Source organism: Pelecanus crispus, chromosome 9 (genome assembly GCF_030463565.1).
Source record: "Pelecanus crispus isolate bPelCri1 chromosome 9, bPelCri1.pri, whole genome shotgun sequence".
Lineage (NCBI taxonomy): Eukaryota > Metazoa > Chordata > Aves > Pelecaniformes > Pelecanidae > Pelecanus > Pelecanus crispus.
Window position 1 is genome coordinate 6,832,969 of NC_134651.1, and position 288,358 is coordinate 7,121,326.

The 288,358-nt window shown below is 42.9% G+C and overlaps 3 protein-coding genes across 5 annotated transcripts; 1 reads left to right on the top strand and 2 right to left on the bottom strand.

The window, feature by feature from the left end:
• The first annotated feature begins 60,232 nt into the window (after positions 1-60,232).
• Positions 60,233-231,012, top strand: FNDC3B (fibronectin type III domain containing 3B). The gene is given in 26 exon segments (XM_075717148.1): positions 60,233-60,343; positions 69,704-69,779; positions 124,999-125,075; positions 132,762-133,005; positions 135,489-135,712; positions 135,714-135,783; positions 155,637-155,695; positions 162,051-162,208; positions 164,451-164,510; positions 167,325-167,463; positions 167,802-167,855; positions 176,470-176,594; positions 179,211-179,385; positions 179,978-180,064; positions 183,101-183,239; positions 183,810-183,881; positions 184,396-184,514; positions 185,364-185,469; positions 187,162-187,334; positions 189,540-189,653; positions 192,303-192,452; positions 196,278-196,558; positions 204,419-204,631; positions 217,986-218,152; positions 221,464-221,591; positions 230,701-231,012. Coding segments are annotated over 26 exon segments (3,633 nt in total).
• Positions 231,013-246,455: 15,443 nt separating this feature from the next.
• GHSR (growth hormone secretagogue receptor) lies at positions 246,456-250,511 on the bottom strand. Its single transcript, XM_009489766.2, has 2 exons — positions 249,758-250,511; positions 246,456-246,760 (listed from the first exon to the last, which is right to left on the bottom strand). The coding sequence occupies exons 1-2, from the start codon at positions 250,509-250,511 to the stop codon at positions 246,456-246,458; spliced, it is 1,059 nt and encodes a 352-aa protein (XP_009488041.2).
• An 8,893-nt stretch (positions 250,512-259,404) lies between these two features.
• Positions 259,405-267,100, bottom strand: TNFSF10 (TNF superfamily member 10). Of its 3 annotated transcripts, XM_075716951.1 has the most exons (6): positions 266,975-267,097; positions 262,936-263,088; positions 261,359-261,401; positions 260,863-260,882; positions 260,549-260,627; positions 259,405-259,850 (listed from the first exon to the last, which is right to left on the bottom strand). In XM_075716951.1, exons 1-6 carry the CDS (start codon positions 267,095-267,097, stop codon positions 259,405-259,407), a joined length of 864 nt encoding a protein of 287 aa, XP_075573066.1. The 3 variants fall into 3 exon arrangements, with proteins under 3 accessions (XP_075573066.1, XP_075573064.1, XP_075573065.1); XM_075716949.1 differs by lacking the exon at positions 260,863-260,882 and having other exon boundaries at positions 259,405-259,853; positions 260,549-260,668; positions 266,975-267,100; XM_075716950.1 differs by lacking the exon at positions 260,863-260,882 and having other exon boundaries at positions 260,549-260,668.
• Positions 267,101-288,358: the final 21,258 nt, after the last annotated feature.

The window sequence follows — 288,358 nt, forward strand, 5'->3', positions numbered from 1 at the left end:
GTCAGATCTTGGAGGATGTCAAAGTTCATATTCGAACAGTTCTTGCCCATAATCAATTTTCATTCTCAAGAGCAGATGAGTTGCAAAGTCCTGTATGACAATGCATATCAACCACAGCTCAAGTGGTTTAAGTGAACTCTCCAATCTAGCAGTGATTACCTTCCACAGTAATGACAGTGTGGTGCTTCCCATAATATCTGCTCAGCATTTTGAAAGGGTTATGATTAGCTGTGATATAACAAAATAAACAATGGTGTGTAGTGTTTGCACAATGGCTTTCATAGTTACTGCTTTGTGCAAGATAATCCTGTGGCCTGAAGCTAGGAGAAACATCCCTTGTAGCACAGTCAGCTGCTTTGATACATCTTTATCTTACTTTTTACTGTGTTTATTGCTGGCAGAAAACAAGAGTAAATGTATAGATAAACTTCAGGGTCTTATCTTGACTAGAGGGGTAATCCTGGCTCCATGCATGTAAACAGCTAAATTCCTTCTGATTCCATTTGGACCAGGGCTTCATCTCTTTGAGTACTTTTCCCCCTCTATTTGCAGTCCTTGAAGTAATTACAGACTGCTGTCTACCACCTGCATTCCACCGGGTGCAGGGATTGCAGCTGAAGGCTCAGCAGTGAGTGCAAGGAGAAATATCCTCCTTCTAAACTTCCAGGTCTTTTAGCATTTCTGGGATGGGGAATGTGGGAGGATCCATGAACCAGGGGCTGAAAACCCATCAGGCACCAGAGAGAGCAGCTGGAAGAAAGGGACAAGTCCAGCTGCAAACTCATCCTCTGATGCAGCTGCTAAAACAGGCACAGTTCCCTGCATTGCCAGTGAAGCACGAAGACTAATATCTAATGCTAGAGAGACAGCAATGAGCATTACATCTTAGAGTTTTAATATCTTAATATTGTTTCTATGGTACCGGTACCTGGAATCTTCAGAAAAATAAAATAAAATGATAGCAACCAGGGAGCTACTGCCCTACTTCTATATGTAAGACCTCTATCTTATTGTGGTGTCATATCTAGTCAGGACATTTCCAGTTCTGTGAAATTATCTTTGGCATCTATGGCTCACACAGGTGGAAATACAACATGTACATTTATAATGTGTATTTTTTCAAAATGTTTTCTACTTTTCAGAACAAATATTTGTACAGATGAAGGTTATGATACTGGCTGTATTAGACCTTGAAATCTCCTGTTCATTTACAGGTCAGATATAGTTCAGAGATCTACAGCACAAACCACCCTAACATTGACCTTAGCTTGCCAGTGCTCCCAAACAAGATCTGATTCAATGGAGTCTGGGCTAATGTAAGTCTAAGTTGTCCACAGGAGTCTGGGCTCTCTTGGTGTAGGGAGCGGTTCTGGTCCCCCTTCACAGTAACTCAGAGCTCCATGGGCATTTTAAATTCCACTTTCTGCTTTACTAGCATCTTCTATGCAGAGTTATGCTGTAAATGGCTTTCAGCAGTCAAATCACTCATAAAGTTGGATATATCAAGAGCTCCTTTTATATAAGAAATGTTTTGCTACATAAAACCAGTAAGACTGGCTTGTTAGGAGAAATGGTGACTTCTACAAGCACCCCTTTTTTCTTAATGGCTATGGATGCTAGCAGTACAAACAATGACCATCACTGCCTTCCAGATTCTATTTGGTATAACACCTTTCATTTAAAAGAACTGGAGACCACATAATTTTATCTGGATCTCCATTGCTTGGAAACTGAAATACAGCTAATTTTTAGAACCAGGTTAGACAAATGCTTGCTGCACAACATTGGTTAAGGATAAACAAAAAGTAATGCCTGATGTAAAATATCTTTGGAAATGACAGGTTTAGCTACCTGAGTTGGAATTCAGGAGAGGCATCTAGCTCTTGAATAAGTTCAGAATAAGGCAGGTGAGCCTGTGGGATTCACTAGCCCAGGCTGGGCTAATCAAATGAAAAGAGATTTTCTGGCCTGGACCAGAAGACTTCATGATTAAGGAAGAAGTGTCCTGTGTCGCACAATCTATCAGAAAGACAGCACTTGCCCAAACATAATACCCTTGGTAGCATAATAGGACTTCTTGCTTTTAGACTGGATGGTGAAAATGGTCTGTAGGTTTGGTTACAGGTGTTCCTACCAGGGCAACAATAGATGTATTTTTGCTTAACTTAGTTGCAAAGTCTCTTTCTGTGCCTGCTGTCCAGTGGGCAGCAACCCATTTCACTCCAAAATGTTCTTTCAATTTATGGGGCTAGAGCAGAACTCAGAAATACTGCAGACAAGTTGATTACCCTCTCTTGAAGATCAGACAAGAGGGAAAAGTACTGCCTAATTGACATGATGGGTTGTCCCAACAGAGTCTTTATTCTAAGATAGTTTTCATATTTCCAAATGTAAAAACCTAAAACAGTGCTGAAGGAGGCTGGGGTGGGTTTTTTTTTTCTTGATCAGTTGTCCTGAAAAGGTATGTCTGTAAAGTCAGTCAGGGAAGTAGGAAATTCCTGGTTGTAGCTCTTGGAAATTGTTGCAGAAGCAAAGCCAGGTTATTTCTATAGAGGTTGTGTTATCATCAGAAATAGTCTGGAAAGAACATGCTAAGATCTGGGTTTGATTTATTCTAGGACCTAGGGTTCAAGTTCAAATCCAAATCAGGATTAAAAAGGACTAGAGTATTCAGCAGGAGATTTTGGCTTCGAATGATAAAAACAGTGAGAGATCTAGCTGGCTTTGGTGATAGGCCAGGTTTTTAAATCACCTTGATTTTTGCACACCTCTTACAAATAATTGAAGTCATATTGTGTTACATATATGCAGCATATATTTCTGTTGGTAACATGTCTTTATACTGAGAAATTACATTTTTTTCCCTGTAACTGAGACAGAGAAGCTCCTTTTTTTTTTTTTTTTTTTTTTTTTTTTTGATCCCTGACATCCTCCTTCCAGCTCCTGTCAAACAGTCTAGGCCTAATTTGAATTCCAGTGATGAGGAATAACGTGATATTTTGCATACCTTAGTGATGAAAAGTTAATTCTGTACATCTAAGTTTTATACTGCATGCTAGTTTGTTAAAGGCATTTTACCACACAGCTGGTGAGGGATTTTCAAAAATACAGGAGAGGCCTGTATGTTATTTGTTTTAACTTTTTCTTTCAACTCTCTTTTTCATTAAGTTCCCAGATGACTGAACACTCTTGAATGCAGCAATCTGTTTAATCTAGTTTTAGCCTTCCTTTTCCTGTTTTGCTGTTTACTTTTCATTCCATGCCAGTAGCTATTGAGGCAATACTGTGGGTCCATTATCTGTTTCAGGCCTCTTGGAATATATGTGTTGGCTTTGCTCTGTGTGTGCATGCATGAGAGGGGGAATAAACATACATGTGGCCAATTAGTTAGTACACTTAAATTAATGGAGAGCAATCTATGAATCTCCTTTTTCTGAGAATTTGGAAATACTGAGAATGTTTGCCACGTAGCCTTCAAAAACTTCAAAAGCAGCTGTAAGGTCACAGTCTAATACTCCCTTCTGTATACTCATGTCTTTTCTAAAAATATTTTCCAACTTAATCTTCAGTATATGGAACAGGAGGGCAGAGGGGGAATGGCAGTGTTTATGGCCAAAGTGCAAAGACAAGGAAGAAAACGAAATCCACAAAAAAGCGAATCTTTTGATCTCTGCTTCATTTTCCTCATTATGAACTTAACAGTACCAGCAGTCATGTTTTAACTAAACATTGAGTTTATGGACCCATGTCTCTGTCTACAGATAAGGGAAGGTCAAGAGGAACTCTGCTAATGCTGTCTTTGCTTTTGCAGATTTTCCTTGAATTGGGACACCCAAACAAGTCAGTGGGAGTCTAAACACCACCAGTGATTTGGGTGTGTTGTTCCTTGTAGTAGGTAGAATATGGTCCAAGATGTCTGCTCTGGATATATACAGTCCTGATAGAAAAGAGTTTTGGTAATAGCACAGGTAAAGGGGTCTCTAGGATCCATGAAACTTGAGAGAAAATACCACAATAAAAACAACAACAACAAAGTTAATGCAGCTAGTGGAATTTGGGAAGAAGAGTAAAAAAGCAGGGGTTTGTATGTCCTGTTCTCTTTTTGGCTCTTGAGGTTTTGAAAAAAACCCAAAACCCTCAGGGGTCAGAAAAGCTGGAAGTGAAAGCAGGAAGAAGGCCTAGGAGGATCTCTGTTCTGTAGGAAAGCTCATCCGTCAAATCGTCCTCCGGAGCAGGAAGGAGAAACTCCTGTTTCCAGCAAGGTTTCTGCCTCTGGCTCCCCAAAATAAAACCAAGAGAGAGATGCACTTTTGCCCCATCTCTTTGCCTTCGTAACTAAGCTTACTGACTTTTGCCTGTCAAAGTAGTTCCTTGTCTGGTTGGTAAATGCATCCATCATTTGATAACTCTAGCAAGTGATCACATCCTCTTCATCACATTCCCACTGTTCTGCTTTCTCAGACTTGCTTTGTCTTCTGTAAATCCTAACGGAGATAGTGAGCTGAGCTTGCATGGTGTCCTGACAGCCTACCAGTGCCCAAGGCATGCCTTGAAGGGTCATTCCAAAACACTGGCCTGTCATGCTTCATCCTCCAGCTGGGATGACTGAAGTCCTCAGAAAACCCATGTGCACAAGACAGGAGTTTAGGTATGCAATGAAGAAGTCCCAAAGAAGAAATAAAATATGACCTAGTCTGCAACTAGCACTGATACCATCCAAGGAAAATAAAAATTTTCCTCTCTTTCTTTCTGTGCTTTCTTACAAAGCACAGAAAAATAAGGTAGCCAGATTCTACCCTCCCTGAAACTACTCTAGACATATAAACAAATAACTTGGTACTGGATGTTAAGGAGGACTTACATTAGGGCAATACCCAGAGAAAAATAGCTCAAATGGGCATGTGTGTTGAAGTAAGGCATGTCCCTTACCACTGTTAGTCATTTATAATTTAAGCTCAAAGTACACAACTAATTCTGAACTAGTTCCAAAAAAAAAAAGAAGAAAAAAAATAATAGTTCCTGAGAAGTCAGTATTCTGGCTCTGACTGACATTGGCTACAAACATGCCTGGGTGAACAGCACTGAACTGAATCTGGAGTTTAAGCACAGACAGGTCATTTCAAGCAGTCCTGCAGTTAAGCAACACTCTTCACCCTAGGGAATTCTCCCTTCCAAACACTTCCAGTGTTCCATACGGGCTTTCTTTCAAAGCTGTTAGCTGTTCTCAGTGGTTTTTCTTTGTCTTTACTCTTTTTGAAGATTTTTGGGATGTTTAAGGAAGCTTGCTGTATTGATTTTCTCAGATGTTTTGACTTCTGAAAAGCTTTCACCTGCAAAGGATTTATCCTGATGAGGAATTAATTCCAGCTTTATTTCCAGAAGAGAACTGTATACAAAGTGAAGGATGCTCAGCTTCTCAGACACTAACATGAGCAATTCTGAATAGAGATCTGTTAGGGTGTTCTGGATATTTGCATTCAGCATGCAGAAAAAACAAGCAAATGCAAACGAATGTTCCTGAAAACAGCAGTGGAAAGCAAATATTTTTTTACATACCCTAAAAAGACCTTGTTATACGGATCATGATAGTAAGAGCCCAATACCGTGAGACAGAAGTACTGAACTTCCAGAGCAGGAGATAACTGGCTGGCTCACAGCAGTGGAGCCAGGACCCTTCCCTCCCTAGGTCATGACTGTACCCCAGGGCCGTTGGCTGTGGCACCACTCTGTCACCAGTTGGTGCTACCATCAGCTTACCAGGCGCAGTATGGTTCACAAATATAAGACGACGGTTAACCTAAAATAGCTGCGCCATTGACACTACCAGAAGAGAGATTTGTAATTAGACTGACCCTTCAACTATGGGGGAGACTTTGGGGGCAGGGTGAATAATGGACAGATGGAGAGTTTGCCAAGTGTCAGGATAAAGATGTTGAGCAGAGTAGAGGGCTAACAGGCCAGCAGAGGAACTAGCGAAGTTCTCCTTTTTTAAAAAAAAAAAAGGACAAACAATGGACAAAGATGATGAGGGTGGTGAGGCACTGGCAGAGGTTGCCCAGAGGCGGTGGAGGCCCCATCCCTGGGAACATCCCAGGCCAGGCTGGACGGGGCTGTGAGCACCCTGGGCTGGGTAAAGCTGTCCCTGGCACTGCAGGGGTTGGGCTGGGTGGGCTCTGAAGGTCCCTTCCAACCCAAAGCATTCCGTGATTCTATGAAGTACACAAAAACCCTGCAGCTTTTGCTGTTTAAAGGCAGCAACTATTTATACTTACTGTGTACCTACAACAAGCTAGACCCCCCCCATGACCACATTCTTCTTGCTTAGACTGCACTGAGATCCCTAGTTTTATCTGAGATGCATCTCAGCATCCAGAAGCATTCAAGCCTTAGAAAACTCCTTTAGGTGGAATTTGGGCTGCATAAATCTGAATGCAGGAAGCCTTTCTGAACCGCACAGTGTGTGGTTTGTGCACACATGCATGTGAGTGCATGCATGTGCTCATCAGGGAAGCAAAAAGAGGGAACTGAGGCAGCAGACATATGACTCAGGGTGTGGGCGAGATTGGTAACATAACCCCAGTATTGCTGGATTATCAGCAAGTTTGGATCTTCATTCTGCAGCAGCTGGGCTACCTCCCAATGGAAAATGCTGCAGGCAACATTTGTGCTTAGTAGTCAGTTATCTATGGGAGCAGGTACGGGATTAGTGACCAGGTAGGGCTTCGTGCCTGTCAACAGGGCGAATGCCACAGCTGCTCAGCAATATTTAGCGAGAGAGAAGAAATACAGCTTTTTCTGTTCTAAACCACAAGTCCCTTGCCTTTGAACTGAAGAAGAATTGTCTCCCTTCGGTGGAATTCGGTATGCGACATGCGCCTGGATGAGATGTGGTTCAAAGTCACGTTGCTGCATGTGCTTAACGCATAGCTGTCCTTCCCTTCCATCCATGCCTGCCTCAGCACCACAGCCCACCACCCCTGCATTTGGGTCACTGCTTCTTGTGCCATGTGAAACCAATAATGGAGATACCTGGCTGGAACTGGAAAAAAAAATATAATTTTTTTTTCCTAGGAATGCTGCTTTTCAGCCAGATCAATTTCCCAACCTGATTGCATTGTATTGATGCAAAAACCAGGAGGACCAGCGCAACCGAGAGAGCAGAGCACAGAAGTACCAACTAGCAGAGAGGGGCAGCAATAGCTTAAGTCTGAATTGCTGCCAAAGACTTTGCATCATGAACCTATAGCTGGAGCTGCAGTTTGGGGAACAGAGAGCTCAGCCTAACCCAATTTGTATTCTGAACAATGCAGAAATACCACAGGTTTAGCTGGTTTTTACCTCTGCCTTTGAATTAAGGGGTATGAATTTAGGTTTGCATCTCTCACCCAAAGAAAGCTTATTAAGCAGCTTGTTTCCGCCAATGTAATTAATCAGGAGACGGTAAAAGATCACTTTGTTTCATCCCAGATTTCAAACCCTGTTCGTCTGCTCTTCCCTGGCCTGTCGAGGCTCTCCCACATGCTGTGTGTTCTGGGCAGCGTATGGTCTCTTATTTTTAGCTATAGGTGAGAGCAACACATCTTCTTTAAAGAAATCCCACTAATAATGTCTGTTAGTCTTTGAAAGCAGGTGGTAACAAGCTTATCTTAAAGTTTACCTGCCTAAAATTTCCTCTGCTCTCACTTTCTTAGCTTTTGTTCTCTTAATCTGTGTCCCAAGTGAAAAAACACCTGATCATTTAATTGATTTATCACAAAAATAAAAATGTTCTTGTTTTTCCCTTCTTTAGCAGTATCTTTTCGCTCTTTAAAATGTAGCATTTGCATCAGCTCACTTTAAATGTGTTTCCCTCATTCCCTGATTAACATAGCTAAGTTCTTGTAAGTTTTGGATGCATAATTTGGAGATTGCAAGAGTTTTCTCTTTTAAATTCAGCGAATTATATTTAAAATAGGTGCCTTTTTTTATTACTAAAATGGAGTCACAAAGTCAACTGATAAATGGAACTGAGTAGTTTTCAGGATCAAGTTCAAGCTTGTAAAAAGAGATGAGTTACTAAAACTTAAAAAATCCTCAAACTATCTGAAGCTCAAATCTTTCCCCAGCAAGAATAACTGTAGCTCTCTCTCTTTACAGGCAAACCATTATACGAGAAATGTGAAGTAAGATATGGGCATATCTTGAGTATTTGTTGAAATGAACATTCTGTTCTCCATTGCATTTTCTTTGTGCCAGACAGGACTATGTTTTTTCCACATTACTCCATCTTGGACCCTGATCCTGCATGTGCTTACTTGATTATTTTGAATACTTCAGAATACTCATAGCTGTCTCATATAATGAACAGCCAAGTCTATTTTGAATATCTTAATCTCAGGGTAAAGTTAAATATAAATACATGCCGCCAGCACTCTGAAGGATCGGTGCATTTTTGGGTTAATCTCTGAGGATTTTAGTGCCAGTCACAAGAAATGATCAATATCAGTTCAGTATTGCTTCCAAGCAGGTGCACACTTTCATGAGGATTTTATGTGAATCCCATGACAGAAATGCCAGGCTCCCTATTTTATAGTTACAGAAGAACTGAAACACCAAAGGACTAAGGGAGTGGTATGACGACACAAGAAATTTATCTTTTGGACAGGGACAGGACAGGATTAAAAAGTGCTGCCATATGAGACCAAGTATTTATGTGGTCTAAACTCTCTCTGCTAGTTCCAGTTTATTTTTAAAATTCTGATGGATTAACTTTGAACAGCCAGGCTTTATGCCACATCAGCCACCGTCCATCACTCCCATCCCAACTATACGTTGAATCCCAGAGCAGATGCAGGGTGAGCATAAAGGTGTCGTGTTGACACGAACTGTATCATGTGCTCTGTTAAATTCAACAGGCAAGCCCACACTGGGATAAATATGCTGAGAAGAAATCTGGAAGTACACAGATCCAGTATTACTGCTCATGTAACCGTGGCTTTACAACCTCAGCTGAGAAGAGATGCAGTCTGTGGTAAGGGAGACCGTGGCTCTTGGGGCATCTTTGCCCTTTCCCATCCTTGTTCAGCAGCAAGCAGAGCTGGGAGAAACCAGAGAAGTTATAAACACAGTGGACCACAGACTGTGAGACCCTGAGGATGTCTGTGAATTTGGGACAGTAAAAAAGGCTCAGTAGTAAAAATGGAGCAGGGGAACCAAAGCGGATTGCTGAAGGCATGGGGAGAGAGACCAAGGCAGCTTGGAAGAGACATGTTGGGTGGCACGGGAATGCAGAGGAAGCTGGACTCCTGGGGAAATCTTGACATAAACCCTTCATTTGTGTCTCTTAGTAGCATTTCTGAGTGTCTAAGTGTCTAAAACCTGACCGAAACCCAGGCGCTGTAGTGCTGCCTGGCTGCAGCGAGGCTGAGGTCTCGGCTGGGGGTTGACAGACATGGGAGCTGCAAACCTGTCCCATGAGACGTGTGGCTGTCACAGGCGAGGCAGTGTTAACCACACACATGTACACCTCGTCATCTGCTGCCTGCTAGCGTCCAGAGTTAACCTATTTTTGAGACACATTTAACAAGCCTGCATAGGGCAGGGTAGAAACTGCCTCGTCATCTGCTGCCTGCTAGCGTCCAGAGTTAACCTATTTTTGAGACACATTTAACAAGCCTGCATAGGGCAGGGTAGAAACTGCACTCGAGACTTGAGACTCTTCTGCTTCGGTGCGTGGGAGAGCACCGAGCTGAGTCAAGGGACAGGAGAAGCGTTACGCACATCGACTGCCACGGCAGGGATGAGCCTACAGCGCTGCCCTGCCTCCGGCTGGGAGCTGTGCCCGGGCTCTGGGCCGGGGGGGCACGGATGAGAGGGGGACTGCTGTGTCCCACTTCAAATGTAGACTGGCTGTGGGCACTGGGAATCAGCTCCGCAAATCTTGGAGATAATTTAATTCAGGGAAACAGAAATACATGCTCTGTGGTGAGGAACTGGTGAAGAGTGCAACCCAAAGCAGATTGCTCTTTCTTTTGCAACTCCATTTCTAAAGCTGAAGTAATGCGGGGAGAGGGGAATAAGAAACATCTGAAATACGTATATGAAAGCTTTGTCAATCCTTCTAAAATGTCTACTATATTTATTTAATCTTCATTGTATATGGCATAAGATTTATAACAGAAATAATTGGCATTTTTATGGCACATTTCCTCTGTACCAACTTTCTTTTGGAGATCACAAAGCATATTTATAAATACCCATCAATTAGGCCTCCCATAATCATTGTGTGGGTAATGGAAGTTATTCTATTTGCTTTCCTACCACTTCAAGATTTGTTCAAATTGCACAAATCTTCAAGGCTTAAAAGAAAAACAGCAGCAGAAACCTGTGAAGAATCCGCCTGCCTTCTTACTTTAACACACTACAATCATTCCCCCAGCTCTGCATCAGCTCTGTGGTCGGCCTTTGAGCGAGATGTAAGGTCATCTTTGACCTATCAGCCATGGAATGACTCGGGACCCACGCGGACACCATTTCACATCATTGCGTATCGCAGCTGTGGTCTGCCAGGGTGCACGCCATAAGGCAGGAGCTGAGACAGCGCGCTGCCTATACTGCCTTGTTTGTAGTGGTTGTTCCTCCCTTAGTCAAAAATAATTCCAGGTTTTGTTGTTCTTTAGGGCATGCTGCTAGATCTTCACTTTGTCAAAAAAATGTTAAAGGTGAGTAGAATTTGGGTGTGATAGTGTGTGTGACAGAGCATGATGGAGAGGTTAACTCTGGCTATTTATTATAGATAAAAGAAGTAACAGAATTGTAAAATAAGCACTACTTTTTAAATCATTCTAGCCTGAGGCGCAGTTAGCTGAAGAGATTTTTCCAAGGCCATACCAAAACATTTATATTCTAGACTCAATTATTTATCAACATGAAATAGATATCGTAGAATCGTTTAGGTTGGAAAAGACCTTTAAGATCATCCAGCCCAACCATTAACCTACACTACCAAGACCACTCTAAGCCAATCAAGAGTAGACTAGACTAAACCATGTCCCGAAGTGCCACATCTACCCGTTTTTTGAACACTTCCAGGGATGGTGACTCCACCACCTCTCTGGGCAGACTGTTCCAATTATTGACCATCCTTTCCGTAAAGAAATTCTTCCTAATTTCCAACCTAAACCTCCCCTGGCGCAGCTTGAGCCCATTTCCTCTCGTCCTATCCCTAACTACATGGGAGAAGAGACCAACACCCACCTCACTACAACCTCCTTTCAGGGAGTTGTAGAGAGCGATCAGGTCTCCCCTCAGCCTCCTCTTCTCCAGGCTAAACACCCCCAGCTCCCTCAGCCGCTCCCCATCAGCCCTGTGCTCCAGACCCTTCACCAGCCTTGTTGCCCTTCTCTGAACATGCTCCAGCACCTCAATGTCTTTCTTGTATTGAGGGGCCCAAAACTGGACACAGTATTCCAGGTGTGGCCTCACCAGCGCCGAGTACAGGGGCACAATCACCTCCCTGCTCCTGCTGGCCACACTATTCCTGATACAAGCCAGGATGCTGTTGGCCTTCTTGGCCACCTGGGCACACTGCTGGCTCATGTTCAGCCAGCTGTCTACCAGCACCCCCAGATCCTTTTCAGCCAGGCAGCTTTCCAGCCACTCTTCCCCAAGCCTGTAGCGTTGCATGGGGTTGTTGTGACCAAAGTGCAGGACCTGGCACTTGGCCTTGTTAAACCTCATACAGCTGGCCTCAGCCCATCGGTCCAGCCTGTCCAGGTCCCTCTGCAGGGCCATCCTACCCTCCAGCAGATTGATGCTCCCACCCAGTTTGGTGTCATCTGCAAACTTACTGAGGGCACACTCAATCCCCTCATCCAGATCATCGATAAAGTTATTAAACAAGGCTGGCCCCAAAACAGAGCCCTGGGGAACACCACTCGTGAATGGCTGCCAACTGGACTTAACTCCATTTACCACAACTCTCTGGGCTCGGCCACCCAACCAGTTTTTTACCCAGCGAAGACTACGCCCATCCAAGCCATGAGCTGCCAGCTTCCCAAGGAGAATATTGTGGGAGACAGTGTCAAAAGCTTTGCTAAAGTCCAGGTAAATGACATCCACAGCCTTTCCATCATCTACCAGGCGGGTCACCAGGTCATAAAAGGAGATCAGGTTGGTCAAGCAGGACCTGCCTTTCATGAACCCATGCTGGCTGGGCCTGATCCCCTGGTTGACCTGCACTTGCCTGTTGAGTTCACTCAATATGAACCTCTCCATAATCTTTCCCGGCACCGAGGTCAGGCTGACAGGCCTGTAGTTCCCCGGGTCCTCCTTCCGGCCCTTCTTGTAGATGGGCGTCACATTGGCAAGCCTCCAGTCACCAGGGACCTCCCCTGTTAACCAGGACTGCTGATAGATGATGGAAAGTGGCTTGGTGAGCTCCTCTGCCAGCTCCCTCAGCACTCTCGGGTGGATCCCATCTGGCCCCATAGACTTGTGAGCATCCAGGTGGCATAGCAGGTCATTAACTGCTTCCTCCTGGACTATGAGGGCTCCATTCTGGTCCCCATCCCTATCCTCTAGCTCAGGGGCCTGAGTACCCTGGGGATGACCGGTCTGGCTGTTAAACACAGAGGCAAAGGCGTTAAGTACCTCATCTCAGGCATCACTTTTTAAGTCTGGAAAAGTTAGCAACTTGGTAAATAATTTTTGAAACGTGATGGCTTTTCAAAGTAACACTTTATGTATTTCCATGCAGTTTTGGGGAAGCTCTAGGAAAAGTCATTGATGGAGAGGAATCTGATGTGAAACTTCCTTAAATTGTTCAGTGCTTTTTTTTTTTTCTGAGATAATTTATTGAAACTCAGTGATATTTTTTTTCATAAGGGCCTCCCACCTGGTATAAAGCATCTTGGCTTATTGCAGATATATGGAGCTTTTGAGGAGATCTGTCTCGCTTTGAAAATGGCCATGCTTTTCCATGATGTTTTCAAAGAGGACTTGTACGTGGGCACGACTGGGCATCTCCATTCAAAAGCAGTGGGCCTTCTGCTTCCACACCATCAGCCAGGGAACTGGAGATGCCCACTGATGGCTAGAAAAAAAAAAAGAAAACCACCCAACACATTGTCTGGGTGTATTTCTGCTGCATTTGTGACTAAAAATACACTTAGCAAAATTCTGAGAGGAGGAGGAAACCACAAGTGCACAGCAACGTGGCTGAGGCTCCCCTGGATCAGAAGCGTCTGGAGGAAGGCTGGGATGAGGGCTGGCTCTTCCCTAAGCTCTTGCTGGGATTTATGGTAATCTTGTGATCTAGGGGCTGGAACTGCTGTTCCAGCACCAGAGGGGTTTGTTGTTTTAAAGTTATTTGTGCATTCACTGTACGCATTATGAAATTGCTGTGGGTTTTTTTATCTCTGAAAAGCCAGACTTCTGAGCCACCGGTGTAGCTTCCTGATCACAGGCATGGAAACTCCTGAACTTTAACTAGCAGTGTTATCGAAGTAGTCGTCTTTTTGTTTTTCCCAGGTGCTTTTTAAAACTACTTTGGGGAAAAAATCAGTAATAATGATTGTTTAAACAGCTTATATTTAATGCTTTGCTATTGCAGAGCAAACCTGCTGAGTCACTGGTAACAGTTTAATTCCAAAGCTGGCAATGTTTCTCATCGATTGCCCTCTATATGAAAAATCTCCACATTGCATATGTATGTAATTAACAGTAGATAAGACTGTTCTATTTAAAGGCTATGAAAAGAAGAAAAATCCTTCAAGTTGTACCCTGACTGATTTAAAATGAATATGAATTTTTGACAAAACACCATTTGTAGCATGCAGTATGAGGATTCCCAGTCTGCAGGGAGAGGCTTTCATGATACCACTACAGAAGTCAAAATAAAGAGCAGAAACTACTTAGGAATTCACTAGAAGCCTTGGAGGGAGCTAGGAATAAAACCCCCATGTATGCTTCCATTCAGCAAGAAAAATGTTTACTTACTAAAGCGTTTATTTCTAAATCGTCAGGTGTGGCTGCCCTTTACAGGAAAGCGGGTGCATGACTGGCAAGGAAAAAGAAAAAATTAAATGGCAAAATAAATACTGTGAAGAGGAAGGAGATACAGTGCAGAGGAAAAGTACTGTGATAGAAAAGGGCAATGGATCAGCTGAAGTTTGCTGGTATGTGCAGAAATTACAACATCTCCTTTTTTTTTTTTTACAGTAAGAAGAAACTATAAAGCATATTCTAAGTCATTCCTGCATGTATTTTCTCCCCCACTTCTTCCTTTGTAGTTGTGTTTTTTGTTGGTTTTTTTTTTTTTTTAACTACGAGAAAGAAGATAAATTGCTAGCTGTAAAGAGTGCTGCAGGGGAAACACTGGGGATATAACCACCTAATTATGAATTTCCTGAATGTGCAACATGACCAGGAGCAACTGGACAGGATTAGTGCTGTATGTTTCATCTCCAGCTGTTTCATGAATACCAATCTACAAAATCTTCCAAGAAGAACATTTTTTTTTTTCTCCATGGCTTTACTTTTGGCTTTAACAATGCAAGCAATACTGCTTTGTTTTCTTTAGAGCCTGAACTGAAACAAGAGCTTTCAACAAAACAAAACCAAAGCAAACCTAAAGAACCAAAGAACTGCACAATGTCAAGGAGATTTAGCTGATATACTTGTAAAATATCAAAAGGAACATCCTTCTCATTGGCAAAAGTGGAATTAACACTGCAGAGATGCATGATTATGAGACAATAAATGAGAGTATTTTCTTCTGGTGCAGTGGTCAGAAGTTATTGTTTTGAATAAGCACAACTGGTGTGTAATCTTCATGGCAAGCTTCTTGAATTGGTTAAGCGCCAATGCTCTTTGGAAACTCTTGGCAGAGGGGAACTTACAAAACCAACGTAGACGAAAAAAATGTAAAAAATGCCCTGTGTAAGTAAGTCCTCAGCTTGCGAGCAGACACATTAGGAGGACAATGGTGCTTCTCATGGCAGGGAGGGCAACAGGAACATTTTCTTTCCATGATGCCTTTGTTAAGCTTAAGAAACAACTAGTAGAATAATGTCCCTGACAAACAACAACTTCTGGTGTGTCAGAAATCACATCTTTAGAACAACGGCACTTCTAGCTGCTGGTGAAGTCCCTGGGTCTTTTGTGACTTCTAGTAGAGTCTGACTGGGCATATTTATTGCTTAGTAGTAGTCTGAGAGATTCAAAGACCAAATTAAGGACTTGCCTATTAAATGTAATAAAAGGATGTCCAGTAGGTAACTGGTTTTATCACAGATTGATGTGCAATGCAAAGTTACCATGCACCCCAGTAACAAGACAGGCACATAATTTTTATTTCAGAATCTTACAGCAATTAGTCCTTTGATCTTATCCCAAGAATAAGATTTCTGGGGCTTAATTTCCGCAAGTGTTATTAAATGTAAGAAATACTGACCTGTGCCCTAATAAGGGAAAAATCCGCTAATTAATACCACGAATACAAACTCCTCACCAAACTCAGTCAGCTCATGAATGCAAACACATGAATATATGCTCAGTGAATAACTGGCATTCATTTCCTCTAAATAGAGAGGTACAGATAGAAATCTTGGTTCATGCTAATGTTTACATGCCCTAGTTATTTAAAAAGAGCATCCTGCAGAATTTTGGATTCCCCACAGTAAAAGTGACCAGTACGAATGACAAACTATGCTTACCCAGACCACCTTGCTTGTGCCAGTCTCCATGGGCACGATCTCAAAAATAAAACACTGTAAAGACTGAAGGAATTCAATATGTTTTAATCTGTATGATCTAATCTGCCTTTAGCTTTCATTTTTTTTCAGAGAAAAGAGTGTGAGAAGACTACTGTGACCAGATAGGACTCTCTGATTTTGAGTACCCAATTGTTTAAATTGCACTAACTTTAATGGTTTGCAATACATAAAAAGACAAGGGCCCAAAAAAAGGGTTTATTGGCAAGAAAAAGCATATTATATGGTCCCCTCTTTATTTTGTGGAAGCAGTAAATTATATGATCACAAGGCGGAGGGAGGAGAGGTGCTACATCATTTTGCTCTGGATGTTTTCATGAGGAGATCATCCAGTTGTTCACCTTGCGCATCCTGCCCTTCCCCTGGCAGAGCGAGGTCCGACGGAGCGATGCGGCAGCACTCGCTCTCAGCCTGCTGAGGGGTCACCTAAGGTGTTTCTTGCTGAGTATGTCTCTTCTTTTTTTTTTTTTTTTTTTCTTTTTTTTTTCCATCCAAGTTGCTGCTGGCCCTGGGAGTAAGAGTCTGAACCTGGAGCTCTTGCTATGGCTAAATGCAACCCGTTAGACACCGAGTCCCGAGCCAGCCCACCCCACAGCTGCTCAGAGAAGTAATAATGCACATGGAGAGAAAACTCCTGCAGCCACAGTCCATCCAGTGTTTGAGCAGAACCATCCACCGGTGCTGTGTGGTATTAAAAATGACTGAGGGCAGTACACCACGGGTGGGGAAAAAAAACCCAAACCAGCAAAGAGTATTCAGCAAATAAATCAATCAAAGCATTCTCTGTATACTGTCAAACAGCACTGATGCCAAGATCCCAGCCTGCCTGCCCTCCAGAACACAGAACATGCAGCTTGTGGGAATAGTAAAAGTTTAACTTGAATCCTATCAGAAACGTGAAGGGAAGTATCCTGTGAGAACAAAGGCTGTCGTTGCAGCTTTTACTACGATATCTGATCTCCAAGGCCACATCCCGATTGTATGGAGAGAGTTTCCACAGGCTCCTCCCTGGGATTTGTCACCGAAGAGGAGGGGATGGATGACTGGGATGATGGCAGAATACAGCATTTAGAATTGGTTTAGATCCAGCCGCAGGCAACAGTGCCTGAATTGTTACTGTGTGATGGCTAAACAATCCCTGCTTGAAAGGAGTTAGGGGTTTCAGTCTGGTCCCGGTGCATCCGCAGCTTGGGAATGACTGTCCTGGGGACACAGATCCAAGAGAAAGGCCAAAGAAGGAGCCAGCATCGTCCCTTCATCCCGGTCCTCTGCCACAGGCACATGTGGGAAGTGAGACGGAAGAGACGTGCTGTTGCGTTTCTGACGCCACTTGCTTCCTGAATAAACAGCAAGATCTCACCGTGATAAAAGAAAAATACGCGTGTTATTGAAAGCACAGGCTCACAAAAACACAGACTCATCAAAATAGAAAAGTTAAGTTCATGGCTCTGGTCTGTATTTGTTTTCATGACGGTTTAGGTCAGTCATTTTCTCCAGAGCAATTTGTCCGTCCCTGCTGTGTCACCACTTAACCTAATCCTTTTCCTTTTTCAGGGGCAAAAGACATTTCCTCCTGGTCTGACTAATGCTCTTCCTAGATGAGCTGGCTCTGGGAGTAAACCATTAAAGAAATAGTTGTATCTGTTATTTATGTAGGAACTTTCTGAGGAAAAGCGGTCCTTGCTTCGCTCTCCCCTGCCCTCTTCCTCGGTTTGGAAGCCATGGCCAGTTTCCATCGAACCGCTCTACGGCTGCTGCTAGCCGTATCTGCTCTTCGGTTCATCAGAGCAGAGCGGCCGAATAGAAGGTGCTCCAAGGAGAAGGCACACGTTTGCTCCAGACCCAGGCTGGCTTCGCTCTATTTTTTTGTGAGTTTGGCCACTTCTGTGGTTCCAGGTGAGACTGGAAATGTCCCCGTGCCTGGGGCCTCTGTTTTGACTCCTCAAATGAGGACCTAGCCTTCCTCTGGCCCATTGGACAGAAAAGCTGCAAACCAATCTAGTAGTTTAATGTCCTTCCTCTTCTTTATTTCTTTTCACTTTGCTTTCTTCAGGTTTGATTTTGTTTCCTCTTCAATTGAAATTTTATCTTTTTTTGTCATTTTCCAGCTCAGGTCAGTGATTTTTTTCCTTTCTTAAGCCAACACATGCTCTCTCGCCTTCACTCCCTTCCTCTGCCCCTTTTCTCTATCTTTTCCCTCACCAAACAGTCTACAGGACCAAGTAAAGGCTTTACCACCCTAGTGAATAATTAATCTCATCTGACTCTGTAACTCAATCCAGGACCATCAAAAAGTCTGCGTGTTTTGGGTCACTAATAAAACAAAACATTTTTCTACTTTTAGATTTTACTCATTACAAAAGTTTTTGCAATTAACGACAAACAATACTTAGTGCTGGCTGACCATTTTGCATTGAAAAATCTTTCCCATGGGAAAATGCTAATTCGTTATTTTCGTCGCAATTATCTATTTCAGATAACTTTAATCTCAGTTTTCTGTGTTTTGGGCACTTAAAAAATAAAAAAACCCCAGCCTAGTTGGGCATGATGTTTTGGTTTTACTGCACTCTTCTGCCAAACCAATTTTTCTGCAGTGTGAGTTTCAACAAGAAGTAGAACAGCATGGAGTCCTATGGGAAAAGAATGTTTCTGTTGATATTTTAATGGAAGCTGACGAAAATACACCTGGGCTGCCTAAGACTCCGCGGGGTTTTCTAGTTTCTGACAGGAAACCTTGCTTTGGTGGATGAGGTAGATCAACCGCTGAGAAAAGCTGTAAGGAAAAATAACATTGAGGAATATAGCGATGGAGAGAAGGCAGAGCGCAAGAGGTACGGGTGCCGAGCTTTGGCCAAGGAAGCTTAGCTAGCCGAAGGACTAGGGCCAAGTCAAAAGACCCTTCATAGCGTGGCTGCGATCTGTGGTGCGGGTGAGGCAGAGTCCTATTTTAAGCCTTTCCCGTAAGCAGATTAAAGCTTTAGTCACGATTCCCACATTGCTTGGGTGCAGCGCTGAGAGGTAAATGACCGCCGCGGGTCCTCGGGGCTCTCTTCCAGAGCCAGGGGATAAACCTCCCCTTCTTTTGGGCTGCAAGGATTTCAGTAAGTCAGAGCCTTTCTTCAGCTCTGAAAAACCATCGCCTTAAGCTTGTGCTCCTCGCTCCCGGCCCATGGAACCGCAGGAAGGCCCGCAGTGCTGGACCAAGGTTCCGACCCGGCCCCTCGCCTTCGCGGCGGCCGGCAGCAGCTGCCTGGGGGAGGACGCGGGGCAGGGCGTAGGAGATGGAGGCAGCCCCCGGCCTTCACCTCTCCGCCGTCCGGAACGGCACTTCTGCGCCAACAGGGACCGACCCCCGCCGCGGCGAGGCCGCTAGCGGGCAGGAGGCGGGCTGGGCGCTCCGTGCTGCGGGGCTGGCCGTACGGCACGGTGCGGGCACCGGGGGCGGCCGAGGCGGAACGGGAGCTCGGCGAGGGCGAGGGCGACGGCGGCCGGGCCGGGCGGCGGGGCCTGCCTGGGCCGCGGCCCGGAGCCCCCCCCCCGGCGCGGCCGCCCCGCCCGGCTCCCCCCGCCCGGCGCCCGGGGACGGGGCGGAGGCGGCGGCGGCGGCGGCGGCCGGGGCCGGCCGGGGCGGAGCGGCGGCTCGGCGGGGCGGGGGCAGGGAGGGCCGGGCGCGCCCCTCCGCCCGCCTCGGCCGGCTTTTCGGCGGGAGCCTCTACTCCAGAGTGCGCGGTAGCGTGGGCCGTCCGCGGGCCCCATGTGGTGCCGACATCACTGACATGGCGGAATCCCCGCCGAGCCCTCCCGGCACTCGCTCCAGCTAGCCGGGACTCACCGCCGCGCCCGGCCCGGCCCGCCGCCCCGCACCAGCCCTCCGCCAGGTAAGGACGCGGCGGGGGAAGGGGGTCCCGGGCGGGCAGCCCCGCGGCTCGGCAGGGCAGGGCCGGGCCGGGCCGGGCCGGGCTGGGCGCGGCGGGCAGCCCCGGGGAGCCGCGTCCCCCGCCCCGCGGCGCCGCTCCGGGTCCCGGCTCTTTTGTTCGGCGGCGGGGCGGGAGCGCGGGGCGGCGGCGGCGGGACGGGGCGGCGGCGGCGGGGGGACGCGGCCGCACTTGGCGGAAAGTTTCTCTCGCCGCTCCCCGCCGCGGCCGCTCGCTGCGGCGGGGCCCCGCCGGCTCTCCCCCCTCGGCCCGGAGCTCCGCGGCGGGCGGCGCCGCGCAGGCGGGCGGGAGCAGCCCGGCCGCGGGCCTGCGAGGGGCCGGCGGCGGGACGGGCCCTCCGGGACCCCCCCCCCGGGGGCTGGCGGGCCCGGCCGCTGTCATCGCCGCCTCCCCCGCGTCGCGCCGCGGGCGCGGGAGCCGCGGCCTGGGCGGAGGGGGTGCCCGGCGGCCGTGCCGGCCTGCGCGGGGGCCGCCGCCACGCGTGGGGCGAGGTGAGGGCGGCGGCGCCGGCCCGCGCCCTGCCCCGGCTGCCCCCGCGGGGCCGTGCCCGGGGAGGCTGCAGCTCCGGGGGGGGAGCGGCCCCGCTCTGCCCGGCCGCGGGGCGCCGGGGCAGGTGGAGGCGCCGGGGCTGCTGCTGGGGGCCGCGGCTCCCTCCCAAGAACGTCGGGATCCAGCGGGCACGGTGGAGAAAAAGCTGGGGAAAGGCGCGAGCGGCTTCTCCCGGCCCCGGCCCCCCCGCCCGGCTCCTGGCTGAGGCGGCTTTGGGAAGGAAAACCCTGGAAACTTTCTATTTTGCTTGCCAGACACCTTTTTAAAATGGCATGCTACCAGCAGACGGAGTGAAAAAAAAAAAAAAAAAAAAAAAAAAGTCTTTTAAAAGCTTAACTTCTCCTAGGTTGAGACCACATCTGCATCCCTCCCCTCTGCCTTCCCCCCCCACCCCGCCGCCTTCCCGCTTCTCAGAAATGTTCTATTTAAATAAGGTTTTGGCTAAGGTAGTGCGGCTTGGAGTTAAATGTAACGAACCATTTATCCCATCTATATTTGTAGAAGAAAAGGCGGGGGGCAAGCCTGCCTCTCTCCATATTAGTAATTTTGTATTTCGTTTGCATTTCTTTGTGCGAGTACCTAAAAGGACTGGCCTGGCTCCTTGAGGTGGTAGTTGCCTCAGCACAGATGGGGAAACTGAGATATGGAAAAAAAAAAAAAAAAAATGGAAGTTTCTCGTTTGGTGGGGTTTTTTTGCTTATTTTTGATTTTTAAATTTTTTTTGTTGTGCTTGCTTTTATTTTTTTATTTGAAGTCGGTGCTAGATTTGTGAGAAGAGAATTCACTGATCCCAGCTCCCTGTGCCCTGATCGCATTTGCTGCATCCCCTAACCGCTTACCCTGCAGAACCCAGGGCTCAGCCAGTGCGTTCCTGAAAGGTGCCAAACCAGTCTAACTTGAGCTTAACAATGTGCTAGGTAATGGGATTTCGAACTTGCATGCGTTTTTAAGCCTAGAATGCTATTTCTCAACCTTTTTTGCAGCTGAGCTCCCTTCAAGGTTGACACTGCCAGGCCTGGCAGTGCCTCGGTGCCCGTGCTGGTCTGGGGCTCTGCTCCGTTCTGATGGGGAGCTGCTGGTCTGGGCGTGCATGACACGATGTGTGCTTGGCTGGAAATCCAGCTAAAGGCATCGCTTCCATAAACCTCAGGAATGGGCGATGGGCTGCCTCCTATGGATGGAGGCATCTTGCTCCTCTCACCCGGTCCATCTACCTGCCGCGTCTCGTTCTTAGCAGTAAGGGAACACGCTGCCGGTGCTACCGGTAAGAAAATGATTCTTGGCGGTGTTCCCGGGGTCATTTCGGGTCTCACACAGAAGCGGTCTGTTAGTGCTTTTCTCCTAATCTTCGGCGCTTTGTGGTTCCCTCTCATTAGTTTTAAAGCAGTTGTGCTTTGCGGTTGTACCGGGACCCTGCTGTGACAGAAACGTCCGCTGCCCCAGAGGTATCGCATGTCGTTCTTCCCAGTTCCGTATCTTTTAGCTACTTTATGCTCATAACGTAGCTCAGAGATGAGTCTGTGTGGAAGTTGATGTATTTTACAAATTTTTATTATTTTTTTCGAACCGTCGGGACTCATCCGGTTTGGGTTTGAGGTCACTGCTGGGACAGCGATAAGACGGGTTTTTCATACTGTTAGCCTATAGTTGGCCGAAGGATAAGAAATGAAGAAAGTTAGCATCCAAAATAAGCTGATATTCTACTATAGCCAAGAAGCTCGGAGCTGTAACTCCATACCGCAAGCATTTTATCTTTACTCTCAGAAAAGTTTGTAACTTCCAATCTGAAGTGCGTTTATTCTGGCACTTCCCCCCCCCCCCCATTTAGTGAACTGAAAGAAGATTTCTGCATCGTACCTCTTTCTAAGCAGAGAATCTATGGGTTTTTTTCTTTTCACCTTATAGATTCCTTTAAGTCCTCTAAGATGGGAGAGAGAGAAGCAGTTAAACTTCTACAATTCATAAATCTGTGCAAGAAAATATATACAGATCATGCAGCAAACTTCTGCATGTGTGCAGTTGTATTAATGAACTTTCTAATTAGTATAATTGGCTTTTCCCTCAAAAATGTAGGTTGTCACTCTGAGTGCTAGCGCAGAAGCAAAGTTTACGGTATGAATAAACGTTTGTAGTGTGAGGATCTTAATTCCTACAAAATACATATAATTACATAAAAGTCCCAGAGCCCGTATGCAGCTGAATCAACCAAATTACTCTCCACAGTTCTTTTCTTCTCAGTATAGTTTACCACTCCTCTCAAAAGGAAAGACGTGAGGGAAGATGGAGTGACCTGTGGGGAGCAGCAGGACTGGCAGTTTGGGATGCCCTCCCAGGGCATCCCTATCTCTCCACCAAGGATGCCGCAGTAGCGGATTTAAGTCTGAAAAACGAGTGTTTTGTAATGCATCGGGATGGTTTTGTGCAACATGCTGCAAGCTATTGAAGTCCCGTTTGTTTGCAATAGCCTTTAGTGTACAGCAAATAAAATAAATAGCAGAGGAAGCCAGCGGACCCCTGCGTAAATCTCAGCTGTGCAAAATAGCAAGGCAAAGAGTTTTGCGTTGCACGGAAGACTTGTGCCTAGGTGATCTTCTCGGCGCTGCTGAACGGCAGCAGTTGAGCGGTGGGGGATCCTTTAGAACCAGGAATATCAAAAGTCACGTTGTTTACGGGCAAGGTTTAGTGTCCCTGTGTGATCTGTCCCTGGAGATGGAAGGTATGTGGGAAGAGGGAAGTTCTTCAAACAAGGCGGTGGAAATAGGAGACGCTGGATACACAACGGTAACAGGCCATCTACAGGCAGGAATGTTGGTGTGTCAGCAGGCAGATAACTCTCCAGGCACTTTCCAGTGGGGATGCGGTGGTTTGTGTTTTTACCAGTTTATTCTAAGCACCGCTTTGCAAAATTAAAGTTGGAAGCTCCCTCTCTGTTGGAGTATAGACAGCCAGGAAAAAAGCACAAACGAATTAAACACGATTTATTGTGGAATTTGTAACAGTGTTGGAGAGATTAGTTGCCTTTCCAGAAATGCTGCTGCAGACGTTAAATCTGTGCTCTTCTCTGGGTGAAAAATGACGGTGCTGTTGAACAGTACACAAGAAAAGCGTGGTCTGTGTTAAAGTCTGTCCCTGAACAGGAATATTCCCTGGAGGTCCCAGGTTGTGCGGCTTTGAGCAAATCTTCACGGTGCTTTTAAATGGGAAAGGATGGCTTTCCTTGAGCTTGGAGGTTAAAACATAGGGCTTCTCCAGTGACACGCTTTCTGCGTTTGATCTAAGGAATCCTTTGTTTACAAGCAAATTGTGTTGTTTGTGAGTGGACGACAGACAAAAAGCCAACTACAACAACTGTGTAAGAAACATTCCTTATTTCTAGTGGTGGCAGTTTATAGTGCTGGTATAGACTGAAAGTTGCCATTTGGATACTCTGCTTATTAAACTGCAGCTATGGATAATGTTATTTATGTAATATGAAGCAACGAACAATTCCTAAGTAATTAAGTATATATTTTATGTTATATTTTGAAGAGGACAAAGATTGCAGCCAAAACTGATACGTGGCTTTTGCTTGTTCTGGCATCTGCTTCTGGTTGCTCTAAGCAGCTACTCAGTAGAGTGACAAGGTGGATTCAGGAGCAGAGTTTCTGCTGTTGTGCTTTGGTATGGGTTTTGGTTTGGTTTGGTTTTTTTGTTAGACTTAGGACAGCTGAAATCAAACACTTGAATTCTGTGGAGATGAAGGTGATTGCCTTGTCTGATTTCTCTGTGTTGACTTAGTGTATAGCTATTCTGTGGCAGCAATGCACATACCTTAAAGCATGCTTTATGTGTAAGTCTCTTGTAATTGCCTTGTACGTAACTACGGACATGTCTATTATTAGGTCCTTGCAAAGGACTCTAATAATAGAATGTGTGTATGTATATATGTGTATTTAAATACATCATACTTTCAGGAATGTTACATATGGAATGTTTTGAAAAAAGAAATTGCTCTCAAGAGGCTGGTAATAAAAACTTCAATAAGCAATAATTTTAGATGACCCTCGCCACCCTCAAAGGTCCTTGGGATGTTGTGGACAGATTTCCCCATGCTTTTAATCTAAACTAGCGAAATACCGAATGTATTCTGCTTAGTTTGTACCTAGTTCTCTGGGCCTCTATGCAGCTGTGTTAATTTTACATGGTTGCTCCCTGTTCCCCACTCGCCCACTAATAAAATGCTAACATTTATAATCTAAATCCCTGTGTTAACTTTTACCCCCAGTATTTCTGCACGATTCTTTGGTCAAGCCCAACACCGTAGTGAAGTAAGATGGTGTGATTATTTTGGACCTTGGTAGCAGAAACAGCACGGGAGTAGGGAGTTGTCCTGATTTGTTTCAGGATCACCTTACCATTTTTCTTTAGTGTAAGATTAGTTAGCTGATAGGATTCATTCCACTTTATAAGTCGCCTTTATTGTGGAACTATATGCCTATTCGGTGGCATTCATATAACATAAGTGACCTTATGCTTGCTGACACTTGAGCTGATGTAGATATGTTATTAAGTGTTATGCATTGCTCTTTGCTTGTTATTTATTTATTGATGTGGAATAATGCAGCAGAGAAAAAAGATGATAGCATTTGTGGATAACAAGAGCATTGAATAGGTTTCCTTCTGGCCAGCCTGTATTTCTTGCCGACTCACGTAATGTCAACTCGCAGAAGAGAAAGAATTACTTTCAGTGTCTTATTCGGAGCAAACGTATGGCAACCAGAAGCATCACTTTATTAGAATAAGTTAACAGAGCACAAGCAACGCAGTCGGAACTGCAGAGGTTGTGGGTTATTCGGGGTGTGTATGCCTGAACTCAAAAGCCTGAATAGCAGCTTTTGTCTATAAGTACTGATAGAGGTGGTGAGGTTGAAAAGCAAAAGCACAGCTTGGGCTTGACTGACTTCATGAAGCCTGTTGCTGTACTGTGTGACTTAGTATTTTGCCTCTCATTTGATGTTTCAGTATCAGGAATAATGGCTTAGATTGAAGTGGAAAGTGGAAAAAATTCCTGCTTTTGGGACAAGATAAGGCAAATCGGGATATACCGTGTACCTGATTCTTCCAGATCTATTTCACCTGGATGCAAGTTTGAGACCCAGCTGAATATTTGCGTGTGCGCATTCTTCTGTTCTTGTAGCAGAAGGGCGGTTGCATGGTTGGTGTTTTGCTTTGGTTGGCTTGAACAGTTAAAACGTTAGTCGTCTTTTCCCCAGTTCTTAATCCACTTAAGACATATTAATGTCCTGTTCTTTTGTGAGATACTCTAAAGCTCCAAGGAAATGATTTTGTAGTCTAATTCCAGTGGATATCTTTTTATTAATTGTATTAAAAATTGAAAAAAAGGGGTAGGAAGTAAGCTGTTGTCGTTCGCCGAAACCCGTTGGTGCTGTTCCTCTGGCATACAATGCTGCCTTTAACTGTGGCTACCTTGGAAGCTATGGCTTTTGAGGTGAGAAATTTGTTCCTATTCAGTTGCACTCACTGAAGGATGACAACACATTTTTCGAGGGCTGGTTTCCACTGAGTCATCCCCTGAGCTGGGCAGAGGGGCACTCGGCTGCTGTCAAATCTTCTGCTTTGGCAGGTTAACTAGGAAATTTGTTTTCAAAGCCTGCCTTGGGGAGGGGAGAGCTACAAGTCTTTATTTTCTAGTGCTGGAAAGCATTAGAAGATGTGGCATCTCAAAGAAAAGCAAATGAAGGAAAACAACTGTTTCTTACTCTGGAGTTTTACAGAACTAGCTTCTGCTTTATTGAGTTTTCTAATTCCTAGGACTTCTGCTTTTCTCAGTGTCCCACTTGCCCATCCTTTCTTTAGCACGCTTATTCATTAGCCGCCCGTGGTTTCTGATACGAAGATAGGGTTTTCCTTTTAATTATATCTCTGTATGATTTATGGTCTTCTGTTGGTTGCCCGGTTGTTAAAGGGGATCCTCAGCCGTGCAGCGAGGTTACTTCTGCTCTCGCACTCCAGACCGGAGGCTCGGGGTGCAGCATTTGGTGTTGCAGAAGAAGTGTCCCTCCAGAGCAGCCAGCGCCAGCCGAGGATCCGTGTGTCTGGGGAACTGAGCAACTAGATACACAATACTTAATTTGGCACAATGTTTGCTCTGTGCTGGCTTTTCTTGAATGCTTCAGATGTGGGCGAGGGAGGGGCTGCAGATCTTTCTTTGTGGCACACCGCATTCCCTTCTGTCCTCTTCCCTTTTGCTTCGTGCTCTTGTTCACGCGGCGGGTGTGACGTGTGGCCTTTGCATGACTAGAAATGCAGGCATGTGGACGCGAGGCTGTTGTATGGAGGAACGTGTCCGTCCGCATGTGTAGTGGGGGTGTGCCCAGCGTTACAGCCAAGGTGACTGTGGCTTAGCTCCGAGGTGGGTACAAATGACACAGGAAGGCTGTGGTGTATGGTCCCGGAGTACTTCGGAAGAGTCAAAGTGGTCTGATCTAGCAGGACCACAGGGCACTGCTTTTGGATCGTCGGCTGAGTCATTGCTGATGGTACCTGCCAGCCAGCCATGCAGGGAGAGAAGATCCATCGGCGTCTTTCAAAAGCTGGTTTTGAAGAACGGGTCAGAAGTTTTCTGGCTTGTTTAGTAAGGGTGTTCATGGATGACGAGTGATACGGAAGGAAATGAGAAATTGGAAATGTAGCGAGGTGGCCTCGTGTTTTGAATGTCAATTATAAGAGGGAAGATCAAGACGCAGAGGTGGCAACACTGGAAGGAGGTAAGCTGCGAGTGGCTTACAGCAGCGTGAATGGGCTACGGGCAGCTTCGGCTTGGAGACTAGCTCGGGAGCAGGCTGAGCTGCAGGAAGCTTGGTGGTGTCTATGGGCAAGAAAAAGGGATGGCAAAAAAAAAAAATCTTTAAATTCAAAATAAGTAATAACTTTCAGCCTTAACTTGTCAGTGTGTTAGAGAATGGTGCTTTTGCTATGTTTGTGTTGATATCTGAGCATGCATATATGTTGTCTCCTCTTAAATGAGTGACCTTATGGTTGGGAGGAGGAGGGGAAAATGGCACCAGTGTCACAAATAATCCTGTATAAACTCTGGAGTCTAATAACACTTAAGATTCTGTATCAGTGCAAAATGACTTGATGGCTGAGAGAGTGATCCGCTGCTCATTTTGCGCATCACGACCTTGCAGGCGTTCAGCTCTGCTCTGAAAAGTTCAAGCCTATTTTGTACCAGCAGGAAATGTACGTTAGATGTTTTCAGGATAAAGGCTTAATTTTATAGGAATTCAATTAATATGTCGATACATTCATAAGTCTAGCTTGTTTGACATAGCTGTTTTCCCACTCTTCCCTCATTAGAAGTTAGTGATTTAGGTTACTACAGATGCTCTCCTGGTCTCAGGTAATACTGATGAGAGGAACTCTGTTCTTAGAATAAGCAAAAGTGAAGCAAAATTTTCTGATACTTTTGTGTTTCACTTATACTCAAGCAGGTAGGTAGCTCATACCTGTGGTGCCTCATTGTGTAACCTTGTATTTGTATGTTGTCCTCTGGGTTTATTTGTTATAAAACTAAACTGCATTTTAGTGCAGCAGGACCTCAAAACAACAACAACAACAGAAACCCAACAAACAAAAACCTTGAAGGACCAAACCAAAATGGTATCGTTTCACATTCTGGTTAACTTCAGATGTTGAGGTTACAGTGTCTTATGTTCAGAAGTCAGAAAAACCCTACGGATTTCGCCAGAGACACAGAAAATGTCTTGTTGCATGAGTCTTGCATAGTACTGTACGGCGCAAAGCTGTTCCTACCCTGCTGGGAAGGCAAAGTGCCATAACAAGGGAGCAGCTTATGGCTCATTGAGTTTTTTGCTACTGTATCATATTGTCCAGTTTTGCTTCCTGAAGGTCTAGAGCCCTGCTCTTACAGGATGTGGTACAGAACAGGTGGGTTACATTACTGATAGCTGACCATAACTGATACACAAGAAGTCTTACGGCCGAAGAGGAAAAAAGGTCAAATTCTAAGGTTTTCAACAAAGCGAAACTTCCACAGAACTTGACTTAAAATTGGAGAAAAGTGATCCGAGTTGTTAACGTTGCTCATGTTTACACACAGTCAGCCTTAATGCTTGTTTCTTGTATGGCAGCTGGTGGCAAAATTAACTTGGTCGATTCTGCTCCACACATACTTGTTTTTGCAACTCCATATGTTGCTCTAACAGATCTTTATTATTGCTTATTAAGTTCACTGGTGCTTTTAATGACCGCACAAAAGATAAACATCCTCTGTGACTTCGTTAGGCATACAGTGCAAACTTCTTGTTGCTTATTTGAAGCCCGTTCATCAGGTCAGCGTGCATCGCAAGCAGCAGTCGGGGGCTGTACGCCCATGACTGCTAGGATATCTGAAACGGAGAGGAATGGTCTCGTTACCTAATTTAAGTGTCTTCTCTCTACGAGCTCTCATGTGTGTGGTGTTTTATCTTTACCTTTTCCTGTGTTGGTTAACAGAGCTGGACGTGCTTGTCCAGATGTTCCAGCTGCCTCGTTCAGTGGGCAGGAAATGGTGATGGGGTAGAAATTAGGCAATCCTACTGAGTGCAACCAAAAGGGTCTCTGATCTCTTCCACGGCAGCCACTTCTGGCTTCTGGATAAAACATAAGAGTGAAGTCATTCACAGACTGCTGTAACCGCAATCTATTTAACGTACAAGCCGGCTACACTTTAATTTTTATGCATCTGAATGGGTTGCTTCAGTGGATGTGTGAGAGCCGCTATGTTACTGTAAAGGCAATATTTGTGGATATAAAACACTGAAGTTAGACATCAACAGTTTCTCTTCCTTTTGGCATTTCTTGATCGTGCAGTCAAACAGGATGATATTATGCTCTAAAAAGTTGCTGTAAAAACTTTTTCAGTTTCTCAGACCTTCTAGACTAGTACAGTGTTGTCCCTGCTAGCAGATCTGGGTCCTTTCTCATCTGTCTTAATAAATTCTTATTTCTCTATTCCCTTCTTCCTCCCTTAGATTTTTCTAGACTACAATGTATTCATTTCAATGCATCCTGAATTGTTGGGTTAGTGTAGGGGGACAGAGGTGAGTGGATAAATGGTTGTAGTATCTTCTGAAACCTAAGAGTTAGGAGGTAGAAAATATGGATATGTTAAGACAATGAAAATAATAATGAAGGGAATAGTTTGCAAGTAGATCGAGCGTATTATTTGTGGCCCTGCCATCATTCAAGATTCTGTGGTGTTGTCTAAATGAAATATGAGCAAATAAAATAATATGCTCTCTTATGTGATGGAGTTTACTTGAACAGCGGTAATAACCGCCTTTGAGCAAATTTGATGTAGCCTCATTACAGGCAGTGACGTGGTTTTACTGCAGCTGCAAAACTATGGGCCGTGCTGGGTAGGGATGAGGTGCTGCTTTCTGGCTGTGGGTTCGCGACGTGGCAGTGGGAGATCTGTCCTTTCACTTTGGGAGGGAAATGCAAAGCGTTGGGCCGGTGCCTGGACTAGCCTCGGATGACGAGGAGCGGTTTTGTACTCAAGTTAGAAAGGGGGTGGGAGATTGGATCTGTCCGCTTTCCTCCTCTTCTGTCCTCAGAAGAGTTATTTTCCATGACTTACACATATATGACATTTTTTTTAAAAGTGTCTTAATTGCATATCGGTGTCGTGGCTCTGCAGAGCAAGTGGGGTTTATCTTCCGGCGGTCCCCCGAGCGGCCGCGCGCGTGCGGAGCTGCCCACGGGCTGGCCGAGGGCTGGTGGCCGCTGCTCGGGCAGGGGTGCGGGAGCCGCTCCTCTGCCTCGTCGTACCGCGTGGCAAGCGCAAGGCAATTTGGGGGAGCTATAAGCAAAACTTAAGCAATTTAAATCAAGAAAATCTTACAGGCTGACTTTCCATAAAAATTTTGAAGAGTGTCTGACTCGTTCTTTAATGAGTGTTTTTTATTAGCTATATACTGTATAAAGTATCTCTGGTTTAGCATTTTTTGCACATCCCTACTTCTCGCAGAAAATGGTTCGCAACATTCACCAACTTGCACGTTTTTGAAAAACGCAAAGGGGTTTGGCAGGTGGAAGGGGGAAGCAACTGAATCTGACTCTTCTTTCGTCATATGCAAAACACACAGTTGGGAGGAAGAAACAGAAAAATACCATTTTTATCTATTCTAGTGTATTAGACAGAGATTTAGCGTGGCTGCTAGGTGCTTTTCTGCCAACATCATCTCTTCCTGACCTTTGTGATCAATATTAGCATTGAGGTTTTCTTTTTAAAGCAGATACAGAGACTTTGCTGTGCAACTACTTGCACTGCTTGGCTGTAGTGTGAGTGTGGTCTGTTAGTGGTGATACAGCCATGAAAAAAGGCGTGCACCGAAGGGTGGATTTTATTTTGCTTTCAGTAGAGATGGGAAGGGAGATTAATACTATTTTGCAAGTCCTTCTGGGACTTCTTTTGGAAAATGTATACATTCTCATCACCTATGTTAGTGAAAGATGGGTAAATTTGAAGTGGTAGAGTTGTGGGAGGGGGTTACAAGCATGAGTGGAAGCGTAGAAAGCCTTTCTCGTAAGATGAGATGGAGAAGTATTTAACAGGAAAAAAGTTCCAATGAACTTTACTAGCTCTAAATCCATCAGAGATGTAAACACTGTGAAGGTGTGCAGGACTGTTTAAGCCAAAAGCCAGTGTCAGCAGATGAACACATGGTTGCAAGTTGCCAATAAAGAAAAACTTTTTCAGAATTTGATCAGACAGCTTAGTCCAAAACCAGTCCAGCTATCCGAACAGGAGACATCTTATGGCAAGCAGAAAGACCTAGCTAATTTTAACATTTAGAGCTTTATGTAAGGCTACGAAAGAATACGTGGCTGTAGTATTTTAATGTATGAGTAAGGAGCGTACGAGTGGCAGACGGTGGGAGAACAGAAGAGGGCCTTCTGTCCTGGAATCTCGTGTGACAAAAATACTCAAGGCATTTGCTGCAACAGCAAAATTTATAAACCTGATCCTTATTTTTTAATGAATCGATATAATAAACATACTTTTTTCAAGTCTTGCTTGCCCTTGAAGTTATGTATGTGTGGAGCTGTAGAGTATTGGTGCTGAAACCTTGATACGGGTGCGATCACGGTGGATTTCACTCTTACATCCTGCTACTGATACTCACTTCTATTGGTAGAAGGTCCTGGTCTAACATAGCCTCAGGAAGGGACATAGGCAGCTTTCAAAGAGCTTTGAACATCAGGTCAAACAATAAAGGTGCTTTCCAAAACCGCCTTGTGAAAGTGGTGGATCGCTTACCGGAGTAAAGCCTAGAGGTTTGTATCCAAAACTGTACTAACAGTAATCTCTAGGAAGGAGCATGTTAAATTCAGGATAATCACAAGCTCCAAAGCAAAATCAGGATACAAGATATACTTTGGTTTTGCTTTGGCTTGGGGGGGGTGGAAAAAGTAACAGGATCAGTGTTTCACCAATGTGAGTTTAAATATTTAAAAATCAAAATGTCTGAATTTGTATTTGCTGATACAAGATGGAAGTTATCCTGAAATACAATGTAACAGGTTTAAAAAAAAAAAAGGTGAAATAAATTGGTGAACAGATGTTAATGCCAAAGTAGAAATATTTTCAGTGATACGGAAAGGAAAATCTAAATTGGGTCACCTGCAACTTCAGAAGTGGCTGTACAAACAACAAATTGCTAGTTATGTTTGCACCAGTACTCTGGAAAAGGAAAAATCAGCATGTAGTGAAGGTATTATCTCGCTAATTGCTTGGTAGCTACACTGAAATTGCTTTAATGCTGGCCTGTGTTGTTCCCTTTCTCAGCAGAAATGCTTTTGTCAGGCAGTAGTTAATGTTTCTTGGGGAGAGGAGGATGCAGTGAGTCCTTCTGCAGGCTTTCATCTGAGTGTTTTCCTCTTACAAGGAGGAGTCACAGGAACTTGTTGACAAAGCTGTTTTCTGTGATTGAACCGAGGTTTTGTTTTGGGGTGTTTTTGTGTTCCAAAGAGTCAGATTTTACTTAAATATATTATCAACACTGTCTCATTTTGCTTGTGTGATGTGCTTTCATTTCTGAGCTACTTGTGGGGAAACATTGTTTTAATTGTCTTTATGTTAATGCAGAAAAACTGGGAGCTTGTTTCCATCCATCAGTGCTGGAGACTTGAAACAAAAGCCAAGCAAACTTCCAGATGGTTGCAGATCCTGGATCCTAGCCACTGCCCGACGCAATTCAGCACGCCTGCCTCTATCATTTAACTGCTTACAAAACAGCTGTCTTGCCCGGCTTACAGGCACGGACTTTGCCTTCGTTAGCAATCGAAGGAAGAAGGTGAAGCAGTGGTGGGGCAGGAACAGTCCCCGTGGGGTCCTCGGGCTTTGGCCAAGGCTGCTTGCCAGCGATGTAAGGGTTGGCTTGTGAGTTCTCCAGGGTTACAAAACGCCCAGCTGTTGACTTTTAAAGTTGTGTGGCTGGGCAGCTGAGAACTTGGATGGGCTGGAGGATGAGCTGTATTGATGGAGGAACAATGGTTTCACAAGCGTGCACCCCTACTCCCCTCACCCCCCCTTTTGGGGCCTTGGGTGTGCACTATCTGAAATCCCATCGCTAATTAAAAATCACAATAAGCCAGTGCATTTAAAAGTGGGGTTTTTTTTTTTAACTTAAAAAAGAAAAAGTCTCTGGCTGGGGAGTTAATGAAACAACTGGGAACGGCATCTCGCATTGTGGCCACTTGCTCAATTGTGGTTGAGTTGGTGCAAAGTATGGCAGAGTTGATTTTATTGTTCTGATGGGATTTCAGCCCAGTATGGCAAGGGAAGAGTTAATTTGGGTAATGGGAACTAACCTAGCTTCGGGGGATGAAAGTGCTGGTGGGAGGGAAGGAGCTGGCTGGAAGAACCTGGCTGGGAAGGGGAAGATGGGGCAGAGGGAGCATCCCTGGGCTGGGCAGGGGACCTGCGGGCAGGTTGGTGGCACCTCGAGCACAGGCAGCAACTGCAATCTGTGGGGTTTTATTTAATGGTGGCTGTATGTGGGTAGCTGGGTAGTGTGGTTTGGTTTCAGTCCCACCCACAATCTGCTAAGCATTTCCTAATTTAGGAAGGTCTGTATGAAAAATGTGCAGTGTAACGTTGTTGTTGTTGTTGATGTGGACTGCCAAATAGATGCTGTGAACTGATAATTTTAATTAGTATTACTGGCCAGGAAAGGCTGTCAATTTTAGTAGGAAATCATTAAATAATCGTTGGTGAATAACCAATGTGATGGTTCCTTTGCTCTCAGGAGATACCAGAGCACCTAACAGAAGTGGTGCATTTCATTATCCCCATTTTACAGCTGAGAAAACAAGACACGGAAATGAAATAACTGGAGATGCTTGTTTGTTGGGGCTTGCTCCAGTTGAGGCTGGACTAGAAATCCTGTTAGTGGTCTGCATGTGTCTGGGGGTTTCCCTCCCCAACGCGAGACTTGACAAGCCTCCCGGCAGCGCCTGTGTGCGGTTCGAGTACCTCTGAAAGTCTCTCCCAGAGGAGGAATGCTGACAGCTTAATGTGACAAGAGGGCAATAACTATTTGCCTTCTGTTTAGTATATTATATTGTATCTGTAGGAAATCTTTGTAAAAGGCTGACTTGTTACGGGTAAGGGGGGTGAAAACGGTTTTCTTACAAATGCCAACTAAGTTTTTGCAGGCTAATAAAATTGTCAGTAAGCAGTACAACATACGCTTAATTTAGTAAGGTTACAGTTCTTTTTTAGAAAGGATAAAGTTATCCTGGCTTGCTTGTAGCTTTTATTTCTGGTGAGCACATAAAGTCATATTTCCATAAGAGGAGGAAATACTGTTCACTTCCCCTGGCTGATCCCATCTACTCCAGTAGCTAATATTTGGATTTTTGTTTCTAATGTTGTGCCCAACTCTACTTTGCCTGGCTCCTGCTTCTGCTCACTGATTCTTATTGTTCTTTGACGGCCGACCCTTTTTGGCCCTGGGACCATACACATAAATCTTGCACGGTGCTGGTAAATCCTGCTGGTGTGCCACGCATCCAGCGCTTGGGTATGCCCGCTCCCATAGCGTGGCCGCTTCACAGACAGTGTTATCAGCTCACAGATTAAACCCTGGTCAGTTAGCTGGCTGGCTCTTAATACATTGAAGATAGTTCGTTTTGACTGTGCAGTGCTAACTCTTTTATCAGCGTTGCGTGGGACGAAGTCAAACGCTGGCTAAGGAATACACGCATGCTCACACAGCTCTTTTCCAACCAAAGGTGTAATCTCGTCAGAGAGTGCACTTGGATTTGTTTGACAGGACCTGTTTTACATAGAACAACAATGCTGATTATGTTCATATATTTGAATTCCTTATCACTGGAATCCTACATTGACTCTTGATTTTTTTTATCTGAAAGCTATGCCCTACTAATGGGCTGTAATTGCACGGGTCATGCTGCTTCTCTCTCAGCTACTGGCTACCGCTGGATCCCCGCGGTCTCCCCTCCATCCCGCTGCATCGGTGCATCCCGTCGTTGACAGTAGGTCAGGCGTTTCCTCTAAGGCTCGCATCAAAACTTAATTGCAAGATTTTGAGGCTGACTTGGTCACTGAGATAATTAATCAGTCTGATATGAGTGCATTTTTTTGCTTTTTCCCAAATACTGAGTGGAAAAAATTTATTAAATGCTCTTTTCCTGCATCATTAGCCCCGTTTTCACTTCTGTTTTGCAGTGGGGTTATACCACTATTAGACTTCAGTCCTTCCTAGTTTATTTTAAAAAGCAGCTTATTTTCTGTTGTCCTGCAACTCATGATTATTTTTTTTGTCTGACTTGTCTTGACTTCAGTCGTGGTTTCATTTAACAATTTGCTGTAGTTCTAGTTCACTTTCATCACCATCTGTTCTTGTTTCGCCCCTTTATCCCTTTTTATATTGCATTATGTTTATATTGTCTTCATTTTACCACTGAATCAGGATAGGTTTTTAACCAAAGTTTCTCTCTTTCTCAAGTGAGGGGATCATACTCTCTCTTTCATAGTTGTCTGCCTTTAAAAAAAAAAAGAAAAGGGGGGGGGGAAATTACAGTTGTAACTTGAATTTTCTTTCAGGTCAGTTTTTCTTGTCAATTCTCATCAGGTTGGGGAGATTAGCATGTGTTGTTTTAAACCTAAACTGCATGTACTAACTCCAATTAATATCCCTCTAATAATGTGCGATTGCTGTGTCGATTCAAAAGCTCTCATGGGATGATCCGGACCGGTTCTGCAAAGATGAAACTTCCAGCTGTTGGGTGTTGAGCGTGCAGAAGCCAGAAGGATAGGAAAACACTGAGGTTTTTTCACACATCTCATATAGGTTGTGTGTGTACGGTGTAGGGAAGTTTTGTTTGCTCTTGAGCTATGTTTGAATTCCCTTTGTGGTGTAAATCAAATAATTCTCTAAACACATTGTAGGCAGTGGGGGAAGGAAACGGTTTCACAAGTGTTTGCCCTACAGAACTTGGTGGATCACCTCAGTTAAGTAGTTAAACATCATGATATTAAAAAAGGAGGTGCTGTGATCCAACTCCGCGTGTGCACGGATAGATGAAATACTACAGATGTACATCAAAGTGCAAGTTCGTGGCCTGATTACACAGCTCTAAGTGCTGCTACTGAAAGGTCAGCCCTGCCTCCCGCTCCCTTTATGCCTATCGCTTCTGGTGTTTTGGCTCAACGAGTTAGACCCCTGGGTCGATCTGGAGGTTAGCCTTGGATCCGACTTGCCTTGCCGCTGGGCGAGCGCCGTCCTGGCGCGGGCAGAGGGGCAGCAGCGGGGGGGTCCGGTGTGGCTCTGCTGGTGCTGGCCTGGTGCTGGGCTTGCTTCAGCCTGTCCCGAACCTGCGCTCCATCAACCCAGCTGTGCCTTGCAAGCCAAGCCAACGATGGCATGCGATCCCTTCTCCTGCGCTGGCCGTGTCCCCGAGCTGGGCACGGCTTCCCGGTCCCACGCCGCCTCCCCAGCTGCGCCAGCGCCTTCCCCCAGCAGGCAGGGATGCTCGTGCTGAGGTACAGTGCAAGGGGGAAACGTCCTTGTTAAATGGGCAAATGGTGTATTTTACTTTGGCTTTAGTCTTTTAGTACTCGGGCTGTTTGAAATCAAAGCATTGGTGATCGTTCTCCCTGTCTGCCAGTCTCATCTCCTCACCAGCACCTCCCACTCTAGAGGAAAAGGGTTAAGAGAAGGTAAGTGCAAAAGTGTTGCGGGTAAAATCTCCTGGTCTCCTCAGTGCTCTGCTGTGCGCGTATTGGGCAGCTTTTTCTTAATGAGTTCCTGTAGGACACCTTAGCAAGTGATGTGCCAGTTAAAGAACAGCTCGACTACCTGGTTTTGATTTAAATTACTTGTTCTTCTTCAGTGTTCATTTTAGCTACCCGTCCTGACACCTCAATTTCTTCCTCCTTTGAAACCGTCTCTGCTCTGTCTCTCATGTTTGAAGAGACGGGCTTTCACGTCCTCTGTACGAAAGGGCGTCAGGAAAGACCTTCCCTTTCTCTTCTGAACAGCTCGAGGCGGAGATCTTGTCTCTCTCTGTGTTTACTCACTGCGAAGCGCGTTGCGCTGAACAGCAGCCACCTAGCCTTCCTGGAACAGCGTGTGCTGCAAGAGCACAAATATCCCGGATCGGTGGAGAGGCTTTCCCACAGGCAGAGGGGCATCTTGGCTTCTCCTGCGGGCAGGGCGTCCCTGGCAGCCCCCACGACCTGTGTCTCTCTCCTGCGTCCTTTGAATTCCACATTAACTCTGCGCGGTAAGGATATCTCCTAATTACTCACCGCTAAAATTTGGTATTTAATAGCTACTTAGAGGCAGAACTTGCATGGGAAGAGTTTATAGATAAGGGTTGGTCATTGCTTGTTAATGAAAGTCTGTCTTTTCTCAGGGATAATTAGCACAGCATTGGTAAGAGATAAACAAAAGTTCAGACAGAATACAGCTGAGCTGTAATCTGCTTATGTTAAAGCCTGAAACAGTGAAGGGTGGGTTTGACTTGAAGTGCTTGTCGGCGGACCTTTGACTTCTGTCCTTACGGGGGGAGGGATGGCGGGCTTCGAAGCGCAAGCACAACTCTAATGCTGAAATACCGAGGTGTGAACGAATAACAGAAGGGTATCTGTAATAGAGATACCTATATCGTGTGTTGGATTCCAGGCGGTATGCAGAACTAGGAGATTATTAATATCTCCTTTTAGTAATACCCTGGTTGGAAATCTCAGCTACTAGGATGCATCCAAAAGGAAGCATGCGGAGATAGGGAGCAACACTTAATGGAGTCTGTTTGGTTTTTCCACCCAGGAATGTAGCCCTTAGGTCATGTTTCCCTATGCATGTGTGTGTGTATATATAGAGGTCTGCCCTTAAAGTGATGGGCTTAACTTAATTGAGTTCAGCTGAGTTTGCGTAGGTTCACCTACGCTGTGGCTACCTTTGCACTCGCTGTTGTTCTTCACTTGCATCATCGGAGACTTGGTTTCAGCAGTAGGCTTTGTCTTGCCGAAGGGTGGGTTGAATGATTTAAACGTAGGCACAAGAGAGAGCTGGGATGCCGGACGTGGAATGGGAAGGTCTGTGTAATGCAGAAAGAATTCCAAGCATCTTTTTGGTTAATTCTCTTTTTTAGAGGACTGCTAATGTGGCTTGATGGGAACTTGCATGTTGAGTGCTGCAGCTTTCTTGATTATTTCTAAAAATGGTTCTCTAAGTCTTCCTAAAAATCTTTTTGAATTGCAAATAATTGTACTTAAGACAAAACAACTCAAAAAAGCTCAATCTTTTAACCTTTATTCTTTTCATGAAACCACTGATAATGTGTTGGCAAATGCTCCAACGTTGAATCTGTTTTACTCCTAATAAAAAAGAGTCCTGATCCCATCTGATTCAATTAGATTTATGCTCTCCTACTCAAGGACTGAATTTTACTGTGATACAGTACAGTTTTTCCGTACTGAAAATGCCTTGTTTTTCCTAACAACTGGTTTGATTTTACAAGGAAAAACATATTTTGACAATATTTGCAAACACTACAACAACATTCCTCTGCAAAATGTACTGCTGCTGTTTCCAGGACACACAGAAAGATTTTTGGATGCTACATTTTTGTTACTGAAGTAGTGATGGAGACTTTTAATTAAAAAGCAAACAAACAAAACCAACTTGTCAGAAATGAACATCGGAAACATCCATTATAGTTAGTTGGCACTTAAGTTCTATGAAACTGAATTCGGAAAAAAGTCTGAGAGGACTTGATATCCTCTGAAATGCTCCATTATCTTTTCCCTTTCCCTCACCTTCCTACTGATGCTTATCTTTTGTAGAGATTAGTCAGGTTAGAATAAAAATGGGAGTTTGGCAAGCATGTAGGTAGACTTTTCTCTGGTGCACATCAGCATAGCTTCATTGTTGTCAAGATATTTGTCCCTGAAACTGTTAAGTTTTGAAGCTGTTAAAATGACGTTGTCAGTGGTCCGGTAAGCTTCAGTGGCTTGCGTTTAGATTGTGCATTCATGACTGATAATGTCAACTGATAGCGTTAGAGAACCATTTGAGGGACAAAGAAATGCAGGAATGGGGATGGAGGTCTTTGAAGAAATTTTCCCCTGATGAATTAATACCTGTCCACACCAGTTTCTCAGTAGGCTTAATGATTTTGGACTTTGAGATGCTGCTTTGAGAATAAAAGCTGAGGATACAGGAAAGTATTCAATTTAGATGAATATTGGAGGAAAACTCGGAAACCTTCCTTTTTTTTTTTTTTTTTTTATGTCATATCCTTAAATGAATTTTGTTGCATAAAATTGTCTTGGAGGAATCTTGTGAATTTGGTTCAAGTTTGTCAATTAATTTCAGTGGGCTGAAAAGATCTCATTGAACCTCACCGGAAAGATTTTAACCATTGTGTTAGTTTCTTAACTTTTTTTTCCTCTTCAGTATTACTCAGCAGTGGTGTTTAGTTGGATTGTTTAGATTAAATTAGGAAGTGGCATGTTTTTTTATAGGTCTGTATTGTGTTGTACACTTGAACGGATGGTATATAATTAGACACTTCATTTTGCTTCCATTTGACATCTTTTAACTAATTAGTTACATGGGTTGCTTTATTTTGCATGACTTCATTTTCAGTTGATTAAGTACACTTACTTACTTCTCTGAGGGTACAAAATTAAGAACATACTAATTGCACAACAATTTTGGCATTTGTAGCTTGCCTCAGTGTCACCTAAGGACAAAGACTTCTCTGCTTACATTGCTGGCTCTCTTCCCTCCGTGCCCTGTGGGCAGATGTGTCAGAGCAGACGCTGCGCTCTCCAAATTCTCTTCCTTGCTCCTACAGTCTAGTCAAAGCTTGTTGGCAATGTCTAACGTAGGTACTCGCCCTTGGAAATGGCTTGATCTCAGCTTTTAAATGTTCCCAACCACTAGTTCAGTGACTTTGGAGGATTGGTGGTGGGACAGCAGGGTGATCTCGAAGGAGTGGACACCCAAAGGTATTGTGTAATCCAGTGGTGTGAATTATGCCTGGAAACCCGTAGGCTTCATCTGGGAGCTGTCATGAGGCGGCTGGGCAGTTGTGATGCTCTCTGTTGCTGATTTGAGTAAGTCGTGATTGTGGGTATTGAAGAAACTAAAAAAAAAAAAAAAAATCAAAGAAATAATGCTGTGGCTATAAAATACTTGAGTGTAATATTTCTGGAAGCAAGTTTTCCCCAGGCATTGAGTGCTCTGGAATAAACATGACTTTATTATGAAGTGCTTGCTCTGATTTGTGAGCAGATCAAGTTGTAGTTTGTTTGGATTTTGGTTTGAACATCAGTTATTGATGTGAGGCACCGAGTAGGATCTAACCTGTGCCAGCTAACAAGGCGAAGCCAACAGAAATCAGAAAAAAACACCACAATTTTACTTCTGTTGCTGCAGTGCTGACTGAAGCCTGAGTGTGTCCAAGCCTCTGGTGTTCAGACAAGATAGATACTTCTGTTTCTCAAAGGGAATACTTTTATAAAAACTGGATCTGTGGCCATAGCTCAGTAAATATCTATAGGGGTTCTCTGCTACAAGAGGAGGTGCAGGAGGTTTCTCTTGTGAAAGTGGTGATTTCTCTCTTCGATCCTATGTAGCTGTTTAAAGCTGTATCTGTATGTTTATATTTGCACCGTTTTAATAAAATCCCCTCTCATATACTTACCTGTGAGTGCGTGTTAAGGGTGGTGCCAAGGTACCTAGCAGGCGAGGGCCCCGGATGTTGTGATGGTCGCTGGGTCTTGAGTTCAGCGTTGCGTTAAATCGGGCAGGGTTGGGAGAGTGCGTCAATGTATACGTGCTGCTGGGACGCAAGGGTCAGTGTATGGGGACCTTGCCTTGTAGTGGGTCTTCTGTAGCCGTAAGCTTGTCAGGTGTTGCAAGGAGAGTTGGCTGAAACGAGAAGGTCCTTTGGCTAAGGCTGTATTAAAACACTCTGAAAAGCGTGATCATTTATGGGGTGCTAAAAATGGTAGCTGATGTTTTTTGAAGTCTTCTACAAATGAAGCATTACCCCCCCCGTTGTTTCCAGTGAAACCACAGTCATTTGTTGTTCTTATAAAGAAAAGAGATACTTAAATAGAGACTAGCAAAGGTGTAAAGTGGAAGTACGATTTATTACTGAGGCTAGATTTGGATGCCTGTTTATTAGAAGAATAATAACCGGCACTTAAACCTTTAGAGAAACGTATTTTCAAAAGATCCAAGTGTCATGGCTGCAATTTTGTGCTGTCAGAATTTTTGCTTTTCTTTCTTGAAATGCTTTCTTTCCTTCATTGAACAGCTGCCCTCGTTCAGAGATGGCAGCCTTGGCTTTACCTCAGCTGCTCCTCTGCATTTAGCTTTGGTTGTTGGCTGTCCTCCTCGCGGGAGGAGACAGCGAGCTACTGAGGTGTCGGTGTGCCTCAAAGGGATTGAATCCTGAGTTCGGTACGAGTGATTTTTAAGATTTGTCTGCTTTTGGTTAAGAAACGTAAGCTACGGACTACTGAGAAAATGTTAGGCGCGAATCATTGATTTGGGTGTTGTTTCATGGGGCTTGAAGCTGGTCAAGCAGGGAGTTGTGTAGTAAGTTATAACATGACTGTCCCCCAATATCTACACTATGCAATTTAGATGACTTCATAAAAAGCTTAAGATTTCTGTACAGTCTCTGTCACCCCCAAAATTATGAACACGTTTGGCTACTGGTTGGTTGCACGGGGATCCCAACTTTGGGGTGGATTAGGCACCAGGGGCTGCAGCACCAACACCCTGCAAGCTGCTTGAAGACCAGTCAACCTTTCTTTCACAACCACGTGTCCATTACCGTAAGTTTTGGTCCGTTCCAGTGAATGGACCGGCTCCGTACCGAGGGTGGCCAGCGGAGATCCCCGGCGTGGGCCGGAGCTGTGCTGCTCATCCCCGCTCCCCTCCTGCCCGTGCTGCTGGCAGCTGCCTGCTGCAACTGGGATCTGGCTCTGGAATCGGGACAGGATGTTTGCTTTTGTGGAGTGCAGTTGTTGAGGAAATTAAACGAAGGGATCACTTGAAAGGCCAAGCCACCTACATCAGATTAGGCCATTAAAATGAGGGTTGTGGGCATAATGTGAAGTGCCTTATCAGGAGAGGTTGGGAGGATGTGCTCCGGATAGCCGGCGTTGCTTGGAGAGGTGCGTTGGCGTCTCTTCTCTTTGGACCGCGATGCAACGGCTGGGGTTGAGTATGGAGAAAAGAGAAATCTTGAGGAAATCTGTAGGGCCTGATTTATCCGAAGGTGTGACAGGATGACCGCCACGGAGGGATGCGTGGGGCCCTTCCCGGCCGCCCAAAGGTGTTACGCGCCCGCTCGCACGCTGACAACGGCCAGCGCAATGACAGATAAGGAGGAATGCACAATGTTTTAAGTATCATAAAGCTGGATATCCTTTGCGCAGGATATTTCCTGTCCACAAGAATTTATTTTTCAACGGTATTATTGGCAGAAAGTCCACAAAATGGAAGTGGGGGAGGGAAACTTGTGCATTGCAAAAGATGAGAAGTTTCTGGTTTTCCCATCTTAAGTGAAGAAATAAGAAGGCTTTGGAGAACAGAAAAAATAGGTACCCCTTATGTAATGGTAAACCACCAGCACGCCTAGTTGCACATTGAATATTCAGTGATTTGTATTTATCACTGTCAACAGTGTACAGCAAATAACCGTTAGATTCTTTAAAAAAGAGACTTTTGAACATCATGATTAAAAAGGCATTTACTTGCAAGGAGGGCTGAGCCTCGGGACAAGGATAACCGGAGCAAAGCGCTCCAGACTGACTTCCACCAGGTTCCGTTGCATGTTTTGCCTTTGCGTTTGTAATGAATTAAAGCCTAAATCATAAAGCAGGATTTAATTGGTGATTTGTGATCTGGTTAACCCTGTAGTGAAAGTAAAGGGTACTTAGCGTTGCTGCTGCCTGCTCCCCATTGACTGCAGGGTTCGCTTGCAGCACGGCTGGGTCAGCAGCCGCCGGAGCAGCGGAGGAGTAAGTGCTTGTAGCTTCCTGCTATGAAAATACCTTTGTAAGACTGTTTGTATTTGCTTCCTTCTGTAAACTTCAGATAGAATTCATTTGATCTTATGAATGTGGCTGCGTATTCTGGGATAGCTGTTTCTAACAAAGACATACAGCTATTAAATACAATGAGAATTTATTGCTTACCATTATTTTTCCTTTTGTGTTGTTTTTTTTTGTTTGTGTTTTAGCAACAAGTATTTTCATAAAGGATTAATTTGCCTGTAGACATATCTCAGTTAGCAACAGATATTTAGCAATTTAGTAAAATTCACAGAAAGAAGGCAGTGTAATGAAGAGGTGAGGCATTAACAAAGTACCCGTGTTCCTATCTTCCCTGTGCTAATAAAAAGAGAAAAGAATTTGGTAGGTGTGTGACATTCTTAGGGTTTATAGCTGGACTTTGTTTTTAGAAATATGAGGATTATGGTGTGTGTTAAACTTCTTAACCCATTTTCTCTGCATCTCCAGTACCCAAGAGGAGGCTTCCTAAAACAACACTGAACTTACTACTTTGTGATTGCAGTTTTTGAGGCTGGAGTAACATGTTATAACAGAAATCCAAGTTGATGAGAACATTTTAGTCGTGGTGCAAAAATGATCTGGAATCTTTGGTATGTGCCAGTGGCAGGAGCTGCGCTCCCCGGTACGCTGCTCTCTTGAAGCCAGGGTGTGTAAGGCTTTGGGATGCAAGCACGCTGTGCTTTAAGACTGAAGGACGCACCGTCAGCCTACAGGTTTTTGTACCAGGTTAAACCCAGAAAGACGAGAGGGAGAAATTGAGATTTTTCTCTTCACCACTTTGCATTATAGACTTTAATAATTCTTTGAACTTGCTTATTTCTGAGCACGGTTAAAGCATTCTAAGGACCTTAAGATAAATGAAGGTAATTATACCCATTATGTAGATGAACACATATATATGTGTGTGTATATGTACACATCTCATGACTTACGTGATGATCTCGAACCTCTGTGAGTAGATAGGGGGAGAATAAGGCCCTGAATGTAGACTACAGGAGGTAAAGCTGCCAAGGGAAGCTATAAAAGTAGTTATCAGATTTATGGTACTGATGAACAGTGGCCTGATGCTGTTGTGCTAAACAGAACCCACCTCTTTTCTTTTGTTTTTGGGGCCACTGGCATGCCTTTAAATGCTGAAGTTTGGATCCAGTAGTGAATTTTCTGCACCTGGTCTACATCTTTATATCTCCTCACCACTGATGGGGTCTTTTGGTTAGGGTTTTAAGCATCTTTTTGTGACCTCTACCTTGTGTTTGACTGTTATGTTAAATTTAACATAAAGTCTAAAATAAAGACTTCATCCTTTTTCTGCCATACCTATTTATGTTTGGGATAGGGAGCTCACTTTAGTTCTACGTTACTGGTTTCCCAGCGGCTAGGTAACTTGATGACAAATGTAGATCCTTGTTATAGTATCAGTTATAGATCTGGCAGCTGGTATATAATGTTAAACTGCACTAAATCATGTTTTTCATGTAGTGGTCCTTCCTAGAGAGGGAAGGGTGACTTCTGAGAGTGGGTTTCCAGTCTGTTAGCTGGTCTAAAAATTTTGTGGGTTTACCAGCTAAGTAGCTCTGCTGTTAGATACCACCACACTTCTTCATTGTTGATCAGTGTTCTGTTAATCCTCTTACAACCCAACAATGCTTCAGCATTCACGCTATAAGCAAAATGCAGTCGGTGATTGTACTACTGCTTTCTCTCTGTTTATTATTAATGTAAGTACTTTTTCCATATTTAACAGATAGGAGGCTCAACCCACTCGTGTTTGTCACAAGAAGGAAATTACTAGTAACAAAGTGACTTTCCTTAATTTAATCAATTCAAGAAGTGTTCAGAAAAAGCCTTCAAGACTAATGTACCTCGGTGTGTTCTTAATAAAAAACATATTATAGTGTGCTCAATTTAGGTGGGAATGAATATCTCATTCATTGCTTCTGACCAAGTACTCCTCTGAGATTTCTGCACCACTAATGACTATGGATGAGAAGGAGGAAAATCAGAGCATCCACCGTCTCTTCAGCTACAAATTTAAAGACAAAACTTGTAGCAGGCTGAGCTTCTGATAGAAATGATAATAAATCTTGTTCCGCTCTTCCTTGAACAGAGAAGACGCTGAGGGTGAAGTAACTTGTAATAGTGCTGAATTTCATAGTACTAATTTCTGAGTATTTAAAACTGTAATGGGCAACTACTTCTTGGTGTAGAGCTGTAGCACTCACATATGTTGTGCTCTAAGCAGTTGCTTTATGAAGTGTAAGGTCTGTATGGCACCTATGGGATGGTGAGGAGGCACACCCAGTAATCTGCGATTTAGATTATTCATAACGGGGCTTGATGCAGCAATGCCTAGGAACACAGAACAAGATTAGAGAAAAACCTTATGGTTGAAGTTTCATTTGGGGCAATGGAAAAAATTAGTCAGAATTCATTAAGGATGAGGGAATTTCCTTAGCGAGCATCAAGAGGAGGATGAGCTGCTGAAGAGCTGTTTGGTATCGGGGGTTTCCCTGCAGCGTGCTCTGTTGCTTATATACTCATCAGCAGGTTAAAACAACTCTCTACACCCGGACTGTCCTTCTGGACCATCCTGGAGTTCTGATTAGGGACTAGAGAGAGAAGTGGGAGAATATGCTCACATGGGAGAGAGCAGGAGTGCTCTTTTCTACACAAGTCCATTACTGTTGAGAGTCTTTATTAAAATTGTTGCATGGACATGTCATCTTCCTCCCCTGCCCCAAGAGGAATATGCTGTGGTGTAGGTAGAGAATAATATCAGTTAGTTTTACTTTTTTTTTTTTTTTTTAAAAAAAAAACCCAAATATTGGCATGTCAAATGATAGAAAAATATGTACCCTCACCCTAGAAATTAGGGAACAAATGTAACCCACTTGAATCTCCGAGACCTGTGAAGCTTTTTGCTGGAAGAACAGCTGGGGTTAATGGGTAGGCTTTTGTTGCTGATTAACACACTTTGTTGCTGTGTACTGTATGGGCTCTGCGCTGCTGTGCGCTGCCAAAATGTGACTGAACTGGGTCAGAATGTAAATATTAAAGAATCGAGATTGTGCCGTACTTTTGGTGATAGCACCTGGGTGTTCCAGCTTAGTCACACAAACTAAGTGTGCCTGGATAGCGCTCCCCTGGGTGTTAAAGCCGTGGAATAAAATCTTGTTGGTTCATGTGTCATGTGGGTTATATCATTCAGGTAAAATTGAGCGCAGCTAAATTTCACTGGGAAAGCTTGCTCCTGTGCTAATGCTGTCAGGCTGGCTGTGTAATTCTGCGGACTAACTCCTGGTTTTGCCAATGTTCTGAAGTTTCTGCTCCCACTGTCAAAGATAAGATGCTGTCAACTCCCACTTTAACTTTTTTTAAAATTCATTTTTATATAAACACTATATTTCTATATTTGATGTGGAATTAATTCTAAAAAGACATAAACGTAGTGTAACATTCTCCATCAGGATTTGTGTGAACTTCTCTTGCAATAAGCAAAGTGAGGTGCATGGCCAGGATAAGCTGAACAGTGAGGACTGTCACGACACGAGGTGGTGAAGTGGTTTATATTTCTGCAAGGTACTGTAGAAAACAGACTTAAAGAATTAGCCTTTCTTGTAGGTTCAGTCTTTTTCTAGTTTGGACACATCCAACTAGACTTTTGAGGGGGATTTTCTTACATTTGTGCAACTCGGCGTTTTGTTCTCATCTGTTTATTGGAATTCTGTGAATTCTGTGTTATTTGTACCTTCTCCGCAACCCTCCAAAACCACTTACCTTTTTGAAGGTAATTTTCCCCATCCCATATTATGCAAACCAAGTCAAAGTCCATTTCTTGAGGTTCAGGTTTGCATCTTTTTAAGATGCAAAGTTAGTTTTTTCTCTGCCTTTTCCAAATACTTTAATTTTTGAACTCCAGCTAGAATTACAAATGAAATATTTTTGGGGTAATGTGGTGGGTTGTGGGGGTTTTTTGTGTTGTGGTTGGTTTTGGGTTTGTTTTTTTTTTTTTAATGCTTCTTTTCAGAAAACTGAAATGCTGTGAATGGTTGTCGCCAGAGATTTATCACTGGGTGGATAAGCATGAGCCATCGCAAAAGTCAAAATAATTTTGTTCAAACGGACCCAAAGATAAACTCTGTTACCAATGATTTTATTTTTGCATACTTAAAGCTAGTTACTCTGAGGCTTGTACAATGGATCTACTCCATGTTTATAAGCAGCAAGCAGGTTGTTTATGCCAACCTGGGAAACGAGTGAAGTTTACCTTCTGGAAATCAGCGGAGCAGGGAAGGAGAAGAGGTGTTGTGGATGGGGTCTGTGGTACGGACTTCCAGTGGCACGGCGCGGGGGGCGGATGGGGAAGAGGGGCGATCCCGTGCACGGCTCTGTTGGCTTCCACGCGCCCACGTCCCTGTTGGCCGCCGCCTGGCGTGTCGGCAGAGGTGGTGCGAAACGCTCCTGGGACAAACACAGACTAAGGAACTTTTGGTAGCGTTTTGGGCGGCAAGGGCTCTCAGCGTGGGGTTTGACAGCAGCGTGCTTTTGGCAACAGGCAGGCCAGGAAGTTTACGGTTCCCCGCTGTTTTGCTGGAATAGTGCATTGCGTCCACGGGGCTGGGGATGCTGTTACGGAGCCAGGGAAGGGAGGGACGTACTCGGGTATCTCGCAGAGCAGAAATAAAAGTGCATTTGTCTTATTAAATCAGGAACTTCTGTTCTCTCGATCAAAAACCCATGGATGTTCAGTAAGAAGATGACAACCAACCTTCTTGTGGTTCACCTCTATGGAGTACAACTTCTTCCTTTCTGTGGATCTCTTAAGTTTATTTGAATATTGATGCTAGCCTCTTGCACCTCTGAAGTTTGGTATGCAGCTAGAGAAATGAACTTCCCGAAGTGTAACGAGGGAAATGAAATTGGAGTTGTATGTTGCATGAAGCTTGAAAGTTGGTTTGCTTTCGGCTGCTTGTCCGTTTAAGTTTTTTGCTTGACTAGAACTGTGTCATTTAAAGGATGCGGAAAGCTAACTTTAGTTTCAAGGGTTTAATTGACTCCATTGGAGCTGTGTGTAGTTGTACCAGTAGGGAAACGCAACGAAGCATGACTGTGCCCTTTTTGATTAAATAAGTTTGCATTGAAAAATTATTGCAGTTCAACTGTCAAAATTTACCTTCCTTTACCTAGCTCAACTCCTGGTTCCTATTCTTGTCTTGTATATGTGCCTCTTGACTCTCCCAAAAGAACTTGCCATTACTGTCTTTAAGGCCCCTTAATTATTCTTTATCTTTAAAATCTTACTTTCTCCAGCGTCGTGTGAGCTTCCTAGCGCATGGTGCCTGGTCTCTGACAAGCAGTGGTGTTCCCCCGGCTGCTCTGCAGGCGTGGGTGTCCAGCTCTGTCTCGTAATGCACCTGAGCTGCCTTCCATCGAGAGTCACTTTTAATGGGAGCCTGCAGGTTAATGTGAACTTTCTTGTCCTAAATGGAGTCTGTGTAGGCTTGGATGGTCACAGTTATGTCCTCCAAGCTTTTAGGAAACATGAAACTCTGGGTATCTGTCTGCAGACCTCGTGTAAGAACACATTCTTTCCTTGCTTTGTTTCCTCCTCTTTTTTTTTTCCCCCCTCTATTTTCCTACCTTTCAGCCTAAGCTTACAGTAACAGCAAGCTGCTGTAATGTTTTCTACTGTTTGGAAGCTAAAAGCAGTAGGGTAGGATATTTTGGATGATATTTTGTAATTGAAAAACTCCAAAGACCCAGAAACGACCGGCTGCCTTTAGATTCACTCTTTCAGGAGTTATTCCCAAAGCAGCCTGGCTAGCAGCGTGCTGTGAACTGGAAGGTGTGCGCTGCTTGTTCTAGGGTTTAGGAGAATGCTCATCAATCTTCACAAGTTTTTCATTATGTGAAAAATAATTAGCGTAAGGTGCGTTAATAACCTTTCGGTACTGCTGTTACCTCTTTGTGTTCTGCTAACACTGAAAGCTGTAGTATAAAAGTCAATAGGTGAAATATTAGGAAATTTTAATTAACCAAGACTTATAACTTAGTAATGAGTAACTCCTATAACTAGGAGTTCCAGGATTGGGGCTGTTGCCTTTTGACGGCACCCAGGGCAGGAGGAGGGGAGAGCATCAGTCTGCCTGCCACCATGCCACGTGGCTGCCTTTCAGCCAACACTGCTGGGTTTGGTGTGAAGTTTGGTTGGTTTTTTTAAGTGATGTTGGTTTCCCAGTTCATAATACAAGTTGGCTAGTACTTCACTGTATTGCTTATTATCAAAGAACAATACCAATTTATTTTTATTGAGAATAACTTTCAGCCTTCTATTGCCTGAATGAATTGGCAGAGAGTGGGAATTAACTTAGTTGGAAGGGTGAGGATTCAGAATTAAATTGGATACGGACAACCTGAGTGCTGGTAACCCCACTGAACTGTCTCCTGCTGCATCAACAGAACTTCATTTCTCCTCCAGTCTGTGTTACAAACTGTGCCCCGTTTCAGACAGGTAACAAAACCAGAGGTCTTCCCTTTTAAACCATTTAATAGTTAACTTGAGCTTTATAGCTGCATCAGTTGGCATATTTAGCATGACTGAGATTCAGCATTTTGTGTCTAGATAAACAGAGACCCTATGTTTCCCCACCTTAAAGAAAACAAAACTCCCTAGTACTCTGCATTTAAAGATTCGGTGGTTTTGATTCCTTGATGCTTTATTATCATCAGAGATAAAAAGTCAGATACCTGGAGTAGGAGAGGCTTCTTTCCTGTGAGGTGCTGGATACCAAAAACTACTCAAAAATGGAACAATGATTTGATGATTTTGTGTGTGTGGTTTCTTTTTTGTTTGTGGGTTTTGGGTTGGTTTGGTTTTGGGTTTTGGTTTGTTTTTTTTTTAAATAAATTCCTGTATATCTTGAGTTAAGAGAAACCTTCTTAGGTAGCATACTGTCTTCATTTTCATGAAGCAGTTCAGAAAGTAAAATTTGCAAGAGTTTTTTTACTTTTATGTTCTGTGAAAGTAAGGTATGGTGAAACAAAACTTTAAGTTAACTTTTTCTCCTGATGCTGAAAAGTTCTAGAGTGATGGGCTTTGGGTGGTGGGTTTTGGGCCGGCGGGTTTTTTTGTTAAGCATGCAGTTTGGGCACTTAGATCCCATGAGCACGATGATAATAATGGGTTCAACTTTCCTTGTACATGAGAAACTTCTCCGGCAGCCATCCGGAGGTGCTCCCTTGCAGCGGCAGCTCCGTGTGAATGCCTGTTCTTGAATCCCAGGGCTGAATGGGAGATCTCTCCGAAGCGGTTTCCCACAATAACACAATGAGCCACTTTGTCAGCGCAGCGTCAGCCCGGAGTCAGGTTAGCCGTGAATGGTGACAATAAAAAGTTTGCCTTGCACAAAGGTGTGCTGAAACCTTGTTGTAAATGGAATTTGGTATGCGTGCTTTTCAAGTGCTGCAGATTGATATGATAGATACCCTTTTTTTTCTTCATAGTTTAATTAGTGGTAAAAGAAAGAAACCCACCCCATTGGTTTCGGTAGATTCTTCACTGCACAGAAACTCTAGAAGAGATAACCAAGGTCTTTGTGATATTATTGCAGAGATTATTCTTTGAGAGAGCAGAGTTGAAGGGGAGGGTATTTACTGCCAAATGCTATGCTTATCAACTTCTAACTGTGATTAATACTTTGGCTATTAAACGGGGGAAGAAAGCAAACAGATGAAGCATACGCCTTATCTGCCTTGCACCTTTCTGCAAGAACTCCGCTTTGTGCAGGGGTTTGCCTGTGTCCCTGGGCGTGTGCATGGGGTCCCGGCCCTGATCTGGCGGAGTTCGGTACTGAAGTACACCGCTAATAAAACTGTTAAGGGTGCGTAAAGATGCACCCTGGTGCAAGATCGGGGCCCAGAGTGTAGATGGGCGTAGCTCTGGATTGAAGGGGCTTGTCCCTCCTCAAGGAAATAGTTGGAATAACTTGGTATTTGCTTGGAACGGCGTTGAAGCTTACTGAATGTCTTTGGTGACTTTGTGAATTTAATGTGCAAATTGCTTTTGTCAGAGGCAATATAGAGTGTAGAGAACCCGAAGAGGAGTATCATTTAATTGGGAAGCACGCGATGTCCCTGCGTGGCAGAGAATGGCTCTCTGCCATCAGGGGACCGGGCTGTGCTGTGGGACGGAGAGCTGAGCTGAGCTGAGCTGAGCTGTCGGGGCACCGCCGGCCCCCGCTCCTCGCCCCGGCACGCAGGCGGGCCGCGGCTGGAAGAGCTCCGTCTTCTCCTGCCGACCCGTGGAGAGGAGGGTGGTATGAAACAGAAAGGTCCTGCTTCGTGCCCGGCCTGTCTGGTGCGGCTTGTGGTCTTCTGGAAAAGCACAGAGATGCTGAGTGCAGTTAGTAGTGTATTGTGCAGCTGTCGATTGATCAGCACCCAGAACTCTCTTACTCAAATCTTTCTGCGAGGGTGGACAAGCAGGAACAAATTAGTTTGAAACGTTGATTACTGCTTGTATTTTTGGAACTGCATAAATTGTTTTCCCTTTTAAAAAAAAAAAATGTTTAAAATATTTGCTACTTAAAGCAAATTGAGCCAGAGCAAATTTTATAATTAGACATTTTTTTAAATGTAAAAAATTCAAATTAAAAATTTAAAGAAACAGCAATACAAAAAAAAATTGTGGAAAAAATAATTGGCCACCGTTGTGCAAGAAGAGTTAACCTCAGCCTGTTGCTGCTTGGAAGAAGCGCTGTGAAACACTGCGAGACTTGTGTGCCTGAAAGCTTCTCTATTTTTGCAACTCTATTGAGTCCCCTTTGTCTGTTGTGATTAATATGGAGGAAGGAGAGGAAAGAAAGGTGTGAAGACATGGAAGAAGGAAAGGAATATAAATAGCAAAAGTGACTAACTTAATTTTTAGATTGAAGCAAAAGCACAGAACAACCCAAATGGCGAGAGTGAGTTGTATGCAAGTTTTCTCTACGTGTAGCTGCTCTTAATGCCGGCGGTGCAGGCTGTAACCATGGTGCGTTTGCATGTTTTAGAATTGACTTTGAGCAGCAGATGAATTTGCTGCCGAAATGGTATTTGCAGAAGTGAGAACGCTGTGGAGCCACTGGATTAGCTCGTCTGCTTGTGGCTTTCTGCTCCGCCGTAGCTAATATAAACCTAATAAAATTTTTGGAGACCTGTTTCACTTCTGGTGTATCTTATTCCCTTAAATCTAGCGCCATTACGTTTCCACCTGAATATGACTGCCTTTGGACACGTGCGCGCCCCAGGCACGCGCGGTGCTGGGAGGAGGGTGGGCTGGCTTTTCCTATACAAGTTTTCACAAGGTTCTCATCTGGAAAACCAGGGGAAAAAAACCCTAGTGGTGTGAAGTTTTCCTTTGGTAAAAGACTCCTTTGTGCACCAGCTTGCTTTATTCTGGTATTTCATCAGAGCTATTATATGCTTATTAGTTGTACTTGCCCTGTGAAATAGGACACTCCTGCATGATGCTGTTTGACCTGATCTCCCCATTCCTGGTGCTCGGTTCTGGTTTGTGTTTGAAGTTATTTGCTTATTCCATTTCATCCCAAGGTTGAGCTAGGGACCATTCTTTTTATAGTTTGTTCCTAAACTACAAACATTTCCTATGAGGGGTATGCAGCTCCTTGCGTTGCAAAATTGTTGTTCTTCAAAACAATGGAGTTTCAAGTCTTGAAAACTTGCGGTCAAATTTTAGGTCTAAATAAATGCAAACTATTGAAAATCATCATATCATTACCCTTTGGATAGCTGCCTTAATAATCTCACACCAGTGTGGGGAAAAACACCGTTAATTTTCGTTGATCCCCAATAGAATTGAATACTGCTGATAATTCCATCTTTAGAGATGGAATGTACCATGGCTGTTGAAATGTGTTGTTATTTAAAATAAAAATAAACTAGAGGGGAATAAACCCACCGATTAATTACAGTGGTTAAGTTTTGAGCGGATGTTTATGCTTTTCAGCTTGCTGGAGATAGGGTCCCGCTACTGGTGGCCGTGTTTATCTGTGAAATGGCACAGAGAACAAGCGGCAGGCATTTTACTAACTCTGCATAAAATGCCAGCGAGCTTTGTAGGTACGCATTCCCTATAATCTATTTTCTTTTGTCATAACAGATTTTTAAAATTGCATGTATTTCTTCAAAATTGTTACGAAGATGCCCGTCTCTTTGGGTGCTTTCAAATTAATCTACCGTGTTTGCAATTAAACAGAGAAAGAATGCTTTCGGGTTTCAGTTGCTCTTCAGACGGATGTGATTTAACTAAACTAATGAACGCACATCAGACAAGACAAATTCCAGACTGTTTGTGCCTTGACCAACCATCTGTGCGCATACCTCCAGGTACTGCTCATGTCTCAAGAGGCTTTTCTACACGAACAATTATTACCACTCCTTTTTGAATTCAAGTGGCAAGCCATGGCAAGAGTCTCTTGAAAGCAGCTATATTTACCGCTCTGCTTTGCAGTCAAAATATAATTGCATTATGTATGTTTTAATTAATCTTAAATTTCAACGTGTGCTGTACAAAATACAATAGGAGAATGGGACTGTGTGTAAGCTCTTTCATTTCTTGGTGCAAACACCAGCATCAACAGTAACGTGCAGAAGAAGCAGTTCTCATTCGGAGCCTTCCTAGTGGGCCATGTACTCATTTTAAATTCTTAATGTCTGAGTATGCGTGTGTACGAATAAGTCTATGGGGGTGTGTATACATATTCTATTTGTACACACTAGCAATTTTTTTCCTAGTTATTTTTCTCTCTAGTTATTTTTGAGTTTGTTCAAAATACCTCTGGAAAAAGCATCCATTTCTTCAACTGTATAATGATCAACAATTACTTGATTTGACATACCAGACTTTGATATGGTTCTTCAATTCCATATACAAACTCCTGGAAAATAACAAATGGTTCCAAGAATATTTCTTTTTATGGAAGAAGAGTAACGTGTGCTGCAGGTAATGGCTGCTGCGAATACAAAAAGATTTTCTTATTCTCATTGCATTTCGCTGTATTTCTTTCCAAAAGTGAGATTTCTTCTAGAAATATTTGAGTCTTCCCTGTTTCTGGGGCCTGCGTTTCTAAAGCCGTGTTTGACTTCTTAGTGGTGCGAAGTGGGACTCCCTCTGACATGAGCACATGATTCCATACATATTTTTTAACCATGGCAAAAACTTTTTAAGCAACTCCTACTTCCTCTTGTCCCGGTTATAACAACACAAGTATTTGAGGGTCAATATAGCGCAGTGGATGGGGGAACCCATCTGCGTTCAGACTAACTGTGCAGATGATGGTGGAGGGCTTGGGCTGGTTGTGCTGTTAGGATGTGGTTTGGAGGATGCAGATCAGATATCACAAATATTTTCCTTCTGTGGTCAGGGAGTTGCCAGTGTCTGAACATCCTCATTGCAGAACCTCGTTTGCACTAGGACAAGCCAGGGAAAACGGCTGGTAGGGAGGAGAAAGAGTCACCTTTTAAGTGACGGCTGGTCATTAGATCAGTTATATCATCAAAAGACTTTGACTTTTTGATGCCACACCTGAACTAGCTTTTACCATTGTTGTGAACTACCAAGGAAGTTCCTGATGGGTTGGATTACTTCTCTGATCGGTGCATCAACCGCTGTGCAAGAGAAGATCACCCATTCCATACAGAATGGTAGAAGAGTGGCTTATATGATACATACATATATATCTATAAAAATAATGGTAGAAAAGAGCTCATATTAGACTATATAACCTGATATTTTTTTTTAAAAAAGTAAAACGTATGGTTCTAACACAAGCCTCTCCTTCTCTCCCCAAACTCAATTGGATGTGTTTTACAGTTTTGAAGAACTAGTAGAGAAAATTTCTGTTTCAAGAAGATGACTTTTTGTTGGGTAATTGGTTCTAACACAAGCCTCTCCTTCTCTCCCCAAACTCAATTGGATGTGTTTTACAGTTTTGAAGAACTAGTAGAGAAAATTTCTGTTTCAAGAAGATGACTTTTTGTTGGGTAATTGGTTCTAACACAAGCCTCTCCTTCTCTCCCCAAACTCAATTGGATGTGTTTTACAGTTTTGAAGAACTAGTAGAGAAAATTTCTGTTTCAAGAAGATGACTTTTTGTTGGGTAATGGATTTGGTCATCTTTGAAGCCACTCTCAGTGCCTGAGCTGTCTTTACAAGGAATGCTTTAGGTTAATTTTCTTCAGGGGGGACTGGACACGTGTGTACCATACATGCCAATACCATCTAATTTCTGGGGTTCATTATAAAGGCAGGATAGCTTATGGTTACTGATCGTGACAGCCAGACATTTATCCTAAATTCAGGAAGGGAAGGTTGAGCACCAGTGCACCTCTGGCCGCCTCTGATTGTTGCCCTTGCTGAGTAGCATTTGAGCTTAACGTCACGGAAGGCAGTCTGAGAAGTGGATGGTCTTGTTCAGTGACGCGGCTCATGGCCAGGAGGTCGCTGTGGTCGTAGCTGGTTTGGGAGGTGACTGGGCCATGGAGAAATTGCTCGTCGTGCCTGAGGACAAATCCTGTAGAAAATCCGAGGAGTTTTTGTTAGCTTGTTTATTAATTGCTGCATGTGCCGTTTGGGCTTGTGTGTGTGTGCATGCACCGTCTACGTATGAACTTCAGCATGTTGAAATTGTAAGTTGTTTTTTTGTTGCTTTTTTTTTTTAGGCTTGAAAGAGACAATTCTTCCTTTTTAAAGTTTTATACTGCATGTGTTTCAAATCTTTTCTATAGTAATGCTAGGATTGAAGGTGGTGTAGCTTCTTACTCTTTGTGCCGTATGTTCTTTCCTAATCAGACGCAATAATCCTAAGCACTGCACGAGTGCAAATGTGCTTTTAGTACTGGATTTCTCTTGTATATTAAATAAACCAGGATATGTAGCTCTACTAGGTGTTGGAAAGCTGTCTGTCATCTTTGTGGTACAACTTTTGTAATTCCAGATGATTCCGATAAAAAAGCAGAACACTTTGTTCAGTAGCTTTTAATGGTCTGCTGCAGGGAAATAAAAACTGAGCCTTTGCAGAGAGCAGTCATAGGACTGAATATTCAGAACTCCTCTTGCTTTTGCCAGGTTCTTTAGATTTGTCTGCCATAGCTGGAAGAAGTTCTTCAGCTTTGTAAAAGACAGAAGGTGGAAAAAATCACAAAAAGAAAAATGTTCTTGGCTTATAGCCCCATTAATAGCATGGGTAAAACCTTCTAGGAAAAGTAGGACTTGGGTATCTTGATGTGGTTCACACTGCTTTTGGAATTTCAGGAGAACTCTGACGTAATCTGTTGGGTCATATTAATTCACCATACATGGACATTGGTTTTTAGATATTTACACTTTGTTCTTCTGTGTGTTTTAATTTTCTCTGTAGTGCCATGTGCAACTAATTTATGTATTACTAATTCACAGATTGAATTAATTTAAAGAAACAGTCATCTCCGTGATCAGTAGAAGACTGCAGTACTGAATTGAAAATCAGGTTTGTAACAGTAACTTGCAAACATCAAAAGGTTTGGAGGTTTAGCTTGGGGAGAGAAACATCAGACTTGGATGGTTATTTCTTCTTCCTTGCTCTACAGCAAGATGGGAAGCTGTGATTTCCCATATTCCTGGAGGTAGCTAGACAGGGAGATGGAGCCTCTCGCTCCATGTTGGCGTTGCTGTGGCCCGTCCCAGCCAAACCTAGGGAATGTAGACGCACAGGAAATATCTTTTTTTAAATTTAAATATAGTCAGCTTTCTAGACAAAACCCCAAATTTGAGTTAGTACCTGAAAAAAATGCTGTGGGTTAGTATTTGGCAGTTCATATTTTAGCTAAGAAAGAGTTCTCATATCCTGAAATGTGACCTGGCTCTTTGAGTCCTTGTCTGGTGTTTTCATCCATCGATGTTCCTGAATTTACAGGAAAAAGAAAGTGCTTGTGTTCAGACCTTACCTTCTTTGTATTAATCAAGTTTGCTTATATGAGCATCCCCTGAGGTAGGTTTTAGGAGGGGTGTGAATGCATGGTGAATAAATCTGTTTTAAGTAGGATGGATGAGCAAATAAGCTTAAAAAGTGTGCGAAGCCCGTTTCCAAAGGTTTTGGCTTTGGTGTGAAGTCTGCCAGTCTCACGGTAGATGTTTTAACCCCGTCTCATCTAACTCTGCATGGAGTACCTCTATGTGAAATACTGTTTAAAAAAAAAATGCCTGTGGCCAGCTGTGCTTTGTAGCCAGTACTGTTGCTGGCATTGCCTGTGGCGGGGTCATACCAGACCTGACAAATAAAGGAAGCCCTTTTTATTTCGTTTTTGGGTTTTTTTCCCTTTAAAGTGAGGCAAGTGTAGACATGGCTGTAGTGACAAACCATTAATAAAGCAAAAGGAATGCAGCTGTAAAACTTTACATAATGACATGTAGCAAATAAATGTCAACATATTGGTGGTTGTGCCTGGAATGGAAATATTACTAGGAAAATATGTAGCTTCAAGCTACAGTCTGGCTTTTCTTCCTTAAGAAAATAGCATCGGTGTGACGCTTAAACTCAGTTAAAGCTGGGGCTTTCAGATTTGGACTAGATGAACGTGTCCTTTTTTTGGGGGAGGGGAGTATTGTTTTACATGGGTTTAAAGTAGTTCCTATGAGCATTGCATTATTTTAAAATAATGTTTGTTTATTTGTTTATATAGGAATATATATATGTATACATACACAAAAACTATAGATACATAACTACATGTGTAACCAGTGTAGTCTGAGGTACAACTGACTGTTGACTAAATCAGTCTGTTTCCACTGAAAGGTGCTAACTCATGTTCTCACTGGTGTTCAGTATGAGGCTTTTTCAGTACTTCTCTTAATGCCAAGTATTTAAGAAACGGTTCAAAAACTCATGTGTTCTCTTCTTCCTCATAATTTTAAACAAACAAACAAAACCCCAAGAAATCCAAATCACACTGTGCCACTCCTTCCCCTCCACCCCCAAAACCCAACAGCTATGAATATTGCTTGTGGACTTGCATCTTTCTCAAAATTAAAACCTGAGACTGTGAAGTAATGAGGAGCAAAAGATTTAGGAAGATGCTCCAAATTGCAAAACTTCAGGGGAAGAATGCATTGAGCAAAGCTTCTGGGCTGTGGGACAGGTTTCTGTAGCCCATGTAACGAGTGGGTCAGAGCTTTGAATGACTGACCTGGGGAGCCTTTGGTCACCAATAGGCCCGTGCCGGATCAGAGATCGTGATCCTGTGGGCTACAGGAGTCTTTAGCAAGTGTCCTTACTCCTTAGTCCATGGGTGTATGCACTGCAGGGCAGATTTTTCGGGGTAGTGGTGACAGTAGGATTAAAACACTGCCAGATTCTGGGACAAAGCAGTTGATGGAGGGAGGAGATGGGACCTGAAACCTGGCTGTGGATATACCATGCTCTTGACGACTGTCTCAAGCCTTCTGAGAACTTCTGTCCTGTAGTTGAGTCTCAAATAAAAGGAGGGATTTCATTTAAAGGTGGATGAAAATAGATTGCCTCCATTTATATCTCAGTGAGGTGATGATTAGAAAAGTGGTGCTTTCACGCGGATAAGAGCATTAGAAAGAGCTGTGAGAGTCATGCTAAATTTGGTACTGAGTTAAATTAAAATGCTGGTCTTGAGATGTATGGCTGGAGGTAACAGGGCTAAGTTTGCATGCCTTCTGAAAAACAAATGCACTTTTAGACTTCCAGTACTACTTAGATGTGAAGGGGGCCCGTGTAATAAGAATGAAAGGATAGGTGTGATTCAGTCTGTGTGGGCACCACCATCGCTTTTAAATCACACAAGTGGTCCTCTTCAGGAGCTGGACTACCAGCTCCTGGTCAGGCTGATGTTTCTGATCGTCAAGTTACTCTGCAGCTGATGGGATTGCGACGAGCTTTGGAAGAGGTTGATGAAAATGAGGAGCATGTATTTCAACTAAACTGTTGGTTTAGTTGTTAAACTAAAACCAGCCAACCAACCAAAATCTAAATTTAAAGGCTACCAGCATCTGGGGGCAGACCAGGTATAGGGGTGTTAGGTTTGCAGCATGCAACATCCAAGGAACCACATGCTCCAACCCTGGTGAGGTTCGCTCAGCCCTTTGTCCCTCCGGAGCAGACGAATTAAACTCCTAGTTTAAGGCTCTGTAGTCAAGTGCTCCATGTAAATACTAGATCCCACAACACTTTCCTCTAGAGCAGGGATTTCCCTGTTGCTCTTTGCCAAAAATTCCCCTCTGTGTAGTCTGGTGGTCTCTTGCCAGCTGATTACCTGGCTGTTATCAGTCACCTAGGTCGCAGCATTTTTTTTTTTTCGAACTTGAATTTGTGATGTATATGAAATTATTCAGGAGGACTTTGGGATTCTCTGGCATGAGAGGTACTAAGGAGGCTGCCTGATCAGAACTGGACCTGTAAATAAGGTTCCTTTGCTTAGGAGTTCTTGTGCAGAAGTCTAGATGAGCTATGTGATTAGGTCATCCACCTTATTCACTGAAGAACTGGATTATTTCCCCATAAAACAGTGTGATGGTACCCTTAATGCTGAATTAAGACTTGTTTTTACAAAGCAGTCTCGCCATGGTTTTAGTGATGCTTACATATCACATCAGTTAGCTGTGAAGGGGGAGGGTGTGCTGGAAGCGATACGCGATTCTTCACAAATCCTTAAGTGAGATCATCTTTTGTTGTCCTCTGTACAGTGCAAGGTGTTCAGAGCGTGGGGATGTGCTGTCCCTCCTGCTCCAGCAGAAACCTTAATCCTTTGGATCACGATGAAGTGGAAGGCAGGCAGCTGCTCTTTGTGTTATAGGTGGAAGTTCAGACTGTTTATAGGGCCCTAGAAAGAAAATAAAGGTGTTTGGCTTTGAACTGTGGCTATCGAGTGACACTGATATAACAGCCATGCAGATAATGTAGTTCAAGAGCTGTAGTAGCAAGCAGGATGCTGATTTTTTAGGAACAGAGGAAATCGCCCTCCAAGTGTCTTGGAACTTGCCTATTTCAGTGGTGCGGTGAGGGCTGGGGATTATAATCGTGGGAAAGAATGGACATCTGGCTAGTTGGTTTCTGGAAATCTTGCATGGAAACTTGACTTTCCATGCTCTTGACCTAACAGTTAAAACCTCCGTGCAGTGCCTCGATTTCCTGTATACACCCTGTTACAAAAGCAGGGGTCCTGCTTAGGTTGCTACCTTAATGGCAAAATCCATGCAGATGCCGGTGACCTTCTAAAGTACGAGTGGGTTTTCCAGGGTCTTTAACTGATGCTTCTCTTGCAGGATTCCCGTTGAGGAAAATTCTCCATGAATGTACGTCACAATGATGATGACCGACCAAATTCCGCTGGAGCTGCCACCGTTGCTGAACGGGGAGGTAGCCATGATGCCTCACATCGTGAATGGCGATGGATCGCAGCAGGTCAGTGAGCTTTGCAGAAAATGGCTGGCTTAAATAAACTATTTCTGCACCACTAAGGGAATTTGAAGATGGGGAAGATAGGGAAGATGGTTTTCCCTAGCACTAGGGAGGGCAAAGTGGTTCCTGGAAGGTTGAAATCTGCCCTTACACTGGCAAGACATTAAAAACAATGCTTTAAGTGTATCATTAAATTTAATGTGATTATTTGCGTGTGTGTTCATTGAAGTTAAAATAATGGGCTTGAAATAATGGCTATAAATGCTACATATTTGAGAACTTTGCAGAAAGTTAGTCTCCTGATATACTTGTGCTAGCTGTTGTCCAGACATCTTGCTAGTATCTGTGAGGAGATTTTAAGAACTTAAAAATGCTGAGACTGTAAAAAAGGGGAAGAAGGAAAGAAATTGACAATTGAAGACGAGTCCTGTGACGTCTGCTATTCTTTGCTTACCCGAATGTACTCATCTCAGCAGTCCTATGTATTACCCTGTGCTTCATTATAAGAAGCAGAAGTGAGTGGGCTTTTGAAGGAAGGCAAGTTTATAGTTGCTTTCAGATTTTTCTGGGAGATATTCTCTCATAAGCTTCATCAGAAGTAGGTAGAATGATTATAAGACCATAATGATGCCTTCATGTCAGGCTACAGCCTGGAGGCTCAAGTTGATAGTTGGTAGGTTCCCAAACCTGTCATCTTGGGTTAATCCTTTTCTTTGTAGAACATCTACCCTAGCAATTTTCTGTGTTAACTCAATTTGGTTCCCTCCTGATTTGAGACATTTCAGCAAAGTATTTTAACCAAGGTAGGAATAAGTTGTCCTTCATGAATCACTATAAAATGTCATTCTCTTAATACTCATTCCCTCATTTGTTCCTCCGTCCGAGCTGTGTTTTGAGCTGCACCAACCTCAAGAGGAAGAAAAATTTCCGCTTTTCTTGTAAGCTTCTAAATCTGTTTGCTTATCTGGGTTCTCATTGTGATACAGATTTTCTTTGCTGTGAATTTTTTTTTTAAAGTAATTTCTGCACAGCATGCTTCAACTTGAAAACATAGAAAAGAAAGCTTTTGATGGCTCTATTTACCAAGTCCAATACTAATATGCTTAAATGGAGGAACAATCTTATTGCTACTGGATAGGATAATTGTTCTTTAAATGTGCCCTTTCCTCCTTGCTGGAAACCATTTATCAGTTTAGACTGTCCAGTGGGTCCTTCTGTGTTACAGAAAGAATAAATGAAGTCTTCTGACCCCTCCTTTGAGATGGGGCTCTAAGTCAATCTTTGAATTTCCCCATCAGTGATGATTCAGCAGCCTTGCTGGGTGGATGCCTCCATTGCCTTTAAACTTGCTTCTCATCTGATGTTTTGGAGTAAAAAGAATTGCTGACATACTGGAAGTGCGTTACTTCTTGCTTTTGCTGTGCTATGCAAATATGACTCAGCAGAACAGTTTTGGGCCAGGTTCCTTTTCTGCATAAATGTTTGTTGGATGATGCTTGTAGACCTCATCACCTTATCTCTTCAGTACTTGTAGTTGGCATACCAGTTTTCTGTGAGACTTTTTTTGGCCTCTAATCTGCACGTGGCCTCATATGTTGCAAAGCTTAGCTGCCTTTATGCTTTATCATTTTCATCCTGATCCTGAAGCTTTAGTTGATGTCTTCACTTTTTAAAAGTACAGTTCTAAAATGGAATGAATTGGAATAAATGCTTGGTTTGATCTTTGCATATACTAGCAGCAAATGGGCTACGTTAATTGTTCTTAACGTGATTTTTTTTTTTTTTTAATGTAATGTAGAAGCAAATGTTACGTGTTTGTTGGAAGAGGTTTATCTTAGTTACTTGCAAGACAGGAGCAGCCTTCAGATTAGATTCATGTAAGAATGACTTCCTTGAAGATGGTTTCTACTACTCCATAAATAGGTGCTAGTTTTCTAAGGACATGTGCTTTTCCAGGTTGTAATTACAGTCTCCATTAGAAGCTGGTGGTAAGGAAGCATCATAGGTGAGCTGGTGGGAGACGAGGCACGTGGAGTTTTGCAGATTGCAGTGTGGCCAGCACGCAGACCAGTGCCTTGTGCTTTGGAGCTGACAGTGCTTGCTTCTGATGAGGTGCTCTGGGCGCGCTTGCTGTTGCTCACCCTTATGTGTTACTGGGTATGTAAAGCCTCAGCCACGGTAGAGCTGTGCTATGAGCCCTACCGGGAAACGCTGAGCTTCAGAGGAAAGGCTTTTCTCTAAAGACCAGTTCTTACACATGTAGAAAAGAGCAGGCAGGAGCTGGTAGAACACCTTAGCTTTACCAGCAGCCAGCTGGGGGCTGATGCAAAAGGCAGTTCTGCCAGTAAACAGGCCTGTCGTGTAAGGCAATTGCGTAGGAACGTTCAAGTGTTTTATCTTCCTGGGGATAAGAGCTGCAGAGCTGTACAGGGCAGAGCTAGGAATGTCTGTCTGCTTGACGGTAATCCCTCTTCTTTACACTACCCAAAATGGCATTTCTAGCACTGGCTTTTTTTTTTTAAGTTTCCCACACTTAATTTCCACTACTGCTGACTGTATTTAATGCTTTCATGCCCCTTCCAGAGCTGCTGCTTACTCTGTTCCTGCTTCTAATCCACTTGTAATTCCTGTGGGGATTCGGGGAGTGATAATTAACCTTTTGGTCCAAGAATTTCAATGGTTTCCTGTAGGTACTCCACTGCAAGCTCTAAAAAGCTTGGAGTATAAAGGGGAGGGGCAGCTCGCTGTGCCATAGCATGTCTGTACAGAATGCTGGGCAATTTAGTTTGGGACGTTTTATTTCGGCTTGGTTCGCTCACTGCACCTGCAGTGGTGTAGCAAGTGTTCTGCTTGCCTGCTCTTTGTAAAGGTGTGTTTACCAAACCCTGTTTTTTCACTATTTGGCTCGAGCCCAGGCACTGTACGTAGCGCTGTGCGTGCTTGTTCTTATCTTTTAGGGTCACAGGCTTTGAATAAGGAAGACGATTCAATGAGGAACAAGATTTGGTACCTTCCTGTAGCACAAGTCTGCGCACCTTGCAAGAGCTTCAACGCGTTTAGATGGGTTTTATACTGTACCTGAACAGCAGCTGAGCTGAATGAATGACCTTTGTGCCAAAATGTAGAGTTATTTCTTCATGCTTTCTGGAAATTTTTTTACGTGTACTTGTAGAAATGTCCTTTTAGGGGAGGGGGGGGATACTTGCACACTGGGAGGCTTGTTTCAAGAAGAAAAATGTTTTTAACTGGTACACGCCGAAGATACCCGAGTTGAGAAGCATCAGTCCATGAAAAATGGCTATCAGATAAAGGATGATGAAATTTCCTTCTGTTTAAATTTACTGACTTTTAAAGCAGATGCAGTAGTTGTAGGCATTTAGACTAGAACATATGGCAGATGAGTAGTGTTAGCAAAGTTGACCCATGGGCAGTGTTTGCTATCTAAGAAGTCTGTAGAATGAACTTTCCTGAAGGAATTTTAACCGAAGGATGTTGGTGGGCAAACTCTGAGGCTGTTCTCACAAATATGTTTCTTTGTGAATGCAGCAAAACACAGAATTTGTGAATGCAATGAAACCTGGAATTTGCTAAAACCTTATGAATCTTAAAATTTCTTGCTTATCAGAGCAATTTGTTATGCAGATATACTGATTTTTTTTGTGTGGTTTTTTTTTTTACTGCTTGTTTGGAGCGTGTTTAACTTGTGATAAATTAAGGAGTTCAGGATCTGTCACTTGTGGGCTTTGCTATCAATAGCAGTCATTGTAAACCGACTGAATCGCTTCATGCCTCTATTTTCTGTCCTATGGAAAAAAGGGATAGTTAAGCCCAGAACACTATTATCAAAGTATTAATTTTTAAAATTCGCTGTTTTATTGTTTAAGATGTAGCGTGTTCCCTGATTTTTCTTACTGAAGAGAAGTTGAAAGCATTTATCCTACCTGCTCCTGTGTGGCTGAGGAGGAGTGCATTCCAGAGAAGAATATTGCACACAGAATGATGTGAACTCTTTGGTCCTTCTTGTGGGATGGAGCTGGAAATTCATCAGGATCTGCGGCATAGTCTTTTAAAGTAGAATAGAGAATGGACCCAAGTGATTATTCTGGTTTTGGGGGTTTTGGTGGTGCTTTTTGTTTTGTTTTGTTTTGGTGGTGGGTTTTTTTTTTTTTACCCCCCCAAAGATGCAATATATTCCAAAAGTTATGCACTGTAGAAATTGTAAATACAGTAGATTTTAATAATTTAAAGCATTTGTGACGAATGTGTGGCTGGAACCCAGGTGGTGCCTATGATGCCGTGCCCCCCAGCTGTGTGAAGCACGTTATATCTGAACAGGGAAGGGAAAATTCGCCACATTGGAAAATGCTTAAGGCAGGGTGTTAATAAGCCAAAGCAGTGCAAGTGGCTGTTTGACCTTGGCAAGGAAGAGGTTCTCATAAAGTGGAAATATTTTAAAGCATTGGATTGTATTGCATCGCATGGATGCAAGTGAATGTCTTCCTACTTGCTGCTGTGCCCCCTGTGCTCACAGGTGATCTGCAGCAAAGCAGTTAGGAGCCGATGGCCTGTTTTGAATGTGGATTTTCTTCTGTGTGCTTAAAAAACACTTGTATAAGTAAACCAGTATGATGCAAAATAGGAAATAGCGTATGCCCTTGGTCCTTACCAGGTAGCATTTTCTGCTTTGTGTGAGACTGCTTACCCACAATGTATGTAGTTTTATATTCCTGAACCTGAGCTTTAAGCCTGTGTTAGACTTTGCTGGCAGGTTCATTAGTCTCTTCCCCTGCTCCCAGTAGGCAGTAGAGTTGGATAGTAGGAACGAGGGGGACATGAGTGACACGCATTTGGCTCATCATGAAAACAGCCTGGACAGAGAGCAATTATTGCCAAATTGAGTGTGTGTGTGATTACAAATATTTATAGTAACTATGCAACTTAGTAACATCAATCAGTCTTAACAAACGTTGTTTAAATAAGATACAATAACATTCTTTAATGCAAAATAAATGCCAAAAAAAAAAAAGTGCATTATGGAGATAGCAAGCTTTCTCTGAGGATGCAGCAGGTAAAGCTGGGCTTCAACACTGAGTGGATTAAACTGCTAAAGCAAACACCCGAGTACTTTTTAGGGAAAAGAAAAAGCCTTTGAGATTGTGCTGCTGTCACCCTACTTGCAGCTGTCACCAGCTTTTTGGATGCGAGGGGGCCAGGGGCCTGAAACTGGGCTGGAGCGTCCTCGGACCGCGCCCTCGTGATGCTGCAGGGCAGCAGCGTGGGCTCAAAGCGACTTTTCAAGCTCGCTCTCCTCTTGCTGCCATCTCATAAACAGGCGTACTTGGGATGATGAATGTTGGAAGATACATAGGGCAATTAAAGAGCATCTGTGTTTGTTTTCATTAAAATAAAGACGTTATCTTTAGACTTTTTTTATTGCTTTCCTCAGATTTTTAATTAAAAGTTTCAGAAACAAAGCGTTCTCGTGAAGATCCTTTGTGTAGAAAGGAAGCAAAAAAGCTGCATTCCAGGCTGCAGAATATGGTTTTGCAGTTTAAGAGGATGTGCGAAAAATAAATCTTTGAATTAGTTTGACATCCTTCGTGTGTATAAACAAAAGAAGTTGCAGTGTGCCTCGATATTATTTGTCCTCGGCAATTGGGACAAATCGGGGGCATTGGCTGGAAAATGCCCTGTATCTAACACTCCATGTGGGCTGGCTTTAATGGTTTGACCTCAACTCTGCAGCTTGTTAGTCGGTGCTTTGCAATTGCAAGCTCTCGGGGGTTATGCATGGCATGGGGTGAGTGCAGAGGGGTTGGGGTGGTGGGGTGGATTATGGGGGCAAACCCAGTACCCCAGCTTTGGGCAGGGAAGAGAGGCTGGGGCGGGGTTGCAGTGGGGGGCAAGCAGAGGGTTTTGCCCGAGGAACATCCTGACTGCTGCTCCTGGGTCTGAGGCCACCTCGGGTACACGTGCTCGTGTGCCCAGCATCCATCCTTGGCGTCCAGCCCTTGCTCCAGTGTTGACCCACACCAGTCGCACGTCGACTGTTCCTCTTCGCTCTTGGTATAGCTGCCTTCCCCCAGCAACAGCCCGTAAGTGCTTTCTTCTGCTCCAAAGGTGGCTAATTTGAGCATCAGTGCAGAAGAATGTCTTTTAATATCTTCAGAACTTCTTTTTTTCTTTTTTTTTTTACATTTTAGGAAATGACAGCTACAGTACTTTATTCCAATGCAATTAGTGCCTACAGTATAACTTTTAAGCCCATTCTGTGCACTGATGGTTACTGGTTTTAGCATGTGCTTTTCTGTGCTACCATAGCTGGAGGTTGATTTCCTCACCGTTCTGAGACAGCCTGCATGGCTGGAGGTGGCCTTTTCAGCTATATGCAGAGGCTTGGTGGCTCAGGGCCTTGGGTTCTCTTGGCCTTGGGTTGCTCCTTGGCTTTTAACTTTTCTGAAATTTTACTGAAGTGAATGAATTTTACAAATGTTGGTGTTTCTTCTGTAGCACAAAAAGACCTACTCTGAAAGTGCAGATCTGGTGGGGCTGCCATCATTAGGTGCAGGAGACCTACTTGGTTTAATAGAAGTCAAGCTCACTGACCTCCTTTGAAAATCTTTGTGCTTGTGTATGTATTTGAATGTCCAAATATCGATAAAACCAGATCGGTTTTGGCTTTCAGGCTTGTAAAGCATTAGGAGATCAGATGGTACAAATCGTATGCATTTCACAACTACAACTTTATGAACACTGAAGCTGAAAAACTTACTCAGGAGCCTGGGAAACCAGGATTAGTTTCACTGGATTTTAGGTGAAAACCATAGTGGAACTTGCTGCAAATCATTGATTGCAAGAATAAAGCACTTCTTTCCCAGCAGCAATATAATTTTGAGAAGGCCTGTGGCTTAATTGCAAAGCTAATAGTTGAAAAATGTAATCCTTTCAATGTATTTGATATTTAAACTCAAAATAAGATCCTGGGTGAAAATATTTTGTGGTCCCTTGTGTTTATTGGGCTGTACTTAGAATTTGGGCAAAACAATATAGTCCATACCCCAGTCAGGCCAAGTAGAATTGATGGTTGTTATCCTGCAGCACGCAATGGGGAACTTTGCTTTCTGACCAACTTAATCCCATGTTTTGTGACAGTAACTAGTGCTGAGGGTCTGGGTTTTTTTTTAAATACATATGAAATCTTTACGCTGTTGTACTCTAGTAACTGTCCATTAGGAATACTTTCCATATCTATAACACTTTAACAGAAGCTACTATGTATAAATGGCCGGCTCTCCCCATGAGTTCATGATGGGAGGATGAAACCGCCACGGCTGCTGCCCTTCAGGAAACAAATTTGTTGATGGAACAATTTGTTTGTGGTAAAAACCTGCATAATTAGGCAAGGATAATGCTACTTCATTTCGACCATCGTAAGCAACACCTGTTACTGGGGATACAGTCTTTTTTTTAAATGTGGAAACCCAAGGAATTATTTTCAAAGCACAACTGCAGGTGTGCTAATGCAGACACTTGGGCTGGTGATGGACCTTTTGCAATGACTCCTTAAAAAGGAATTTGTAAATCATACCCTTCTGATAACTCAGGGGTAGACATGCGTCTCGCGTAGTAAGAGGAATCCTTCTCTTGTGGTCAGTCTTGTATCTGCCATTAAACTCAACTCCCCGCTTTAGGGAAAAGATTGAGCTTTTCATACGCAAGACATCAATCTAGTTAGGGCATGTATTTTGAGGAGTTGGACCAAGTTCTTCCACAGGTGTGATGGTGTGCTAGGGCATCCGCTTTATGTTAATCAAGTGTGTTAATAAATAACCAGCTTTAGAGCTGTTGGTTTAGACAGGTGATGCAAATGAGCTAGCGAAATATTTTTATGATTCTTTGCCTCTTTATGTTCAGGTTTCTGGTTTGTTGTTTTTTAGCTGAATGATGCTGCTTTGCTCTACGTTTCTTTTGACCTGATGCCCATATCCTGTTGTGGATGATCCATGCCTATTCATAGCAAAAGAGCACTTAAATGCTGTCACTTAAATGTTGATTGTTTGGAGATTAGGGATGGAATGGCTTTGTGCCTCTTATCTTTCCTGAACCATTTATTGTGCTCTGTATGCTGGATCAGATCCACCCTGATCAGTGCTCCCCGAGAAATTATTGTTGCAGACAAAATAATGGCTTTCATATGTCATTTTTCTGATTTCCAGCTTGTGCTTTAAAAATGTTGCTGGAATAATGGGTTTCTGTAGGATTACTGTAATTCAAAAGGTCATCTAGGCACTAATTATCTTATGTGTTTAGCCTAAGGAATTCAGAAACACAACAGTAATTCAAATTCTGACTTTCCAGATTGAATGATTAAATTTGGCATGCAGGGGCCGCAGAATATAAAGACCAGACCTAAATTTAGAGAGAGTTTTGACAAAAAGATATGAATCTAAATTTTCAATTTATACTAAGATTAATCCAGATTTTGATTGAACTTCTGTCAATGCAAAGTTAACAGAAGCGTGTTTAAAGTATTTGAGTAGAAGTTTCACAAGCATCAAGAGCATGGCTTAAATGATCACTAGTTCCCAGTGAAACTCTCCATTAAGGAAAGAAATCTAAATTATAACTTCTAAACCCATCATTTTAGACACCTGAAAAGTAATGAAGATGAGTACAATGTACACTGAACTGGGATGTGTTTTGGTGCTTCCTGGTCTTTGCAGCATTCCCATCGTCTGCAGAATTCAGCAGTGGGAGACTGGGGTGATATTTTGATTATTTAAAAAAATGGTATTGTATTTGTTACTAAATAAATAGTTTATTACTGGTTCTGCGCACAACTGCTGAACTGTGTGTGTGTCTATGGATTTTGCTTAACTGATATGTGTTATGGGTAGGACTGAAGGATAAATTTTCAAAAATGTGATGGATCAACTCCCCTTACACTGAAAAAAACCCTTTTATTCCTGTGAACTTGAAATCCTGGTATGGCTCGGTGCTGTGTGCTGGAGTTTGTGCTCTCTGCTCTCATGTACCAGTGGTCTAAAGATTTATGTCCTTAGCTATCAGCATTTGGCCAAGTTAAACATAGTCAGGAGTTTGGTGGTGGAACCCGAAGCCATAATTTTCACCTGCACACAACAGAGTTGCATCTTTATTTCAGGTCTTAAAATTTAGATGAGTAGTTAGGCTTTAAATCTCTACCGGCTCTTGGACTGTGCTGGTACCCAAAGATGTAGTATACCAGTCTGTTCCCTCCCTGCCCCCCATATCTCTTCCAAAGTACAGATAACACAATTGTTGGGTTGGGGAAATTTAATCTTTGAAGATCCCAGTGAAACAAATGTGTTTTTCTTTCGGCAGGTCTTTTTGGTTCAAGTTAATCCAGGTGAGACCTTTACAATAAGGGCTGAGGATGGAACCCTGCAGTGCATCCAAGGTAAGAGAATACACAAACGTGTGGATGAGCATTGCTTGCATGATGGAAAACTTGTTCTCTCATCTCTAATAAAAAGTGATATGCAGTTCTGAAAATACAGTGAAGCACTTAAAGAGTGAGAAGTTGCAGACCTGGCTGCTGTACATGTTATAGGACTTTAATTTCTTGCAAGTTCAGGAGATTTCTCTCTCTGTTCTGTCATTTATCAGCATTTTTTATTTTTTATATATACATATTTTCTTTTAACCAAATAGTAAATACAAATGAGAGAACCCAAGTTAGTTTGAAAACTACTAACAAATTAAGCAGATATCTATGGAAGAACTGTTTTGTTTTGATACAGGTGTCGGGAGGGATAGAAAATGAGCAGGGAAGTACAGACATTGCAGAGTGCTTGGAGAAGTCAGATTGGTTTAGAGTGGAATTAAATCGTTTCTTCAGAAGCAGAGCCAGTTAATTATGTAGTATTGAATAAAAGCATGTAAGCAGTCTTTTGCTCTTTTACTTCTCTGTAAAACTGTGCAAATATGATAAATAGTGCTTGTGATTTTTGTACGAGGGAGCCCACACAAAATCTTTTAACAGGTCTGAAGGGCGAAGTGATGAAAGACCTTTCGGGCTGTATATTAAGTACTGTGAAGGGGGTTTCTAGCTAGTAGCAAATATACCTTTGAAGGGAAGCAGATATTTCCCTAGGTATAACACTGTCTACAGTAAATACAGGAAGGTTAAATCAAAATTTGAAGGGAATAGATTTTGCGTAGCTGTACTGCTAATACTGCTTTCAGTGATATCTTTTGAGCCTATGCCATTATCTTGCTTTTTTGGGAGGGGAGGTAGGTGGTGTTGCCTCCCCCATCCCTTCCAGATCTTACACCGCTAAGCAGCAATCTCAGTGGGCTGTTCATTCAAAAGCCTCTCCTGAAAAAAGTAATAGTAATGCGGTGGGAAAAAGTCAGTTTAATAATAATTGTATAGCTAGCAAATTGCCCCTCCATTTTGACTGTGAATTTCAAAAATACTCAAGAAAGACTGTTTCTTAGACTGCATCAAACACTAAAAGCATACTGCTCATAGATAACTATGCTTTTTATTAGCATTTGGATTAGAAGGGAGCTTGGAGGTCACCTGATCTGACCTTCTGCTGAAAGCAGGGACGGTGTCAGAGGTGGATCAGGTTGTCCACCACCTCCTGACTTGTGAAGCTCTCCGAGGATGGAGGTTGCTCCCTGGGCAAACTGCTCCAGTGCTGCACCGCTCCCATAGGGAAGAGTTTGTCCTTTGAAATAGCTGGAATTTCCCACCTTGCAGTCTCTTTGCATCTTTTCCGTGCACCCCCCACCCATTTAAACATTGGAGGAGTTGGTCGTTGTTGCTTGAAATTTCACCCCTATGGAAATGAGGAATTAACAGTTGTTTGAGATAGACGTTACAGAAGTTTCGCTGAACACCATCCATGATTACTTGGTCTTGATGAGCAATAATAGCAGCAATTTCAAACTGCTTGTTAAGGTTTATAGCCAACATGCTGTGTGGTAAGAAATTGGTCCATGTGGCAATTAACAGAGGAATAAAGCTGGCTACTCCTTTTATTTGAAAGGAATGCTTTATATTGGTTAGTACATTAAAAATTTCCATTACAAATATAATTATGAAACTATTTATTTATAATTTTTTTCATGCCCAAAGTGTTTCTCAGACTGTATTTAAACGAACGCAACTTGAAACCTCCTGGTTCTGTATTCCCAGTAATTTAACATGTTTGTGCCAATGGGGCTTGTTTGGTACTCATCAGCAGTCTTTCATAAAATTAATTTAGAGTCTGTAGCACAAGATTTTCTCCTTTTTTTGGTAGAACTGCAGTATTGACCGCCAAAGCACATGCGTTTGTATACACTCCTTAAGTTTGGTCTGAAAATGCCGATGTTCTTTTCATGCTGAAGTTTCAACTCCTACTTTATTGTGAAATATTTCTATTGCTGAAATAAGTACATGCTTCAAACACGGAAGAGCTCCTGGCTATATTACTGTTGTTGCTTTTTTTTTCTTTTTCTTTTGGTAAAGGTGTGTTCACAGTGTGATTGTGGAACTTAAATAATGTTAATAGTGATCTATTGCAGAAGAAACTGTAATCAGCCAGCAAATATACTAAGTAGGATTTGTGACAGTTCTGGTTTTCCTGTGCTCTGAGGTTCTTGTAAGGCAGGATTATTTTGTGCACAGTGTTTCTGGAGACTACATACCCCCTTGCCCCACAAAACTTATAATGCCTTTTTTTCCCCCCTGTGATAGAGCATTCTGTATGTTTAAAGGTTAATGTATTCCCTATACGTCGGGCAGCAGTTAGACAATAATGATGCATTTTCCTTTGCTCCCGCATGGCACTATGATTAGGAAGCTATGGAATAATTTTAGCACTATGTTAAGGCAGCATGAAAGTCTCCTTTTGGGCAGTGTGCGTGCCTGTGAGCTGGTAGCTCCCCGTTGAACGGACAATACTCACTTTTTCCTTACTGCCACATATTCAGTGTTATGACATAAAATGTGATTGTAAATAGGATTCATTTGCATTCACAATATGAAGGAGTACTTTATTATAAATTGTGTGATTCTCCTGAGTTCAGGGAGTGAACGCTGTTACTAAAAATTGGAGATGTCATGACTTGGTTACACTAAATTCTTCAGGATATACAAAAGCTGCTCTTTCCTTTGGCATGAATCTGTCCTGCAGGGGCACCTGACTTCGCTTATGTAGAGTGATTTTTATCTTTGTGAAAGCTTTTTTTTTTTTTTTTAAATATATGTGGCTTTTTGAGAAGTTTGAAATCTTCAGTTTGTGCTTCTGGAGCCTTTTTTGGATGTCCTGTGAACCACCACTTTATATCCAGGACCCTGTTTGGCTCCCCGGCTATGGTGTATCTGGGGATGAGTGGGGATAATGTGTGTTAGAGGACAGGCATGAAAACAGCAGCAAAAAAGACGACTTAGTGAATCTTCATTTGTCTTCTCAAGGTTGGAAGACAGACACTTGTTTGAGGAAAACCTTTGTGGAATATCCTCTGTTTTAAACACCCTGAAGGAAGTGTAATTAGCTACTAATTGAGTAATCGCTGTTTAAAAACAGAAAGAATAGATGCACATTTGAAGGTCTCCGGTGTTTTGGAATAGCAGAGAAATCCTAAATAAAAAAAACTTTTTCCAGTTCCTTAGGTTTTCACCAGTAAGGCAATCAGTGAAAACTTGAAAAATAAAAATACCCCCACCCCCAACTGAGATACTATGCCCCTAAAATACTATAAAACTGAAATAAATGTGTACTTTTAATTGAACATACAGTGTGTTACAGCAAGTGCTGTCTTCGTTCCTGTTTTCTATTTGCACATAGCCAGAGGTGACTTGTTTAAGACCTTGATTCGTCACCCCCTTGGCCGTGGTGGGGGACTGGATTCAGCGGCTCACGGAGGCGACAGTGGCTGGGAGAAGTTTAGCTGGTCAGTGGGTGATGAAGGGGGTCTGTGGTTTCCTTGAGAGGTCAGATTTAAAGAGATTGATAAATCGGGTCTGCTGGAGAAATCCAGCCCTTGAGTATAGGTCTGTAGGGCACAGTCCACGTGTTGGGTTATTTAGGGAAGCGTCTGAGCGGTTCCAGGTGCCCTCACCAGGACTGGAGTTACCAGCTACCCTCATAGAATCGTTTAGGTTGGAAAAGACCTTTAAGATCATCCAGTCCAACCATTAACCCACAGTACCAAGTCTACTCTAAGCCAATCAAGGGTAGACGAGACTAAACCATGTCCCGAAGTGCCACATCTACCCGTTTTTTGAACACTTCCAGGGATGGGGACTCCACCACCTCTCTGGGCAGCCTGTTCCAATGCTTGACCACCCTTTCTGTAAAGAAATTTTTCCTAATATCCAATCTAAACCTCCCCTGGCGCAGCTTGAGCCCATTTCCTCTCGTCCTATCTCATCCTATCTTGTCCTATCGCTAACTACATGGGAGAAGAGCCCAACACCCACCTCGCTACACCCTCCTTTCAGGGAGCTGTAGAGAGCGATGAGGTCTCCCCTCAGCCTCCTCTTCTCCAGGCTGAACACCCCCAGTTCCCTCAGCCGCTCCCCATCAGCCCTGTGCTCCAGACACAGGCCTTACGACAACACGCCTGTGCTCCTAAGGGTTTGCCTTCTCCGTCCCACGTAATAGAAGAGATGCTGTGGTATGTGACTTTTGTAGCCTTTATAACACCAAATGAAAGAATAAAGAAGGGGGATGTTGGGGATGAATTGAGAGGAATCTTCTTTTTACCAGCTGCTAGAAGCTGAATCGAGTCGAAGACGGGGAGCTGATGTGCCGGCGCGGGCGGGAGGCACGCTCGCTGTCCTGCCTGGGCTGTGAAACCCCCGAGTGCTTGCTGGGCGCTGGGGCTGCCTCCTGGCCAGTGGCGTGACGTGGAGACGTAAGGCACGTCCCTGATTTGTGTGCGACTGGATGGCCAGTCTTGCTTCCTTTTAAGCCATGTGCGTATTAATGACAAAGTATTAGTCTGCTTCCTCTGAAAATGATGGTATCCCTGGGGAGCGGGAGGAAAGCCCCGCTCGTCCTGTGCCGCCAACCACCCTGGCTGAGTTTTGGGCTCTAACTGCAAAACTGTACCTCTGTGGGTGGTTAAAGGGAGACTGATTTAGAATCTTAATTCAGTATTTTTGAGCGATGAAACGTGTATACGTGCTGTATCATCGGTATTTTAAAAGCTGCTCTTTTTATATAGTTTTGACGGATAATAAATACTTCATAAATACATCAATACTTTAAACACTTCATTTCCTTTTTGCATTTTTCCACTTAATTTTTCACAAACTCAGGACTTGACTGTCGCTAGCTCTGCAAGGAAAGGACAAGGGCAAGGCATAGCCTCACCCATTTCTTTGCTCAGCTGTAACTGTAGACCTTCTATTTCCTTTATATGAAAGATTGCTTCTAGTTACTGCTTTGGGGTAACCACACTAAATGAAATATGGAAGAGGGGGACAACATGGATCTGATTGACTGCAGAATGGAACCTAAACCACTCCCCTGTATTTGAAAAAAAAATGATTCTGCTTTCTGAATTTCAGAATAAATAGATTCCGTGTGAATCTGACATGTTCAGGAAATTCCCCTTTCCCTAGTGACTGATTGAAGACTGGTGGTTTTAGCCAATATCTTAAGATCTTTGCTAGGAACTCCTATCGCTGCGTGAGAACCATATCATATACTAAATTACTTAAAAATACAGCAGTTGGTGCATAGTTTGGGGCAGTGAACCCGAACCCAAGAATCTGTTCAGTGCTTTTTCATCCTGGAAGGCAATAATGCCAAGCCATCGTGTGCACTGTGGTATGAATAATAAGGACAAAATGATTATTCTGGTACCACTTGAACTTGCTTGTCACCCACATGTTGAAAAAACATACGCACAGGGACCTTGATGCAGAGTGTGTACCGCTTCTCTCCATTGATCACACAGAATTGCTCAGTTATTGCTGCATGTACTTTCTGTTGCCATCCATCTAAATGATACCCAAGGCGGGTCTCATTTTCTGCTGCAAGCAAACCAGACTGAGTTTTCTGTTCTGTCATTTTCTGTATGTATGCGTCGCATGTGAAAAGCCTGTAACAAAGCTAGAAGAAAGAACAGGTAGCAGAAAAGCACCTGGTGTGCTAAAAATGGAAATTCCTGGGTGTGTTCTGTTGAGCCCATGCTGTTGAAAATACCCTCTTGAAACTTCTCTCTAGTCTTTGTTGAGCATCACAGCACTAGGTTTGGCATAGTGAAGCACAAAATTTGTGTGCAAAGAAAATAAATATGCTAATGAAAAGAAATTATGCTTTAATTCTAGCATTGCACAGGTGAACAAGGCTCTGCATTAAATGGGCTTTTGTTTTTCAAGTATGAGATACAGATGTACAATGGCATGGAGGGGTTGTAGCTACGTTTAAGCGTGAATATCTGTGTAGTAGACAAGAACCTAAATTGCCTTTGGCTGGTTACATTTTGACACGAAAATAGGATAATAAACATACACGGCTTACTAATACTGATACTTGTTTCAAGTGATATTTTCAAGTGTTTTGCCGTTGGCACTGAACTTGAAGCACTACAGGGCCCTTGCTTGTTCTTACCTTATAAAACAAAGATTGCATGAATTAAATTTCAGTGCTGCTTTTTCTGTGGCTCTAAAAGCAAGTAAGTCAAGAGAAAGGCCAGAAGTATGCTAAAAATCTAGCAGTGGTTTCTCAAATGAAAGATTTCCTGGAATTATTATTCCCTTAATTTGGTGGGTGGGTGTGGTTTGGTGTGGTGATGCAAAGGAATGGGTGATATTAAAGGCTAAATAGCTGTAGATTTATGTAGGAAGAGTGTGTGTGTCAGTGAAATAAGGCTGTTCAGTCTAGTCGAAGCAAACCAAAAAAAGTATGTTGTGTGGTTTTTGGGGTGTTGGTTTTTTTGGTTTTTTTTGTTTTTTTTTTTCCTTTTAGCATGAGATTGGAAATGAGGAAGTGAGTCAGTTTCTTGGAGGGAAGGAAAGAGTTGAAAATAGATGGGACATGGTGTAAGCAAGCGAGTGATAACTGCGGCGTGTTACTGGGTGGGGACGGAGGCGCCGGGACGAGAGTCGCGAAGGGCACATGCGAGGGAACTGGTGGATGTCGGATCAGAAGTTGGGGATGAAGGAAGCCTGAGGAGATGGAACAAAAAAATATAGGTTCAGGTAGCTGGCTGTTTTTACAATGCTGCGAGCTTACCTGTTGCCTCGGCCGCTGAGAGCGTCGCTCTGCAGGCGCAGAGGCCGATGATGGGCTGCTCAGCAGGGCGCCTGGCTCGCTGTCAGTCTGAGATGAAATAGTATAGGATCATGGAATCGTTTAGGTTGGAAAAGACCTTTAAGATCATCCAGCCCAACCATTAACCTAACACTACCAAGTCCACCACTAAACCAATTAAGGGGAGAGTAATAATTTCATGGTTCCTGGCTTGGTGGCTGGATTATTTTTTAATGAAAGGAAAACTAGGAATCATTAAGGTTGGAAAGGCCCTCTAAGATCATCAGTCCAACCATCAACCCAACACCACCATGCCCACTAAACCATGTCCCAAAGTGCCACATCTACCCATTTGTTGAACGCTTCCAGGGATGGTGACTCCACCGCCTCTCTGGGCAGCCTGTTCCAATGCTTGACCACTCTTTCCGTGAAGAAATTTTTCCTAATATCCAACCTAAACCTCCCCTGGCACAGCTTGAGCCCATTTCCTCTCGTCCTATCGCTAACTACTTGGGAGAAGAGACCAACACCCCCCTCACTACACCCTCCTTTCAGGGAGTTGTAGAGAGCGATAAGGTCTCCCTTAGCAGCGTAGCAGCGCCCAAAACGATGTTGCTTTGGAGAGGTTTCCGGAAGGCTGGAAACACACGTCTAATCAAAGGGCAGCTCATGAAATGTGGGGGGGAAGTTGCGCTGGGCGCTCGAGAGCAGCCGCTGCCTGAGCGCTGGTGGGAGCCGGGGGCTGCGGGCTGGTGCAGCGCCTACGCTCTTCCCGCAGTACCTGCTGCCGGATTCTCAGGACTTGGTCCCGGGTTAAGCTTAAAGAAATTAATTCGTGACCGTTTTCAAAATAGGCTGCGAAGCGTTGCATCGAACGTAGCATTCCGCAAAGCGGGAAGAGGCAGTGTCCCCTTGAGCGCGTCTGCTGTGTGATGGCCGCTGAGTGCCCCGGAGGCCAGGAGCTCTCCTGGGATGGGCCTGGAGGCCCGTCTGCCGGAGCGCGTGGGAGTGGGACGGGGCGGGCATGCTCTGGCCGTGCCGGAGAAGGGAGGGGGGAGATGCAGGGTGAGCTCTGGTTTTGTTTCCGCCTCTTTTTTCCAAAGTGTTTCGGCTCATTTCTGCCTGCGTGCGGGTGTGCAGACTGGTTACGCGGCACGGAAAGCTGTCTGTAGGAAGTGCAGCTTCAGTTCGGATTGCTTTGGTCATTAGGGTTTGGAGCAAAACGGTCTGTGTGCGGTGGTGCTTTAAAATACAGCCCTTCTTTTGGTGTAAATAGATTTTGTTCAAGTTTTGTTTATTAAATTTTGCTCAATTTCTTTATCTGCTACAGTGAGGGCCCTTTTCAGCCAAATATCTCTTAAAACAAAATTCTTACTGCTCATTTACATAGTCTTATTTGACTCGTGGTATCTGGTGTTTAAATGTAAGATTTGATGGAAAAGTCAGCTTCCAATACCCTTTGGCCTTATTGGTATATCAACACACTTAAATAAGTTTTTTGATTTATTAATGTTCTTTCTATTAATGGACAAATGAGGGATTATCTGCACAAGCGTCCTCCAGAGCAAAACTGGGGTGGAGGGCTATAATCTGGAAGAATCCTGTGTTGCTGTTTGTAATTCCGATCTAACCAACCTTTGCTGTATTGGCCAAAATACTGGTTTCTTCCACCAAAAGAGTCAGCGTCATCCTTTAGAGGTATTGCCACCCATCTTCTAGCTTTGCTCACGTCGGTGTGTTGGCAAGCTCAGCTCTGTAGCACCGGCACGTCCCCAGAGCGGGGTTCAGTCATGTCCTTCCTGTTCGGATATTATCCATGGGGCATTCCAGAGTTTTTCAAAGGTATAGCTACAAACCACCAGTTCTTAATACCTAACCATATAATCATAACGGATATTGTTGGTTTAGTAGTTTCTGCTTTTTTTCTTATTGTTGCTGCATTATTGACCAGAAAATACCAGAATTTGCCGCGGAGACTTTTATCCTCTGTGTTATTTTTCGTGCCTCTACTTGTATTTCAGATACAGATCCTTTTGGCCTTTTATGTTTGGTCACCTTAGAAAACTGAAGCCCTGATTGTGCATCATTTATTCCTCCCACATGAAAGAAATAACTTTCACGTTTCAATGCCTTTGTGAAACTTGTGTTGAAATCATCTGAGAAGAGAGAGCAAAGGGGTGCTGACTCAGGAGTAGATTTTTCCCTTGTTACTGTCAGGGAGATCGTAGCACCATTCTCCTTTCATCTCATAGGTTTTGGTTTTAGCACACTACAATAAAGTATAGGAACCCATGTAAGAAGCCAAAAGTAAACAATGGGATGCTTTGTTTACTGTGTGAATAATCTTAGCTTCTCCGTTTTAAATCTGATAATGCTAAGAATAATAATGGAAATTTTTTTTTGCATGCGTGCAGACTAAATCTTGAGTGAGCTGCACCTGCACTAGTAGATTCACTGTATAGAATATCTAGTCCTTTAAAAATCCCTTTTGATTAAGATATAGTGAGTTAGTAGCTGTTATTTAATATAACTCCCCTGATACAAGCCAAAAGAAAAAAGAAGGAACTTGACACATAAGTGAACTTTGATTTGGCTTAATCTTTCCAAAGCCTAAAGTTTGAATGTTTTACAGTGCACACTGTGAGGCGAGAAAGGGAGAGAAGTACCGCTGAAACGGGAAATACTTCTGAAAAACTTCGAAATGTGGAAAGCCGAAGCAGTTTGTAAAAGCCTTGGTAGCGGTCTGCATCCAGATACGCTCGGAGGGATAGCCGTAGCCTTTCCTGACCCTGCAGCCTCTTCCCTGGGGAAGCAGGGCCGTGCTGCCCGCGCTGCGGCATGCCTCCGCTCCAGCCAGCCCGGGATGTGACCTGGCAGCCGGCGCCGCGTCCTGCTGACGTGGCCTCCCAGCAGAGGAGCTTCGGCGGCGGAGAGGGGCAGGGGATGAATCATCAGCAGGATGAGAAATGAATTAAGATTCCAACTGTTCCAGTCTGCAAGTATAGAAAGACGAAACGTCCCGCTCCACAGCGGAATAACACGTAAATGAGCAGAGAAGTAGTTAATGAAGTTTGTCCTTTGGTAAAATGAAGATTTTTTTTTTTTTTTTCTTATTTTTTTTGAATACCTAAGGATCTGCTGCTGGGAAATGCATTTATCTCTAGAATTAGGACAGCAGACTTTAGACAAATGTTAGAACATATGGTTTGGGCTATAATTTCAAACTTTTTTTGGTTTTGTGAATATGCAGGACTTGTATTTGGGGTTTGTGTCTGTCCTTATTTTACTTGCGCGCGTGTGTGTATATATATATGTCTGAAAGGATCGGCAAGTGTGGTACATTCAGACTAATTTGAAGGGCACTTGGAAAGGCAGTGTCTCATACCAGCATGCTACCAATTTTTAAATGTCTCCCAATATCTATGGATCTCTCCCCAAAACACAGAGAACCTGAGTGTGTCGGTATCTGCAGGAATGCTTGAGTTGTCAGTGTTGGTCCTGCTCAAATGCAAATAACCCTGCAAGTGTGGGCCCAGCACGTTCCAATCAATGGTGTCAGGATTTTAAAATCCAAGATCCACATTCTTTACCCAGTCTACTCGGACTATAAACATTGCGAACATATTAGTCAGTGCTTTTAGCCTTTTTAAAGTGTATTAGTGCCGCCATAGTTCTAAGTCAGTAAAGCAATTATATTCAGCTTTCTTAATCTGAAGCAATTATATTTATTGGCCAGAAGAGTCAAGAAATTATTCCGTCAGCCTTATTAAATTTCATTACTCCTCCTCGCAGGCAAATGTTTGGTTTCCTATACTTTTTATTCTTTACCCTCTTTGATTTTGGTTCATGTTTGTTTTGCAAATGCAATGAAAACTCTTCATGGTGCAGTACAATTTGCAGTGTGAAGTAACAGTTAGCATTTACAAAACAAAGCTAGCAAGAGCTGTTAGAGCCAGGAATAGCCCTCTGTATGATTTTATCGGAAATGTCGTAGCCAGTTTTTCAGTCTCCTGGAGAGGAAAAAAATACAAAGAAGTAGGGAGTAGGACACCAAGAAAGATGACAAATGTACAGGTGTCCTGGCTTTGTTAAAGTGTGAGATTTGTCTCGGGTAGCAGCTCTGGCAGCTCGTGTGTTGGTGTGACATGCAGTGGGACGTTCCTCTTAAGAGGCTGCAAAGTGAATTCTGGTAATTGAAGTCCTGCCTGTTCCTCTTGCCAAAACCAGAAGTAACTGTTGTGGCAATTGGCATTAGCCTTCATTTAAATAGAATATATTATCCAAATGACAGGAACAGTTAACCTTCCAGCTCAGTTCTGCCACGGGCGCCTTCTGCAAAGTGTGTGCGTCGCGTTGCTGGCTGTCCGTATGAATAGACTTAACAACCTCAGATCGCTTCGTGGAGGGACCTCAAGCTGGAGCAGTATAAATCCATTGTGTTTAACCTGTTCTTCAGTTCAGACTTTCCAGTGAAGACATCATCTCTGTTTGATCATGGTGTTTCCCAGATTCTGCTGCCTTGTAAGGACTCAAGGTGTGTATTTGGCAAATGAGGTCTGCGTGCACACGCGTGCGAGGCTGGGAAGCCATTCTGCTGTACGGAACACTGCTCCTCCTGCCTCCAACGAGATGCTCGCTGTATTTTAGTGTATCAAGAACTATTTCCTTGCAGGAAAGAAATATTCTGCACTGAGCAGGTTCTGCCAGTTTTATAACTTTTATTAACTACATATGCTCTGTTGTGACTGCCTGAAACTGGCCTAGTGAATATTTTTGATGATATTTATAAAAAGGCTAAGGCGGGCATTTCCTTCTGTGCAGTCAGACTGTTAACCCAGGAAAACAGACGTTAAGCAGCAGACCTTAAATGCAGACTTTTTTTGAGTTGCCCATTTGAGGGATGAAGGGGGGGATGGAAAGAAGCTTGGTAGCAATTTCCAAATACTTGTACCTGGAACTTCATTTAGGGAGCTGCAGATGAAGCTCCCTCCCTGAGGGAGGCCGAAGATATGCTGTGTTCATTTCTGTGGCAGCAAGGCAGATTGTCTGTCAATTAATTGTGAACTGAGGTAGACGTGGCTTGGGGATGTGGATGAAGCACGTTGTCTCTTACAGTCATTACAGGTTTTTATTGTTGTTATGCTTCTTATTTCTGATTTAAAAAAGCCTCAATTTGGGTAAGTAATAATAGTGAATTGACTTTAAATGTCTTGATGGTAAAGAATGTAAATTGGATTGTTTGTTGGTTTTGCTGAATTTTAAATTCTATTCATTCCCACCATAAAAAAGAAATCTGTAGTGGTTGTTGGAAGCTGTATCTGAATCAGCTGCTGATTCTGCTGTTGTCAGATTTCTTGGGCTGGGTAGCTTTCACTCTCTGAAAGTCTTGACCTCTTCTATATTTAGATATAGTACGTGTGATCACATCCTTAAGAGTCTTGTTTGTTCCTTCTGCACCAGCGTTTTCTTGTAGTCACTGCAGTATGGTGGGTTCTGTGCCTGTGACATCAATAGATCTGTACATCAATAGACATCAATTTGCAGTATCGTGAAGATTTTCATTGATAGAGGTATGAAGAATAAATGTTCTTAATAGGAACAAAATGCTGAGTCAGCTTTGTAACGAAGGCGTCACTGGCTTCAAAACAAAAAGGAAAGAAAAAAGCCCACTCAACCACATTATCCAGTTTGAAGTTGCATAACTGGACAACCTCGAAGGCTGTAGACTGCCATCCAGTAGTATCAGCAACAGTTATCTAAAAAGTCATCTAGAATCTGAAATTGTATTCTAAAGTATTTAAGGCCAATATAATCAAACAAATGAACCTATACTGTGGTTAACTCACTTAAACACTGCGAAACTTAATTTTAATTATTCCTTTCTTTATGGGTCAGAGACCATCAACTACTACTTAAAAATCAAGCTACTCCTGGAGATGAGTGGGTTTTTTGTTTGGTTTTTTTCAATGTTCAGCACAAGACCAAATTCTGTCATAATTTGTGCAATTTATTTTCTTATTAATGTACCCCCTGTGTGTTATAACGTAAAGCTGCAGGGTTCTGCAAGTGCTGTGTTTATAAGCTGTGTTTGATTATTGCTTACAACTTCCGCCTTCCGCTCTGAGTTGCTGTTAATTCTCTGACAATATCCTCTATAGGAGGTTTTAAAAATATTTAGTAGCACAGAAACATGTTAACTCAGTGTGCGTGTGAAGTATTGCAAGTTATTCATCAGCAAGGCTTATTTTTTTTGTCTCCTAGCAAGTGAAGGGCTCGTGACTGCGCAGGTATGGAAGAAGGAAGCCAAGTAACCTGTGCAGAAACCCTGGTGTAAGGCTTTGTCAGCAAAATATAGTCCTGTTGTTATGGTATGCGAAGGCTTTGCTATTGCCAGTGCTGGCCAAGCAAGAGTCTTCATTTTATTTTAACTCAAAAGGCTTGTTTTTGTGTCCATACAGCTTTCAGGCAAAGTTGCGTAAGTAACCATGTGGCCTGTTTATCCGAATGTCACCTTTTAAGTGATGGACATGTTAAATGAGGCTAAACTGTGTATTATAAAAATCCGGCCTAAAATTCCTAGAAACTCGTGTGCTTTTGATTATCACGCCTGCCTCTGCTAAGGGTCAGTCTCTTCAAATGCCATCTTGGCTTGGTCACTACAGATGACCTTGGCCTAACAGTATAAAATACTATTTTTATCTCAGGAGATGACATTATCTCCTCCGAACGGGTTTGAACATTTCTAGCTGAATTGTTTTGGATGTTGGAGCTGTGCCTGGAGAGGGGACTGAAACACAATGCCCGTCATTCTCAATTGTGTGAGCCAGAGCCTTTGAGTGTGGTGATGGGGCTACGGCGAGTAGGGTGGGAGTGAGAACCTAATAAGGGCTGTCCTGTTGCCTCGAGACTTAGATTAGCTCAAACACTTTGCTATTTCTAAAACGAGTATTTGTGTGTGAGTATGTCTGTGTGTGTGTTTATTTTTATATATATATATATTTAAATGATTTTGTATATGATAGATCATAAACTATTTTATAAGTGATGGATCATAAATTAATTATATATTTTTTTTTTTTTTTAAAAAAAATCATTTATATATGGTCATTTCATCACCTTAAGACTGTTACTCAGCTCTCCAAAGCTGGTCCAAGCATGGCTCTCCTCATGGTGGAAGATTTCTGGTCTTTGGTAACAGCACGGAAGTGGCAAGCAAGTGCTGTTGGGTGATTTGCTTGCAGGATTTTCACTGAGGGTTCATTAAGATTACTTAACAAGTTAGAAGTAATTTGCCTCCCTTGGGGGAGGATTCTGATATTTGGGGTGTTTATCAGTCATCTGCAAAACTGAATGAATGTAATTGGTGGCTAATTGTTTGCAAGAACTATGAAATACAATTACGAAGAGTTAAGCTGAAACCGATTGTGTTTATGAAATCCAGCATAAGAAATACTATATTAATCCTGCCTCAATACCAGGGAATGCAATTAGTATAATTAAGACTATCATATTGTAATTTTCTTGGCGACTAGGTGCTTTGGCAGCTGCTTTCCTCTTCCAGCGCGGTTGGAGCAGAGCGTGTTCCTGTCGGCAGTGCCTTCTGCCGCCGCTGCCAAGGGGATTATAAAATTACTTTGTTTACCTCTGTCGTGGGATGCGGGAGATGCAACTGCTGTTGGCTGGAAAGAGTGTTCAAACTCCTGCATTTCAGCTACTCGCTTGCGGTCGCGGTGTAATTTTGCAGACCGTGTTCGTATGTGGTGAGTGCAGCTGGAAGCCCCCTCTGCAAGCTAAGGAAAATGCAAGGTTTGGGACTTCTCAGTGGTGTTTCTTAACCATTCAGATTGCCAAGTGCGGTTCTGCTGAAGGAGCTCCTCGGGTTGCAGTTTGCCTACCCATGGCTGCCAGCGCTGCCTCAAGAGCGGGCGGGAGCCTCCGCGCTCCGTCCTGCGATAGCTTGGAGGTTGGAACAGCCCCGGCGTAGGAGAGGACAGTGCAGGGGACACCGTCAGATGCTGCCACGTTGACAAGTGGCTGCAATTAGGGCAGATGGAGAGAGTAGATGAGTATTGCAATTAGACTCTCATTAACATTACATAGTACGTCACGAAAAGTAGATAAAGCTTCATCTATTTGTATCTAAGTAAGCTTAAGCATGTTTAAATTGGTCTTAGGAGCAGTAATCCTAGATATCTCCATTCTGGTAGGGAAAAACTTGGGCAGTTATGGACCGACACTCTTAAATTAGCTTTTTGTTGAATATATATTGCTGATGGATTTGTGGTAAAATGTGCCCAGGTCAGAAAAAAATTACTATGTAACATAGTTGTTATTGTTGCAGTTTCTATGTCACTGCTGTGAATGCATGCAATTAAGGGGTAATCAGCATAATGCCTACTTTGAGCTCTTCTTAATGGTTTAATTGCTTCTCTGAGTTAAATAAACACTTTACGCTTATTTTACAAAATTTTCCCTTGGGAGCTCGTCACATGGAAGTGTATGTGCACATATTTTTTTTTTTTTTAAACATTAAGAATAATCAATTATTTAATTAAGATTCTCCTGAAGTTCTCTTTTGGGATATTCTGTGTTCTTATGAGCTGCTCGAATAACTGTGTGTCGGAATGGGCTTTGCCCATCGGAGGGGCTGCAGAGATACTTCCCTGCCCCGCTCAAGCTGGGAGGCTGTGCTGGAGCACGCCCACAGCTTCCATATATATCGGTGTACTTGGAAAGCAGTAGGAAACTCTACTGTCCGATTCTTTTGATCCTTTTTTTCTATTTATTTTCACTCTGTACTTTTTTTTTTTTTTAAAGACACTTTCTGCATTTCTGAGCACATCGCGTGTATCAACGTGCCCATTGGAACTGCCTGGAGCCTGCAGAAAATATTACGTGGCTATTCCTTCTCGTATTTAAAAGTTTTCATGTCTTTGTAAAAGTTCACCCACCCCAGAATACATGTAAGGGATATTCAGTATCTTCCTTTTTTATTACCTGCGTTTCTAGAAACTGTCTGCTCTGCCAGGGTACTAGAGTTCACTTTGAGTTTTATTGCAATTTGCTTCTTACAAAAGGTCTGCGCAGCATGCAGCCTGGCTAGCAGGCTCCTTAGCGAGCCGGTGCCCCTTGTTCGGCAGTGACATTATTTAGTACAGGAATTGAATGTTTTCCTGAGAGTTTCCCAGCCAAGGAGTCTTGGCTTGCAAAATGCTTTTGGGGAGGCTACAGTTACTATGTAAAGGGGTTCTCCCCTTCCTGCATATAGGGTATTTGATACGTTTCCTTCAAATGGTTTTAACTGCTGAATTAATTAATATGCTAATTAAGATCGCATTGAAATGAACCTGACGTAACCGTCTGTCTTGTTACTTAGCTGGTAGTGCAATGCTAGCTGCAGTTTCCAGATGTAGCCCCTACTTTATGATGCTGCTTGTAAAGACTGTGCTAAATACCTAATCTGATGCTATTTTGAAGCTGGTTGCAATGATAAACACTTCAGAGAGAATCATAGAATCATAGAATCGTTTCGATTGGAAAAGACCTTTAAGATCATCCAGTCCAACCATTAACCTACACTACCAAGTCCACCACTAAAGCAATTAAGGGGAGAGTAATAATTTCATGGTTCCTGGCTTGGTGGCTGGATTATTTTTTAATGAAAGTAAAAACTAGGAATCATTAAGGTTGGAAAGGACCTCTAAGATCATCAGTCCAACCGTCAACCCAACACCCCCATGCCCACTAAACAATGTCCCGAAGTGCCACCTCTGCCCGTTTTTTGAACCCCTCCAGGGATGGGGACTCCACCGCCTCTCTGGGCAGCCTGTTCCAGTGCTTGACTACTCCTGTGAAGAAATTTTTCCTATCTAATTCCTATCTAATTTTTCCAATCTAATTTTTCCTATTACCCAATCTAGATTACTCTCGAGAGTAATCTCTCTAAACTGAGGTTGTGAGTGTTTGTGTGCGGGTGGTTACGCTGTGCAAACGAGTTTGGGTTTTTTGTTTATGACCAGAAGGGTAGACTGAGAAACTTCATACTCTGCTGGGTCTTATTGCAGTGGGCTGCTTTTGGTGAGCACATAAGCAATGACAGAACTTTTGATCAAACTCTTAACTTGAAAATTGTCTTTGGGAACTTAGTTGTCTCTCAGAACATGGTAAGATACTAAATTGAAAGAACTTGTTGTGGTGAGGCATGTGGAAGTGGTAGACATAATGATTATGGCTGTAAATGCTAATAGTGTTACAGTAGTTCCAATCAAGCAGAAATATTTGTCCCGTAGAACATATGGAAGCATCCTGAGTGTGTTTTAGTGTAAGCCATGTGTTTAAAGGAGGAAAAAAAAAAAAGATTGAGGGCAAAAAAACCCCAAACCACAAAATAATAAAACAAAACCCCCTCTAAAGTCTCAGTTCTGCTGTCATAAGTTGAATTTTTCTCCTCCTCTCCACTTCAACAGTTCCTCTGCAAGTGGGGCTTAACTCTTCAGAAAGGCGGGGTGTGTTCAAAGGCTTTGCAGTTTATTTATTGATGCCTTGTCTTTATTTGAACTATGGCCTTTTATATGTTCAAATAGCATAAGCTTACATTGTCCTCAGGGTAAATCTAAGACTAAAATTGTTTTGTTGACAAGCACAGCAAATTAAATGAATTAGACTGAATTTCATCTTTAAGGCCATCCCAGATACCTGAGCATCAAATTTGCTCCGTTTTGTATTACATAATCTACACAAAAGGAAAGAAAGAGAAGTTTACAGGCTGCTATCTGGCATTTACCAACTGCTGCTCATTCGCATAGTTATTTCTATATATAGCCAAAAAAGCTTGTGCACAAAATGGGTTAAGTGAATTAGGCAGTTATTTGAGCCAGCTGCTATGCTAGAAATAGAACTATAGCTATTTTCTAACCCCAAGCTGTGTAGTTGCAATATTCCTTCAATACTACTGTGTCTCCTCTGCCCGCAGCTTTTTAAAGCCCTGGTTTCCTCATTTTAGGAGGTATATTGCAAGGACCATTTTGAGTATCCGATTTGGAGCGTTAGTTGTCTTGCTTTATTTTTACTTCAAGATGGATGTGCCAGGCAGATGTAGCGGTTAGTCTTACCTGCCCGGGTTTAGCGAGTTGCTAAATGCAGTTTGCGCAAATGTCTGGACAATTTTAAACGGAACGTTTTATAATTAAAAATGTAATGAGAGTCATTAAAGCAGTAGTAATTCTGCTCTAAGTACAAATGCAGTTAGAGACTGAAAAATTGCCTTTCAAACCAGATAGCCCTTAAAATCTCACAGCGTGCAGTGGCGCTGATAAGGAACACGGGTCTGTTTCTAGGCTGTGCACGCTTCCACGTCGCTGTTGCCGGAGCTGTTCGTGTTTTCAACACTTTGCAGCAGAGGTTCCTCTCCCCGCATGTTTTCCACAGCCCTCAGTAAAAAGTGGCTCTCTTTATACACGGTTGTAGTTGCTGTGTGTGGAGCTGACGTTTTGACTCCCTCTGGAGACGGCCAATGCTTCTCCCGAGTGAGAAGTGCCTCTGAAACGTGGCCGGAGCGGTTGTGGGCTGAGTGGGGCGAGAGCCCATGCCCAGCTTCAGGGAGGCCAGGCGCTCCGCAAATCTCTGAATTTGCCCCCTTCAGAAGGAGTTTCAGAGCACGTAAGTGAAGTTCTTGCTGTGAATCATTGCTTTTTTTAAAAAAAGTTATTTTTGGGTAAATGGGGGAAACTAGGTGTTCCAAATCTCAGAGAGCTTCAGCTGTTTGTTGGCTGAAGTAGCTTGCTCCAAAGATAAGAGGCTGTAGAGCATCATGCTTGAAAATTTTAATTGTATTTTCCTGTGCTGAATTTCTGGACAGAGATAACAGTGAAAATAGTGTTTTATTCCCTATCTCACTTTATTTGGTTTGCTGGCATCCACCTATGCTGATTCATTGCACAAAAGAAGCTCTAAGCCCTTTCTGCCTCTCTGTGATTCTTGCTCTTTTGTATTTTACCTGCAAATTACTTGATCTTCCAGCATCTTTAACCTACATTCAAACCTTTCTCTTAATTGTGTCTCAAAAGCTGGATGATGGTTCTTGTGCCTTGCTGTGATTGTGGATGTGGTGCTACTCATGCAGCTTTCAGCTCAATTTAATGGTCGCTCTGTTTTCTGCCGCTCTAAAGTGGTTCTCTTCCTTGTCCTTTTTGTACAAGTGGAAGAGAGCAAGCCTTTACTGATAAAAAACGCAGTTGTTTTGGACTTCGGAAAAGTTGTGGTTGGATACAAATGACCTGACCTGATGGATAGCTGCTGCTGAGAGACGTGACCTCATGATGTCCTCTCCACCCCTTGCGTCATCTCCCACTGTTTCCTTTGCCTGGTGCGGGCATTTGCCTGACCTGATAGCCTGGCCAGGAAGGAAACACTGATCCTATTTTTAAAAAAAAAAAACAACAAAAAGTGAATAGCTTTTCTGCCATTTAGTCTCAGGTCCCACAGTTCAGGAGCAGATGAGGTAAGAAGGAAGAAGAAAGGAGAGTGAGACTGCCACTTCGGTGGCACTAGCTCACAAACCCATTTACCCAGGCACTAATTATACACCGTGGTAGGAAAATAATGTGAGTTAGGAATACGAGCTGCATGTTACAAAGGTTTGAATTCAAGAAAGCCGCTTGTTGAATTATTTTGTTCAGCTTATGTATGCTTTTAAGCACCTGCTTACCCCTCTTGTTGGGTGCGTGTGCTGCAGGTTTTGGCCAGCGGCAGGGCGTCAGCACGCGGGCGCCCCACAAGAGCGGTCTGGGACCCTCCTGCCTTTCAGATCCTTTTTATTATTTCTTCTGCATATGCTTGTACATGGGGCTTTTGAAACTCTGCCCGTAAAGAAGCCATCCATTATACTTGAAGTTACCTCAGGCTGCTTTCTGCTGTGAACCACACTGAACATCTGCTGAACTGCTCAGGAAGAAGTGGAAGCTTCAGATGCCCGAGGAGCGCTCGAGCAAAGGAGGTGCCAGGCAGTCAGCTGTCGCTTCGGCCCTGTGGAGAACTACCGGCAGGACTGTGCCTTTTCTTTGAGTTATCTGGGAACCATTTAACATATTTTCAAGGAAAATTGAGCAGGCTTATCACCGGCCAGTAAATTGTACGGGGCGCACAAAGAGGCCGTCCATGGAATCCCTGCTCCTCCCCGGCCTGACTCAGAGGCTCTTTCACTAAAGGATGCTGCGTCAAGAGAACATTCCTCCCTGATTCCAGAGCGATAGAAATGCTTCCATTCATAAGCGGTGGTCTCTCTCTCTGTGGTTTGTCTCATTCTTCTGTCCAAGTACCAGGAGAATAACAGCTTCTTTTGGACTTAGGAGAGCTTGGCACATCTTCTTTCAAATTCAGCAGAGGAACGCCAGTTCGCCCTGCTCTAGATCTTCCTGACTTACTTTCAACTTGATCGGCATGCTTTGTATTTTGTGCACCCATTCTATGGGAAACACTTGTGACTTTTCTACCTGCAGCATTTTTCCACACTAAAAGTCAGCCTTGCCACTTTGTAACTGAGAGTAGCCCGATTAATGTAGGAGAACTTCCTCCTCGGTATTTCAGATGGCGTGTTTTCCATTTCTGAGCTCTTCGCTGTGCTGTGGCTGAAGTTCAACAAGCAGAAATTCTTCTATCCACTCAAATAATTAGAATTAGGATTCCTGAGATGCCATAATACTGAGTGGTGTGTGGGGTTTTTTTGTTTTGGGATGTTCTTGGTTTTGTTTTTTTTTCTACATGGTCATCTTCACCCATGTGATTGGTGGAGTTGCAGGCAAGCACAAATGACCATGTACGGCTTTTTCTAAAGACATGGTAGTTTCTGGACAGCCTCCAAAGCCACTTGAAATAGCCAGTTTTCACCAAAGTGAAATGGTATTTGGTGTCATCTTCCTGAATTGATGCTTTATCGAGATACAAGATAATGTTTCAGTTGTTCTCCAAAATGTGTTTTTGTTGAAGATCAGATTTAGATTGGATATTATGAAAAATTTCTTCACGGAAAGAGTAGTCAAGCATTGGAACAGGCTGCCCAGAGAGGTGGTGGAGTCACCATCCCTGGAGGGGTTCAAAAAACGGGCAGACGTGGCACTTGGGGACATGGTTTAGTGGGCATGGTGGTGTTGGGTTGATGGTTGGACTGATGATCTTAGATTCTGTGTTCTATGAAGGATGAGATGACAACAGATCATCCACACAGCTGTCATGTTAAGTTGCATTGTCAGTGAGCCTGCTTAAGTTTTGAACAAATTGATCTAATTCTGACAAATGCTTTTGAGGTTTTTGATTCTATAAGTTAAAGAATTAAGATACTTGAAATCTGCTTCTTGGTTATCAGCATGCATCTTTAATGACCATAATTTAATCGTGAAAACTTTTCCTTTACAGAATTACGTGTATCTGGTGCTTGGTTCGTCAGGGCTGTCTTGTAGCTCTTGTTCAAGTAACCCATAAGCATCCATATCTCTGTTATCCTGTTAATGCTGGAGTTGTCAGAAGGAAAATATCTGTAACAAAATGGCTTGCAGAAAGTGAACTGATGTGTACAGTATAGTATTTGTGCCGTGTTCTTTATTGCTACAGGGGACGTTGATAAAACCTGATGTCTTAAGTGGGTAAAGGAGCTAAAGATGTATGTCTATCTTCAGCTTCGCTTTTGTTTCTGGAGTAGAAATAAATATCTGTCTTAAATCACTGTATGTTCACGCAGGGAATCCACATATTTAGATGGCTAAAATAAGAATTCTTTTTTCTTGCACTTTCTTTTTAATACACTTACCAAGTGTTACCTGTGTTGCCATGGCTTTAAAAGCTGTGAAAAATTCTTTGCTAGTGGATTCATCTTAGCATAAGGCATTGGTTTATTGTATGCAGGCTGACTGGATTTATCTCTAATTGGTAGGTCATTAAACTATTAGATTGTTAATGGCTCAGTCTGCAAGCATGCTCACAAAACCCTCTTACCTTGAAGTATCCTGTCTGGCATTCACATTGAGATAAAAACAAGGTGTGCATCCATATTTGTGCTCTATTTTCTTAAAGCTGGCAGGATGCTTTGTAACAGCCCCCTTATTTATTCACCTACCAGCGTCTCTTTAGCTGAGTCCATTACCTTCTCCGGCCGGGAGGAGCCAGTTGCGTCCTGAGGAGCAGGAGAGACGGCAGCTTGTTCGCGGCACTGGGGTTCTCAGCTACGTGGCTTGGGCTAAAGCCTTGCGGTGGAAGCTGCGATAGACAGCCCGCACCCGCACCAGCACCGTGCTCCTGCTGGGTGATGCCTGGCTTCACAGGCTGACCGCGCCTGAGGGTGCTATATGGATCTGAAGACCGTAAATCTGCCTTTTTCTTGGTCAGTACATGAGCCAGAGAAACAACGAAATTGGTCCTTAAGTATAAGCATGCATACTATCTGCGCAGGTATGAATTTTTGCCCAAGAGCTTCATTTGCATATGTAAAAGTGAAAATTTGTCCATTGGCTGTTTCTATTTGTCCTTAAATGAGAGTGCCTCACACACACACATCCAAATAGAAGTTTTGCATATCTGTGAATTAATTTCCCTTTCCAGATGGCTCTTTTCCCTCTCCCCTTTTTACATTTCTGCTACTGCTTGAAAACTTGCAGTCGTCTTGTTGGCCTGTAAGTGTCTTCTTGAAACAGATGGGTTTTTTGGGTATAAAATATCGCCGTCAGCTTCATTTCGCCGGTGCACATACTCTGCTATAACGTTAACTGTTGCAGTGTATCCGCTGGCAGCGGAGGGTTTTGCTACCTGTAGACAAGGAGAGGCTCCGTCGAGGTGTCTGCCAGCAGCAGGACCCCGCTCTCCACCTGGGCTCGCACACAAAGGGTCTCTGTCCTTGGGTTTTTCTGTAGCTTTACAAAGTCTGAAAGCTGAGCTCTGTGGGGAAAACCGATGCAAATTCCACGCTTGGATTGCAAGTCGGGTGTTTTAAAGGGGAGCAGTGGTGCACTTGTGGCCTCGTTTAAGACGTTACCATACCGTTACCATCTCAGTAGACTGAGGGCCTAGTATTTTGTGCTTGAAATGACTTCTTAAGAGGGAACATATTTGGTGTAACATCACGCGCGGATGTGACGAGAGAGTAGTAAGCAAACACTATAACCTCGAGCACTGAGATGTTCTGCTGACTTGCAGTTAGAGTCCATGAGCACAGATAATAATATGTTTTCAAGCAGGGGTTTATCAAGGGGAGGGAGGATAATATTTTTCTTTACCTAGGGCTTAAATTGAAGCATGTGGTGGTGGTAACTTCTCAGCCTTGCATGTCTTTATGCTAAAACCTCGGTCAGCGCTAGCCTTGCTCTCAGCTTAGGCTGAATAAACGCTTCGCACGTCTTCATGTTTTGCCAGTGGGCAGTTGCCTTAATGCCAGAACACATTTTGATTTACAGTGAAAAATACATACATGGCGGGGAGAAACGATTTCTTTTGACATTCCTTGAAGCAGAAACAGCTGCGTTCAACATTTTTATTTTTTTTGAAAAGCACAGTGGCATCTCCCTTGATAATCAGAATTAGAGCTGAGGATGAACAGCAGGGCATAGTTCTGTGCAGAGTTACTTAGTGAAGGGTTGCAACACAGATTATCCGACGCAAAACAGCTGTATTCATTACTAATAGAGCAATTTGACAAAACACCAACATGGATTTTTCCCACAATAACAGATGTGTGGAGTACATGGCCACCCCCCTCCCCATGTTGCCAGCATCTGTGCGTCATGTCATGCTCCTAGGTGCGGTGTTGCCATATAGCCTGCCAGAATGGATGCATTTATTTTAACCGTGTGATGAAATAGTTATGTTGTGACTAAGTGGGATCCATCAGCTGGAAAATTTTAACAATTTGGAAGAAAATGTTTGTGCCTTGTTATTACTTAATAATAATGTTTGGTGGATGCAAATGTATCTTAGCTTCCCAACACATGCCAAGCACATCTAACAGCTCTTCTTTTTTTGTTACTGTCACCTGTTAAACAGACAATAAAGGATTCGTAATTCACTCTACCCCTCCCAGGTTCTCCCCGAGAGCAGTGTACTGTTGCTTAACTTGCATATAGGAAAATAGATATGTTATTGCAAAATAGTGTGAGGTTCTGGACAGTGAGAATCCATTTCCCTTCTTTCTCCACCTACAGAATTTGTTATTCTGTGTTGAAGTTCTCAGTAGAAGCACCTGTGATTACAATAACTTGTTTACAATTAAACTAGTGTATAAGAGAGGCCACCTCAATATATTCAACAGAATCAGAAAGGATATTGCCTTGGGGAGGTCACTGGCCTTTGAAGTAAGAGGGAAGGAGGAGGGAGAGCAGCAGGGACTGCGCGGGGAGCTGGGGGAGGCACACGTCTTCAGACACTTCAGAAACAGAACTTTGATTTATTTCTGTTATTTGTTAAAAATAACAGTCTTCCTTGTTGAAATGCAAGGTATTGAATAGCAAAATGTGCTCATAGTTGCTTTTTTAGAAGACAGAAGGATGCTTCTCTCTGCACATCAAAGTGCAGAGACAGTGATTTCATTTCCAGTGTCCCTGCAGTAATGTTTTTCTCAGCTGACTAACATGCTGAGACTTGCTCAATTTTTCAGATTTTTGTTTTTTTGGAGAGATTTCTCAGTTATTTGGTCTCCGCGCCTGAGAAGCAAATAACTTTAAGACCCTGTTTTTATATTAGGCTACCAATCGTTGTCACTAAACGTTTCACTGGAAGTGTTATTTCTGGGGAAGGAAAAAGAAGAGTACAGCAGGTAAGAAAAGCCAAAGAATCTGAAAAATCCCATGGGCTCCAGGAAACCTAAAATGAAATAACTGTGAGACAGTTTTGCTTCTGGTTCACTTGTTAGTCTGATGAATGACCGAAGACTTTTAGTGTTCCGTGTAACTTCAGGCAGTTACTTGAGGTGGCCAAGGTGGACATCCAGCCACCTTGGTTCCCTCCGTAAGGATAAGGGCATCCCAAAGGGTGCCGTAGACAACTGGAGGCATGGATGAGGGTGTTCCCAGGCACCTCAGCAGCTGAAAGTTCCATGAGATGGATCTGGATTAAGGTCTTTGCAAAGACCAGGTTTGCGTGAAGCCGGTTGAGAAGCTCAGTCCTTGCTCAGCTGCTCTAACGTGGGCTCTTTTGGTGCCAGTTGGGGAGCACTGCCCGAGTGAGCGTTTCGGGAAGGATGTGCTGCTTTCCGATTGCCTGCTTTGGAAACGGGCGCTTCATTTTTTAGAGTGCTAAGGGTATAGCCATGATACTCCAGCAGTTAAATACAATACAGTTAAGGTGTAAAGAACATTTTTGTTTTACAGGCTGATAGCGTGGAGGGGTCTTTGGTGGCATGTGATCTAAAAAAAAAAAAAAAAAAAATCTCCTCTTAGTAGCTTATAAAATCCTGAGAGTGCAAACCAGAGGAAGAACAAAGAGCTTTCTAACATGGACTTTTTGGTAGCCCAGCGCTTGCTGGAACACATATATTCTGGTTACAAAGGCGGCAGTTTCAGCAAATGAGGTCTGGAGTCATGTCGTAGCCTACAAACGATTCATGGGAAAGTGCTGGTGCGATGCTGAGGAGCTCCCCGGGTAACTGCTTCAGTGCTGCCGATGAGATCAATGGGACAATACCCAGGCAAAGCTCTCAGCAGATCAAATGCGATGCCTGCTTTCATCGCAGCAGCCGAGATAGCTATCGTTAGTCAGACGTGCACTTGGCACAGGAATGCCGAAAGCCTTGTCGGAATGGAGGGTGAAAGAAACTGTCTTTCAGCACGGTCATTTTTCCCTCACCTTGAACTTTTTCAGCAGATGTTAATAAAGTTTTAATAATGCAAATATTTGTTAATAAAAAACCCCTGACTTGGTACTTGAAAGCAAAATTATGTGAAAATATTTTTCGGGTTATTCCTGCTTGCAGGTTTTATAATTTAAATTCTTTTTTAGTGTTCAGGTTGCCAGGATAACTTGCTGCATTCCTTCAGTAATGCAGTAAAAATGTGTCCTTCAAACTTGTTAACTGAACCTAGGCTTCATAAACGTGACTGGGGAGACAAAAGTATGTTGTTTCAAACCATTCATTTTAGAGATAGCGGAAGAAAATAGGGAATGTCTGCAGGTGGTCTTTCATGTTTTGGTTTAGAGACCTCTGTTTTCAAGAAGGAATATGAGTAAGCTGGACCTGCTGTCATGGCAAATACATACTGTAGGCAATATCCTGCATTCACTGAGGTGCTTGGATTAACCCATTTCTCTTAGTGCTCCCCTCCTTAGCAGTGTTAGCAACATTTTGAATGTGTAAAAGCTTTAATGGGAGAGTGCGTGCAACTGGAAGGCAGCATGTCTGTGATGCTCTGGTGTTCTTCTGATGTCTAGCTGATGCAAATATATGCTAAATAGCTATGGTTGTCTTACTGTTAACTTCTTGTCCGTGAGAGTCCTTGGGAGCTTGAAGACTTTATTTTCTTTTTTTCTTTAAAAGCATAGTTGTTTCGTGCATATGCTTTTTCAAAATTTGTTCGGGTTTTGTCTACTACTGGTGTTTCATTTCAGCCTTGTTAAGAAGATTATTTAGTTTTGACTTTTTAACTGTTCTAGAATAATGATTTTAGAACGGACTCTAAAAAGGGTGGTTGTTTTTAATATATACAGATAGGAACCAGCAAATTCAGATTTTATTTTATTATTCTGCTAAACTTTATGTGCATTTGCTTTTCAAGTTTAATAGAAGAATTTAAACAATAACAGTTGCCTGACTTGGAGCGTAAGCTGGTAATGAGATTGTTTAATGACAAAACAATATAAAAATTAAGGAAACTGGACTGTAGCATTTAACTCCTTTTATATTACAGCTTGTGTGGTGTTTCCTTGTGTTAAGAATGTGGGATTCCTTAAATACTTCTCTGAAACTACTTTCTTCTTTCCAAAAGTTCAGTGAGGTAGGTTTCTACGACTCCTTCATGTCTTCTTGAAACTTTACCCTGATAGCAGGTTGTGATCTGTATCTTTGACATGTAATTGGTGCAGAATACAAAGTGGAAGCTTCAAATGCATGTTTAGAGATTCATGCAAGTATTAAAAATCAAGAATCATAGCTTAAATTGAAGGAAAAATGCATTCTATTAAGCCCGACTTCAGAATACCAGACATTCACTTACCATTTGTGGGTTTATTTACACTTTTGATTTTTCTTTTCCTTCAGGAAGCTTGTTATAACCTTAAAATAACAAATTTCATAGCCGTGTGCCAACAAATATTTTGTTAGAGACCAACCTAAAGCATTAGACCAGTAGACTAGAAGATGAACTCGTTGGCAGAGCTCCTCAGTTTATCCTTCTGCTTGGTTCAAGATCTCTTGTGTTTTATGACCGAAAGCTGAAAAGAGCATGCCACAAGGTCAGTTACATACAATCGAGAGACAACATATAAAATATCTTTTTAATGTGCTAAATCATTCAGAGTTACAGATTTGCAAGAGGTCTTGGGCGGAGAGCTCCATTTTCCCTGTGTAACAGTTGATAGTGCAGGAGATAGATGGTGTGTTAAGATGTTTCATAATATCTGAGGCAAGAGAAAAGTATCTTTCTATTGTACAGGTTTATGTATATACTCTGCATACATGTGCATACATTAGCGTATTATAGATTATGCTAATGATTTCAGTGTCATAGACCCTAACTGTTGTATTTAAGAAAAAAAACCAAACAACAAAAAACCCTCACTTGTTTGCTTAGACTTGTGCCAAGTGGTTTTGATGCCTGTGGGGATTCACCCTCCTGGTGAAGGGGGAAGCACAAGTTTTGGGTATCCTTTATTTGTGGAAGTAAAAGATTTACAAACATTATTTGCGTATTAAACTCTTCTATCTTCAGCAATGCATTTAGCTGAATGAGAACTTGCTAGATTCGTGTGCAAGCTCTTTGAAGAATAATTAGTAGTAATAATCAGCCTTCTATAATTAAAAAAAATTAGAAATAGTACTAACAGTTTTAATGGCTTCTTCTCTACTTCCTTTGTGTATTAATCCTGTTAATTTTCTTTAATCTTCAAATCTGATTTCAGCCTCAGGCTGTTCTTTGAGTTTTGTGACAGCACTGTATAGAATTGTGTTCTCGCTTTCCAACCTCTTTGGGTGAGTAGTGAGAATTAAGGATATCTGCTCTTCATCTGTGTGCTCACTGGGGAGTTTGTTTAAAAAAATCTTATTTATGTCTACTTAGGATGACTCCAAAAATAGTACGCACATCCCATCTAACGTACCGAATTGTATGTGTCTGCAATGTCGGTGTAGGTGTTGCAGGCTGCTTGAAATTGGTCTTGCAGTTCACCTTTTGTGAGCCCGTGAAGTCAAACAAAAAAAAGTCTTAACTGCACCTGTGTCAATGGGTGTATTATCTTGAATGGCATATTGCAAAGGTATCTTAGCAGGCTGGTTCACAGTACCTGAAATTCAAGCTGATTATTAGATACTGCAAGACAAATCAGGTTAAAGTATAATTTTAGCTGCTGCTGTAACAGTGTGAAACCCAGAAACACTATCTGAAATCACAAACTGTCAATGCTTTTCCATGCTGTATTTGTAATTTTGCATGTGGCATTGTTTCTACAGCTTTTCTTTATCTCATCGTGTGTTTGATTTTTGGGACAGTGCTTTTAATTTTCTCACTCTGCACGTAGTATGAAATGTGTATATAATTATGATGCATATTGAGCGTGTCTGTATGTATGCACAGCGTATATTTAGAATGCCATGAAAATACTCCGCCGTGCTAATTAATACAAAAGGGAGCTTGACACCTATTGAACTCTTAAGACTTTAGATTTTTCTCTTCCATTAAACACTGCTTCCTGTAAGTAACAATGTGTAAAGTACGATGCGTTATACCTTCAAACAGCTTCTGTATGTTTATGGGTTATTTTTTTCCCCTTAGTAGATTGGTAGATGTCACTGGCAAACAGTGCGTGCCACATGCAGACTGGGACCAGTTTGGCTATTTCCATCGCTCTCCAGTTAGGTACCGCACCCCATCGACTGCTTCAGCTGGGGATGCAGTGCACAGCAGGCTGTGCTGCTTGTCTCTTGGTCCACGGCGTCATCTTTGGGCAGCTGAACACTGCTGGAAAAGGCCAAAATTAAAATCTCCACCCCGAATCGAAGAGAGAATGGATGAAAATCAGCATTTTCTGGTTCTCCATGAGACTACCAAAATATTGTAGCTGTAGGAGAGCTTCACTTGTGCCCCGAGCAGCCCCCCTCCCTTGATTTCTCTATTATAATTTTCTCTGTGTCTCGCAGACCTTTTAAATCCGCTTTAGAGAGTGGAAGTGTTTTACCCAGCATTCACTGGCGTGTGATATTTGGGCGCTAATCTCAAGGGGAGAGAGCTTGTGTGTAACGTGGGTCTGAGCTGATGGGAGCTCTCGGCCCCTCCTGGCACAGAGCTGACCTCCAGCGTTTCACTTCCCGAGGGTGCGATCGAGTGACTTGTAGAAAAAGGTACCGATACGGCCGGCCTCCTGCTTGGGAGTAGTTCTGTAATGGCTAAGCCAGCTTAAGTTGAGAAAAAAAGTGAAAAAGGTGCAGCTGGTGGACAGTCAGAGGTAATGCTCTGCCATAGCCAGAAAGTGAACGGCAGAGAAGCTGCTGCTCATTTCTCTTTCCAGATGGGTCACTGGTCGCAGTGGAAAACAAGATACATGCAGTCCTTCCCCACAATTAATAGCATATGTGAGAATTAATGCACATTATTAATAGAGGAGACCTTCCCATTTAATGTTCTCTGTTATTTTGCTGTGAAACGGAATCTGTTGATTTCAAAGCCTTTCAGACCATCCTTAGTTCATAACGTTTCATCTCCAAAATGACCACACGCCATTATTCTTGCAGGACATTTTAGACAACCCTAATTGGGGCTTTAGTTACTGTTGCCCTGATGCTGAAATGACGGTGCTCAAGCATCCACAGAATTCTAAACATGGAGTGGGGATGGCTCCTAGGAACTGCTTACTCTTGCCATGATTTTCCATAACAGCAAAAATTCTCTGGATATTTGCATAACTGTCATAAATATTTGCATAAAAATCTCTACTGAAACCTGAAATTAGCCAGCTTTTAAAATAAATGCAGAAATACCCTTTTATTTACGAAAGAGACAAGGTGGTTGGTAAATGTTCTGCAGAGTTACAGGAGGGCATTGCAGTGAGACTGCTGAATATTTAATTCGTTTAATGCACAACTGGCACTGTTAATCGCTTTGACACAACTAAAAGCTTTGCTCATTCAGAAGGCAACAATTAATAAACAAAATTAATTTTTAACTACCAGCAGAAAAGCCTTTAGTTATTTTTAAAAATGTGTAGATAACTTTCTCTCCAGTGTGTACATGCAAAAGTAAATGGTCGTGTCTTGAAAAACTGTTTGTACACTTATTCCCATTTTTACAAAGTAACAGTGATTTAATATAAATAGAATTTAGGGGAATAATTTAGCTTTCAATAATTTTCCTATATGAAATTACAGTTTATGTATTCTTTGGTACCACTTGTAGGAAGAGTACTGCTTAGGAGAAGGGGCCTGAAAATTCAGCTGGTTTTGTTGTTTGGGGTTTTTTTTTACACTTAAAAAAAGCATAATCAGTTGTAACTACTTTCTGTGGCTGGCTCCTTGGGTGATTTCTCTTTTTTTTTTCTTTTCCCCTACTGAAAAAGCCCTGCCCAGGGGCCAGCGGTAGGATGGAGGCAATCTGCAGCCCTGCCGTACAACTTCACCTGCCGGCGTTTCAGCCCTTCTGTCTTGCCCACTGCAGGCAGCCTTATCGGAGAGATGACCCCGGCATCGAACAGCTTCCACAGCTCCTGGCACTTGCCTGTCACCTTGTGTCATGCTTTGCCAGTTAGCTTTGGAAATGCGTCTGCCGCTGCATGTGTAAGATGATTGCAAATCATTCTCTCCCACGTCTCAGTAAAAACCGGGAAACTCACAGAAGTGTTTTTATAAGAACTTGAATATTTTTCATGTGCATTAAATATTCTTGCTGAACGAAGTAACTATCATTTACGTGGCTCTCCTAGCTGGAATAGGGATGCGTGCATAGGTAGCGCGGAATAGCGTTACCCTTTAAAACAGCACTCTGACGGAGCTTTTGCTTAACGCACAGAAAATACCGTCTTGTGCTAGCCATAGACACAAACCAAGATAATCTTGAACTCGGAGAGTTCTGCTGATCAAAGACTGATTTCCAAATTTCTTTCTGAGCTGCGCTTGTATCCTGACACTTGAGAACGGGGTTGGTTTGTCGGTGTGGCTGGAAGTCTGAATGCCTCGTTTATTTGGTAACCGCCGACCTATTTAACTTCCATAATACTCCAGTGAAGCATATGCGTGCCTCTTCTTCTGGCGTAACCCGTGCGTGCAGGCAGTACCTTGCACCGCTGGGACTGCAACCTTTTCTCTTGAGTAGAAGCTGCCTCGGTCCGGTCGGCACACTTGCTAAGTTTGGAGTCTGATTTTTGAAGCCTGGAATCACCCAGAGCACCTCTTCTTCTAGAGTGATACTCATCACAGTGTTATCATGGAAGTAAATTTTGAGAAAATTAAGTTGAGGGTAATTAATGCATTATTCCACTGGGATGAACTCACATTGCTTGTGTTGGGAACAGTCCCAAGCATTGGAAAGCTTGGGTATAGAAAAATATGTCTTTATATACAGGAGTAATTGAACAAATGCTATTCGGATCCATCTCAAGGTGGTTGGTTTTATAGATACTTGGCAACGCCAAACTCTTAAACCCTCTGGATCTTCTTAGGCCGGTCTCTACTCATCTCGTGAAATCTCATTTTTCTTGTAGTACAGATTGTCAGACTTTTTGGTTGATGCGGTCGTTGAGGACCTCCATAAACAGCAAAGTATTTCTGAGGAACGAGCAACATTTGCGTGAAGCTGACAGAGAAAATCCCCTTCTTTTAGGGCTTGCAGAAATGGATTAATAAACCTCTTAAACAAGGGTTCTCTCGTAAATCCTAGCAAAGGCCCGCTCCTCCCCAGCCTTGCAGGTAGTTCCTCTGCCAGCTGCCCGGAGCGTGCTGCTGCCAGCGATGCTCCGCCGGGAAGGGCCGGCCAGAGCCGAAGCGGCTGCCGGAGCGCGCCGGGCTCCCTGGCAGAGGCTGTCAGCCGCGCGTCCCGCTCCTGCTGTGCTGCTGCCTGCTAACTCTGCTGGTTGGCAGCTGTTGGTTGTTAAGAGCTTTTTCATCATCTGGCCCCTGCTCGTTACTGAAAATAAAGACATCTGGTATATTTTCAAATTAGTACCTAGCAAAATACGGCCTGTAAGATTAGTTTAGATAATTTTATAATACTAATTCCTTCAACATCAATGGAGTTGTGCCTGGTTTACTCCAGCATGTCAGCCCCCAGATGGTAAAGCATCATTCCCTAAAGCCCTGAAATTATCTGATTATAACGATTTTAATGCTGATCATGAGTAACAGTGGTACAAAGTATCCAGCTATACTGTTGAGAGCTTAAAAAGATCTTTCTTAATAGGCTTTCTTAGTGGCAGTCTTAAAATTTAATAAAGCAAAAACAATTTCACTGTTCAAAGATGAATGTAGGCTGGGTAATTTTTATCCAGTGGACTTCATTAAATAATTGTGCGCTGTTTGATGATATCAACAGTGACCTGCCGGGTTTAGGAGCTCTCGTTAATGACATCAAGTATTTAAAAGCAACGCCTTCAAGAGAAAAGCAGCTTTACCCTCGGTGTTGCCTACATCAGAGGAAAACTAGCAGGATTAAGCTTCAAAAAATGAAATGTCTCAAAAATTTTTACAATACTTTGCTTGGTACTCTCATGCATTTTATCTTTTTTTTTAATAAATAGTTCACACAGTATTAACAAGTGTTGAAACAAATTGTGGCAGAAGAAGTGTCCAGGTGTTTTCTACCTGGTATTCTTTGCATTTTTTTCATGCTTGGTGGATTCATAAGAAAAGGGCTGCATGAAGTGGAGTAATTAACAGACCATAACTCATTTAACAGACATGAGTAGAAACCCTGTATTATGTAAACTTTCTTGATTGTTTTCTTGATACTGTTTAGCTGGCTGTCTTTTTAATTTTTGTATTTTTAAGAAGCCTTTATAAATAGCACTTCCAAGGCTTATGTTCAGCATTAAAACTAAATGATTTTTACTGCAGAGTTAAATGATAGAATGATTTAGGTTAGATGGATCTCCAAAGGCCATCCAGTCCAACCACCTGCATAAAGACAGTCAAACAGAGCAGGTGGCTCAGGGACTTCTCCATCTGAGTCTTGAACACCTCCAAGGATGGAGATTCCACAACCTCTTTGGGCAACCTGTCTAGCATTTTATCACCCTTGTGGGGTATTTTAATTAAAAAGAAAAAAAAAAAATTTCCTTGTTATATCTGGTTGCAATTTCCCATGTTCCAGTTTGTGTCTGTTGCCTCCCATTGTATTGCTGTGCACCTCTGAAAAGAGTCTGGCTCCGTCTGCTCCGTATCCTCAGTATTCTCTGTAGTAATGGATTTTCCTTTAGTTACAAAAGCTATTTTATACATCTGGACAAAGGCACGGTTTGTAGTTAAACCCTGGGCTGTATTTCCTTGAAGACCTTTCTGAAGGTATACATCATAAATTCCCACAAATTGATGTTTTGAAGGAGGGGGCTGGAGTGTGGGTGGTTTTCCATTCCAGTTCCACCTGATCTACTTCTGTCCGTAAATATTCAAAAATTCCATTCAATAATATTTTTAAGTGCTTTCCACCTAGCAGCATCGTGCATTTTGTGTTCTCCAACTCTTTAATTTGGCAAGTCAAATTCGGACATCTACCCAGAATTGTCTGCAAGCCTGCGGATTAAATTAAGGTGGAATGATCTAGCAGAAGCTCTAGCTGCGTGCTGCTGAGGCACATTCCCAGCACGGTGCCGAATCGCTTTGATGAGCAAGTTGCATTTGGTAAGTAATGGCTTCTCTGTGTTCTTCTGCCCCGTGGAGACTGGTGCTCTCTGCAGTTACAGTTGGAAGGTGAATTGGAAGAAAGTTTCCAAAGCTTCACCAAACATCACATGCTTTTCAAGAGAACGTACCGTTCTTTTAATCAAACTGAGCTGATTTATGGTTTACATCTCAAAGATGCAGACCTAGGAGTGGAGTTCAGCCCGGCGTGCCACTTGACTCCCCAGGGCTTGGTCACGTTGTCTGCAGAGGAGTAGTTTTGCTGTGTGTATAAAACCTGGCTTGTTGACGCAGTTTTGCTTTGAGGTCTAGGTTACTGGTAGAAAACTGCACGTAAAAGGCACGGCCTTGTACTTGGCTCTTCGGCCGTGATCTAGTTTTGCACATCAGCATGTGAAAACTGTGCGTGACTCCATGTATGCAGCTTGACAGCACTGGAATGGGAAAACCAAACTTGGGTGAATGCTTCAGTGCCTATGCGCAAAGAGCACTTGGACTTCCCAATTTAATGCTGTATTTCTGTCACTTTGTATTTTTAGGCTGCACACAGTATGTGTAACTCCATACTTGTGAGATACTATGTGCGCCCTTGTGAGTCGCTCAGGTTTCTAAAGTCTGAGAATTACACGTGTTAAGCATCTTGCTGGATCAGACTAATTGTATGTATTTATGTAAGTAGATTGACAGGTTCACTTAGCATGCTCAAAATAATGAGGCTCCCTCAATTTATTCAGCAGGAAACTTGATACTCCTTTTGAAAAGAAGGGCAATGATTATGTTTAAAAAAGAAATGTGATGGCGTGTTATTACTTGTGCGTATGTTTTTATAAGTCTGAGTTGTGGAGCTTGCAACAGCTTTCTTTAGATCACTTACCTTCTAGTGCATGAATAAAGGATATATATGGTATCTTGGGTTCTGTATTGGAATTCCCCCAACTAAATTTCATCTAGTGATTTCAAACAATTTATGGTATCTTTCCTGCTTTGAATGTTGTTTTCCTATTGTTCATTGTTAAACGGCTCCTGCCTTTAAACCCAGAGCCTGTTTCATCTCAGTGGCAGAGGGTCACCTATATATGCCTGGACCACACTTCACTTGGTGGCAGCGTTCCTATGGTTCGGGACATGGTTTCCTCATCTACCCTCTCTCTTTTGGGGAGTATTATGTATTTTGAGTGTCTGGGCGGTTTTTGAAAGCTGTTATTTTGGAGATGGGGCAGAAGATAATGGACCGTAGCATGTCCTTTCTAGCCAAGCGTGTGGTTTCTAGTCTCATGTTGTATTTTCAAAGATGAGGAACAAGCAGTGTTGAATCCTATGCTAGAAATAAGGCTTCAGGTCTAACAACTTGGCATCTCCCGGGCCAAAAATGATCACTTGCTGCTGCCAGACTTCTCTTCTTTCACGTGCAAAGCTTCTTTCCTAGCTATAAAGTGCAGTAGCACCTAGGTGCAGAAAACAGATAATTTAGGTGTCTGCATACATATCTAAACGTCTGCATGTGCCCTGGAGTAAATTCTTAGTGTTCAGTGTTCAGGTGTGTAAATCTAGGCTCAGTGCCTAGCATAACTTAACATTTGAAGAGGTGAGTAAAATGGGATGGAAAAAGATAGCAGGAAGAAAGGAACTAGGTAACCTTGCCTGTGAGGCAGGCTATTCATGTAGAATAATTTGGATTTTTTTTTTCCACCTTTCCCCTATTTCTGCGTAGTAGTCTGATGATAAAGGGCTTTTCCCAGAGTTATTTTCTGTTTGAGTTTAATGTCAGTGTGGAGATTAAAGATGTTTGTTTTCCATTGGCTTAGTAAGTCTAAATCCAGCCTTTGAAGTCAGGTCATTTGAGATTCTTCAGATGAAAAATCAACTCTTTATTTGGTAATGTACCCAACACCCTCAGATTTCAAGCTTAAATAAAATGCTGCTTCTGCTACAAATGATGTCAGTATTGCCTGAGGTTTGTTTAAGCAGAAAGCTGAAGTCAGCTTGAACAAAACTTGGCAAAAGTGGGATGTTTTATTCATGTGGATGGTTTGAATAATGTCCCAGAGTTTCCGTGGTATAATTTTGTTGCACTTTATGTTTAAAGAGACCCCCATCTCCCTCATTTAGAAAGCGCCCTTTGGTTGGGCTTTATTTTTAGGCTTAGGGTGAGTGGTGTATTATTGCAGTGTAAATATAGACTTTTTCCATACATACAAGCTCTCCTAACGCTTATGAAGCTCTGCTGAGGGGTGGAGGGCTGTACCTGAGAGACGCAGAGCTGCCAGTGAGCAACCTTGGAAATAGAGAGGCAAATGAAAATAATCCCATGAGTTCCACGGTTCCCAGTTACACCTTTCCTCCTGCTCCCCCTTACCCTGCATGATGCCTTTCGAAGCTTCAGAGAAGGAATTTACCCCTCTTCACTGAACGAGTGTGTCGAGGAGTTCATTAGAAGGTGCCCCAAACTGTGTGCGCACACCTTCGAGTCCTCTCTGCTTCTGCTGGGTCTTTGTTTCCTCTCCCCAACCTCTCCTCCTCCTCTTTATCCTGCTCTTCCCTTGTGGAGCACTGCCTCCGTCCCCTCTTCAGGTCCTTGCGGTCCCTGCTCCCTGTATATGTCCATCACACTTGCAGAGAGGCTGTATCTCGCTCAACCCAGGCAAGGTGGTGGTGGGGGAAACAGGAGCAGGCTGCCCAGAGAGGCGGTGGAGTCACCATCCCTGGAAGTGTTCAAAAAATGGGTAGACATGGCACTTTGGGACATGGTTTAGTGGGCGTGGTGGTGTTGGGTTGATGGTTGGGCTGATGATCTTAGAGGTCCTTTCCAACCTTAATGATTCCTAGTTTTTACTTTCATTAAAAAACAATCCAGCCACCAAGCCAGGAAACATGAAATTATTACTCTGCCCTTAACTGGTTTAGTGGTGGACATGGCAGTGTTAGGTTAATGGTTGGACTGGATGATCTTAAAGGTCTTTTCCAACCTAAACGATTCTATGATTAACCATTTCTGAGCTCGAGGGATTTGTGCTTTTGACAGTTCAATTCTCTAAAGACTGTGCGTGCTGAGTGTAGTCCAGCTGAAGACTGCGAAAGACAAGTAGACTTTGCTGTTCGTTGTTGCTGGAAGCCAACTGCAGGCTATGGCCTGGAAGCAGAAGCAGAGGTTTGATTTAATGCTGCCCAGGTAGAATGGAGGAGGAAACCTAGAGATTCATAAACTCAGAGGTTTCAAAGGATAATTTTCATTGATTAATCTGATACCACGTGACGCTTGCCATAGGACCAAGTGTAGTTGTGTCAAGCCCCATGGTTGTTCTTGAACTGGGGTATATCACAGTAGAAAACCCTTCCTGGCTTTTAATCTCTGCAGTTCTCCCTTCCTCAAATCCCAACAACAGACAAACCACAAAACCAAAAAAACCCCAGCTACTAAATGCACTGGGGACAAGCATCAGGCTTGGGACGGGAGGTGGGAGTAAGGGGAGGCGAGGACTTTGCCCGTTTGACTTTGTAGCATAACCTAGTGTGCTCAAATAGTGCTTTTCTCGTGTAATTTTGTAGTTTGGGTTTTCTTTCTCTTACTGAATCTGCCACTATATGAGTCTATTTGAAGTAGGATGTTTGATTAAGTATGTAGAAGTTGCAGGTCTCTCTGTTAGGGTTGTGTTAATGAATTCCACAAGTGCAAAATAGCAATAGTTAAGATGGAGCACACGTCAGGCAGAGAAAGCTAATTACTTCCATTGATTGTGTGGAGGCCTGGTGCTGTATGTCAAAGTCTCTGTATTAGGGAGACTTCTCAGCTCCCGGCGGCAGGAGTTGCCGTTATAACCACGGATCGGGACGAAGCCCTGGTTCCTTGCTGCAGGGATGCGGCGAGGTGGAGCGAAAGGAGGGGAGTGCAGACGTGAAGCTGCGGTCCTCGCGCCTTCACTCCTGCCAGAATGGGAGCTCCTGAGCCCTGGCTGACGGGAGGCTGACAAGCATCTATAAATAATCTCCCTGCTTGATTGCAAAGCAGATGTGATCAGGAGAGGCAGAAACTCTGCGTTGGTTTCTTTTTTTCCCCCCTTCATTCTGTCATTTTTCATTTGCAGGTCTAGGGAGGGCTCCCGCCACAGGCTCGTGATGCTGTATAAACGCTGAAGCTTGCCGTTGCTTTGGCCAAGGGTGATATTTTAGTTTTTAATATCCACTGCTAACTTGCAGTAACACTAGTACTTTCCAGTCTGTTTGTCGCTCGGTGATCTTTATTTATTGCTTTAGAAACATTCAAAAAGCCATAGCATTAGGAACCCGCTAAGTATCCAAAGACAGATTTGTAATATTGTCTAAAAGTTTAAGCTACTAAAGATACACTTAAATATAATTCCATGGTATTTCCTCCCTGTTTTTCTGCTTTTGAATATTTTTTTGGATCCAAACCTAATGCTGAGTAGAGGGAGACAGCTTTTTTTTTTTTTTTTTTTAAAGCCTATTGAATTGTAAGCATGGCACAAAGAGGTGTTTGTTCTGGAGCCCTAACCTGATGGGTTGCGAGAGCCCTCGACAAGGGCCCGTGGTGCTCCTTGCCGCGGAGTCGCAGGAATGCTGGTGTTTGCGGAGGGGATGGCTGGGCTCACTGTCCAAACAGATCTCTGCTTGCCAACTGGGAACATATTGCAGTCTCTGTGAGGCACTCCATCACGGCTTGAATAGCTCCTCTTGTGCTCAGGCTTTCTGAATGCAAGAGAGAGAGAGAAATATTCCTTTCAGCCTTCTGCAATGTCAAAAAACCTTTAGTGACCATATGAGAGCATTCCCTTAATGCAGGGGTTCAGAAGGGGAAGGAAGTTAAAAAGAAAGGATGGGGTTTTTACCATTTGTTGCTATATTTGTAGATTTAAACTTTATTTTTTTACAGTAAAGTGTTGCTGTATCTACGACTTCTTGGAAAAAAAAATTGTAAATGTACATTTTTAACATACCATTCTGTTTATTTTGAAATAATGTTTGCTGTCACTAGCAAGTTCTTCGTAACTCTTTTCTAAGAAACTAAAATAGTGCCTGTAAAGTAATTCTTCTCATCTTCTAAGCCTTCAGTTGTAGTTTGTAAACATACTTCTGTATTGGAAAATTACTACAGTAACACCTGATTCTACAGCAGCATTTGCATCAACTGCTCCACTACCTGTGCAAGCTCGTCAGATGTTAGCAGATTTTCTACAAGCTTAACTCTGTGTCTGTATAGTACAGGTAACTTGGTATGATTTTGGTGAATCAATCTGAAAATTGTAATAAGTAGTATAATAACTTGAGGCTTTTTGCAGCACAAGTAAAATTTCACCCTAGTTCCCCTCCCTCCCCAAACCATTCTCCCATTCCCTAACTATATTTATATCTAACTTAAATAAACATGGATTATCATTCCTGTAAGTGCACTGCTCATCTATTTTTGTTTTCAGAAAGCTTCACGAGCAATTTTGCAATTCCAGGGTTAGAGAGCTTTTTGCATGGAAGGAAAAGGTGATGTGAGGAACATGAGTTGCCAGAAATCAAAAATGCATTCTAAACCAAATGAAAAATCTTGAACTTGCTGAGCCTTTTGCTCAGGACTTTACAGTGTGCATGCACTAAGAAATAACAAGAATGTGTTTGTTCCTCGACTTTTGCATGCCGGAGAGGGAAGAGGGACTTCATTGCTGTCACTGTTTCTATAGTTACAGCTCATTCTCAAGGCAGTATTGACATAAACTGTAGTCAATCATTTATAGTGAGACAACTTAAAAGAAAAAAATTAACCATGTCTGAGTGTTTATCAGCTCTTTGTAATATATTGTGAATTGTATGTGGAAGTCAATTCATTCTCTGAGGTTTGCATAGCTTATTATACTATAAGATGCTGATAAAATATCCTGATGTGGCGCACAGTTCTCTAAGATACCTTCAAATGGCCCTGCTTAATGCATTCAGTATAGTGTATTGGGTTATAAAATATCCATAAGTGCATGATGTTAAGAAACTTCTGTTTATCTTAAAATGGGAAGAGTTAAATTGCAGTAGCAATTTTTACCAGACAATCCCTTACCTTTTATCATATCTATCTTGATAATGAGAAAGCCCAATTTTAAAGCAGAGTAGCCTATAAGGAAGCGTTAGTTATGACCACATCCCATCAGAACCTCATATGAACCTGGCCTTTGGAGGAAAAATGGGCTAAGCTTGAAACCTGAGCGTGCAAGTTTATCAATTATCCCCACATATCTTGTACCACCAGCTAATACAGAATCAGACTTGTGGGCTCCAGCTGTGGCTTCTGCTTTGCACGGCAGTAGTGCCACCTATACAGATGGTAATATCACATTTTGTGCAAAGTTGTGAGTTTCTTCTTTTGGCATTTCAGAACATAATTTATTTTTTTCAGAGGACTCATAGTCAGGGGCAGTACAGCCCAGACTAACCTCCAGAAGGCAACTGGTTCCCATCGGTTGGCCATGCGTTTGCTGTAGTAGGTGCAGGAGGATCCTGGAAACTCTTTAGCTTGTCAGGGCTTTTAAATTCCTGGTAGCCAGTGGGAGAGGTGGCATGGTGGGTAGCAAGTGTGACTTGAAAGCCAGCCTAGTTTTCATCAGCGTCATCAGAGTTTTCACGTGAAATACTTTGATTCTGGTGAACTTGTGTTTTCTATGGGAAAACCTTTCTTGGAAAACTTTCACCTCGCTTGAAAGTTGTGGCTTACTGATTTGGCATAGTGATATCCTTTGTTTTGGGTGAATGTTAGAAATGTGAAAATTTCACTGTGCATCCAATCACCATAAACATTATTTTTCTGTATGTGTCATTGTAGGGCATTTTACATCCTTCAGAACTTCGCTTGGGTGTGGCTAGTGTACCATCACATGGAATAGATTAAAATCTTTCATGATCACAAATTCATGGGTTAAAATGTCACTGTTCTTCATTTTTCAGAATTCGGAAAAGAATTATATTTATCTCGTGTATGCCAGCATAAGTGTATACAAGTACATGTATATCTGTGCACACACATAGAGAAATCAGACAGAAAGGAGGTAAATCCTTAAAACATATGGTATGGAACAATATTTCTATTACGCTGACATGGCAAAGTTTTTAGAAAAGATAATTTCCTTAATGAAAACTCTGTTGATTTAATGTAACTCAGATGCAGGGCAAAATGCAGAGTAACAAACCACATTTTTCAGAGAATAAGTTGTGTTCTTTTGCTGTGGCTCTGGATTGTTACATGACTTATTGAATCTTAGGTACTGAGGGAAAGTGATTTAGTGGTTAGAGAGCTGAGCATCACTACAATTTATTTCTTTTCTTGATTCTTTCTCTTGCTGTTGGTGTGGCAGTATCTGATAGTATCTTCTTTGTTGTGCTCTCCTATAAAAGGGGGTATTATAACTTGCAAGATAATGTACGACAGAGTTTAGAGTTCTTGAATGCTGTTACGTGCAAGATGCCATTTTTTTGATGCGAAGCTTTCTCCAGACGAATAAATGAGATGACTGTAATTCTGTTGTGCTCGACTGTTCCGCTAGCTTGTATCTGGGGTTCACATGAAACACTTAACGTCGCATGTTCAGTTTTCTCTGGCTAAAAATAATGGCAAGTGGTGGTGTTGCCTAAAAATCAAAGGCCAACTTGCCTTCCAAGGCTGGGGTAACCTGGACGTAAGATTGGGAGTCCAGGAGCGTGATACAGAGAGTATGCAACAGAAACTTCAGCGGCAGCCTGGTTTTTCAGCAGAAGGAAAGGAGGCGAGGAGCTCGTGGTCAAAACTTCCATTCTTTGCATTTGAAAAAATCACTGCATTAGGTCTTCAGGGATGCTGCAAATAAAGGCAAGAAGCTTATCCAAGAAAGAGACGTCTGTGGCGTGAAGTATTTTTTTCTGAACGCATCATCATTTTTCTGGGGCAGAAGCCCGTTTCTGGGTCTGAAATAGGAGCAGCAGTCTTAGAAGTGAAATTGAAGTTGAGTAAAACTGCTCGGAGTTTAACATAATGAAGTTAAAAATGCTCCGAGCAAATAAAGTCGCTAGTGCCTGAGGAGTGTTTCTCCAGGACGCTTTTTTCTGCTATTTCCCAAGCAGTTGCTGAACATTGTTGCAATCGTAACATTAGAAAGGCTTGTGGTAAACAACGCAGTCTCTACCCAGAAAGGTTGATGAGTTGTGATTTCTGTAGACCCCTGAGGAAAACAACGTTAATTTTTTTTTATATTCTCCAGTGATACTAATTTCTCTAGATTATTTGCTTTTTAGCAAGACCCTGTGATGCATGCAAATTTCAGTAATTTCTTGATGGGTAGCTGCATGAGCAAATAGAGGGGAAAACGGTTGAGTCACGAGCCTGAGACCCATGAGAATAGATCTGAGGCCAGAGGGATGCAGTTTACAGAAGCCGGGCTTTCTTCGAGCAGTGGAGATACTGAGTCACCGGGACAAATTGTTTTCGTTATTTTTTTTTTAATTGTGTGCTGGGAGGACTAATGCACAAACTCGTATGGCCCAGTGAGTTGTTTTTCTCACTTTTAAACAAATACTGTTGGATGTGCAGCAATACCGACTCCAGGTATTCCTGTCCCTTCATGGGCACTGCTGTTGTTGGCAGTGGTGCCCGATTGACCGGATGACCGACACGGTTTAGAAACAAAAAAAGATGCTGTTCCCTGCTTGACCTCATCAGCAATTTGGGCTGAAGGGATGGGGAGGGGGTAGGGTGGAGGAGCACCTCGTGCTGCGGGCTCTACCAAAGGCAGGGTCAGCCTGGCCGCGGTGCGAGAGTCCCAGGGGCTGAGCCGGCGGCTGGGCGATGGCGGAGCCTCTCCGGGGCAGGGGGCTAGGACAGCATCGGCGGCGTGGGTCTGACACGCATTTTGCTTGGTTTAGCTGCTCATCCTTTTATCCTTTCACTAAGTTGGAGGAGCTTTTCAGGGATGGCTCGGGTGGAAGTGAGGAGAAAGAAAAGGAAGAATATGCCTGCGGGTTTCTTGCTCCTTTTGATAGAGCAGCTCTTCTGTTGCGGGTGCAACCGCAAGTTGCGCAGTTGTATCTGCATGCAGTTTTTGGGGCATAGAAATACCATTCAAATTTAAGAGACATTTGGAAGAGAAATGATGGTTTCTACCTTGGAACATGAATGCTTGATAATTGTTTAGGTACAGAGATGCTAGGAAGAGTGATTTTCTTTCTTTCTTTTTTTTTTTAATGCTCAAAAATAATTTAAATGAAGGAAGGAGGGTGAGATTTGTGTTTTAATCAGTCAGATTAAGTCAAGGCTACTGTGCTCCCCATTTCTGTCTGGGCACACACGGTCCTTTGCCCTTGTTAGCACATGCACTCCTGCAGCCACAGGGACCAAACTTATGACTCAGAATTTTACCTTTTGAAAATTGTAATTTTTTTTTTTTTTTTTTTTTTTTTAAATAGCACACTATATGTATTATTAGCAACACTGCCTCTCCCTCCCCCTAGGTTTGTAAGCAAAAATGCTATAATACAGAATTTGGACTCTTCACTTACTTCACTAACTGAGATGTTAGATCCCAACAACAGAGTCGAAGTACCAAGAAATTTAAATAATTCAGTAGGTAGTTTTTCAACCTAAGGTTGTTAAGAGGAAATCAAGAGCATTCAGTGAATAGTCGCAAAGTGGCTAAATCTCTTCTCCCCGCACCCCACTCGCTTTCTGCGAATTCCAGACCTTGTGGGTGGAGTTGTCATGGCGGGCTCTGTTGTGCCGGGGTAATCCCTCTGGGAACCTCCTTAGCCTGGGAAGGGCCCCCTCAATGGGAATCTTCCAACACAACTGCACCCGTGAAGCCTCCTGAGCGGAGGGAGCCGCGCCAGCCGCTTCTCCTGCAAGGCAGGGCTTTTCTTCCCTTGCTGGGATGGACACGCTGAAGACCTGGGTACCCCTGAAAGGATAACTTTTTGCTCATATGTTTGAAAACTTTTTAATAACCTCTGCATTATACCAAGCTATATGTTGTTTCCCTAAAAACTCCTCAGTGATAAATACCTGAAGAGTGATGGCGAGTTGGAATGCTTACTCCCTGGCAGATAGGGGGTTTTTAATCTCCATCAAACTACATGATGAATGTTTTGGATAGTGAATTAATTTCACAGTTGCTATAGCCAACAAGAAACTCCCTTTATTGCATTTGAAAATTCAGAATATTTTAGATGTGCAATGGAGAAACTGTCCTAGATCTGTTTCTTTAAAAATTAGAAGTGTTATTTTAATAATTAATTAATTATTTTAATAATAAAGAAGAATTTAATTAATTATGCAATATTTGTTGCTCATCAGCAGTTAATTTATATAGAAAGGGAAGAGTCTAATTCTCCCTGCTATGCCATGGTATGCGATTAGGATTGTTTATCTGGGGACACAGGAAAATAAGAATTTATAGTTTATTTTTTGAAGGCTGTAATGCTGTCATTAGCCTAGAGGCACAACTCAACTAATGTGCTCCTTGCAGTGGCTCAGCTTAGAAATACGAGAAATGAAGCGAACACGAAGGGAGGGTGATGGTGCCCTTCAAACACAACCCCGGTGAGTCACAGCCTTCCTCCTCACCTTTAGTGTTTATAAATGAAGGCAGCCTGTGAAAAAGCAAGTTAGTGCCTTCTCTGGAACAGCCACTGTGTAGTTAGGTGAGTCTGCTGGAGCAGAAGTAGTGAGGAGGAACCAAGTCAACGTAAGCAGCTTTTTGTGCCTCGCTGGGATTCAGGTGGCTCTGCTGGGCGTTGTGGTGGGATTTGAGCACCTTCCTTTTGGCTTGGCCTGACTGCAAGAGGTTCAGAGAGCAGCAGCAAAGAGAATTGAGGGTCTGCAGATGTGACCTAAGAAAAAAGCTTGAAAAATGGGTTTTGTTTGGTCTATGGAAGGGTAGGCTCAAGGGAGACCTGTCAAAATGAAGGGGGATGGGTGGGGGCTTTCATAAAAGGTTGTTGGACAGAAAATAATGGAAGGTTCCTCCATCCGGTCTCATGGGTGGAGAATGAACAAGTAAAAATTTTAAAGGGAAGAAATTCAAGTTGGACACATTTCCAATGCAAAGGCAGGTAGGCAATGGAAGACATTAGCTGGGGACTTTGTGGAGCTTTGGTCACTGGAGATGCTGAAGAAGAAACTGGACAACATCAGTCCGGAGAGGCTCAGGTAGAGCTGATTCTCCCTGGGGAGGGGAGAGCTGTGCTCTGGCAGCTCCCTGTTTCAGGGAAATATTTCATTTGTACGCCACACTTACCGACCCAGAAGAACAATATTCTGCTTGAGGCTTCTCTACTTAAGATGCAGCTTTTTATTTTTTAATTCTTAATGAGCTGCTTCAGGATTACCGAAGCACTGTGAAGGAAGGAGGAGATGCCTCTCCCTGTGATGCGAGCAAAGCTCAACTGGGAAACCCCTGGGCTCACCGAGGGCATCTCTCAGCACTGCACTGTCTCACTTGGTATTTTAGCTTGCATTTTTTTCCAAGTTACTCTGGTGTAAGTGCAATACTGTAATAAAACGCTCAACAGAGAGAAAATATTAAATATCTTGAAATTTGCTTTTAAGCCTTACTGAATGGGGAAAAAATATTAAAAATACGCGTGTGTATATTATATATATAAAATGTGCTTCTACCCCAGGGAGATGGCAGTTTACCACAGCCCCACAAAACAGTCCAGCATGTACCTGAGTACCAACAGTGCTGGAGATTCTCCTTCCCTCCCCGCCCCCACGTGATAAAGAGTGCTTGTTTGTGGCAGGTGGATATTAATTGCCATGGTTTTGATGAGCACATTCAAATAGAGAATGTTAGATGATTCACTGAAGTCCAGGATCCAAACATGTCATGAACAAAAACTCGTCAGCCCCGTCACGATGACTGGTGGCACTGTGTTGGTGCTAGGCGGGCAGTAGGATTGGAAGTTTGCTTTAGTTTTTGCTGGCTGGATGATACTTCTCGCTGTGGGTGGACATAGCCAGGTGGTAGATAGCCATCACCTAATTGCTGCGTCGTTCGGGGCAGGCGGAAGGGAACGTACTGTGTAACTTTAGTGTTGGCTAGGTTTTGGGTCTGTTGCTGATTGTGCAGTCCTTTTGGTGTTGCCATGGGAATGCAGTAATTACATTATGAATAATTGGAGCATTTTCTTTCGCTGCTGCAGAAAACTGGTGTTGTATAATTATCGCTACTTTTAACAGAAGTTGCGCTCGGAGCCGATTGTTTAGCATTTGTATAAACCTATTGCAGAGGACAAAAGTTTTTGGAAGTGAATGCCATTTTATAAATGTGCCGGAAAGCTAACACATGCACACCCGCTCCCCCAAAAGCATTTACATCATCAGAACGTGTTGAAGAACTGTCTCAAAATTGTAAAGGCAAAATAATGTCTGTAGTTGAACTTCCATCCTTATGACGTTCTTGTGGCTTGTTGGTTGTCTTTCTACAAATAAATAACCTCTGTTGATATCAGACAATTAGTGTTGTCTTACATCTAAGTGACAATGCTGTTAATAACTGGTGCAAACCCAAACAGTTCTCATTTGGTGATGCCTGTTTCCCCTAGAAGTTAGTGCAGTGGTTATACGGGTCTGGTGGGAAGCTCCGTTCCAGAGCTGTAGGTGCAGCTGGAGGATGCTGATCCTTCTGTTGCTGTCCAAAGCTTTCGCAGTGTCAAAACTTGATATGTGAGACTTTTTGATTCTAAAATGCAGCCTGATGCTGACAGAGATCTGCCATTGTTTGCATGGGTCGGCAATAGTTTGTTGATGAGTTTCTCCCATTTCTGAATTGACCTTTATGGTCTCCTTTTCTCTCTTGGAGCAGAAGACAGGCTGCAGTTTTCTGCCTGCCGTCTCTTCTGTCTCAGCTTTCTTGGTAGTGCTGTTCTCTCTGTTCATCCACAGACTTTCTGGCATATTTCTGTCATAAAACAAAGGGTTATGCAAAGGAAAAAAAGTTAGTAGATATGAGGAAGACTTTTTTTTCCTTTTTTTCAAAATAGAGTGGTTTTCTATGTGATAACCTACCGGTCTTTAACAGTCTGAAGATTTATTCAGGCTTAAGTATTGTCTTGTGACCTAAACCCTGTTCTGGGTTTGTGTCCAGTTACGTTCCCACAAGCTTCCTGCGTGACCCTGCACCAGGCATTTCATTTCTTTGTCCCACAGTTTCACTTGTGAAGCGAGGAGACTAACAACCCCACTCCAGCCAGATGTTCTGGGGATGGATTCGTGAGCCTTTGTCGGGTAGCGTGGTGCTGGCTTGTAGAAATGCTTTTGTGCTCCTGCTTCAGATGTCAGGATGTCATCTTGGGCTATGTTCATCACGAAATGAATGTGTCTCCAGTTTCAGGTCATTGTGTTATGGCTTGTGTGCTAACGGATTCATTTCAGATGTTTTCAGTGTAGTTGGTTGTTCTCTTTGTTTCCAACATAGTCCTAATTTACTTAACAGTATTTGCCATTCAAGTCAACTGATTTTAGACAGATGTTTGTCCCTCGTGTTTTAGTCTAGACATCTATGATTTACAATCTGTAGCCCATCTGGTGAATTGCCATGGGAGTATGCTTATTTTCAATGCTCGAAGTATTGCAACATAGCCTTTGCAAGTGTTTTTGCAGTAGCGGCCGATGAGCCAACCATGAGAAAAGGTTTATTTTAGCCGAAGAACCCAACTTGTTTGTTCAGATTAGGGCAGCAAAATACTCCATTTCTATTCAAAACAACAACAACAAAATGTTCCACTCCAAAATGTTGCCTGTAAATTGAAACTCTAGAATAATACATGGGCCTAGTTAAAAAAAGAAACAAAACCCACCTGGGAACGTAGAAGAACAGCAAGAGACCTGAAGAATCCATCTTGCCCATCTCCATTCTCTGTGGCTGAACAAGTATGCTTGCCAAACCTTCTCTAAATACTTCACTGAGCTTTAGATTGTCAAAAGTTTCTCATAACGTGTCCACTTACTCGTTGGTGCTGCAGATCCCAGTTACTGGTGCTCTGTCCCTGGCGTAGCTTGGCCCTACGCTGCAGGACCATGTCCCTGTCCCCAGGCGCTTCCTGCTCCCCTTCCAGCCCCGCGGCAGGAGGAGAAGCTGTTGATGCACCAAGGGATGATGTGCCAGGCTGCTAAAGCAGCCTATTGACCTCGTCTGGACTCTTCTCTGCTTGTTAAATTAGTGAAGTGTGATGAACCCAAAATCCAAGGTGCAGGATGGCATGTGAGGTCTTGCACGTGAGGAGCGGGGCAATTCTTTACGCTCTCAGGTAAGTATCTCAAAATGCAATGCACTTAATGTTTGAAACGTCAAACGTTTGATGTTTGCAGATTTGTTAATTCGTAGTTCTGTAGTGAATAAAAATGAACATTTAACCTAGCTCCCTCTCCAAATTCAGGTGCAGCAGTACTTCTGTCTAACAGCTTGTAGTACCGCGATGCCTTCGGACAGGCCATGTTCGGTGCCACTGATAGATTTTAGTTCATTTCCTGTTTTTATGGGTTACTGTATTATTTCTAGAATATGCCCCAAACCAGAGCACAACATCTGGGAGACACACATTGCAAAAGAGCATGCTGCTGGGTAGGAATCTCTTGGTTCTTACATTAAAGCATAGAGTGCTGCTGTTTAGCTCCAAACTGAATGTACTTGAGCCTCCCGCTACGTGTAGCAGGTCAAGTAGCAAACACAGGTAAAATAAACCGTTTGCAGGGGTCTTTAGTGTAAACAGCAAAGGTGCTGTCATGTGAATCAGCCAGAAAATGCTTGAGGAGCTGTCCGCTTGATGCGTTTGGCACAGATTTCTGAGTATTTTGGTTTGATGTTTGGTTAAGAGAGTTTGTCTGCACGTGTTGAAAACATCACTCAAACCCAGACTGGAGACTGGATATTATTGTAGGGCCTGTGGCTGTGAGATCCAACTACTGAACGTGTAAATCAAATATATGCGATTTGCAGTCTAATGTTAATATTGATAATGCACTGAAACGCGGAGAGACCAATGTATTTTTTTATAACTTTAATTATTTTTAAATCCTTACGACAAATTAACTTCATAATCTGGGGTGGGGTGGAGGGTAAAGGACTGTAATAATTTGTGACTTCTACTGTAGTCACAGGATTTGGAAAGGATATTGAAAAAACATAAAGCAGTCATAGAAGTTGCAGACGAGTTTAAGCAGCGCATTTTACCTACATCAAAAGTGCTTCAATCCCAGCTTTCAGACCCCGTGTTTGTAGGTACAGGTTGAGGTAACTCTGTTCAGTGGCTAAACCATGCAGGTGCAGGAGACTTCAGGCTGATACCTTTCTGGATGTTTCATCTGCATTTAAGTAGTCATCGGATGCCGGATCCAAGATCATTTGAAATCCATGGAGCCATTTCCATTAAACTCAAGGGTTTTTGTAATATTTTTGTACTACTCTTATAAGGTGAAGGAATTACTTCATACTACTAAACTGTGATCTGAATAGAAAATAAACAGTTGAGGTGCCAGACAACATGCATGGATGTGTGGTGGGCGTTCTTTTATTCATATCCTTACGTGTAGATGAGATTGTCTTAAAAAAAAAAAAGACAAATACGGGTAAGCGGTTTACAACTCCCTGTATGTTGCCTTCTTCAGGCAACATGAGCTGGTGCCGTGGGGATGGCCAAGTGCTGGATGCTTTCATTAACCCTGTGCCTTGATAAGCTGTATTGATAACGTTATTTATTGTACCTTTCATGATGCCGTCTATGGCGGGTTGAAGGCAGCATAGGTGGGACTTTTTCCTGACATTTCAGACCTCTCCAAAGGTATTTTTTAAAGCTGTCATTTTACCCCCTCGAGCACTTAATATTGTAAAAGCTGCTGCTTCTTTTCTCTCTAATGTGGAGTTGCTCTAATCTACAAATTTATTCTCATCTAAGGACAAAGTATTTGGATCTTGATGAGCAGCAAATTTAAGACCTGTGTCCTAGTAGCTTAAGTAGACACATGGGAGTCGACTCTTCCTCTGCCTTTTACCGTATGTGAGCAGAGTTCAGTTAGCATCTGAATTAGCTCTTGTCTAGGAGAGGTTGCACCTCAAAACCGTGGTGATATTTATATGTGAAAGCTCTTAAAAACCTTTAAAGTAGGATGTAATAAAGTGGGCTGATGCACTCCCATTAGCCTGTGCTACCGAGCAGTTTTAGGCTGTGGCTGCAAGGCTAGGAAAAACGCTTGCCACACCTCTGCTGCAAAGGAAGGAAAACAAATGGAAGGATCCAGGATTTTTTTTGGTTTTGTTTTCCTTGTCATCACCTTGTTTTTGTCCATAAGCTGCTTTGAGAATAACCAAGTGGAGGGAGAAGACACGTGTGCCTGACAGCGACAGGGAGCCTGTTTGTGCTTATTTCATTGAGGAAATTGTTCCGGAACAGCTGCTCATCCATGTGAAAATGCAAACCCTTGGGTCCCAGCCAAGGTCAGCAAGCCCTGGGTCATTTGTTTTAGCAAAGCAGGCTGATTTGCCCTTTAATTATCTTTCCTTTTCGTTCCGTCACACCTCTTGCTCCGTAGCTTTACTTCCTGAGAAGTGCCTTCTGTGAAAGATGTGATAGCAGCCTTGTTGTGAATCAGAGGGAGGCATAATATTTTTTCATGGATTACTTCTAACTGTTAAGTTTTATAACATATAATGCATTTACCTGGTTGGATTTAATTTTCTGCTTATCTAGCGCCGCAGGTTCTTGTTACTAAAATGTACTGGATTCTTAAATTACAAAGTAAAAGTGCCCAAACCACTAAATTTCATATTGTTTCTCTGCTGATGCAGGTGTTGTGGTGTGAAATGATAAGTTGGTATGTGTTTGCTAGAAACAGGGCTGAGAAATTCCTGAACTTCAGAGAGTTTTCAGTGACTGGTCTCAGAATGGGAACTTTATCACAAAGCCTGGTAGGCTTTGCTTGTAGTAATAAGCTACACAAAACAGTCAGTAGAAACCCAGAGTAAAACATATGCCCATGTGCTGGAGCTGGATGTGAAAAATATTCTACAGTGGACATAATTTAGTAATGAAGAGAGAAAAGCAGTGCTCTGTAAGCACTAAGGAAAGGAAAATAGTGTAGTAAAACTGCTTCTTTGCCCTATAATGCTATATGGAAAGAAAGAAATAGGAAAGATGCGTTGCTATAGGTGGAGGAGCTGAAATGCCAGACTTTTGCTTCTATGATTTAAGGAAAAAAAACCTAATTAAACTAAAGCAATCTTTAATGCTCGCATAAAAGGTCAGTCAGGAACAAGAAAAAAGCATACTTATTCCAAAACTGGTTTTATACAAGAATTTTGACCGTGTCATGGATTGCAACCAAGGCTATAATTAGTCTTGAAAACCTTGGGACAGAAGTTTCTGAAGTAGATTGTGACATTCTTCCCAAAGGAGTAAAAATGGCCAGAAGAACTGACAATCTCTCCATGACAGAAGCATCCTCTTGGCAGGAGAAGCGGGAGACGGAGATGGAAGGGAGACTTGCTTTGATCTGCAGCTTCACACAATAAACCATTATACAAGAAGGAATAGAGTAATTGGTGTCATTTTTGTTAGACTACGTGCGCAGGTGTTTTTTAAAAAGGCAGTAGATTTGCTAAAACCTGTTTGGTCGTCTAAAATGGTTAAAATACATGAGCTTCCACGCCGTCAGAGGAGCGACAGAGCAGCGTAAAAGAAAGGAGTGTGTGGCTTGGAAGAGGAGGACAGGCTTTTACTGGGGTGTCAAGCTGTTAATTAGCTCTGCCACAATATGAGACCGAGTTGCTTCTTTTACTGTCCCTTAATTATTAACGTGTGTTGGAAGTATGAAACCTTTGTGCTCTTGCAGCTAGGGACCAGTGTGGTCTGTCACCTGCCTGGCTGATGGACGTGGGTGCCTTCAGCCTGGTGCTCCTCTGCTTTTCCTCTTACTTCAGAGGAGGGGGAATCATTTCCTTGCACCTGCGTTTTGGATGCAGCCAGCCCCAGCATTTTGGGGCAGCCCTCCAGAAGCTGATGGAGGTGCTCTGGAGCTCAGGGTGGAATTTGGCCTCTGGCTCTCTTCAGCAGAGGTGGCCAAAGCTCTTCTGGCTCGGTTTCATTGTGAACTCAGGAGACAGCCTTGGTTTGTTAACAGGTTCGAAAAGTATGAAAGTAAGCTCGTTTCAGTGTACAGCATCCATGTGAGAATGGACTGACTTTCTCATTTAAATTAAATTTTGTATTGAACCACGAGCTTCAGCTAAAACTTGCGAGGTTCTAATTGCCTAGAGGACACATTACTTACAGCTGTCCTGTGGATACAAGCAGCTGAGGAACATCCTTCTCTAAATGTCCACTTTTTAACAGTTTAAAAACACTTGACATAACCAAAAATATTTAAAAAAAAAAAAAAAAAATTGTCCAGCAAACCCCAGAATGTATGGTTTTGTTTTAGTGTTAATTGGGGAATGGTTTCACTGCAAGAATAGTCTTTAATAATTCCTGGGACTCATCATGCTGTGGAGATGGGGGCTGTATTTTACTCACTACCTCTTGAAGTTGTTTTGATACCGTTGATGAGAGAGATGAAATAATGTATGCTAAAGTCATTTGGCTAGCTTTGAAATCAAAACGCTGGAAACAAATCTAGCTGCAAATCACTAGGCTGTCATTCTTTTAAAACCCGTTATCCAAATGACTTTAACAGTTTGTGGGTCATATGCAAGGTTAAGAATCATCTTGCACGGTGCACGTTTTGATGATAAAACACATTATTATTTTTTTTTATTGGAATGGAAGTGTTACAGTCAACAGTATCGGTGTGGGAGTTTGATTTCTTCCTGCAAGTAGATCGCTACTCCATATGAGCAATTGGCACAAGGTTTAGGAGGACAGATATGAGGCATGCTGAGCAAAGTGTTTCTCATTTGTTGTATAGAGACTATCTGGTCTGTATGTAGAAACTCCAAAACGGTTCGATTTTTAAATTTCTTTCCAAGTCAGAGTACCTATTTTTGAGAGAGACTGGCTAGGGCCAATACAACTGTAAGTAGATCGCGTTTTGGTGAGGGGCTGAAACATGTTAAACATTAAAGCTTTATTCTGTTAAGCAACATTTATGTGTAACATTTAAATTATTGTCTACTTAAGTGGTGAACTTAGGATTTTTGATTTTATAATGACTTTTTTGTTGCAGTTTTTCAGGTTTGAGAAATCACTGACAAGGAATGAGTCGCATAAAAATGTTAACTATTCTGTTTACCTAATCTCAGGCATGTTCCATCCTGAAGAACTGAACGACGCTTCATACATAATCTAGTGGGGATTGAATCCCCCCAAAGAGTGTCATTGTGTGTTTACCGGTATTGGCCATTACTTATAGATACACTGTCCAACTTATCGTGGAGTGAAACTTGATGGTGCATATAGACCAAAGTAGATTCAAAGAGAAATAAACCCCATATTCCTCAAAATACATTTGCAGAGATTTTTTTGATAGGGAGAACACATTTACTCAAATAGTATTTCTGTGGAGTTCCTTCTGAACCAGTTGTCGCTTCATATTTTTGATGGGTTTAAATAGAGCCATTTAGATGGCAGCTCCCCACCAATAACTGGTTACTGCTCGTGCTGAATTTTTTTCCACTCACACTAAAATTGTTGACTATAATTGTTGACTATATTTGTTGACTATAATTGTTGACTATGACTATAATTGACTAAAAAAAAAAAAAACTGGTAAGAGACAAATAATGTTGAAAGGGCTATAGAGTAAGAGCGGGGACACACCTATATGAGCTGAATAAGAAGGAGAAGTAATAACGACTTTTTTTTTTTTTTTTTTTTCTTATTGGGGCTGTTAGTATAGGTAGAGTTCCCTATATAGTTAGGTATAGGGAAGTATGAAGAGCAGCAGAACCACGCACCTAAAATTACGTATTTTAATTTAAACTTTGGCGTTTCTATGTGCTTAATACACTTGATGATAAATTACCATATTTCAAATCTAGATGTGACTAGTAAAAACTGTATGTGCTGATTAGACTGTGAATAACTGGATAGAGAAAATGAACCAAGATCAGAGGAGATATAAATAACTCGGATGGATTCCTGTGTCTAACTTGGATTTTGAGAGGTTGGGAAATCCTGCTTGTTGTATGTTAAGCAGCCTGAGGTGTATAAAAATGTAGACGGATAGGGAATGACTTTTTGATAATTTGATGTGGACTGGTTTTCCTGATATCAGACAACAGGCTGTGGCTCGCTTTGTTGGGGATTTTATTATATTTGTCTAAACTTTAGGAGCAGTCACTCCTAAAGGCCGTTAGGTCCCATCTGTGCCTGAAGTCCTTCATATGTTTTAGTGTTTAGCTTCCTTACCTAGAATGTGATATGGTTTGGAGATGTGAGATGGCTTCTCCATCAGAGAAGGGTATGAATTTATCTTTTGTATTGTTAGTCAAAGCTACAATTCAATTTGCAATAACAAGGAGCAGAGTTCTCTCTGAGCTCTTCTCAGGACTTTGACCATGTCTATTTTCTTAGCCTGTGGCAAATGGGCTAACTGACAGGTTAGCGTAAACATTTTAATATGTAATAAGGAAGCAATTAAATTAATTCTTCTTTTTCAAAGTACTAAACTCTCGTTGCAAGCATCTGTCTGATGTTTGAGGGGTTCATTTTATTGACTGCTCTGTGTGATGTTCCTGATTTTAATGGCTGAATCAATGAGCAATTGAGCGAACTATTTCCATTTTATCTAGACGCTTTCTTTTAGCTGTGAGGCTCTGTTTGCAAAAGTCGAACGGCTATGGCACTTGCTTTGTTATACTTGTACTCAGTGCCTCAAAATGGAACTTGCATGTTCAGGGCTGGATTTCGGAGTGGAAACCATAAGCTTCTTGCTTGTATAACCACATTCCAAGGTTAGTCTGAATAGCTGAGATAATGAATTTGGTCTTTGTGCATTCTTAGATAGATAGATAGTTTTTCACATATGTGATTTTTTTTTTGCTACAATTGGACGCTTTCCTTGGGAGCTGCCTAATTCCAGGCTGCACAGTTTCTGCTTTGTTCCCTGCTCCCATGCCTTCGACAAGAATAACTTAACCAGATTTCAATATAGGAATTGTGGGCTGCTAAAGGACATATTGTGTTACTGCTTAATGCTGTATAAGTTGATCAGTGGGTAATATAAAGTCTATGTTTTAGCTGTTTTATGATGAAAATATTATTTCAACGGAATATATGGTAAAGTCATTGAACAATGATCTTATTCTCAGAATGATGGCACAAGGCATTTTCCATATACCAGGAATTAGTGGAGCTGCTCATTTTGTTATTGCAGGCTTCAAAAATAAGGTTATTTTTAGCCTTTTCTGAGCAATTGTGCAATTTTTTTAACTGAAAAAACTAATATCTTATTTCTCTTTTTTTATTAGGACCAGCAGAGGTTCCCATGATGTCACCCAATGGATCCATTCCCCCTATTCATGTGCCTCCCGGTTATATCTCGCAGGTACGCTTCTTGAAGAATTAAAATGTATATAAAAGCAATAGCAGTGATCCATATAGAGAAGTCTACTGGTTGAAGTTTAATTTAGAAATACTAATGAGAATGGTAATACACATTTTCATACTCCTGTTCTTTACTGACAGCACACACATGTTTGCACAAGTGAGCTTGCCTGTGCGCCTTCACACACTGGTATGTATACCAGAGGGGTTTCTTTAACACCAGCAAAAGCTATGCATATAGATTAGCCTATATGTGCAGCTTCACTCCCTTTGTGAGAGGGAGAGAAGTCCACATTGTTAGGTGATGCCTTAAGTTCTAGTGTGACAGTCGGAAGGGGTAGGAGACCAGTGGAAGTGAGAGAAGGAGCCACTGTAGCTATAAAATATGCTGTTGATCCTCTGGATCTTTCCAGCAGAAATCCTGCAGCATATCAAGAACTGGGGGTTTTGGTTTGTTTTCAAGAACGAAAGTGATTTAATTATCTATTTATGGAAAAAATGGAAAAAGTTTTTCACAAAGCTGGTAGGTTTTGGAACTCTTGAACAGCTACTGCTCTGCTATGTAAATAACCACTTCAGATTACCAGATTGTTTGTGTTCCTTCCATCTTCTGCAAAGCTTAGACTCCTTCTGAAATAAGGAAGGAAAAAAGAAAGGCTGACGTAAGGCAGAATGGCTGTGAACAATACAATAAATACAATAATCTCACCACTTTCATTGAGACCTGGACTGGACCAAAAGCTTTATTAAGAGTACAGAAAGTATTTTAAATATCCTTGATGAATAGCATAAGAACATTCGATACATATGTTATGACATCTTGTTAAGCAGAAAGTGGATGACATCCTGGAATTCCTTCCCCTCCCCAGGAAACATGTGAGCTTGTGTAATTCTGAAAAATTGTGGATGGCGTCATACTTAAATCCCACAAAATACTGCAATCGCTCTGTGGTGTTTTAACTTCTGAACAGAGTGAAAACATGCCTCAAGTACGGGCGACGTCGTTAGCCAGGCTAGGAGAGAGGGCAGGGTGGTCCAGCTTCCTCCTGCTCCTCCAGCATCCCGAGGTGGGTGGTTGGGGTATGCTTTGGGACAGCATTTGCAGTGCTGTTTAATACTCCTCGCGTGCTCACCTAATTTAATAAACTGGCCCATATCATACAGAGGAATTCTTTAAAGATTTACTTTTCCTTTGAAATAACTTTAACACCTTGTGACTAGTGAAATATTTATGCCTCTCGGCCCCTGTACTGAGATAAATGGTTGGGTGTAATTGAAACGCTTTCCAAACCAGAGTCATGAAATCTTCCAGTTGTATCTCTGTCTGAACCCAGTTCCTCTCTCATGCTTTTTTGTGGGGCAGCATAACAATTCCTCTAAAGAAGCCTTTAAGTAGTTTCTTAACAACAAAAAAACCCTCAACCCTCTTCTGAAGAAATTTTTCCAAGGAGCTGGAAATATGTTATAAAGTTTTAGGAGAAAACTCCGTATTCGCTGCTTCTCGGCAGCAGAATGTGTGTTCTGCTGTGTGACAAGCAAGCCTCTTGCCTTTCAGACTGCTTCATACTAACTAGTAGTTGAAAGTGTGTAGTAATCAAATTAGTTCTTACTGTAATAAATGTCCCTGCCTTACTTGCTCTTGCTTTTGTTTGTTGCCTCATAGTTAAAAACTCTATTCTATGATAAACAATGAGAACACAAATTCAGAATGGCAGGGGAAAGGCCATAAAGCATATTAATGCACTCTGAGATATGAATCAAAATATACTTGATTTTTTGGTTCAATTTGACCCCAAAGTGTACATCTAAGAGTCAGGCAGGAAACAGAATTCTCCTGCGGAGAAGTAACGGTGCCGATTAAAAAAAGGCATGAAATCTTTTTTTCCATTTTGTTATGCCAAGCCTGTTGGAACTGTGAGTATTAGCCTTAAATATTACATTAGTTAACTAGTGATTGCAACCCTGGATCGAAATGATGCTTCATTACCTTTTTGGTATTGTGAAAATGATCAGCAAAAAATTGGCAGGAGGTTGTGTGCCCTGCAAGATCAGCTCCGCTGGAAGCAGCGGAAAAACAGTTAGACACTATTTCTAGACTTCAAGGACCGTATTAGTAGTCCCGACTAGAAGCTGGGTTTGTTGATGTTAAGGAGATGTTCCCAATGATGAGGCTTAGCCAGGGTGGGAAAAAATCCAGGGAAATAATAGAAGACAAATACACACCACCGGTTCAGATCTTTCATGCTATGGGTTTACTTTCAAAGACTAGTTCAATACAGCCAGTTATTTTGCATTTCTTTTTCAGCAGACAAACCTCTGTGCATCTCTGGCAGATATGAACTATCAGATCAGAGTTTGCGTCTCCGCAGTTCTTTGTTGGCTAAGGGTTAGTTAAATATAAAAGAGAAAAAAAAGTTCCTTGCTGTGCTCTTGGTGGACAATATTGCTACTGTGAAAGTTAGTTGTGGAAGGTGGCATGGTAGAGAAATTTGTATGAAATGCTTGCAAAGTCAACAATTTTGGTTTCAGTTGTTGGATGTTAAAGGAGCAGAAGGGAGCGGCTCCTACGACTTGCCAGGAGCTGGGCACAAGCTGTTAATGGCCATTCCAGTTTGGATGGAGCTGCTTCCCTGCCGCACGAGTCCTGCGGGGCAGGCTGGGACCATGCCCTCCGCTGGGATGTCCACCGGAGACTACATGCCCTTGGGGTCTGTGGCCCAATGCCGCCTCCTGGCTCCCAGAGCACTCTGGCTCCCTGGTGTCAGCATCATCTGATGCTTAAAGATCATGATTTGCATGCTAAGCTATTCAATTTGGGGACATCCTCATGGGTTGTTGCTTCTGCTTTTCACGGTGTCTGTTTGGGAGGAGGGAAGGAGGATTTAGGGTGTTCTAATGAGGAGAGCTAGAGCAATGGAAGTATCAAAAAGCACGATCCCGAACTTGTTTGCTTAGGGCTATTGGCTGAGGACTGCTCTCTCTGAAATAAACCTGGAGCAATTCCACTGGAGTTTGAGGAATTACTCATGTGTAGTTGGACGTGAAAATTTGGCATGAAACTCCACTTTTGATTTATTTACAGAGATGTTAATATGTGGTCTCTGCCACAGATATTTTAAGGTTAAAGGACTCATTTACTGGTTGGAGCATGAAGTGTGCGTGGAGCTGATAAGACTCCTTTTGTCAGGAGGTAACGTTGGGGTCATGTAGTCTGAACTGTGCAACTCAAGCCATGGTCCTGCAGTTCAGCATTCCTGCATCAAGCACATAGCACTTGACAGAACTAGAGCGTAACTTCTAGAAAGAGGAAAGTCTTCAAGTGACATTTAAAGTGGTAGAAAATCCATCACATCCTTGGGAATCAGGGTTTTGGTCTTGGGTACATCCTGTACCCCAAGAGGAGGTGTTCTCCAAAACCACATTTGGCTAGCATAAGCTTTCAGCCACAGACTCTTGGTTTTTGTACGGCTTACTGCTCACAGAGCTTCTCTGTGTGTTTTGTAGACTGTGATCACTCGAGTCATCCTTTAATCGGGTGACCCTCCCCAATGCTCCGAACACAAGGAAGGTTGTGCAGATCTCACACGGAGCTTGATCCTTTTAAGTTCATGAGCATTGGTCCTGAAGATCTGTATCATTCTAGGTTTAAAATACCCCAACGTTCTTGCCAGCATTACAGTTGTTCATCTGTCTGTTTTCCAGGTTGAAGGTACAGATTTAATACTCGTCTTTGTACGTGACGGATGGCAAAGATAGCGATGCAAACTTGCCAGGGCTGGCATGAACTTGGATTGGCATCCTTAATAAATTAAGTGAATAAATAAAATGTTGACATCCAAGTTCCTTGCGGATGAGCTCATTCTGTACTGTTTTCTGGTACGGATTGATTTATGAATGAAGTTTCAAATCAGTTTATGAAATTCCCAAAGTATTGGTCGTGGTCCACCCAGTGGCCATGCTCCAGATGTCCTTGCTGAATCTAGCACGCTAAGTTTAAGTGAAATAAGAAAGGTTTTTTTGAAAGCAAATGGAAATTGATTCCGTATTACCATATTATACCCATTCAGTAAACATGTGTGTTACAGAATGATTGTATTCCTTCAACTGGAACTCACAAAATACAGGTACGGTTTACCTGTGCAAAATTAACATGCCTGCCTCTTTCCTGGGGGCGTAGGATTAAATTCCAGTGGAGAAAGATAAGAGAACATGGAGTAGTGATGTACTTGGAGTATGTGAATTATCTCTAGTTAGATTCAGTTTTCATTCTACAGTGATATCTTTAATGTAAAACAAATAACATTTAAAATGGTATTCTCAAAATGTGGCAACCGATGGGGGAGGCAATTTTATTGTGTATGAGTAATGTTCATCCAGATTCTCCTGAAAGATCATCTATCTACCTCACTCAGCAATTAAGCTCCCTAAAATATGGAAAAAGCCACACAGAACTATGCTATAATAATATTGTTACTGAGGTGGCATGCCAATTACACCAGCAAGCACAAACAATAACAGCAAAAGACAATTTAGGTAGTAACTGTTTGAAAAACACAAAATAATGAAAGTTTAGCTCGAGGTGCTAAATGACCAGAGATGCTTGTTTTCTGTAAATATAAACTGCTAAAATTAGTAATGGCAATTACTTTTAATATTCCACTTGCATCTAGAGACCTCAACAGGGATTAGGGTTTCATTGCTTCTGGGCACTGAGGTAGAGACAGTTTAGCAGACAGTGTGTTGCCTGATGAATTTATGATCTTCGTGACAAACGGTTTTAAGCAGATACAAAGAATTGCGGATTTTTTCTTTAAATAGCAAAGTTTAACCTCTCTGCTAAGTTATGTGATTTACATTAGTAGATCAAAACTAATTTCCTCTGTCTGATGAACTGAAAGAGTGTCATCTCCCAGAATGGCACTGCTATAATCTACCCACTGCAAGTTTTACAAATCCAGATATATTTACAGTCTTAACCTGCGCTGGTTTTTTATAGCTACCTAATGCATATAATTTATAACACATGGGATTACCAATTTTATGTTCTGTTAAGGACAGAATATCATATTCGAAGATTGTATGTGCAGCTTCAGAAATTTACATATGAATCTATAATTCCTAGTTTAGGGAGAAAATGCCCTGCAGAATAGGGAAATAAAGTTTTTTTTTTTTTTTTGCAAGGTCCCCTGTGTTCCTGCGTTCATTTGGAACATGTGCACATGAAGTAACAAGAATGCTGTCAGCATTTGTGGCCTGGGAGGAAACAAATAAAATCTATTAATATTAGTCTCTTAGCTTTTTGATGAAAGTCATTTGGAAGGCTGGCTTGTCCCCTGATCTCTGGCTTTTCTCTCACTACTGCTGGTATTTTATAGTTTCATCTAGCAGGATAATTTCATCAAAAAGGTCTTTGAAGGAACTCTTGAGCTTTCCTTCCGGCTCTCTAAAAGATAGTTCAGGAAGAGAAATCCTAATAATTTTAAATAGGGTTTACATTGCCTGCTGCTACAGAGTACACGCTTTCTGTCTAAATCTGTTCTTTAACATACTCATCTTTCTATAGGGCACAAAATACACCTGTAGTGTGGTCTAGATGCACAGATAAGAGCTTATACCCACCTGGAAGACTGAAGTTGTCTTTGAGGCTTGGACTAGTTAAAGCCATGATGAAAACTCTTCACATCAGGATGTAGGAACTGTCTATCCCAAATTAGAGTGTGATCCAAGTCTAAGAGAGTTAAGTCCAACGTTTCTGTACACAGTCCTAAATAAGTAGTTCTGTTTAGCAAATATGTGCTAAATGGAAAAGGATTTTCCTCTTCTCTGGGTTTTGGAGTGCAGGTTTCAGACCTGGTGCCAGGATAAGAGATGCTGTGGCGGTTAAGTAGAACCAGTAGCAGGGATGGGAGGCCTGAAAATGCAGCAGTTGCACCGAAGGATAGTCTGAATCTCTGAGGTTCAGCCATCCTTTGAGGACTCTGTGAGGTCTTCGAAATTTAAAGCTAGCAGATGACAAATTGCTAACTGAGGTTGTAAATTTAGAGAGTAGGATCAAGTACGTTAAGCTAAACAATTCCTATTCTGGTTATTCAGCATAGCAAGCAACGCATTTTTTTAATGTAAAATGTCAATTACAAGTGAACGAATTAACTTTCTATAGAAAATTTTCTTTTGTAGGCGGCCAACCAACCCACAGGAATTGTCCGAGTCCGTGGCCGCAGCCCGCAGCTAGTAGGCGTAAATTCGTATAACCTTAGGACACACACACATAGCCTAGGGAAAGAACTGGGTCAGCTAACACTGGTTAAGCTTTACCCTGCGATACCTTGCTCAGCTGATGCCCGAGGCATGGACTTGTGTTTGCTGGAGCATTATCATCATGGCTGTGGGCATTGCCTCTTAGACAGGGCTTGTCGCTGCAGCGGAGTCAGCAGAAACAACCGTGTGCCCGTGCCGTTGCTTCGCTTCGGGCTGTATCAGCATAAACAAGTTTTTCTTTGTGGTCTGGGCTAAGACCCCATGATATGATGAGAGCTGCTGGAGCGTGGGGATCCGTAGCAGAGTCTCTTCTGCTGGTGCTGCTGTGGGGGTAGATAACTCCAGCTAACGCTGGTGGCAGTCAGCTGCGAGTGGCAGCATCTTGTGGCAGGTGCCCTCGATGCACATTCACTTACCCCATACTGCGCATTCATCACATATTATTCCATCTGCGTGTCGTCAGTCAGTTTAGAAAAAACGAGGTTTTTAACAGCCTGTTTGTTGTATGAAACTAAATTATGCTTCCTTCATGCTTTTTTACCTTATGCACGTTAGTGTACGGAATCAAAGGGATAGCGATTGTTCTTATGCGGTTGTATTTTTAAGTTCCAGAAATGGCAGAAGTTTTTTGAATAAGCCTCAAGAAAAGCTTGGCTCCTAAGTCTGGACTGAAATTTGGCTGGTTGACTGTTCTCCAGAAATACAGCTCTGGAAAAATTATAAGCTGAAAAAGATACTTCAGCCTAAGCACATTTCCACCTTCCTACATCTGTTTTTACATGCTTTGACTGTGGCATTTGGGGCCAAGTTATGCATATCCCAGAGCTGATTTGCACGGACGTATAAGACCAGCTCGGTAGCAGAAAAATCCTTCTGCCCTATGATTTGCCTTGAACAGATACCTGTTGTGAACAGAGCAATTCTTTCGAAAACGTGTGTCAACACACGGGTTCCTGCAGAGTACATGTCTCTGTGCACACACGCAGCTTCTCGGCAATAGCAGTGCCAGCTAATTTCCAAGCGTCGCTACCTCCATGCTCTCTGAGTGCTGTCAAAATCAGTGGTAAAAATTTTATGGGCAGAAGGTAAGGTAGGTCCCAATGAGTACTCTTATTTTGGTGCTTTGTGTTCCTTTTTCAATTGTTTTCCTCCCTAAATACAAGTTATTTATTTTGTCTCTTACCCACATAGTTATCACGAGCAGCAGTCTAAGTCTCCCAGTGATTAGTGTGGCTACCTGAGTCTCCGGGAAAAGCCACATCACCACTATGATTACTTCTGCTGATATTAATTTTAGAAATGTGTTCATGAATAAACTGAAGGACCGTCCATTTGCTGATGGGAGAACAAACCGTAAACAGTGCTGTTTTAAAAATATGTTTGGTTCAGATGCTGCATAACATGCTTATTTCCCTGCCTTCCCTTCCAGGTGATAGAAGACAACACCGGCGTTCGGAGGGTGGTGGTTACCCCCCAGTCTCCGGAGTGTTACCCTCCTAGCTATCCTTCGGCCATCTCTCCGACCCATCACTTACCTCCATACCTGACGCACCATCCCCATTTTATTCACAACTCTCATACAGCTTTTTATCCTCCTGTCACTGGACCTGGGGACATGCCACCACAGTTTTTCCCACAGCATCATCTTCCCCCTACAATATATGGAGAACAAGGTGAGCTGGAAGGAGGGTACTGGCATTTCACGCCTGTGTTCGGCACGTTTTAAGGGCTAGTTAAACCAAGAGTGGAAATTAATTGGAGAACTTGTAGAGTGGCTTTGCCCACATGGATGGAGCTTCTTTGACGTCCGGAGCAGGAAAACGTCGGGAAGTGTAGCCATCCAGAGTGCAGCAATGTGGGACAGTCCCATGTCACAACACTAGGTTGCAGAAACAAAACCAATTTTAACTTAATTTGTAAATGCAGTGGGGAAAAATTGTCTCATCCCATGCTCCAAACTAGGGACATGAGTCATGCTGATTGCTCTTGCTGTGTCATGATGCAGCATTGTACGGAAAACCAAGAGACAAAATGTGTCAGTCCCTGGCTTGGGAATGAGGATGGATATGGAGGGCTGGATCTGAGCATGGCTTGCCGCAGTCATTTCCAGTGGGAAAAGCCGAATACCGCTTCCTGTGGGCTGTAATGTGCCTTCTGCCCCTCAGCCGTGGTTTTCCAAGAAATAACAGGCATTTTCGGTTTGTTATTCTGGTTGAGACTGTGCAGTAAGTCACTGAAAAGCATTGTCCGATACCACCGGGTAGCATGGCAACCCTAATCAGGCCATGAGTAAATAATTGCAAGAAAAGGAGTGAAAGGGGCATATTTCTCTCTGAACTATGCACTGTTGTGTCTCTGCCACCCTGGAGAGAAGTCTTTGTGTAATCTGAAAAAGGGCGTTAACCAAAAAGTAATTGGCAAAGCTACTTGGGATGTTTAACGTGGAAATCAGTTCAGGATTCACGGTTTTACATTACTGCTGAACTACCTGGAGTTAAGACCCTTTCTAAAGAATATGTTTAAGCCGTATCACCAGAAATGAGCTTCTGCTGGAGTGGGAAGGAAGAGGCAGAAGGAGAGAGAGGGAGGTATCTTTTGTTGCTACCTCTTGAAGGTTCTGTTGACCAACAGACCTCATTTTCTAGTGAGGAGTGGACCCTTACAGCTGACATTTAACTTCATTATACTGGGGGCAAGGAAGTGGGAAGCTTGGGGAGCCAGCAGGATGGTGTAGCCAGCCAGATACATAGGGGGGGGACTTTCCTCTTGTAAAGGGAACAAGACGGTTTGTCCGATTGCTTGACAAAGTCTTGCGTGCAAACGTAGTACTGTGCAAAGGGAACATAGAGCTGCTAGTTAAGTAGAAGTTGAATATTTCTGTAGCCTGGAGATACCAAGAAGCCGATTCAACTTAAAAAAGAAAAAAAAAAAAAAATCCTTAGTTGCTTTACTGGAATGACCTATACCTGTAACACTAAAATAATTGAAGTGGTGAAGCATTAATCCACCATTTCCCATTTGCTGTACAGTAACTTAAAAAATTGCATTTGTTTGTAGCATGCTGGTTTTAGGCAGTTAGTTGCTGCAAGAATATGAATATGATCGTGTCACTAGATAAGGAAAGATGAAGGCCAAGATGCACTGAAAGAACAAAGAAAGAAAATCTGGCTAGATGAAACAACTTCGAAAATTGTAATACAGTATACATGGCAATCTCAACTTAAAAACAAGGCCTCAAATGGCTGGCTAAGGTGCTTGTTTGCTTCAGAAGTTTGTACGATAACTTCTGAATGGATGTAGAAAAAATATAAAGAATATATTGTGTATCAATTGTTATTTTGCGAACAAAAGCAAAACTGTTGGTTTGGGCGTGAATTTGTTCAAGCTTCAGACTCAAAGTGGAGCATAAAAAGGAGGATTGAACTATAGAGAAAAGCAGAAAATATTCTGATTCCTGCAAGCTGACCTGCCTTATGTTAGAGGGAGTCATTCTTGGAGGGAGGAAGGGGGTTTGTATTTAATGAAGTGTATCTGAAGTGTACATATGATATTTATGATATTTGTCAAGGTTTTTTTAGACAGTTTTACTTACCCAAAGCTTCCACTTCATGCTGCACTTCTCTTCTTAGGCAGGTGCAGTTGACATGACTGTGAAGTCTATTTATACTGGGAAGTTAAATTGCATGTAATCAGTGATGGCAGCTTGAAACCAGGGCATCTCAGCTTATTCTGTCCAGTCAGGCCCTGGGGAAGAAACTGCTAAATTGCTGTGAACTTATGAAGGCTTTTTCCTAAATTTCAGTCTCCCTGGATTTTTCCTTGAAATTTGTGTCCCCAAAACATAAAGACTGCAAAGGCAGGGAAGAACTGTCGCCCTAATTGCTGTATTTTACTTGTTTGTATGTGCTCATCCAAAGAGTTATAAAATCTCAAAACAGCAAATGACCAGACTTAATATAATACAAAAAAATTGATCAGTCCTGCAGAAAAGCTTTTTTAAGAAAAAAAAAAAAAAAAAACCCTTGGTTTGTTGTAAAACCCATCTCCAGGAAAATCTGGCATCGTTTTACTTAGAGATGGTCAGCCGTTTGGTTTTCTGAAAAACTTCAGTGATTGTGGTGCTCCGAGTTCACGTGGGTGAATTCTTTCGTTTCAGAAATCATACCACTATATGGGATGTCCAGCTATATTACCAGGGAAGATCAGTACAGCAAACCACAGCACAAAAAACTCAAAGACAGGCAGATTGATCGCCAAAACCGTCTGAATAGTCCTCCTTCATCCATCTACAAAAGCCATATAGGCAGCTGCACGACTGTATATAATGGTTATGCAAAGAGCCACAATGGAGCAAGCAGCGGAGGCGGCGGCGGCGGGGGGGGCTCCAGCAGTAAAGAAACCGGAGCGCAGAGCAAGAAGCAGCCCAAAGTCAAATGAACAAGACCCACATGGTAAAGACAGTTTTATTTATTTTTAATTCCTTTTTATTGCACCTTTCCGGCTTATGACCGCCTGTATATGGATCTAGTAACTATGCCAAAAAACACTACCACCCACACATAAAGACAGTGTTAATACAGTGTGAACTTAAATATAAATGTTGAGCTTGCTATACTATATTTGTTTTGTAAGACGAACCGGTTGCCTCCCCGTCTTTCACGACTACTCCCTGGTAGATGCAGCATCATTCTCTTTTTATCTATTGGAATCAGAAATGCGTTTTATGGACAAGTTCCCGGTTTTATTTTGCACCTTGGCACTTCACAAAATTCCTTACTGACAATTGAGCTGTAACCAAAACCTGACTACTAGGTACCACTACTTTGCGTCTCCTAGGTAAATGTAGTAAACTTATTAGAAAGTTCAGAGATGATTGCTGAAAAAACAAGTTTCTTTATGTGAAAGTTCAATGAAAGTACGATTAGTTGAAACAGAAGAAATTTGAGAAGAAATTGCTTAATCTTAGCCATTGGAATTAGTGGTCAAATAAATCTGGCTACTTTTCCAATAATTTTCTTCAACATTTTCAGAGGCTTATCGTTTAAAAAATTGAAACTTTACAATAAAACATTAGGTCATTCATCTAATTAGATCTCATTTATCACAAGCCATTCTGCACATGGCCGGTTCTACCTAAAATTAAGTCAATAACTTGTTATAATCCATTATACCTTTCAGTTTTTCTCTTCTCTGCCTGTCTCTTTGTTGACAGCTACAACTGCAACTGGCTGAACAAACTTTTTAGTAGTAAGCAGGCTTAAACGCGGCACATCTAGGATATTTACAGTGTAGCGCACTTTGAAATCTCTCGAGTGAGTTTAGGTGTACAACATAGGTTTGCCATTATCTGTATCTTGTGTATATTTAGTTGGCTGTGTACTTTTACTTGTAACTGAAATAAATGCTCACCCTCCTGATAAATCCAACTCACCGAACAAAGCCCTAAAATAAGCTTCCACTTGATATTTATAAGCTTCTAATCGTAGCTGCTACTTTATATTTACCTTCTCTGTTTCTTCTTGAATTATTTGGGGATTTATTGATTGATACCTGCCTCACACGGCCATACCTGACAAACATGGCCATACAGGTAAGTGGGGTGAGAGTTAAAAGCAATCTGGGAACAGCTGGTTATTTTGATTCATGCTGCTAAGATGACAGCGTGTTTCGAACAGCCAGGAAAAAGAACGTGTCAGAAGCAACAAGTGGCAAAGCTGTTTAAACTCGCACTTTTTGTGGATGTGTATCGATTCAAGCCTGCTAATAGTTAAAAATTTGATGGTGCTGTGTGGCTGCTTCCAAAATGGCAGAATAGCCTGGAAAAACTATACTCTATATATATATCTATAAAAAAATACATAGAGAATAAGAGTCTTTATATAGAAAACCACTTAGCCAAAAAACTCTTCAGAGACAAGTAGGAATGTATGAATTTAGAGTAAAACTTAGAGTAAGGTGAGGGAGAACTGGAGGCGATGGGTTTGTTTGCATGAATTTCTTGGTTGAGATTGCGGTGGGTTTTGTAGCTTATCATTTTGTATCTGGCTGGGGAGGGTTGTGCAATGGTAGTTGGTGTGCTTATTTTGGGTGTTGGGATGTCGGAGCAGTCCAGTGAGCCAGCTCCTGGCAAGCTGCTGTCGCCGGCACAGTCACGGTGCCGTGCCGCCTGCTGGGGAGCCGGGCTTTGGGAGCCCCGTACCCAGCCGGAGCAGACGCTTGCACATCCTGAATCCTGGTTGCTGCAGAAAACGGCGTGCATCGGTACGGAGCGCTGCGGCATGGCATAGCGATTGCTTTCCGTAGGGACCGGGCTTTTCGGAAGCAAAGCACTGGAAGCTGCCCCGGCGCTGGGAGCGTGGGCAGGAGCTCGCTGCTGGCAGGCGGCGCCTTGCCCGGCGCTGGGTGCGTGCCGGCAGTCCCAGCCGCTCCGAAGGCAAGTTGAGTGCCCGTTTTCATCGGCAGAGGAATAGGATCTGCACGGTGGCGTTCGTAATGGGCAAGTGGAAGAGAGGCGTTTCTGTTCTTGGATCTGCTGCCCCTGTGTTCAAGTAAATGCTTGTCCTGCTCCTCGTTTCTCGGTAGTAGTTTCTCTGAGGGGCGTGTTGCTCCTTACGGAGCACCTCCAAGCAATCTCTGCTACGGCTGCACTGAGGTTGTTACAGAGTACTGTAAGTCTAATATTGAAGAAAATATTCAGTCTACAGCGCAAGGGCAACTCTACTTTTTTCCCTGAAAAGGTATGACATATATCACGGGACATGAGATATTTAAGTTAGCGGTATATTTTTCCATCAAAATATACGCTCATTGCATGTATTATGCCCGTGACATTTGAGTAAGCGCTCAAGGCAAATTCTGCTGTGTTTCAATAACTTACTTCCTTCTAATAGTAAAAGAACCGGGGGGTTTCCAAAGAGCTGATTCAGCACCGGTGGAAGAAATGGGGCGATAGCGTCATTAATAGCACTAAACCAAAGTAAGTAAATGACTCTGGAGTGCTTTTGGTTCAGTCACCTCCTCAATTGCGGATCCAGCATGTGCTCCTCTCTGCCACTCTGTACGCGGTACAGGATGGTGGTACATTAAAAATGCATTGGTACTTCTATTATGCACCCTTATCCCGGGCTGGCCCTGTACCACCGCATCAGGACCTCGTTTTAGTAGGGAAATTACAGTTTCAGATTGGGGTTTTAAGCGCAGTTGCTCTGGCCTTTTCTGTTGACAGCATTGTGCCTTTATGGTGGGAGGTGCACTTGTATATAAAGGTTTCTAGTTATGCTGGATGCTGGAAATATGCCATTTTGAGGCAAAAAAAAGGAAAACGTTGGCTTATAATTGGCTGAAGAGTTAGCAGTTATTGCTGTGGTAGGATGCTTGCTGTCTTGTACAGGCGGAAGACTTGGAGGTGCGTTGCAGGCATTCTGATTTAAAATCCATGCTGTAGCTTTTCTGCAGCGCTGTTTTAAAAAACGAATGGGAGAGGAGGGATCAAGGTTGGCGTTGGTTTTTTTGTTTTGTTTTATTTTTTTCTTTTATAAAGGAGCCTCGCCATGTAAAAAGAGCTGTAAGCGGAAATCCTGTCCCATTCATGCTGTCCTTAATGAATTTCAGTCTGAGTCACTTCCTTCTCATGCACTCAGTGGTTCACTTCTTGGTCATGTAGTGATCTGGTAGTTTGAGAAGTTTGTGTGTGGCTGCAAGTACTGTGGGAATAAGCAGTTTTGAGCATTCTTACAATGCTTTCGCCTATTTGCTAATGAAACGTCTTTTTTTCTCCTTCAAATCAAATAAAATCTTTTTTTTTTTTTTTTTTTTTTTTTTAAATCCTCACTAAAGTTTGAAGAACATAAGATAGCCCAAACTAAAACAGTTGAAATGGGTAAAAGTAGAAAGCGGGAGATGGATTGTTATATGCATCCTGTCCAGGAGCTGGGTGGGTGCTGGGAACTGGGTGCCAGAATAAACAGACCTGGCCTGGGCAGGGAGGCAGCTCCAGGGCGGGGGGTCACATGCACCTTTACGTAAGTGTTCTGTAAAGAATATTTTTTGTGGTGATTTGAGAAGGTTTGGCCGTACTGGGTCAGAGCAGAGGTCCATCTAGCCCCATGGTCTGTCTTCAGCAGTCGTCATGGGGATGCTGCTGGGGGAGAGCCTGCCAGCCGGGCTCCATCCTGCGCACCGGTCCCTGCTCCTCCGCCAGCACCACACCTGCCAGGCGTGATAGAGGGCTTAGTCCTGCCTGCCTGGTCTTCTGCGTACCCAGCTGTCGACCTGTTGTCTGTGAACTTGTCTGACTCTTTTTTTTTTTTTTCCCCTTTTCTTTTTTTTTGAAAAGCAGATGTGCTTTTCAGCTGCCCAAAGTGAGCAACACTGACTTGGTGTCCACTTTACTTCTCTGAGCAGCTGGTTTCTCGCACATGGAATTGGCATGTGTTACATATGGAGAAGAGAGAAAAAAGATTGGAATTAATTAATAGTTAGATGTTGTAGACTATAGATAAATCATAAACTTCTATCGTACCATTGTCATAGGTGTACAACTAGCTTAAAAACTCAAAGGTGTTGCTTTCCTATCGTTGAGGTTTTGTAAATCTGATTTCATGCACTGAAGCAGCCTTCAGGTACTCCCAAAGGTGAAAACCATTGCCTCGGATGTCTCATATTCCTGCCTGCAATGCTGATGGACATTTCTGAGGAGGCACAGCTAACTCTGTGTGCTCATTTCTTTGAGGTGAATGTGTCGGGAACACATGGAAAATGGGCTTAGCAAGAGAACTTTCTAACTATGGTGGTTTTAATTTGAAAATGTTTTAAAAGTAGTGAACTTGGCAAACCAGAAGTTCTGAGGTGAAGAAGTAAATGTGACTGGTACGGCTAGCCTGGGCTGATGCTAGCAAGAACACGGCCAGCAAGTGTCCCTGAGCCATGTGGGACGTGCTCTGCAAGCCCTTGGTACGCGGTGCAGAGTGGGTGACAACGTACAGAAGAAATAGAGCTGACGCTTTCGTGATACAACCCTATCCTGTTCTCCCTCTCTTCTTTATAACATTTAAATATATTTAGGAAACGTGGGTTTTTTCTTTTTTTTTTTTTTAATTGTATCAAGTTTTTTTTAAATCCCGAGCCTGTGAATTAAAGGGAAATTGAGGGAGCTGTGATTCAACGCAGACAGGAACCAGGCGAAGTTCCTCTACTTACTCATTCTAGATCCTGTCAATTCTTTTCTATTTTGGTCCTGAATCTGTTTTGCAAGCTTATTGGGCTGTATGCGTATCTGTACCTCTATATCCTATAGATTTAAATGCTTAAAAGAGTAGTTTCATCGTTCTTGGTCCATGTAAGCAGAGAGGCTGAGAAATGCTGTGGCAATATATGTAACTTTTATATTCTTTTAGCCAGGAACTGATGATTTGGTACATACTAATAAAGACCTTTGTTATACCAATGTAGAAATGTTCTGCAGACAAAATTTGTCATAAATAGGTCTTCTGCTGTCATACAAAATACCCCTACGTAAGTGCAGCTTCCCTGGTTTCCCTAAATGTATTTGCTTCTATAGAATAAGGAGATTTAACAAGATTGTCTCCTGAAACAACCTGTCAGAACTGACACAGTGATTTTATTAGAAACATGGAAAAAAACACTCTGAAGATTAAAATACATCTGTCATGATATGTGAATTTTAGTGTTATACCAAGTAATGAAATGTGAAACATAATATTTACTGGAAACAGAGATGTGTTGAATCTTGTGCGTATAGATCAGCATCACATGTGAAATATGAATAGTATTACTGTTCCTACTGCATTTTTTTTAATAGTTTCAGCAAATAATGCTACTCGGCTGAGTTGTTTAGACTTACATCTAAATAGAAATACATATTGTGTGTTGTGTGCATGCTGTTTGTCTTTAAGTTTTAATAAGTGAGAGGAAATAGGATGCATTAATTAGGGCACTAGTCTAAACTTGAGAAAGCACAGTTAATTTGTGACACCAGGGAATTTCCAATGTGATAATCTTGTGCCTCTCTACCTTATCTCTCACATCGTGACTGAGATTGTGGTTTTGTTTGTTTCTATTTGGAAATGTGCCTACTTCTTAAACATTCTTTATCTTTTATATTTTCTCTAAAATAATGGGCTGTGAAATTGTTCACCCAGCCAGAAAACAAAATGGTTGTGAATTTCAGATACTTCTGATGTTTACATGCTGAGAATATACCTTTGTGTACCAGAGTCAGCTCCATTAGCTGGGCCACGCAGATTCTTTACCAAAGACTATTTTACCTAATAGTCACATAAAGTAGCCACTTAACGCGAGCTCTATATAGGCTGATGAATATATTAGAAACGTATTGACATTATGCAGAGTTCAAGCAAAGTACGTTCCCAAGTTCGTGTCAGTCTGTATGCATGCAAGAATTTATCCAGATCAGGCTTAATTTCTGTCTTCTCTTCAGCAAAAAGGGTTGCTAAGATGTGTATCCAGCATCCCCAAGAAAGACACTGTGTTGAGGGAGAGAAACCAATCTCCCTTGCCTCCACTGTCTTGAAACCTGACTTGCATCACAGGGGATGAGAGAATCACAGGGATGGAGAAAGGCAAAAGCTGAACATCACAAGCAGACCAGTGATGCTGAAAAGCAAGTCCGTGCCCAGTGCTAACGTACTGCCTCCCGCAGCCGTTGCTTTGCCTAGCTCCAAACCCGTTGCTTTCTGCTTGCTTTGAGCTGCCTGTGGGTAGTTCCTTCTAGTGCATCTTGACCAACTCTTTCCCGGAAATCCGCTGTGTGCAAAATAATGTCCAGGAATTTTACAAGCCTATGAAAGTTTGTCTGCACGTGAAATGTTGGGAGCATGGAGGTGTTTTCCTGCTGTATCCGTACTGCAGGAACAAGACCAAAGTTTCTGAGAAGCCTGAATGCCGTGGCAGTCCTACCGTCTTTCGCACCACATCGCTGCATTCCGGCAGAAGGCTGTTTTGTGCTTCATTAGCACAGAGGCCTGCAGACTGCGGGGGCTGGGGCAGGGAAAGAGGAGATATTCACACTCTATTTTTATGCACTTATCTTGAAAGACTAAAGAACCAGTTACCTAACTTAGGCACCCGAAGTTGTTGATAAGATATTATCTTCATCAGCTAAATAGGAGCATCACCTCTTAAATTAATGGCACAATATTCCTCCCGTCTTGAGTCTCAGCTCATTTTAAAGGCGAACACAAACGTGTCAAACTTGGTTTCATCCAGACTTATTCTAACTGCAAATGCAAACAAAACGTCAGGGCGCCTGCGGATACATGTGAGGCATGGTTATAAGCTGCGCTGAGAGTTGGTCTCCTGGGCATCCACAGCTTTGAGGCATAAATGGGGCAGAACAGGTGACCACAATTCTGGTTACGTTTTACAGTCTCATCGCAGAAGCTCCGACAAAATAAACCTCGGTCGAAGCTCCCTAATCTTCCCAAGTGTGCTAGCCTGCTAGAAATACATCTCCAAGTCCACCTAGGAAAGTGTGGGGCATATGGAGTACAGAGTGGGGTAATCTGGCTCCAGGGCTCTCATTTGACCTTGCTGGTGACTTAAAAACGTCTTGACGGTGGCTGGAGTTTTTCCCCAAGGCTGTTTTTCCACAATGCTGATCAACCCCTGTAGACTTTCATATTCTTCTTCTCATCTGCTTTCATCCCTCCCTTGTCTCATATTGCCAGCAGGATCTCCTTGGCGGGGGGAGCTGGATAAGCTATCTGCTCCATGATTTATCAGGAAGTCGGAGCTGAATGACGTAAGGCACAACCTCTTCCCCCAGAGGATCTTCATATTATCTCAAGAATTTGCAGCTTCTGCCGCAACTGACGGTCAAATCCAGAAGACTGAAATCTGAGACTTTTTCCTAGGAGTTTACGTAATTTATAGATATCCAACTAACAGAAAAAAACCATATCAAGTACATTTTCATCCTGCTTAAATGCTCAGTGGTTAAACCCCCGTGCTGGGGAGAAGAGTTACACAAAGGTCTCAGAGCTTCAGAGCAAGATAAACAGTGTATTCTCACCAGTTAAGGGGAGATAACGTGGACCACCGACAAAGGAAGGGAGCCGTGTTTCCCTTATTTGGAAATATCTGGGACGTTAAGCCAGAAGGGAGGGGGTATTTACAGGGAAGAGGCAGAACATTTCCTCCCTCTGGAGTATAAAAAATAAACCACCTTTAAGTCTAATAATTTAATGAATAACCCTTATTTGTATGCCCAGCTGTTCTGAACAATGTCCGTCTGTATATTCATCTGGATTTGCAAGGGCGGTGAAATGAAATTTCATGTCCTGCTGAAGTTAATGGGATTTGTTTGCCTAACTCTCTTAGGCTGTGCTACAAAACCCATCGGTTAGTTTTCCTTTTCTGAGGAAGGGTGGAATTGGATTTGAAAAGTTCTTCTGACCCTTCAGTATATTTTCTTTTATGGGGAGGGAAAAAAACCTTTCTTTTTAGAAATGCAGGGTAGTGCTTTGAGTATGCCAATTAACAGAAGGGGTAGACACTGTTGTAAAATGGAGCAGCCATTTCAATTTTCTCCAAGGTTTAGTATAAAAGATTTTGTCCTGAAGCTGGTTTTTTGTTTGGTTTTTTGTTTTATTTCTTTTCTGTAAGGAGCTGTGCTTAGAAGCAGCTGCTTTGATTTACTGTGATTCATGTGACTTTTGCCTGAATTTCATCTCGGCAATAAAATCCAGATCAAGTTGAAATTCCTGTAGCTTTGTTGAAGCCTTCCCAGCAAGCTGTAATCAGGTGGATAGTTCTGTGAAATATTTTAAATATTTGGAAAGATTCTCAGTGGCAAAACTGGTTGTGCAAATATCCAGGATTGTATTTTGCCCTCGTCCCATACAGGATTGCTAATTGCACAGGCAGTTCTTCCAGCTCAGTAGTAGTTAATTGGTACAGACATTATAGATCAGGTTTTTTAAACACTCTTGAGTGCACCCTTCACATCACAGGCATGGGAGGGCACTGATAACGTCACGTCAGCCTTTTTTAGCTTTTTGCATTGTAGGAATTTAGCACCTGATCTTTATGGAATGTTCTGTTTGATATAACCCTAGCTCACGTGAATCGTACTTCATCATTCAGACTTGACTGCAAAACAAGTTAGGCTGGGATTAGTCAAGTAAATTGATTGTCACCTGCCATGAGGAAGGTAACATATTTCTGTTCTGCTGTCCATCTATAGCTGTTTGGGTTGATTTAAAGAGGGGAGTAAGAGCTCTTCGTCTCCCCATCTCCGAGCTGTAGTGCCTGGGCTAAGTGGAAGGAAAAAAGTGTTCGTTCTTTTCCTGGATTACTGCAATCTCCTCCACCACTCATGGTAATCTGATTCTCTCATATGTTTCATCTGGAAAAAGAGGTCAAGAATTTACATCTGTAACAGAAAAGCTAGGCTGGGGTTCATCCAAAAAATATCGTGACTCTGCAGCCATTCACTAGGTTGACAGTGAAGAATCTCAGTGCAGGCTCCATGACAGATCTTTGTATTTCAAGCATTAAAATTTGGAGTGATCACCCCCCCACACGCACAAACACACATACCCGCCCCCTGAAAAACTGACTTTTCGTGTGGAATCTAACCTCTTTAAAAAACACGCAGATAGTACAAGTAATGCCCACAAACAAAATTTCTGCTTTAATGTAAAGACAAAATCAAGACCAGTGAAAAGATGATGCACTTTCTGTATTTGCCCTGCTTTAGAGAAAGTTTTCCCTGCTTACCTTCTCATAAAGGATGAACAGCTCGCTCTGACTCTGTTCTTGAGAGTGAAATAGTGGTTATTGCTAAAACCTAGCATCCCAAAACACTTTTCATTACCCACGGTGAAATCTAAAGACGACATTTCTCCATTAATTTCTTCTTTGATTCAAGCAGCGGTGAGGAGTTGTGACCGAGGGCAAAATTTGGCTTATGGTTGTTTTCTTTACGTTTCTTAGACTATAATGGGCAGCCTTGTGCCTTTGCATTGGGGAAGTGCTCTGCTGCCTTCATACTGTTGTAGCAAACTCGGTGGCTTTACAAGGTTCACTGCCAAGGAGGTTGTTAATTTTGGCTGGGGAGCTCCGTTTAATCCCGACCAAGTTTGGAGCTCCTATGGAGTCTGTTTCAGCTGTGCTGTCTGATTGTTTTCCTGTGCAAATATTCAGTTTTGCAGGTTATTTTGCTAGTTTTTTTGTTTGATCAGGAAAATGCTGCTATTGTGTTTAGTGGGCAGATTATCAAAGGCTCTTATTGGCCATTTTTCATACGGTCATATTTTTGAAGGTCAAGAAAAAGTAAGTTTTATTTTGGGTTCAATCCTGATGCCATTGTTCCCCTTCATTGGAGATAGTATTTCAGAGAAAAATATTTCCTGATTGGCATGGGGCAGCAGTCATGGGATTTAAAACCCTAGACTGGTGATGCTGGAGACTTCTCAAAGCCTGTGTTTGATGGGGACTGCGCTTTCCACCTCAATTTTTAGAGGGTGCGGGGTTCGCTTCTGCCGTGGGTGGACCTGCTGGTTGACAGAGGCATGCCCGTGCTGCCTGCTGCTTCTCAAGCTGGTGGTGGGATGCAACGGGGCCGTCTGTGACCCGCTTGGGAAGAGAAGACAGTAATTTTTAGTGCTGTCAAACTTGTGCTTTTCATCAGTGTAAGCAGGAGTCGAGAGACTCCTTTCACTGTTTCTGTTTGAGGTGCTTAGGCTCTCACTTCGCCCGGCAGCTGAGAGTCAGTTGCCGTGATTGAAGGGAATCTCTTCTTTCCGAGAGGAAATCTTGCCTCTGTAAATGCCAGATAATGTCATTTCACAGCCGGCATCAGCCGTCCTTTTGCGTCCCTATTGAGGCCTTCTACGTGTGAAGAAGCGTGGGCGTCTTGGCCACGCAGTTGGCCATCCCCTCCTCCTGCCCTGGGCTGGAGAAACCTGGAGGGCTTTCAAGGCCATGTGGCTTGTGGCAGCCCGGGGGCATAATCACGGTAAGGTGGTGCATAATCACGGTAAGGTGGTGATCTTTGCAGAAGTTACTTCTCCTTTTGAATGACCGCTCGGTTCTTCAGGCTTGGAGGGCTGCCGGAGGCTGCCGTGCCAGGGTGTACCCTGGCTCTTGAATACTAGCAAACGCCGGACGGACAGGCGGTCACAGGCTACAGCGACAGGGAACGAGGAGAGCCGAGAGGGGGAAAGTGTGGAACAGTCCACAAATAAATGGAAGGAATTAAGGGTAAGGCAATGCCACACATCCCAACTATCACAGAAAATCATGAGAGGTTTGAAGAACTTTGTTGTATCTAGGAAAAGACTAGTGTTTGTAGCGGGAATGAAACGTCAGCTTTTTACCTGCGAAGTGGGAGTCGGGAGCTCCAGGAAAATTTTAGGAGGGCCTTTCAGTCTCCTTGTTGAATCAAAAAAATGTCTTGTCATTAGAAATGAAAGGCATTAATGGCAGCAGCAGGTAGACTGCTTAGAAACTCCTGAAAGAATAGGCAGAAAAATCTTTTGCAAGGATGTATCAAATATATGTAGCTCCTGTAAATCCAGTCAAATCAGAAATGGCAGAGAAAAGGAAGAAGGTCAAGAAAGAAGAGAGGTAATGCTTTTTTAAAAACAAAGAAACACAAATAATTTCGCTTACATTCTAACAGTTCTCTCAGTGGTCCTTAGGCACCTTCAGGCACCTTAAGCAAGGTGCAGGAAGGCACAATGATTGATTAAAATAATTCCTTAATTGGAAAGGAGTGATTGTGGGTTTTGTTTTTTTTTTTAACCATTTACTTCAGTCTCATAGTATCACACTTGGTGAACTGCAGTGGGCTATGGGGTAGTGATGTCGAATGCTCGTGTAGAAGGGGCAAGACTAGAGAAGAAAAACATCTTTTCAAAGTCTGTCTGTACCATCTGACCAGTGGCGTTGGGCGGCTGCTCTTTCTGCTGCAAATTCAGCGTGCAGCCCACGGAGCAGCGCTGCGCGTCCCTCCCGGGCCAAACGGTGAACCTGCTGCATCTCTTCGGCTGGTAAGGGTAGCGCTTTAGATCAAGCCGGAGAGGCTCGAGATTTTTAGCCACGAAGATTGAGCCGTATTAATAGCTGTCGCACATACGAGGGCTTGCCAGAACGAGGAGGCGTTCCCACAGAGCGTATCTCCACCTGTCCCGCACACGTGGATGCTTGCCCGCCTGCTCAGACAGGAGGGTTTTTTGCCTGTGCCAACACAACTGAGAAGAACGCTTTGAAATCGCAGCCCGTAGCACTGAAATTATGCTAATACAAATCAACAGAATTTCACGTAGTTATTCTTGGTTAGCGACTTGAATCAGCTGTGCTGTTTTTGAAAGTGTACTTGACAAAAAGATGGAGGGGCGGCTACTGCCTGTGGCAGCCTGCGTAGCCAGCCCTTGTTTATCTGCAAAGCTTTTGCTGTCTTCTCAAACCCACGTAGCGTGCCGGCTGCTGTTATATAATAGCGAAAGGGAAGCTGCCGAAAATAAAAAAAATTTATTTCGACACCGAGAATAAGCTAAAGCAAGTCGAAAGTACGAAAGAGAGCACTCCAAGAAGAGGTCCTGTGTGTAAGCGGTTTGTTGTTCCAGCAGATTCAGCTGGGGCTTTCTCTGTTTCTGTGGGTTATGTCATTGTTTAATTTGGTGTTCCTTCAAAACCAGCCAGCTGCGGCCATATGCAGTGCATGGCCTCTGTTATCTTCCTTGTGAGATGTACAAAGTGCTTGCTTAAGATGTAAAATGTCTGTGATAGAGATGGGGGGGTGCTGTATTTTACTAAGCAAGCCCTTTTCTGCCTTCTAATGGACCAACTGCGTGCTCACAGTAGGAATTCACTCAGATCTTTAGCCAATAAAGTAGGAGTTGTTATTGCTATCTTCCAGCAGTAGCAGCAAAGAAGCAGAGAAAAACAAACCCAACATGTCACTTACACTCCGTTTGTCCCTTGCATCCAGCATTTCATTTCCCTTCTACGTTACTACTGAACTTACTTTCCTTGCTCCATCCCAACGAAAAATACACGTCTAAACAATACTGGGGGACAGGGAGGATTGAACGCACTTACATTTATTTTTAAAACACATTTTAGCAGAAGTGTCTTCATTACGTACATCTGAGTGCTTCCACATCTGCTTGATGTGAAAACATCTGATGCTTATCCGTGCCGTAGCGAGTATCTTTTGTTAAAGTAGGATGGCTTGAAGCAGAGACACAAACTGTATGATGTGAATTTGCACTCCAGGTATTTTGGAGTATCCTGCCCCATTGACAGTAGGATACTGAAGCAGTCAAGGTAAAACTATCAGGTTAATAGATACGGACTATGGCCAGGACATCTTTGAAACATGATTAAATTCATGCCTAAAATATAGTGATATTGAAGCAAATACATCAGTTATCCTTTGCAATAAGTCCCAGTGAGTCAGGATGGCTGGAGACTTTTTTTTCTGATTTGAGATCTGAAAATAGAAGTTTCTGGGGTTTATGCAGGGTTTTTGTTTTGTTTGCCTTCAGTTGTGTAGGGAGTGGCTTGATTTTCTTGCTACCTACGTATGATTTGGTCGTTAAGGTCAAATATTGAAAGATAAGCTCAAGTAAGGCATTTTAGCAGGACAATTAAGATAGCAACAGTGGGGAGGCTCTTAGAAATGGCAAACTTATGTGAGATGCTCATGCGCAGCAATTTTTTAAGAATTAAAACATGTTTCAGCAGTTGGATCTTTTCTTGAAGCTGGATAACGTTGATCTCTCTACCTTGGACATGGGAGCTGCAGTCATGTTTTATCGCTGATGTTTTTATTAGCTTTCATGTAATTAGCAGAAATTTGAAATATTTACTATTTAGACTTGAAATCTCCTCCAGACGTTTATAGGCTTAATTAATAAATCTTCCTTGGTGTATTTTATTTTAGCATGGTGTGATTGACTGCTTTGAAGATGAATGTTGCTTTCACAAGTTTTTGTTTCTAAGGGGCTCCCCGTTTCACCCATTGTGGAAGTGGTGCTGAGAAGAGTTGCATAAAGCGCTGTGTGTTCAGTGTGACGCTGGATTTCCTCTTCTCAGTATTATGTCCGTTAGCCAGCACATAGCCCTGCAGTTTATCCGTGACCCTGCCCTGCACTGGACTGCCTCCCTGACAAACTGGAAAGATGCATCACACTGGATTAGGCAGGAATCTGTCCTAGGTCTAATCTTATTCAATATTTTCATTGAAGACTTGAAGGATGGAATAAGGATTGATGCTTATTAAGCTATAGTCCATATCAGGTTCTGATAGGGTTGAGAGTGCTTGGTGGGTTAAAGGGAGGGGAAAGGAGGACAAGACAGGAGAGCTGAAATGGCCTTGAAAGACAAAGTTTGATCAAGACAAGAGCAAAGTATTACATTTCAGCCAGTCCTTCTCAAACCTGCCTTTTCTTTTTTTTCTTTTTTTAATACTATGTGGTAGTTCTGCACGGTAGTTCTGGGAGGTATAGTAGATTACAAAAAACAAGAGTCAAGTTACTCTATAGACAAAGAGAAGAAGAAAGGTCAAAGCGAGCTCTGTACATGGGTACGTCGCCCATTAGTTGGTGCTGCTGGGGCCTCGGCTGGAGCGTGGTGGCCAGGGCTGCTACCGCATCTTCAGAAGGATGGAGACCAATTTAAAAAACATTGCAGAGGACAGCAGTAAGTGGGATCTGTGATCTGGTAAATACAGGCGTGGAAGAAATGAGCTTGCTTTGTTTAAAGAGAAAAAAATGCCTTCAGGTATGTGAAAGTTTGCAACAAAGAAGGTGGTGATGAACTCGCCTGCGGTGGGCGTGCAGGCAAGAAGCGGTGAGCTTAAGGTGCAGCAGAGAAAGTTGAGGAGGTAATCTTCCCAGTGATGAGGAGAGTTAGGCGCTGTGGTAGATTGCCTAGCCGATGAAGTTTTGAGATTGCCGCTATCATGGGGTGGGAGGTTATTTATTTAATTTTTTTTTTTAAAATGGGCTAGGCAGGCGTCTCTGAGGAATGGTTTAGGTATAGATGATCGTGTTTCAGTGTTGGAGGATGGACTCAATGACCGTGTCACATTCCCTCCGGTCCTGTTTTCTGTGACTCGGCTGCAGCGTGACAGTTTTAGGTTTGTTCTTGTACAAGGAGTTTGTTTAATGTATATTTGTACAATTCTCTGAAATGAAAAAGTCTGTATGTGTTCTTCTTTGTGTCTTCAGCTTTGACACTGGCAGGCAGTTCACAAAGGAGCTGGGCTGTGTTTTGAAGAGTTCATTTTCTTGCGGGTTGTAGGTTGTGCTGTACGTGACTGATAAAAGATCTTTCCTAGCATTAAAGCTGGTCACAGCCCCAGTAAATCTGGAACAAATTCTGAGAAAGCATGTCATGTTATGACTGGCATATCTGCGAGCATGGAGCTCTGCTTGAGAATTAGACTAAAAGTTTGCAAAGTGCTAGTGCTGATGTCATTCCTCTGGAATGGAAAGGCTGTTGAAACAGTAAATACTTTCTGTGGCCAGAAGCTAAGTCTTGAGCTGGACCTTTTCCTCTTTGCAAAGGAAAGAATGCAGAACAAACCTAAAATCTGTGCTTGCAATGGGAAAATGTTAATTAGTTTAGAGCTTTTAGCTATTTCAAACCATTTACGTACACAGCTGCTGTTCATGCAAACATGAAAACTATTCATGGAAATTTCAAACTTACCTTGAAATGACAAGGGTTTTTTTTTTTTTTCCTGTTTTTTAAAGCTGTGCTTGGTGTTCAAAAGTATGGTTGGAAAGGTCTGAAAATTCTATTTGTACTGTACGTGCAGAAAGGAACATAGACACCACCGGCTAACAGAAGCATATAATAAAAGGCTTTAGTTCAGCAAGACTTGACATTGAAACCCTGTTAGTGCCAAACAGCTGCTGGGAACGTATTTAATTTTTAGGGGCATTTACTCTTGGTTGTATCTGTGGAGTTTTGGTTATGACCCAAAACTGTGGGGGGGGGGGGGGGAAAAAAAAGAAAAAAAAAAAGAGATGATGAAAATACAAACTTAGATGCGGTCTTACAGCTGGCTTCTCTGCTATGAGAGGTTAGCCTGAAACATTGGATCCAAATAACCCGTGGCCTGGGAATGAGAACCCAGTGCTGTAGCTTGGGACAGCTATAACATCTATGAGACACCGAGATCTACAGGATAACTCGGATTTTTGTATTGTCCCTCAGAGGACCCCATTGAGCGTTCACAAAGAATTTATCCCCACCCCCAGCTTCCTCCTAGGAGGAAGAATTTTGCCACGGCAGATGTGGGGAAACAGATGTTAGAGAGGAGAAGTTATAATGGGACAATGACCTGAAGTGTTAGTTGGGCTTTTCCTTGACGTGACTGAACTTCTGTTCCTGATGGCAAAAGAGGAAAGCGGCGTGTGTCCGCAGCCTGTCTCTGCAAGCCCTGGTGTTAATGTCGGGGGGTTGACATACAGAGCTTTTTTTTTTTTTGTTCATGTCAGACACTGGGTGCTCAGTTAGCTGAGAAAGAGGGAGGAAGGGACAAAGATTTAAAAGCAAATCAGCTGTCTGTTATTCAAGGACAGTTTGTGCTAACTAGGTGAATCATGCCCACCCACCCGCCGCCTTTCCTGAGCAGCTGTAGGTAATTTTTCTGAATGTTAGTCTCCTGGTTTACATCAAGGCTTCCCCTTTTCTTCCTCCTGTTCTTCCCCACCTTTCCACCACTGCATCTGTGATGCCTAGGAGACACTCGAGCTCCGTGTCCCGAAATGCTCCAGTGAGCTAATCTAGTAGAAGTGTCCTCAGTGGCTGGTGAATAATAGTGAGCTAGGAAAAAAGGCTTTTCACCAGTTCCGTATTATCAGCGTAGAGCACATAAGATGTTGGTTTGGTTGGGTTTTTTTCCCCTCTCTGTCATTTTGGATTTCAGAAGGATTTCAGCCCTTTGGCTTGGGAGAAAGATGTTGAGCTTGACACTTAATGTGTTATGAGAGAGGTTGGCAGGTAAGACCAACTTCCTACTGCGGGAGGGATTCACAGCAGGTCTCGTTCTCCTTAGCTTAGTCTAGCGCAGGAGGCTGTCAATGATTATGTTTATTACTGAAAGGAGATCAACCAGCCATAGAAGCCTGAGAATTTTTTATGGCTCTTGAAATGGGAGACTAAGTATTTGAAATACTATAAGATGATGACAATTCTGTGAGCTACTTTCTCTCTCCCAAAAAGGTTGGCTTCAGTTTTGTGAACAAGTTTTTCCATGGGGCAGTTTTGGCGCTGTTGGTGGTTTTTTTTTTTTTTTTCCTAGCTTTCAGATGGAGATTGAGCTTGATGATGTCTCCTGAGGTCCCCTTCCAACCTGAGCTATTCTCTGATGTTGCTATAGATGTCCGTCATGCATATTTATTGCTTTCTGACTTTAATTCTACATTTGCTCTATTTTCACAGGGCTTTACCTATTATTCGTGAGGTTTTTTGTGTTTGAATTCAGTGCAGGGCTCTAAGGCACACACTGTCCTTTCCATACGGTACAGTGATTTCAAAGCTTGTGATGAAAGGGCACTTCTTACTACAAACTTCTCTTTCTTTGCTGTTGTTCTTGTAAAGTGATTCATGGCATTAGCAGATCAGCGACATGGGATGCATCGACTCTAGGCACGTGAAGCGGCGGGTGCGTGTGCGAGTGTTCACTTGTACCTGCCCAGTCTCATGTGTGAACGCTCGGGAGGTTCAGCATGGGGGATATCTGACACAGTTGGTCAGCATATGTGCATCATCTTATACATCTTATTCTTTAGAAAATGTGATGCAGTGCCCATCCATATATGCGTTATTCATCAACTTTAAATTCTTAAATTTTTTGCACTCACATTGTCACCCTAGGTCTGCGTGTGTCCCATTTCCTCTCTCCCCAAAATCTTCGAAGACTTCTCTTCTTCCCCCTCCATCTTATCTGTGTAAACTCTTGGTGACATAAATATCCACGCTGTCCACATAAATATGCATGTGTCCTTAATAACTCAAAGCTTCAGTGTATCTGGTGCTCAGAGCCTTCTCCTTATGAACAAGCTACGTACTTGGGGAGCTAATATAAAAAATTTCCTTAGTAAGACTCTTCATTGAGAAGTCTGAGTGAAGTACTCGGGGGTTTTTTTTTATTATTTATTTGCTGGGCATACCCAACTCCCTTAGGTCTTAAAGTCAGTTCCTGTATTTGGAGCAGTTTGAACCTTCAGCCCTGACCTGCAAGGGTCAGGGGGCTTAGTTACTGTACAAAGCGATCGTTTTTCATGGGAGAGGGAAGTGAGATTTCTTTGGGCTTCGGGGTTTATTTTCCTCTCCTGCTTAGTGTGACACAGATAGCATCCTTGCTAGAAAGCAGAAAGAGGAAAGAAAATGCAGTCCACATGTTTGGGATTTAAGGTTGAGAATGATTCATGCTTAGCTTCTGGGGGTTGTAATTAGGGGTGACATAATAACCATAAACTTTCAATAAAATAGTAGCAGCATTTTTGTTACACTCTGTAGCTGCAGAAGCTGCTTCTGATTAGCATCCCTTCAAGATAAGCCTACAGGACCTCCGCAGTTTCCAGATCTGGATCCAGGCTTTTGTGGCGCAGTCCTACTTCTGTACTGATGCTGAAGGGAACCCTGACTTCTGAACCACCCCAAACTTTGATGGCATTTTCACTTGGATCAGCATCTCGTCCTTTTCCTTAGCCATTTTAGTCCGTCTGTGTAGTTTTCAAGTCAGTGTTATCTTATGGTGGCTAAATCCTGCCAGTTCATATACTTTATAATACACTCTTAAGGGTTATCTACTATGGAAAAAACCCAATAACGCTGTCCTCCCGTTCTCCTGAGTTACTGCTACTCCTGTCTTTTCCAAGTGGCTGAGACTAAAAGGAATCCAGGAATGCGTGGATCAGGAGATCTGTCATTCCCACTCCACACCAAGGTGCATTCTTGTAGGGAGAGATGGGCATTTACACTGGCGTTCTGCCATCAGCATTCAGCCAATGCTATTTTTTTGGCAGCTGACCACGTGGAATTTTTACAAAGAAGATGTACTTTTTTTAAAACAGGTCATGGACAAAAATAAAGACACATTCTTGGGCTATAAGAACTAGGTCAGGCTTTGGGGGAATCATTTGCGAAAGCTGTCGATCTGATCTTACCAGTTTTTCTTTATTAGTATTTTTTGCTTCCTATGCCAAATTTGTATGCTGTTTTATAAAGAGGTCCTGCTCATTTTGCTTCAGGTGTGACGTATTCTTCTGCTTTGGCTAGCAAACTTGTTAAATTAACATTTTTAAAAAAAAAAGAAAAAAGAAACCCAGCAAAAGTATGTTCCTAGTTTTCCATTAGAGAACACTGGAGTGGAAAGTGAGGCCTCTCTGTGCTGCGGTCCAAAAGGAATAAAGCTGCTTTGTGTCACCTCATTACTCTAAGCTGATGTTTTACCTCAGGACGTTTTTTGGGGGGGGAGGATGGGGGAAAGGCCGATTGCAGTGCTGAGACGATCGCCTCCGCGGCACCTTCTGTGCTGACTGAATCTGTCGAATTTAGGGGCAGCGTTCCTCCCCCTGCCCCGCGGCGGCTGCGTAGCCCCTGCGAGAGCTGCTGCGCCAGGCGCGAGGCTCGGCGAGGGAGGAGGGATTGCTGCTGGTCGGGCGTCCCAATTAGCCTGGCGTGACTCTATGACCCCCGTCGTGGAAAGGCGGCTGTTAAAAGGGCTTTGAGCATTACACGCTGACCGCGTGTAAGGGCCGGTAGCTGTCGGGTGGGTGCCGGGGCTCGGACGGGCGCCCCGCGCCGCTCGGCTGGCCGTTCCCCGCGTGGGGCACGGCTGCTCCTCCTCTCCCGTAGCCCGGTGCCCTGGCGAGCCGGGCGGATGGCCCAGCTCTCGGCCGAGGGAGCAAGGATGTGTTTGGTTAACAAACCAGGGTTAGGAGTAATTGAGCCGCAGAAACCCCGCGGCTTCTTCCATGGCTGAGCTGTGGAAATAGGATGCTTTTGCTCTGTGAAAGCAAATCCCAGTTAATAACACTGTTTGTGGAGGACACCTCTGCTAATAATCCCGTCTTTTGGAATATCTGCAGTTGTTGGAAGTTCCATTCCCTCCTTTGTTACAGGTTTTTAATATTAATCTGTGTAACTGCATACCTTAAATTCACAAGAGCAAAACAGCTGATGCTCACGTGCCGGTAATCTCTCTCTATCTTTCAAATTCCTGAAGGATTGTTGATATAGCTGATATTTTTGTTTAATTTTGGTCGTTTATTCCGTATTTTCTATTTTACAGACTTTGATTCAGAAACAAAAAGGGTTCAAGACATTCTTTCTGGAATGGAGAAACCGCAGGTACGTGATCCCAAATTACCACACACACACACACACACACAAAATAGCAAATGTGATAAGTAGATCGTGTCACAGCACACTGGTGATGTCACAGGGGAGCACCTCTGAATTTTTCCTTATTCAGTTGTCGCCACTGTATATATCTAACTCATTTTGCTGGGATATAAATTTGAAGCATCTTTTGTGCTTGTGGATATTCGCGGGCTCTGCTCGCTGCAGGAATCGCAGCAGTCGCCTGTTCCCAGAGGACAGCTCCCAGTATCCATACTGCATATCCATACTGGGGAACCCAGCGCACTGGGGTGATTTGCATTGCTCCTACCTCCCTCTCCCCTGGGTTTAATTTTATTTGTCATGAGCAATTTATGTCCGTAATCATTATTAAATTAAGCTAATTCTATTATTCAATGGCAATTGCTATATTCCAAGTTTGTCTGAGCCATAAAAGCATGTGCATTGTAATGGAAATTGAATCACCGTGCTGGGTGTGACCAGAGTCAGGTAGGGTTATTAATAAATCTGGTTGTAAGCCCTTTGAATGTGATGTTTTTCTAGTTCGGTGTGTCAAATGAAAACCAGAAGGGTATTGTGGGTCTAAATGAACGGTCCAAACAAGCACTTGCAGAAGCAGTCCCGAGGCAGAGGGAGATGGCTGTGCTTTGGGAGTTTTGCCTCCTCGGTTCTGTCAGGGCTCAGGCCTTTCTCCGTCCAGCTGGAAAGCTAGTAAACAAATAAGTAAATAAAAAAAAATAACAGTTGGAAAGCTCATCTAAAGACTGGGTTCAGTAGTAGCCAATAGAGCCTGATGTAAAGAAATTCTGCAGCGGGACCATGAAGGGGTGGCTGTTTCTTAGGTGCAGAAGTGCCAGAGCTCAGGGAGAGGCAGGCGTGAGCACAGGCTGAGTTTTATTTTTAGGATCTGTTCTCTTAGGTGCTTTTGTTCTGGATAAATCCAAAAGGATTCTACTGTCATGGCATCTACAAGAGCAGGTTCAAAGCCAGCCAGAATCTAAACCAGACCTGCAGAAATGATAAATACCAGGGGGCTGCAGCCCAAGTTTCTCTTTGCAAGAAGGCAAGTTGCTTTATTTCATGTAGAGACAAGGGACAATACTAAGCTGAAGACTTGAGAGAAGAGTTTCTGGGAGATCAGAAGGGAAGAATGTGTAATTATCGCAAAATTAGGCTAGTTTATTGTACAGAGTGAGTCAATAGTTTTGTATCGAGGACTGCCTGAATGCTGCTCTTCTGGTTAACTGCCACAGCCAGGTGCCTTTTACAAAAATCCCGACAGCTGACATGGAAAATGTGTTATTTCGTACTCACATCTAGAGAGATAAGGAGAGAAGCTATTTGAGCGGTTTGCAGGGTTCTGAGCTCTGTACAGTTAGATTTATGGTAACCAGAGCACTTAAAGCAGAGGGGAGCATAAAACTACCAATAGACAAAAAAAATTTTTCTTGAATCATTTCAAAAATAGGAATCTTTAAAAAAAAGGAATCTAAAACATGATAAATGCTAGTTCAGTACTAATGACATTTAGTGAGAAGATGCTGGGGATTATCTATTATTCTCTCTGTAACTTTGACATTTGTGAGTAATTAAACTCATAGGAGTCTCCCAAACCATTCATTGCTATGAATGATTATGTGTGTGCGTACTCAGTATTATACCCGGTAGCAATACATCATATTATGCGTAACCAGTCAACTGGGCCGTATTTCTTGGTGAGCCGTATGCACAGATGAACGAAAAATGAAACAATATATAGAAAAACGATTGCGTAGAAAGGAGCGACACAATTAAACTGAAAGGGTGCAGAGCGGCGAGTCGGTGGCAAGCCGAGCGATGCTACGTTGGCAGCACATGGCTTTGGCGCGTCCAAGCGAGCCGCGCTCTCCGCCGTCTGAAGCCATCCCAAGGGATCAGCCCTCGGGGCAGCTCCTGCAGGACACCCTGCAGCCGTCGTATCGCTTGGAGCCGTCTTTAACCTGGCTTCTCCAGGTGCCTCTCTGGGACAAAGTGGCTCTCCCCTTTCCGAGTACGAAATATACACGCTTTTAAAATCAATAATTTATAAAAAGGTCTGGTTTTGATGATAGATACTGTTACCGGTTTGAGAGATGTGCAGCCGAACTGCAAGTTTAATCGTAGTTTTATCCCTTTGACAGCAACAGTTTTAAAAGAAGGCTTTTGCTCTTTTTTCCCCCCATGTTTTCATTTAAACTGAAATAGATCTTTAATTTGCATTATCGCAGACAAAGTAAGCATTCTCTAAAGCAACCACCTCGCTGAGGGAAGGGAAACTTGATTCTGGGTTTCCGAAGTGGCGGGGGGCAGCGTCGCTGCATCCGACGGCGTGGCTGCCGAGCGCCTCGGGGGAACATCGCCTCCCGCGGGGAGACGCCGCGGGTCCGCGGAGCCGGAGCTCAGGCGTTAGTTTGGCTTTCCAAAGGGCAGCCTGCTCCTGCTGGCTCGCTCTGCGGCTAAACTCATATTTAATCATCGGGGGTTTTTGCCTAAAACTGCAGGCTTAGACCCGTAGCTTAAAAGCAAAATCTCGACCCGGTAATAACCGTGTATTCATTTGACCCCCAAGTCTTTCAAACATCGCCCTTGAGGGAGTAAATGAATGTTGCTTGCAGCGTCGTTCTCACACATACAATAAAACCCCGAACCGCACGATGCCTGTGAACGCTCACCCGGAATGTGAAAGATAATGAAAGTTGTACAGAAATATTGTTCATTACCTGAACGACGGGAAGGACCGATATTCATCCGTCTTGTAACCTTATTAAAGTGGCGCAGGAGCTGGGATTCTTTCCCAGGAGCTTTTATAAAATAATTCTTTACACCACCGAGTTTTGATAGCGTAGAAAGCAGGCATTTGCTGTGTAAACTGAGAAGTTTTCAGAAACTAATCAGCTGTGCTTTTCACCAGACATACAAAACTCCTTGTGGGGGAAGCTTTTGTTAGGTGTTGGCTACAAGGCCAAGCCAGTCGTGCTCCAAGCGAGCACGGCAGTTTTGGGGACGGATGAGACAGGCTGGGGTGACTAGGAAGCAGCACAAAGGTTCACCTGCCCAGCCCGTGGAGAGGTGCTGTGGCTGCTTATAATTTCGTTGGATGAAATTAGGGCACCGTTAGTGACCAATAAACTGGTTTTTGCTTACGGCTAGGGATTTATGTCTGCAAGTTCAGGTGTGACATTAAGCCCACCACCGTGATGTTAGCTGTGCTGTTCCGTACGGCGCGGAAAGGGCTGGTCCAGGTCTGTTCAGCTGCTCAGCATCTTTTGAAAGGTGTAAAAGAAAGCATCTTTTCCCAGCTGTAAGCGAGAAAAGTTGGAGTTAAAGCTACTGAGCTGGTTTGCGTGTGCCTGCTTGTTGTTCCTAGCATATCATAACCCCATTTATTTAACTTGCCCTTTTTCCCAGCAAAGCTAGCGCTTCCTGCTGCAGGTGGGAGTTCCTCAGTGCAGGCAGTGGTGCCTTTGGCTGGTGAATCCGATGCTGGAGATACGCCTTTGGCTGGTAAATGTGATACGATATCGAGCCTGTTAGTCGGTGAGCAGCAGATAGGTTTGTCTCTAGCCGTACAAATAAATCCGTCCCCAGTGCTCATGCTGACATGCGTAGTACTGTTCTGCTTTCTATACCCAGGGAGCGTATAGATTTGCCTTTTCTGACTTTATCATGCAGGCAGTGACCCCTCGCTTGCTTTACTACACTTGCTGTGTGTACTCACTGCAGCTAGGAATTGTATTTAACGATTTCTGGTGTTTATTTTTAACCCCCCACCAGCAGTTACCGTGCACGTAACACCACCAAGGCAGGCCAGCAGCCGCGCTGGGCGCTCCATCGCTAAGAAGTTAATGGTGTAGCTGGAGCGGCGTAGCGACTGGCCTTGGACTTTTATCCTCTGCATGGAAATGTCTGCCCACTGACTTCAGAACAATAGTCTAACCGTTTCTAGCGGTTAGTCTGTAAGATCCTTTCTCTTATTTTAAGAAACTACAAAAGACCTAACGTTTTACAGATTGCTAAAGTTCATGAAAGGCCAGAGTTTTTGCCGTACACAGATATATACGTGTGTCCTTGTGAGTAGTCATAGAGAAAAACATTTCAATAGAACATTGGCAGGATATCATGCCTCCAGCTCCAAGTCCGTCTGAATTTATGAAAAACAATTATGCAAGCATATTTCCATAATAAAAGAAACCGTGTGTTGATGGGCTGAGCTGGCATAGTAGTCATGTATGTTAAAAAAAAAAAAAAGTCTATTTGGATCTTACTATCCAGTCTTCTGATCAAAATGTTGTTTAAAATACAGACTGTTAGCTCTAAATATCTTGTGAAATTTCATTCACGTACGTGTGCATATATACCTCTGTCAGAATTTTAACTTATCTGTCTTATTTCAGTCAGTCAAATAAGGTATCTAATCCAGCATCAGTTTTCACTGGTCCAAGTTTTTGAAGCAAACATTGATTTCCTAGCATCAGAAACATGTGACTAGAGCAAGAAATCCCATGAAAATTCATACAAGAATTTGCATGTTCCTATTTTTTACAAAAAAAAAAAAAAAAGCTTGATACGACTTAAAACTTCTTGCCTTGCAACTTGTTTTTCACATTAGGTTGCACAGAGGTTTTCTTTTTGGCAAGGCTTAAGTGTGCTGCTATAAATTAAAATCTTTAACTTTTGAGAGCACGGTGTTTTAAGATGAGACGTTTGGTGGTGTCACCTACTTGTCAGTCTGTTAAAAACAGATTTACGACTTGCTCTGAAAGAATCTGCTTGATATAGGGGTGTCACGCACAACAGTTGCAGTGCTCTTCAGCTGGAAGCAATGTGTTTTCATGTGAGAAGTTAAATATTCTCTGTTATATAAAGATATCCAGAAGCCAGATTTGTAAACAAGCAGTTTACAAGCTGTTTGCTGATATTTCACTACCAAATCATTTATGGGTAAGGTGTTTCAATTGTCTCAGAAGAGCATAGGAAACGTGTAACTAAGCACCTGCGTCATTCACCTTACACCTTCTAGAATAACAACGTTTTGCTCTGTGTGTTGGAAAAATCTGTTAAAATGATACAATTGGTGAAATTTGACGTGTAGGAGAAATGAATAAAGAATCTAAAATGGCATGCTTTGATTCCTCGTCATGGAGGCTAGCTAAAAAAAAAAAATATTCTTTACGTTTTTGCTACAATTAAGAAAGAAAAATGTAGTCATTTTCATTACGAAAAGTGGAGAGTTTGTGGCAGACAGCTTGAGGCTGTGGAGGCTTCGAGGCTTCCCTGGGCTTTTTTCAGAAGGCGTGCATAAAAATGTTGTGCTGTCTTTCCAAGATAGCCAATGCAACTATTGTTTTTTATTTCTTTTTCTTTTGAGACAGTTGGGGGCGGGGGGGGGGTGGGGACGGGACACTTTTTTCTTCTTTCTTGGCTCGATAACAGAAGGCTGCTCTCTGGGAAGCTGCTGTTCGGTACGCGCAGCTGATGAACGATGCCTCCGGCGCCGTGCCAGCGGGCTCTCCTGGCGAGAAAGGCGATGCTAGTTCTGTAAGCCCCGTCAGCCTTAGAGGTATTTGGACCTGCGTTTCCAGAAAAATACAGCTGCGCTGGTGGGGTGATAAAGTTGTTTTGGTGCGGGGGTCTGAGGTGTCTTCTCCTTCTTTTATTAAAAGAGAATCCTCACCCATCTGCCGTTGAGGTGTCGCACCCGGGGTGACTGCAGATCGTACGTGCGGTCTTTCTCTCGGGGCACAAAGTGATTGATCTGCAGTGTAATTTTTAATTGACAAGTTGGACTTCTCTTACAATTTTCCCTTATGCTTTTGAGTCAGCGTAACCTTGAAGATTGAACTGGGTTTTTTTACTTATTTGCAGTTGAATTATTGCAGTTTCAAATTAGAAGAAGGAACAGGATGTCTGAAAAAGCCGTCAGAATTTTACTAGAGAATCTCCCTAACAAAAGCTTTAGAAAAATAATTGCCTACAAAACAGCCTATAGGTTAAAGTCTTTGTTTCACTTGGTTCCACTCGCCTTCTGGTGATGGCCGCGGCGGCAGGTACCTCCAGAGTGGTGCGAGGCGTCCTTTGCTGGATGCTCAGACAGCGATGAGCCAGCTCACGGCAGGGCGACGTCTCTGTATTCCTCATCTGCTGGATTCATGGCATAAACTAATCTCTGTATTTCTGTTTGTGGTGTTGATGACCATTTCTGACCCTTTCCACCTCTGAAATCTCCTTTTTACAAGAAATTGATTGTGAAGATGCAAGCAAAAAGTAAATACTTCGAGGTTAGTGTTTTTCTTGGAATTCAGAGTAACTGATGTTTCTTTTCTAGGTTACAAATATTCAAGCAAGAACAGTTTTACTTTCCTGGTCACCTCCCACTGGCCTTCTAAATGCAGATAGACACAACAACGGTTTGCCTTACACCTGTACCTACGAGGTTGCCTTATCGGATAAAGGGAGGGATGGAAAATACAAGATAATTTACAGGTAACAGCATCATTTTTACACTTTTGTTTTCGTTAGGGATAAATTCCCCGAGCTTTTCAGGGTGTATTTTGGCATGCCCATCAGTCGCAGAAAAAAAGGCGCATTTGAACACCCCGTAGTTGCTCCCTCGCCGTCCCGTCAGCCGCGCTTGCTGGAGGAGCTTGCAGGGAGCTGGCTGAGTGCACGTCTCAGGGTGCCTAATTGCCTTCCCATCCCACCTCCCCGGCACGTGGCAGAGCTTGCGTGTGATGCTCTCTCTCCCGTTGCCGATGAAAAGGTTACTTTTTCTCTTACGCTAAATGTCAACACCGTTCGTGTATACCATGCGGGCAGGATAGCTGCCTTCCTAATGGGCTAAATTGGTGTGGACGTGCAGAATGAAGAACAGTAAAGCTTGCTTTTTGAGCTAATGAGCAAAAGTTGAGGGCTTTACCGCTTTGCAGCATCTTAGATGAGCAGAAGAGGGAGCCCACCAGCCAGTAGGCGGTATAGGCTCCGCAGAAAAACCCAAATCCTTGCCTCTCACCAGTCTTCAGGAAAAATTCTGAGGGATTTCTCTGTGTCTCCTTCCAGTGATCCTCTAAGCTCATTCTGTGATCAAGTACATATGGTGTAATGCTTTTATTTTTCCCCGCTAGTGAAGTCTAGGATAGAAAATTTTGAGATGTGACCTTGGCTGTTGTGAAATAGCTAGTCCTTCCCAAATCTCATTAAGTAGAGTCCAGGTGGTACAGCATTTAATGAATTACCTCTTGAGACCAAGCTATGTCCTTTCTTAAAATGTCCTGTGAATTGGGGTATTCCTCCTGGTATGCTAAAGGCAGGTCTGCGTGAACTGTCTTGGGTAATACAAAAAGAGCACATTAACCAGGGAGATGCTGCCTGATTTTTTTTTTTTTTTCCTGGTATTCACACTAGCTGTTTGTGAGCTAGTGTGAGCATCTCCATAGGTTAATGTGTGCTGCTGAGCTCTTAAAATGGGGTGGACACTTTCTAGTAGTACTTGTGCTTGCTGGTGTGATGGTTGCATATTTTCTCCTGGTTATGAAATGTTGTGCATCTGTTTTACAGCTGCTAGTAGTAATCTGTCTCCTGCTGCTGGCCAGAGTACAGCCATTAGCTTAGTGTGGTACGCTCCGGCACAAGCAGCAATAATCGTTATTACTATAGGCAAAAGAAGGTCTGCAATATGTTGAATACATTGTCTTTGCAAAGAGGTGCACTCATTTCAGAGGGGAAAACCTGAATTTGCAGAGCGTTGGACTATATGAAAAAAAGAAGGGGGTTTGGTGGATTTTGGGCAGCCCAGCAGGCATATGCTTTCTGGTTGATTTTGTTCTCTTGATTTTGAGATATCTCCCTGTATTTGTCCAACTATCTATGAAATATTTCTTTATGCTAAATTGAGAATTTTCTTGTTTCCCATATTTTAATAAAATCACAAATAAGCCAAGCACTTACATGAGATGGCTATTACTTATTAAGCACTGACCCGTACCTTAATCTTCACAGAATTGGCAACACATGACTGAGCCTAGTGTTCAGTTACCAGCAAACAAACCAAAAGGAAAAAGAATAGCCCTAACTAGGTTGGCTACGTTTGAAATTAATAGATTATATGCTTTTTTTTTTCCTAAAATGTCTGAAACCCTGTGCTTTTCCTTTTCTTGGTATTGAAAGAGATCTGGGTCCAGCTGTTAGGGCATTCATTAAATGTCTCCTTGCCATGGTCCTCACAGAGAGTTTGGTTCTGGAAGAGAAAGCAAATAAGTGAAACAGTTGTGCAAGAAAATACGCTTTTTCCTCTGAAGTTCAATGACTCTCACTTTTATGAAGTATTTTGAAGTAGTAAATGTGCAGAAAGTAGAAAAGCAGTGTATTAATTCTGCTCCTTTCAGCTCTGGGAGGGTTGAAAAACACAATAAGCTTTATGCAAATATCAACAAAATGTAAGGATAGCATTGAAATAAACCTATATAGCTAGTTTACTGTATAAATTGGGATGATAACTACTTTTCTGCTATGTATACAGAGCTTTATAAAGTTTTCAAGAAAAATGCAGGGTGTCGACAAATTGTTGGTATATTGTTTACTCCTGTTTTTTCTGTGGTGGGATTTTTTTTTCTTCTTTCAAATCATAATATGAGGGAGCGCTAGTCACTGGAAAATCCCTAGCTGTGCTAAGTATAATACTGCTTTTCAGATTTTATTGATTTGTTGGTTTTGGGCTTTTTTCCTGCAGTGGAGAAGAATTAGAATATAACCTGAAGGACCTTAGGCCAGCAACAGATTATCACGTCAGGTGAGTTAGTGTGACTATGAACATCACTTAAATATAAACTCTTCAATTATAGTAGAATAAATGTGAAAGTTTTTTATCTAACTATACAGTGTAGCTCAAGAATTTCATGGTCACCTCTGTAGGTACTTTTTCAGTGGCTTCTAAATATTTTCAGATAGATTTTGTCTTGGACTTTAAGTTACAAGAGTGCTTTTTGAACAATACATTTTCTGTCATGTTGTCATTGCTACAGTAAGAGGAAAAAAGACGTCTGCATACCTATATGTACAAGAGGCCTGGAAGTTCTTGTGTATCAAAGTGGGATACCTCAAGCATCTTCAAAATTTGTCTAAAGCAACTGGCATTTGTCCAGTTACTGTAATATAGGTGTGGTAGCACTCAAAGTACTCAAGCACGGTTGTTTCATAAATACTCCTTGCTTCAGGAAGTAAATGTGCCCATAGTAATTTCAGCATTTATTCCCAAAAAATGGATTCACAGTGGCCTGCCTTGATATTTTTAGAACATATTTCTTTTTGATTCTAAAAATGTGGTTTACACATTTATTAACTATTAACACGTTCTCAGTTTTCCTCCCTGATGTTTTTAACACCGTCTCTGTTGTTATCTGCTCATGTTGGACTTTTTGTAAAGACTGTGCTTATGAACCAAGGCCTCAAATTCACATCCTGTTCACTTATGCTCAATATCCTTTTAAAAAAAAATCCTTTCACTCCTGTCTATTGTTTCCTTCTGTTTTTCCAGACAAGGGCTAGGTTTGGCGTGCTTTTTCTCATCAAGGCTGCTGCTGTTTGTGAAACTTTAAAGAATAAACACTTCGCTTCTGAGCTTTAAAGAAGATCCGACACCAAAATGTGTCTGTCTTTCTCTGATACTATAGCTGCTTTTTTTTTTTTTAAAAAAAAAAGATATTTTCTGGTGGAGCCCTAAAATGAACTTTTCAAGTAGAGGCACAAGACCAGAAGTAACTTCTTGTAACTAAGAGACCCAGGCTCCCAGGCTGGGCAGTAGTCCCAGCCCTAGCAGCAAATGGATGGTAGCGAGGAGGAGAAGGTTGTAAAACACTGCTGAGCTTCCTGCTGCAAGCAATTGAGCATTATTTTAAAGTCAGCTTCAAACAGCAGAGCGGTTGCCATGCGAAGCGTGGCGTTGAGGTCTCATGATTTTTAGGGGCGTTGGGGGTATTTGCCCCGTGTCCTGGCTGCCTTCACTCTGCCTACCTACGGTTCCCTCCCCGCCTTCCTGCAGGTTTGCCAAATTACAAATCGTTTGTGAACAGTTAGCAATAACTTTTGTTTAAAAAGAAGTGACTCCTAAACATAAAAGTTAGACTTAAAAAGCAGCAGTGTGCATTTGTAGTGGAGGGAACAGACACTGAAAAGACCGACTGTTTGCTTTCCACGACAGTTTTTTTTTTTTTTCACTGAAACTGCATTATGTATGAACGACTGTGAAGAAATAAATCTGTTAAGTGAAGAAAGTTACGGGGCCAGCAGTTACTCAGCAGATGGCCTTGGGTCTCCTTAACCTTGGCAGCATCTCCCAGGGCTTCGTCTCTGCACAGACAAGCTGCTTGCGCTTGCTCCTGCCCTGCTTGGGCCCTGGGCACCCAGGACAACCTGGTTCGCTCTGAATCTACCTCCTGCCTGCCTTCAAGCAGTAGTATTTTGGTACCTTCAGAGATGACTGTGCTCAGTGTTTCCGTGACTTGCAGAAGATGCTCATTAGGCTCATTTTTGCACGGTTGTGCTCCTTGATGTTGTGTGTTTGATGCTTAGCTATGCTGATCTCCGGCACATGTACATACCGTTCGCCAGATGCAGGCTCAATTAATTAATTGCATTTGTTTTCACTCCTGACTGCTAACAGGTGATGGGTGAAGTAAGACTATATCAGTTCTTGTGAACCTCCCCTGAAAGGTTTGATTCTATGTAGGTGGCCATTGTACAGAAATTACTCTTATCTACTGAAAACAAATTTAGAAATTGCCCTTTCTTAAACTCTGCATTCAAGTACACAATAGCTACAGCCAGCTCGGAGGTCATCGTCTGGTCATGGTTTGAACATTTTTTTTGAGTAGACTTCCAATTTGCACTTTTCTTTTGCTGCGTGGAAAATGTGAAGGGAAAAAAATAACATCATTAATTTTTCAGAGAAAAGCACCTCATGAGGAAGTGCTCAACTATATTGTATTCGCTTTCCCACATTATCTGGTATCGTGTAACCCCCTCTGTGCTGATATATAGAGGATTTGCCTGAAATCAAATTTGCTTTGAAGATTTTTAGCTGATCCAGAGTAATGTTCCTGAGCTGTGTTAGTTATAATTCATGGAGGTGCACTAAGTGTTGATACATGAGCTATGTAGGAGAAGCTTGTACCCATGGAAGGAGACCAGCAGTTTCCACCACTCCACACGGTACGTGTGAATCAAGTATAAACCAGGCATTAAAGTTTATACCTTTTTCTCAGGAGTTCATACTTTCTGTTGTATTGTGAAGAGGATTTTAGCACACTGTGTGGAAGTCTGGCAAATAGGCAAGGAAAATAGTGGTGGAAAGAAAAGATGATGATGATAACCCATGGGAGTATTTTCTCAGATCATTCTAATGTTCCTCCTCTTCTGTGAATTTTTTGGCATACTTTACCAAGTGAAGTAGAATAATGATAGCCACTGGTCAGTGAGAAATCTATCATTAGTGGATAGTATCATGAGTATCATGCATGCTTTGGTAGTCAAATATTGTGGCTGAGGCAGTGCTGTCTCATCTTGTAGCTGTCAGCAAATTTATAAGCCATTTGAATATTGTTTCCAGGGTATATGCAATGTACAACTCAGTAAAGGGATCCTGCTCAGAGCCAGTCAGCTTCACCACTCACAGCTCAGCACCAGAGTGTCCCTTCCCACCCAAACCCTCGCACAGGACCAAAAACTCCTTGACCTTACAATGGAAGGTAGGTAATGCTTGGATTGGGCAAGAAAGCGGTGAAAAATAGAGTTTACCGACAGTGAGCATAACTGTTGAAAATAATTCAAAGCTGAGAGAGTCATTTTTCAGTAAGGGACTTGAACTTGCTGTACTCTGACAAATCCCTCCCCGTGCACTGACTTGGCTGTTAAAATGTATGTGTTTCATTACGTCCAGCTTCTTCTCGGTATTCGTTAAGAGGTTGCCAAGCTGTGTGCAAACCCCAAGCTTCGGTTTCTCTTTAAACTGTAGTCATTTGCCCCGGGGGGGGAAGTAGTTTTCTTTTATTCCCCAAAATCACCTTTTGTTTATTTTTGTTCATAGGCACCCATTGATAATGGCTCAAAAATCACCAGCTACCTTCTGGAGTGGGATGAGGTAAGTAGTAACTAGTTGAAATAAATACATAAATAAATGGCACTCAGACTTTACAAGGATTTGCTGAGTAAAGAAAAATAATTAAATACAGGAGAAAGTAGAAGTAGGAAAATGAAATCCTGATGGCATTAAGTAAAGAGTTGGAAAGGTGAAAGGGGCAGTGGGGAGAAAACTTTTCATTCAGTGTATTTTATGCAGAGACGATGTTCTGCTTCTGTACTCTTGAAATCTAACATTTTATCGCTCATTTGGTGTACTTTATTTGTTAATTAGCATTACCTGTGCTGTATCTTAGAGTTCTGTCGTGATCTCTTTCTTCTGGATGCTATCTGAGCGCAGAGTAAAACACTGTTCCTGCCTCAAACAAGAAGAGCCATAATCTTGCAGCCCTTTCAACAGAGAATGTATTCAGGGTCAAAATAACGGTGTCCTTTACACAGTGGCAATTAGTCCCCTTCCAGATACAAAAGGGAATAAGTTCTCTGTCCCAAATATCTTACACCGTTAGCGAGCAGCATGCTGTCAGGGAGAGTGCCGAAAGCAAGAGATGTGGAGTATTTGCTGGAGGTGGGTTCTGGTTGTGAGTCCTCCCTCCATCCCCTAATTCCTTTCTGCCTCCTTTCCATTGTGCAAGCCGTATTTCTGCAGAAAGCATGAGTCACGGAATATCATCTCTGAAGGAAAAAATATGTATTGGGTGACAGAAAAGGCTTGGGCAACATGTGGAGAAAAGAAAAAGTGATGAGTCCGGAAATGAAGAGTGTGAAGGGGTGTTTAGTTGTACAGTCTGAGAAACATCTCTTGAGTTTTTTAGTATTCTAAAAATAGTATTCTCAAGGGAGTATTCTGTTATGAATAGTTTTCTATCATTTCACTAGTAACGTGTTCCCAGATCATTGTGCTACATGTTGGACATTTGGAACAGCTCACTGTGCAGAGATTTGTTGTACACAGTATCACAGCAAGCGGGGTCTACATGATGAGAAACCCACTGAACTGAAGTGAAACAATAATTTCAGAATGGCTTGCTCTCCCTCTGTGCATAATGGAAGGGGAAAGGTCGTCAGTGAAGAAATAAAAAGTGGAGTGTGAGGTCTGGGAAAGGACATTAGAAAGACATTTCTCCAAAAGGATCGGCCAGGATGATCCCATTACACCTTCTGTGACACCCTGACTGTGCAGTTCTGATCTCTTGCAAGGCTTCCAGTAACTTGGAGCCAAGGGAATGTAACAGCACCGAGCAGTGAAGCAGTGGAAATGTGAATGATTCCAGCCTGCAAAGGGAAGGGAAGCAACAGAAGGTCTTGTCAGAAGAAAGGCCAACAACAGACCATTAATGCAGTGCAAATACTTCTGATGTTAATTTTGTCCACATGGAGCCTAGTCATAATTTTGGATATATGTAAGGCAATTCTAAAATGCTTTTGTCCTTTAAACCCTTTAATACTGAGCATATACATAGAGTTTTGTCTTCAGGAAGAATTGTTATGATGTCTGTTTTTCACAGGGCAAAAGTAGTTTGGTTTAGGCTAGCTCATGTACCAATGGGGAAGAATGAAGGTATCCTGATTCCCTTAGTCTATCTATTTTAATTACCTTGTTTTCTTAGTCCTGAAATCTGAGATCCCGGTGGATAGCTAGCCAGCAAAGATGAAAGAATAATGGCCCTGCATGAATTAATTTGGTACATCTCCAATGGTTTGACACGACTCCTGACTGAAATGTAGTTGTCTGGTTGTGAGACAGTTAATGCCACAGGTGTAGCTTCTCTGCAAAATTTTTTCCTCTGATATGAGACAGAAATGCAATTTTGAGTTGCTGAACTAAAACTTGCTATTAAGGCTTATTAAAGAAAAAGCCTGAAGTCTGGCTGTGCGTGCATCTGCAGGAGCCTCATCTACCTGTGACAGCGAGCTTGGCAAGCTGCTCCACTCGCTTTTTCACGTGCCATTGCAAGTTGTGGCTCCGATGTAGGGTGCAGTTAGCTACTGGAGTTACAGCACCGAAGTACAAAAGAGAATTCCCTTGTGATGCCCTGTACCCTCGCGCTTGGTTGTGTAAACTCCACGTAAGCAAAAGCACTACCTTTGTTACAATGCCACATTGTGTCCCGGTGAAATCAAGAAATAAATACATGGGGGAAGAGGAGAACGCCTGCCAGGCAACCGCGAACGCTCTGCCAGATCTCAGCTAGAGCAACATTCATTAGCTACAGGGCCCAGGATAAAGTATAAACACGGGAAAATCAGCGATCAGAAGGAAATTAAATTGTGGCTGCAACTTTGCATGAGTGGAGAGCAAGAAATCTGTCTGATGATAAAGTTAGAAAAACACCCTCAAATGGCAGCCTGCCTTTAGAAGTTGAGTCCCTTCCTGGGAAGGACAGCGTGCGAGGGAGCCGGGGAATGCCCTCGCAACACAGAAGCGACACGCGGATCCTGGAAAAGCCATCGTGCAAAGGCTGCAGCCTCAGACTATAGAGACAAAACTGGCATCGGGCACGGGAGACGTGGGCAGCGGTGGAGACGGGCGGGCGAGCGCGTCCGGCTGTGTCCCGGGCACGCTGGCGTCTTCCCCAGCTCGAGCTGTGCTGCCCTGGGGGGGCCTATAGGGAGGGTGGGGGCAAGCTTTTTAGCAAGGCCTGTTGGGACAGCACAACGAGTAATGGATTTAAACTAAAGAAGAACAGATTTAGACTGGATATAAGGAAGGAATGTTTTACAGTGAGGGTGGTGAAGCACTGGCACAGGTTGCCCAGAGAGGTGGTGGAGGCCCCATCCCTGGGAACATCCCAGGCCAGGCTGGACGGGGCTGTGAGCACCCTGGGCTGGGTAAAGCTGTCCCTGTCACTGCAGGGGCTGGGCTGGGTGGGCTCTGAAGGGCCCTGCCCACCCAAAGCACCAAGGGAGGGACTCCAGCAGCCCCTTCGCGCTCCTGCATGGTGGGTAACAGGTTCCGTCTCTGGGGAGATTCAGGTCTTGGAGCATGTCAGATGCTCAACAGTATCTCAACTAGTTCCTCCTGTTTTTGCAGGGCAGAGGCTTAGTTTATAGCATCTAGAATGCAGCCAGGAGCGTAGGTGACATCACTTGTATACGCAACAAATAAATTGTTGCTGTAAAACAACAGCAGAAGCGCCATGTTTTACAGCCCTAGGATTAGGTGAGGTTGTAAATTGTTGCAAGAAGACAGCATCTCATCTCGTGACAGCTGCAGCTGGGGGGTCCCTCAGGGCTGAGGTGCTGCAGTGCCAGCGGGGTGCTAAGGGGGGGTCTGCCTGGGACCCTGGGTGCAGCGCTCCTCGGCAAGCCCCGTGCCACCCCATGTACCTACCGCAGGGTCCCCGCTTCCCCGGAGGGTCGCTCAAGGGACTGGAGAAAGGTGTTTGAGGCAGTTTTGGGGGTTGGTTTGTATGACTGTATCTACCTGAGAACAGATGCAGTACTGTTCCCATTCTCTGGCTTAGCTGTCTTTTCTCATATATACTTTAAAAACCTTCTCACGCCTCATTAGATGAGCTTTAGATGAAACACAAATGAGTTGCTTTTGTTTCTTCATTGGAATGAGGTGTGTCATGTTCTGACCTACTTTGATGAAGAGAAGGTTATACTGTTTAATACGTCACTGTGCCAGTCATCCAGCTGCTGCTGCTTCAGTTCAGTTCTGAATTTTGGGGTTTTTCCTGACCTGCAGACTCTGGAAGATAGAGTAGTCAATAGACAAAGCTATTCCTGCTGTTCCAGCTTTTTCCCCTCCCAATTTGGATTAAATGGTTTGTAATGTGACTGGTGTTACATGTTAGAAAACACAAATACTTACTTTCTCAGTACTGATGTAGGTCTTTGAATTATAGTTGTAATGCCTTGCTAATAAACTGTTTTAGCTTAAAATGCCTGAAGAACTATGGAGGACGAGATTCATTCTTTAACAGCAGAGTAAAACATCAGTTCAGCAAATTATCACTCAGTTGCATTGGATGTATGCTAGCAAAGTTTCCATTGACTTCAAAGGAGTTAGGATCAGCCCATCTTCTCGGGTATTTTGCAATTCAGTAGGATCTGAACATGCCTGCACCTCAGATGCTGGGATTGGCAGTAGTAGTATGGCAATAAAATCAGTTAAAATTAGTAATTAATGACAGCTCCACCTTCTGGCTCTTTTTCTATGAACTTTACAAGCCTGAACCCTTTGAACCTACAAACCTGAACTAGTCAGTTGATGACTTTGTGCCAGGATTGATTATTCAGGGTAAGCAAAAGGCTAATCGGAAAAAACAGAGTTAAAAATACACGAAACAGAAAACATCACTGTAAAGGAGGTGATGCTTTCTCCTGATACCAGCGTCCACAAAATCGGTAAACTGTAACTGCATTGAAAAATGCTGCTGGCACTGCTGTAAGAATGAGGCCTTTGTTACTAATTAGATGTGAAATGATCATTCTGTGATTAAGTGGTAGTAAATAAATGTTTTTCTTGTGCATATGGGTAGCGAGAGTATCCTATTCATTGTATGGGAAAGTGGCAGACTGTTCCTGAGCCAGAGACAAGGACATCCCTCTCGTGCAGTGTGTGTTGCGTTTCGGTACATAACTCAAAAGCAGCTTTAATTCTCATCCAGTAAGCATCTCATTTTAATTTGCTTGAGGGAGCGACAGATACAATACCGCACTATTTAACAATTTGGTGATGCATAGTTAATAATGAAGTTTATATATAGATAAATGGAGATAATTTTGTTCTACCACAAAGTTTTAAACTTCTCGCAGCTAGCAGAGATGGGCTCATTTATACTAGTTGATAATCTGGGCCATGTATCTCAGCGATGGTCCACCAGAATTCGGATACGTGGAGCTCCACGCTCGTGCTTGGGCTTGTGTTTGTTCACCTACCTGCCCTCTAGGTCTGTTCTGTGGCTATGCCACTCCTGTGAGATGTGTAAGAGGAGAGTCTTGGATAAAATTGGGTTTTGTGTATATTTTAGGGATGTGTCATAGGTCCTGTTCTGTCTTCTAAATGTTTGTATATAGAGAAAAATCAGTTACTTGTATAAGAGCTTGCACAATAAATGCTTTGCAGAGATATTAGGGTGTGTTATAGTAATTGTTGACAGTTTGCTCCGCAGCTTTGTGTCAGATTGAATATCGTTCTGCTGCTTTCTATTGCCAATATGAACCAAACACAGAAGTTAACGCTGGCATGGCCTGCAGCAGATTGCTATGTTGCCTCCTGGTTGCAGATCTGATGCTGGCAGCTGTTAATCAAACTTTTGCAGCAAGGTCTTGTGAAGGACTGTGCTCCATTTCTCTATCCACTGTGCCTGCAGTGGCCCATTCCTCCTTTCATGTTTATTTACTATGTCTGCTGCAGGGAATGCGGTCAACAAAACCCATTTAAAATCTCAAAACCCCTGTCTCAATGAACCCAATCTCCAAGAGAAAGTTAAGCGCTCTGTTTTAAGTGAGCGTGTAGCTTGAGATATAGCTGAAATGGCAGGCAAAACTCTTAAAAATTGTGTTAAAATGCTGTGTTATAGTATTGTGCAAATGCTAATGGATTTGCGGAGCTGAGTGGTTCTTGTTTCCTTGGGCAGGCCCTGATGATCATCACAGCATGGGTTGTCCTCGTGAAGAATAGGGAACGCAGGCTGGAGAAACCCAGGCTAGTGAAGAAGTCGGTGTCTGCTCTCCCTCTGAAATTTGTGGATTAGAAATATTTGCGGAAATGATACAGTGTATTTTAAGCAACTTACGAAACATTATTTAAAGGATTAAAACTTGGATGCCGAGTGTACAAAGAATAGGAGAAGGATTCTGGGAAAGCTGTAAGACTCTTGGGTGGCAGCCAGTACCAGCCTGCCAGTTGTTCCTGTCTATAATTATGCCAGCATTAGTGCTTTCATAAATCTTGGGAGGGAAGGAATGGAGAGACTATTTCCAGGCTATTAATGCCAGGATAATTAGAAATATCGGCCAGCCTCTCCAATTAGTGCCAATAGAATCCCAAATGCCAGCCAGGCTGAGTAACTTGAATACCAGTCGGTCTCTGAGCGAGTCTGGGGAATGTACAATACCAGTTCTAGAAGAAAAATATATACAGTATCAGAACTTGTACTGTTACAAAGTTGAAGATAACGTAAATGTTTGGCAATCTTTGTGAAGTTTTAACCCATTAGTTTGGCAAATTGGAGTTCCCTTGGTCCATTGCTCTGAGTTAGGCATTGTGCTACAGGTGAGATTTTCCATGGCTTTCCTTTTTAGCCAGCCATCGCTGTTCATCTGTCTATCAACCACATGCTTAGCATTTGGTTACTTTGTTCTCTTGGAGAAAAAACATAGGAAAATGGTCCAAAAGTACATTCTTAAGCAGAAACAAAAAAAGAGATTAAATGTTTTCAAATGCTTTACAAATATTGAAGTCAGGATGGTTTTAAAGAGTTAGAGAAAAATTAATTTAATGCATCTGAACCTATAAAAATGAGTTTGCATAGGTGAAAAAAAATGTATTCTTAGTAGTCCTGCACTGACGAATGGATATTTTACTGAAACATAGGATTACTAATTAGGTTTTATGTAGTCTGGGTTTTATATGTGTTATTGCTGAGCTGGGAAGTATGCTGACCCATTATTTTTGTCCAAAAAGAGCTTTATGTAACTCTATATCTAGGGATTTTTAGATCGGGAAGAGTTTTCTCATTCACAAAAGACTTTTGCTTTAGGATTCATTATTTTCTTCCAATTCTAACCCTTAATTTACTTCAGCCCTACAGTAATGTTACAGCTGGGGCAGGTGGGTGAAGTTGAAGAAGATTGTGTATAAAACCAAGTTCTAGAACAAGTGTAGGATCACACTGTATAAATAAAACTAAGTTATGGCTGTTTGCCAGCGTGCTAAATGTCCCTTGAGGGCCTCTAGATTGTTGTGCTGTGCTGGAGGTCTGCATGATCATTTCTAGCTTGATAAACACATTTTGGAGACTTACTACAAATATTTTATGGAGTTCTTCCTTCTGTGTTGCGATCCAAGTGAAAAGTAGTGGAAACTGATAGGGGCTGGAGAATGGGCCATTGAAAAATGTATGTCCCACTTGGGCATTTTGAGATCTTTAATGATGAAGTGATGTCTTGAGCGTGGAGGAAGAACAGTGTGTGGGAGGACAGACAGAGCTCAAGGAGGCGGCGGCAGGTGAGGCTGTTGGCTGCAGTGAGGGACACGTATGCGTATCATTTTCCTCATAGTCTGCTGAGGTGTAGAAGCATTGAGTCATCTGTCAAGCTGGTGTATATCAGGTGAAATAAGGAGTCTTGTCTATGGGCAAAGTTAATTTTACCAAGATAAAATAAAAATTAGAGACAGGTGCCAAAACCAGTAAATGGCATAGCGGAGCTCTTACGTCAGGAGGATTTGCAGAGACAGGCATAACTACCTCCTGCACCAGTTTGAGCCCAGGGGTGTGCTTTGCTAGGTTTCTATTCTGGTGTGCTTTTGGGTACTTTGTAATGTAATTGTCCATTAATTTTGCATTCAGCTATTGAAATTAAAACTCCTTTTAACTGCTTCAGCTCAGGTAGATACTATTTCTGTAGAGTTGAGCAATCTGCACCTTTTCTCCTGAAAGATTTCAAATTGACCATTTCCCACATGTCACATAGGATGAGACCAGTTATTCTTTGTTGTCTTGCAGTCTCTGTCCTGCAAAAAGCTCGGCTGTTGTTTTTTTACTGTAGGGCATACCAAGTCGGGTTGGATTGAAAAGGTTTTTGTTTTGTTTTAAGTGTGGCGGGGAGGGAGAGAACTTCTGAATGTCCCCGTCCTCGGCCGTGCTGGTTTGTACTTGGCGTACCTGGGGAAGGGCTTGGGAGCTAGAGGTGTCTGGGTGCCCTCTCTCACTGCTGCCCCATCGTGCCTTTGTCAGGGCTCATCATCGCTCCAGGTCACCTTGATGTGAAGCTCCCTTAATCCGTACCTCAGGCATCCAAGTTTCTTAACAAAGTCTCGTGCTTTCCAGCAAATCCTCTTTGCTCATCGCACGCCGTGCGCTCAGAGCAGCGGTACAGCACCTGGCACGTTAACGACGCCTCCGTGATGAGTAGATGTGTATTGCCCTTGAGGGCATGGGGCTGAGGAGAGGGTTGCACCCAGGCTTGTCCCTCGCCGGGGCTGGTGCGGGCTGGACCGCGTGGAGCGAGAGCCCTCTTGTGGGATTGAGAGTTCCTGAAGGACCCGGCAGGGCTTACGTGGGACGTGAGGTGCGGAGGGTAGCGCTTGCAGGAAACGTTGGTTGCAGCTTTCCTGTGATCGGGTCGGTTCAGAGATTAATTTCACCCTTAGCTTGCATGATTTTTGGTTAATGAGTAGGATAAATTGCACTTCAAGTCGGATGACAGCAGCTGTAGGTACTTAAGAAGACAAGAATCTGAAAAGAGGAGGAATCTGACTGTGTTGCTCTGTATTATTTTAGGTAGCATAGCAATGCTGTCAGTGGCTTACGCAGCTTTCTTTGCATGGTGCCTGGATGAAAGCATCTAATTCTAATATCATTTAACAGCTCTCTTTAAAATAAGAACCGTGTGGTTTTGTTTCATAGCTACCCGATTACAGATTTCTCTCTTTCTAGGGAAAGAGGAACAGTGGTTTCAGAGAATGTTACTTTGGAAGCCAGAAGCATTGCAAGTTGACCAAGCTCTGTCCGGCTTTGGGTTACACCTTCCGATTAGCAGCTCAGAATGACATCGGTACTAGGTAAGTTACCCAAGGCAGACGCTTTCTTGAGAAAAAGTGGTAGTTGGGAAGTTTAACTATCAATGACAGTGTAAAGGGGAGTTTCTGGGGGGATTTTTGTTTGGGTTTTTTTTTTCTCTTTATGGTTTTGAGTGAAATATCTGACATCTGCTCTGTTATTAATGCTTTAGAGTAAGTCACACCTTCCCTGGTGGTATCATTCACCTCCCAGGGAATCGCCGTGTACCTTCAGCGTGATGAGGTTAGCCTAAGATAGGCTCCTTTTGAGGTGTTAAATGGTGTTTTGTGGCCTATTCCTAATACAAAAAGAATACATCTGTTATGTAAAATTCCCACTAGGGACCTCTGTGAACCAAGAAAAACAAACAAGAGGAAGTTGAGTTACAGATTTTGAAAGGAATCTTGATACATTTATTTTTCTGGTTTAAAGCAAAGCCCTTCTGTCTTTTTAGAGCAGTACAGTCCCTTCCTTCTTCCGCAGGACTGGCAGGGCTGGCTGATGGGGTGGGGGGGAAGGGTGAGAGAGCCAGGACCGAGAGAGGACAGGCACACCCAAGGGCCCTGCAAGATGGGTTTCTGGTTCTGCTTTTCTTTGCACGTGAACAGATGCGCTCAAATGAAGGTGATGAGAAATCAGACTTATTGCAATCTTCTGGGAGCTGCTAGGGAGTTACGCTAAATGTTACGCAGCTGAGGACCAGAGCGTGCCCAAAGAGACATCATGCTGCAGGGGCTGTGCGCTCCTGTACCCATGGAAGGAAAGTAGGCCAGGAAAAGTACAGCTGTGAAGAAGCTAAACATCCAGTGCTCTTGTATACTCCTTTATTGTCCTTCTTAGCTAAACAGGATCTAATCATTATTACAAGAAGGACAGAAAAAGAAACACTAGTGGTATATAACAATGTGTTTTGCTGAGGGAGGTTCCTGTATTGTTCTCTCTTCCAAAACACAAGTCTCTTAGTAATATATAGCTTTAAAAAGTTTCTTTATTCGTGTTCCTTTGAGATGCACTGGGACTGTTCATGTGTGCACAGAGTCCCTTTTGCCAACTTCTTGCAAGATTACTTCCCTCCCTATTGAAATAATACTTGATCTGGGGAGAGAGAGAGGCTGGAGCTGCTGAGTGTGACTGGAAGGGGATTGTCAGTTTTGTGCGAAGTTCCCAGTTCTGGCATCTCTTTTCTTTGCCAGATTCCAGATTTTTAAAATGCCTTAGGGCATGCTTCAAACCTCCTCCCTCCCCGCCCCCCCCCCCGCCCCCCCCTTTTTTTTTGTTGTTGTTCTCTGTTTCTTTTTTTCCACAGGCTATTGAGGAGGGAGTGAACTAAGAACTATATTTATGGTCAGCTGCTCTGTGTTAATCTATGAGATAAGCACTACAGCACATGGCTTATTTTTACAGACGGCACTCAAAATTATGACATGATAATGTCATCTAAAGCTTCGTGTTGTAAGATGGTTTTGGTTGGTTGTAATGCTTGTGCACTTACCATTTAAGATTATTTTTGTCTTGTTTGGGTGTTAGTTATAGGTGGATTTTTTTTAACTGTATTTCAACAAATGTGTTAGTTTTGAGAAAGAAAACTCAGAAAAAGGAGATGTGGCTTTTTGCGTGTATTAAATTCATGCGATGACTTTAAGGAACAAAACATGTTTGTACTTTGGAAACAGAGATTGGAAAATTGCAAGAACATTGCCTTCAGTTGAGAGTTCTGATGTTGTCCTCCTGAAAATTCACCAAAACCTGTCCATTTTAAACTTTGTTCTCAAATTTTCATTGCGCATAATATATTCTGCCTGGAGTGTTAAGAGGACTGTTCCTACACTTGCTCGACACAACTGCCTATTATGTTTCAAGGCATTGCGTGCTGGGATTTAGACAAGATGAGAGCGTGCATCTCCTCTGCCGCAGATGTTCTCTCTGCAACCTGAGCTGTGCAAAAGAGCAACTTCATGCTCAGCTTAAAATGCAAAGAAGTTTGGGCAGGGAAAGTTAGAAAGGAGTGGAACCAGCCTGGAGGGTTAGAAGGTATCTGTGCCTGCACCAGACAGCTCCTACGTGATGCTGAGCATGTATGGTCATGACTGGATAAATTTCCCCTGCTTTCTTTGGAGGGGGATGTCTGAAACAGTGAGACTAGATTTGCTGAAGCACTCTGCTTTCAGATGTGTAGCTTGAACTGAAGTTGTATTCTGAGTTTATAAAACCTGGAAACTGCGTTTCAAGTTCAACGCCTGAAAGTTGAACACTTGGGGCTTTATTTCCTATGTTGTAGTTCCCCTTTGTTAAATGAGGTTTTCTTCTACTTCACAGTTAATAGTAAGTTAATATTTTTAGGCAATCAGATGTTATTTTTTCCAATATTATCGTGATGAGATCTGTAAAAATGACTGTGAGGACGCATATAATCCTGCATTTTTTTTCTATTCTTAGTTCTGGCATTTCCTAACTGGGTGCTCATCTTTTCCACCTGGGCAATTTTAACACTCTGTAGATTTTTTTGAAAACATGAAATATTTATCTAAATACACTGAGGTTTGGTTTGAGGGTTTTTGGGGGGGTTTGGTTGATTGTTTTTTTAATATTCGTCTCTCTCCTTCTCTGCCTCTCTGCAGTGGGTACAGCCAGGAGGTGGTATGCTACACTGCAGGTAATATTCCTCAGACCCCTTCTGCACCAAGGCTTGTTCGAGCTGGTGTTACATGGATTGCATTGCAGTGGAATAAAGTAGAAGGATGTGCACCAGAGGAAGTGATTTCCTACACCCTGGAAATTCAGGAAGAAGATAATGTAAGTACCGTGTTACTATAAAGTACACTGCGTGACTTAGATTGAGTTTCATTTACTAATTCAAGATCACTGAGAAGATTGTGGATTGCTGCTTTGGAGGGTCTTTTAGGAGTACTGGGTACTTGGCAGGACGGAGCTGTGTGATTTTTGTTCTGCTCCATAGCAGAATTATGAATCCTTAGCAAAAATCTGTACTGTCATCCATGATTCCTTTACAAAGCTTCACAGGAGTCTGTAAGGTACCAGACAGCTTGTCCTTAACCATGTCAGCCTGCTGCGTCCTCCTCACCTCTGTGTGGTGTGCTTGTCTTCTGTCATCTGTCACTTCTGTTTCTGTAATGTGTTAAACTATCACGATTGTTTGTGTGCTTATTTTACAGCAAAATTGTACTATTCAGGTCAGTTGCACCATCATTCTAGAAGGAAAATTATTGTGGCCTTGCAGCTTGAAAGTAATAATAATAAAAAACCCCACTTGACTCTAAAGCCCCTTTGGTATAATGTGTTCTAGCTACAGACTATAATATAGAGAGCACTTCCTGAGACTGCTCAGTTACAGGAATTTGGGGGTTTTGTTCTTTTTTTTTTCTAGGATAGCGTGTTTCACCCAAAGTACACTGGAGAGGAGCAAGCCTGTACTGTGAAGAATCTCAGAAGAAGCACGCAGTATAAATTCAGGGTAAAATCTTTTTCCTCTTGTCATTGCATAGTATTTTCTGTGTTGGTTTTTTTTCCAGGCACTGTAGGGACCCTTTAGTAAAACCTGAAAAATTGAGCTGTCAAATACCAATTTATTTTATACTAAGACCTAATAGATTAAAACAAAGTTGTATTTTTACTTTTACTACAGAAAATGCTCATTGCTTAGCCTTTTTGAAACGGGCATGGTTCTTGGTACTGTGTACTGTCAGGTATTGTAAAAGTGTGGCTCAGGGCCTGAGCTGGTTGTAATCGGCTGCATTGCTCCCCAAAAACCAATCTCACTTCTGCACAATGGAGAAAACGCTGTAAGGAGCCCAGCAAGCACAGCTTCCTTCCCCAGCTCAGGGGCCTGCCTTCCCCTGACATGCAGAATTTGAAGCTTTTCCGTCTCATGTACACGCGGCTGGGTTTGGAGCTGGTTTTTTAGCAACTGCTGGTGCTCCTAAATACAGACACCCCCCCCAAGAGACATGCTCTGAAGTCTTTTTGCAAACACAAAATTCAGACATCTGCCTCGCTGCTACTGAAGCCATCGAGCACAACACAAGTGCCGGGTGATGCCGTTGGGGAGAGGACGGTGTGGTTTGTACCGGATGGGCTGCGGTGCGGCTGTCTGTCTGTCCGTCCCCGCGGCTCAGCCAAGCCGGGAGCCGAGCCCAGCTCCACAAGATGGCGTTCGGCCGCGCGTCCGGAGCGCTGCCGTCCCTCCGGAGATGGCGAGGAGCTGTCTGTCTGTACAGCCATCGTCCGCTGTGCTCCCGCGTTGCCAAACAGAAACGGTGTCTGGGAGCAGCTTTGTGTCATTTGGAAACGGCGCAGGGGGAGAAGGATGGCATGGGTTTGTATTGATTTGAAAACATTCGGCTTCTGTAGGTCTTAGTACATTCAGGAACAACAAAAAAAAAAAAACTTTACCCAAAGACTCATTTAAATCCTTAAAAACAACTTTGCACATATTCCTTCGTGGGACAGAAGGCCTTGTGAAGTTGCATGAAGAGCTACCCAAAGAATCGGAAATTTGTTGCGGTGTCGCTCAGAGATGATGCCTTTTAGTTTAGCGTTGTAAAAGCTGCTGTGGCTGTCTGAGGGAAGAGGATGGTTAGTGCTTCTCTGCAGCCCTGCTTCCAAACTGAACAGGAATTTTACAAAACTGGGTTGATATCGGAGCAAACTTGTAGCCTTGTGCCACTGGCCCCAAGCACAACTCTGATCTGACTCAGCACCGAGACGTTCCCTCGTTGCATGCGGACCAGCATGAATTAGCTATGGAACTTGGGGGAGGATCCCCAAAACTACAAAGCAAAACAAACAAAACCAAACACAGACACCCCAGGATCACAGCAGTGTTTTAAAACTCACGGTGGGGGCTATCTGGCAAGTTCTAGGCTTGTCTTTGAACCTGGGCAAAATATGGTTCTTTGGGGGAATCCCCTTAATAATAAAGAAATAAGAGGGAAATTTAATTCATGCCAGACACCGTGTGCTTACAGAGGAGACATCCTTTTTTTTATTTTTGGTGAAATAAAGGTTGGTTAATTAAAGTGACAATGGTAGTGTAATGCACCGTCGTAAAGGCATTTGTTCGGTACCGAGCGAGGGTTTGGCACAGGAGGGCAAATGATACCAAACACAACACAGCAAGGTGCAGAAATTTCATTCTCTGAAGTGTTTGACATGCCAGCATAGAAAGGAATCACCAATGGCTGTTTCTAGTGAGGTTGCACTAAAAGCAGTGCTGTGTATACTATTTCATAGTTTTATCAGTGACCTGGAAACGAACAGTTTTATTTTTATTCCTAATAAGAGGATGGGGACTCTAGGATGGGAAAGCTGTGGCTCTGAAAAAGTGTTGAAGGTCCTGCTTGAACAGTCAGTTTAATATGAATTTTCAGTTCCTGCCAGGCTAGTGCAGTCTTTAGCTGTATACATAGGGGAAATGTATAAATGTTGCATTACGTCTGTAGCTCATACAGATTCCCCAGAGCTGTTACTGGGATATTTGTCTAGCTCATGTGTCTGGTGTTCATGGCAAGACGTCTTAAACTGGAGAATAGTCAGAGAAGAACCTGGAGATGATACACAGGAGTTGATAGTGGCTTTAGTGACTTCTTTAAACCGAGTGTATGGGCTAGAGAACCTCAGTTACTTCTTTGGCCTTGAAAATTGCAAATTGTTTTCCTCAGACACCTGTGTTAGGAGAGAGTATACACAAATGACTGCTCCTCAGAATAACAGAGCTTCCCAAGTGGAAAAGTTCCTGCTAGCTTACATTTACAATTAGCAATTATAATACATATTTTATTATTCACTTTCTTGGCAGCAGATCTCTGTCCCAGAGACTAGCATGAGCTAATACAGATCTCAGCAGCCACAAAACACTGGACCATTTGTTTTGTTTTTAATTTTTTTTTTTTTAATGATCCTGATCTGCTCAGTCTCCTGGCCAGGTCCTCATGTCGTCTTTTAGCTTAGCAGCCTTCTCCCTGAAGTCAGCAGAAGGCATTCTTGAGTAGAGGCGAAGGATTTGGCGGAGAAAGTTTCCTTTGTGTGCATCCTGCTCATTTCAGTGGCTGTAGATTACGTGTTTCTTGTTTGTGTGTCATGCTACTTGAGCTTTTAATTGTGTGATTACTGATACTCTGAATTAATTTGTTTTAAGTAGCAGTTTGAAATACCTCTGGAACAAAAATAGCATCGTTATTGTCATCGTTTTCATCTTTTATGAGTAAATAACTGCAAGTTGCCATGTGTCGTCTTTTTAAAGGGAAAACCAGCAGCGCTCTTATCTTAAAAATGTCATGATCTATTGCTAGTGGAGGGAGGGGGAAAATCAGTGTGATTTGTAAAGAAACAACGTGACAATCTAATATCTGTTATTAGAATCCCACACACTTTTTTGGGATGTCACATACTTTCCAGTTTAATGATATTTGTGCAATTACCAAAAGAAGTCTCGTGCAGAACTGTCAGAAAAGCAGTTACAGTAAACAAACTTGTTGTGCTTTTGTTTCAGCTGTTTGCTTCTAATGTGGAAGGAAAGAGTTCTCCCAGCGAAGTGTTGGTCTGTACAACAAGCCCAGACAGGCCAGGACCTCCAACCAGACCCGTTATTAAGGGGCCAATAACATCTCATGGCTTTAGTGTGAAGTGGGGTAAGCCAGTTCAGTTTGTCATAGTAGAGCTCTTTTGGGTCATAATAAATTCAAATAAAATGCTGTAAATATGTATTAGAACTTAGATTTTTCGTGCTGCTTCTCAGCCCACAGTTGAATGGTGTTTGGAGAGCTTGACAACTTAATTTTTTTAATATTTTAAAAGATGTGTAGAGGCTCTTCTGTTTTCAGAATCAAAAATGTTGCTTGTTTTTATTGACTCACTTGGAGTTGCACTGAAGTGCATTTTCAGGCTTTTCACCTTCCGTTTCATGTCCTATTGCAGCATCATTCCAGCTGCTTCCTTCGTCGATGGGGCAAGCCTCCATGCTGCATCTCTTTCAATGCTTTTTCCATACATTTTGTTTGTAGCATCGTTATCCAGCACCTTATTCTAGCTCGTGCTGAAAACTAAGGTCTGCTGCCCACTTCTGCTATAAATTCCTTGGTGGAGTTAGTGCAGGGACGTTTGTGGAGGAGAAGGAGCAGAATCAGAAACAAGTTCTGTAATCTTTCTGTTACATTTCAATCCTAATCTTGATTTACTAACAACTTGCCTTATTTTTTCAGATCCTCCACAGGATAATGGTGGTTCGGAAATCCTAAAGTATCTATTAGAGATTTCTCAAGGAAGTCCAGAAGGTAAACTTGAAACAAGTTTTCTCCATTTCAATCCATTATGGCTACTATAAAGAAGTACTGACCCTTTGGGCTGTTATTGTTATTATCATTAATGCACTAATGCTGCAGTTACAATTGAAACTGAGTTACATACTTGCAGCCTTAAAACTTGCAGGGTTCCTGGGAGAGTTTGGGTTGGATTTTGGGGAGTTTTTGTTGTGCTTTTTTTTAAACTATGCTCTTTTTCTCTAAGACTGGTGGAATTTTAGGTTATAGGGCTGAACCTACTGTTTGATTTGATATTTTTAATGTATTTCAGAAATATTTATATTTTTAAGCATATATATATTTGTGTATGTGTCTGTGTATATGTATGCCTTTAAGCAGGAATAATATTCGTAGTAATCTTAACGCTGATGACTTTCCTGAAATATATAATTTGTGGAAGACCACATGAAGGATTTTCTTTCCTCCTAGTCACTAGTAAACTTCTTGCATTATACTTCTCTAAACTTGGATATATCTCATTTTTTAGCAAATCAATGGGAAGTGGCATATAGTGGATCGGCTACAGAATATACCTGTACTAACTTGAAACCAGGCACTTTGTATAAACTCCGGGCATGCTGTATCAGCACTGGCGGACACAGTCAGGTAAGTATTATTGAACAATAAGGACTATTGGGTTTATATTTTTTCAGAGATTTATCTGCTATTTTTGGTAAAAGATTTCTGCTTTAAAAAGAAGGTGAATATTTTTGTTGTAGTATAGTAAAGCTACATTGATTGCAGTTAATCTTATGTTGCAAGTTGCTGAATTTTAGAAGACTTCTGTGTGTACCTGATGGGTTTTTCTCAGGCAAATTGCGATTTAGTGAGACTTGGTTTCCTCAAAAACAGTCTGTAGGTGTTTACACTTACGCTAGAAAAGACCATCGTGTTTATCTGATCTGGCCACTTGCTTGAGAAAGACCACAGGCTCTCATGTACATGAGCTTGTACTGACCAAAGCTGGTGAGTGAAGATGCAGTAGGGGTGGTTTGTTGGAATAATTAATTACCTTCTGTGTGGCCAAAATCTTCTTTACATTTTTGGGTTCCATTTTCCAGTCAATGATTCCTGTCATTCCCTTCTTTGATTTAAAATCATTTCAGTACCTACACTTTTATTCCTCCTGCTTTGAGTTTGGGGTTTTTTTTAAATGATTGAGTACTTTAGGCCTTGATATTACTTTAAAAACAAGGAAAATTAAAATACAGAACCCCACAACGTTAGCCATCAGAGTTGCCTGTGCTAGAGTTTTGAGTATGCTAATGAAAGAACTCTATTAATTGCATTTGTAAGTAACGTGCTTGATAGCATCTCCTATCCTTTATTGTTTATATAAAATTCTACTAAGTCATTGTTCTAGAAAACAATTTCTTGTGCCACTTTCTAATCATGCCTCACTTTGTAGGCAATAATCGTGCTGGAAAGCTAACTTCAGCCCCTGTTCTCTTCCAGTGTTCTGAAAGTTTACCTGTCCGTACGCTAAGTGTTGCACCAGGTCACTGCCGGCCACCAAGAGTTTTGGGGAAGCCGAAGCACAAAGAAGTACAGCTACAATGGGGTAAGCCGTTGGAGCATCTCACTGTTGAATAGCTTTGATAGTGATGGTTAGTTGCTGGACTTGCCTTAGCTTTTATTTCTGTTGCTAGACCTTGTGAAAAGTTGCAGTGTATTCTGTTCACTGGCAAGTACAAAGCAAAGTCCAGTGAAGTCGGTACAAGTCAGAAGTGCAACGTTTCATCGACTGCTGTGGCTCTGTATTGCGTTCCTGAACTTAGCTGTCCTCCAGCTGTCCTTTAGGCCTGGTACTGTGCTCCCATTTTTTGTTTTAGTTGGGACCTATCACTACGTCAGGAGTATAAAGTATCAGCTACATTAGAGTACCTATCCTTTTATTGCAAAACCACCATGATTCAAGATCTTTTATTCCTTTGCAATATTGACTTAGAAGCATTTTGCTACTTCTAATACAGGACTTCTCTCAGAAATTTGAGTTAGAACATGCTGAGGATTTTGGGTGGCATTTAAACCCTCATCCACAGTGTAACACACACAATCTATTGGACACCTGTAATTTTGCAAAGGACTTGGGTCATGAACGTGACACTCAACTGTCAAAAAATGCACATTTTTCAGAATACAGGGTACATGCCAGTATCCAACAGATTTTTTTCTTTACTATGATAATCTTGCAGCATGCAAGATTCTTTGTGGTGTCATTCGTTAAGCTAATTCTAAAGCAGTACCATTTCTAACTGACAAATACATCTCAACACATGTATAAAAATTCACCTGTGCATCCAAGATACCATGTTGTTTCCTGGAAGACTGTACCACTTATGGTGGAGCACTGCTTTTCAGAACCCCAGGAAGGGTGGTTCTGTGGTACTGGCTTGTAATATAACGTGCAAATATTACCAAATACGTTGTTTTCATGGGGAAAAAGGTGCCTGCAACAAAACAGGTATAGGCACAGAAAACAAATTCAGTTTCCCAAAGAGCTGTTATTCCAAGTGAAGCACAGGGTTTAGATCATTGTACAGATATTTAGAATCTCACAAATATTAGCAGCATGGCTAATAAAGTTCAGGAATGGCAGTTGTTCATACTTTTATTGGGTGTTAATGAGGCTTTGCCAGAAATCCGATGTATAAATAGTAGTTTTGGAGTGTACGTGACCCACCTCAGCCTGTGTCCAGCCACAGCCAGGAGCCAAGATTGGGTCAGCCAGCCACCATGTGCCTCCTAATTTCTCTTCGTCCCAGAAGGGGTGCATTCAGCACTAGTCCCATTCTTCGTGCAGCTTTCTATACCTTTTCTCCTGCCTCACTGACCAATTTTTTTGCACACACCACCACCTTTGGTATTGGGGGAAGGAAGCAGAGTAGCTTTTTTACATCCTTGGAAGAGGATGGTAGCTACTGTGTTCTGCTTAAAAAGTAGCTGGGCACCTCCTGGCATCAAACACAGCTTCCCAGGGTGACAGATCATTGATTGCCCTGGGGGAGCTCCTGCTCTTGCACGTGACGGTCTGACCTGGTGAATGTTTAGGACTAAGAGTAAGTTTATTCATTTGCTTTTAAAATGTCAATCATGTACATGAACGAGATACTGCAGGTAAGACATCTATCAAAGAGGAAAATCATTGTTGATTGTGTGTGCGTGTATATATATTTCTGTGGTAAAAAGTAAAAAATTAATCTTCCTGGCGTATGTCCTTATGTTATTAATGAATTATATGATTTCTTTCTAGATGTCCCTCCGTCAGAAAGTGGCTGTCCCGTCTCAGAGTACAGCGTAGAAATGACAGAACCCGAAGAAGTTGTTTCTGAAGTGTATCATGGGCCTGATCTGGAGTGCACCGTCAGCAACCTTCTTCCTGGAGCAACGTATCGGTTCAGAGTGAGAGCTTTGAACGACGGTGGGGTACGTGCACCGTGCCGGAGCATGCTTTGGCTTTTTCTCGCTGGAGGTGGTACTGTGCCTGAGATGGGCAATTCTGGAAAGTGATTGTGCTGGTGCTGGTGATCAGAAAGGTGAAGGGGAATGGGCAAAAGAAAATAAAATGAGAAATCCTTAAAGGAACTTTTGAGGAAGAGCTGCAGCTTTGAATCCGTTACTCTTTTAAGAGGAGATCTCAGGTACTAATATGATTTGACTGGCCAAAATCAGCTGGACCAAAATGTGCAAAATCCCTGCTAAAGGTCCTGTCTGCTTACAAGGAGGAATCAGTTTATTCCCCTTCCACTGCATTCCTTCTTTTTGTTTTAAATCTTAACTGTGTAAATCAAGTACTGAAATTTCACTTAGGTATTGATATATTTTGAGGAAAGCTTACTTTCTTAACCATTTTTTCATCTTAATTTGAAAAACATACATGCTTTATAGATTTGTTGGGTTTTTTGGTTTGTTTTTTTTTTTTAATATGATTTCCTTGCAAGACATGCCTTCCCAAATACATCATAAATTCTATCTGATGTTCACGGAGATCTCTTGAAAGACCTTGTTCATTCAGTGAGGTTTGGGTTGGTTCTGCTTGCCTTTGTGAGAGCATCTTTTTGTAATGGCAGTCCCAGCAACAGTACATGCATATTGATGCGTTTGTTCCCAGGAAATCTTGATGACAAATATAAGATGAAGGTTTAAAGTTATTCACTTACAAGGAGAAGTTCTGTTAAAATTTAACTTGGGTATTAGAAAAATATGCAAGACTGTTAAACTGCTTTGTCTTAAAAATATCCACTTTTTTTTTTTTTGTGAAAAATGAATTAAATACACATGGAGAGAATCGATTTGCTTGCTGGAGTGAAAACAATTGCCTACCTGGTAGCTTTGGATTTATGATACCTTGACTCCCCCCTCCCCCCTTTATTTTTTTTCTCCTTTTTTTTGGCAAAACAGTGGTTGAAGTTGCAAGCATTTCTAGTCCCACCCTTTGTTAAATGAGGGGGCCGGTTTTAGTTTGGTGGGGTTTTTTTTTACCAGATTCAAAATGGGGGGGGGGGGGGGTTGCGGAGGGTGTTCTTTACCAGATGCAAACACCTTTCTTCCTCCCATTAGGTAAAAAAACCAGCAGAAGTCCATAAATGAGACTTTTTGAAGTGTGCATTCTGTGTAATTCAAAGTGATTGGTGTTAGCGTTTCTTGATAGCGCAGATACTGACACATGTCTGTTGAGAGGTGTTCTGGGGTTCATAATTTCAGTGTTGTTCAGCCTTTGTAGCGGCTCATTTCTTTTCATACTTGCTAGTAATGCGTTCCAAAATAGGTAGATACCAGTGCTTTTCTTCGGATTGCTTCCAGCAAAGTTCCTTTGTTCTGGAGAATGATTTCTAATTAGCTTGGGGATGTAGTGAACAAACTTCATTATCCCACTCAAGTGGCCTCAGAAAGGCTATTTCCACTGTTATCTCTCTCCTGTCCTCGCACTGCTGGCTGAAGCCAGTTCCAGACTCTTGAAATTTGTCTTTTCTTTTGCTAGTATGCATTTAAATTATTCTCCTGCCAAGGGCTCAGAAGTTGCCTGAGCAGTTGACTTAGCTGCCTGCGGAGCTCAGCCATACACGGCGTGTGTGCAGCGTGCCCCTGCACGTTGAACGCTGCTGTTAGACACCCAGGCTGGGCTCCACCGTCTGCTATCCTTTCATAATTAAAGTGTGGCAGACATTTTGTATAAAAGAAGCTGGATTTGGACTCCAGTATGTGCTTTACTGTTGCTGTGCTCCTCCTTATATCCACGAGAAGCCAGTTATTGCCAGGCTGCGGCACAGACTTGTGAACACGTTAAGGTAAGGTAGAGGGACACAAACTGTTCCTCAGTTACTCTGGTGTTGAGTGCACGTTCTCACTCTTGGGTAACTTGGAGGTGGCTTATGCTTTCATGGGCACTTACCACCACCGCGCAGGAGGGCATACATACTGTCTGCTCGTACCTGAGCTTATGTCACATTTTAACTTGGCAATAATTTTTACACGGTCTCATGCTGAACTCTGATATTTGGTGCTGAGTGTTGGAAGCCCAGTCTGTCTTTGAGAAAGTTTATTGCATTGAAAAAGTTTCTACGTGCTATTCTTGAAAAGCCTTTGAGGAATGCCTATATATTAACGTACAGACACCTTGTTCCCCTCTAGTACGGGCCGTACTCGGAAGCTACAGAAGTCACCATGGCAGCAGGACCGCCTGGCCAGTGCAGAGCACCTTCCCTCTCCTTTCTGTCCGACACACGTGTACTTGTAAGCTGGGAGGTAAGTCAGGTGCCCTGATTGTTTAATTTCCATCTTGCTTATCCAAACGAATATGGTCAGCGCAAAACTTGAAAGCTAGCGTGAGAGCTATTCACTGCTTTGGAACTTTGTTTTTATGCGAGAAAACCATATGCAGAAACTCTTCTGTTGTAGAAAATCATCTTCTCTACTTTTCTCTTTAAAGAATTGCATAAAGTTGATCATGAGTCATCTGGACCAGGATTCAGACACAAGACCTCCTACGCTGGCGTCAGATGATCGAGCGCTGGTCTGGTAGAAGTGCTCTCTGCAGGCTTTTAGCATGTCAGAGTGTCCTGGGGTGAAATTATGAAGGCAAATATTTGATTTTGGCTGAAGCTGGAGTCTCTGATATGAAATTAACTCTGCACAAATGCTTACGATGCAGTTTTTTTCCCCTCCAAAATTGTTTGTCTCTTCCCCAAATATTTACTTCTATTTTAGTTTGTGTGCATTCTTTCTCCATTCTCCAGGATCTTAGACATTGGACTCTTAAAATAAGTCTTAGCTGAAATGCTGAAGGGTTGATTGGTGCCTTTAAAAAAAAAAAATGGTTATATAACTAAGGCAGAAAGGAAAGGATGTTGCCATAAATAAAGTTGTGATATGGACTGATGGGGCTGTAATTCTGCCACGGACTTTCTTTGAAAACCGAGCAGCCATTCCAGCCCTGCATCTGTCAGGTCCCTCCACAAATGATGTCCCTGTTGAGAAAGAAGTTATTAATGTTCACGAGATGCTCAAATAAATTGATTGTGCTAACAACCGATCTAGCTTCAAACGTAATGCGAGTTTAATTTTCTAATGAAACGGGTGCGTTTGGTGCAGTTCGGGGGTATTCGTTAATATTTCTTGCAACATTTTGTGACTAAGCGAGAAGTCGCACTGAAGCTTTTGAGTGTTGACTTTTAAATGAGTGTATGGACAGGCATTTGCTCTCCCCAACAATGAGCGAATGCAGCAGTGTTTCTAGGAGGCTCTGTATTTATATGCCGGATATATATTTTTTTTTATTCTAGCTAACAATGAAGCTGTGGAAGGAGTAATGTGGTTTGCAACGGTTATGTTTTCTTAAAAGAGTCTTTCATTTTTTAGCTGTTATGAAGGAAAAAAAACAAAGGGCTGTGGGGTTGTTTTGCCTGGCTAGAGAGCACACCGTGGCGCCTACTATGCCTTTTTTACACATTGTTTTAAAGTGTTGGCTTAGCAGTTCTGCATGCTCCTACTAAACTAGCTGGACGCTCAGGGGCAGAGCTAGAGAAGCCCATGTGCACGTGCAGGGTGGTCATCGTGGCGTGCAGCGATGCTCTGGGTCCTTTTACTGGGAATTAGACCTTGCATGCCGTAATCACAAAGTCTTTGCCATGTCCTAGACCACACCTCTGCACGTAGAGCAGTGATTCCCTGAGCCGCTTCAGTCCACACAGTACTGCTCTAGGTAGTTCTGGTAAAAATATTTTGGTTTGGGAACCATGCCGTTATGCCTGCACTAGCTCACCTCCAGCAAATTCAGGTATTTAGTCTGAGTTTCCCTAGGCTTCGGGATTAAGTCCGGCTCTGGATCCCTCAGCACCAGAAGGACACGGAGCTGCTGGAGCGGGGCCAGAGGAGGCCACAGAAATGCCCCGAGGGCCGGAGCCCCTCTGCTGCGGGGCCAGGCTGGGGGGGCTGGGGGTGCTCAGCCTGGAGAGGAGGGGGCTGCGGGGAGGCCTGAGTGCGGCCTGGCAGCGCTGACAGGGGCTGCAGGAAGGGGGGGGGCAAGCTTTGTAGCAAGGCCTGTTGGGACAGGACAAGGAGTAATGGCTTTAAACTAAAGAAGAACAGATTTAGACTGGATATAAGGAAGAAATGTTTTACAGTGAGGGTGGTGAGGCACTGGCACAGGTTGCCCAGAGAGGCGGTGGAGGCCCCATCCCTGGGAACATCCCAGGCCAGGCTGGACGGGGCTGTGAGCACCCTGGGCTGGGTAAAGCTGTCCCTGCTCGCTGCAGGGGCTGGGCTGGGTGGGCTCTGAAGGGCCCTTCCCACCCAAAGCATTCCATGATTCTATGATAAAGGGATTGCTGAGGACATATGGATCCCATAGGAGTCTTTTTGTGGACATGACCGTACCCGGGTCCGCACTCCTGTGTCCCGTACTGGGACCATTAGCTTGATGGGTGACGTTCACTGAAAACCTCAGATGAGCTCCTTGCTTGTTGAGGTTGCTCTTTGCTCAGTAGCATGAGTAGCTACGTCAGGCTTGAAGGCTAGCTCTTCCAGAGCTGTGTTTTGATCACTCGACTAGACTACGCTAGATTGATGCTTTCTTGTGTTCTCCACGGTTGTGCTTCTGCCAAGCCAGCAGACAGACAATTTATTCCTCAGTGTCCTTATGAAAAGCAAAGTAACTGCGTACTCCTTCTCATTTCTCTGAATTTCTATCAGGTAATTTTTGTGCAGAATTGGCCTGTTTCAGTAACCTATTAGGGAACACTAATTCAGCGCATTTCCATTTGCAGAGGTAATAGTGTATTAATTTAAAAATAAGGGCGCTTTTTTTTTTCCGTGTACTTTATTCCATACCCAGTGAAACACAGAGATCTGAAGTGGTCATTTCTGAATTGAACCACATAAATATTTGTGTTGCAGAGTCCTGAATGTTCTGGTGCTGACATCTCTGAATACAGATTAGAGTGGGGAGAAGATGAGGAATCTCTTCAACTTGCATATAATGGCACAGATACCTGTTTTGAAATAAGTGAATTGTCAGCGGCAGCGCATTACTGCTGTAGGCTACAGGTATGGAAGTTATGAGCTTTTGCATGCATTGCAATCTAAGATGTAAACAGAGTTTCCTTCCACTGTGTTTTTATTTTTATCATTAGCCGCTATGAAGTTATGTGCTCTGTAAGTCAGAAGGAATGTACGTTTGTTTTAAATAATGCAGTCTGCTATATAACTGAACGGTTTAGATTTTGCACAACTCAGAGATAAACAAGGGAGTTGGTATAACTTGTAGCTCTTGAAAATTGCTCATATGTATTGTGTGGTTTATTTTCGGTGAGTAATGCTTTTAACAGCCACCTTGCCCTCTGATATTAAAACAAAATGATAATGTTTTAGACAATTCCCAGAAAAAATATTTTTTTCTTTGTAATGTGATGTAAACAATACCTACCTCCCAACTGGATGTTGAAAATTCCCCTAGCTGAGATAATAAACTCCAACATCTGTTTCACTTATCAAATAAAGCAAACTAGCCTAGTAGATTCCTATATATATAGGAGATGGTGGCTGCCAGAAAGCAAGGCCTCATCTTTACCATTTTTGTGTCTTAGATTGGTAAGACTGGGTCTCATATAGAGGCTCTATATGATTTCTTTTTCTTTGATCTCTTTCTCTCCTATTATTTTCAGTAAAAAGTAACAGTTAAAATATATTTCTTTTTTATATATGTATGAAAATAAAAGTACAGAACTTTTTCCCCTTTATGTCCACTGAGAAATAAGTGGAAAGTAAAGTAAGTGGGAGTGAAGTAAAAATATTTTTGCCCAAGATACTATTCCACAAGATGTATGTGAAGACAGAATACCACTAGTAAATCTGACCAAAAGTTCGTGTACCCACCCAGCTTGGCAATGTGTGGACCACCCGCTGTCGTTTCTTTGATCAAGGACAACATGCTTCTGTCAAGTATTTCCTTCTTAATTTTTTTTTAAACAGAACTTTGAATTTTTTTTTTTTCTTTCTTTTTACGAAGTAGCTTTCAAGCATCTGGCCAACAGCCAAGGAGCTAGGGCCCCACACCTCTGAGTACACTCAGCTGTATTTTCTGGCTTGGTCATAGCTGGCCATATACCTTGCACTGGCACTGCTGGGGAAGGTGGATTGAAAGAGCATGTGTGAGTGGCTTGGGAGTGTGAGCCAGAGAAGTGCCTCTTGTTTGCACAGGAGGGAAAGTGTTCAGCATCCGCTGGGCAAGGAGGAGACCGTGAGACCGCTTCTGTGCGGAGCGGTGGGGAGCTCAAGGAGATATTAAAGTTAAAAATGGAAACAGGCAGCTGTATAGCATCTTTGATTTCAAGTGGGCGTTCATTTTAAATTACCTGCCGCAAAAATGTTGCACAAATTTACCCAGTTTTTAACACAGCTGATACAATTTAATCCATAGGCAGAAGTTAAGTGAAATGCACAACAGTGCTAAGACATTTTATGGAAGTCCATCAGTGACCCATGCATTACTTTCTAGAGGGCTTCATCCTCTAGATCTGATCTGTGTATTATATGGAGAAGAATTTGTTATAAGATACCCTGGAACATTTAAACAATTACCAAAAAAAAAAAAAAAAAAGGTATAGCAGACAAAGAGAAAAAGTTAAATCGTTTCGGAAAGTTTAGTCTTTTAAATAAAAAGGAGAGAATAACACCTGTTTTTCTTACTGTTAGCAGCTTTAACAGAAAAAAGAAAATCTTTCTTTTACTTTTTAAAAATAAAGATTTCCCAAACCACATTTACTCTGCCTTCTAGTAAACACACAGTATTGCTATTTCAATCTACAGTAACTCAGTAAAAAGACAGAATTGAGGAATCGGGCATATATAATTGCAGGGCAGACAATTTGTCTTTACTGTTGCTCAACTTTTTTCCTGTAATGAATATTCCTGAAAACAATTGTGGCTTCTGCAAAGCGAAATATTGTGTCATTTTGTGGGGAGGAGGTATCTAGGAGGAGAAGACTGAAATTCCCATCACTTATGGTGATGAGATTGTCCAATAAAGCAGTTAAAAGCACCACTAAAAATAAATTGCTTGGAGCAAGATACAGATTGCCAAACACTGGTTTAGAGGCAAGACAAATAATATCATTGGCAGACCACAAAACAAGGCTCGCTTTTAACAGCTCTAGGAGCGCTTCACTAAATAGAAGATGTCCCTGGAGCAGGATTTGTTTTGAAGGGCTTTTTAAAGGCTGACAAATCTAACTTTATTATCTCTTTCTTCAATTGAACAAAATGCCTCCTGGAAGAACAGAACATGGCTTTTGTGTTTGTATTACGCATAGCAGAAATAAGTTATTCACTACAGTTAAGCATAGATAAGAAATCAAACAGTCGTTTGACATGTCCTTTCCTTGCCATCGTAGTCCTACTGACAACGTCGTAAACCCGGGTTTTCTAATTAATTGGAATCTGGTGAGAGACTCTGGGCTCACTTTTCCAAACGCAAAGGAAACGTGGATGGTGGACAATGCTGGGCAATGTCAAAAGCTGCTGTTGAAGGTCTGGACCTTCTGGACCTCCTGTAGCTCAGCCTGTACCAGGATATGCTATCATAAGCTCTCCACGTACCTTGTGGGCTAGCAGCGTGCTGGGCCGTATCAGGAGGAACCCAGCTAGCAGACCAAGGGAAGGTGGTATTGCCCGTTACATGCCATTCATGAGAAGCTGGAATTGTGTGTCCACTTTTGCTCCAGGCAGAGGTTGAAATAGAGATGTTCAGATGAGATAGAAAGAAAAAAGTTACCACTTCCCGGGTAATTGTGGTCCAGAGGGGCTGTGCAATCTCCATCCTTGGAATTTTTCAAGACCCGACTGGACAAAAATCGGAGCAACCTGGTTTGTATTCAGCTTTGACCCTGCTTGGAGTAGCAGGTTGCACCAGATGTGTCCCAAGGTCCCTTCCAGCCTGCATAGTTCTGGGATTGTGTGCACAGGAGCTTATAATAATCCTGAGGAGGCAATATTAGTCATTTCCTAGGCCATTCCAGTACAACATACACAGCATTTGCCACTGACTGAGCATCAACTGATAAAAAATCAGGTCTATACAATTGTGCAGTGTTGAGCTTGCAAAGACAACAGCCTCTGTAATTAACGAGCAGAAGTGGGCCAGATTTTGAAACTTGGTTTCCACTGGCATCCTGGATCTATGAGTCAAGATGAGAAGCTTGATAATCAGTTGCTTTCCTCTCTTGTGGAAAATATTGAGCTATGTGCTTTGGTGGTGGTTTGCTAGTGATTTGTGACTTCTAGGGAAATCTGAGTCATAGACTTAATGCCATGCTGAGTTCCTATATTCCTATATCAGAAACTTTTTAGCATGAAATTAGCTATCCATTCTCCGAGTTAGGAACCTGTGTAGCTCTCAGCAAGCCAAATGCCTCTTATGTCTAGGGGTACGCTGCTTGCATAAAGCATCTGATGTTGCACTCTGCAGTTTACTGAGGATTTTATACAGGGCGGCTCAACAATTTTGGGTAGCCAATTTGTGAACAACGTGATGTCACTTTTCAGTGACAGCATGGCTGTGACATTTTCCCTTACTAAACAAAGTTTGCTGCTGATAAAAAGGTTACTGTTAAGTTTGATTAAATAGCTATTAAGGAAAAGAGAAATATTATCTAATTTATCTGAGAGATATTCCTGAGTAATAAAGGAAGATATTAATTGCTGTAGTATAGGTAGAGGGTACGAGTCATGTTTTAGAGAATAAGCCAGTGGTGCAATATCCTCTGAAGAATCCATGCAGCTCTTCCAGACTGCGCAGTTCATTATTACGAACTCAATACACATGTGAAGGAGAACATTTATCCTGTAAAAATATTTTGTTTTAAAAACACACAGGCTATTAACCAAGCAGGAGCTGGACCCTACAGTGACCTGGTAACCTGCAGAATCCCCGCATCTGTGCCCGATGCAGTCTCTACCCTCTCCGTGCTGGAGGATGAGCACGTGGATGCCTATCAACTCTCACCCTCTGTGTGCCTTGTACTGAACTGGGAAGAACCATGCAATAATGGAGCTGAGATTACATCATACAACATTGACCTGGGTGACATCAGCATTCCAGTAGGAAATGTGACAAGTTACGTTATTAATGATTTGCTTCCAGAAACCTCATACCGGTAAGTACAATTTTTTTGATGTGGTGCAGAGCATTCAGGATGAGATCACAGCTTAATTTTACATAGGAAATGTTTATGGCATGTGGAGCGAGTTAAAAAAAAAACAAACCAAACCAATGACAACCCAAACAACCAATCTGGTGAGCATAGAAATCTGCAATAATTCCTTTATGGAATTAATTGCGGTTGTTCATGTTCAAATATTGCTTTCTCCCACCCTTTGTCCGCTTTCTATTCTCCTTGCATTATCTCTGACCTTACCTGTCCTTCTTTTTAAGTTGCTCTGCTCAGGTAAGGTTACGCTGGTAGGTAAATAAATTTTAAAAATGGGAAATAACTAAAATTACAATGCGACATCTCATGTTTTTTCAGATGCTTAGCAGTACTATTTCAGGGGTTTATATTACTAACTGTATTGATCCCTGTGAGGGGAATAGCAATTCGCACGCAATGAACTTTTATTTGTATAGCTACAGCTTTTTTTGTTTCTAGCATATGGAGATTAATGAAAAGATAATCTGAATTTAAAAATGATTTCTTTATATTGTTTCAGAGTCTAAATTTCTAAGTGACATAGCCAAAATCTTATTATTATTTTAATGTTCAGGCTTACATGTTTTTTCCCCCTAATTGCAATTCCCCCTAAAAAAAAAAAAAAAAAGTTCCATGCAGGCAATGAACAGCAATACAGCAGAAGATGTGACGAAAGAAATTCTATTTTAAGTACTGTTCTAATGAAAACTGAAATATGATTGCACAGTTGTAAAAACAGCACAGACCTTCTGTAATATTTTTCTTTTTTTTTTCTTTGTATTCAAGGTCACAATCCTACAGGTCTTGTAGAGTTTAAATTAAAGGTTCATTTCTCAAATTTTGTCATGTGCCCAAAAAAGAGAATTTCTTGTAGCAAGTATACAAATATGTATACTGGAAGTTATTTAAAGCAGGGAACATAGATTGCTTGCATTGCATAGTACAGTGGTTCCTGATCTTTGCCTAGAATATCTAGGTTTTAAAACCATGTAATAAAAAATAAAGATGTAGATTTATTAAATATATATATATCTCCCCCCCTCTGGCAATCTGCAAAAAGAAGGCGAAATAGGAATTTGGTGATTCAGAACCCCTCCATTCCAGATCACTCATATAAATCCAGGCAATGTGACTACGCTACCGCTGTCTCCAGTTCTCCAGTGGCTTGTAATGCTGTCATCCTTTTTGGCAAAGGCAGTAATGAAGTGTAAGCTTTTTCTAGTCTTCTGCTGTGTTTATTTAAGATCCTAGCTTTGTGCTATATTTAAGCTAGCATTGCTGTCAAAGGAAGCCTCTTCTTCTCTCCTTGTGTTGTCCCCTCTTTTGTGCCAGCGAAGTGCTATCGCACCATTCCAGGCTGGGAAAACTGGTCTTGATGAAAATTAACCATATTTTTTACCTTGTAAATGGGTAGAGAGAAAGGAAGGACATGCTGGCTTAAGCTGGTTTAAGGCATCTGTGAAAACACTGCACATGAGTAAAGCTGCACAAGGGTTGGAGCCAATTCCAGTTGCTGTTGTCCTGCTTCTGACCTCCCTCCATCTCCATGCTCTCCCACGTTCCTCACTCCCTGCCTTGAGTCAGCACTGGTGCTTATTTGATCTTACTCTAAGCCAGACTAGGAAACCCAACTGATTGAAGACTAATCAAAAACCTAATAAAACTAGTAAGTTGAAGAGTTTGTCTATTGACTGGCTACCCAGCTGTGGAACTGCATCATCTTTGGGCAGTCTTGTACTGCCTGGTTTCTCCTCACATGTTCAATCAAGAGTCAAAACAGCTAAAGCAGAATGAGAGCCTTTGAGCAACACAGTCAAGACAGCCAGAATGGACCATCTAAATTCTTCACTGGAGTCTTCCTTCCTCAGTCTCTTTTTTAGCTGGATCTTGGTTGTCTACAGCTTCCTTTAGGGAAATGTCCTTGTCTTCAAAGCCTGGAAATGGGGATATGGAATGAAATGATGGGCAGGACATTACTCTCCTTTATAGTCATGCTGCAGTCTTGTCTGTGAAGCTCTTACCCCTGCTGCCTTGAGGGTTGGTACACTGAGATCGTACTGGATTTTTTTTTAATTATTCTTATTCGGTTATTTTGTAAAGAGCACCATATTAAATCCCATTTTCAGTCAGGGAGTCTGCTTGTCTCTGATCCAAATGAAAAGGCTAAAGCACAAGCATTAACTGCAACTGTTCTAAATATTGTTGTAAGACTAAGTTCCTACCAAAAAAAAATTACTGTGAAGAGCACAAACCAGTGGATGGCTAATCAGAAGTAATAATATATGAAAGCTCTTTTCTTAAATAAAGCAAGAGAAAGAAACTCCCAAATGCATCTCATGCCTGTCAGGGAAGACAGGTGACTGCTGATGAGTTGCAAAAGCACATCACCTATAGTTTGAAGTATTTTTCTGCTAATAAAAGTAGACACGTCAAAGTGTTTTTGCTATCAATCATTAACTCTTTCATTGATACTTCTTCTTCAAGCCTATCTTGACACCTGTCTTTCATCAGGGAACATTTGTGCCCAGATAAATGTATCCATAAGAAACGCGTTTATCAAGCTGTATGTTAAAAGGTGGTGGGTTTTTGCCCTCCCTGCTTTAATCGGAAGAGTGTTTCAGAACATCACTGGTCTCGTTCCCTAAATTTGTTCACCAATGGTTTTTCTTTTCATGTCAACTTTGTTTAACTCAACTAGCTCTTCTCTCTCTCAAGTGTTTATTCCCTGCTGTGTTTAAAAGCAGTGAATGTGTTTTCTTCCAGGACTTGTTTTTCCTAGACTAAACAAGCCAAACACTATGGGTTTGAGACTCTGAATTCTCTTGCCAAAGTTTCAGCAGAATTTGAAGTAAATCAGCAAAGGGCTTTTATGTTTTAGTTGCTTTGGAATTTCACTGTCAATGTTTTTGTTTGTGGGAACCCGAAATTGAAGGCAAATCTTGGTTATTAGGAATCCACCACGTCCATAATTGGAAAGGAGCGTTGCTTCGCATAGCGGCATGATTCTAACAGCATGTCTACGTGTGTCCACCCCGTTGGACTTGTTAGCTTAGGTCTGGCATTGCTCTGCTGCTTCCAGCTTCTGCATGGGAATGGCCATACGTGAGCAACTCGGGTATACACCGAGCAAACTCCAGGCTCTTTATAGAGGTGGGCTCGAAGCTGACAAGTGTGATGGTTTCTATGTCTTAGTAGCAAATCCAGCCAGCATGCCACAAGAAGGATTTACATCCCAAAATACATTCAGGCAGGAGGAACTGGGGCATGCCTCTGCCATGCTGCTCATGGCCAGCGTAGGGCTGATTTCAAGAGGACTTCTCCAATGCAGACACAGACCAGCGCTCCTGTTGCAAAAAGCAGATGCCGCGCAAATGCACTGTGTAAACAGCGTTGCTGCTGAGCAGCTGCAGAAATACGTCTGAGAGTTCTGCAGTCTTCCATTTTATTGACATAGCCACGAAGCTCTGGAGGCTCTGATTATAGGGTAGTAATACTGGGACTGGTTTTCTGTGAACCGGTGTAACTAGAAGTGAGTTAATAAATATTCTGCAATAAATAAATATTCAACAGTAATAGAAATATCAATTTTCTGTTACACTCTGTTCCCAAGCTTCGCTCAGCGCTTTCCGTAGTTAATTGTGCTGTGCTCTTGAGATACTTCGCTGCAAAACAACTTCTGATTTTTCTTCTGCAGTTACATAGTTTACAGAACTACATAGTAGGCTTATTAAATTTTAATATCAACACTTAATTTTAATTTGGTTTAGGAATAGAAATTCTAGACAATTTAAATTTCTAAACTGTATCGAGGAAAAGATCTTCCAAGATGAAGAGAGAAGAATGCACATGGATGCTCAAGTTAGCAATGCTTTAGTGGGTTATAAAACAAAATTTACACTTCAGAGCATAAAACTAAGTCTTGTTCCAGCCCCAGAAGAGTGCAGTCTGAGTGGGGATCTGTGGGGCTGGCTTTTCCTGGGGGCTGTGTATGATTACTCTCCATTTACGTTCAGGCTGCTGCTGATGGTGGAGCATGCTGCTTCTCCCTTTTGAAGTCCGTGGCATTTTAACTCCCACAGGTTTCCACAGGCACGTGTATTGCAACTGGTGGCATTCCACTTATGGGAACTAGCGAATGAAACTCTTCTCATGTCAGACTCTAAGATTAATTCAAAAGTGATTTTTCAGTTTGTTGGAATACTATACAAAGGATTTTGTGACCGATCTGAAAATAGCATCCTGTTTAGTCTGTTTATTTTCCTGGGTCAAGAATCTTAAAAGATAGAGCAGTCTATTAAAGATCTTTTAATGGTTTCTAAATTTGCCTAGTCTGATTTATTTTTTTCTAAATGTTTAAAAGATGCAATGGGAAAATGTGCGAATGAATACAAATACTATTGGTCCAGGGTCTGCAGAATTAAGTACTATCCCTAAATATAGTCTTTACATTTTCAAAAAAAACTTACTTTCAATTTGTGATTGTCAGGTTTTAAAACCGCCTCTCCAAGATGGTGTTTGGGGTATTTTAACTTAAAAACCATTAGTGAAAAAATTGAAAGGAATTCAGGAAGTGCTTTTATTTCAAATATCTCTACATGTCTATATACTACTTTTACAAAAATAAAGACTTGTTTTTTCCCAGTATCACTTCTATAAACAGTAATTGGTTTCCACTTAATTGTGGCAGTTATCTTACCCGCTGTGGCTGTGCCACCCAGCTGGAAGAGCTCAGAGTGTCACAGGCTGGGGCAGGGACGTGACAAAGCACCTGAGCTGGAGCAAAGATGCTGCAGCGCGAGGTGTTCTCCCACCACCACGTGCTCTCCCTCCTCCTCTGGATGGTCCTCCTTTCTCCCTTTCTTTTTCCCTTCTTCCTTCTCCCCTTCCCTGTGGACATTTCCAAGGCCTAATATCCATTGAGGAGACGCTGCTGTGGTTCAGAGGGAGGTGGGAGCTGGGTCTGGGTTACACTGCCATGTGCACAGAAACCCAAAACTTAATTGTTTGTGCGTGTCTGAGAAAGCTCGGGACCTGGGAATGATAGTGGCAATTTACAAAGAGTTTTATGGTGGTGTAATCGGCAGAAAAAGGGTAGCCGCATCCAGCCATGTGAGAGTCAAATAAATAAATTCTTGCTTTCCTGGTATTATCATTCATCTGGAAAGATGCCTGTCTCTATTTTAAGGCTTAAGAATTTCCGTCAGTCTTAACTGTGCTCGAAAGTCAGAAGTGGTGGTGGAGGGGGTGTGCATATTTGTGTGTGTCAGAAGGTGGGAGCAAGAACACCATGCAGCAGATGAAAGCAACAAGTGAGGGAAGAGGAAGAGACCCATTTTTACCTTGTGCAAATACCCGGCAAAGGGAAGACAAGTAAATGCAGGTGTATGTTCGTGCACGTATCTAAAAAGCACATCTATCAGCTTCTGCTTAAGAAATGTGATGTGATATTTGAGAGAGATTTGTTTCAATCACTGCTTGTTTTCAAGTGTGGTAGCTGCCATTTGGAAATGAGTTAAAGTTGATGCCCGAGGACAGGAGAGGCTTTGTTGTTACTGGGACTTTGGATAGTACAAACTAAAACAAAAAAAAAAAGGCTATGTACTCTAGAGCATGTTGCTGTAATCAATCTACAAAAAAGTAGCAGCATTTTGTAACGTAGCTGTTGCTGTTTACGTACATATGGTAATGGATAACATGCCAGAATTCAGTGAAAATTCAGGCAGTTTTCACTTTTTTACTGGAAAGACCATTAAATATTAATTTAATGACTCTTCAGTCTGAAGCAAACCAATAATGTAATATGAAATAAGATCAATGCCTGTATTAATTAACTTCTTAAGATACTAGAAAAGCCTTTTGTTCTTTTTATGTCAAATGCTTGTGTGCAGCAGTTGGAGAGGAGGCTCCCACCAGATACTTTTCTTCATACCAACCACCCTTTGGGAGGAAGAGGATGAAATCACCGTTATATAGTGGTGTAAGGTGGTCAGGATGCATTTCTTGAAACCAAAAGGAAGGTTAAAAGGAAAATGCAGCTCCACGCCAAGCAATACTTCACCCTTGTTAATGGCTAGGTCAATAAGCAAAGGTTTAACTACACATTTACACATGGCTGTGTAAACACAGTGCATTCTTACCATGTACAATTACTTTAGCTGCCTAATCAGTAGATAAGGCTCTATTATTTATGCCATATGTTTATTAATCATTTAACCTTTTCGTTCTTGAAATTGCAGAAAATATGGGTTTGGGGTGGTGGTTTTTTGTTTTTTAATGGGGAATATTGTACCCTGGAGCGTTTTCCCCTATCACTTTAACTCTACCTAATCTTTTTCTAATGGTAGAGCTGAAAACTTGCTGTTCAAATCAAAGTAATTTTTCATATGTTGCTTTTATGAACTTACATCACTTTATGTACTTCAGTCAAAATAAGTAGCAATGCCAACCAAAGACAGTTCTATTTATCTTCTGCTCTCTCTGAAGCAAGCAGTCGGAGGGGTTTACGAGGTGCTGCTCTTCTCCCTTCTCCCCCTACCACCTTCCCCAGGGATGTGGCTTCTTGGTGGCTGATAGTTTTCAGAAGAGGCAACACTTCTTGTAGAGAGTCTTTTCCCATGAGAAAATACTAGGCTGCTGTGCACGGGATTTCCAAAGTAAATGGCATCTGTCCAGCTCTCTAAATTAGGCTGAACTATCTAAAAAGACCTAATTAGTTTGCCCATCCTTTTTTATCTTATTTTCACTTTGATTTAACAAACTTTTGAAACCTTTCAGGCTCATCTGTACCAATATTTCTATTTACACAGTTCTCAAAGCTCTTTCGAAATGCATATTTCACATTTTTGTTAGGAAGTCGTTGTTGATGTTACCATAGTAAAAGACTGCTACTCTTCACTCATTCCTATAAGCAGATTCTCATTGTGCAAATTATTAAACTAAGGTGCAGACCGAAGAGAAAGTGACAAAGCAGAAGCCAGGAGTCATTGTCTTAAGGAAGAAATAGAATTTAGAATACTGGCTTAGTCTTAAGACTATTTCCAAATTAAAACTTTTATGTCTTGGTAGGTGGTCTGCTTTTCTCTTCTTCTGAATGTCCTTAATGCAATTCAAATAGCTCAACAGCTTTTGTGCATCTTGTGAGAGTGACTTGAGCCCAACTTTTATTTGATCTAACAGATAGTTCACTGATGGTTAATGCTGCCACAATTTGTGTAAGATGTGTAGAAGGTTTGTGGATTTAACCTTCTCAGTTAGCTCTTCCCAGTAGAGTTCCATGTACTTAAATAGCGTGCTTTGAGACACTGCACACGCTGAAATAGTACTGTTCTTTGGTCTTCAGAGATATTTACCAACGTGGAGATGGGTTTCATGGCGGTGACACCAACGCTTTCACTCAATGGTTTCACCTCAGTTAGTCCATGACCTTTGTTAGACAACCACAACACACTTCTGCACTTTATTTATTTATAGTTAAACACTTCATGTTTTCCAGGTTGCACTTGTATCTGTGCTGCTGTCCCTTGTTCATGTGGTTAAAGGGACTGCCGTCAAGTTCGGAGATTGCTTACCCAAATCTTCCCCCCTCTGCCTTCCTGCATTTCTTGCTATCTTCACTGCAGCTCTTAGAATATAAACAGGATGATAATACTTGTTATGTTTACAGAGCCTTTCATTTTCCCCAAGAAAAGCACTGGCAGCTGGGAGTGGGCACTGTGTTAGTGACGGAGCAGTCAGGTCCAGAAGGCTGTTTGGTCTCTTGAGAGTTTTTTATACCAAGAACCTCGTGAAAGCACTTTATTTAATTTACCTTTCTGTTTTTCATTTTAGAATCAGGATCCAGGCTGTCAATGAAATTGGAGCTGGACCATTTAGCCACTTTATTAAAGCAAAAACCAGGCCATTACCACCCTTACCTCCTCGGTTAGAGTGTGCTGCAGCAGGTCCTCAGAGCCTGAAGCTGAAATGGGGAGACAGCAGTTCCAAGCTTCATGCTACCGATGACATGGTCTATATCTTGCAGATAGAAGACAGAAACAAAAGGTAAGAAATATGAATCTTTTCCTTGTGTTAGTGAAAATGAATTCTGGTTTATCATAATGCAGTTGTGAATCACAGTAAGAAAAATGTTGGTTTCCTGATTACTTCATACCTACAACTGTATACAAAATATTGTTTTAATAGGGATTCTGTGCCTGTAGTCTTACTGAGCAAATTACCTAACAGAGCTGGTCAAGTTATTATAGAACACGCAAAATCAGTGCTGTACAGTTGAAATGTTAGCAAAACCCTGGCCCCTCTGCCCATAAAAGTTAATACCAAGTTTCATGGTCATAGTGCTTTACCCTTTGGAATATACGAAACAAGGATACTGTACCCAACGTGCTGTGCGTATTTAATAAAACAAACGGTTACAAAATCAGAGGTCTCGGAAAGGCAAAACGAGTTTTTTTGGGCAACGTACAGGATTTTACAGCTGTAACATTTTGGAGCACTAGAAAATAGGAGCTGGGCATCTCCTTGGTAGCCACACAATAATTATGAAATAAGGATGCAGAAGAGCTCATCCACCACGTTTCACTTCCCTAAAATTTTCTTCAAAGCCATGAGAGCTTTTGATATGCAAGAAACACAAAAATGAACATTAAACAGTCAGTGCTCAGCAAAAAGTGTTTTCCCATGCCAACTTTGTATAGGAAGATTTTATAAGGTAGCTTCAAAGTTGTAACGAGAGATACTCAATTAAAAAAGGGAAGGAAAAACAGACAATGTCTGAGTGTAGCCTAATAGTCTGAGCTCTTCAGTGAATAAATATCATAGATGGCTCATAATTTACTGAGAAACACTCTCAACTAGTTTAATTAGGTAAAATAACTGACATATCAAGTAGATAATCCGTAGAGACCTTCAGTACAGATCATAATTTGGTGTAAATTAGCATGATTCCTTTAATTTAAATAGAGCTGTGCTGAGTTTATGCCAGCTGAAGATCTGGCCCAAAAGCTCTAATTGTAAGTAATAAAACCACCATGAATAATGCCTAAATACCTCCTGGTATCTCAACTGTACTGATGCAGAGCGGGTACATGCTCCCCTGTATTAATACTGAGAGGTGTCCAATGAATATAAATGCCCATTTGAAAGTCTGACTGATAAAAACAGTTTCTTCAGAGTGCAATGATGCTTGGCAGGAGCCCATCACCTGCAGCAGCGTGTGATCAAGTCAGCGCTAAAGAAACATCCAGCAGGCTTCTTTTGTTTGCTTTCATGTAGCACTGCAGGTAGGATGGTGAAGAACTGTAAATTGTTTTAAACCTGGTTTTATGTTGGAGAAAATAGTAAGTTTCCTTGTAAGAATAAAATATGTTGTGTTACCTGGCAGCAGAGAAGGAAAGCTTTTTCCCCCCTTTGCTTTTGCACAAGGCTTTAGCATCATCCTGTGCTTTTGCACAAACTTTTCCCACTGCAAATGGTTTCTTAAGAGCTGCTAATTAGGAGGAATTTGAACTTTGTACTCTGCTAGGTGGTCTTAGCTTTAAATTTGGCTTATAGTCCACGTGAGCTCCCAAAGATGCAGAGAAACTACTCATCTACGTTGCACTGTCTCCTCCTGCTTGAACAGAGTCCTCGCATGAAATGGCTTCCTTTGGTGGCTGGGTTTATAGCAATTAGTTCAGATAATACCTGAAATGAGCCATAGCCCTGAGCCCTCCGGCTGACGAAGTGCATGCCGGTGAGGGCACAGCAGAGGAGTAGAGCAGGTGCACTGTTGTCTGTGCCGGCTGCTGTGTTTGAGAACGGTTGGAGCTGGCAGGTCGTGGCAATGAGATCTATTTATTTGTTCCCTATCTGACAGTCCCTTTTTGCTCCCCATTGGGTGCATCGATCACAATGAGAGATGATCCTGAAAGGATAGAGCGGCGAAGTTTTGTACATTCGGGAGAGCTATCATTCCTAATGAACAGAGAATGACAGCCCACACATGAATTGGTAGAAACAGCAGTTAGTTACGGAGGTGTAGGAGTCCTCTCTTAGATCATTCCCATAAAATAAACCCCATCGTGACTGAGGGGTTACTCACTCGTGTGTATGCTTGTGAAAAATATTGGAATACGGTTCTTTGAGCATCACTGGCTGCTTTACCAGGCTAATGCAGGTGAACTGTGGACATCGAATGGAATAATTAAATAGAATAGACTGTTTCAGTTGGAAGGGACCTGCAACGATCGTCTAGTCCAACTGCCTGACCAATTCAGGGCTGACAAAAAGCTAAAGCGTGTTATTAAGGGAATTGTCCAAATGCCTCTTAAACACTGACAGGCTTGGGACATCAACCACCTCTCTGGGAAGCCAGTCTCTGGTGAAAAAATGACACCGGATAAATGATCTAGAAGGTTGGTTTGGAATCTTTTATGGTTTGAAAGGGTTGTAAGAAGGTTCCGTGGTGTCCCCTCTGAGAGAAGAGATAGCACCTGACTTGAGGGAAGTGGCTGTGGTGTAAACATGGATAACTCAAAATTAACCTCTGTCATATCCTTAGTCTTTCAGAAGGTATTGTTACTGTATTCCCTGAGGCATCTGAAATTACTTATCACAGCTTTATTTTGAAATCCCTCAACTCAGTATTACAATTTTCCCTTCTTCAGTGAATCTGAGCATGCAGTTTGCTTACTGTAACATTGCTTACTGATGAGGTTTAAATAGGAGTCAGCTTTAAGATGCCGTTGAAGCATTTTTGCAAACAGAAGTACAAAGATGAGCAAATTCTTTTAAAAGAAAGAAAATTGACAGTAAGTCAAATTTTGACCCTGCTGGCTTTAATGGCCTTTCTGTAAAGATTCAGCTCTGGTTTTATGTAGTGATAGTCAGCCAGTGTTCTTTCTTGAATGTGTCCTGGTCATTAAGAATTGTTTTTAACTTTTGCATGCTGTAATGAGGTATAACAGGCCAGTTGTTGGAGACTAAATGTTTCATTGATTGCAAGGCCTGTGAAACAAAATACTTGGAAATCTCCTGACACTGATTAATGTAGGGGTTTGAAAAGGTGTGCACATCAGAAATGTACCTGCTTTAGCTCTCATTTGCTCTTCAGTGTGTGACATTTAGGAAGATCAAATTAGCATCTCTTGTCCTTTCAATTATGTGTAGCATTAAGTGGAAATGAAGAAAAATCTGTTTCTAGAAAGCACAGTACATGGGAACGTTAGTTGAGAGTAGTTGACCTTTATGTAAAGAGGACTATAAAATTTCTTTTCTTTTTTAAATAAACTATCAGTTGTGACTTCATTTCCTAACTCTAGTAATGTCAAGAAAAGCATATTAATCAAGTTGCACTATTTTCCAGAATACTGTGGATTTTTCCTCTCCAAATGAAACAAATGAACCTAATTATAGTAATGCTCTTGATCCCCCCCCCCACCGTACTGGTAATTAGTCTTTAGTTGTTCCTACAACTAATTATACCTCTTAGTGTCTTCAAATGCTTACAATATCCAGCCTGAAAGAGAGAATTAGCCAGTACATTATTAGTGGGTCATTTATCAGTTGCTTGTGTTTCTTTTAGATGAATATGTGTTGCGGTTGAGATGAATTCTGTGATTTTTGTGTGTATACAGAATCCCAATAAAAATGTATATAATTGCACTTTAAAGGAGAATCATTGGTAAGGTTGAATAAGAAGCAGCCTAAACATGTTCTTTAAAAATATCAGTGAAGGCTCATTGACAATTCTTAATAAGTCTGCTTTTGTAAGTGAATTGTAAGAGATGGTTTATACTAGCATTCTAAACTAATTGCTTTTGTTATGGTTATTTACTGAATAAAAGTGTTATGACCCCATATCACTGGGTAAACACTACTAGTATTTCCCTTTCATATCATATGGAAGATTATTTATGTGGGTATTAAACTGTTTTAAAATACTTTGCTAAACTATACATGCTTGCCATTTAAGGAGATATTACTCTTCAATATAAATGAAAAATTGATCATAAAATAGAATTTGCCTAATGACTATAAATACTAATTTGGCACAGTCATTGTGCACACTGTTTTTCTCGTTAGGATATCAATGTCCCAAGGGCCATAGACATACATAGATGGAGTCCTGGAAACTTCTAGCGACACCAAGGAAGGAACAACATTTGTAACCAAATGACATAATCCCTTGAATCGATTTCTTCTACTTGGAGAATTTTACCTTAAGTCGAGTATTTATTTCAGGAGGCATGACCCCTCACGTTCCTCATCCCAGGAGTGCCTGTTATCATGGTGCAGGCAGCAGAGGACACCTGAGCTGTGAGCTCGGTAGACTCTTGGTTGCCTTCCAGCGACTCAGGTTGTCTTTCCTTGCTCGTGTTTAGTAGGTTGTGAGTAGAGCCTTCAGAGCCTGAGTGTGAGCAGCGGAGACATGGAAGATTTTCCTGGTATCAAAGGGAGATGTATTGTCCCATCTGTTTCAGTGTCTGCTAACCTAGATGTTAGTGACACTCCTGGCATTACTCTTTTTCAGTTGTGTAATAAGCTATTTCAGTGTTTACAGAAAGCCTATAAGAAAGAGAGAAAAATATCATATATAAAAAACTACACCAGTATTTTCCAAGATGAAAGGAACGAAAAAGCGCTTGTCAGGAGGTAGTTTCCAAGGAAAATTAGAACGTGCTTTCAACAGTAAAGCCAGCACAGAGATGTGGATGGGCTCATTTTTTCTGCAGAAAGGTTCGGTTTTAGGAAACTCCAGGCATTTCCAGTGATTCTCCCATCGTTCTGTCATCTTCACCCAGTGATGCTGGAAACCTTTTCTCTCCCAAACATGCTAAAGTTGTGTATAACAGAAGAAATTATTTTCCCTTTGTTCCAGCACAGTTTCTCTGTTACTCCTTAAAGAAGCATAACAAACAGCAGAGAACTCATAAATGAAATGAAGACCGTCTGTCACAGCGTCCAGTGCAGTTTCCCTGGCTGTAGAAGTGGAATATCATATCTGATGGTTTGGTCCAGGCAGCAGTCTTTGCAGAAAGACAATGCCAAGTATCGTCTCTGTGTGTTGGGAAGCGGTCATATGTATGAGCCTCAACACGTATGTTTGCTCTACATTAACGTGAAGAGAGGTAGAATAGAAACACAGAGAGATAAATTGCTAAACGTGCTGCCCCTGTCTGATGGCTACCATAATCATTATCTGGTTACTGCAAGTTTCAAGCAGTCTAATTAAAAATTTGTTTACACTCATGATTTGATCAAGACAATTTACACCCATTTTAGCAGCAATTATTGATAGGTATCAGGCCTACTGGCTTGTGAAATTCTATTAAAATATAAAACTAGATACATTAACATATCCTTGCAAAAACCTGCAGGAAAAATCATTTTCATATTGGGTAAAACAACGATGAAAGGAAATTAACAATTAGCGCCAAGACATATGGCATGGTACGGTTTACGCTGCAAACCGGGCTAAATAGAAAGTTAACGTTCAGAAAAGTCTTTCATATAGTCTGTCTTCACTTCATATTGTTGCATTGTGTAGATGAGTATTGCTATTAACAGTAATCATATTTGTATTAAGAGCATGCCGATCAGATTCTTGGGGCTTTGCAGTAAGTGCTGTGCAAATGAAAGAGAAGAGGAAGAACTGTTCCAAGTATAAAAAGCTTAACTTGTTAATGCATTTCAGCTTTGTTCCTAGAAGCAGAATTCAAACAACATTTTTAGTAGATGAGAGTTAACTCGCAACACTCTAAAAAGATGTGAGAGGTGAGACAAAGTGAGGTGTGAGAAAATCATGTTAAATGTTTGAGATGAGATGTTTCCAATATTAGGAATCTAATGAGACACAGAATTAGATGCTATTCCATAAGTATGTTCAAAGAATCCCTGGTTTGGTGGGAAATTTAGTAGTCAACTGCATAGAAATACCATGGACCGATTTGCTGTTATATTTTGATCAGTGTACATCTGGAGTTACTTCAGACTTCACGGGTGTAACTGAATATTCCAGACAGTAGGTCATAAATAAGAGCAGCATCCGGACCAAAGATTGTCACCATCATGAAAGCTATTTTCTGCACATCTGTAACAACCTCATAAGAAAAATAATGCCTTATCAGGATCATGACTAATATCTAAAGTGGTAATGGGGTTCAGCCTGGAGCGACAGAAACATGTTGGCCAGTTTTCCAAGAGCACAACTTTAGGTTCCAGCTTCATTTTGCTGAAGTTGGTAAACTAGAGACTACGCTTTGCTTCCTTAGCGAGCTTTGCCAGACCAGATTACTGAGACTGTCGTGTCAGCAGATAGCTCTGAACACAATGTGCTGAACGAGATTCATTTTAAGGTTCATAGACGCTATTTAGTTGTTGCCATACAAGGAAAGTGGATTGTAACGCTGCACCAGGAGAATAAAAATGCATATGTCTGTAAGCATAAGTTTGCTGCTGCTGAACTGTGTTTTGTTCTGGTTTGGTTTTAGCTTTGTTAAGCCTGCTCTTATTTATATCTACTGTTATTTATTAATACACTGCTATTGCAAACCATGGTGTTGGTAACCGCCTAGTAATCTAGTTCTTCTTGACTGCATAGTTTCAACAGGCCATTGGATGCTCTCCCTAATTGCTCCCAGATTTTTCACTCAGATGCTGTTAATTCACATTAAGTTGTGCTCACTGTTGTCCTTCCTGGCTGTGCCTTGGCCTCTCGTCTGGCTGCACACAGGAGTCATCTGTCAGGCACCTTGCTGATCTGTCTTCCATTCCTCCTGAACGTGCCCAGAAGCTCCCTCCAAAAATGTAATTTTTCTTGCTGTGGGGGAACTTCTGTAGGTTAAGGCATCTCCTTTTTCAATAATTCCAGACATCTGACGAGTGACTATCTGTAGTAAATACGGATTACGTGCTCGGATTCAGCAGCAGATGAAAGATGATCTAGTAGAAGCAAGCTAAAAATCAATTTTCGGCTGCAAGTACTCTTTGTCTAGCCTGCAAATGTGCTAGGTAATTAAGCGAAGAAAACAAAAGTCTCCCCATCTGACTATTATTACTTGTCTTCCTGCCTTTTTCCACTCTCCACTTAAATTTTGCTTTTCTAAGTATAAGGAAGGAAAAGCTGCCTCCTTCAGTGGGTCCTGTTATTATACCTATAAACAAGAATTATATTGGCAGTGCATTGTGGAGATTAGTTTCTAAACATATGATGAACAAGCATACACTGTAAGCTTTCAAAAAGGTATCTTCCAAAAAACACATCTTCAGATCAGAGGGGCTGAGGCATCCCATCGGTTTGGTCCTCACGTTAGGGCTGGAAGTCAGGGTTGGCGGAGGTTGTGGGAGCACAAAACTCTTTTGGGAACCCCTGCCCAGGTGTTTGCCTTCCCTCAGCACCTAGCTGCAAAAGATGATGCCAAAGAGCGGCTTGGAAAGGTGCCCCAAAACTGCCCTTCAGCCGGCACTGCTGAAAAGGTTGGGTCAGCCTGGTACTGGTTATAGGAGCGCTGATGGATGTGAGGACGGGCGATGCTGCAGATGTCCAGCTTTTCTCTTTAAGCTGAAGATTTTAAAATACAGCAGAAATTAAAAAATCGTGCATTGACCTTCCTCCTGTATCTCTGCCAGCCTAACAGAGTAAAAGTGCACTCTGTACTTAAGATGTGGGTCAGAGAGACATCTCAAGGTGCTTGTGGCTGGAGAAGGATACGTTAGCACAGTGGGAGAGGTATTAGTTCACCGTACTTTCTACCTAGCTCCTGGCTTCAGGGTTCCTCTACAGCCTCTCTTGAAACAACGTAATGGCACCTCTGGTTTGACCCTCACCAAAAGCTGTTCTCATCGTTCCCCTTTTAGGGAATTGATTCCGTTCTACTTCTAGGTTTAGTCCAGATTAATGACACTTTTTCTTGCATCAGCAGGAGCAAGCTTCAAGATAAAGCCAAGAGGTGATAAACCTTCCAATCTGCTTCGGCCGGGCACGGGGGTGATTGGGATGCAGGCAGATTCCAACATGCAGAGCGTGATGAAGGGAGCGCTGGCCTTGCTGGCATCGTTGGAGATAGGGGCGTACTGGAGCACCGTGGTCTCCAGGGATCAGAGCTGAGTTTGTGAAATGAAGTGCAGGTGCAGTAACTCTGGAGAAGCTGTGCCCAGTGGAGGGGCTGGATAGCTTTTTTTCCGCTCAAGAAAAAAACCAAACAAACTTCCATTTCAAAAATGGAAGTTCTCCATCTCGGGGGATGAATTAGGTGGATTTATTTTTAAGCTTTGCTTTCCTGGGTGCCATCTTGTAGTGTAGGGAGCTGCTGGTGGGGAAAGAAAATCAGGTAAATCAGTGAGTGTTTGATAATGTTCTTTAAACAAAATAGAGGAACGGTCTAAAACAGTAAGTGGGAGCTACAATTGTGCAGATAACAGGGATGTTGCGATGATAATATTAAGAGCTGTTGATTTATGAAATTCATGTACTTTAGTTTCTAATTATGCAGTTGTCCATGTACGCTGAAATGAAGCCTCAGGTCGCCAGGTCAGACCAGTGCTGTATTAATGATTTCTCTCCAGCCAAAACCGTGGCAGATCACCACATTTTTCTGGGAGGCAGTAACAGAATAATTCGGATGGCTGTTTTAGCCTTTGTACTTGGCTCAAGATTGCTGTCTTATTTAGTGCTGTACGGTAGATTTTCCTTCAAATTAAGTTGTTCTAAGGACAAACGGGTTACTAAAATATAAACAAAACCCAAGAGTTTGAAAGGGAACCTGCTGATTAAAATGTGCTGAGAACTAATGAGCGGAGGTAGAGCGTGTACATTCATATTCCTCTGCTCGACTGGAAGTGACTGAAGTGGAGGAAACAAAATAGCTGCAACATTTCCAAGAAGATCTTCACTGAGAATAAAAAGGTATTGATGAAAAACTAACAGCAGTGGTGTCTCCCAAACAATCGTTTCAGGACATTGTGTTCTCTCTCCTCCACTGTGTGTGAGTAAATGAATAATCCGTGACGGACATGAGAATGTCTGGGAAGGGGAGAATTGGGATCTCTCGAGTGAGATGAGGGGGAACTAGCCTCTGGGGAGTGTCTTCTTCCCTGGAGAAAGTTGGTTTCTTTTCAGTTTCTCCTGTTACTTTACTGGAGAGGAGAGGCAAGGCTGCAGCATGTTAAATTTGAATAATACAGATTTGCTTGTGGATTGTGCAAACTTTAAAAAAAAAAATAGCGCAACCGTATTGAGAATGCCATTAACTCGCAGCGGCAGTCTTTTTTCAAAGACAGGGTACCAGTTTAAGGTATACAGCCTACTGTCTTTAAAATCCAACTGGGCAAACCTCTTAGAACTGAAAATTTCTTGGTGCTTATTAGCACCATGCTTCAGGGATTCACACAAATGTTCCAAGCAGGTAGAGGTCATAGAATTAACACATCTTGGCTGAGACACACTTGAGCATGTTTTGTGTTTTGGTTTTGCCTGTCTTGGAAGGGGATTGTGATAGAGAAGTAAGAACCAATGTAAATACACATATTTCTGTAAGCATGTTCCTGTATAGGAACAAGAGCACTTCTGGCTTGTTTAAACTACTTGTGTCCCCATACCATCCCCACAGTTCCACCCATACAACTGTCCTAATGTAATATTGGCCCAGCTAAGGAACTAATCCAATATAAGACTACAGATTTACAGAGATCTTTAACCTCTATCAGTTCTCAAATCCAGTTCACCTTTTAGCCCTATAAATACAGGTACTGAAGGAGCAGCATGGGGATGGGAACAGCCAGTTCGGGGCAGTTGGGGCAGGCATAGCTGCCACGCTTCCTAAGGGACCTTCACCGCAAACATCAGCATATTAGCATGTGGGCACGATTTCACTAAAGTTTAAACTAACTTTTTCAACGTTGCAGCTAAAAGCGTATCCATTTTGATTGAAGGCACAAGAGTGGGGGTTTGTCAAGCTGCAGTATTTCACGTTCATGTCATGTTCAGCCGTGTGCCTGTCCCTCAGCTCCAGCCTAGCCGTGCGGGGAGGAGGGATGGAGGAGGCTCTCTTGAGCCATGCGCCTGGCTCCTCGGCAAGCCTCCCAGCTCCCGTGGCCTGACGTGCAAGTTGTGTTGCTGGCCTGTGGAGACTGGGACTTGTGTCTTCTCACGTTTGGTTTATGAATGACGTAAAGCTCTGTTAGGTAAGTGAAGTGGGATGTAGAAAAAAAAAAAATCCACCCTCCCAGTATATTTCAGCTATCACCCTGAAAAGCCAGAAAGATTTTTCATGGCTGTGCTTTATTAACCACCGTGCTTATGGCATCCCACAGCATCTGAGAAGGAGAACTCATTGTCCCTATTCAGATGGAGAACTGAGTACAGGCTGGAAGAAGGTGACAGGGAGACAGAGAACATGGGAGCTTTTCTATACACAGATTAAGTCAACTTTTAAATGCGTAAGAGATTAAGTCCTTACAAACAAGCTCGAAGTTGGCTTGTTCTTAAGAAAATGTATGGAACAGGGCCTGGATAAAGCACAGTGAATAATATCAGGCATGCCAAGAATGCATAGGTATATAGAGCTCACATTTAAATGTGCTTTTTAAAGTATGTTTAGATTTAAAAAAAATCAATCTGCAATAATATGGACAAATTATCTTCCTTTAGACAATTTTTAACGTATGCAGACATCTCAGGAGCAATGTGCAATCATGCTGATTGATTCAATTTCACTGCAGTCCTTCAGCAGAAAACCTGGAAGACTGAAAAAAGATTACAGGATAAGTCTCCAAGTCTACAGCTGTCTACATCAAATAACTACACTATTTTTAAAAATAACAGAAATAATTATGGAGGAGTATAAGGTGCCTTCTTTAGACATGAGGAAAATACTACATTATTATCAAAAAATCACTAGTATTTTGAAGTTAAAATACTTCATATTCATTATGTTTCTTACATCATGATCTGCATCTTCAAACGCAATTACAAAGCATTATTGTCATAGTAAAGCCTAACAGCAATTGCATTTGATTGTCTTAGTAATCAGCCTTTCTTCTTCCAAAACTGGAAGCCCTCTTTCTTCAAAGATGGTTGAATCTCAGAAGTTTAGTTGTGCTTCCATTACAGTCTTGTGTATTGAACATGGATGCAAGCTTTTCCATAATGGTTTTTGCTTTCATTACAGATGTTTTTTGAGATAGAGCAGTAAAAAGGGGGATTAATTAATTAATTATTAGTCCAATTCCCAAATAGCAGGATGCGCTCAAGTGTTTTGCCAGATCACTTTTTCAGCGTTAAAAATCTTTAATCATGTTCAAAAGGTGAAAGTGTAATTTCAGCACTAAGTCATTGGTATTCACCATACAAATATGTCTCTCAAGTGTACCGTAAGCCCAAACTGGGGTATGGGTGTGCTTGTGCGGTAGCTGGTAAAGTAGCTTTATCCTCCCTTGTTTACCTAGCTCCACAGATGATTACAAAGAGGGCATTAGTCTAAAATAGTGCATTGCCTCTTTTTTGCTGTCTGTTGCCCTTGGATCAGGGTCAGACAAGTCTCAGCACTTCTGTGAGTACTGCAGTGGTTTCTCAGCCAGCTGCCTGAGCTACAAGAAGTGGGGAGGGAGAGACAGAGTAGTCTTGTCTCTTCAGTCTTATCGCTGTCCGAAACACGTGCTTTGTTCATCGTGCAGTGAGTCCCGAGAGATTTCACTCCGTGAGAACAGGTCTGTGGCACTCTTGTGAAACGTGCCGTAGCTGCTTATGTGAGCCTCAAAAATGTGGGACAGGAGGCAGTCCTTAAAACTGTGTAAGTGTAAGTTGGGGGGGGGGCGGGGGGAATTCTTCTTTGGAAATTATCTCTAAAATCTCCTCTTAAAAACTTGTGGGCATAGATCTTTGATTTCCAATCAAGGTTAGGGGCTCACTAAAACTCGGTGGGGGTAGTAAGTCCCATTAGTCCTCAGAATACATTTCCAGCAATTTAAATTACCTGAACATTTCTTTTTATTACAGATGATTCTTGATCTCTCTGTTTGTACTTCCGTGGATTTCAATCGTAATGTAATATGAATTGATTTCTGTCCCTGAGAGCTAATGACAGACCCAGTTTCTTTGAAATGCTCAAATTGGTTATACTCTGTATCTCATGCGAAGCCAAAGGACTTATTATCCAGGATAAAGCTAGCACCTAGATAGGGAGGTCAAAACCAAATCTCTTTGTTGGCTTCCTGGTGATTTCAAATCCACTGAAATGGTTAAGATATTTGAAGAAGTGTACTAAATCATCAGAAAAACTATGTGATCCTACGCGGTGAATTTTATGTTCTCCAGATTCAGGACTATTGCAAGTAAGACCTTGTTCCCCAGCGGAGGCGAAGCGGGTTGACGCAAGATGCTGGGTGCTTCCTCTTTATTTAGCTTCACCCCTGTTCTGCTCAGCACCCAGAGGGTCAGGATCTCAGTTAGAAATTGCTGGCTAACATATGACTATTACTGAGAAGCGTTTATCTGAGCAGAGCAATTGAAAATAGGAGTCAGATTCTCTCTAGCAACCTGTACTTTTTTTTTCTTCTTTTTTTTTTTAATATATTAAGTGACATTGATTTTGTTCTGCATTACATTGTTGAGAAGTTTGTGTGTGCTGATGTTTGGTCTTGTCAATGGAAGTATTTTGGAAGTCGCTTCCTTAGTGCTGTGTCTTTTTCTTCTACTCAGCCTGCCCTTGGGCAGAGCTGGCACTGCGGGCGTCCCCCAGAGCTCCTAAGCTGGCATCCTTTTCCATCCTCCATCTCCCCCTCGCTATAATCATGCATCCCCTGTGCCTTTTCACTCATAGACCACCATGTATTCTCTCTGGATCTGTTTCTGTCTCTGCTGTTCGGCTGTCTGTAAACTCTTCAAAGCTGAGAAGTGTGTAATATATTACACATATATTATGCAGTCCATATGTTCTGATTCAAATAGAGTTACTCTGGGTTAAGATGGCACAGATGAGTGTAAGATGTGGTCTTTAGCTCTTAATGTGTGAATAAAGTCCAAATCAAGCAATAAAACACTCAAAGTATTAATCTTGTTTTAAGCACACTTTTAAACCAGCAGCACACGCCAGGTACTGTAGCAGAACACAGGTGGAATCTGTTTTGATTACTAGGTAGCAGGAAATGCATTGGCAGATGTTTTTTCTGATAATTCCCATAATTCTTTTGCAAGGTAAGTATTAGTTGCAAAAGGGACAACGAACTTCTGCTTTTCCTAGCCTACTACTCATCGTTAGCGTGTTCATAACATGCTGTTTTTATATTTGCCTTTAACAGCTCTGCAAAGCACGTTGTGCCAGTTTTCCCAATATTGTTACGTTGCCCTGGTATGTGTAGTAGCCAGAAACATCAGTGCCACTCCAGTGTAATTACATGTTCTCATTTTCATTGTTTCCAGGTTTATTCCGATTTATAGAGGACCAAGTCATACGTACAAGATACAGAGGCTGACAGAATCCACTTGTTACTCATTCAGAATACAGGCAGTCAATGATGCTGGGGAGGGACCTTTCTCAGAAATATGTACCTTCTGCACAACTAAGTCAGTCCCACCTGCGATCAAAGGTGCGTAATAGATTTTTTTACGTATCCATAAGTAACGTGTAAGTATTTAAGTAACTGGTAAGTATGCAGTGAGTTTGTAAGGGTTAACATAAGTATGCAATAACACATGTGAAAAATCAGTTTGTGCTGCTTGTGTATTTCTGTGAATTGCAAAGTTACATTAGGGTGGGAAGCTAAATTATCACCAAAAAATTCATATAAACAATATAACTATTATACCAACCACTGTTATTATACATAAGCTGTTAAAATGCTGCTGCTAACAATAGTGTTTACCAAGGGATTGCTCTGGATACTGCAGCACTTCAATAAGGGATGTAACAGCTTTAGAATATATGTGTATGTACCAGCTTAAGCATTAGTAAAGTTGCATGCTGTTTTAAGTTATGTAGGTGATGTTCAGCATAGCACTTCAGAGTTTATTTTTCCCTTAATTTATAAAATTAATAATGATATTTCACATACATAAAGCATTAGATTCTTTATCTCACTTAGCATGTGTTCCCCTAGAAGAACAAAAGGCCTAATTAAATGAAGTTTTATAATGAAATGTTTTTTACTGTGTGTAAATTTTGGTCTAAGTAATTTTGCTCCTTCCTTCCAAGGAGAACTATTACAAAGACAGCGGATTTGCTATATCAGCTGTCAGATAAACTGAGCTGAAATCAGATGCACCTTTTTTCCCCCCCGTGCTTAAAACTCCTTTGTCAAGCAGTACCATTTACTGTGAGAAACAGCAACTGTTAGGTTGTCAGAGAGGTTTCATTTGCTCAGCTGTATGTAAAATCTGGCTTTGGTGATTTTCACACCATTTGTTATCAAAGGTTTAGAAAGGGGAAAACACTGCTGGGGTGTAATTTCCCTGGTCCCTAAGTTAGCTGCTCCGATTCAGCCCCAGAAAGAACAACACTCTTGAGTGCAGAGAGAACATTAGGAGATTGGCTTCACTATGCTAAAATCAGCGCATGCGAGAATCCCACCTCCGTTTCTACCTGGATATCCCCTGGGTTTTGGCATTTGCTTCAGTGCTGTTTCTGGAAGAAGATATCTGGATGTGTTTGGTGTAAAGTTCAAGGGTAAATATACTTACCCAACAGTGAATTATTCTGATTCACTCTGTTACGCAGTTGTAAGATATGCTACCCAGCAAAACAAAAGGACCTCATGCTAGGTGAACCAGGCTGGCGTAGGTGACAGTAGCAGGGACGGTGTGCTTCACAGCTTTAGCTTCATCTGCAAGTTGTCCGAGCGCCTGGGCACAGGCGCGTGTCACTCACGGATGCTGAGTCCACGTTGCTGTTGCTGTTGCTTCTCTTAGCTGCACTAAGTGGATAAAACTAGCACAGGGATGCCGGCGTGCACTGTAGTCACATTTGCATCTTGTTGGATAGCAAACCATTTTATTAAATTTGGATCTCGCCTGGGTTTTTGTTTTGAACTGCCTGCCTATTTAGTTCCCGTTAAATATGACTCATACCCTGGACTGAACATCAAGCAGTTAGACATGGTGCAAATACCAGGTCGCGTGTGGGCTGGGACCACATGTACATGAGAAAATACTGGCTCTCACAGAGAAAAGGGCACAACAAAAACTGCGTTAGTGAACGCTGCCGTGGGGCGGTAATGCCATAGGGAAGAGAGATCTGTTGAGGCAAAATGATGGTGTTGATTGCCTTCCGTGTTTGGCGCAGGAATGTAGGTGATAAACTTAGTACAGTTTTTCATGTCTCAGAAGCACACGTTTATTCTCCTATAAATTATCCTAATTACTCACTTAGCGATGCCAACCCTAAAATAGCATTATTGTTAATGGCAGTGTTTTGTAAGTGTCAGACAAAAATCTACATGTATCAGGCTGAGGGATGGAAGGAGAAGGGAAAATAATTGAGAATGTTGTTGTCAGCTGAGATGAAGGCATCTATTATCAGTCTCTCAACACTGGCAGATGTGCAGAGAGAAGCAAATGGATATTGATTACATTTGGGTCTGTGTATGATTCATGTGTTCCTCTTGGGTGGTAACGAATTAGTCTAAAATTCATGTAATGTATGCAGCAGCAGCATTTGTTTCTTTGATAGACTCTCCTGTTGTCTGTTTTCATAGGGTTGGGACTCTATTTTGCCTTTAACAAGCTCATGTCCTTGCACGTGTACACGTTAACCACTTGGTAAAGTGTTTAGCACTTAGTTTCTCCCAGTTTCATTTTTTTGGTCATGTGCTGGCTTGCTCTGCCTAATAAAAGAGGTTGGTGGACCCTGGATGCTGTCAGAGTTGTTTTGATGCCTTCCAGTGGCAGATGCTTAGTTGTACATAGAAACATGCTGCCGCTGTTAGTACGCTGCTCGGCTCACCTGCAAGCTTGCCGTCAGGCATCGTACGGTGTCTTTTCAGCTGAGAGATCCTTTCCCAAGGACAGCAGCATTGTAACAGCTGACAAATTGAATTTCTTAGAGTTCTTGTGAAAGCACTAGTCTAAGCCTGGCTAGAAATAGCAGGTCTGGTCATCTGAATGTCAAGCTCAGAATTAGATAAGAGTCCAAGTCTTTAAAATTATGCTTCCACTTTTGCTTCCCAGACTGGACGTAATCTCTCATACAGATGATTATTTAGCTTCCCTTCTCACATTCCTTCTCCTATTTGTCCTGAATGAAATGTTTGATATTATTACTCTCTTTCAATGACATGTAGCGTGGGAGGAATACGCAGGCATCTCCACTGGCACAGGTGTTTGCTCAGAACTTCGTGAAATTACTGCTTTTATTAATGCCGGTGTAATGCATGCATTGGCTTCTGCTTTGAAAAGATCAGTGCACAGCACTGCAATTGAATTTTAAAAGTTCAAAGTTTTCTATCACATCCACTCCCCCTTTCCAGCAGCTCACACAGCTGACAGATGAGAGATGCTCTCACAGCTCACTGTCCTTCTGCAGGAGTGATCTGGGTCCTACAGTAAACTTCTTAGCAGCTTGTTAATCAGCTCTAAATTTTGCCCAATTTTCTGTGAGCAGGGTTTGTTATTGTTTAATACCACAAGAATCCTGAACTGCTTAATCAGACAAGACTGTCCTGAAATAAATGTGACTTTTGAGTGACTTAAAAATGCAGCCCCGGTTTTACTTCTTTCATCCAGTGGTGATAGCAATTTGATTTTTTGCCACATAATACAGTACAGATTATGTGCTACTAACCCCTGTGATGTCCTGAAGTTCTCTTTTTAAAATGTTCTCATATATACTACAGCGCGCGTAAAATGAATAAGATGTCAATGCAGTCTTTATATTAAAAGTTAACGTTAATTCATTTTATTGTAGCCCCTCGAGTGACACAGCTGGGAGGAAATGCCTGTGAAATTACCTGGGAAACGGTCCCACCCATGAAGGGAGATCCTGTTAGTTACGTTCTGCAGGTACTGGTTGGAAGAGAATCTGAATACAAACAGGTAGGAAAATGGTCTCGTTTTGATATTGCTAAATTGATGATATAATGGAAATGGTTTCGAACATCCGCTGTGCTGCTTCTTTCTACTGTATTGAATTACACCCTACGGTGATGCGTCATGAACTTTGATAAAGGCTGAGTCAAAATTAAGGGCTGTAATAGGTTGTTTTCTCCCCAGAGGGAGTATATAGAACATCATTATCTTATTGGGTGATTTGTGCTCTGTCCATAGTTAATCACTATTTCTAGCTGAACTAACCTTTAAGAAGTTACAATTCTGCCCACCCATGCTTTCTGCTGAACTGGCTGGTGCTAACTGTTGTCTGAAGATAAGAAGATGAAGTAGGCAGGTTATCTTCCTCATTCACTAAGCCGATTCCAAGACCCTCCATCAAGGATGTCGGTCAAGTACACAGCTTTTAATTGGCTTGTTCAGCCATCCCGTTCCTGTCTAAGGTTTTGACGCAAGGATGTGTAACGGCTGTATATCAGCTGCCCCACAGAAACTGTGTCCAGTCTTGCACCGTGGAAACAAAGTGAAGGAAGTACGGCTGATCCTTCTTTCCTTGTCTGTCGTGATAAGAGACCACAAGTGGACATTTCCCTTGTGAAACAGAACAGCTCATTCACAGCTAGATGTTTTATTTCATCTGTCACACCTCTGACTGTGATTTACAGTGCACTTCATCTGTGCCCTGTCTTTTCCCTGTCCTTTCATTGTCATACAGATTCCAAGTAAGTCCAAATTAGGGAATGAGATATGTTAAACATTAAATTAAATTCTTAAAAATGTGAATAAGGTAGTACTTTGTGACTGTCCTTGCTGCTCTTCAGTCTATTTTTGAGTGTTACTGCAAATTAATGAGTTATCAAAAATAATGTAAATAAACGCAAGACAGTTCACGTGGGTGCTAAGGACTCAGAAACCTAACCATTGTTTTTGTCGGGAAACATTTTTGGTGCTGGTATAGGTAATAAAACCTCCGTGTACTGTGTTGGCCTCATAATGTCCGTGGTAAGTGGATAAGTGGACCCATTTTGCTGTTGCCTGATTCACAAAGTAGCCTTGATGTGTAACCTCCCCGTACAGCTTTAGTAAGCATAGCTTCAGTGCTTAAAATGTTCTGGATGTCCTTGGGGAGAATTGGGCACGGCTTTGTGTTCCTTTAAGGCAGGTGATGGTTTAATCTTCACAGTCAAGAAATCGCTGTATGAAAAAGCCCAGCAATAAAGGAAACAAAGCACCTTCAGGTTCATATGTTGAAGGTCTTCATTTCTCATGAAGCATGACCCTGCTGAGGGGTGTTTTGGTGAGTTTTCACAAGCGGCTCACTAACAGAAGCTCCCGGCAGGGATGCTCAAAGCTGACACTGTGACTTCTGTAGTTGGGCTGGCTGATAACCAGCAGTGGAAGACGGGGAGTTCCACTGTTTCATGGTCTCAGAAATCAGTTTCACCCATCAAAATTATTTATCGTCATCACAGACGCGGGTGTCTTCTCAGCACTGGGGCACATCGCTGACTTACTGTCCATTAGCTGAGCTGCAGTAGCTGTGTGCACGTGCTCTTAGCTCCTGTTATGTGAATAGGAGATAAAATATATAAACGTCTCGGTGATTTTCTGGCTAATGCATTTCACTTTACCTTTGCTGTGGCATGTGTGTGATCACTTGCTACTCTTTAGCTGAAAAGTAATTTTAGTGATATGTTAATCACGTTTTAAGTGCAAGTCTTAAATTTACTGTTTTGTTCCCTGCAGGTGATATATTTTGCATATGTATCTCAGGGGGCATATTATATTAGAAAAGTTTTGCAAATTGTTTTGAAGGGTTGCACAAATTAAAAATATTGTAGATTTTCAGGGTATTAAATATACCCATGAGAAAGAACAGTGTTTTAAGTGATTGGCATTTCTATAGCAGTCGCCAGTGCCTTTTGCAAAAGCCAGGGATAGTATAGCTGGGTAAGAAGGAGAAAAATAGCTGCATGAAATAATTTTTTATGTCCCACTGGCATGGAAAGAAATGCGACAAATAGCGATTTCAAGTTATTTATGGGCTATGCAGGACTTCATATCACATGTAGAGTCTCTCATCCTCAGATGCTTTCACCTTCACTCACCCTCCAGGACACAGTTGTGAACAGTTTCATAGAATAAAAATCCACTTTTAAAATTACTTTAGAATGGAAACTTTTCAATTAATGAACATATAAAGCTGTTTCTCTCTTATAAGCCTGTAATCCTGTCAATAGATCACTTAATTTGCAGCAATTTAAAGGCAACTATTTAAGGCAAGGCCTTCAAGAGTTTTAACTAGGAAGACATGTTACAAATCCATGGAGCCACCAAAACCAGTTTCCTCATTTTATCTTAAAGTTCTAATTCTTGCTTTTAGTGTTTAAATGAGTAAAAGCTTATGACTCTAAGCTCTTGTGCAGGTATCTCCTGGAGCAGAACAAACCAATTAAAGTGCAAAGCTTTTGCTAAGCATTACTGTCTGTAGAAGTGACTATGCATGGCAGAAATCAAGATGATTATGCATGTAAATTTTTTTTTTTTTTTTTTAATAGGGAATGGGAGAATGTTTATATGTCTATGTTTTCCCCCAGGGAAATTTTACAAAGATATTTTTATTCTTTTGCCTTCTGTGATACTGGCTTAGCATTCATACTGTGTTACGGATTTTAAACTGGTGTGATGGTGTTTTAATTGACAAGAATGTTGTATGCTTTACATAGTAGATTTTAGTCTTTTCATCCAAATAAAACCTTGGAAAAGGTCCTTTCATTGTGAAAACTGACTTAGAAATTTTTAATGATGATTGTGTTTGACTTTTCGAGCGCGACTATGTCCCATGGCTGTTTGGGGAACAGTTGTGCACACGGAGTGGCATGGCGTTGAGCGTGTGGACTTGATCAGAAACTCAGGCAGCACAGATGAGACACTCGATTCCTATTTCTGGGAAGATTTTACATTACAGATCTTGATCCAGATCTTTGCTAGGAAGCCCTTCAGAAGGTGCAGAATGTGGTGTTCTCCCATATTAATTTAATTAGATATATTAAATAGAAGAGAAAATCCACCTGAGCACTTTGTGTTGACTAAGCATGAAGTAGTCTGCTTCATTTTACTCTGGCACAAAGTCAGGTGCCCACTGAAATAAGTGGCCATGTTTCACTTCCCTTATTCACACAGCGTAGCTCTTGGTACATGGCACTGGTTTTTCTGGGACTGCCTGTGGACTGGTATCAGGTAGGGCATCGTAACATGTCTAGTGTGTTTTGTATCTAAAGTGAATAAATATAGAGAACTCATTATGAAATAAAACATTATGAGGAGTGGCTGAGGAAACTGGGATTGTTTAGCCTGGAGAAGAGGAGGCTGAGAGGAGACCTTATTGCTCTCTACAACTACCTGAAAGGAGGGTGTAGTGAGGTGGGTGTTGGTCTCTTCTCCCAAGCAACTAGCAATAGGACAAGAGGAAATGGCCTCAAGTTGTGTCAGGGGAGGTTTAGATTGGATATTGGGAAAAATTTCTTTACTGAAAGAGCGGTCAAGCATTGGAACAGGCTGCCCAGAGAGGTGGTGGAGTCCCCATCCCTGGAGGGGTTCAAAAAACGGGCAGACGTGGCACTTTGGGACATGGTTTAGTGGACATGGGGGTGTTGGGTTGATGGTTGGACTGATGATCTTAGAGGTCCTTTCCAACCTTAGTGATTCTATTCTAGTTTTACTTTCATTAAAAAATAATCCAGCCACCAAGCCAGGAAACGTGAAATTAATTATTACTCTCCCCTTAATTGGTTTAGTGGTGGACATGGCAGTGTTAGGTTAACGGTTGGACTGGATGATCTTAAAGGTCTTTTCCAACCTAAACGATTCTATGATTAACAGGAGAAAACAAAGTCTTATAGCCATCTGTTAACTCTCCAACTTTGAGCTCCTTATAAATCTATTGCTGTGAATGCCATCCTAGAGATGAAGCTCTTGAGAGATACAAGGACACCTAGGAGCAGCCCACTGGTCTGTGCTTGCACCTGGCTTACATTATAGAAACAAGTTCAAGTTATCGAAAATAATGATCTTTGTTAACTTACAAAGTAAGCTAAATCGCTTTAGCATTTCCTTCTTCTGCTGCAATGTGAGCCGCTGATGGGTTCTTGGGTAAAGCTCTAGTTTCTCTCTAGATCACCACACCTGAGGTGCCTCCCTCCCCCCGTAGCCCGATGTATGCAGCCCTCCGCCTCCCAACAGCCACTGCTCCTCCACCATTTGACCTAGCAGAGGTGGTATCAAAGTACTCAAAAGTCCTTTTTTTCAGACTGGGGCTATAGCCATCCCTGTCCTCCTCTGGGAGAACATGTAAGTATTTCTCTGCTGAGAATTGTCTGAAGAACTGGATTTGCAGGAGCTGAACAGATAACAATTCAGCTCCCTAAAAACCATGTTAAAAAAAATACTAAATACTCCTTTTCCTGTTTCTTAAGCGATGTGTTCCTTTTTCTGTATTTGAACACTTTATCTATTCGGATACTTCAAAAAGCCATGTCATTATGACATTACAGTTCTTTTTAGGAAATTACGAATCAGGATGTAAATCACGGCAGATTGCAGGAATCCGTGGCCCAGGTCTGTTTTCCTGTTTCTTGCAGTTTCATCTAGCAAAGCTTACTCAGTTAGAACTTAGCTTTCAAGTGTGTTAAAATCGCTTCCAGCTTTGCATAGTTTTAATCTGGAGCTCAGGGAGCGGGCTGGGTTGTGCAGTGCAGGAGCTGAAGCTGGAGATAATAGCTGTAACACTCAGCAGCCTAAGTTTTAGTTTCCCTGCTGAGCAGCTCTGGGGATCGAATCACAGAGGAGCCAGCTCTTCATAAGAGCTGTCTGTGGGAAATGAGAGCTAAGTTTGAAAGCTCCTTTATCCTTAAATTGTTTGCCAGTGAGGCAAAATGTCTACCTTTGAAATTTCCTAGAATTTGGAGGCAATGGTGTTTCATCAGCTTCTGCCACAGCTCTTCTGGGAGAAAACTGTCCCCAAATGCTTTCCAGCGTTTCCAGCAAAGAAGACAAGATATGGGTAGATGCACTGGATGTGTAAAAATCCCCCAGCAATGCAGTGGGAAGCCTGCTCGGGTCTGCACCGAGAGGTGGACACCTGGGAGAACCCGGTTGGTCTTACCAAGCTCTAATTTTTATGACTGTTTTTTCTTTGTTTCAGACTCTGTAGACACACAATCTCTGAAATGCATTCAGTGCACTGTTAATTTGTGTAAATCAGCAAAAAATTGTTATTCCGTCTCTATTTTGAATAGCAAGTCAAAGGCACTTGTACTGGTTGCATGCCAAAATACAACATAATTGTACAGCATGTATTGGCATTTATTAGTAGTACCACTTGCATTGAGTATTTCTCTGCCTCCTGATGCCAATTTTGTGTCATGAGATGGAGCAAATAATCTCCTTTCGTTCGAGTTTTTTCAGTGCAGCCCACCTCGTGAAAGGTGATCTGAGAGAAACTGATTTTCTTTGTTTGGGAGACAAGGCTGTCCACACAAATCTTAAGGGTTTGTGAGCATCTCGGCAGTGGAGTGAGGGAAGCTGATTTTCAGTCTGGATAAAATAAGCCCAGCCAGTTTCTTAAAGAGAAGTCTGTCAGATGACTTGGAAGAAATTAAACCTTTCAAGCAGGCATGCTTTCTAAATAGATTGAAACCTGCCTCTGATTCTTGATGATCTTATCACCATACAAAATAGGCTTTTATTAATTATGAAATACCCTGGTCATTGCAGTGGAGTGCAACAACCCGGTAATGTTATCTTACGCTTCCCAGTGTGTCGCTTACAGGGCAATTGTGGCTGTCATTTTTATTATTTGGAAAAGTTGGAGCGGGGTTGGAATTATTCAGTGACATGGGTGAAATTGAGAAATACTTGCCTACAGGAATTCTCTGAGCCGTCTGGCTTGATCAATAGGATCAAATGCCATAAGAGGCTTCAGCAGCAGTTTATTACTTGTGATGGTATTTTCATTGAGGGAGCCAGGCAAAAAGCTTGTCATGTTTTTATTACAGTCTCAGGTACCTAAACAGAAAAGCTGTTTTTAGGAACTGAAAGTGATAAATTGGATAGCCACTTCATTATGACTTGCTGGCCACCAAAGCGTAATGTGCTACATATAAAAAAGTATGCTGCGTTATACAGTCATATTTGGGTTAATATTTGTTTAGCAAATTTAAAGACCTTATCCATAATTGTCAAATTAATTTTTTTTTCCTCTCTGTTGCATATGTGAAGTCATTCAGAGTGTAACTGTGTTCACAACCAAGCGTATATCTTTGTGCTGAGGGCATCCTGTGTTGGCTTAGGCTGGTCCTACAGAATCTAATGCAGACAAAATTGAGCTGGAGCCGGTAGTGTCTCCAAGGTGCTCGCTGCAGACAGAGGCTACTGTCGGAAGTGTATGATAATTAAGCACAATAATTTTTTACCTGTTACTGAGAGAGGATGTAGATCCACTGGTGCTAAATACTCATCAAACCACTGAAAATGACAATTTCCACCGCCTTCCTAGGTCTGGTGCAGGAAATGTTTTGCCTTTATCATTAGTGATTATTAATTCATGTATTCAATGTACTTTCGACTGTTATTCAAACTTTAACAATGCACTCTTCTCTCACTTGACTGTCTGGCCTTTTTCTGAGAAGTGCTGTTGACTAGCTGGCTTGAGTGAACTTGGTCATCTATATTTATTAGACTGTAATGAAGATACAAGTCTTTGATTTAGCCAAACTTAGCCTCCAGTTACACTGGTATTCACCACGCTGACAGAACAAAACAAGGAAAAAACCAATTAACTGGACAGGTTTTTTCAGTCCAAAGACAGGTGGAATATATATCCCATCCCTAGTATCTGTTAAACGTAATTTGGGAAGATTAGATTGTAAAAATTTTTATTAAATGTCATTATTTGAATTTTACTGGATTTTTATTTTGTTTTAGAAGTGGTCATATTAGTTGCAAAGGTTCATTTATGGCAAAGGCATGTAGAGCTCTTCCGATTATACGTTTTGAAATGAAATTATTAATTAGAACAGCACCAGAAGACATACCTTGCTTACAGTCATTTTGTAAGGATAGATGCTTTGAGTTACCATGTCTCAGAGTCTAAAGAAATGGGAGTTAGGTAAGTTCTCCAAGTAGAAGAATCCTGACTCTGGTCCTGTGGAAGAACACATACTTTTTTAATTACTTGCTGAGCCTACATTTACATGCCAAATGCATGCAACTGTTCTTTGCATGATCGTTTCCATTTGGGAGTAAACTCAAGTATTAACCACCTACAAGGTGCAGCATTGATGCTGGAGTAGGTGGAGAACAGTTGCCCACAACAGGTGGGTGTTAGGAATGGAATTGCCATTGGAAAAGAGAGTGGCAGAGATGTTCTTGGTATGAGGTACGCTTTGCAAACAGATGTTTCAACCTCCACGTTATTTCTGTGGACTGCTACAGCACTTTCAGTGGTGTTTTCCCTGCAATTACTGTAACTTAATGACTCGCTTCTCACTGGCGTTGGGAAGACAAGCAAAGATGACAAGAAAGGCAACACTGCATAGTCGTGGTTAATCGCAGAGATTTACGGTATGAATTTGTTGTATTCCTGTCACTTGAGCTAGAGTGAACTTCCTGTGAATGCTGAGCATACATGAGGAAGGTAAAATAACTGTTTAAACATTGCTTCTTGCTGTGTGCCTGGGGGCCAAGAAACGTCGGCCAGTTAGAGGACTTCTACTTAGTCTGGAAACTTGGCGTCACGATCATTCAAACTATATTGGGAAAAACTGTGAAAGTTTAAAAGGGGGGGAGATAATGAATGAAAGAAAAACCTTAATCTTTTGTCCCAGACCTTCTCAAGAAATCAGTGACTGGCTTTTTAACTGAGGGATGAGTCTCAGGGCAAGCATGGGCCGGGAAGCTGGGCTCTGTAAGTGGTATTTAGCTGAGCATGTGTCTTCTTTTTCCTCCTGTATTTCTTACTCCAGAGTAACGCACAGGAAGTCCTCTATCGGCTCAGGTTTAATTTCCCTCTTGTTACCCTTTGCTAAGTTGAGTTCTTACCTCCGGGAGGGCAGTGATGCTCTCAGCCTTCTGCTTCTGCAGCGAGGAGAAGGAAACCAGCTAAATGAGCAAGGGAAGAAGTATCTGAAGTTCAGGATTATTTTTTTTTCCAGCAGACACAGGCACTTTGTGACATGTTTTTCATTTCATAAAATACCAATTTCAACAACCCTCCGTTATATAAACTGTTGACTGGTTATTTGTTTTCAGAGTTCGTAAATGTTTCCAGTGGTCTTTTTCCATTTAAGTTGCAAAAGTGTCTCTTAGATATTCGGTTCTTTCTCGTATTGTGACTCATGCTTTCTGAGTCATACGGTACCTACATGTGACTTGATGGCTTTGGATTGCTAAAGAACCAAATACAATGCCACTGAGAGGAGCTTTTTTTTATACCTTAATAATATTTTATTGTTTCCACAATTCTGAAAGTGTAATTTCTGGCAAAATTGCTGACTCCTGAGAGAAATGTGAGGAAAGTACATTAAAATAGTATTTGTAGCCAATTATATGATTATACAGTGAATGTCTTCCAATAACCTTAGTTTGCAGGTTTGTTTCTTTTGGGGCCAAACATGGTGCTTATGTCTCAGATGTGTTTTAGGCATATAGTCACATTTTAAGAGTACAGAAATATGTTTGTGGAATATATCACATCCTCAAAAGATGAGGACGTCTTAAGGTTGATATATTGTCTGAAGTCTTGTGTGTCCTTGTATCGGTTGACTCCGTTGAACACGCTGTATTGAGACCTGTCATGGTTGGACATCTCTTACGTCATCCTCCACATGCCTCTATTTTTTCCAAAACCTGCATTGACCTAGCGAGCTCTTTCATTGAGAGCTGCAACAAGTTTCCTTACAAGACTTGGCTGAACTTTCTGGCCCAAATCCTTGCAGAATCTAACGTTGCTATGTTTTTAAATTGTTTGATGCTATGAAAGGAGGAGGAGGTTGTCTTGCTCTTTGGATTTGACTGTGCTTGCTGTTCTGTTTTGAAGGTGTACAAGGGAGAAGAGACCACATTCCACATCTCAGGCCTTCAAGTCAACACAGACTATCGGTTTCGCGTCTGCGTCTGCCGCCGGTGCTTGGATACCTCACAGGAACTTAGTGGACCTTTCAGCCCATCCGTTGCCTTTATGCTTCAGCGAAATGAGATCATGCTTGCAGGAGAAATGGGAAGCATAGATGATCCTAAGATAAAGAGCATGATTCCTACTGATGAACAGTTTGCAGCCCTCATCGTTCTTGGCTTTGCAAGTTTGTCAATTATATTTGCCTGTATATTACAATACTTCTTTATGAAGTAGAGAATTAAGTGGAAGTTTGAGATACAAATTTAACTAATGCTACGCATTATAATCCACACATTTATTCAGATATTCCTTTTTTTGAAATCCTTTTGTTCTACCATACATTTTATATACTTCTCTTGTTTTTACAGTTTAGCTTGAAGAAAGATAAATCAGTGTTTTGATGCACCTTTTTGAAATTCAAAACTAGGAAGTGGTCAAACTGGAGAAACAAGCAAACCAGATACCAAAAGCAAGATTTTTTTTTTTTTTTTTTTCTTCACAGTTTCAAAATTGTCACCAATTTGCCTTCTCAATGTTGTTTTGGGTTTTTTCACTGAAGTTCTTACAGTCTCTTATTTTATCTTACTATTTAGGAAATTTTAATCATGAGTCACTCTTTTGTCTCTTCTTTTTCCTTCTAAACGTTAGTCACAAGTGTGTGTAGTGGTAAGACTAGAATACAGTGTTAGTCAACAGTACCAGGTTTTCCTTGAACAGTATTAGCAATGTTGCCTATGAATTATTCACTACATTTGCCCCATTATTTTCAAGATTAAGCGTAAGTTGTTATTTTAACTGTTCAGTGCATTTAAATCGGAACAATATCCTGCAGTCGAAAACCCGTTTTAATTTTCTGTTATTTTTACAGTTACAACACTATAAACTGCCTGTATAAGAAATCAAATAACCAAACTGCATATAAATTATGAAGCATTAGAGATTTTTTACCATTTTGATTCCTAGCAGTAATTTTAAGTAAGAGGGCATTGTGCAATAGTTAGTTATTCCCATGTTCAGCTATTTAAAAGCTGCTTTAACTTGTCTGTTTGTCACTGTATATAACTATTCCTAATCTAATACTAGATATTATTCTGTTATGTTCAGCCTGATTTATATGATTACAGCTGGTGACAGCTTACTGCCTCTACTGAATTAGGTGAGATTTACACTCAATGTAAGCAAACTTTACTGTCAGCTGAGCTTTTTTTTAAATTTTTTTAATTTTTTTGGAGGGGTATCCATTTTATGGAACTTCTTTGGAGGTATCAGAAATGAGATCTGTTTATTTTAAATACCTTAAATGGATGTCTGTGCTATTCTTACCACAGGGCTAATTGAAATAACTTGGTACATGGCAAAATTCAGACAAGAGTCCTGCTCTGATGGGAATGCCCCCCCTCCTCCTGCCTGCCCCTTCCAAGATACACAGTTTAATCCATTAAGATACTAGAATTTTAACTCTTCAGTCATTGGATTATTTATATTAAGTCAACATTGTGTGAGTACCTCAGGGACATAAATGAGCTGGAGGTGCAAATAGATTCCAAAAGGGTGCAACAGACACAGCGTATTTCCCTGCCTCTTGTTTTTGTATATTTTTGCTACTTGGTTTTGCTTTTGTCCTAGCTATTTTGTGCTCTGTCTCCATCGTCTAAGATTCAGTGTCCTGTACTAGCATAATATTCCCTTAACCAAAGTAATGGGGAAAAAACAACATTATTTTTGTTTTAGGTTTATTTATACTATATACTGCATACAGTACTTTAAATACCAATTACAGTGCAATCTCTTATTTATTGTAAAAAAAATAAAAAATAAAAAGTGTACTTATGTACTAATCCCCCTCCCCACCCTCCCTGTAGCATGTTCTATTTTGTCTGGTTTATACTGTTGTACTTTAGGTCAACTTTTTACCTGGCAGCATTCCTAGTATTATTAATCATCTTATATTTTCTTGTGTTTTTGAAGATGGGAGCATCTACTACATTAAATGCCAAAAAAACATTATCAGTGATTCAAACGTTTACATGTATCCAAAAACATAATCATCTCTGGAAAGGAAGTGCTAAGATCAATGAATTATTCTGTGTGCCTCTCTAGATGTAGCAAATATTAGAAACGTTCTGTATTTTGTTATTGACTATCATTAGTTTAATGTAGCCTGCAAACTAATGGCATTGAGCTAAATATATATATTTTTTTGGTCTTGCCAAAGTCATGGCTTTTCGAATTTATTTACATCTTATTTAAATTTATTTGTGATATGAAACTTTGCGACCTTGCATCTGTATTTTGTGAGCAAAGCATATACAGCTATCTTCAATGGAGGGGAAAAGAGTGTATTTTTTAAAGCAACGAAAGGACCGCTAGTTTGGAAACCCAGAAATTTGAATAGGTTCCCTTTTTTTATTCTTGGAATATTGTTTCAGCAGTGCTGCTATGAAATCCAGGCTTGACACCTTTTTAAAAAAAATGCTTTAAGGAAAAAAAAAAAAAAAAACCTTCTTTAGATGATTTGATCAGTTTTGAAAGTTTGAATTACAAATGATACTAAAAACAGCGAGCAGAAGTGTAGAGACAAGCAGTCGGTTACACTTGAAGCATTTCTGTCATTGCTGATTTGTTTGGTGTCCCTTACAATCACGCTAACGAGAACGCCCAGCCCAGCCCTGAGGTCACCGGGCAGAGTATTCTGCAGGAGTTGGGACAGGCCCTAAATAAGTTAATTTGACATTCTTCTAGTTTGTATATTCCACCATAGTGATTCGATTGTCATTTGTCTATTCACAAGAAAATAAAGCATCGCAGATGTTAAACCATTCCTGTTTTGATTTCCATTACCGCTGACGCCTTGCCTTGTCCCGCGCATCTTTACGCCCTTGGATCCAGCAGTGTCAGGCATTGAATCCAACCCGAGGGCTCTCTGCCCTCCCAGAAATTGTGAACAACGACAAAAGGTAGAATGAAACACTAACTATTTAAAACGCTGAAGGAAGGAGAGAGATGTTTTTATATTGTTCTGCCTTTTTCTTTCTGAACTTGACATGTTTTCTAATCCTGTTTGTTGGCTACAGTAGCTCAGTATTCAGTGTCATGATTGAAGTGCCCTAACTGAATGTGTATGAACCTTATCCTTGCACAGTTCTTTAAATTGAAAAAAAAATAAGATGTTTTTACCTCACTATGGGAACATACATTCCAAGGTTTTCAACTTTAAAAAAAAAAAAAAAATCGTAAGTTTTCTTGTATTGTAAATTTTAGACTATTTCATATGCATTGTATTAAAACTGCCATATCAATTTTAATGTATAGATTTTGCAAATACTACCCTATGTATGTAAGACTTAACGGTATCCGTAGTGTATATGTAATATATTTATGCCCAATAAATGTTTTAATTCTTTCTGGTATTACCAGGAGTTTTCTTAATGGAACACAGCCCTTTGGGTCTGTGTGGCCCCTTTCTAGCAGGCCAGGGGTGTTGCTGCAGCCTGAAGCAGGAGTGGGAGCCCCGAATTTAACTCGGGCTGGTTCTGATTTGTAATTGGAACGATTTTGTGCTATTCGTGAAGCCTTTGCTGATGCAGTTCAGCAGTTCGTGGCATAATCTGTTCTTAGACTGAGCTAAATCCGCTGCAGGTTGCTGGTCCGCCCCGGGAAGGGCGAAGCTCAGCCAGGCTGTTGCCCGTACCGTGCGTCCGAAGGCTGCTGATGTTCTGACCTAAGCATCAGCCAGGTGGATGCCAAATTCCTTCTCACGTGAGCTGCTTTCTGTAGCCCTCCGTCCCCTCGTCGGTGGGAAAGCGCGGTCCTCTCCTTGGGGCTGGCCGCGGCAGTGAGCTCTGACCGCTGCCCCGCAGTTTGCTTCCCTTGGCAGGGCTGATGGGCAGCAAGCAAAAATTGATACAAACAACCTTGAAGTCAGGTTTCTGCGGTGTTTTGATCACTTCTTTTAAATAGCTTGCGTGAAAATTTAAACATGGTAAAACAGATGCCTGGATTTGCTAGCTCTTTGTAATTAGACACTTGAAATATCAGAACTTTTCGCTTATTTGTTAATTATGCGCAATAAATTCAATTACTCATCATTAAGAATTAATCAAGTGTGTATACATGTTTCTTGGCAAACATGTTGATGTTTGGTTTTTAAACAGCTTTTCCTCTTCAAATCACTGCATATATACAGCATTTTATTTGTTTGCTTTTTTAATCACTGCAGTTTACAACGTGAGTGGGTTTTTCCTAAGAAAATACAGTCATTTTTTTCACTTGTTTGCTCAGCTGTTTGTTTTTTTTTTATTATTTATTTAAACAGTGCTTGCCAAAACAATCTCTCTTTAACAAAATCTTTTAGATATGTCTGTAGAATAGTAATCAGCGCTTTGGTATCTGAAAAGATCTTTTATTTTCAGTAGTCCCTGGTTTACAATATTGCCAGGGGTGTCCGCAGAGATGAGGGAGGACAGCTCAAGCCCATGGGAGTGAAGGAGGGGCTGGGCATTTGCTGTTTGAGCTCTGAATGTTGTCTTGTAACGTTATAACCCCCAGGTTTGGTGCGGAGGTACTGGGTCCCCTTCCCACACCCAAACTAGGCAGTGGTGGGGTAAGTAGCACCAAGTTTCCAATGGGGTTTGTTTTACAAAGAAATAACAGAGCAAGTTGTATCCGGGCTTGGGCGGTGTTGTGTTAACATCTCTTCCCTGCCGATACCTGTTGGGAGAAGAGGATCTGCTTGGAGAAGTTTCGAAACGGAGCGTGGGCTCGTATTTTTAGATATTTTCATTGCCTTACAAACAGCCTCTGGGCTGGGATGGTAGTTGGATGTGGACCGTGGCACATCTCGCAATTTGAGCAATCTCCAGGTCCGCCCGCAGCAAAGCGTGGTCACCAGGCTGGTGGCTGCTGTTTCTATAGCAGCAGCAATTCTCTCTCTTCTCGGTAATCAAAGAGCCTGTTCAAAAACGAAACGGGTAAAATTTGTTTTGCTTTTGACTTCAGCCACTGTTGCAAGTTCGGAGCATGTTCGGGTTGGTGAAGCGCCCCGTTTAAGGGGTCTCTGTACGAGAAACCAGTGTATCAAAGCAAGATGCAGCACGATCTGAGCCACCTGCTCCCCGGGACAAATACGAAAGCGAACGGGATCCGGAGGTAGTGTCAATCCGCTGTACCATGTTGTTCATCTCCTGCAGAGCTTTTCCTGCCATGCTCATTCGAGCCTTCAAATTTTAGGAGATGCTCGAATGCAGCCTACTATAACTAGCACTTGCTTGAAGGGAGGTAGACCTGAACTCCAGGCTTTGTGTCAGGGGACCGAGGCGCTCCTGCCTCTCCCTCCTGTCTTGAAACACAGCAGGGGCATTTGAAAATACCCCTGAAAATGAAATACTTTGGGAGCCCCAGCTAAGAGCCCTCCTAGGCGAGCGGTGTAAGACGTCGCCTGAGCTGCTGCTCCTGTGTGGGCTGGGGCGTCAGCGTGGCCTGTGTTCTCAGCCCGGTGGGAGCCTGGCTGAGTTATCCGAGGTCTCCCATCACTTACAGGTTTGCCACTGGAGAATCGTTCCCTGGGGAATGCTGCTTTTCTTGTCTGAACGGGAGGGTGACACCTTGTACGCAGAGCCTATAGTGGTGGTGGAAGCCCAGCGTTTCGTCATCTGGCTCGTTCGTCAACTGAGTAACGCTGTTGTGATGTGCTTGGCATCCGTGGGGAAAGAGTGGCTCCTCCTCCCGCGTGGGGCGGGGAACGGGGCGGGGGGGAAGGCCCGTCAGGACCGTGGGTCGTGGGTGAATGGGAGGAAGCGGCTCCAGCCTGTGTCCACCTCTAACGCGTGACTGAAATCACTGCTCAACAGCCCCAGTGTGGTTTTGTCCTTTCGCTGAAGTTTAAGGTCGCAGATGACACGTGGGAGTTAATCTTAACTGGGTAGGAAGTGGTGGGATGAGTCCTGATGCTCACAGCCTGCCCAAATCCCTACCCGAGGGAAACACCGACCGCTGGGAAGCTGATGCAGCTGAACTGCTCGGCTCCTGCCAGACCTGGACCAAAACCTTTCTCTTCTGCTTGCACGTTGCTTGTTTGGGATTAAACAAGTGGTACAAAAAGAGCCCACTTCATGTTTTTAAAGAAGACTCCAGCCGCAACCTAGTCTTTACGCCTTCATGCCAAGCCTAAATGGACCCTTCGAGATCTCAGCAGAGCTTGAGCAATTCATGGCCTAGGGAGATGGGGGCGATTCCCCAGCCCAGCATCAATGACACCGACATGAACCGGATGGTTCTGTTAGACCTGTCTGCTCCCAAAGGTATTGGAGAAAAGTTATAAAGAAACTAGTGTGGAAATGTGAGGTATAAATTATATTTCCTATGCAAATCTTTTTCTAGAATTATTGCAGAATCCATGATGTACTGTGATTTATTGAAGTCGTGTAGAATTACATTCTCTGTCCTTAATATTCGCCTGCCTTGGAGTGAAGATGCGAATGTTATCTCTTCTTCTTCTCAGAATGAGACCCACAAGTAAGTAGAGAGGAGGATGTGGACGTTTTGTTTCAATATTTTTATAGCTGAGCAGAAAAAGCCAGCTAAGATCCTTTGAAAGGGCTGTTTCATTGGTCTTACATTTAATAAGTTCTAAATGATTGCATCTGTTTCTGCTCTTGACAATTGCTCTCTCACAATGCGCAGATTCTTTGCTGGGTGAAATAAAAAAAAATAAGAGGTTTCACAAGATGCTTTCAAATGCAGTGGATTAGCCCGCTATCTGCTGTTATTTAGGTGAATGTGCTGTTATTAGTTCGATTAGTTATATTTATTGTACTAATTGCTGGCATAGATGTATTGCGTGCAATTAAAGTAATTTTTAGGTCTACTACCATGGTTAATAGATAACTGCTTGGGTCAATGTGCTCAGTGGATGTCATTTCTTGGTAATTTTATTAGCTCATCTCTCTCACTTTCTGTCATATGAAAGCTATTATTCTCTACAAATAAAATGCAGCAAACGGTAGGGAGGCAGAAATCTTGCGAGGATTAGCATGCGAATAGAGTTGAGAAATTCACCCTAATCCAGTGCAAATGCTGTATTTATTAGTTTACAGCTCAGATGCCCTTTCCTTCCACGAAGCGCTGTGAGCTGGCCGCAGCCTCCTCGGTTCGGAGGGCTCTGCAGCACGGCAGGCGCTGACGTCCCCACGCAACGCGCCGGCCGCGGTGCCGCTCGGCGCCTGCCCAGCCGTCGCCGCAGCACGCCGGGGTTCGGCATGCTCAGCAAAAGTGGGTCTCTGCGCTCAGCAGGGCCGAATATACCCTGGGATGCTGCTGCGTGGACTTCGTACGGTGTTAGGCGTAGCTCTAAAATTGCGATTGCTCTGGATCGCAGTGCTTAAGCTGCTGCTGCTCCTGTCTTTGCCGTGTCTCCAGTATGAGGGTTAGGCGTTTCTTCTGCATGAGAGCTCTGTCTCCTGCCCTTCTTGTTTAAAGTGTGGTGTGATTGACTGCAGTGTTTTGAAATCAAAAGCATCAAAGCTGTGCAAATCTCTGGTTATTCTCTAAATAAGCTCTGTCCGGGCTGCCACGGTGCAAGCCCCTTCCTCCGGCTCACGCCAGCCCGCCTTGCAGGAAGGGACATTTCATTCAAGTCCCACCACAGCCTGTGGCGATGGTACTCCTCTAGGTACGTGGCAGACTCCAAATCACACCGTGACGTGGGAAATCGGGCACAGGACCACCGCAAAGACCGAGGAGAAAGCAGGTAAGCACAAACCTCTTGTGGTTTTTGACACCACAGCAGGAGTAGCCGGTCCGAGGTGACTTTGACTGTACACCGCAGGCTGGAGCATCGGTTAGCCTTGCAGGTTAGCTTTTTATGAGAAAGAAACCGCTGTTGTGACCTGAGTACAGCTGCAATGGCTTTGTTTCCTTATATACGGGCATTAGAGCGGCGATGCTCGGGCAGCGCCCACGGCAGCCGCTCGTCCGAGGGATGAGCCCCACGCTAGCGCATCTCCGCCAGAGCTGTGGCACCAACCGAGGCACAAGGAAACCTCGTGCTGGCCACCTGCTGCCCTCTTCACAAACTCGCAATAGTTCAGTGGGTTCAAAACTACATGTTCGATCACAACTAGCTCAAAAGATTGCATCTTTTGCAGCCCCACGCTGGTGCTCCTGGCACAGCACAGCGAATTTTGCAAAAATCAATCGCATTGTCACCGCTTGATAAAAATACCAAGGTGCTATCGACTGGGCAGAATACATGTCCACGTGTGATCATGAATATTGGCTTAACTTTTGGTGAGAATTTGTAGTATGAGTTTTTCCTGTCTTTTGTAATATCGCCGTGTTAAAGCTATTTGAATCTCTGCACCTCGGAGCTGGTCGTGCTGCGGGCTCATTGCAGAAAGGGCTCGTGGTGTTAGATTCCCTGCCTGCCTGCCCTAATGAAGGACGATTTGCAGCACCGGGCCGTTTGTGGAAGGAGGCTTTGCAGAGAAGAACAATGTGAATAAAGGTTTGGAAATCACCATGCCTTTTCTTTCTCATGGACAGCACTGCAATCATGTGGAAATCAATCAGAACATGAGAAAAAAGAAAAGGCAGTAACGCTCTTCTCTTTTGATCCAGCAGCATTCAAAATGGGGACAAATGCTGGTAGAGCATCTCCTGTGCCCTCAGATCAGCCTCTGAAGTTGAACGTGGGGTACATTATTTCTGAGAGCGATTTTATCTTACGGACTCGCACTCATCACCAAACCTTCATTTTGTTCCCAATGAGGGAAACGAAGCAAGCGTGGAGAGCAATAAAATGCCTTCATTGGCAAGTGGTTTATCTCCAGGTACAGCTAGAGAAGCAGCCCGTAGGTTTGCAAAAGGATGTGTTTGTGCACAGAACAACAGAGTGGTAGATTGGCAACTGGGCAGCGCTCACTTCAGATGCTGATTTAGGAGTTGGTACCCTCCTAGTGAGGGTCAGTCCTGGGGTCCAGGCTGCGCTCTCACCACATGTGAAGGACATAGGTGCTTGTCCATGAATGCCCCAAAACACAGGGAAGACGAAAGAGACTGGGGATTGCTCGCATCCCACCAGGTGGTTTGCTGGGATGTTGCACAACCCTTATAGTCCTGTGCCTACGTCAGGTTTGCTCCCCAAGCCTGCTCGTGGCCAGCAGCATGAGCGTGCCTTTGTAATGTGTTAGTGATAGGATCCAGGTAAGGCTGCAACAGCAAGTGTGCCTGCCGAGTCCGGAGGCGTTTCTTGCTCTCCAAAATTCTGCTGCAGAGCTGAGATCTTCTTGCTGAGCAAAACCAAGTCCATGTGTTTTCAGGACTCAGAGAAACTTGCAGTCAGCATCACCATGTGCAGCTCCGAGGTGAAGTAGAGGTTTCTTTTTTCTCTTGGTCCAAGTAGAAAGTTAATGAGATGCTCTGAATTCTGCTCTCATTTGACAAGTCATGGTACGCACCGGTCCGCAACTCAAATCAAGAAGGGCAGTAACACACAAGCGCCGGGCTTGGAGGGGAACGGAGACCTTTCTGCTGGGAAGAGCGCTGAGAAAGCCTGTAAAAAGCCCTGCAAGTGTATTAATTATGTTTGACAATACTAACGTGCTGTATTGAGTGCTGGAGTGACAAAGCAGAAGTGACTTCAGAAACCTGTGAACCTTCATTAATACAAGATGGATTAAATTTGTCTTTTTCTTCATCCTCTTTCACTGTACTTGCATAATCACAATTTAGAGGTAAAAGACAAATCGTGATCTAACATTTTCTTTTCTTTTTTTTTTTCCTGAACAGCAGCAGCCAGGGCTTCTGGAAACTGAACTGTGATTTCACGATCCGATAGAGCTGGCAAAGCTGGAGCCCATCATCTAACAAACTGCTTTGGGCAAAAGTTTGGCCGAGGACATGGGACATGAAGCCAGACCCCTGGAGGTTTCCCGTCTCCCACCAGAAATCATGTTTCAGAGTGAAAGGCCATTGGCAAGCACATCTGCGTGAGGAAATTATTTTGCTCCTGTGAAGTTCCTGGTCTTTGTGCGGAGCTGGGAAGGAGCCTGCTGCGGTACCTCCGGTGGGGATGCACGGGTGGGTGGAGATGGCTGGGGGGGGTGAGTGTGCACCCCTGCCCTACGTGGATGATGGACCTGCTTAAATGAACGGAGACTTCACGTTAACACCCAGCGAGCTTCTATCTCCTTCAGGCACTGCGTGCGTTATGGCTGGGCAGCGCGTAGCTCCAGCTCAATGTGCCTGACAGCAAATAGCGTACGACACTGCAAATCACGCCAGGTGTTCCCAAGATGTGCCAACTCCTGCAACCGCATTTGCTGGATATACGTCCATTTGGATTATCAAGAGGATTTTCCAGGAAGCTTCTGCATGTGCAGAGGCTCAGGGATGGGTGTAAGAAGAGTTTGTGTGCAGATACGAATCCCGCTGCGGGCGTAGGTGTTGCCTCGGCCACTGGTACGTGTTCACGGGTTGTTATTAACGGTAGGGATGCAGAAGCAGGGCTTTGGCAGCGTAGCCTGCGTTTCCTTGCTCAGGACCCCGTTGGCTGAGCTCTCTGGAGGCTGCAGTGTCAGCCAGAGGTTACTTAATTCCCATATAACGCTTATCTCGGGCTACTGTGCTGAGCACCCCGGGCCAGCGGTGCAGCTTAGAAAAGAACTGATGCTCAGAGCTGCCCGAGGAATCCCGCCCGGAGGGAGGTGATGGGATCTGCAGCCCATCGCTCTCAGACAGCGTGGTTTGAGCGAGGAGTTAAAATGCCAAGCGCTTTAATTCCCTTTTTGTGAAACTGGACTAATGTTGTTCATAAAAAGCTGGGAGGGTCAAAGCTACTCGCCGTGCTCTCAGCTGGGGGTGAGGAGGGCGGTTCAGGGTCCGTGCAGGTAACAACATGGGCATCACTGGGATGTGAGGAGTTAGGTAGATTCTTTTTTTTGTACCAAATTTACTTCTCAAGCTGGAATTTACCTCCTGAAGGCCACAGTTTTTTTGCAAATGATACAGACCGTATGGAAGCCCATCAGAAACCATTGACTGAAGAGCTCAGAGGACCTGCGACCGGCCCCGTGAGGAAAGGTGCAGATCAGCGCCAGCAAGCGCGGGGCGTCTCGGCAGCGCTGGGGGACCGGCCGCCTTCAAACCTGCGAAGGGCCCGCCAGCACCGGCAGCCGCCCTCCCTCCCTCCCGCGCCCCCACGCCTCGCCCTTGCCATCAGCAGACGAGGAGGGAGCCGGCTGCAGCGCCCCGGCTACAGCAGATCCGTGATGGACAGGAGGTTCTCCTGGGTATTTCGGTATCGAATGGTTGCTGCTTTAAATAGGGCTTATGCAAATGTCATTCGGCACAAACTTACATAAAGGCTGAATATCCATCAAGTCAGAATTTGACATGTAAGCGCTATTTTTCCAGTGTATTTTATTTTTGGCAAGAAATACAATAGGACATGATTTTCTGCCTGTGTGTGCCTCCATCAAAGGTACTTTTCTAGAATGAATGAAGCTTTCTGGTAAAGTGCTTTTGACCTATTTCATCACCAATTTAACATGTTGCCAAGAAATAAAATGCAGCCGAATTGTTCCTGTTTATTTGTGAAGCTGTGATACAAAATGTAGAGTTAGAAAAGCTTTTAAAACTTGAACCGTTTGATGAATGAACCTCCAGTTATTTCCTATACGGGCTGCTCACATACAGGTCAGTGAGAACACAGCAAAATTTTTGACTCGTAAAGCCCCTATAAATTTTTTTTCAGTCAGAACTGGCAAAGTTTGTTCCTACAGGGAAGAGTTTCCAGAAACGCAGCCTATGGCTCAATAGTCTGAACGAACTCTTCCTGCGGAGCTACCCTGTCTGCCACAATGCATCGCCCAGCGCCTGCAAGCGCTCGTCTTCCCTGCATGTAAAATAGATCTCGAAAGCCATGTCCAGACCCAAAATGGAGTGGGGGGGACGCCCGTGCCCTTTCCGATAGGGAAGGCTTTGGGGAGAAGATGCCAGGAGCATGAGGCGCTGCAGAAATGCCCTGGGAAAAGAGGAGAAATGCTCTGTCTCTGCTAGAAAAAAGTATTTGTCAGTAGAGTCGCACGCTGGGAACGCGGAGCGGCCGCAGCAGGTGAGGCGGCCGATTAACCCAGCGCCAGCGCTGCTGCTGCCGCTGCCGCCACTGCTGCTGCTGCCGCCACTGCTGCCACTGCTGCCGCTGCCAGCGCGGGTTCTTGCCGCCGCGCTCCCCGCCCGCCGCGTCTGCTCGGCCTGCCTGAAACCCGGCAGAGGCAAGGCAGGAGGAGCCCTGCCCCGTGTTACTACCTGAGACAAATTCATCATACCTCTCTTCGACTGACTTCAGTTAGGTGGTCTTAGGTAAAAAAAAAATGCTATTGAAATCTTGATTGCGCTTTTTTCCCCCTGATGAAGTTATTTCTTGTAACGTAGGCAATAACCCTGGAGGCAAGCAACGCCGCGTTCGCCCATCAGTGCTGGTGGGGAGGTGTGTATTAGTCTGCGGTCATTTGACGACAGTTGATTTTATGCTGCAAAAATGAAGGTTATCCAGGTGATTTTTTTTTTTTTTCTTGCTTTCCATACAAAAGCAGTTCGTTACGCACTGGTACCTGTTTGAAGAAGCAGACCCTATTCACCAGCTGGAGTCAACGCCTACCAGTGTGACTCCACCGACATTAGCATTTCTGCACAGAATAAAGTTTTGGTCCTGGGGGAAGCAAAGCTAGGGGATGGCATAGAGCCAGCTGCCGGCGTGACAGCTGCCCTGCCTCTTAAATGCTTGCACGTTCCCTGCTAGATCTGAAATACCTTCCTGCTTGTGCAAGAGTCACACGAAGGTGGCTACTCTTGTTTAATCAAAATGCGTGTATTTTGCTAGATTTGGCTAAATGTTGGGTGACTTGCAGAACCAGGTCCGTTTCCTAGGTGAGAAGGAAGGACGAAGCCCTGCTCCCCCTCGCGCTGAGCAGCCAGTCCCCTTCTTTCTGACCTTTGCCACCCCAGATGAAACGTTTTAAATTCTGTTCTATCCGCAAAGTTGTGGCAATTTCGCAGTGTTGCTGTACTTAAAATTTGCAAAGTCTCCTGATGAAATATGAGGTTAAGCAAAATTATTTGTATGTTTATAGTTTATATGCAGAAATTAAATGTCTACACAGGGCTTTAATGGGCTTTAATGTTACAGTTATTCTGGTTTAAAAAAGAAAAACAAAACAAACCCCAAACAAATCAAGCCTGATCAAGTTAGTTATGCAGGTTGGGGAAAAAAAATTAAAACCCAATGATGCAGCTTCTCAGCTAGGTAAAAGCCTCCGTGGGAGCATTCTGGCAGAATTGCTTCCTACAACTGAGACACAGGTTTTACTTGCAGGGAACGGAGCAAGCCCGTAAGTCTCGCATGCGGCGTGGGGTTGCTGCTCTCCCCTTAACTGGTTTAGTGGTGGACTTGGTAGTGTTAGGTTAATGGTTGGACTGGATGATCTTCAAGGTCTTTTCCAACCTAAACGAGTCTATGATTGTGTGCTGTGGGTGACACTGGTACCCGCCTCGTAGCCCGTCCCGACACCGAGGGGTGCCAGCCCTGCGAGGAGAGGTGCACGGCAGCGCTGGGCGAGCCTGACGGAGACTCGCTTCCCCAGCCTGCGTGCAACCATACCGCACCCTCCACCGCCGCTGACCCCGCAGGGTTATAAAGGGTCTCATCACTTCATTTCTTTTTCTGTTCACATTTAATACCACAGACACAGGTGAGATTTGAAACACTTATGGGACGCTAGGTGTGTGATCGGTTCATTTACACAGACATGTTATTCGTGAGCTCACATCTTCACACTCTTTTCAAGATTCCCAAATTTCTTGTTTCCCTGAGTTGCATGACATCTGCCATCAGATCTGCTTGTCAGTCGACAACGAGCGAGAGAGCAGAATGAGCAGCAAGGTGGTGTGGTTGGAGACGCGACGGGAGACGGTCCTACAGCACTGCTGCTCGCTTGTCCCTTAATTCACGGGTTTGCATCCATGGAACCCGTGCTCGCCGCGAGGGCGGGAGCGGGGAGCGAGGCAGGCTCGGGTGCCACAGCGAGGAGCAGCGATCAGCCCCCGGCCCCAGCAAAGTGCGGGGTGATATAAAAGACACGGCATATACAGAAGAGGCCAAATTCTCTTTTCAGTTACACCTGAGCAGCACCGTCAGCTAAAGGTGTAACAGGCGGAAAATGGCCCATCAGCGCTCATGGGAGTTTGAAGGCAGCAGGCCTTTCGCTAACAGACAATTCATTACGGAGAATCCGTTGTGGGCCAGCTGGTAATAAATACTAGAACAAAATAAATAGAAAGCTGCTATTGCACACGCATGCGCCGAAGCTCTATTAGCCGGACCACAAAAATCTACGTGTTGGTGTGACAACAGATGCAATATAAAACATTCTTATTAGCATAAAGGATGGAAAGTTTTCTGGTTTGCCTTTTAATGGCATGCTTGAGTTATAAAAATCAATTGAATTTAAGATTTTTATGGCTCAAATATGAGAATGTGTCTGCCTGTGTCTTTTAATGCAGATTTTTCTATTAGTCTGTCAGGTCACGTTGGTTAAAAAATGTTCTCAGTTTAATACTGCAGCAAACTAGTACAGCTGCACACCGGGCTTACGGGGGGACGTGGTACTGGTAACCGGCTGATATGCTTCGAGCAGAAATAAGCGGTGTTTTACAGGCAGGAGCCCTGTCCTTAGCAGACTTAGGGGGTACAGGTTGTGCGGCATAGGGACAGGTAGCCACAGACTCATTACAAATATCGAAACAACTAAAAGCTTCCAAGTTCAAACACAGCGAGTCGTTCACAGTCAAGCTGAACAGAACAAGTACAGATGATTTAGCTAGTTAAAAAAAAAAAAGAAAAATTACTTTGGTGGGAGATTGCATTCCATATTTTTGTAGCATCACTGCAGTCCTGAAGTCAGCACTGTCCTTGTTCCACTGAAATACATTTTAAAAAATATTTCAGTACAGTCATGTTCTAAGCCACTTCTGTGAAGGTATTATTTTTTGTTTCCTTTCTATTAGGACATGACATGAAGGTCATTTATTTTTAGCATGTTTAAAAATTATCCATTTTATTTCTCCTTTTCTTTTTTAAGAAATCATTTTCCTCATTCAGAGAAAAATGTTAGTTTATTTAAAAATTAAGATTATGAAAAGTGTATCAAATTCCATGTTTACTACTCCAAAAAGGCAATTCAATTTCCTCTCTCTCTAGGGTCTAGTTATATGCTAGCAAAACTAAAGTTAACTCTGGAAAAATTCAGCTCGAATTAGCTGCTACTGAAGTCACACAAACTTTCAAGCGAACTGGGCTATGTTTGCCTCTTAAGAATGGTAAAACCCAGTTCTCCTGCTGAAGTCGGTGCTAAAAAAATCATATGGGCAAAAGCAGCAGAAAAATAATACTTGAGTGTTGCCAAATTCTGTGACCATGCGCCTCCTTTTATGGTCTCAAAGTTTAGTTGGGTTTTTTTTTTTTAAATCTTTAACTGCCTACATTACATCTTTCAGCAAATCCAGATGATGACAAAAGAACAGCGTTAACGTTTCGATTTGTATTCGTCGCCTTCTTTCTCTTTCGTTATGGCTTTCTGGGAAATACTGGTAAGCGATGATCTGGCGCTGGAAATCACGTGTCATGTGATAACGCTCGGTTCTGTCCAAACACGCGAACTTTCTTGCTTCGTGCTGGAGAGTCTTTTCTTTGGAAGGGGTTTGAGTCCAAAGAGCCGGCAAGCGGCGACGCGGTACTTCTTTGACATGATGTTGTAGAGGATGGGGTTGATGGCTGCGCTAAGGTAGAAGAGGACAAAGGACACCAAGTTGCAGTACTGGCTGATCACTGCTATCTCCAAGGAGCCAGCTTCGAAGGATTTGGAAAATAAATATCGTCCTACGTGGAAAGGCAACCAGCAGAGTATGAAAGCAAATACCACCGCAACTAAAATAAAAACAGCAGAGGAAATTGTGTTAAGTGTGAGTATTAGAATATGGGTGATTCAAAGTCTATTTTAAAATTCTATTTCTTTAACAAATTAATCAGAGTGTGAAAATGCATCCCGTAAGTTTTCAGTTTTGCGCCTCTCAGTACATTCTCTGGGAGTACAAACTGGCGATACTTAATGCACATTGGTCATACCTAAACAGGCTGCCTGTACACTGCACGACTAACCTGAGGTAGCATACTTCCGAACTATAAACCATGTTTCTATAAAAACAGAATTAAGGATCAGAATGGTGACAAAAAAAGGTGTAACAACGTATCATCTACAGTGTTTAACACAAGCAAATTATATATCATGTGATAGACTCAACACCGTGTGGTAATGAAGAATGTAATCACTGGGAAGCAAAACTGTTTAAGGCGAAGGCCCCAAAATAAACCGAACCACCAGGATTTGGACTTGTAGAGCACATATGCCAAGGTAAGAACAGAAGAGTGGTGCGCCTGTCCAGTTACTTCAAGAAGAGTAAAACTAAATATATAACTGCATAATTATAGTTACATAGTCTATCTGTATTATTACACTATGGGTATGGTCACATTTATATGTAAATATAATATATGTAGAGTAATAGGAATATGAGCATCTTTGAACATTGACCCATTTGAATTTCCATCCTAGAGAAAGGGAAACTTTTTCTGTTCGTTTCCTGTGGGCTGTTGACCTTTATTATTTTTCATATTGCTTTGAGGGTATCTATTAATATACCAGCGAGAGAAAACCGAGAAAAGACGAGCAAGGGGGTTTTTGACATTCTTGGGCATTTTTTTTACCAGTTAACCTGTTCTCTTGTGTTAGCAATCCTGCTTGCTCGCGTCAAGTCACAGGAGATACAAAGTTCAGAGAGCTAAGAGGGATGATTGTCTGCACCTCCCCCCCCCAAACTTTCTGAACAAGCATTCCCAAGTTCAAATGGCTACTTATGCAGGACTTACGGTGGACTCAAAAGCACAGAGCTGAATTCAGAGTATCTGTTTTCCAGCTCTGCGTCTTCTTGAGCCAACCACTTCCATTTTTTCTGCAGTATCTTCACCTACAAAATTCAGATAATGGTTCCCTAGCTCACAAGTGTACTCTGGAGTTTAATCCACATAATGAATATTACCATGATGGTCATTACAAACGGAGTTTTAAGCACAGTCAGTATTTTCACATGTGGGCATGCATATCCCTAGTCAGGCTTTCGACAGTTTGATCTTCACGCATGCAGAATCACACTGATTTCAATAGGAACGGGGTATGATAGCTCCTTTGCGAGTCAGGCTATATATTTAGGTGTTTAATTACGGGCCTAGAAGCATAACCTTTCTCTACAATTTAAAAGAAGTGTTGATGCTAATCCCATTTACTTGATGTTCCATGACTCGCTAAAGTCTGATCAAGTGCCTCCTAAATTTTAAGCAGAACATTAAAACCAATGAGAGCAGACTGCATCCAGCATCTGCTGGTACTGAGCCCTTACTGACTTCTTTTCTTTCAGTCTTTCCATCAGACATCAGAACGTTATCATTTAGAGAATATTGGCTCTCTGTCAGAGGACAGTCTTGCCACTGTCTTGCTGTTCTCAGACCTTGTAAAAGAAGAAAAAAAAAAAAAAGGTGTCTGAAATATTGTAATGCTTGCGGCTGTACCTCAGGGCAGAAATAAACAGTTACTCTTTCAAAATTCTTTAAGGTTAAGCTTACAGAAATACAAACATGGTAGTAATATAAGCTAGCAATTCACTTATTGTAAGTAGAGATTCATAATCCTGGAACTCTAGAAGTGTAAATGATGAATTACTTCCAAGGTCACGCTCGCCAGCCTCAAGTAGTTCTCTTGATCATAAAACGTAGCTGAAAGTGCACAAAGAACGATGCGGTTTTTATTATTCTTCCTGCTGTTGCACAGTAATACAGCAGGACACGAACAAAAAATCAGTTAGGCTCCCATTTAGTAATTAAGGTCCTTCGGGCACATTGCCACCTCTCCGTCCGGCTCATTAGCCCATCGCTTCAGCCCAGCTGCAACGAGCACAGCAGAGCTGCTGCCCGTGAAACCTTCTCCAGGCAAGGCAGCCCCCGAGAGCCACGGGATGACTTGCACTGCGGAGGACTTCTTGCTTGAATAAAAGTACGCGGCAGCAGAAGGATTCTGCAGTTTTCAGACGCTAAACTGCAGAGCAACTTTTTGGTTTTGTGCATCAAACTCCCACCACACGCACTGACTTAGGATGTTAAAAATGGCGTTTCCACGTGCCGGCAATGACATGTTTAAACCATTCAGCACTCTAAATACACAAAGTTAGGAATGACAGCGTCTGTCGTCTCGATCCTGTTTTCTTAAACTCACTGAGAATTTACAGGATCACCTCAAAGATGACACAGTGCTCCCTGTTCAGCACTTGCCGGTGTTTTGCTAATATCAAAATGCAGATTGCTTTTCCTAAGCTTACACAGCCATCCTAGTAAATAACCCAAATTCGATAAAACCTTGACAGTCTTTTCATATGATACTAGAAACTAAGTGCACATCACATCCTGCAGCTCAACTTTGTGGCTTGAGAAGGGTTTAGTTTTGTTTAAAAATCAAATAAACTATCCTTCTGTAAATAACATCGGTCTCCACAACCAAAGAGCAAAAATATTCAAATATCTCCGGGGCACTAGCTAATTGTAACTGCAGTATTTGTCCTCGTCGGTGACTGTTACTAACATTTGCTTAACTGTTTGAGAGTCCCCAGCTCAAACCAGTTAGAGATAAATCTAAGGAAGGAAGGAAGTTATTCTACGAATACCTTGAGGTGTAGCCCTTTGTATGAAGCATTTGCAGTAAATGCTTTCCTTTGGCAACAACTATAGTGAACTACCGGAGCGCTCTCAGTCTCCCTCTCTCACACACGCACGCAAGCACACACACGTCCTTTGGTAAAAACGGAGCAAGAAGAGTCGTACCTAACATTTTCACAGTTTGCTTGTTGTTCTTATCCCTGATAACAGTGTTTGGACCGATGTTCTTTCTCTTTCTCCGCCAGAGCTTCCTCCCGATGAGGCTGTACAGCACGGTCAGGCAAAACACGGGCAGGAAAAAGAAGATGCTGGAGGTCCAGACCATGATGGTGAGGAGCCCCGAGCGGATGGCGTACTCCGTGGCTCGGCACTCGTTGGTGCTCAGGGGGTTCGTGCCGTTCTCGTGCTCGACCCCCACCAAGACGAAGATGGGTCCGGCGCTGATGAAGGAGATGGCCCAGAGGAAGAGGATGACCAGCTTGACCTTCCCCTTGGTGATGAGCACTTTAGCTCGGAGGGGGAAGCAGATGGCAACGTATCGCTCCACGCTGAGGGCGGTGATGTTGAGGATGGTGGAGTAGGTGCAGCTCTCGCTGACGAACTGGAAGAGCTTGCAGAGGAGGTCCCCGAAGTTCCAGGGCCGGTACTGCCAGAGGCGGAAGAGGTCCAGGGGCATGCAGAGGAAGATGAGCAGGTCGGAGAAGGCCATGCTGGACAGGTAGAAGTTGGTGGTGGTCCTCATGTCCCGGAACCGCGACACCACCAGCATGGTCATGAGGTTGCCGACGATCCCGATGACGAAGAGGAGGACGCAGGCGACGGTGATGCCGGTGAGCACGGGCGCGGGGAAGAGGTGCAGCGGGGGCTCGGTGCCCGTCCGGTTCTCCGCGCCGCGGCCGCCCGCGCTCCCCTCCCGCATCCTGCGGCCGCGGGCTGCGCATCACCGCCCGCCGCGCCCGCGGAGCCGCCCCCGCGCAGCCCGGCCCCGGCCCCGCGCCGCTCCGCGCCCTCCGCCGCGCCGCCCGGCCAGGTGCGGAAGGCGGGGAGGGAAGCGCGGCCCCGCTCCGCCTCTCCCCGGCCGCCGCCGCTGCTCCCCCCGGGCCCGGGGAGGGCCGGCGCTCGCCCGCGCGTCAGAGCAGGCGGGGGCGCGTTGGCTCCGCGGGCGCGGAGCGGCTCCGCCGCGGGGCCGGGAGCAAGCCCAGCCTTGACCCCGCGGCGGCTGCAAAAATCCCTCCCTGCGGCTGCGTTTAAACTTTCTTCCCGCGTCCCCCGGCGCGGGAGGCTGTGGCCTCCGGCGCTTCCCGGCTGCGGGCAGCGGCGGCCGGGGCGGTGGTGCCCGCCGAGCAGCGGCGATTCCCCTCCCCGGTAGTCGGAGCGTCCTTCCCCGTGCGCAGCAGCTTGCTGCCCGTCGGGGGTGCGCAGTCCTGCGGGGCACCCGGAGAGGTAGCGATGGGTGCAGAAACGCAGGGAGGGCTGCGATTCGCCTCCTTCCGTATCTTTGCTCTGCCCTTGGCTCTTGGCAAGGAGCGCGGTAAGGCTCCGGTTCAGCGAAGCTGCAGTAATCACCCTCTTCTATATGATTTACCTGCAATTGAATTTCGATTCGGCGCGTTTCTGCTGTCCTGCGCTCTGCCCTTTGCGGACACGTACGCTATAGCTGTGTTTCCCCAGCTGCACACTCCTACGTACTACTGAAGGATAGCGCCGTACCCAAGAAGTAAGGTGGAAGCAGCACAAGGTGAGCTCAGGGGCGGTAAAGCGGCCCCCCGCACACCTGTGAAGGGGTTACCTCCCCTCCTTTCCCACCTGTCCCTGCAAAGCGTCAGAAAGAGCGTCCTTTTGCACTCCATCTTTCCATCTAGAGGGGCCGCACCCCTTCCCTTGCACCCCATCTCTCAGGTGGCGACCGCTGCGCTGAACCCATGTTGGCCCCTAGCTTAATTCAGATGAGAAACAGTTTTATGCTCTTCTTTCCAGGGTGTGCTCACACGGGCGCGTGCACCATCTGCTAGCATCGCTGTTTCACCGCTGCAGAGCTCTACCCAAGGCTAGAGCACGAGCGTGGTGGGACGCAACGCTGCGCTACTCTGCATGTGCTTGTTTGCTGTGATTTACTTTCTGCAGTAATGCAAGCGTTAGCCTTAGTGCCTCGTCCGTATCCTAATTTGGATGATATATTTTTGCAGTTTCACTGGAATCGGGATGCATCATTCCGGCTCTTGAACCGTGAGACAGTTTTGTAGCAAGTTACTCAATGGTTGCTAAATTTTATGGGGGGTGGCTACACATGAATTGCAGTTGAAAAAAAAGAAAGCGCCTAACGTGCTTCTCACTTTGGTTATGCAGCTGCCTGTATAATTCTTTTATGTTTCTGAAGAAAAATCATGGGCTGTATGCCCCCAATGTACAGTTATTTCATATTCCAATTTTGTGTCCAATCTAATTTAAATGACATTGCATTATATTACGGAGGAGCTGGTAACTGCCTCAGTATTTAGGCTGCCAAATACTTTGTATTATTATAAAGAATTATTTTACTCCTTTTTTTTTCCCCCCGTAAATTCTCGGGCCAGTGGCATTAGCTGCAGGATGTTGGTATTTGGCAGAGAAAATGGCCCAAAGCTATAAATGTGACTTTTCTGTGTAGAAAGGATCCTTCACTCTCATTCTTCCAGTTTTTTCTGAGCTGTATCTTGTCAAAAATTACTATCATCTCCCTTTCCCCAGGGAGAGAAAAGATTTTTTTTTTTTAAAAAGAAAAAAATGTATTCCTTATTAAAATAATACTTGAACTGAGGTGTGTGTAGCAAAATCAAGTAGCCAAAAGTGAGGTAGCACCAGATTTTTATGCTCTGGACAGCTTGAGCTTGTAATGCAAAGAATTACCATGTAATTCATTGGGAGTTTGACATGTTGAGCGATGAGCCACTTGGATCAGAAATGGTAGGTGTGCTTTGAACCCAGCAGCATCTGTCCCCTTCTTGTTTAAAGGGTATCATGAGTCAAGGGCTTCTCTGGCTGCTTTTCCTTCATGGGGTCAGGGCCAAAAAAAAAAAATGTCAGCTGAGAGAGAAGAAAAGCAGCTCCAGTTTTCTGGTTCTTTCTGATTTCTTTGGCAATTGCAGGCCAAATTTTGATGGGATATAAAGAACTGACATCGCACAAACTTTGCGCGATAATGAATTCCTGCCTCTGCTTTGCATACGCTGAAGGACAGTGGTGAAGTTGGTGGTGACAGAAGTTATAAAAGCTGTGAGGGAAGATGGCTTTAGGCTCCAGAAAGTTATGTACTTGCCCTCAGCTGCAAGAACAGTACTTTCATGTTGCCTTAACAACTGCAGAAAAGATTGAAGTCACTGATGTTACTGGGATGAGAGAAATGGGGAGGAAAGAGGCAGAAGTTAAGTACTTGTTATTCACCATTTTACCCACTAACTGGATGTATGAACAAAACAGTCAGAAAATAATTTTTTAAAAGCGCATTAAAATGGACATTTACCTTTTGTGGAACTCTGAAAATCTTGGTGCTTCTCTTCAGTAGCTTTAAAGCTGTGTTGAGCGCTGGAGATGAGGTAGAAGAGAGTTTGTATTTATGGAGTTTTGAAATCTCTCTCCTATGTTCCATTCTTTCCATTTTCTTCTCATCCAAGAAAGTTTTAATTCTTGTTTATATCCTTTGTTGTCATGGAAATATCTGAAGGCTTTGAGTATAGAATGATTACGGTTTTATTGCAGAGAGATGACGAAAGTGGGAAACAGACTTCAAGGAGAGATGTCCCATTTAAAAATGATGCAGCTCCGATGATTTGCAGAAAAGCAAATGCAGTTTTTTGATTATATCCAGGGGCAGAAGATGTTTTGACTTTTCTTATAAATGTATTTCAAGAACAGAAGGTAGCAGCTGGTGTATGCTTTCAAAGGGTACAGTTTAGCAACTATCATCAGTATCGCTTCCAAAATAGCGGTAACCCAACTTAATAACATAAACCCCGGAACGTGCTCAAATTACTCTGCAGTTGTTTATATGGCAGTAAGTATCTGCGAGCAGACTTCAGAAGAGTGCTAGTTTATTAATCAGCAAAGCTGTGCTCTAACGCCACTAATTCAGAGGCATCTGGTTTAGACTTGGCTTCTTGCCATGCTTCAGCTCATCGCGCTGCTGGGTCACACCCCGGGCACTGATGTCCTCCTTCCTTCGGCTTGTTCTCCGAGTGCAGAGAACATGGTTCGTCCGTCACAGGTACGTTTACTCTGGGTTAAAAGTACAGAGTGTTTATTAAATAATTTCTAGCATGAGAGTAGTAGGAGATGTATCCTGCATTTTTGGAATATCACTGGACATTCTTTCTAAAGGTCTGCAGGTTTTGACTCAAAGCCGTCCTGGCTTTGGGGGGGAGATGTTCACCTGACTTACACGCGTTTATTAATATCCATTATGATCTGAGTTCTGTTAGTGCCAGAACACGCAGGATGGGATTTCATAGTTAATTATTTCCGGTCATACCTTCTTGTTGATACTTCTATCTCACGTTAAATGGGGAGTGATAACTTGGCTCAATTCACCAGCGAATCTGCAGTTAATCCACTTTGTCTTCACCCAGTAGTTACATGGGCTAAATACCCATGGCTCAGTACAAATTGAGAATGATATGAGCTGAAGAATTCACAATCAGACAAAATCAAAAGTATCTTAAGGAGGAGGAATGTGTGCCTTGGATTCTATCGTGTTTGAATTCCTGGTTTTGGAAAGGCACTTTGAACAACTTTGGATTCTCTAATGTTTGCTAATGCTATGAGCGTCACACACATGATATGTTCCATGCAAAAGTATCGTGCATCAAAGACAAGGAGTGTGATTTATCTTAACTCTGGCAGAACAGCCCATAAAAATGGGAAGCTGCTGAAACCAACAGGCTTCTGCCATAAGCTGCAGCCCCATCTCACAGACCACAAGCAGCTTGACAGCATTTCTGTCATGACCCAGTGTCCCAACTCGATGTCACCTCTAAAACTTTCAGAAGAAATTAATGGAAATGCCTATATAGGTTCAGATTATGAATGTTTCGGGCAAAGGCATGGTATTACAACGCAGCAGTGATGCGGTGGTCAGGCAGTTAACTGTGGTACCCTGCTAATCAGAGGAAAATGAACGATTTTTAACATGTGACAGCATGCAATTTCAGTCTGTTAATACAGAGAAAAGTTATGGCGAACCAAATTTGGGATGATTCCAATGAAAATTGCTATAAACATCCATGTAACTCTACATGAAAAAAACCCCAACCTGTGAAAATTAGATCAGACCTGACGACATCCTAACCCATCTTCCATTTCTGCTACTGAACGGTACAGGGTGCCTTGGAGGGATCGACGAGATCTTGTCTCAGTGTGCTTATTTATGTTATGTTGATCATTACATTCAGTCTTTTCTTAGACCCTAATATTTAGATGTAATCTGAAAACTAAAATTATGAATCTTAAAATCTCAGTGTCTGAATCAGGGTTTTTAACTGTTTGCATGGAGTACAACAAACGCACCCCTGATCCTGCTTGGGCAGTGAATACTGCTGCAATACAAACAATAATAATTACATTTACTAAGGCAAAGAGAGGCAAAAAATAGAAGTCCGTTTCCATGAAGTAATGAAAGGTACAATAAAAGCCAGTTAGCTGGCATGTCCTCTTCCCCATGGAAACACCAGAAAAGAGAGAACCCTCTGCTGAAATAAAAGCAGTCTCTATGAAAGGAATAATTTCTTTTTAAAACCTGTGGGTATCATCACCAATGCAATTTGGGGTTGTGGTCATGGGGGCTGCTCCCCCCGCAGTGATGGCATACTGGTTCCAGTGGGGCTCGCTGTGGATGGGGAGAGCCGCGCACACAGACCTACTCGCCTGCTTAGCGAGGCTTGAGGCATGCCCATCTATTCCGAGTAAAGCCTAACACAAACACTGGGCTAAATGTATTTAGATCATGAGTCCATTAGGGAGGCAAGCATCCTTTCGTTAATCACGTAGATGTGCAGTGCATAAACCAGCGATGTGGGGGTCTGCCAGAGCCCAGTACAGTGAGAATGAGCTAATATTGGGAACTGCTAAGAAAAGGCGATGGCAAAAGGAGACACGCAGAGAAATAGCCCTTGGGGGTGGCTAAGGTGGGGGCAACGTTCCTGGGGGTTTGTCCCCCAGGAGCAACCGGCTTCCCTGCCGTGGCACGTCGCTGCTGCTCCAGCCGTAGCCCTTCTCTGCACGCGCAGGACCGAACCACCCCCTCTCCCATCTCAGATCATCTTCATGTCTTGTTGAGTTGCCAGGGCTCGCCTGGGTTTCGTACCGGTTTTTGGTTGGGGCCAATTTTAGAAGTGGAGCGAATAGACCAAACAATATTCCATGTTTGCTTTTGGGCCAGGGAATGCATTTTTTTTTTTTTTTTTTTTAACATTAGGGGATCTCCAGTTTACTGCTGCATTACAGCATCTGTGTAAACGGTCCTTGTCCCTCTGAATTCAATCTATCTTCTACTGTAGTTTGGTAATGGGTAACGATCAGATGTTTTCCTACTAAATAGATTTCCCGGTGCTTAAATAATTGCCAAAGCCCAGAAACATGAGAAGAACCTCAAGGGAAGCACTCAGTGTTTTGTAGTCTCCGGTCGTGAGATCATTTTCAGTGATTTCTTCAGTGTACTGCTTCCAGACGCTGTTCACCACCCAGGGTCTGGAAGCCAGTTACATGGCATTACACAACATGGCCCTGCTCAGTGGTTTGCGTTATGTCCTTTGCATTGCGACCGTTTGTGGCATTTAATGGATTATAACTGATACCGACCAATGTCAGAGAAATGATTTCAGACAGGGTTGTTGTTATGGAAGCCATAGGATGACACCACTAAAATAAAGACTAAATAACTATTTACTAAAAATGTTTTATATAAAATGCATGTAGAAAAATTAGAATATTTACATGTTACCACAACCTGCATCCACAAATAAAAATTTGCTACATTTGCCATTCAACATGAAGTGAGATGAAAAGTACGATTCAGGGTGCAAATGTACAAACAGAAGTTGCTATCTCTTTCCATTCATCTTCAAATGTGTCCTGTCTGATATCGCTTGATAATCTCCCCCCAAGATAATATCTGGCAAGCATGCCTTTGGATTATTCAGAAATAAAATATGATTATTTGGTGTGATTCCTGTTGCGATACTCTCTGCATGCAGAGGCCAAGAATATGTACAGTTAGATAAAAAAGGAAGGCAATGCCAGCGAGCAGTCCCCAAGCGACAGCGGGCACAGTGTTATATATTGAGAGTTGAGGCGAGAACACGGAGGAAAAAAAAAAATCTGTGTGTAATAGACAGCTTGTCTTAGCATCAGCTGCAAGCTTGTGGAGTCCCCCACGGTTTCCTTCCAGCCCCTTCTAGCAGCCACAACTCCTATGTTACACAAATCCGTTCTTAGCCATAGGGAGGGTTTCTGACTCTAAGCTGCCACCAGTAAATTCAAAATACTTTTTCACAGTTCAGATAAACTTTCTTTCAAATAAGTTCCTAAAATAACATTTCTAAAAAAAAATAAAAAAAATTTAAAAATTAACTTTTTACTATAATAAATTGCTAAACCCCCCCCCCCCCCAAACCTGATAACATGGATCAATCCTGTGCTGAGATCGAAAAGCCCGGTCCATTTGCAAGGAGAACCTACAAAAGTCTTTTCTCCAATATAGCAGACATCCAGATATGTAGGGAATGGCTTTGTTCTCCCTGGCCTTTTCTGGCAGGCAGAAAATTTCTGAATTAAATACTGAAATCAGAAAGGAAACTGTAAAAATATTTTCTGTTCTCTGTTGAAACAGACGATTTGAGAAGAAGGCAAACCCAAGCGTTCCAGTAAACAATGAAGAATTTCACATATTTGACTACCACTTGAAACAGTGTATGTGATGCTGTGTTCAAACAGCAGACAAAAGTTAGAACTCATCATGCTAGGCTTACGGCAGTGTGTTTCTTTGCCCCAACCTATCAAAAGGAGGGAATTCCTGAAATTCTTCTCTTGCTGCTCAAACACAGGTATTTAAATGAACCAACGTACCTGCCTTTCTCAATGACAAAATAAATGCAGGGGCTTGTGTCTGCCCATTTCCTCCTGTTGACCAAGCAGTACGATGGATGATGCGCGTTTACTCACGAGGCCCATATGCACCATATGCAAGGGCTGTACAGTGACTTAATGACCAGAATGTGGAGGTGAATCTGAGGGTTCCCACGGCAACCTCAGTGTATTAAAACCATAGACAAGCAGATTTTCTCCTGGCATCATTCTGTTGATGTAAAGTAACATTTGCAAAACGACTGTCTGCCTTTCCCCCAAATTTTTTTTCACCTTCTTTTCCCCCACTCTTTTCTCTGAACCTGGGCAAAACGCATTCATGGTGTTAACTGGCATCGCTCCACTGACAATGCTGCAGATGTGCTGATTAATGCTACCTGATTTATGCTGTGGATCTAGCCCACACAGCTTACACTTGCAAGTCTTTTTTTTTCCTTTTTTTCTTGTTACTATGAAATAGTCCTACTCACAGAGTTAAAAAAAAAATAGTCACCAGTTTTTACAAAAATTATGGCTTAAAAAAAACAGTTATGAAAATTTTCCATCCATTCCTAAAAATAAAATAAAAATCAAAACAGCATTACCCAAATTGCAGCTCTTGTTTAAGTATGGATAGTTGTGTATGTTTTCCTTAAACTATTCGTCATCGGGGTGTGTTATTCTGCATTACATCCTACCAAATACAGGCCAGTATAAATAAACATGGAAGAACCGTGTCATGCTTAATTTGTGGCAAATGGCTAATAGAATTAAGCATTTACAGAAAAATACCTTTTTTCTGGATCAAGTACTTGCTGTCAACAAGCGTAACAGCAACTACATTACTGAGCCTATTGGCAGCCTGGTGAAATGTTTGCGGCACAGCAATTAAGTAAATAGGCACTATCAAAATGTGCTGATCAAAATACTGATTGATTTCAAAACCTCTTCTGTGCCATTTCAGCAGCTGTTTTTATGTACAATATCCCGATTAAGACAGACTAATGTGTTTACTCAGGACATGATCCTGAAAAATGCTTAAGCACATATTTAATTTCAAGCATGTAAACACTGATTTAGTCAGACTGTTCGTGGGCTTAAAATTAATTAGGTGCTTAAGTGCTTTGTTAGATGAGATGAAGATGTGCGGTTTGAGTTTCTGACGGCCTTTCACTTTTGTAAAACTCAGATTCAATCAAAAAATTCCAGAGAAATTCCACGGGCATCTGGGAAGCAGTACTTGCAAAGGCTCCTTACAGGAACTGAGATATTCAAGACGGGGTCCCAACGGAGACCATGAATACCAGTCTCAGCCTGAAGTAACCAGACCTGGAGCATCCTCCATCCCACCCGCCACGGCTGAGCTGGTGTGGAGCACCGCTGCGGAGGCGCTGGCGAGCGCTTACCTGCCTGGGTTCTGGCCAAAGGTATCATCTGTGGCGTGCGAAATCCTCGCACGTCCCCAGCCTGGCTGGGCAGCGAGCCGCGGTGCCCGTGCGTGCAGAAAGCATCGCCATCCGCATGCAGCCAGCTGCTGCTGCTCCTCCCTGGCTGGTGGGAGCGTATTCGGCACGGTCGGACCTCGCGCTGAGTGAGCTGAGAAAGGGGAGTCTGGTATTGTCGGTATTGCTACAGTGTTTGCTTGCTATCCCCCATTGTACAGAATTTTAAGCTGGTCCTGACTATGAAAACTGGCTCCTTTGGAGCATGCTTTTCATCTTTTAACCGATCATAAAGGCTCCAAAAAAACTTGCTTCTTTGTCCATGTCAACTATGTCACCGTTACTGACAGAGACAAAAATCCTGTCATCTCTTTTCAGCTGAAACACACCACCTTGGTAGATGGAGTAGAGTCCGTACTCTGCCTTTTTAGACCAGCAGCTTGTTCTTGCGCTTTTCATGAGCAAAATGGGCTCTGGGTAATTAGTCAGTTTGTAAACGTATTGGACAAGCTGTTTGGGGTTCCTGATTTGTGCCAACAAATCTGAATCCTCATTCTCGTTTTCACGGAAACGAAAATAAGTTTGTGAGTAGATGTAATAAAACCCGGTTTGGGGTATCACTAACTCGCCGTTTCTCAGCTCCACGTTGTACAGGAAAGAGTGGCCTTTCCTTGACGATTCCCAGTTGCTTATTTTTTGTCCGTTCCCCCTTCTGGGTGAGGAATCTACTTGAGAGAAAAAGAGAGACGATGTTAAATTAAAAGCCAGGTAGTGAAGCCAGGTGTCTGCTAGTCAGGGAGTCTGGTTTTTAACAACAAAGTAAGGAAACCTGCTCTTCCCAGCAGCTCATTAGGACCATTCTCAAAACAATTTGAAGGTCCAGAAGCAAGCTGAGAATTCACATGAACTGCTTTCATTTTTAATTTTTCTGCTCCCAAATAAAAGGAAAATCACCATGTTGTTACTTAGTAACAAAGTTAAAATATCCATTTGTGTCTGATACCCTCCAAAGCTGTAGAAACCCTACCAAGCCTTCCATTAATATGGCCTGAATGTCAAGTCTCTCCGGTCTCCGTCTCCCATTTCTAATAGGTCTGTCACCATAGCAGCTGGGACTCACAACTGACAGAAGGAAATTAAAGGAAAGAAAAGAGGAAAACTTAACATTACGAGGAAGGCTATTTATTTTTTGTCCCCTTTGAAGGTTCCAGAGAAAAGTTAGCGAGGTACCCAGAGGGAGTGGGATTTCTCCCCGTTCTGCAAGAATTAGCTGAAAAACCCCACTGTCTGGGAGAAGACGACTTCATCATTTGTTTCTTACTGTTAACTCAATGCAAGTATTAAAAAGCGTATGTAAGCACCAGGCTAGCAATGAGAGAGTAAGTTCTGTGATCTTTAACTGTTTCTAAAGGTTTTTCCTTACTGCGTGGGGACAGGGAATTCTTCCTGTTGCTGTTGCCCGTCAGATGCGCCGCGATCCTGTTGCCGGGGCTGCGCGGTGGCTGCTGCCCATCGGTGTGCGACAGCGTCAGGGCTCTTTCAGCTAAGGAAAGGCCAGAAAAGGAACCTCATGTTAGAAGCAAGAACGTTAGAAAGCACATGTGTCCCATCTGACCCTATTTTAAGGCACAGGTATGTCACTTTTTTAATTGACTAAATCATAGACTGAATGCTATATATTGGCTAAGGCTCAAATTTCTCTTTCGCTCTTGCTGTCCTTGAAATGTCTTTATATGCCTCTTTGTTCTCTTTTTTCTCTTCTCCCCACTCCAAAATTACCAATAGTCAACTTCAAATAACCCATAGTACCAAATTTTCACATTCATGATCAGTATCTTTTATGGTTAAGTATTCACAACCTTTAGTCTGAATTTCCACGCTTTCGCTCAACGTATTTAGAGCTGTATGAGCTTCGGCAGAGCTGTTCCTTAACTGATCCATGCGTACGGCAGTTCAGGCTGCTTGCTCCCAGGAGAGCAGACTGTTTAAACGTCCCTGTAGCACTGTGGGACTGAGGTCTAGAAGCTGAGTCCTCTGCATCCACCTTGGTTACCTTGCTCTAACCACTTGAGCAGATTTTTGGCTGCTGAAAATTTGCCTTCTAGTAATAAGTAATCATTTTTCGATGACTTGCTGCCGGTACAAGATCTGCACTTATAAAAAATTGAGTCACTACACATCAGGTGCCGCTAGCAGCTCCTTTTTGCCACAGATAATAAAATTATTATAATACCGTTGACTGCAGATATGTTTTCCTCGTAGCTTCGTGACATCATCTGCCAACAAACACAAAGAAAACAAATTAGTTTCTCAGCAGAAACCAATAGGTGCAGGAAAAAGACACTCCTTTCTCAAACTCATGAATAAAGGCTATTCTTGATTTGATCAAGCAAATCAAAAAAGCCTATTAATTTGTTGTAATAAACGCTTTCTAAGTTTACATCTTTTATGTAATGAAACATGTGGGAAAACATTTTCAAGAGAGCTCAGCTATCTGGGCTTTAAGTCCATTGGCACTCATGCTTTTCTCAAATAGGAAGAGAGACCGGGAGCAAGCATCAGCTTCCATTCACAGAGTACTTGGCAGTCTGCACTTCTGTGGGATCTTAGCTTTGAGAAATTAAATTTCATTTATTTTTATACCTCCACCTATCTGTCTATCTAGGCTCTTAAGCCAGCTTATCTTACTTTGTGCATTCCCCTTCTTTATAACTGTTCGCTGACTGCTGAAACAAACTGGTTTGGTTACTGACGGTAGTGCAGCTGCAGCAAGCACGCTCATGGTTTGAGATGATTTACCTGGGTGACTGACATGGGCCCTGGATTGCCATTTACTGATGTGTTCTGCCCTGCCACATTTCTATTTATCTATCTATCCATCCATCTATATTATTATTATCATCATAATCATCATCATTATAATTTATTATTTCTGGCACCCAGGCTATCTTTTTTTAAGCAATCGGGGAGCTAGTAGTTATATTAGATGTGTAAATGTCCACCAAATAAAAAAATGTTTTCTTTATGCAGAAGTTCAGGGACTTCGCTGGCAGAACTTCCACCAAAGAAGCTGAGATCTCTGATTACAAATAGAGGATCTATTTTGGGCTGCAAGATTTGCCAGGTAAGTTTTCAGCCAGAAGTGAATTTTTATGGATGAGGTTTTTATGTGCTGGAGATGGGATTTTGAAAACCATTCCAGAAGATTTCAGCCTTTCTGATTTCTCAGCCAGGCTTATTTTCTTCTCTGTAGCCAAAATTGTACGTATTGTGTGTAAGTCATACAGGAGATGGTGTTCTCTGAATGCTGAGCGGGGAAGGTGCTGTGCCCGATGCTGTGGGCTCGCTCGCTCTTTCCTCCCCTAATACGTTACACAGCTCACGACCAGATCGTTCCTCAGGCACCTTTTTACCTCTCCCCGTGCTCCATTTCATCTCATTTCCCCATGCCAGTCTCCCTCTATTTCCAAAGAGGGAGTGACACCCCTGCTAGCACTATGATCTCTACGGTCAGGCAGAAAACAAGCTCGAGTCAAACACTTCTACCCTGAGGTATTTCAGACAAGCCAACCTATCACTGAAATTCACTTAGTACAAACTGATAGCCTTTGCTTTATTATTTCCTAAATGTAGTGAAACCACTGTCATCATTTTTGTTGGCTTCCATGCAAGCACTCTGCAGCTGCAGCTGTGGCTTGACTATTGCCTTGCAATAAAACAATCCAAGAGCCCTCCTTTATCCTGCTATTAGGATTCTTTGAATTGTAGTATCACCAAGCACACTGTTTCAACATGTTGGTTCCCAAATACCTTTTTAATTAACTTTCCCAGGTGCCACTTTACTTGCCAGCAGGGATCAGCCGCTGTGTCTTCGTTTTCAATTAGATCCAAGTTTTGGATGAAATTTCCGATTTCCTCCCCGGTGAGACAAGCAATGCCGCTCTTGGAGTACGTGTCCCGGAGCTGCAGCAGAAGGGAAAGACAGGATTTTTCACCTGTGATGTGCTCGCAGATGTTCAGCTGTGGTATGTCGCTAAATTCACTACACTTGGGAACACGCCTTCTTTTCTTTAAAGCATTTGCTAGTATGGTGCAAGCTATGACTACATAGACAGCATGAGTAATTCATCCCGATTTTACATATTTATTTAACCATGACGGTATACCTAATATGCAAAAATATACTTATATTATCTCCATGGACATAAATTTGGCATCCAGCACTCAACTAAATAAGCTTTGTGAAAATTCAATACCCAAATCACTAATGTTGTGAATTCTTTAGTTTCTCTAGTTCTGCATTAAAAACATTTCTTTTGCACAAGGGATTTTTCTTCACAAATTATTGAGGATGAAATCAAATACCAGACTTTAACAGTATTTTCCATTCTGTCTTTTCAGCCAATGTCACTTACAATCCAGGCTTTTGCTGACATATATCCATACCATATCCTCTCCATATCCAGTCTGGCGTGTCTCTATAACTGTATTTGACCTAATAGTCCAGAACAAAGTCTAGAAAACAGAGATGACATTTGGGTCCAAATAAAATGATAATGCTGAATGCTTGTGACATGGGCCTACGTCTATACTCTCTAGCCATAGAGAAAGCACGTTTTCTTCTGATAAAAGAGGAATGAGTTTGAAGAGAGCGGCAAAACTCCTGTGGACTCCAAGGGAATCCGACTGGGAGAGTTTGTATCACAGCAGAAAGCTCTTCCCAAGCCCCGCTGCATCGCAGGGCGAGGCGATGCACACAACTCCAGCTGGCGCTGTTGTTTAATGGAAGAGCACATAACCTGCCCTGCTTCCAGCAAACACCAGCAGAGATCAGCTCCTGTTTGCTTTGAACTCGCTTGCTGCTGCATCAGCTGTAATGACTGGTAAGGCTGCTTGTGCCAGTAGAGTGCTACAGGAACTTGGAAGAAAGAGCAATCAGCAATAAACATGCAAAGCATTCAGATGGACTCCTTGTAACACTTAAATGTCACTCTTCTTATGTTAAAGAAGCTGGGTTTGCTAAAGGGATGCATTTATTCCGCAAGTACCAGTTTCAGCTGGCCTTGAGACTGGGGTATTGAAAGCAACAACTGGAGTCACCTCCTCCTTCACACTCCATGCTTTTCCTGCCCTGCATTTAGGAACGGATTTCATGCTCTAGGAGGATTAGGAGAATTCACTGATACTACCCTGCAAGTCCTACCGGGTTGAACAGCACCTTCAGTTTGCAGCAGCAGACTCTACTGAGCTTCATCTAATCCTTGAAATGATTCTGTACTTTGTAGGCATCAAAGCGAAATGGGGCCACCACTATGAGCGTTCGGGAAGGCTTCTCTGTCCTCGCTGAGAAGTACAGTGACATTCTTAAATCAGGTTTCTTGTTTCAAGAACTCACAGTGATTAAAATTATGTGCTTACTAAGGTCAAAGTGCACTTAAAACTAAGGGCTCTGACAAATTTAACTATACTAGATTCTATAACAAAATAGTTTTTTTATATGTGAGCAGATGAAGTATTAGTTTAGTCTCTTACCAGATCTGCTACAGCTCACCTCTGAGCTTTGCCCTCCAATCTGGAAGCAAACAGTCCTGCGCTTCTGCCTTTTCCTTACCTGGCTTACTTTTCCCCCAAACAGCTTTACTATCCTGGCACTGGAACAGTATTTTGCATTTTGAAGTCCTCAGGGAATGCAACCTTGTATCAGCACCGTATGGTACTGGAGGATTGGTATTCCTGTTTTATGGGTACAGAAAGCAAGGCGTCAGGGTGTTGTAAGACTTACTCAAATGAGGTTTATCTGTAGCACTGAAGTTTTTGAGGACAGAAGTCCTGCAGGAACCCTAGCTTGTAAAGCTTCTCTTCTATTCTAGGAGTAATGCATGGACTATGTTTTCAAAACAGAAGGAAGTCTGAGGATATTGTCCTTGCAGCCCTGTATCCTGAGGCATAATGAACTTTATTGTGCTCATGCCTCAGCACTTCCTTCCATAGCAAAACTGTTAAACAAATGGTCATATTCATAATCCTACTCAGATGAGTGCAGCTGTAGAGAAAAAAAATCCCTGCTAGTTATACATTATTCTTTTTGTAAAGACAAAAATACCTCCGGTCTGTGCAGCCATAGTAATTTGGTGAAGGTGTAGAAATGCAGATACTGTGAACGACAAAGTGAAGAAAAGCAGGCAGACAAAAATCACAGTTCATCTTTTGAGATTTACTCCACATGCACCATGGAGATGTGGGGTAGCAGGCTGTGTTTCTAGTAAGCTTTCTCTGTGTTTATTGTGCGCCAGATGGCACATGCAAGAATATGCGCTTAAGGCACCCCTCCAGAGCCAGCAACCTTACTTTGTAGCCCAGCAGAACTTCACTGTGGGCAGACTTAGCTTCTCACACCAAATGCAGGCTTGTTATTCTTCAGAAACAGTGAGTTGTATTTGGGCAAGTATCACTAGATGTGGTTGCATCCCAGGTGTACATATTTGAATAAAAGGGAGGGAAAGATAAGCGTGGTTACTAATTACTTAGATTGGCAAGTGTGTTAGCAAAGGATTCTGAACCGTATGCATGAAGAGACGAGAATGCATTTATCTATTTTTCTTCATTATCAGTATTATGTAACCTGATTTCATAAAATCAACACTTCTCTGTGACTCCCCCATTGCACCAAATATGGGACAGCCACAGCCATAAACTTATCAGGAAAGTCTCTCCTATATATTTCCAAAATACGAGCATTGGCTTATACTGTAGAATACTGTATACCCTTTAACGTTTGCTTCGCAGAGGACTTGGACATCTCAGAAGACTCCACCTGTTAAATCTGGTTTGGAATAAATGCACAGGTAACATAACATTTTATGTGCATGTAACACTTGGCGAAGTTGCATTAACTATAGGCCAATTACCTGCAGTTAGGTTTACCTTAGTGCCAGGGAGAGCAACAGACTGGTACTGAGCAACATTGCCACGAGAGCAACATACTGGTACTGAGCAACATACTGGTACAGCTGGATAGTAAATTTTGGGCAAGACACTCAGGGAAACCCTGAGTACTGGGGTGGGGGGGGTCAATGAAAGGCAGGACCACACACATAAAGGCTCGTGGGACTATGAAACAAATGTCATTTTCTTGGAATGCAGACGGTCTTTTGCAGGAAGAGGATGGAGTTAAGCAGCTGCTGCAGGCTTGTCGGGTGGCTGCAAGGGGACCAAAGCATCCAGACTACACAATGGGGATTTTACGAGTCGCTCTGAGGAATTCAGTGGTGTTTGCTGTCTGGGTGAAGTTCCTTTGGGATTAGTCACCGTCTTAAACCCGCGTATCTTCCTCGAGGAGGCATTTAAAAGGCACCTCAGCCCTTCTCAGCCCCCTTTCCCGGCTGCCGGGATGCCCACCCCGCCGGCAGAGCCTGCCCTGGAGTCCCCCGGGCGCCACGGCCGCTTCTGCAGCGCCGGGGGCACCGCAACGGGGGGAGACGGCAAGTCTGGCGCTCCGCCCAAAAGCGCGTTTGCTACCTCCCTGCAAAAGAGTGTAACTTCTTAAATTAAACTTTTTAATTGTTCTTGCCTCGAATTCCGCCCCCTGCGTGCAGAGCCGCGGCCCGGGCGAGCCGAGACAAAGGAGCAGGCACACGCGAGGCTTGGTCCGGGCGGTGCGGGAGGAGCGGGCGCGGCCCCGCTCTGCGCCTGAACCCGCGGCTGCCCCGCACCGCCGCGACCGCCCTCGGCCTCTGCAGGCGGCAAGGGCCGCCGCCGCGCCGGGCCCGGCCGGCCCTTCCTTGCCCCCCCAAAGAGAAAAGGGGAGACAGGGAGCGAGCGGGGTCCCCCCGCTGCCCGCCCCACCGACCTGTTTGAGCTCGTTGGTGAAGTAGAGGAAGGTGACGGCCACGCAGACGGACTGCAGGAGCACGGCGGCGACGAGCACGGCCCCGCAGGTCTGCCCGGGGCTGGGGCCGGCCGCGGGCAGCATCATGGCCGCGCGGGGCTGGGCCGAGGCAGCGCTGCGCTCCCCGCTCGGGCGGCCGTTCCCTCGGGGGGCAGCGGGCCGCGCTGGGGGCTCTCCCGCCGCCGTCCCGCGGCCGAGTGCGGCCCCCGGCAGCCCGCCCGCTGCTCGGCCCGCCCCGGCTCCCCGCCCCCCGGCAGCCCCAGCCCCGCGGAGCGGGCGGGCCCGGCCTCCCCCGCCCCGTCCCGGCCCGCCGAGCCGGGGTGCTGCGGGGCCCGCCGGGCCGCCCCGGCTCCCGCCCGCCCCCGGGGCGGGGGTCGGCGCTCTGCCCTCACGCTGCAGAGCCTTCCCGAGCAGCCTTCCCTGCCGAGCAGCCCTCCCCAGCGAGCTGGGGAATGGTGCAAACGGGATTTTGTTAAAGAGGTGAAGGCTGTGCTCAAGAGTACGGGGGCGCCCCGAGTGCCCCGGCTCCAGGCTCTCTCATCCTTCCCCGTAGCTTCTCCCGCAGAGCTGGCGCGTCGCAGGAAGGTGCCCGCGGCCCGCGAGCGGTACCCGCGCCGCGAGCTCCAGCCCGCCGCTGCTGCTGCAGTCCCTCAGCCAGCACTGCTTCTCCCCCCAGTTAGAGAATCGTAGAACCATTCCACTTGGAAAAGACCTTGAAGATCATCGAGTCCAACCGCAAGACCGGGCCAGGAAACATGAAATTGCTGCTCTACCCTCAACTGGTTTAGTGGTGGACTTGGTAGTGTTAGGTTAATGGTTGGACTGGATGATCTTCAAGGTCTTTTCCAACCTGAACGATTCTATGATCACTGAGTCCAACCCTGGTCGCTCCTTTGCAGGCTGAACCCAGGCTCGTCTGGCCCTTTTCGGCTCAACGTGCTTAATGTCGCTGTCCGTGAACACCAGGTATGTGCTGGGCTGTCTTCATCTGAAGTCACTTTTGGGTTCGGTTCGTCGATTGGTTGGTTTTCACACCTCCAAGACTCCTTCTTGCAAGCTTTTCTCCAAACTGTTGAGCCCAGATAGAAGTTTAACAAAGGCACGTGCACAATTTAGGATGTGTCCATTTGACTTTCACCGGGGTTTTGACACCTTCGCTTCACCCAGGCTTTCGCTGGGGTTTTGACACCTTTGCCTCACACGGACTGTGGATTGTAAGCAACTTCATAATTATCTGCACGACGCTTTAAAATCAGCAGAGGTACGGTCTGCTGACAGTGCGGCCATGGAAAACTGGGATTTCAAATCCAAGTGCAGAAACCCGAGTTAGTTTCCTTTCACGCTGTTGCTGCAGGGCAGTATGAAATTTTGGCCCCTGCCCAACAACCTGAGTGCTTGGATGCAGGTGGGAGTTCTCAATACAATTACAGGGCAAAATTAAAACAAAGATCTCTTCATCTCTCCTGACTGTCGAGAAGATCTTTAGAAGATATAACTGCATTGTATTCAACCATTTACAGGGAAATTAATTGTTTTTTCTTCCATCGTAATGTAGCAAAATGATCCCCGAATCCCTGTTTAACGTGGCAGCAGGCAGTTTATTTATCTGACTTTTTGTAACATTCAATCTCTGTGCCAAAACAGCTCAAATCTGTGTAATTCCAGCACATATGTCAGATGGGGAGGATTAACATTTTCTTGAAAGTGAGCTCATGATCTCCTCCTATGACTTCTCAGTGAAGTAACTGTGACATGTTGGGCTCCTTCTGCTTTACGGCGTCCCGGCCCCTTTCTGAGTGGGGCTGGCGGGACTCACCTTTGCTTTTACTTAATGCAAAGTAGCTCTTTGCATCAGCTTCAGAACAGGAGTTTCTTACAGATTTTAGCACATGCACAAAAGAATCCCACAAAAAAACTTTGTTTATCATGGTTCATAAATTCCTAAGAAAGAAATTTCATCTGAGGGAGCCATATGAAGAGTCAATGAAAAGTTGGTAAGCTAACTTGGAGGAAGATTCCTGCCTGCTGAAGAGAGTTTGTGTGGCTTTTTGTTAGAAATGTTCAGGGAAGTCCTACCTCTTTTGAGGGAAACCAAACTTCTTTCAGTGTTTCCTTTTAAAAAGAATAGAAACAAAAGTGAAAGGAAGCCCAGGGCGCCATGGAGCGCTCTTGTTGTTGTTCACATTTAGGAGCTGGTCTTTATTCTGTGCTTTTCCAAGCTCTTCACAGATTTCTCCCCAACCTATGACTCGTAACAGAACTATTTTTGTGGGTAAACATAACAATTCATGAAAGATTTTTCAAGAACCATGAACTCGGCTTGTAGATGTCTACCAGTCATGGTCCATGTTCCCCCTGACCCATTGTCTCAAATCCTCCATGGATATTCCTTATGTGTCTGTTTTAATACTTTTCTAGTTAGTGCCAGTGTTGTAAAGCAAAATTAATGAAGTTTGTTTTGAAAAGAACAACGAGGAAAGCAAGGGGAAAAAAACCCCACTCAAATGCACCTCTTCCAAAAATGATCATGTCACATTTCATTCTGTTGTTTTCAGATCTTAAAATATCATTGTACAATGATAAAATGTTTATGGGCTTCCACACAGACATAGGATGAGAATGAAACTCCAACAATTTTCACCATCGAATACGCTTCAAAATCTCTGCTGCTTTCAATGCTTACTTTTCTGCAGGCAATTTTTGTCTGTAATAGCTGTAAACTTAAACTGAAAATAACTTCTTTCAAAGGTTCTGAGAGTGTAAAATTACTGTTTTGATGAAATTTTACCGCAGTAAAACTGTGGGGTCGTGACACCAGTGGGAAGGAATGTTGTTAGCGCCCATTTAAACAGAACGAAGATCTGCTTGTATGGTGCTAGACTGAAGCAGCTCCCCAGCAAACCCTCTGATGCTTCCTGGCTCCTTCATCCTATTAAAGCTTACTCAGTGAACCATTTAATTAGAGATAAACCTTAATCTGTCCTGTGGACTCAGGACCTGTGATACTTGGCATGTCAAGGAAACACCTGGCACTGGACCTGAGAACACTTCTCCCCCAGCAGTGTGGCTCCGTAATGGCTCTGCAAATGTGTAAAAAAGAAGGGAAGAGTGTCTTGAAAAAGTCCTTAATTCTATTTCCTCACTCATTTGCAATGATGGGGACGATGAAGATGTTTTCAGAGGACAGAGGTTCACACGCGTTTATACGTATACGCCTCCCAGTGACGTGGATGGTTGTTACTACCACTGCTGTCGCTCCCCGCCAGCCCCAGCACAGCAGAGCTGTGCCCATTTTCCAAGTCAGAGAAAGCAGAGTTGACTTTCTGGTACGTAGCAGTTCTCGACATCGATTTCTCTGCCGAGCAGCAAAGGAGGTCGTGTTTTTCGTCACAGGTATCAAAGCATGTAATTGTCGTGCTGTAGTTGCGGAGAGGGAATTTAGCCATCCTGGAGAGGAGAGCAGCCTCGTGGCTGTGCTTTCCGGCTGTAGCTTTCCACCTCCTGGGAGCATGGCTCAGACTGAGCTTTTTGTCACCAAAGATGCTGTGGCCACTTAAGTCTTCCTTCACAAGCTAACTCCTAACTTAGGGACCAGATTCCCACCAGGAGACACCTGAATGCTTCTGTCAGTTTGGACTTTGCCACTTCAGCTGTTGGTTCCTACCATGAAGCCGCTGAGTATCTAGCTGTAAGAGCACAGGAAGAAGTTGCTGTGTCTGCTCTCCTCTCCGAAAGGAAGGGGAGCTCTGTGCCCACCTTTGCAGCCACCGAATGCGTGCGTGGGGCACTGCCACGCTCTGCTTCAGGGGCACAGGGCACAAACAGCCCCATCCTGTCAAGCGTCCTGATTAAGCAGGCACAAAAAGCACGGTTTGTGGCAGCCAGTGCAGAGTTAACCTTGCACAGTGGTCCTCCTTTTTGCACATGTGCCAGACAGATCACATCTTGGCTCTTGTGGTTTTTTCATTCCTTCGTGGTCCATGCGCCAGATTCAGACCTCATGTTTTACTGTCAGTGACAAACCATTGCAAGTTCATGAGTTAATCACGATTTATATACTGTCATGGGATCAGAATGAGGATCTATTTATCAGTGCAATGCCCTTTTTGCCTATGGTGTTACACAAACAACAGCAATGGTCTAGCTGGCCCAAAATGAACATATGATTTAATTTATTCAGACCTGATGTCTCTCTCTCAATGCCCCAAGCAGTGGATTTGATAAATAGAGCAGGGAATATATGTACATACACATGCCACACTCATTTCCAATAATGCTGTAGCATTAGCACTCTAGATCTAACTTTGGATCTCTCATTTTTAGTTGACAAAATACTTAACCTTTTGCCTGTTAATGTACTGTATATATTTTAAGCTTTTGCATTATGTCAGTTATATAGGGGTACTTCCAACAGTAGACTGTCCTTTATGAGCACTCTTCGTCTCTGAGAGAATTAGTGCTTCTTTAGCTTTCTACAAAATGCTTGTACTTTGAAAGCCAGTTCTTGAGTGCAAAGGAGCAGTGGCAGCAGTATTCTCCAGATTTGTACACCTTCACAAGGCCATTAACCATGGATTTGAGGTTTGTTGGCAGCATCTCTGGAAACTCAACTCTCTTGCTTTACAGTGTCCTGGGCAACTAACATGGTTTATTAGGTGACTGTGGCTTAAAAAGGAAAGAGCATCTTCCTGATGTTAAACTTCCCTGTGAGTTTTGGTAAAATTTCAGCCTTGGGCTGCAGTACTGTGCACGGTACCTGCTCTTCTGGTACTCACTGGCTGAGCCAAACGCCAGGCATGCCCCAGCAAAGAACCTCGATGTTACTCAGCGAATCAGTTTCACCGGGGTGCCTTGGTCCAAGATTTCCTTGCCGTGTTTTTTAATGTAAATGGTTTATATGTCACTGTTTTAATTATTATTTGTAGTGCTGCAACTCAGAATTTCAGTTCCACAGGCAAGTCTCACATTTGAAAAGTTCTGTTTGTCTTAGAGTGAAAGATTTTGGTTAAAGAAAAGTTTCAAAAAACTTCATTTTGCAATAGTTGAAATGACTTTATCCTTAGGATAACATAAATATCCATTGTAAGGGCTATATGGCTATACTTTCCTGTATGTCCCTCGAGATCACTAAGGTAGAAGCAACTCATTTCAGCTGCAGATCCCAAGGCTGGATGTGGCCATGCGGCTATTACCTTACCACATGAGCAGATGTGTATGAAGCACTAGATGATGCCAAGGACCCCTTGCTAAGGGAGCAAAGGGAATGTTTACAGCTGCTTTTAAGTCTGTCTCTATATTACATTAACAAAGTGATAACGTTGAAACAGGTTCATTGCAGCCACAGCCCCGGGGAAAGCTGGGAGGAAATCCATAACATGCCTAGCTGCCTCTGTACCATTTCAGAAAGAGGAAGAATTGTCCCTGGCACATAGCAAAGCCTTGATAAGCAATCAGCTTAAGACTTGAAGCATGAAATTTTATTGTCTTTACCATAGGTGAGTGCTTTCAAGTTCCACTGAAAATGGAAGACAAATATTTCTCTTTAGGGTGCCAGATATGTATGCACAGAAATGACTTTTTTTGAGGCTTCTTCACGGTAAAGCATCTCTCACATACCTGTCTGGTTTTGTCTAGGCTACAGTTTCCTCCTGGGACAGATTAAAATCAATAAAAAGGCTGTAGATAGAGAACTTAATGAGATTTCTGTTTCCTCGCTGGGGGAACCTGCCATTTGCACTCGCCTGTGCTGTGGGCATTGCGGCCGGCGTTCCCGCTCAGCTATGTTGTCCCAGCTGGCAACAAAGTGTTGTGGGTGCAGAGGAAACAGGGAGAAGCAGCCGGGGTTGGTTTTTACTTATGTGAAATCCCTTGGCTGTTCCTGTAACTAGTAAAAAAGGGCATAATGGCTTGAACTGTGTATTTGTATTATGCTAATGGGATGGACTGTTTTCTCTCTCGTGATTGAAAAAACATGGAGTTAAGTTAAATTCTCGGCTCTGTCCAGCAGAATCTGTTTTCCTGCAGTCTTGGTTTGGCTTGGTCTACAACATATTTAGTCCATATTGAGTGTGTGTGGATTTGGTTTTGCGTTTATACCAGCACAACCGTCATGAGGATATAGTAGTGAAAGCAGGGAATAGGTTTGTTTGTAGTTGCACCCTCTACACCTATGCATCTATGTCATGTAAGGCAATACCCGCTGCTGTGTGTATACTTTCTGGGTTTATTCACTCTGTGTCCTACTGCTGTGGCGGTTTTGGGACTGCTTGGTGGCTGCTTTGTTCTGGGGAGTGATTTTGGTAGCAGGTGAAGTGGACGCTGCATATACTGGTCTCTGCTTGCATTAGCCCCGACACAGACACTGGGAAGTATCAGGGACCGCTCTGATAGGCGGCATGTGGATCTGGCTCCTGGATGATTGCTGAAGCGCTGCATACTTCAATCTAGATACTAATTATTTTAAGACAGAAAGGTTTTTCTACCATTTCTTTTATGCCTATTGAAAGATTTCATGCCAGTAGCTAGAAAGACTCATCTGCTCAGTCTTTCATTCTGTGTGATTAATATGAAAAATAGGCATTAACAAGAAGAGAGTGTGGCCATGAATATTGTAGCTATTTAGCCCTGAGTGAGGGACACGGAGGACTTTCTGGGAGTGGGGTGTAGTGACTCTCACTTGGGAAACACTTTTAAATCCTTCAGCGTGGTGGTACCTGCACCATCTCAAGAGTGGCTCTTTTCAGATTAACAGCTGAGAATTGGGGGGGGGGGGGGGGGGGGGAGGGGGCGGGGGGCTGTGAGAGCTCAGGGACTATCCAGGTTAGTCAGGGCTAGACAAGGCTGTCCAGAGCATTAGAGGGAAACTTCAGAGTCTGGTGAGCCGGAAACACATGGAAGTGAAGTCAGTGCAAGACTGGCAGAACTTGAATTACTTGTGCAGATTGCTGGGTTATCAATTAGTTGAAGCAAAGTTGAAAGGAAACATTGGACTCTGTGAACATGCCAACGATATCACAATGATTATAAAAAAATACACAGGCTTTTATGCTATAGAAGCTATTGCATAAATGTCATGCAAACATTATAATGGACTTACAGAACTACCTTTTTGTGTAGCTGGATCTTTGGTGGCCAGTTTGTATTTTCAGTGACACTGAGCAGCAAAGGCATTTTCCTTCTCTCCTGAAAAATGGGTCATTATGTAGTGGGGAGCAGAAGTTCCCCATAGCTACTGGCAAAAAGAATATTAAAACAGCTCTGTGGCCAGATTGCCACAGGGGTGGAGCCTGAATTGGTCTGGCGTTGTTTACAGATGGTAAATTTTGCCAGGTGCAAGATGTTTTCTTGGGCTTGTACAGCACTGAAACTCAGCAAACAGAACGGGCTTGAAGAAGAATAGAAAGCAAAGCTGTCTCCTGGGTCAATATGCCTTTTAGTTTCATCATTCCTACTCCAAAGTTGTGTAATATTTAACTGAAAAAGGATTTATAACTATAACAATATTTAACTAGAAATAAACTGCAGTGTACTTCACTGAGCTGCAGTATATTTACTCTTGGGGCTAAGTTTTTCGCTTTTCCTCACTCAAATTTTTCAAGTTAAACTCAAGCTGACATCAATTTGCAAAACAAGAACTTGAGTGTCTGGGAATAAAAACCATATAACAAACACTTCCCCAGCCTCTTCAAAGCAGGATTTCCTTATTTACTTGGGAAGGAAGCTGGGAAAGATTCCTGACAATAAATAGCTAATGTAAAAAAAAAAAAGAAAATCTTAAAGTGGAGAATATAGCATTTTTTAAAAAAACCCAGTCATTTAGAGCTGTGACAATGACAGTGATTGCTATATGCAACCCAATATCTCATTCTGAACAACCCACAGCACTTGTTTTTTCCCATTAATTTTTAGCCAGCACTGAGATGTGAGTTAATACGGGAGTAGTCCACCAAGCAAACCCTGAAGATTTTTTCACATCTCAGCAAGCAAAACATTCCCAACTTGTGTATTCAACTTTGTTCAGTCATTACTCTTACCTGTCTGAACACCACAACAATATCAGCAGATTAACTACTACTCTCGTCACACAGAGTTGTTAATTTATAAACTGGAAAGTTTATTCAGGTAATGAAAATGAAGTCCAACTGAAAACAAAATATAAGATGTCAACACTTAGAAGGAAAGAGCTTTCCACAGCAGTGCTTTGAGTCTTATCACAGTCTTATCCTTCTTTATCCCAGGTGTCTCCTCAGACCAGAGTGCACAGGATTCAGGAATCCCTATAATTTCAGATGGTGCTTCCCAGTGGATTTTTAGGGTTGTTGGGTCTTTCTATAGCTGGAAACACAAGCTCTTCAAATGCTGCCCTCAGCTTAGCGTAGGCACGATTTCTGAACTGGGGAAAAGCAGAGATGACCAGGTCATTCAACAAGAGGGAGAGGCTACGAGGGGTAACACGTAGGGTGTGTGCAAGGGGCCTGCAGTGGGTAGGGTCTGGAGACTTTGCAAATCCCCGCTGCCCCCATATCTGCAGAGGAGCCAGGCAAGCCTTGTAGTCCCCTCGGACCCGCATGCACTTGCTTTTTTTACCACGGTTTCCTTTGCAGCCAGGGCAGCTGCAGTGTCCGGCCGGTCCTTCCCGTGCTGTGCTGGAGCTGACCAGGACAACTGTCAGTGGGGCCACCATGCAAAGGCAGATCACAGAAGGTAAAAAACCACTTTTTAAAAAGTTCATGTTGATTCTGGGTGTTCTGGAAGCTGTTTCACAGCAGGGACACCAAACCGTTGCAGGGACACAGCTGAAAGCACGGCAAACTGCATAAGGGCAGCAAAGGATGGGAGGAAACACTTAAAACAGTTTTTCTGCCAAAGAAAATGTCCGTATGATGACATCACCTTGATATAGTCGACCTTTTTAAGGCCCAGCTCCTTGAGTTTATAAAGGTTCTTACATGTCATAAGGAAAAGAAAAAAATAATTTTTCAGCTTTTACAGTGAAGGAGGAAAGATTGGAAATACAGCAAAGGCATGTCCTGGAGGTTCAAACATAAACCCAGCTATTAAAGGAATCCAGACTTGCCTGTAAAATGTTTCGCAATAGTAAAACCATTTCAAAACTTTTTACTGATGAGCGTTGAAAACTTGTGTTGGCAGAATCAGTGCATGAGATTGCCATGGAGAGGGCTGTGGAGGATGTTTGTGTCCTTATTAAAGATAGATGGACATACATAGGTAGATATGGAGAAGTGCAGCTTGAAGTCTTTGTTGCATGTCAATACTATCTGACTGGGTAAAACGTTGCACTGCTTTAGTCTCCTGGATAATTTTGGATTGCGAGTATAAACTGGTTAAGCTGGATAAGGATCTGTGGGGTTTGGGATAAGAAAAAATTGGAAATGTTGCAACAGAATGCTTACGTGGAAAAATTAAATACAAAAGTAATTTCTTATAACTAGGAAGAATTATCACCAAAAGGCACTTGAAAAATAATTGATGACTGCAATCAGCCAGTAAAATAGCTCTTCAGCACAGTTAGACTGTAAAACTACCTCCATGACTGACTTAATTAAAACAATTACCTAGGGGCTTGCCTTGGCTTAAAATAATATGTTCCTTTCTATGACTTTTGGAGGCAGCTGAACTTGATTTCCTTGGCTTCTATAAGGCTAGAGTCCAGTAATATATCTGGGACAATTAAGTCCTTAATCACCTAGAGAAGAAATATCACTACATATAATAGCATACCTCTCAGCAGAGAGCCGTTCCCAGCACAGGGAGTATTCTGGTGGCAGACAGCAGCATTGAAACAGAGTGGCCTCATGCACAAGAGCGTGACTCAAGGGCTTCATTTTAAAAAGTGGACCTTAATGTTGCAGATGCAATTTTTTGAAAGAAAACCACCTGGAAACGATGATATGGCATCACAGAAATAACTGCTCCCTCTCAACCAGCCGCTGTTGGCATCAGTGGTAGGGGTGGGATGTGATAATCAGGTAGGATATGATACCTACATACCCATACGAAGCACAAATGGTGCATGATGCCTATGAGACATGCAGTGCGCTGTTGGATGTGTTCACCCCTTCTCAAAGAAAAAAGCCCTGCTTCGTGCTTGCTCCCTTCTTGCTCCTGGCCCCATGATCTTGCTGTTTACCTCGGATCCGCTCTGGTGCTCATCAGAGCCAGTATAGCTCATTAATCTGGCAAAAAGACGGATAGTTATCTTCTGGGCTAGCAATGAGAACTGGCTCAGTGAATTGCCCAGCAAGCCCGGGGCTGGGAGCCAGTGCCGGGGAGGACCCTTCCCTGGCCATGAGATGGGCCCAGCTGCCCATCCAGTGTCAGCCTTAGCTACTCCAGTGTCTTTTTGTCAGTGCAGAGGTTGAATCTGGCTCATCTCCACGCTGCGGTTTCTTTTAAGTTGATACTTTTCAGAAAAAGACTCAGTGAATGGCTTTCTCTTCACCCCTGTTACAAATTCTTATACAGGCTGCTGAAACCCACCTGTGAAACGTATCAGTGGGAAAGATCTGCCCAATGCTTATCTGTTATGAAATACTCATTTTGGATAAGAACTACTATTTATGAGAAACACAATACTCATTTCCTGCAGAAGGATTTTCTTCAGTTTTGCTTTCATTTTGTTACCAGCAGTTTCATGTTGAGTGGTGCTTCTCTGCAAAGGACATTGTAAACGAAGCCTCAGTTGAACCCGCTTTCTGTTTCTGCAACCAGCTAAATTTTGAGGTGCCCCCCAGGCCCTAGGACAGCATGTCCATGCCGTAGTGCCCTTCTGGGAGGTCTCATCTAGGGCCAAGCGAGGGGTTGGTCAGGGGCAGCTTGAGAGACATCATCAACAGCTTCTCCACCCATGGTGGTTTGACCATCCCAATGGCATTATCGGTTTACAGCTCCCAGCTCCTTTTCAGCCAGGTTTGAAAGAAATCTTCTTCAGTTCCCAAGTCTGGTTTATGGTGTGTTAACAGGAAGAGTTTTGTTGATATATTTAAGGGACAAGGTGGTGCAGGGCAGCACGAGAAGCCTCTGTGCAAGGCTGTGGCCTGAGCTCCCCTTTAATGAAAGGACAGGCTGGGGCAACGGGTCAGTCATTCACACATGTCCTTCCACCATGGCTTCTGAACCAGCTTTAAACTATGCTGACGTTACTCTCTGCCAGTGCCCAGCTGTGTAAAGGACATTTGCCTTATTTAGGGAAACACAGGTCCTTCTTCCCTGTAACATATTTTAGAGAGGTGGAAAGTGGAGCTGGTAGAATGCACCTCATGGCTTACTTGTGAATATCGTGAGGTAGACATGAATTTTAAATAGAGACATCTTTTGAGATTACAGCTTAGCTCTTAAAATAGGACACACAGGACCTTTTGAACTGATTGTTATCAACTGAAATAGGAGAACGGGGCATGAAATTGCAACGTTAATTTGAGCAGTGAGACTACTATATAGCTCACCATGTTTGCCAGTGCTACTGTTCTGCTGATTGCTGATGGATATACAGATTTTATTTTAATTACAGGATAGCAGAAGACAATGAGTTGCTGTCACAAATCTAGACAGAAGGGTTATCAGGGTTGCTTCCATCAGGATTGCCCAAGAGGAGAGAGCACGCTGGAGATGTTGGGAGTGGACACCCAAAGAGTACTCAGCTCTGCACACAACCATATTTCTTCGGCTTCAGTGTGTCTTCTTAAGACACATTTACCACCACTACCTCCCTGTCACAAAGAAGAGGTGCTGTTTCTAATTTTCTATCCATTAAAACTGATAAACTGTCCACAAGCAATGGATACTCATTTAGAGAGTACTTTTTTGCAGCTCGCCTATGGAACCTATTATTAAACAGCAATTTCCTTATCTTTACAAGACATTCATAGGATAGAAGTTAGAAATATTTTATAAATATTCCATACATAGCCTTTTTTTTTGTGGTCATATCCTCTTTCTTTGCCTAGAAATTTTTTCCAGGGTCATCTGGGGAATGCAACTGAAGGTGCACAGCAGCTCTACCCAGCCTGCCATGCCTGCAGAAATCTCAGATTTGCCACCTATGTTCACACTGAGAGTGAGTGAAATTCTCTGGAAAAGAATTACACACGTTCCTGAAAACTGATTTGTACAGGTATGGCAAATCAGATGGATCCTGGAAGTGCCTGACTGTGCCTATTGTATAAGCATCCCTATGTTGTGTAAGTGTAGTTCCAACCTTCAAATTATAAACAGAAAAATGGTGCTTCTAGTAGTAATCTGTTTGTTTTCTTGTCCTTGTCTTGGGTTGTGACATGACTACGTAGGCATTTATTCCAAAGGGAGCACAATAGCTGGATGGGGATAGCAGAGATTGCAGATAATATGCTTACAAATCGTTGGCAGGACAATGCAGTAAAGCCCTTTGAAGTTTCCCACAAAGAGTTCAACATCCCTGGGTTAACCAAGGTATGTAAATATGCATGGAGAGGAGGGCAAGGGCTGGGGTCTGAGCCTGGAGGAGGGCTACAGCAGCAGGAGATGGAAGCCGGCAAGCAGGAAATCTTGGTAAGAAGGAAAGCAGATATGAGCACATTGTTTGTAAAAACTCCCTTTTCAAGCACTGCTTCCTGCCTGCAGATCATGCACCCTGTTGTTTTGAAAGAACTGAGTCAAGTCCCAGTATTAACACGGGAGCTCCTCAGGTGGGTTTTGAAGCTTCATCTGAGTAAGCACACAGAGGAATCCCCTTCTCCCCACCAAACAAGCGCCTACTTTCCTGCCTCTGCTGTGGGCTACGTAGGGGCAGGCTCCTGTTAAAACAGGACCAACGTAGATGCGAGTCCAGATTCAAGTCCCAGCATAGAATAGCAATGCTCCATCTCTGCTAAGTGTGTCCCTGCTGCCGGTCTCTAATCCCCGTCATCATAAACAGCATTGTGGAAGGAGCAGGAGCAACACAGAGAGTTGCAGGAATCAGGTCGATTCTGTGGCCTTTGGGAATTTTAATCCCAAATCTGCTACAAGGAAAAGAGCTGGGAGAATTTGGTGCAACTGCCCAACAAGTTGCTTTGGATTTTAAGTTTCTTTGTGTTAAAAGTGAATCAGCTTTCTCCAACACTGAATCCTTTTGAAGGTTAGAGGCAGTGAAGTCACAGAGGCATCATTACCTTACTCAGAAAAGACCCTGTTGCACATCAGAATAGGTTTAACGACCTCTTTCCTTCTTTTGAAAGTCTCTGCTTCAATCAGAGAGAGGTAGTATTGCCAGCCAGCTGACTGCCAGGGGCTCCGGATTACAGTTCTTAAAATGCAATGCAGGAAGTCTCCAGAATTTTAGAAATGTTCCCAAGGCAAGATTTGTAGGAGAAAAAAGCAATAACTTCTGCTTCATTTGCACTTTGTAAATCAAAACAAGGGCCTGAAGGGTAAATTGCATTCCTCATTCGTTACCCGGGTTTGCTATCTGTCTGATTTAGGCTGTGTCCGGTCCTCACGGCCACATAACGGTTTTAAATCCAGAGACTTGTACGAGAACAAGGCGGTTCAATGACGCTCTACGTGAAGGCATGACTTGCGAGTGTACGATGAGTAGGAACTGTGTCTTCAGCCTAACATTTCAGCTGCTGGTGCTTGCCCGCACCCCGCTAGAAAGAAGTTTGTGAGTTATTTGTTCTGTCTACTCCCCTCCTTAGAGCCAGCCCAGGTGCAAAATGTTATATGAGGCCAGCCTCCAGAGTCCGACAGCTCTTGTCACTGCTCATGATGGAGTGCATGGAGAGAGAAAAAGATTTGCTCTGACCTTATGATTTCATGGCTAGGTCTGGCTGAAGGCTGAACGGCTGCATCCTCCCCAGAGTGACAGGCTGCCAGGTCCCAGGTCTGAAGAGAAAACATCTGGTATTCCCTTCCATTGCTTTTGGGGTTTTCTGAGCCCTGAACTTCTTATTACAGTTTTTAGGGCTGGAAACTTACTTTTGTTTTCTTTAACAAGTATACATTTATTAATCAGTGCTTGATTATTCATCTGTTTCTATCAAGTGTTGTTGCTGTAGACAGTAGACTGCATCAAACTGATGGAGATGTGTGCTCCAGGGAGAGACCTGCCAGCCCAGAGCTCCTGAGAGCTACGCTGGGCTCTTTGTCAGATTTCTTCTCTGACTTTAGCCAAATCATTCAGCTTTTCTACTGCAGTGTGTCCCTGTCTTCAAGAGGACCATCAGGTGGAAGAAATCTCAGCACCCATCTCCCCCACAGGTGGATGATGAAGAATCCAGGCCTAAAGAGCACTTTGTGAGAATTGACTTTTAAGACTGAATTATTGATGCCTTGACAAACCTCTGCTTTTTTTTTTTTTTTTTTTTTGCACAGGGAAGGAATGTCATGAGAAACAGATTACTTAAAAACTCTACTAATCAGATAATCCTTGCACGTGGTGCTGCTCCAGACTTAAAATCTCCATGTCTGCATAGATATAGAGGTGTATGAATGAATGAACACTACTACCTAAATATACATATATTTGAATACCTGCACAGTCTGTGTAATTCCTACCAGCACACAATAATCCTGGGTTTTGCTGCATTTAGCAAAATTTTGTTTATTGTGCTTTAAATACTCTGGGTGACATTCATCCCCAGATGGAGTAACACTGTAGTTGAACCAGTTACTGTTTTGCATATAAGATACCCAGTATTAAAGTTTCTTAACATAGACAATATATTTTTCACGCAAATGCAGTTCACCATTTGGCAAGCACATAGCTCCCCAAAAAGCCTACCAGGTTCCTTTGCTATTTCTGATAGCCTGGAGCAGGGGCGTGATGTGTGTTTAATGTGTATTTACACTGACCTGCAGACTTTGCAGTTCTTGCAAAATCTATTGTATTCACCTTTTTCTTTTTCTCACATTCATGTAGGTAGAAGTTGTAATGTCCAGCCTGGCTTCTGAAGTTTCTCACCTAATTTCTGCTCTTTGGTGGAGTCTCAGCAATTACTGCAGGGTGCATAAGTCTTGTAAAGGTAAGAGAAAGTGAGCAGGGTTTAAGTGCGGACTGATCCGAGACAAGATATATCTTCTGAACGGAAGTGTCAGGTGCAGGAAGCATTAGCTCAAGCAAATAGAAAGGCCTTAAGTTCTGTTCAGCTTAAGACACTATGAATTAATCTAACAGTATCAATGCTGCCAAATCTGTTGCAGAAAGATCCGTGCTTTATCCTGACACAGGCAGCATCAGCAAAAAGGTCAGCCGGTGGTCAGCATCATGCTTCACTCGTTCATCAGCACAAAGCTGAACGCTTCCAGAGACTGAACTTTTGTGCCCCTAGGAGCATTTTTAAGGTATGTGTTATCGGTGAAATCCAGTTTTCAAAAGGCAAAATACATATTTCTGAAGTATTTCTTCCTACTCGTGGTAATTTAACATTCCTGTGAATCAGTTCAGAGTTGTGAGTGCACTGAGCGGAGGGAACGCAGCTCGACGCTTGGGCTGTGCCGTTGGCAGCTGAAATACTCTAGTCATGACTTGCAAGCTAAGTGTTATGAAATCACCGATACTGGATAAACATGGAACATCTGGCTTTCATCCCTTATAACACCACCTTTTTGACTGTAAAGAAGTGCTTACAGTCACACTGATCTGAAGATTGTAAACTAAATGTATAAGTGCATAAAGATGCTTACAGGCCTCTGCGCTTGAGACGCTGGCACGTAATCGCGCCGAGACCCAGCTACGCAGGCGATCCCTGCAGAAATCGCAGCACTGACGCGGAGGCACGATTTGTGCTCGGAGACTCCCCCAGCTCATGGGATTACCATCAAGCCAGAGCGAAATGTCACGCCCTTCAGGAGCTGGTCTTCAGTAACACGAGGGATCTATTGGAACAAGGGCTGCAATGTTAGGGTGCCACCTTACACTAAAGCAAAGTCAAACTAATGGCTTGTTGATGCTGAAGAGGGACTCTCCTGCCACTCAGCTGCTCGCTCCCACTGTTTCCCCTGAACTAGCACTCACCTGGCCTTGCCCTGGGCCGTGCCACAGAGCAAAACAAGAATTAAAAACAACTCCACGTAAACAGAGAATAGATTTTTTGGCAGTTTGCTCCCCGACTGGAGTTTCCCCAAATGTTTTGTTTTTACAGCTGATGATTTTTGGGTTTGAAATACATGAGAGTCTCTTTGGGAGCGCGCATTGGATGTGGTCCTGCCCTCATTCCAGTTCACAGCAAAAGCCACATGAACTGCAGAAGGAACAGGCTTGTTTGATGGCTTACAGCCTGGAAATACTGTACTTAATGCAGTGTGGCTTTCCAAAACTGGATGCAATTGACAGCATCACTCTAGGGTTTTGTTAGGTTAGATGACCAAATAATCGGTGGAGAAGCCAAACACAGACATGTTTTCTTTATTGTTAGTAAAAATGCTTAAAAAAAATAGCGAAGAGCTGCCAGATTTTTGGAACTCAGAACATAATGCACATGCAGTAGAGTCAACTGTCTACTGGCATGAAGGGGTGAAACTCTCTCAAAGTTAATAGAAATATTTCAGGTAACACTAGCAGGGAATTTGCCCAGCTGTGTTTCAGCTGCTGCCGTGCAAAGGCCTAGAGAATCAGGCTTTCTCCAAAGAAACTGTGCAAGCTCTGCAGTGTCGATAAGTAAGAATACCTATTTACTCAATCTTCAAACAAAAAGCACATAGGACTCAGGCGGATGAGTGAATTACTATGCTTGATGAATGTTAGCAATTTCAAAGTTATTTACTCTGGCTGGACGTGTAGATCAGGGAGGAGAAAGACCACCTTGGCTTAAAACTCAAGGAAAACTACTTACCTTTTTACTTATTTCACCTTGCAACTCTGATGGGCTTAAAAAACAAAGCTCTGGTAATGGATTTGTGTGTCTAAGCCCATAAAGATAATCTTAGCCCTAGAGGGCTTACAGTCAAAATCGTTACCTTGCAGCTATCTCCCTGTGTACACACAAACTGCTGCGTAGCGCCAACTGAAATAGCGTGATCGTTCACCTCTGCATGTACTTGCAGGGCCGATGTCTTAAAAAAAAACCCAACTGGGCATGAATAATAAAATCCGTTGCTGCTGTCAGGTTTGTAGGAAGGTGTTTCTGTTTCAAAAGCCTTTTACTAATTGTACCTGTAATCACAGAAGAATCTTTTAGTCATGCATCTTCTGACAAATGTAGGGAACGGAGAAGTGCACCCAACAAGATGGCTCTATCTGATCCTATTCCTCCCTGATCAGTTTGCTTACAAGCTTTCTCACACTTGTCTGAAATGCTAATGTGGAAGGGAGATACTGTGGCTCCAGTGCCTCCTGACATTTTGAATGCATTTCCCAGGCCTGTTTTTCCATCCTGCAGTGTAAAATTAATTTTGGCAAAATCTTGAGTGAATTAAACCGCAACACAGTGATCTCCTTGCTCAACTCATATTTGCTGTCTGCCTGATTTATGTTGAAAAGAGGCACTTGGACGTGCCAATTATCCTGTCTTTTGTTTGCCTTGTGCATTGAGCCTTTGGCTACTAGAATTAAACTAGAAAATGCAATTAAAAGCATTAGCTGTAGCAAACATACCACAAAATATCATTATATGCTTGACAATGTTCTCCTTCATATTGTTAATCCCTGCAGATCTACCTGTGCTATTAGATTTCATATATGGATTTTATTTTTCTCAAAAGACTACGTTAATTGGAATGAGCAAGTTGCATGCCTAATTGCATAAGGAAAGAAAAGGAAGATGTCACCATACCGGAAAACCTCACCTGACTTATATGGTCTGAACTTGAACTTGAACTTGAATTGAGCAAACATTATTCAAGCATCAAAATGTTTGTGGATACCTAGACAATGTTATTAGGTAATGTTTTCAGATAAAGCAGTGTTTGGCTTGGTGCACCATGGAAATTATTGTGTATAAACAAAGTTGTCTTCAATTGTGATGAAAAGTAGGGAGCGGAAGCTCAGGTGATGGTGATCTGCGCAGATCCTTCCTAGCTACGCACCTCAGCAGGGAGCACGGGCTCGTGGGCCGTGCTGGTGATATCCTCCGAGGAGCAAACTTAGGTAAGAGGGGTGCAAATGTCCCTCACTCTTCATTCCCAAATTAAAATAAATGGTCAAAGAAATGCACATTTCTTACACAGAATGTGGTAGGTTGGAAAGCCAGGAAATGCACTGCTGTTGAACACAGCACTCAAATTCCTGCGGTTATTTCCCGGTGAAAATATTTTTTGGGGAAAAAAAAAAAAGACAAAAAAGCCTGAAATGGTATTAACCGTGCAAACTCAGGTTACTTGCCTTATCAGTGAGTCTGAGAATCCAAGAATGCCTAATGCTAGCGCCTCTAAACCCACTGAGCTTTATGGCCTTCTTTATGGTGAGAATGTATATTAGAGTCATACGAATTGCTCACAAAACACTTTAAAACCACATCTCTTAACCTCTGGTAGAAACACACCATTGCAAGAGAGACTTGCTGCCTCTTTATTGCAAAGACCTCGCAGAAATCCCCGTCACCCTCAGTTTAAACCTTCTCTCTACCTGTGGCTGCCACCGAGAAAATGTTTCCACAGAAAACCAGTGTCTAAAGCACGAAGAGGTACATGCAGGAGAAGTAAAAGGATAAGAAAGAGAGATGAATTCAGAGAAGTCAAGCTCTGTGGTGACGTATCTGCATCTCCAGTTAGGTGAGGACAGACAGATAGGCTGGCACCTCTGCAGAGTTAAAACGGATCAGGCTGGAAAAAGGTGACTTTTTCATTAGCCAGGGCCTGCGTTTCCAGCCCTGCATACTGTGCTGCATGCTAACCTGTTAAATACCTGACACATTAAATCCCAACGATAATAAAAAGCTGAAATTACAGGCATAAAGTGGAAGAACAGTGTTTTTAAAAATGGTAGTGTCTGACTGTGGATTGTTTGATTGCAACATTTTACCTCTTCTTGTTAGTCCTGATAAGGGTTATAAAAGAGTGTATAAAACCAGGTGACTTTGCCCAGCTGGGCTCATTTTGCTTAATGATTATTGCACAAGATGGACCAGAGAGAAAACATAAACGAAACTTTCTACGCTCAGGGCAAATGAAACTTCAGATACCTAGGATACTTCAAAGCACGTACAAGTACTCTTTTCCTTAATTGTAAGGGGTTTGGTTTTGACTGGGGAAATCTGGATACCTCTAGTAATGTTTTGCTAAAGAGCAAAACTATCCTGATTTGCACTAGTTCCTAACACTTCCCAAGATTTCTCTTTAATGGCTTTGTAAGAGCAATGCTGACCTCTCGTTTTCGGCAGCTGCAGAAGGGCACGGCAGCTCAGGCTGAGTCAGAAAGCAGGCAGGGTGTTTTGGCCAGCCTCCTTCGTTATTAGTTATGAGCAGCAGACTTGTCTAATATTTGAAGCACTCTTTACTGAAACCACACTGGCTCATTTCTTCTCAAACATTTCAGGGAACGGGAAACAAGCGGAGTGGTGGGGCGGAGCAGATAAGGGCCAGCAGTCCCGTGTTCTTCTTTCCTTGGCTGATTGATTTGCTGATCTTGTAGAAAGCACCAAGTCTGGAAGTTTTGACCTTACCTACCCGTGTTGCAGTTTGCCTATTCAAAAGAGTGTAGTAAAATCCCATTTGTGGTTTGTTCCAGCTACTGCTCTCCTTGCTCTGGTGTCAGAGGCTCCTTCACCAGCACGTTAGATGAAGCAACTATAAATACGTGGGCAAAAGTTTTATAATCTGAATTAGTTGTATCCCTACTCAAACCTCCTTGTGACAAAGCTCAAGAGACGCGGGGTGCTCACAGACCCTTACGGCTGGGGCAGCGGCAACCCGCTGCTGGGGTCTCAGGGCTCCCTCTCCATCAGCCATGGGCCCGGAGCTCCTTAGGACAACATCAGTCTCTCCGTTGGCTGTAGCAGACTGTAGTTAAGGTCCTAAAATGCCAATATGTCGGTCATCTAATTTGTTCCTTACTAAATAGCTAAGGCTCCTCAGCTGCTGTGAGGAGTATAGTATTTTCAGAGGACTCTCCATGCTCCCAAGCCTGCAGAAGCTCGGGTGTTGTAGGAACGTTGCCAAGGAAGAAAATAGCAAACTTGCTCAGTTAGTGCAAGTGCCATCGCATGACAGTGTGTTCATGTGCTAAACTCCTTACCTGAATAAACACCGCTGACACTCTGGTGAACTGGGGGATTGTGCAACACCTTGCACAAGCAGGCTGGAGAAATCAAACAGCTGAAGTGGAACGCGCGCAGCTGAGCGCCAGGCTAGGCACGAATCCCCGCCTTTGGCTGCTCCAGCTCCATCCAGGAGCAGAAGAGGGGCTCCCCAGGCTGCAAAGGAGCTGTTTTGATTATATTCACAATCTCTTCCTGCTAAGCCTAAATGAGTAAACGCCCTCATTGTTTTGTCGCACCCTTTTATAAAGAGCTGGCTCATGCCCAGGCGCTGTTCAGGAGAGAAGTGACTGCAGCGGTGGAATTCCCCACAGCCCTACCTGGCAGTAAACAGCCGCCCCGGCCCCTCGGAGCGCTGGCTCTGCCCATGGGAGAGCTGCTGCTGCCAGGGCTAGTGGAGGCACGAAAGTTTAGCCCAGCTGATCTCCAACGCTCGCTGGTTTCGTTGCTTTTTAAACTTCCTTCTCTCTCCCCTCAAATGCCCTTCTTCCCAGGCAGTACAGATCCCCTGGCTCCCGAGACCTCACTTAGGGAAAGGATGAGGAATTAACAGGAAAAGCATCTTCTGCTCCATCTTGTCTTTCGTCTGGAAAGCAAGTGACTGCAGGCTTTCGTTATGTATCCTGGCACATATTAGCTTTTAATGATTTCTGTGCCCAGACTGATCTGGAAGTTGAAAGGTAGTTTGGTTTTGCTCCCAGCTCCAGCTCTCGAAACTGAGATTGGGTGAAGCTGAGTTGCTTGGACACCTGCAAGTAAAGTTTGGTGACTCCTGTCAAAGACAAAGAGGTGCTGAGTTAACCCTGCTGCCCTTAACTGATTACACATTAGTAAACAAGTCTGTTGAGGAAGTTTTAGGAGGAAGAGCACCAAGCTGCATTGGCTCTGCTGCGTTAATATGCAAACAGTAAACGACTTTTCACAGCTCAGGAGATACCGTTCTGGGCAGGCGCAGGACAGGTGCCAAGGTAAGAATAAACCCTACTCAGCATAAAGTTGCATTTCAAAGTGACACTGAAAAGTAAGTTAAAATTGGGATTTACATTTTGAAGTAACGGCCCAAAGAGATGGGATGGGTGGCTGATGTAAGTAAGCGTGTGCGTCTGCCTCAAGGTGACAGGTTAGCAGACCTTTTTAGAGCTCGCTTAAACTCAGACGCTCCCTTGGAAACTCAATC

Coding starts and splice junctions, on each gene's coding strand:
- GHSR (XM_009489766.2), bottom strand. CDS start 250,511: ATGCGGGAGGGGAGCGCGGGCGGCCGCGGCGCGGAGAACCGGACGGGC. Junction 246,761..249,757: donor GCAAACTGTGAAAATGTTAG/GTACGACTCTTC, acceptor TTTTTATTTTAG/TTGCGGTGGTATTTGCTTTC.
- TNFSF10 (XM_075716949.1), bottom strand. CDS start 267,100: ATGATGCTGCCCGCGGCCGGCCCCAGCCCCGGGCAGACCTGCGGGGCC. Junction 261,402..262,935: donor TGGGAAAGTTAATTAAAAAG/GTATTTGGGAAC, acceptor GTTTGTTGGCAG/ATGATGTCACGAAGCTACGA. Junction 260,669..261,358: donor AAACATATCTGCAGTCAACG/GTATTATAATAA, acceptor GCCTTTCCTTAG/CTGAAAGAGCCCTGACGCTG.